The sequence below is a fragment of the Dromiciops gliroides genome, chromosome 6 (assembly GCF_019393635.1).
Source record: "Dromiciops gliroides isolate mDroGli1 chromosome 6, mDroGli1.pri, whole genome shotgun sequence".
Taxonomy (NCBI): Eukaryota; Metazoa; Chordata; class Mammalia; order Microbiotheria; family Microbiotheriidae; genus Dromiciops; species Dromiciops gliroides.
The window spans coordinates 67466297-67731871 of record NC_057866.1 but is presented as its reverse complement, the minus strand read 5'-3'; the positions used below and the strand labels follow the sequence as shown (position 1 = coordinate 67731871).

General features: G+C 36.9%; 1 protein-coding gene across 2 annotated transcripts; it reads left to right on the top strand.

Moving 5' to 3' along the window:
• Positions 1-86056: 86056 nt before the first annotated feature.
• On the top strand, positions 86057-237981 carry STIM2 (stromal interaction molecule 2). 2 transcript variants are annotated; one of them, XM_043970949.1, is made up of 13 exons: positions 86057-86606; positions 140931-141061; positions 169887-170001; positions 204453-204564; positions 207676-207791; positions 209964-210141; positions 213714-213891; positions 222881-223048; positions 223297-223320; positions 223783-223883; positions 224164-224402; positions 231456-231711; positions 236547-237981. In XM_043970949.1, exons 1-13 carry the CDS (start codon positions 86240-86242, stop codon positions 237022-237024), a joined length of 2463 nt encoding a protein of 820 aa, XP_043826884.1. In that variant the 5' UTR covers positions 86057-86239; the 3' UTR covers positions 237025-237981. The 2 variants fall into 2 exon arrangements, with proteins under 2 accessions (XP_043826884.1, XP_043826885.1); XM_043970950.1 differs by lacking the exon at positions 223297-223320.
• Positions 237982-265575: the final 27594 nt, after the last annotated feature.

Below are 265575 nucleotides of genomic sequence, written 5' to 3'. Positions count from 1 at the left end.
CTTTGCCAAAGAAAACCCCAAATGGAGTCACAAAGAGTTGAATATGACTGAAACAACTGAACAAAAACATTTCCAAAAGGTAGTCACTTTTGTAATGTTCAATTCTGGGCCCTACTGATTGTCTTTTTGCTAGAATCTATCAGTGTTATACTAATCATATTCTATAGGTTGTCTATTCAATGGTATTCCATAATCTAGACAATATGTATTCTTCATCCACTTGCTTTTTTTCAATCATAGGATAATAAATTTAGGGCTGAAAGGTATCTGAAGGGTCATCTAATGCAAACCCCAGAAAGAAACCCAAGGAGGTTAAGTGACTTTGTCAAGCCTCTGATCTGGGTCATCTTCTTTATCTATTTCTCTCACTGACTTTGACCAACACTTATCAATTGAAATGTCATCTCTATTTAGATGACTCCCACATCTATATATCCAGCCTGAGTCTCCTGAACTCCAGTCCCTCATTACCAACTGCCTATTGGATATTTCAAACTAAAAGTCCCATAGACATCTCAAATTCAACATGTCCAAAATATATCTCATTATTTACACCCCCCCCCCCAAACCACATCACTACATGGCGACCACTGTCAGGCTCTCGTCACCTCTCTCCTGGACCATTACAATAGCTTCCTAAGTAGGGGCAGCTAGGTGGCGCAGTGGATAGAGCACTGGCCTTGGGTTCAGGAGTACCTGAGTTCAAATTCGGCCTCAGACACTTAACACTTACTAGCTGTGTGACCCTGGGCAAGTCACTTAACCCCAATGGCCTCACTAAAAAAAAAACACAAAAAACAATAGCTTCCTAAGTAATCCTCCTGCCTCAGGTGTCTCCCATTCCAATTCATCCAAAACACAAGTGTCAAAATGATTTTCCTGAAGTTTGAAGATATGACCATATCGTACCACTCTTCAATAAGTTCCAGTGGCTCCCTATTGCTTGTAGGACCACTATAAATTCCTCTTTTTAAAACTCTTCAGGCTTGTCTCATTCAGACCTAAACCTAGCTTTCCCAGTCTTCTTTCACTTAAGTCATCTCCGCAATGTCTACAACACAGCCAAACTGGCCTTCTTGCTGTCCATTATAAATGGCAATCCACTTCCCTGTTTTGTGCCTTTGCATTAGCCACTGGCCATTCTCAGACTATAATCCTTCCTCACCTCTGCTTCTCAAAATCTCTTACTTCAAGACTTAGTTCAAGTACTGCTCTCTATTTGAGGCCATTTCTAGGGACCTTTCTAACAAAGCTACCTTATATTCATTCTGTATGTATTCTGTATGTATTTATAAATGTATATGTTGTGCTCTCCCAAATAATTCAGTCTCCCTGAAAGCACAAACATTTCATCTCTTGCTTTGTATCCCACGTCTCACTGAGTGAGGGGCACAAAGTAGGCATTTAAGAAATGCTTGTTGATTAATTGCCCAAGATCAAACAGATAAGTGGCACTACTGGAATTTATTTTTGTTTTTTGTTTTTTGGGGGGTTTTGAGGGGCAATGAGGGTTAAGTGACTTGCCCAGGGTCGCACAGCTAGTAAGTATCAAGTGTCTGAGGCTGGATTTGAACTCAGATACCCCTTTTGTATCTTCCCCGTCTTCAGCTACTGTGAAGAGCAATTACTTGATACCATCAAAGTTTTCTCCCCTCATCCTGAGCTTCCTCTTTGTAAATCTAGTCTCCTGACCAGCAGTTTTTCCTGACATTTCCTTTTCAGTTCTATTTCTACTTCCTTTACATGCATGATTGGGACTGATGTTAAAATCTAAAATGGAGGCTCCTCTCTCCTTGATTAATTTTAAAGCTGCGAGAAATGGGATAAAGATGTAAATTGGATAATGAGGCCTAATGTGTAATTATACCATTTTGTGGCTTAAGTTGAGAAGAGCATGAATACTGCGATCCCTGAGAACGATGACAAGGAATGGGGTGGAGAAGCCTTGTGAGCCAGAGCCAGGGTTTGGAGTCAAAGGCCTGTGTTTGAATCCTAGCTTTATTGTACAACTTTAGATAAGTCAGCTAATTTCTCTTCTCAATATCCTTATCTGCAAAATGAGGGAGCTGAAGTAAATTATCTTTTTTTTGGTGGGGTAATGAGGGTTAAGTGACTTGCCCAGGGTCACACAGCTAGTGTCAAGTGTCTGAGACCGGATTTGAACTCAGGTACCCCTGAATCCCGGGCTGGTGCTTTATCCACTGTGCCACCTAGCTGCCCCTAGTAAATGATCTTTTACACCTGGTCCCATCTCCAAACCCTCTCATCTTTGAGGTGTTTTGGTTTATATTCCATTTCTTTGATCAGGACTTGATTTGTGAGAGAAGTTCTACTTATCCTTACATTCTAAATATTGAGGTTTCATAGCATTATTTACTTCTCATCACAGGTAATATGATTAACTCTAGAGGCACTGGGGACTGAAAAGTATGTTCTGGTCTGCATGGATGTAACACAAATATAGTGCTTTGGAGTTAGAAAGTACACGTTGTCACATTTTATCCAATAGCGCTGTAAGATAAGTGGTGCACATAGCATTATCTTTCTTTTCAGGTACAGAAACTGAAGTTCAGATGTATATATGACTTGCCCAAGGTAACACAGCTATCAAGTGGCAACTCAAACCCATGTGTTCTGACCCTCAGTCAGGTTAGCTGCCATCATCTTTGAGAATGTAAATATTAATTTTGACTGCCTTTTCCCTGCTTGACTGATACATTGTCATAGTGTCCACTATCTATCAGAATTGTGCCTCTGTTTCATCAAGGAAACACCCTGTTTCTCCACCAGCATCCCCAGGAAAAAAGAGCAAAAGGCAGAGCACCTGGCTCGCCCTTCTTCCTCCCACCAGCAAACGTCGCTTCCTGACACCAAAGAAAAGACGCATGGTCCTGGTAAGTCTCCGGTAGGTGGTGTCATTCCAATCATTACAGCTTTAAGATCCAGGCCATTAAAATTATAAAATTCTCCCACCACAACCTCAAATACCATTACCTACTCTCTCACACTAAACATGCATTTTGCCCTTGTCATGAACCTCACTATTCACTGACCCAGACCAGAATTCCAAATCTGTTTCCCTGTCTCTGGATTCATATGCCTCCATAGCCCACAATGACCTCAGAATTGGTCACTTTAATCTTTTAGTAGGTACTACCCTAGAGTCTTGACCATCCACCATTCCTGATCTGCAAATCCAGGGATAACCCCTACCTTTCATTTTTCCCACTTTGACTCTGGGGCTATTAAGCACTCACTTCTGGTGAAAATCACAAAACTAAGTTGTTTTCACCCACTGCAAAGGTATAGCTGTGGTAAAAATTGTTTGTGGTAAAGAGTAATATCAGAAGTTTTAGCTGAATCATTTGAGAGATTGTGCATGCTACTAAAGTGGCTTTTGAAGGACCTCCCTTTTTGGGGAGGAACACATGAGGAACTTCCGGGATACCAACTTAAAAGTGAGGGCAAGAACGGAAATTTGTGCTCTCTCTGGCAGCGGACTTAGCCGTGGCGGCGCTCAGGTGAGGGGAGTTTGGAAGCACGTGGTTGGTGTTCAAGCTTGGGTGTGCTGGTTCACGGCCTGGTGGGCAGTTTGGGATTCAGTGAGGTTTTGGTGTTTTGTTTTTTTTTGCTGGGCAATGGGGGTTAAGTGACTTGCCCAGGGTCACAGAGCTAGTAAGTCAAGTGTCTAAGGCCGGATTTGAACTCAGGTACTCCTGAATCCAAGGCCGGTGCTTTATCCACTGCGCCACCTAGCCGCCCCAATATGTGTGTGTAGTTTTTAGGTAGTGCCTTTTCAATGTATTCTTTTTTTTTTTTTTTGCAGGTAATGGGGGTTAAGTGACTTGCCCAAGGTCACACAGCTAGTAAGTGTTAAGTGTCTGAGGCCGGATTTGAACTCAGGTACTCCTGAATCCAGGGCCGGTGCTTTATCCACTGCGCCACCTAGCTGCCCGATTCAGTGAGTTTTATAAAGGAAAATCCTAAATTCCTTTAAACCAGCTTAATCTCTGGGATCGAATAGACTACGCTTCGATCTAAGACCATTCATCTGTATTTCTATTTCCTTATTTCCCTAATTGGTTTCACCTTTTGTTGTTTAATTAATTCCCAAGCAATAAAAACTAATCCCTAGGGGCAGCTAGGTGGCATAGAGGATAGAGCATGGGCCCTGGAGTCAGGAGTACCTGAGTTCAAATTCAGCCTCGGACACTTAATACTTATTAGCTGTGTGACCCTGAGCAAGTCACTTAACTCCAATTGCCTCAAAAAAACAAAAAAACCAAAAAAAACCTAATCCCTCACAGATTAAAGCTCAGAAGCTCTTTTTTCTTATTGGTCTGGGAGATATATATAAAAAGGAAAGCTTAAAGGGGGAGATTAATGCTCCGTATATCTAATTTTGAATCTCACATAGCATTTATATGACTTTAGCTGCACCCTCATTCTTGCCTGACCATCTTGCCTTGCTTTTATTAACTTCCTATATTATTACCGACACAATCTTTTCCAGAACTATTCCTCACCTTTACTCTTCCCGGTCCCCCTTCCTATGGCCTAGCTTCTCTATTTCCCTGAGAAGATGGAGGCTATCTGACTTGTAGTCCCTCAGCGCCATCCCTCACCACCTCTCTATGTTAACGACTCTTCCTGCATCCTTGATGTCATTTTCACCTTCCTCTTATTCCCGAAGTTATCTACTCCTCCTTTTGTATCTTGAATCTCTCCTTTTTCTTGTTGGTAAGCAAACATGCTAAATTTTCTCCATTCCTTAAAGAAAAGCTTTCCCTCTACCCTTCTAGCCTACATTTATATCTCTAATTTCTCTTCTTCTCCTTCTTCTTCTTTTTTGATGAGGCAATTGGAGTTAAGTGACTTACCCAGGGTCACACAGCTAGTAAATATCAAGGGTCTGAGCCTAGATTTGAACTCAGGTCCTCCTGAATCCAGGGCCAGTTCTCTATCCACTGTGCCACCTAGCTGCCCCTAATTTCTCCTCTTCTTGAAAAAATTGCCCATACTTGATATCTTCTCTTTCTTACTTTACACTTTACAGTGTGGCTTTATTACTGTCACTCTAATAAAATCACTCTCTTGAATGTCACAAATGATTTCCTAATCTCCAAACTAATACCATTGCTTCCAGTCATCTTTTACCTCTGCCGTATTTAACTGTTGACTGCCCCCTTTTCTTGAATAATCTCCCTTCCATGGTTTCACCTCCTGGTTTTCTTCATGCTTCTCTACACGATCATTTTCTATCTCTGCCAGCAGCTTCTCAGTTTGCTAACCTCAGAATATGAGTAAGCCTCTAGGGTTATCTTCTCTCTATAGATTCTCATCTTTAGGCTTCAAAAATCACAAGAAGACTCCGAAGTCTCTATCTCCACCCTGACCTCTCTCCTATAGTCTAGATCCACATTTCCAGTCGCCTGAAGGAATGTTTACCTAGAAGTCCCACCAGTCTCACCAGATCTTGCAAATGTATTAGAACTCTTCACCAGGACTACTGGTGAAGAGTGGGAGAGGACCACTTTCTCTCCCCTACTCCCCAACAGTTCAAGGAGCTTTGACTACAGCAAGTACACAGCAACATTTGCATTTGCTTGTCTAGATGAACCTGATACTGGACCTCAAGTCTCTCTTTCCTTTTCTGCTCTGTATTTCTTTCCCTCAGCACAGGTAACAGCAATCTCAAGATAAATAGTTCTAATTTGGTGCCTAACAGCAAAGATTGGTAGCTCCTGGGTCTGAGTACTGGTTGCCCAACAGAAGGTGACTTCAGAAAGAACTTTTCAGAAAAAGTGACCTCTGCCCAGAGGTTGTATGCAAGTCATGGATTGGTTTTCCAGTAGATATGGATCTTAGGTGAGTGCTCAGACAGTGCAGAGCCAAGATTAAAGTGATATGTCTATTCAGAAGTTGTACAGAATGTTTAATATTTTAATGTTTTAAGTATCAACATCCTGGGAGATGCTAATAGGAGTCATGAAAAGTATTATTGTATCATGCTTTATGTATTTTTCAATGCATACTTATAAATCTTTTGTTTCTTATTATTTCTTTTGTGGTAAAAGAAACTAATCACTGTCCTATACATGCTTAGAAGAGATTCTATTAAGCCCTTTTGGGGAAAACCCTTAACAGGAACCAAAAATAAGCTTTGTTTAGAGTTTCTTGTTTAGAGTTGTTTATAGAGTTCCACTTTGAGCTGTGGCTTGAGACAGAGACAAAGCCTGATCCCTCTTTTTTAGAGGCCAGACTCCCCCAGGGCTGAATCCAGTACAAGTGAACACAGAGCAGGGGCCCCTTAATAGAAGAGGCTTTCTGGGAAAGGTATCCTTGTATATGTATATCTTTTCTCCTCAAATAAAATGTAAACTCCATGAGGGTAGAGTATCTTTCTCTTGTGTTTTTGTTTCGTTATATTTCCTACTGTATTTCTGGTGCATAGCAATTTCTTAATTAGTACTTGCTTATTTGCTGGTTTTAATTGATTGCATTCTTTCAATTCATTCAACATTTATTGTGTCTACTATGTGCTAGACACTGTGTGAAGCAGATTAAAAAAAATAAATAGTCCCTGTCCTCAAAGAGCTTACATTCTGTTAGGGGAAATGACATGAATGGGGGTGGGGGGGAGACAAAATATGTAACAAGTAGAAAGATACAAAGTAAGTGAGTGGTGAAATAAGAAATTTGGAAGATCAAGACAGACTTTCTTTAGGACATAATGCTAGATTTGAGCTTAGAAGGAAGCTAGGAATTTGACTAGGTGGAGGTAAGGAAATATTTTTGACATTCCAGGCATGGGAGACAGTTTTCAAAAAGGCATGGAAAGGAGATGGAATGTCATGTCAAGTAGGTCAGCTTGACAGTAATATAGAATGTGTGAAAGAGTAATAGTCAATAAGCCTAAAATGGTAGACCAAATGGTGAAGAACTTTAAAAGCCAGTGAAGGAGTTTGTTATAGTTTGTCCTGGAAGCTACAACAACAACAGGCACTTATTAAGTGCCTATGTGCCAAGCACTGTGCTTTGTGCCAGCGGTACAAAACAAGGCAAAAAGCAGTTCTTGCTCTCAAAAAGTTTACAGTATAATGGGGGAGATAACATTGAACAAGATATAGGCAGGATGAATTGGAAATAATCTTAGAGGGAAGGCACCAAGATTTAATTTAGGAGGAGTGGTAAAGGCTTCTTGTAGAAGGGAAGGCTTTAGCTGAGACTTGAAGCAAGCCAAGAAAACCAGGAGGCAGAGACAAAGAGGGAGAAAGTTCCAAGAGTGGCAAGAAGAAGCCAATGGAGTTTCTTGAACAGGAGAATGACATGGTCAAACTTGTGTGAAGGATGGATTGAACAGCAGAAAGACTGAATGAAATTAGAAGATTATTGCAATAGTCTAGGGAAGTGGTGAGTGCCTGAACTACTGTTGTTGCTGTGTGAATGGAGAGTAGGGGGACAGATTTGAAAGATAATGTGATGATAAAAATCAACAAGACTTGGGAAACATGTAGATATGAGAGATGAGGAAGGGAGAAGATAAGAGGACTCTGGGTGACTAGAAGGACCCGGTCAACATAAATAAAGACATTACCCATAGTGTAATATACTTTTAGGCCACAAGGAAAGACTTGAACTGAATGAACTAAAAACTGAAATTCCATGTCTTTAAATCTGGGATATGGAGGGTTAATTAAAATATCTGAGTAGACTCCATGTTGCTTTACAATCTGGTGAGCGAAGAAGGGGATATCTGCTGCAGTTTAGTAACACGAGACTTCATTTTGTAGTCACTGAGATAGAAACATAAATGAAGATTTCCTAATACCCTAATGCTTTCTTACATTGTTCCACCTCTTCAGGGTGTGTCTGTAAATACACCTTAATGTCACCCATTGTCTAAGGCAGGGGTGGGCAGCCTGTGGCATGGGTGCCACTGAAAAGGACCTGGGGCAATTGCTGGTGGCATTCTACCTTTCCCTAGTATGCATACCTTTCTTTTGTCTGTCACTCTTCTCTCCCTCCATTTCTGCCTCCTCTTTTCCTACTATATTATTCCAATTATTATTTCTTTCCCCTTTGCCCAGTGTCCCCTTTCATGTTAGATGCCTCTCATTGGCTAATTCAGGCACTGTTTATTTAGCCTTGCTGAGGGATCAGAAAGGTTCATATCTGTGGCTAGAAATGACCTTGATGATTCTCTACTCAATCTCTTTGTTTCTGTAGATGAGCTGAGGTCTCATGAGGTTAAGTGACTTAACTGGAAATCACTCAGCTACTAAATACACAGCCAGGTTTGGAATTCCAATACCTTGACCCCAAACCTAGTGTTCTTTCCTCAACACCAAGCTGACCTTTTGACTAAAAGCATCTTGACTTTTCTGAAGGTGTCACTTAAATAAAAGACTTTAGCCATAAGGTTGGTGGCTTAAACAAGGTGAGTTATTCAGCTAAGAACTGTCAATGGTGCAAGGACATTTCAGCCGAGTCATGACTCAACTTGAATTGCTTTTCATGCTGGCCTCATTTGTTAGATGCAAAGTTTACTCTGATGATTTAATTTGACATGACTTAACATGCACAGTGCTCCCACTAGATTGCAATTACAAATATTCTTGTCTTTTCTAGCAAGATCAAAGACAACAGCACGATTGTCATTTGTTGATTGCCTGGAATCCATGGGGTGTCCTTGAAGACCAGCATTGGGAAGTATTTCAACTCAAACTTCAGATTGTACTCTTTTTCCACTTCCCCACCAACATACACACGAGTATTCTTCTTCATACATTGTGAAGCAAAGGTTGGCTTGCTATTACTTTCCTGACATACTCAAGCTAAGGATTTTCTTGTACTGTGGTCAACTGGCTCTTTTTGGTGAACACATTGCTAGAAGTGTCTAGAATTTCTATTCATTTGAAAATTAAACTTCACAGTAAAATAATCAATTTAAGATATTTCAGCTTCTAGAGTTAGTTAATTTTTTTTTAAAAAAGGCAAAGAAAAAGAAAAAAAACTGAGATCTTCAAATAGACTCAGAAAGTGAATATAAAATCATTCAGCCAAGCATACTTCCTTGGAGCTATCTTCAGGTTTTGTTTCTTTTTGTTCACTTGTTGAAATTTCTAGTATTTCTCACTTTTCATCAATTGAGTACCTTCTTTTTAAACATCTGGAAACACTTGACCAAAGGACAATAAAGCTAGAGATCTCTTACCCTCTTGGGGTTTATACCCCAAGGTACTGTCCTCTTTGTCACACACATACCCATGCAGGGTATTCTTTAGGGTTCTGCATATTTGTAGCAATTTCCCAAAGGTTATCCTAGACATCTGAAAGAGTTAATTCACTACCAGAAGTAGAGCTAGTTTTTCCTTTACTGATAGAATCAGGCTTATTATCTAATTAATCTTTAAAGAATCCTGAAGTGGGAGCCAAGGGGAAGCTTCATTTCTCAGAGGAGACATAGGTGGTTAAATAGTTTCCCAAAGGCCAGTATCCTAGTTAAGAACACTGCTCTAAATTGTGTTTTATTAGAACTCTTCATGCTGGGTGTTAAGGGCTAAAATTCTAGCTAAACTGTCTAAAATATCTAATGAGTGGTCGCCAATAAATTATAAGCTTTAGCAAGAGTTAGACTTTTAAGCATTTATTAAGGAGAATAAGAATTTGGTAAAGAGAGAGAAAGGCCTAGATTCCTATCTATTAAAGGGAGAGCACATTTCTAGCTCCCTTCTCCGCCAGCGTCCTCAGGAAAGAGCGCGAAACTGAGCGCCAGTCTCTTCCTTCCTCCTCCCACTAGTCCGCGTCACTTCCTGACTCCTGAAGAAAAGACTCCTGGTCTTGCCCTCAAAGACCTTCCCTTCATGGGCAGAACTCTTCTACAGTAAGTATCCAGCAGGTGGCTTTATTCCAATCGTTACATGGGTTTCTTGTCTCTCTTTTAGGCCACATAGAATTAAATCCCCCTCCTCACTTGTTCTTTTTCCATTTACCACCCCTTTTATTGATGTTACTAAAACATACCCTTCAGGCAGCAGAAGTCAAACAGAAGACTCTGGAATCCAAAAAGTGATTAATTAGCCTACCAGGGCCTGACCTTTGGGGATAGCTAATTAATTGGTAGGCATCACTAGACAGACATAACCATGAAGTGAAGGAGTAACATTTCTCTGGGCAGAGAAACTCAAAAGATTCTAGCAGAATTGAACTTAAAATTGGAAAATAATCTAATATCATCAGTATGTGAAATTTAACTTTCTAAATTTGAAACTCATAGATGTGCAAATAAAGTTGAGCATGCTGGCCATGCTTGCCCACTTTGGACTCAGTTTCCTTATCTGTAAAATAAGGGGGTTGGCATTTACTCTGGCAGAATGAATATTCAAATGAGGAATATGCAAATAATGATTATGCAAATGAGGGGTTCAATTAAATGATTGCTACCTTCCATTCAAGTTCTAGAATGTATGAACCTATGACCTTGAAAAGTCTTAGTCTATCCATCCTCCTGCCACCAAACAATGCTCTTTGGTCGGGGTGAGGGTGGGGGTGATGTTGCTTTTGTTTTTAATCTAATTTGAACAGGTGTTTAGTCCCTACCTAGTGTGAGGAGTGCCCCATGTGGAAACTCCCTGCCCTGATGCAGATCAGTAAGTAGGGTCACAGATCTAGAGCTTGAAGGGATGTTATGTTATGTTATGTTATTTGTCCTTCATTCTTGAAAAGGACCATGACATCATGGCATGACCTGCACTGAATGGGATTTAAGTGAGGGAGGACTGTGCAAGGTCACCAGCTTCACTCTCTCCTCCAGAGCCATCTGGGTCCAGTGGCAAAATATATATTAGGACAATATAGATGGCCCTGGATGTTTAAGGCAACTGTGTAAGGCAACTAGTAAGTTGTCTGAGGTAAGATTTGAACTCAGGTCCTCTCGACTCCAGGACTAGTGCTCTATCCACTGCACACTGCCTAGCTGCCCCTACAGGGATCTATGGGGTCATGGTCTGACCACCTCATTTTATAGATGGGGAAATCAAGGCCCAAGGAAATGAAATGTCATGCCCAATGTTTCATAGATAGTAAGAGGCAGAGTGAGGAGTGAAATTCAGGTCCTTCACCTCCCCGTGCTGTGCTCTTTCCATCATATCACTCAAATTTACCATCTTAGAAAATTTTTTTGGGGGGGCTATGAGGGGTTAAGGGACTTTCCTTTGATCCCACAGGCACTCTGGGTGGATTTGAGGTTGTCTTCCTGATTCTGAATCTGGTTCTCCATCCACTCTAGCATGATGCTGCCTTTCCCTTTCCCTCAAACATTTCGTAATTCTCTTAAAGCTGTCCAAGGGCCCTATTGTTCCAGCCATGAAGTATCTGGAATGGAAAACTCTGTAGTTATAGAAATCTTTGTTGGTCCCTTACCTTTGCCATTTTAGATTTGGTTGGTTCAAGAACATTAAGTTGGCTCTCTCCCTCAGCTTGTTCAATTATGAAACCAATCAAGCACTGACCTAAATACATAAAACAGACCTTATACTCCATGAGGGGCAGAGATTAGGGACTTATAATAGCTACACACTTAGACGAGCATCCACTTTAATACGTTTTTAATTAATGCTTTTGCTGTGGTCCTATGTTTAAATAAGTTCGGTTTAGCTTGGGAGTTGGTTATAGGCCTAAAGATGAGGATTATTGTAAAAGCAGAAAAAATGCACATTTCTGAGCCAGCTTGCCTCCAAATAGCTTAACAGATTTAATTCATACTTTACTAAAACATTTAGCTTTTGTACAAGTGAAGTAGCTGAGTAATCATTTCTAATTTTCTTTTCTTGGGGGAGGGGGAGAAAAGTAGGGATTATATGAGATTTAAAGTTGTTTTTTTAAACCTCAGGTAGAAGAAAACAATTTACATGTACATAGCACCATGTTAGTCTAAAAAAAACCCCTAATTTTTTAACCCTTTTATACTTTTAAGTTTTTAGGAGACAGACCATCTCAAGCTATCTGGGTAAAAATACCCCCTTATCCTACCTGCACCTGTTCCCTTTTCTGGAATTTTCTATGATGAAAATGTCCCACGCTAGAAACATCCAAGCCCCATACAACTTTATTAACTGACCCCTTTCTTTTTCTTTCTTTCTTTCTTTCTTTCTTTCTTTCTTTCTTTCTTTCTTTCTTTCTTTCTTTCTTTCTTTCTTTCTTTCTTTCTTTCTTTCTTTTTGTGAGGCAATTGGGGCTAAATGACTTGCCTAGGGTCACACAGCTAGTAAGTGTTAAGTGTCTGAGGCCGGATTTGAACTCAGGTCCTCCTGACTTCAGGGGTGGTGCTCTATCCACTGCACCACCTAGCTACCCCAACTGGCCCCTTTCTGCCTTTGGCATCAGAGATGGGAAATCAGCTACATGTGTCCACTAGAGACTCTCCACCCCCACCATCTAGTCATAAAACCCCTCGCCTTTACTAACATGACTGGGTTGCCCTGATATGTAGAATGATAGAGTGCTATTAGACTTAGAGGTCTGATTCATTAACTAGGAAGAGTAATGAAGCATTAGATATAATTTGGTTATGCCAAGTCCTCTCAGAAAACCATCATGGATTCTCTCCCTCCTTCTGCCATGCCTTAAAGATCCATACCCCCTGAGGACCTTGCAGTATTCCTAGTGGTTCCTATTCCTTCCTTTCCCATCACTTTCCCTTCCTTTCCTGATCATGCTTTGAAAGTGTTGGTCTCTGCCCTAGTTTAGGGGCAGATAAAGCTCTGGTTATGTCATTTCCTTGTTATCCCTTTCTTCTCCTTTGTGTTCTCTCTCTCCTGGGGGTTCCTCTCCCCAAACCTACTCTAGTACATATTAAAGCATGGCTAATCAAGGTTTTTGCATCTAGCATTGCTGACCGGTCTAATTATTCTCCAGAGTCAAAGTTAAGTCCCAGGGCAGTTGCGATGTTCTAGGATAAGCACTTAATGGGCAATAGGGAAGAGCGGAAAGAGCCTTGGCTCTGAAGTCAGAGGACCAACGCTGAGGGCCTCCCTCTGATGTTTACTACCTGTGTAGCCTTGGGCCCTTAACTTTCCGGTCTCCTAATCAGTAATGTGAGGAGGTTGGAGCAGATGGTCTCTGAGATCTCTCCAGGTCGAAATCTGTGAGCCTATGAAACCTATATTAGCTAATCTGATGCTCAAAGCAAATCTGTTGGGGGGGGGGTGTTATCACCATTTTACAAATAAGAAAACAGACCTGGAAAGATTAAATTAAATGCCTGGTGTAACACAGCTACCAACTGACAGAGCCACCTAGAAAATCTAATTAAAACAGTACAGACATTTTGTCTTTTATGTAAGTTGAGTAATCATTGGCAGTGTGATTGAAAACAGAGATGGTTTATACTTTGTACCAGTGAGGGAAGGGAATAAGCATTTATATAGCACCTACTACTATATGCCAGGCACTGTGCTAAGTGTGTTACAAATATTCTCATTTGATCCTCACAACAACCCCACCTACCCCAAGGTAGGTGCTGTTATTATCCCCAATTTAAAGTGGAGGAACCTGAGACAAACATAGGTTAAGTAACTGGACCAGGGTCACACAGTGAGCAAGTATCCAAAGTCAAATTTCATTTCAGGACTTTTAGCACTCTATCCATCTAGCTGCCTACTAAAGGGAGTACCTCCTTATTTCCAAAAAGAATCTTTTAAGATGTCATCACTGTCAACTTACATTTCTTTTCTTTTTTTTTTTTACTAGCTATTTATAGATTCCTCACTTCTTTTTCCCTCTGTGGACAGTCATTATTCAGAGAGTGAAAGAAAGAGGACAAATAAAATTTTTATTTATGATAATGTTGCTTTAAGAAGAAAAAAAACTAAAAAATGACTGTGGAAGAACAAAAGTTGGCATGTGGATTAAATCCTCAGGTCAATAAATTTTCCTTGAACCAGAATAAACTCTATTTATACAGAGAACTGAAAACACAAATAGTATCCTTGGGTTTTTGTTTTTTTGGTGAGTGTGTTTTTTAGGATTACAGATAGTATGACTCCTGATTATATGAAAAACTGACTATAAAATGCAAACTATATAGCTCTAACCTAACTCAATATTGGTTCCAAAGACAAAGGAACTTCTAATTCTCAAGTAGTAAGCTACACCTTATGACAACAGAAAGAAAGTAAGTCAACTACAAACAAGGTTCAGGAATAACTTTAGGGCAACTCTTTCCATTTGTCATGAAGTACATTCTTTAGTGACTGAAGATAATCCTTTGTCGTCATCCCGGGCATCTAGGTTATAAAAATACATGTGCTGCTTTGAAAGTATGGTTCTGGTCCACTGATGTCACGTGAAGGTCAGATTATGGAAAACTGGCCTCAGCTCAACTAGAAATGAAGTCCGGTTGTATTTTATATTGCAATAAGGAATTAAAAAATTTACTTTTTAGTGTCCAACTCAAACTGAAAATTATACAAGTGATTTTAGCTTACAGTAATTAGAGATCACTTAACATGCATATTAAAAATACATTCAGGGGCAAGTAGGTAGCACAGTGGATAGAGCACTGGCCCTGGAGTCAGGAGTACCTGAGTTCAAGTCCGGCCTCAGACACTTCACACTTACTAGCTGTGTGACCCTGGGCAAGTCACTTAATCCCCATGGCCTGCAAAAAAAAAGCAAAAACAAAAACAAAAACAAAACAAAAATACATTCAGGGTTGCACATGTATAACCTTTATCTGAATGATTACCACCTCAATGAGTGGGGAGGGGAGGGAAGGAAGGAAGGCTAGAATTTGGAACTCAAAACTTTAAATTAAAATGTTTATTAAAATGAAAAATAATAAAAAAGAAATACAGTCAGGGGATAAGTATGAGAGAATTTATATTGGTAACCCTCTTCTAAGTAGTTTTGTTGAGATCATCAATTGTCATAAATATCTGGAGTGTCCCTTATTTGAAAGCTTTTTGTCCATTGTTTTGATTTAAAATATAATGATTCCTGATCCAAAAGAGAGTGCCAGTGGCTTTCTGGATGAAGGTATTAGGATTGGCAAATTGAAGATTAGTGTCATGTTGAAGTAGGTGAAACTGAATGGAAAGACAAGGGAAAAGGTAGAGATGAGAGAACTAAATTGGAGTAACAGGTGCTTGTCATAGCTGAAGGATGTATACATGCAACTGTACATGGCATAAACTACCTCCTTGAACACCTTCTTTCAGTGGCACCTCTCTAACTTCTTTTCTTTCACCCCACGGGAGTCTATTCTCTCCAGTTTTCCAGACTTCATTTTGGTGTCCAGATAGGTCGACCCTCCCTCTCCAGAACTTCTTCCTTTTCCTTCCTATTTTCTCACAACCTCAACAAAAACTTCCATCCTGTCACAGCTACTGAGCTAGGTACAAAAAAACAATCTAATTAAACTGATCACTCTACCCTGACCCTTCCTAGTGCGCTTTCTTGTTAATCCAAATAATTCTCTAATTTCTAGCAAGGTGAAGGAAAGATTCTTACACTATAACACTCAATCCATTCTTCCTTGGAGTGAGGAGAAAGTATTTTATGTAGTCCTTAGCTCCATACTTTAAGCTTTCTAGGGAAGGAAAAACTCATTGATACTTTCATTTCCTTCTTTGGGCCTTTCCCCTGGGGAGAGCAGACAGAAGGAATAAGGTAGTGTAGGAAATTATTCTAAGGCATTCTGGAAACCCCATGGTCCATAAAGTATCAGAAGTATAATCTCACTAATTCTCATGCAGAAGACATTAAGAGCTCCAGCTAACAGATGTGCCAGCTCCCAAGTGCTTCGGTTTGGGAACCAGGACTCTGGAATGCTGGGGACAAAGTTGGCTGAAGACAGTATTCTGCTATAAAAGTGATTCTGCTTTGTTGTTTACAGAAGAGTGAACCAGACCTATGCCTTCTTTCAAACTCCAGATAAGACTCCTCATCTCCCTCCCTGGGCAGCACCTCATCCCTCAATCTGTAGCAGAGGAACAACTTGGCTATTTTTCCCTAATCAAATCCAAGCCAACAAGAATTTATTAAGCACTTAAAGCCATTGTACTAGGTGGCGAGGAGATAAGTAAGAAATAAACAATTCCTGTCTTCACAGAGCTAACATTCCACTTGAGGAGAGCAGGGTGGGGAATATAACATGGACATAAGTAAATATAAGATAACTTGAGAAGGGAGAAATGGTACATGAATAAATGAAAAAGCATTTCTTAATTCTTTACTATGTGCCAGGCACAATGCAAATACAAAAGTGATGCCTGTGTTCAAATCCTGCCTAAGTGATTTACTAATTGTTTGCCTCAGTTTCCTCATCTGTAAAACAGGGATAATAATAGCACCTACCCTGCCCGCAGGTGATAAGGACCAAATGAAATAATATATGCAAAGCTCTTTCCAATATTAAAGCAAAGTATAAATGTTACTTATTATTGTTGTTATTATCAAGGTTACTGCCAAAGCTGAAAGTCTGTTTCTCATCCCTGGTTACCCATCTACTCTCAGGTCAAAAACTCAAAGGCAGAAGGAGGTGGTCAGAGATACAGGCTCACTCAGGCAAGTGCTTGTTCTCACTGCCTTGTACTTGTAACTGTCACTGCTTTCCATTTTCATCTTTGTTGAAAGTACAAAGGAGAAGAGCGTCATTTTTTTGTCTCATGGCTTACAAAGGGCTTACGTGTTTTTACTCATGATACTTTCATGAGTAAAGTTTTAGTATTTTGATAACTGATTTCATTATAACAGGCTTCCTTGGTAATATTTGAGTTTGTGCATTTACAAATATAATATAAACATCCCCATGCCCATGTTACAGATGAGGGAAGGATAGGAAGACATGAAATGATTTTCTTGGTCCATGAGGCTAACGAGAAGTCTGTATCTTCGAGCTCTCTCCCTATATTTGAAGTGTAATGTAGGAGAGAAACTGGAATTGTGTTCTGCCCCAGACAGAATGCAATAGGGGAAAGATAGAGGAGGGTAGATTTGGACTCAATATAATGAAAATTTTTCTAACAATTAAGGCTGTTGAGAAATAGAATGTGCTACCTCAGGAGGTAATGAGTTCACTTTCATTCTGCTTTAAATGAAGGCAAAATGAGCTTTATCGAGGATATTGTAGATAGGATATAGGCATTGAGTAGAAATGGGACCAGATAGGAGGCTCTTGACCTTTTTTGGGTCATGGACTCCTTTGGAAGTCTGGTGAAGTCCTTCACAGAATGAAGTGTCTAAGCGCATAAAATAAAATACATAATATTACAAAGGAAATCAGTTATATCGAAACACAGTTATTAAAATATTTTTTTAAAACAAGGTCATGCACCCCAGGTTAAGAATCCCTGTTATAACACTCTTCCAACTAGAATTCTGTGGGGGATCAGGAAAGGCATAAAGTAGACATCTGAGCCTTGAAGAAACTTTAGGATTCTGACAGGCAGAGGGGAGGAAAGAGTTAGTCCCAAACATGGGAAATAATCTATGCAAAGACATGGGGAGGAAGCCATTAAATTGTGCATACCCATCTGACCCAGTGACAGCACTACTAGATATAGACCCCAAAGAGATCAAAGGAAAAGGAAAAGGATCCCTAAGTCAGAAGTCAGTGTCCAGACCTGCACCTGTGGAGACTATGCCTCAGCCCTACCTCCTCATCTTGGTGATTCTACCCTTAGGCTGAACTACCTGACACAGAGATGGGTGAGGAATAATTTCCCTCAATTTACTATGTATGGGTGGGCCCAGACCATATTTTACAGATCAAGCCAGGAAGATGTGAGTATGGACTCAGTATCTTACAATGTGTCTATTAGTTGAGTTCTAGTCCTGCAAAGTTTGGAGAAATTTGTCATACCAGATATAATTTATAATTTAAATGCATGAATCTGTGGTCTATTGTATCAATGTGAGTTTCTCCCTCCTCAAGTCAAGTCAATAAACCTTTCTTATGAGGTAGATGGCCGGATGGCTCAATGGATGGCGGGCTAGGCCTGGAGTCAAGAAGACCTGAGTGCAAATCTTGCTTCAGATACCAGCTGTGGGACCCTGGACAAGTCACTTAATCCCTGCTTTTCCTTGCTTCCTCATCTGTAAAATGAAGATGCTGATAGCATCTACCTTTCGGGGTTGTTGTGAGCATCAAACGAGCTACTAATTGTAAAGTACTTAGTTGGCACATAGCAAGGGCCCAGAAACATGTTTGTAATTGTCTTTGTTATTGTTGATGATGGTGATGGGGGAAGATAACACGTTAAAGGAATCTGAAAGGGGGAGGCGAGAGAGAAGGAACTCCCACAGGCACATGGTGGAGAAAAATATCTGAAAATATCAGCATGGGCAGGGTGACACAGATTAAACTCTTCCACGCCTTCTTATCTTGTTCGAGTCTCTCTGGGAGTCCTCCCCAGGGGGAGGACTCACCCAATGTGCTAGAGGCCTTTCCCTAGGTTTTTTGACACCATCTGGGCACCAGTGCAGAGTGGACTGTCCTACCTGTTATCCCTCACTTTCACTATAACAGGAGATGACTTGCTTTTCCAGGAATATATCTCTCTGATGATATCTTATCCAGCACTTTTTACACACAAAGATACTATGTCACCATTAAAAAAAACACACCAAACAATTTAACTATGATAATCCAAAGAAGCCCGTAATATTTTTGAGTTTGCTCCAAGGGAGGGTCTCAAGCAGAGCCTGTTCTTCCATTCAACTACCAGGTACAGCTTATCACCCCCAGGTGTGTCTCTAAGACACGTGGTCATGGGATATTTGGATCTCTTAGTGCAGGGGCACTTAACCTGAGCTCTGGAACTGGTTAGTTTGTTGCTGCTGCTGCTGCTGAAGTTTTAGTATTTTGATAACTGATTTCAGTATAACAGGCTTCCTTGGTAATATTTGAGTTTGTGCATTTACAAACATCACTCTGGGAAGGGGTCATCAGATTGCCTAGGGGCGGGGGTGTTACCAAACTAAAAAGGCTAAGAATCCTAGTTCTTAGTGTTTCCTGGCTGACAGGCGTGTTCTTTGGAGTTATCTGTGACGTTTTCATCTGTTCTGCCTAATAAACAGCATTGTTCCAAAGTAAAGTAATCTCCGAAGATCTTGAGAGATCAAAAGAGCCTGAGCCCATGTCCCAAATAGCTCAAGATTTACGAAAGATATCAAACATTGTGGTGCTCTCTCTGCCGCCATTGGGTGGCACTGAGAACCACAGGGTTGGGGGCGGGGGTAGTGCCAGAGTGGGAGGGTGTCCAGGGCTCCTGCCTCCTTTGCAACCTGTTCTGGGATCTTGGGCAAGTCCCTTTTTTCCATTCTCGGTCTTAGTTTCTTCATAACATCCAGGTGTTATGTTATTTCCCTTCCAATATTAATATCCTGTGGAGTATTAAACTATTTGAGAAAATGTGCTCTTTTTTTTTCTTTTTCTTTTTGTTAATTCAAAAACTGCCTTGGATTTAAATGGCAAACTGAGCACAGCCCTAAATGCAGGCTGGTGGTCTTGTCTTCATTAAAAAACATGGCTTTGAAATGAGAGCACACATTGTTAATAAGCATATAGAAACTTCTGACTGGCATACAGTATGTATGAGCTTTCTTCCGTCTCACTGCACTATACCAAGAAGAAATACAGGCTGTCTCATTTAAGCAGCAGGCTGTGTGTGTGTGTGTGTGTGTGTGTGTGTGTGTGTGTGTGTGTGTGTGTGTGTGTGTGTGTGTGTGAACAGGAACTCCTTCGGCTCCCAGTCAGGGACATTTGTATTATTTCCTACTTCCTTGGCCACATTTTTAATACTGAGTTTCCCCAGGAGCCTTTTAAAAAGGATGCCTTCCAATACCATGTTAGCAGCTTCCTCAAAGCATTTTGTATTTTGGGTATGAGGCAGGAGCCTGTAATGTGAAACCCCAGGGTAATGCATCCGGGAGACAGAGGAAGAATTAAGGTTGCTTTGGAAACCCTAACACTGCATTTCCTGTGATTATAATCTTCAGCATAATATTACATAGACACAGGATTTTCTTCATAGTCCTACGTGCCTGTCAGAAGGTACTGGAGGTGTTTTTAAATCAGGGACCCCTTCCCTGATTCAATTAGGACTACCTCATGGCAGGATCGCATTGATTGCTTAACCCTGAAACAAGGAAGTCTCTCTCTATTGAGCTTCCTATGTAGGAGACTTTTCTATCATTCAGGAATACTTTCTGTTGATTCCTAAGCGTCCTTTTGAGAGGAGCTGGCAATCTGCCCACAAATCAATGAACATCCATCATTTGTGTATAAGAAAGGCTCTGGGTATATCTAGGCCAAAGGAAAGAAGATCGGGGATGGGGGAAGGAGTAGGGAGAGATAGGACACCTGTCTCCCAGATATTTAGGGATTCAGTTTGTCCTGCTTGACACTAAATGGAAGTTTCAGAGAGGCAGATCTCAACTCAACATAGGGGAAAATGTCATAACGGAGTTATTCAAAAAATGGAATGGGCTTTCCTGAAGAAATAACACCTTCATCACTGGAGACCTTAAAGCAGAGTCCGCATTACTTCTCATGGTGGGGGGGGGTATAGAGGGGATGCTTGCTCAGCTGTGACACTGGAAGATCAGGAAGGTCCCTTCTAACTGTGAGCCCACAATTGTGTTTATTGCACATCAGACACTGGTAAGGAAGCAAAGTAGAAGAGCCAGGTCTTGACATCAAAGGGCTTAAAATCTCACTGGAGAGATAGTTAATACCAATACACACTAAAGGTAATTAGCAAGGTCAGGTATGTTGAAGCAAATGAAAAGTACAGATAGTAAATATTGTAAGAATTCAAGGAAGAGAGAGAGAGAGAGAGAGAGAGAGAGAGAGAGAGAGAGAGAGAGAGAGAGAGAGAGAGAGAGCGCTGCCTCCCACACAGCCTATGCTTAAATGGTTGTCAAATGAGTAATAATTCACATTTCTATAGCATGTTAGTTTACAAAGCATTTCCCCCCTCAGAACAACCCTCTGATGTACTAATTGAAGTTTCAGTCACATTTTAGAGATGGGGAAACAGTCTCAGAGAGTTAAAATGACTTGTTTGTGTTCACAGAATTAATAAGTGACAGAGTCAGAATTCAAACCTGGGTTTTCTGATTTCACTTCACTATAATGTTTCTTTATTGAAACAGTTAGTTGACATAGAGCACTGGGCTTCCTGACTCCAGGAAGAGCAGAATTCAAATCCTGCCCCAGACACTAGCTGTGTGACCCTGGACAAGACTCTTAACCTCTGTTTGCCCCAGATTCATCATCTGTAAAATGGACGTAAATAATAGTACCCGGCTCACAGAGTTGTTGTAAAGATCAAATGGAGTAAATCAAATGGAGTCATACAAATAAAGTACTTTGCAAATCTTCAAGTGCTCTAGAAATGCTCGCTATTATTACTATCATTATTATTTTTAATGAAAAATTAATGACCAGGAAAGGCACCACAGCAGAAGTGAGGCTTGAGTGAGCCTTAAAGGATAGGAAATATTTGAATACCGAGGGAGAATGAAGGTTACTTTGGAGGTTGCTAGGCAAGGGAAAAAAGCATGAGCAAAGGCGAGGTGAAGGCTGTATGTAGTATAAAGTGTGTGCAGGAGAAAGTGAAAAAAGTGATCCGTTAGAGTAGTAGGTTCACATACTAGACAGATGGGAACCTGAAATATTGGTTGGGAAGAGCTCGTGGAAGGCTTTGGATGCCAGTCTAAGGAATCAATACCCTATCCTCTGGGCATCAGAGAGTCACTGAAGGTTTTGGGAGAAATGAGAGAAAGTGTTTAGGACTCTCTTTTGATGCTTCCTGCCAAGTGGGATCTTAGACTACATTAAAAGAGATGTAAGTGTGCAGAACAAAGAAGGTAATCTCATACAAGTACCTGGTCAGACCACATCCGGTGAACACATCTGGTGTTCACTTTTAGGAAGGACATTGATGAGCTAGAATGTTCAGTGAATGAATGAATGGGTTAGTGAATGAATGGCCCCTGCAATGGAATAATACCAGCTACTGAACACTGTGATAAATGGTGCAAATATAAATACAAAGTGAAACATTCCCTCCTCTTAAGGAGCTCACATATAGGAGAGAGGTGACCAAAGAGGAGAATTTGGGGCTGGGAAATCACAGGAATAGTGGTATGGTAGGGGAGCTGATCAATATGCTCCTTCCAGGAGCAGGATTGATTTGATTAAGGTTTCCAGAGAGAGAAGGAAAGCTGGGTGATGGTGGGGGTAAGGACAGCTCTGGTGACAGGATAATGGTGAGATTACCTAGATGGATGGCCAGATGAGAAGTGGAGCGTAGCTGGGATAGTTAGATCTTTTCTTTTTCTTTTTTTTTTCTTTTTTTGCAGGCAACGGGGGTTAAGTGACTTGCCCAGGGTCACACAGCTAGTAAGTGTCAAGTGTCTGAGGCCGGATTTGAACTCAGGTACTCCTGAATCCAGGGCCGGTGCTTAACCACTGTGCCATCTAGCTGCCCCAGGATAGTTAGATCTAATGAGTGGCCTTTCTAAGTTTGTACCAATGCATTGACCAGTGAGGACAGGGTGGGGCTCCATGGCAGGAGTTTCAAAGCTAAAAGGATTAAGTCCCCCATGGCATAGGGTTGATCTGGAGGGTTCATAAATAGGACAGATGGCTAAACAGGATGTGAAGCATGGCTAGGGTTGGCCAGATATAGGTGCCCATGTATAAGCCTGTCCTTGCACAGTCAGAAACTGGGATAGCACAAGGCCCAAAATAGTCCAAAGGAGGGTCACCTGTATAGTGAAAGGACCATGCTATAGGAAGAATGGTTGAAAGAATTAGGATTGAATGAAAAGAACAGACTTGAGCAATAGGGAAAGGAGGTCAACATTATAGCTATTGTCAAGTATTGGTTGGCTTACATATGGATGGAGAATTAATCTTTTCAGCCTTACCCCAAAAATCAAAATTAGAACCAATGGGTACAAGAGGCTGAGAGGCAAATTTCCATGAAACAAAGAGCATTTTAGAGTCATAGCCTCAGACACTAACTAGCCATGTGACTCTGAGCCCGAGTTAACTCTGTTTGACTCAGTTTCCTCATCTGTAAAATGAGCCAGAGAAGGTAATGGCAAACCACTCCAGTATCATTGCCAAGAAAACTCCAAATGAGGGTCGCAAAGAGTCAGGCATAACTGAACACCAACATTTTTTAAAATTTATGGATGAGGACCCTCTGATTAGGAGAAGTTATTCAAGGTCACACAGATGGTAAGTGACAGAGATAGGACTTGAATGCAGGTCCTTTTTAGGTCAATATGAAAAAAAAACACCATTAGAGCTGTCCAATGGTCTCTTGGGACTGCCTCAGGGACGAATGAAGTTTTTATTCATTGAGGTCTCCAGGGAGAGACTAGATGAACACTTGTAGGGAATATTATAGATAGGATTCTTGTTTGTTCATGGGTTCAACCAGATGGTCTCTGAGATTGCTTCCAACTTTGAGCTGCTGTAAGTATCTGGCTTCCATTGCACTTCAAAAGTCCCCAGTTTAGATATTCATATTTCCTCCTCTTTTTGATGTTGGCACTTGGGTTTTCAGTGCCCAGGGGCACCTGTGATAGAATAATCCATCAGTCAGAGCTTCAGTCTTAGACCATTAGAAGAAGCTTGGTTGACTATTAGGTAGAAAACAATTTTTAGGGATTAGATGTTAGAAAGGAAAACAAATCCCCTTAAAACTCCTTTGTCAAATAAAGGTTACCTGTGAGTCAGAGAATCAGAGAGACAGTTTGGCATGACTCACACTGGAGCTGAAGGATGTTTAAGAAAAAAAAAGCAAATGCTTAATAGAGAAGGATGTTAGCATTATTATCTGGGTGTGTGAATGCACACACAGCTGCTTGGTGACACTAAGAAATACAGGAAAGAATGTCCCTAGTGTTTAGGCTACTAGGAAAGATTGGGTTAGTTTAACTTCTCAGGCTGCAGGAGAAGTCAGGGTCAGGCATCCAAGTGTTGTACTTTTTCCCACAAGAAACAAGTATATATGCCTGGAGTTTTCGATTCCATTAGGAGGCAGCATAGTTCAGTGTCAAGATTTTCCCTTATTGTGAATCATACAATGTTGAAACTAAGGCACAGAGTGAAATCTTCTAATGGAAAGAATCCTATGGTTTTAGTCAAAGGTCCAGGGATCAAATGGGGCTTGTTATGTGTGTGAGCTTGTTAACTTGCCTCGTCTCTCTGTCCCTTGGTTTCCTTACCAGAAAATTGAGAGAGGGTTGACTGACATAATCTCTTGGGTCCCTTTTCATTTTAAATCCTATTACTTAGGTTATAAACACATTGTTTGCAGTCACCTGACAAGTTAATGGCAGAACCGGATCTAGAACCCAGGTGTCCTGACTGGTTCGGTGGTCTTTTCACAAGATCACACTATGAAATTACATTTTGGTTGTGGTTGTTCAGTCATTTCAGTTGTGTTCAACTCTTCATGACCCCATCTGGGGTTTTCTTGACAAAGGTCTAGAGCGGTTTGTCATTTCCTCCTCTGGTTCATTTTATAGAGGCAAACAGGGTTAAATGACTTGCCCAGGGTCACATAGCTAGTAAGTGTCTGAAGCCACACTTGAACTCAGGAAGATGAAGCTTTCTGACTCCAGACCCAATGTTCTACTAGCTGCCCCGGGTGCTTAATAAATGGTTGGGGTTTTTTGTTTGTTTGTTTGTTTGTTTGTTTGTTAAACATTGCATCAGATGGACTTCCTCAACCTGTAGTTAGTTAGCACTGACCCTGACATGGCTGATAAAACAACCCCTCCCATCCTAAGGAAAGGAGTAGGGGCAGCTGAAGCCATGCAAGGGATCAAAAATGCCAACACAAGTGCTGGCAGCCAGAGATTTAATGCTGTGCCAGGAATCGGGAGACCTTTTCTAGGGGACCATGGAAAAGGAAAGTCAGGCTGATCTACAACACAAGGGCTTTGTAATTGACCATGCACAGGAGAATAGAGCGCGGTGTCTTTGTGAGAACTCTGCAGATTGCTAAGACCAGAAACTAGCTAACTCCGCCTCCTCCCTTCCAGGGAAGGAAAGAAAGCCTTTCCCCCAATTTCTGTTTCTTAAGAATATATTTCCTGCTTCCTCTTGTCTTTTAAAGACGATAAACTTAGTTAACTATTACATTATCGATCTATATTTCATTATTTAACTAAGACAGAAAGAGAAACCAAAGGTGAACACCCCAAGGTGAAAGAGAAATACATTTTTATAACTGAAGTATATTTTTCATCGGAGAAATTGTCTGGCTATGGGGAGGGCGGGTAGATGGGGGTTGAGCTGCAGAAAGAGAATTGTTAGTTCATATTTTCCTGTAACCTCCCAAAGGGAGAAACTTAGCCCTGAATCTTTCTATGCCACAAGTAAGCAGCTTTTGCTAGAAGAGGGTGTGATGGCTTAGGAGATGGGGCCTTGGTCACTTCCCTTTTCCGGAGGACGATTTAAGGGGAAAATCACTCCTCCAGAATGGAGGAGCTGAGGGAGTGGCTGAGGAAGAATGCAGCCCACACAAGGGTGGGGGCAGCCTAGAGAGAGTTACAATCCTGCTCACCCAGAACAGCCGAAAGCTCAACCACCCACCACCCCGCTGCCAGACTTCTGACAAACCAACCTTGCCTCAAGTGGACCCCCTCTCACAATAAAGTTTTTAAATGCATAAAATAAAATACATCAGATTACAAAAAGGAACAGCTATATTGAAATACAGTGATCAAGATATTATAAAACAAAACCAAAAAAATTCACACACCCTCTCTAAATCTATTCACAGGCCCCTGTTAAGAACCACTGCTCTATAATAAACTTTGTTGTCATTGTTGAGTTGTTTCAGTTGTATTTGACTCCCCATGACCTGGAATAGTTGGCCATTTCCTTCTCCAGCTCATTTTACAGATGGGAAACTGAGGCAAACAATTAAGTGACTTATCCAGGGTGTGTCAGCTAGTAAGTGTCTCAGGTCTATTTTGAACTCAGATCATCCTGACTCCAGGGCCAGCCCTCTATTCACTGAGCCACCTCTATAATAAAATACAAACTGTTAAATGTGCTATTTAAAGCCCATCGTAATCAGCTTTGGGTAACTTTTCCAGACTGACTTCACATTGTTCTGCCTCACGTGTATTACCCTCTGCCCAAATTGACTATTTGATGTTTCCCAAGCTCAGTCTTCTCTGCTTTTGCCCAAGCTGTCCCTGATGCTTACAATGTACTCCCCCCTTCTCTCCACTTTCTGAAAATCCTTCACTCCCTTCAAGTTTTATTCCTACTTGGACCTTTTCCTGATCCCACTAGTTATTGATCCTTGCCTCTTCAAATTATTCTAATTTATTTTATTCTCAATGTAAATGTTGTATTCCTCTCTCACCCCTACCCTCAAGTAAAATATAATCCCCCTGAGGACAGGTACCATTTTTCATTTTGTTTATTTCCAGGACCTAGAACAATGCCTGATACTTAGTAGTGTCTAATTAATCCTTGTTGGATTGAATTGATTGTTGGGAAGTTATTCTTGTGTGTGTTCAGGTTTGCTTCGGAGATCTCTTTCAACTCTGAGATTCTGTGATGCTGTGTGTTTTATCTGCGGCCAGGATCACAGGTCTTAGCTCACATGAACCAGGTTCGTTCTTGGGGAGCCTCTGTACGTGATTTCTATGGCCTATGCTCCCCGCTAGGAAATACCCAGGGAACATCAGCAATTGGCTTGTTTGAGGCCATTACTTTTCCCCTGCCCGGTATGATTTATCTGACACTAGTTCATCCTCTCCTGAGGGGTCATATCCCTGGAGAAAGGTCTGTGCCTCTGTGAGACCCTTTAGGGAACCTTTCCCCTGTCTGTATGTATAGCTGCTCTTTGCATTTCTCACACCCATCAGCCTCAGGAGGACCCTCCCAGAGGTTTGTTGTCCTCATTAGTAGAACTTCTCTGTGACTCTCCTTTGGAAATCTCCATCACATTTTGTGCCTGCTGCCCCTATTACTCTATTTCTAGAGGATGGGAGGGTTTCCTTTTCCTATCTACATCTGGCACCTCTTCTAGGTCAGATTTCTTTCCTTTTAAAGACTAGCTGGAGTGTGTGAATGTCATCATCAATGTTGTGTCAACCCATTGATCCTCATTGGAAGTCAGGAACTTGAATCGATGCTAGAAAAAGGGCCTGGAACAAGGTGTATTACTATCTTCTCCAGGAGACACACCTCATTCTATCCCCGTGACTCTCTCATTGAGGACGCCCTATTATGTCACACTCATGGCTGCTTTGGGCCACAGGCAAATGGGAAGTTGAGTGTACTTTCATCCATGTGGCCTGAGAGAAGAGTTCCTGGCCCCAGCTTTGGAGAGGAAGTAGTATGAACTCTCAGCCTGAGATATGGCAGCCACACAGAGATAACTAAGCTATCTCCCGAACTAACCTCTCACACAGAGGAGGGAGGATTTTCTGTGCAGTAGCAGGCCTTGGGTGACTCGTAACAACTCCAGGTTCAAGAGTTTCCAAATTCAGCTTTCTCACTGTATCTCACACTATTGCAAATCTGGTATGTTTTCTGCATTTTCTGTGGGTTAAAAGAAAACCTATCCTGTACTGAATGTGCATTGTAACTGAGTTCTACAGGATCTTGGGATCTGGCTATGAGCTACACATATATTCAAGTTACCTTTTGTCATTTCCAAAAGAAATGGATCAAAGAAAGGGGATTTGGGTGATACCCCTATTACTGAATCCAGTCCACATAGACCCAGAGCTGAGTGTGCTGGGGCACTCCTTGCATCAACAAATGTAATAATTGCCTATTACAGGCATGCCATTATGCTAGGTGACATTGTTGTTCTTTTCGTAATCATCCAGTAGAATATAATAATAAATAGTGATAATAATAATTGGTGTTTACATAGTGCTTTAAAGTTTGCAAAAAGCTTTACAAATATTCACTCATTAACTCACAACAACCCTGAGAAGCAGATGCTATCATTGTCCCCATTTTATAGAAGTGGAAACTGAGGCAGGCAAAGATTCAATGATTTGCCCAGAGTTAATCCGCTTGAAGATGGCTGAGGATGCATTCGAACTGAGGTATTCCTGACTCCAGATCTAGTCGTCCAAGGTCTGAATGGCCTAGCTGCCTCTGTAAACCCCATTTAGTGCACAATCTGTTATGCCTTGTAACCCCAGAGCTGGCTCATTGCCTTGCATACAAAAAGCATTTAATAAATAGTTGCTGGATTGGATAGAATGGAATATGCAACGCATATTTTAAAATAGGAGTCCACCCTTCATCTTCTTGAGAACTACATACCCTGTACTCTGCTCCTAGTTGTAACTATTACGATGTATTAGATTCTCTCACGAAGCTGTGGCTGCAGCTGCAGTTTAAAGGCTAACTGTTTAATCGGTGTGTGTGCATATATTCTGGACATAACGTAAAACACCTTTGTATTCCCTGTTAGCTCTCCATCTCCGTGTTTATGCAATCACGCCTCTCAGTGAGCCTAGAAAGTTGAGGTCACCATTAGTTTCACTTTCCTCGCCAAGGAAAATTTCCTTTTCTTCGCTTACCAGTTGTGATGGCCTGCAAAATAGGATGAATGGGTTCGTGTCTATTTATTGCACTGTTGAGATTTCTCTGAACTATTGTGACCATTCTTCAGTGTTCTAAAATTGGGCTTGGAAAGGGAATTGATACTTTTACTCGGGTAAAATTTCAAAGCATTCGGCTAAAATCACATGACTAGAATGATTATTCCCTATTTTGAAAATGGAGAAACTCAGGCTCAGAGATGATCAGTGACTGGTCCACAGTCGTGTGACAGTGGACAATTGAGCTATTAATTCAACCTCAGACTTTTGACTTTTCTGTGAATATAGACTCTCCTTAAAGCATTCATGGATAAATATAACTATCATTTGTTTTTATTGGGAACTTATCAGACAACAAATAGAACAGACATTTGAATATACATCAGAGTCCTATAAAAGAGATTTGTGCATGGAACTGTGGGTCTCTGATATGTACAATTTGCTTCTCTTTTTAGGTTTATTATAAAATGAACTGATAGCTCTTAAAACCATCTTGCTTGGGGGCAGCTAGGTGGCACAGTGGATGAAGCACCAGCCCTGGATTCAGGAGGACCTGAGTTCAAATCTGGCCTCAGACACTTGACACTTACTAGCTGTGTGACCCTGGGCAAGTCACTTAACCCCCATTGTCCCGCAAAACAAAACAAAACAAAACAAAACAAAACAAAACAAAACAAAACAAAACAAAAATCTTGCTTGTCTGACCTCTAAGTCAATTGTTTAAGATCAATGTGTGTTAATCCATAAAGAGCAAAGAAGTGCTTTCACCAACTTGAAATCAAGAGCAGGACTAAAGGACTCTGAGTTAATTGCGTCAGCTGCATAGAATTGGTGTATTCAAGTGTGAATCCCATACTTGAAAAATTAAGTGAACAAATATAAGTTATCTGAGCAATATGAAATCAGCCCTGTGGTCCCTGTTGTCCCAAATTGATTTGTGGTAAGCAGTTCACTTGGAGAGAGTAACAGGGAGTAGGAGTCAGGAGCAGATGTAACAGATAAATGGGGAAATCTGTTCCTGGGTGGCTCTTGGCAAGCTATGGAGTTTTCTGGCAAAAGAGGGAGAAGAGAAGAGAGCTGAGGGAGGGAGGGCAGAGAAAAGGCTCCGCTTTTTTGTTTCCTAGAGCTTTGTGAACATGCTTTTCGGAAAGCCCTATAAAATAGAGTTTGGTAGAATACTCTCTATGGAAAGGAGAAACTGGCAAGAAGAATAGGATTTTCCGAAAACCTAAAAGAATCTAGCTTGTGGCTGCCTCTGAAATCCTGCTAGATTAGCTTTCAAGAGCTCCGGCAAGCTGATGGTCACAAACAGCAGTAATCTAGCTGCATTTTTTTTCCCAGCATTATTTTAAAAGGACACATTTGATCATATCTTATAGTAGGTCTTATTTACAACCCCTTGTATCTGAAAGCATATCTTGTGTGAGACTCCTCATCCCTTTAGCAGGAGGGAACCACAGTGGGTCTCTCCCTAAAACCAAGACTTCTGCTTTGCCTTGTAGAGGGGAATTGCTTGAGAACAATCAACGTTCTCTCATTTACCAAGGGACTGAATGAGTCATCTGCCTGGGCCTACCTACCAGCCTCAGTCAAGAGAAACTGGATCCCGAGCTTAAATGACTAGCGCTTGAAAAGAAGGGTGAGTTTTGGTCTTGGGAAGGTCTGCATTGCCTAATCGAGGTTACCTGAACTCAGCAGATGATTTGCCAAGCTTCTACTTTACTGGCACTCATGTTGTGTGGACTAAATGGAACTCCTTAAATAAACGGGAAACTGTAGACACAGTCCAGAGTGCAGGATTTATTTTTATTTAGAAAGTTTGAAGAGGAAAAGTTGAAATCCAACTTAAATATTTAGTCAAAGGGGAAATGGATAGTCAATTGTAAATATTCTAACTTAGACATGGGACTAGGAGAAAACAGAATTTTTCTGAAGTTAAGTACAATTCATAAATAAACCCCATAGTTGAAAGAAAAAAAAATTTCTGGGTGTTCAAAGGATGGATACTGTAGAGTCACAAACTATTAGAATTGAAAGGGACCCTGGAGATCATCAAGCACCAATCCCTCATTTGACAGAGGAGTGAAGTATCCTTCTAAGATGGCGCTGCAGAACAACTGAGAACTAGTTAGTGTCATAGAGAAGTAAAGGGTGCAAAGAATGTTGCACCTCAATTCTGGAGACTTAGGCCTGAATCCTGACTCTGCCACTGGCCCTGTGACTGTGGGCAAATGATTTAACTCTTCTGACCTTTGGTTTCCCCATCTATAAAACAAAGACAAGTTATATCCGGTAATTGAGGTAATACAAGTAGCTAATAAGTGGTGTATTTTAAGATTTACAAAATATTTTATATATGTTATCACATTTGATCCTCACAACAACCGTGGAAGATTGGTGCTGTTCTTACTGCCATTTTACAGATGAGAAAACAGATTCTGAGAGAGAAAGTGATTTATTTACTTGGGGTCACAAAGTGATTAAGTGCTTGAGGCAGGATTCCAACTCAAGTCTTCTTGATCTCCTGTCCTCAATTGTGCCACCTAACTGACCCTAGGATAAGAAAAGAAGTCACCTGATTCTTTGTTCTGTCCTCTTTCTACTATCCCATATTATTCCCACTTTATATCAAGGTGACTCCTTTTCCTGTCCTAGACTAGTCACAAGCCAAAGGGTTCAGACACACCCTTCTTCCCTCTTGCCCTTTCTGGACAACTCCTTCTCCTATTTCAACATCCTCCCTATTCTCTGGACATTCTTTAGACTCCCAAGACAAAGGGCAAGACATCCCTTCCCTGTCTCTGTGAGATATTCCTAGCCCAGGGGGCTCATATGGGGAAACTGCTTTGATGACTCCCAGCTCAATTCTCTCCAACACAACAGGAAGTCCAGAGTTTCCTTTAACCTCATCCTATATGCCTCAGAGGCCATGGATTGCTGGCATGACCAGTAAACTACCCTCATCACAAACTACACCAGCCCTAACACAGGCTGGGGTTATTAGGATATGATTCAACATCAAAATGTTTCCAGGTTGAAGAATTGTAGCATAAGATAACTGAGGCTGATTGAACAAGCTTTTTTTTTTTTTTTTTTTAAGAGAAAACATAATGTAGTGAGGTGGGAAATGTCCAGTTCCTGAAGTCAGGAAACTTGGCTTAGAACCTTGATCTTGATGCCTTCTGGCTGGGTGGCCATAATCAAATCATTTAACTTCTCTGAACTACCCACTTTTCTCCTCTGTAAAATGGAGTTTTTCATACACAGCACTGTTGGGAGGATAAGATAAGGAAAAATATGTCATATGCTTCACAAACCTTAAAGCAAAGAAGCACAACAAGGAAAGGCTCCAGGAGAAGGCACTCTGCATTGCTTAGTTTGCAAGGTGGTAACTTCTACTGTCGCCTATTTTTCTAAGGTCTCCTTTGAAGTTTCACAAGGAAGAAGTAACTAGATGGAGAGTTTGGTCTTCCATGTTTAAAAAAATGGTAATGTTTCATATAATCATACATGTATAACCCATATATGATTGTTTTCTGCCTCAGGAAGGGGGGGAGGAGAGGGAGGGAAAGAGGGATAAAAATTGTAATTGAAAACTATAAATAAAAATGTTTATTTTTTTTTGAAGAAAAAAAGGAAAAAAGTCAATGTTAAGTAATAGCAAATGAGATTTGAAATTACTTCTTGAGAACTCTTTACCAACTTTATTGATTGAATCAGGGTAGGTGATTTAGTAAGAAGAAAGAGCAATAAAATTATACTGGTAGTACTGGTGTTTCCTCTAAGTGTTACTATTTTTGTTTCAGTTATGTCTAGAAGACCTTCTACTTATTTAGGATAATAAAACTTAAGAGAGAGAATAACCAGTAAAAGGGCTAAATGGCGACATGGGTGGATTCTATAACAAAATTTAATGTAGAGGATTCCTTATATAAGATGAAGTGTGATATCATCATTTATTGGTAATTATGTCATCAAAATATTTTGCTTTAAATTCAAATTTAGCAATCATTTATTATACACCTAATACATGTTAAGCATTTTGTTAGGTGCTAAAAAAATCAAAAACAAATAGACTCTTTCCCTTCAGTAGAATTTGATTCTACTGGGGGAAAGAGAGAGACAGAGATTTATCTATCAATTAAGAATTTATTAATAGTTGAGCATACAGATTGTAGACATATATACATAATATATGCAAAATAAATACATATCTATCTGCCACCCCTTAAATATTATTGATCTAGGGGTATAATTGGTTCAGAATAGACCCCTTTTAAGGTGGAAGTGTTAGTTTATATTCACTACTAAATGGTAGTTGCACAAAAGATCATCACAAATAGTGAAAACTCAGGGGGCAGCTAGGTGGTACAGTGGATAAAGCACCGGCCCTGGATTCAGGAGGACCTGAGTTCAAATCTGGTCTCAGATACTTGACACTTAATAGCTGTGTGACCTTGGGCAAGTCACTTAACCCTCATTGTCCTGCAAAAAAAATTTTTTTAAAATAGTGAATGCTCAGTAAATCCATTTATCTAAGCAAATTAGCAAACAGGAATTGGAAAAGTTTTACAGATTAGACTATACCAGAGAATATACAAGAGCAAATGAGCTCTTCTGGTACGAGTAAGATAAGGTTTCTGCTCAAAACAGGAGAAAGAGAATAATTTTACCCAGAGGAGATCCTCCCTCAGCAGTCTCTAGGATGGCAAGCCCTAGAGACCAAGTAACATTCTGAGATTGGCTCTCAAAAATGTCTATAACTGAGAGAGGTCCAATTTACTATTTAAAGTCTCTCTCAGCTGCCTTTCAAGCAGTCCTCTGTCCATGTGTATCTTTGAATAGTGTCTGGAATCACCTAAGATAAGTCCCTTACAGTAAGTACACAGCATCACAGTCAGCATTCTCTCAGATGATCAGGAGTCATAGTCACCTCTTCATGTGCAAAGAGATTAATTTGTTTTGGAGATAGCGATGAAGGGTACAATATCATAAGCAAAATAAAAGTGAAAGTATAGGAGCAAATAAAAGTGAGCAGTAGAGGGAGGGGAGAGAGAAATCAGAAAAGGTGTTCATAGAGGAGATAACACCTGAACTGAGCCTTACTGGAAAGTAAAGGTTTTTGTTTGTTGGTTTGTTGTTGTTGTTTTTTTTACATTTAAATAATATTTTATTTTTTCCCAGTTACATGTAAAAACAATTTCCATTTTTAAAAATGTTGAGTTCCAAATTCTCTCTCTCCCTCCCTTTCCTCCTTCCTCCCTGATATGGTAAGCAAATTGATATAGGTTATACATGTGCAATCATGCAAAGTACATTTCCATATTAGTCATGTTGTGAAAGGAGACTCAAACAACAACAACAAAAAGACCCACAAAAAATATAGTCAGTGAAAAATAGTGTCTTTGACCGTGTCTTTAACAATGAAGGTAACTGGGTAGGGGAATGACATGGTGAGGCCTGTGTCTTGGGAATATTATTTTGGCAGATGTATATAGGACAGATTGGAGAGGAAAGAGACTGGAAGTAGGGAGAACCATTAGAAAGTTATTAAGTAATCTGGCAGAAGGTGATGTAGTAGGCATGTGAGTGGAAAGTAGGGGATGGATATAAGATGTTGTGGACACAGAATCAAGAAGACTTTGTAACTGATAGAGGGACCAGGGTGTGAGTGAGATGGAAAAATCAAGGACGATTCCACAATTTCAAATCAAGGCAAATGAAAGGATCCTAGTGCTCTCAGCAGAAGGAAGAGTGACAATGAATTGCATTTCGGACATGTAGAGTCTGAAATGCTGATGAAATATCAATCCAAACAAGCTAATTAATGGTGATAGAAAAAGCAAAATGGAATTTACCTTCTACTGGAAAAAAAAAAAACCTGACTAGCACATCTAATACTTTACATACATTTTCTCAGTTAAGTCTCATAACAACCATAAGAGAGGGAATACATGAATTGTCCCTATTTTATAAATAAGAAAACTGAGGCTCAGAAAAATCAAGTGGTTTGCTCATGATCACACAACTGGTAAATAAAAAAAACCAGAATTTAAATTCAGGTCTTGTAGACTCCAGGTTGAACACTCCTTCTTCTACACAGGGATGAATATATATGTGAGAGTGATTATCACTGAGAAGTAATAATTGAATCCATTAAAGCAGATCAGATTTCCATTTTGGTAATGATAATTATGAAATATGAACAAAGAAACAAGTCCTAGAGATCCAGTCCACCTACCTAATCTCCAAAGAGTTTCAATTAACTTTTTGAGGGAGATGCTGAAAATTATTAGCTATTATTAAACATTCCTCGAGAAGCAAGAATTCCCAGCTGTTCTTTGGTCAGCTATTCATTTCTGAAAGGCATCTTTTCAGTAATAAATGTGTGTCATACTATGTTTATTCCATTATTACACACAACTAATCCTAATAATAATAATAACAATTTTTGTTGTCACTGTTCAGTCATGCCTAACTCTTTGTGACTCCATTTGGAGTTTTCTTGGCAAAGAAACTGGAGTTATTTGCCATTTCCTTCTCCAGCTCATTTTACATACTTATTTTAATAAGTGACTTGCTCAGGTTCATACAACTAGGATGTGTGAGGTAAGATTTGAGCTCAGGAAGATGAGTCTTCTTGACTCCAAGCCTGTTGCTTTATCCACTGTGCCATCTAATTGCCCTGTAATAATAATATGAGCTAGCATTTATATTGCATCCAGTGTGTGTCAAGCACTGTGTTAAGTGCTTTGTAAATATCTCATTTGATCCTCACAACAATCCTGGGAAGTAGATGCTGTTAGGCTCCTCATTTTACAAATGAGGAAACCGAGGTAAATAGAAGTTCAGTTACTTGTCCAGTTCACACAGTAAGTATTTGAGGCTGGATTTGAACTCAGTTCTTCCTGACTCCAGGCCCGGTGCTCTAGCTACTGCAACACCCAGCTACCTAATCTTCATATTAAGACTACAAATTACACTTTACTGGGAAAAGAGAGAATTATAGATATATGCCACCCAAATTGTACTACTTACAAGATCTAAATTATATATTTTTTCTATCTAAACTGCCCAGATTAAACAGATAATTTGTTACTCAGCTTCCAGCTACCTAATCTTCATATTAAGACTACAAATTACACTTTACTGGGAAAAGAGAGAATTATAGATATATGCCACCCAAATTGTACTACTTACAAGATCTAAATTATATATTTTTTCTATCTAAACTGCCCAGATTAAACAGATAATTTGTTACTCAGCTTCCTGCTTAACTTTGGCTGTGTAGACGTAACCTAGTGGTTTTGTTTATTGTTATATCTAATGAAAGCTCTGAAGATTGTCCCTTCCCCCCACACTACCATCTTTCCTTCCTTCCCATGTTTCCTCAGCTAGCCGGGTGAGGCTTCCTGTTAGATCATTCTGAGAATTGCGGCTTTCCGAGATTTTGTGACCAGGAAGCCTGCCAGCACAATTACTCCTCAAAGAAGCCTATAGAATCCCAAAGAACAATCTCTCTTTCTGCCAAGGACTCCAGCCATAAAGAGGAGATCAGACTCTCATCTCCAGTGCATGGGTGGACTTTTTTTTTTCAATAAATACATTCTGGAAAAATGATAAGCTGAATTTTTGTCAATAAGATCAAAATTTAAATTCAACAGGGGCACTTGCTATTAAAAGACTCCTACTGCAAACAGTGTTCACATCAAAGAATCTTTTGAAAAGCAAATAACTGCACTCAGTCTTTTGAATAAAAACAGACTTTCAAACATATAGCAATGTCTCCAGAATAAAAAAATCCTCAAAATTCAAATAACTAGTGTTTCTTATGGTATTATTCAGTGACAAGCAATATTCATAATATTTGTTCTTAGTCCTATTAGTTCTTAAAGGCCCTTCTAAGTCATATAAAAAGTTTGTCTCACTCATCACAATTTGAGTGCTAACTATATTCATAGTATTATAATTCCTTAAAAATTGGTAATTGGCGCACAGTGCTGATTGTAATTCATAGGTACCTGGAATGTCTGATTAATCTGAATGCCCTGATCTCCAAATATTTCAGATAAAGAAATGCTTTGAGGGGGCAGCTAGGTGGTGCAGTGGATAAAGCACCGGCCTTGGATTCAGGAGGACCTGAGTTCAAATCTGGCCTCAGACACTTGGCACTTACTAGCTGTGTGACCCTGGGTAAGTCACTTAACCCTCATTGCCCCACAAAACAAAAACAAAAAAAAGAAATGTTTTGACTATCTGACTCACTTGTGTGTGCCTCATCTTTCTTATAGGACTGAAAACTGCTGTAGGCAGCTAAAATAGACAAATGACAACACTATCTCCACTGATTGTCTTTCTTCTTTCCCTCTATCCCCACTGAAAAATAATCAAGGTGCTTTAATGACTCTGAGACTTCTTTCCCTGCTTAGCTCAATATCCTTGATACAAGTGTTTAATCCTGATTTTGCATGCTTTTGTTAACACTCCATCCAAGAATTTTTTTTCTTTCTACTTATTAATCTCCACACTTACACCATATAAAGTCATCATCATCATCTCCTTCCTATAATTTTCATCTCCAATCTTCAAATCGGCAAGCAATTATTAAACACCTACTTTGTGTGATATACTCCCAATGGCACTTGAAGAAATAAAGAAAAAATGGTTCCTACCCTATGCGACATTTATGCAGGTGACTAAATATAAGATAATTTGACCTAGGAAAGTTGAGGCTTGAAGGTAGAAGTAAAGAAGGGAGGGTATTCCAGGCCTGGGAGCAAGCCTTTGAAAGGGCACCAAGCTGAGAGATGCAGTGTTGAGTTTGGGCAATGATAAGTAGACTGATTTGACTGAACATAAAGTGTTTAAAGGGGAAATGTTAGGAATGGAGGGTGGATCTGCAATTTCGTGAGTAGAGTTGAAGGGAAGTAATGGGAAATGTCTAGAAAGTAAGCTAAAGTCAATCTGTTAAAGGCTTTAAATACCAAAGTGTGGAGCTTTTATTTTATCATAAAGGGAAGAGGGACCCAATGAAACTTCTTGAACAGGGCAAAACCTATGAATTATAGAATGGAGAACAATTAGAAGTTTTTTAATAGCCCAGGCAAAAGGCAACAGGTGTTAGAACTTGAGTGGTCACTGTATTAGTGGAGGGAAATGCTTGAGAGATATTGTAAAGGTAGAATTGATCAAAATTAATTGAATGGATAGGAGGAGTGAGGAAAGTGAAGAGTTAAGGATAACTTTAAGGTTGTGAATCTGAGTGACTGGAAGGATTGTGGTGTCTCTGATAAAAATGGGGAAGTTTGGAGGAGGGGCAAATATTGGGGGAAGATGAGTCTTATTTTGGACCTTCTGAAATTCTGATTTTTCAGTTTTCACTGGAAAGTTGTCTCCACTTTGTTCTGACTGCGTAAAATTGGCCTGAACATCTGGCCTTTTCTTGAGGTTGGCATCTCTAGCATTACAAGGGCGTTGACTGTGGACGGGAACAATCAACAGGATTAAGTTACTTGTAGTTCTTAATTGGTTCTCCAGAACTTCCTCTTCTTATCACAAAACATATCCTTATGAGGAACAAATTTAGTTCAACTGATTCTACATTGAGCTTCCAGTGAAAAATGTCCTCTGACTAAGCTGTTTAGCTTTTTATACATTTCAGGCAATAGTCTAGTGCAAGATAGGTTTAATCCTGTTTTTATAAACTCTCAGGACTGTCCAAATTGTTTTGTTGTGTCCAAATGTTTTTGTTTTATCAACTATTTGCCGGAAATAAGCCAGATCATAGAAATATTTTTCTTTTATTATTGACTTTTTATTTCTATTTAATTGGCTCATATTGTTATTACTATAAGATTCAATTTATTATACCATTTTAACATTGTTGTCTTTATATATACATTAAAATAGCTATATCTATATTTATTTTTATCTTAGTTAAACTTCTTAATGAAAAAATGATAAGAATAAAGCCATGATATAACTTAGAAACTGAAACACAAAAGGGTTTAGTTATACTTGCTATAGGATAGAGGCAGCTAGATGGCTCAGTGAATAGAGTGTTGGCCCTGAAGTCACAAAGACTCATCTTCCTGAGTTCAAATCTGGTCTTAGATGCTTACTAGCCATGTGACCCTGTTTGTCACTTAACCCTGTTTGTCTTAGTTCCTCATCTGTAAAATGAGCTGGAGAAGGAAATGGCAAATTCCTTCAGTATCTTTGCAAGAAAACCCCAAATGAGGTCCTGAAGAGTCGGACACAACTTGAACAACAACAACAACAATAAATAGTGAAGCACACCCTGTGGCTAGCTATTTGATATAGAGAATCACTGTATTATTAGTGTTAAGAAGCATTGGATTCACTGACACTAACTGAACACAAAATTTTGAAAAGCTCTTCTCCTGATCCATGGCCCATCATTTCATAGAATCAACTCATTTTCAAGTTGAACAAGACCTTACTGAGGGTTTATCTTGTCCATACTGTTGATTAGAAAATGAGATCCATAGAGATCTGGTGACTTGCTTAAGGTCACAAAGCTAGTTCAAAGTAAAAGTAGAACTAGAACCCAGGTCTCCTGCCTCCCCAGGCTCTTTCTATTGCACCAAGTTATCAGGGGAAGTCTTAAAGAAAACACTGAATGGTGAACATCATTTGAGCTTCCCTGACCTTGGGCAGCGCGTGAGTGGCTTGTTCCAGGTGCTTTCCCAAGGAAGTGGATTCTAGAGATTTAAGAGTTAAATAGTCTTGCCAGGCTGAAATCTATTAGAGCAGCAGCAGGAAATAAGCAAGGACGATAGAAATTCCCTGGCTCTTAATGATTAACAAAATGCAAAGTTTTTTTTTTCTTCGTCTTCTTAGTCTTTTCTTTTCTCGCACATTTCCATTAAATTATTATAATCTTTCTTATCTTTTGTTATTGGTCCCCAGAAGGAGAATGCAGTGTGCTTCAGTGGGGGTTGGGTGGGGGGAAGCTGAATTAGGAGTCACAATAAGTATATGAGTTCAAATCCCAGCTCTGTCATTTACCACCTGGGTGACCCTGGACAAGCCATCCACCTCTCGGGGCCTCATCCATAAAATGAAGGCATTGTACTAGGTCACCTCTATAGTCCCTTCTCTATGTCTGTGATCCTATTATCACTTGGATCTCGGGGATCAAATCAGGCAAAATCAAATGTTATAATTCTCTGGTCTTGGGCTATTTTTTGAGGGATTAAAAATTACATAGGGTTAAAAATGACTTAGGGACCATGAAGGAGGTATTAATCCAAAGATCTGTAGCCTGGACTTCTGTGTAGCATGCCTGAACACATGGATTTTATTTGGTCAGGAGAAACTCTAGGTACAAGGGAGTGCATGGTACCTGCCCGTGTTTAAATAAATTAACAATAAAAAAACAACAAATAGTAATAAATTCCTGTCAAGACTATCAGTAAGAATGTAACGGCTCTTCCATTAGAGTTCTGGCTTTTGGTTTGTCATACAAATCCTGGGCCATCCTGTAAACAAGTGGAGACCAAGAATACTAATAATTATCACTGTACTTCAGTTTGAAGTTTCTGTGCAAGCTCTGATCATCACTCCATTGCTAACTAGGGACCAATTTTTTATGTGTGGCAGACCTCTGGTGGTCAATTGGTCCTCTTAGCTGCCCTTTGCACCCCCCCACCCCCTTCTACCACCCCAACTTCCTCCTAGTCCCTGGGGACAGAGATGCTTTCGCTGACATTTTGTGGTACTTGTACAAAATTCACTTCCTCAGTTGACTCATGTAAGACAAGATGGGGAGTTTTTCTGTAGCAGCTGCCACAGGGAAAGCAGATCCTGTTGTCACATCAGATGCCAGGCCCTACTGTTGTCTGTACATAGCATTTGAATCATGCAACCTTCGCGGTCGTGTCTGATTTGCAATGACATTAGCATTGTTGATTTTTTTTTTCCTTTTCAGCTGTCAGAGACCAAGGATTTTCTGTTGCTGTGGAAGGAGATGACATTATTTATCATCGAAGAGGTTTTCTGTAGATGCCGGAATGGGCAGGTTTTGTATGAGTTTCTTTAGATGGCTCAGAAGCCAATGCTTTGCACCATTTCCATTAGAGAGCTGGCCCTGCACGAATGTATAAATAAAGACCATTGATACTTCTCAAAACAAACAAACAAACAAACAAACAAACAAACAAACAAACAAACAAACAAAAAGAAGCGAATGCCTAATTCCAGATCTATTCCACCAATCCGGCCATTCCTCTGGTATCAGCTGCTAAATGTATTGGCTATAGACAAATGGCCCAAGGCCGAGGGACCATATTGTTTGCTTTTGTTTCCCTCTGTCTTGTCATCTTGCCTGACTTTGAACCCGGGCTGTAAATAAAAAAGCAGTGGGAACAAATTCTTCACACTTCCTTCCTCCCCTAGCCTCAAAAGTGCTCTTGGATAGGAAAGCTTCCAGTATATACTAAACAGACTTTCAGTTAAGATAACCAGTGTTTCTGTTGTTTGTTTGTTTAGTGTGACTGTTAGAGTTCAAGATAACCAGTATGGCCCGGGGGACTGCTGTTCAGCCTGCCTGTCCTAACCTAACCTAAGCTCTGCTTAGCCCTAGACAAAAATAGAGCCGCTTTGAACAATTCACATTCAGGCACAGCTGCAGAACAGTGCTACGGTTAGCTATCTCATTCTACCTGTGTAAATAAATGATCATTAACCCAGAGGACCTGGAATAAATTAGCTTGCAGACCTGAAACTTTGGGGGCAGCTAGGTGGTGCAGTAGATAGAGAACCTACCTGGGAATCAGGAAGACTTCTCTTCCTGAGTTTAAATCTGGATTCAGACACTTCCTGGGCTAGTCACTTCACCCTGTTGGCCTCAGTTTACTCATCTGTAAAATAAGTCGAGAAGGAAATGGCAAAGCACTCCAGTATCTTTGCCAAGAAAACCCAAAGTGGGGTCACGAAGAGTCGCTGAAATGACAGAATGATGACACCAAATGAAACTTTTACTGAGGCAATTGGGGTTAAGTGACTTGCCCAGGGTCACACAGCTAATAAGTGTTAAGTGTCTGAGGTCGGTTTGAACTCAGGCCCTCCTGACTCCAGGGCCGGTGCTCTATCCACTGTGCCACCTAGCTGCCCCCAAATGAAACTTTTAATAAATATTATTCTTAGGAAATAGACAGCTACATGTTTACAAATAGTACTCTTGAACTCTACTTGAGGCTACTGATAATCATTCTATCACTTAGTTTAAAGTCACCATGACTATAGAGCTGGTGGAAATAATTTAGACCTGTACTTTAAAAAATTCAAACCTGAAATATTTTAAAACTGCATCCAGAGGTTGCTTTCTGGTGGCTCTTTGAACAATTGGTAGATATATGAATGAATGAAAAATGATTTATTAAGTGCTTAATATAGCCCAGATATTGTAAGTGCTAGGGATACAGATAGTTGAGCACACTATCTGCAACATTGTAGATGCTTAATAAATGTGTGTTGATTGACTAATTGATTGAGATACAAATAAGCAAGAATGGTCTCTTACCCTTTGGGCCCTTAAGGTCTTTTAAAGGAAGAAAATACAGATAGGGAATCTAGAGTTGGACATTTCAGGGTATTAGGAGGGGGCTGAGCAGGAGCAGGATTGGAGTCGATCAGAAAGTAGTATATGGTAGTTCTGGGACCTTCAGGGCAGGGGTAAGATTAAGTCAAAGTTCCCCAATCAGAACCCAGGGGAAGGAGGAGGAAGAGGAGATGAGAGTGCAGACAGGTTCAAATACATCTCACAATTCATGAATTTTTCTTCATTTAATTCACAATTATTAAGTTCCTATTGTGCAAAGCATTGTGCTACATAATAGGGATACAGAGATGAAAAAATGAAATCTTTCTCACCCTCAAGGAGCTCATAATCAATTTGAAAGATAGTGGAACATAGTCAAGAGAATGCAGAATTTGAGGTTGGGAGAATGGGCGAAAATCTCAGTTTGGATACTTCCTTAACTATGGTACCATAGTAAAGCCATTTACCCTCTGGGCCAATAGAGGTCCCAGCCCCACCACATACCACTTCCTGGAGATCACCAGTCTTACTCCTGCTCTGCCCTCCTCCTTCCAAGGCTAGTTCCCTTAGATGTATTCTCTTCCTTTGTTAGCATGTAAAGTCCTCGAAGGCAGGGATTGTCTTGCTTATTTATATTTGTTATCCCCAGCACTTAGCACCATGCCTTAGTACTTCTAAACTCTTGATAAATTATTTTTTTCTTTCATTCATATAGCTAGTAATTGTCCAAAGGGTCATAAGAAAGGAAAACTCAAATGCAGTTTTAAAAATATTTTCGTTTAGAATTTTGGTTTTTATTTATTTATTTATTCATTCATTCATTCATTTTGCAGGGCAATGAGGGTTAAGTGACTTGCCCAGGGTCACACAGCTAGTAAGTCTAAGTGTCTGAGGCCAGATTTGAACTTAGGTCCTCCTGAATCCAGGGCTGATGCTCTATCCACTGCACCACCTAGCTGTACCCTTAGTTTAGATTAAAAAACAACAACGGGGCGGCTAGGTGGTGCAGTGGATAAAGCACCGGCCCTGGATTCAGGAGTACCTGAGTTCAAATCCAGCCTCAGACACCACACTTACTAGCTGTGTGACCCTGGGCAAGTCACTTAACCCCCAATGCCCCGCAAAAAAACAACAACAACAACAACAACAACAACACAGACCTGAATAATTTTCACCAACTCCATGTCGTGGTGACTGCATCTTCTTCCGGGTCACTTCCTCTAACCAAGGATATTTTCCAAGGCTCTGTCCTGGCCTTCTCTTTTGCTTCTATACTCTTTTCTTTAGTGATCTCACTTATTTCCTCAGATTCAACGATCATCTCTATGCTGATGAGTCTCAAATCTGCTTATGTCGCCCTAAACTTCCTCCTAACTTCCAGTCTCACATCTCCAAGTGCTTATTCGTCAGTGACACATAAGGAACTCTGAAGACCAGGAATAAAATACCATCCAGGAATTGATATGAAGAATATGATATGAACAAGGAATATGATATGAAGGGAATCTGATATAAAAGAAATATGATATGAAGATTGGGGCTGGTCAGACAGCAAGAAAAAGGGATGACAGGTGGTCATCCAGAATGTGCCACTGGTACCCTGGAGGTGTCAGGAGAAATCAAAGAAGACCTCCAGCATATTGGGTAAGACCCCTACAGCAAATTTATGGAATGGCATGGACAAAAATGCTGCAGGATGGGCATTCAGGGATGAGTTGTGATCTGCCTCTTTGGAGGGAACCTGGACATCAAAGGGATGACTGATCCATGAGAGTGTTTTACTCTATTTATGGTGTTTTGGAGACCAAGCATTATTTCCTACATATTCCCTAGAAAGGGGTTGTTCCTTTTCATTTCATATGTAATAATACCACCTTAGATTTCTATCACACCCGGTACTTTTGAAAAGCTTTATATGTACATTATCTTGATCCTTGCAGTCCCTCCATGATTTAGGGAAGGCAGATGTTATTTTTCTTTTACAGATGAGGGTGATAAGGTCCAGAAATCTTGAGCAACATGCCCAACTCTTGTCATCTTATTAGGTTTGGTACTACCATGAGAGTCCAGCATTCCAAGGCCATGACTTTTCTATGCTACATAGAGAACTCTCACAGGGATGGTGGCAGAGGCAACCCCCAAATACTCATATTTGTTCTTTTCAAGGTAGAATAGGAATTTTCACCCTACAAATTTACCTTCCTAGTGCTATTTTAATTGGACTGATAGGGAAATGAGTCCAAATTACCTGTCCAGGTGTCACTTGTAGCACATGTATGAGCAATTGAGTTCCCTCATTATTACTTTTTCATAGGAGCATACATTTGGAGATGGAATGACTGTAAGTCCATCCCCATCATTTGACAAATAAGGAATCAGAATTTCGGAAGTGACTTGCCCGTGAATGTAGAAGCAGTAAGCAGAATAGCTTAGATGGGAATCCAGGTCCTCTGAATTCAATGTTTTTTCCACTACTCTATGGATTTATTACATTTGTGACAGTTTTGTGATAGGAATCAGGAACTTATCACCCATTTCCTTCATCTGACCAGGTGGTCAGGAGGATATCACCGCTGGATTTTCTCTCCTGTTATTCTTACCCAAATGTTATTCATCATTCTTCTCTGCTAAGGTCCTTGATTTCCACATAGCTGTATGCAATTGTTTTTTGTTGTTGAGGGGGAGAGATATGAATTCACAAGGACACAAACCTTTGAGAAAATTTCTACCTCATTTCAGATATATAAATACATCAAACACAACCTCTTTGGATTGAGGAGTTCATTCTGCTAAAATAATTTTAAATGTGTTGTTTTTATTTCACCTACATTTCCTAAGTATCCCTCTTGCTCCATCCCCTCCCCAGCCATCACATATGAAAAAGAAGAAAGAAGAAAAGGAAAAATAGATCATCAAAACTAAGCAACCATATTTTAAAAGTTTGATCATATATGGTATTCTACACCTATTGTCCCCCACCTCTGCAAAGAAAGGAGATGCCTTCTCATGTTTTTCTTTGGGGCCAAGGTTAGTCATTATATTTTCTCTCATCCAGTTCCAACTACTTTGTTGTTGTTGTTGTTATTCTTTCTAATTGTTGTATTTCCATATATTGTTTTTTTTGGTTCTGCTTACTTCATTTTATATCAGTTCATATACATCTTCCTATGCTTCTCTGTTCATCATATTGAATGGTTCTTACTACACAGTGATATTGCATTACATTGTTATACCATAATTTGTTTAGTCGTTTCCCAATTGATGGGCATCTACTTTGTTCCCAGGTATTTGCTATTAACAAAGTGTTGATAAAAATTTTTAAGTACAAATTCTACAACTTTAAAATTATATACTTCAATGCTCTCATTTTACTTATAAGGCAGAGATTTCGCTGAGTGACTTACCTTAAGTGACTTATCTGAGGTCACACAGGTAGTAAATAGTCGAACCAGATTTGAACCCATATTCAACTCCAAATCTAAGGTTCTTTCTATGGTTTTTAAGGATTCTATTCTGTTATTTTTTCCTGTAAATTAATAGTCATCTCCACTACTGTTATTCTTCATTCTTTATCATATTTTATAGCTTCCATGGTATCTAAGGTTACTCTTTTTTTTTTTTTAGTGGGGCAATGGGGGTTAAGTGACTTGCCCAGGGTCACACAGCTAGTAAGTGTCAAGTGTCTGAAGTCACATTTGAACTCAGGTACTCCTGAATCCAGGGCCAGTGCTCTATCTACTGCGCCACCTAGCTGCCCCTAAGGTTATTCTTAACATGGAAATTTTTCTCCATTTTTAATTCAAAGTCTCCTTGATTATAAAGACAGGTTCCTGATGGGATACATTCCTTCAAATCTCCATGAGATGAACTCTATCCTTAGGGACATGCCTTAAATTATATCATTTGGGCATCATAGGCTATAGACCCAAAAGCCAAATCCCTTTTTTTTTTTTGACAGCACTTATATAGCCACTTCCCAAATCTTCCTTTCTTTATTTTAAAAATCCAAACTTTATTTGAAATGAGTGATAAAACACTATGTAGACACCCAAGTCCCTCTGTTTTCTGTGTAGGATGTCACAGATCCTTTCTAGGTTTCTTCTGGCAGTGTTATTTGTCCCCATATGAATTACTAAAAGTGAATGTAATGGTCATAATATTTCATGAGTCTTGGAAAAATTTATCTTAGATCTACTTAGAGAATATATGCAAATCTGTAGAACTGCAAGACGTTGTTCATCATACTATTCAATTTCCTTTGTACATTCATATATTAATTCAACCAACAAATATTTATCAAGCACATGCTATATCTGAGACACTGTGCAAAGCACTGAAAATAAAAGGAGACACAGCATAGACCATGTTTTCAAAGAGCTTACAAACTAAAGGGGCAAGTAATGGTGACATTAATAACTGTGATACAAAGGAATACCATTTAAGAACAAAGAGAAGGACCAGGTAATTTGTTACTAGAAATATGCAGAGAAAAAAATTAACTTCCATCTGCAGCTAGAGTTCAGTGGATAGAAGGGGGTAGGGAAAGATTTATGGAGGATATACCTTTTTGAGTTGGATCTTAGATGAAGAATAGCACTTAACAGATAGTGTTTGAGGAGAAAAAATACAGTTCACATGTGGAAAGTGGTGTGATGGAGACAAGAGAGGGCAAGTGACAAGGTAGCACAACTTGGCTGGAGCATAGGATGTTGGAAAGGAGAACATGAGATAAGGCTAGAAAAGTAAATTACAGATAGATTGTGGAGTACTTTGAATGTCAGGTTCAGGAACTTATACTTTATTCTATAGTCAATGGGAAATCAATGAAGATTCTTTTGAGTGGGTAAATGACATGATTATCATGGTATATTATTGTACAGCAACTTTCTTTGATCCTTTGATAGATCTGTGACTTCATAAATATGGGGACCACCTGCACGGATGCAGATGCTATGTCTTATGAAACTTACCACCCTTGCCTGTGTTCTCTTATGACCTTATGGGAAGCCTGTCTGCTAGAGGAGATGTAGAGGGAAGAGTTTAAGGAGAGACTCATGGAGGGGGTGGCTTCTTATGCTGGGTCTTGGAGGAAGCTTGCTCAGCGTGCCGAAAGCTTTCCTCTATTATCTCAGGGTGTGAGCCATTCATCTGCTATCTCTTGCTCTTACTACATGATTTGCCTGCTTCCTTTTCTGATCAGATAGTTTTCTGATAATAACTTTCAACCCACTTCTCTTATGTAATTTTTGTTAGGTAATGTCTTACACGCTATCCATACCCATAATACACTTCTGCTTTTCCATTTGAGTGATCTGGGACTTTAATTCTTTGGATGCTGTAGTATTCCAAGTCTGGCAAGCACACAGTATCACCAAAAATAAACAAACCAACCCATATGAACATACATAAACAAATTATGCTTAAAAAATAGACAAACCCTAGGCCTTTCTTTTTTTTTCAGGGCAATGAGGGTTAAGTGACTTGCCCAGGGTCACACAGCTAATAAGTGTCAAGTGTCTGAGGCCACATTTGAACTCAGGTCCTTCTGAATCCAGGGCCGGTGCTTTATCCGCTGTGCCACCTAGCTGCCCCTAGGCCTTTATTTCTTGAAGAAGCTTGATGTTATTAAAAATCATTGTACAATTTCCCAAATGTAATAATGCACACTTTGTGAGCTTTTTGTTCAACTGCATATCCTAGCTTAGACAATAACTCTAAATTCTTTACCCACTTGCTTGTTCCTATGTATATCAATAGATCAGATTCTTTCAAGTGATGATGGATGTCATTGGGAACTTCTGTACTGTTTCAGGGCTTGATGTAGTCCATTACCCTGTCAACTGCAAATATAGGAATCTGGAAGACTTCCCCATCTATAGAAAATACCTCTGATTTTTTTTTAATTTAAAAAAATTGGGGAGGGGTGAGGCAATTGGGGTTAAGTGACTTGCCCAGGGTCACACAGCTAGTCAGTGTCAAGTGTCTGAGGCCGGATTTGAACTCAGATTCCTCCTGACTCCAGGGCTAGTGCTCTATCCACTGTGCCACCTTGCCACCCAAATAACTCTGATTTTGACTCGCTCCTGGAAATCCTCCGTGGTGGTAATAAATATCTTTGTGGAGCCTCCCTATTTGATATAAACATTCAGACTATCACCACAGGCATCTGTTTGAAATGAATCACAATTTTAACAGGCATAGTCAGCAGCAGGGAGCCTATAAGGTGGAATTTTATTCTACCAAATCAGTATTTTGAAGTCAACAAATAAGCACAGGGCAATCTTATATTCTTCATCCCTCCCACTCAATGATATGACTATAAAGATGTGGTCTATTGGAGGATATAATTTGCCAAAGTCTATCTGTTACCTTATTTTACCTCCATATTGGATGCCTTTGATACATGTGAATATTCCTTACATAAAGATTTTGTTCAGAAGAAAAAGTAAGGATATGGGTCAGTAGTTACTGAAATTTCCTTAATTACCCTTTTTGGATTATAATGAATTATATGATTCTCCCTGCCCAGAAATGTTTGGCATCCTTTTCATATTTCCTATAAAATTAAGAACTGAGCCCTTAACACCCTCAGAGTTGTGTTGCTTCCAGTGTGGACCATCTCTGGACACACCTCTAATCCAGCTGCATTTCCCATGTCTGCTTTCTTTACTACCATTTCTAATTCCCTATGCAAATGAATTATTCTGATATTAAAATCCAGAGATAAAGAAAAGTGTTTCAGAAATTTTTATAGACCTTTTCCATTTTGGTTGGTCATCCTCCTTTCACTTTGATCCTAAAGTATTAAAGGCTAAATGTGTACAGGATGGACTGGTTTAATTGAAGCTTTTCCTAAGCTTTATGTAAACTTATTTTTTCCTCTACAGCTTCCTGCTGTTTCATGAGATCATATTTATTGCTCATAATCTTCTACCTTCTTATTCCATTACATTTTATAAATGAGTTTATATTATTAAATGGTAGTGCCCTAGCATTTTATATCTCTCTGTGTGGAGCGGAGGTAACATTTTTGCTATGTCAGACAGTTTATAGGTTCTTTTATTGGTTAAACTTCCTTAGATAATGGTGATAGTCTGTGTCAATGTCTATTCTTTCCCATCAGTAATATTAATAATTTGTTTAATAAATCTGTTTAATTCAGGATTATACTTTTAAAAGGGAATAAAATATTGATACTTTTGACTTAGAATTCCATTTCTGGCTATTTATCAGGGAGAAATAGAAAGGTCTGATATACCAAAACAATTGTGGTAGCAGAATTTTTATAGTAGCATAGAACTGGAAACAAAGTAGATGCCTATCAATAGATGAATTGGCTAAGCAAATGGCAACATGCAAATATAATGGAATATTATTGCACTGTAAGAAATGATGAATATAAGTAATACGGAGATGGATGAGAAGACTCATGCCATATGAACTGGTGCAGTGGTATACTTATAATTATTTAACAACTGGTTCTCTGGGAAAAATATGTGTGACACACTTTTAAAGTTTAATCTACATTATTAATATTTTCTCCAGTCCTTTCTGAAGTCTAGATAATCAACAAAGCAAACAGTCAAGCCTTGATTTGTAGCATTTGCCAACTTCCAAGGCATATATGCTCATGAAAATGAACGATTAACTCTCACCAGCCAGTGGGAGCTGACTTCAGTACACCCCTCACTGGTTAGAATGAAACAACAGGAAAACAGTATACGCAATGACTATAAAAACAATGTAAATATAAAGAATAACAACTAAAAAATCAAAACTGAATGTCGTGAAATTATAATTACCAAGCTTTGTCTCAAAGAGGAGATAGGAGAATTTATCTCCATCTATTCTTTTCTGAGTTGTAGAATATAAGAATGGAACACTGTATATGATGTCAGACTCAGTTGATGTGTTGGTTAGTTTTGATGAACTGTTTATTTGTTGTCTTTTTATTATAAGGGATGACTGTCTGGGAGAGATAGGGTAGGGGATGTGTGTATATACATATGCATTTATACATATATGTGTATGTATAGGAAGTGAAATTGATAATCTTTTAAATTGATCAGTACAAGTTAAAAGTAAGTAAATCTGACTAGAATTGGCAACATCAAGGCTATCTGGCCTCCTTTTTGTTTTCTCTACAACATTCTGTCTCCTGTCTCCATGCCCCAGGCTGACCCATTTGCTTGGAATGCTTTCTTTCCTCATCTCCATTTTTCAGAACTGCTTGCTTCTTTTAAAGCTCAGCTCAAGGATCACCATCTTTCTTGATTCCCCATCACTGTGTATTCATTTTTTAAAAAAAATATATCCTGTATTCATTTCTCTGTGGTAATGTTTTATTCCCCAGTACAGTATAAGTCCCTTTAGGTCAGCAATTGTTTCATGTTTGCCTTTGTATGCCCAGTACTTGACAAAGTGTTTGGTATGTAGCAGTCACTCAGTGTTTATTGACAGATTAATGTCTTCTCATTTTAATTTTTTCTTCTAAATTTGGTTTTTATTTTGACCTCTGCTCATCCGTCTGTACACAATCAACTAATTTGAAAATACCTCCCACTTTGGTAATTGTTTCCTGCCTATTACATTAAAAACTGCTGCATTTTTCATGTTATTTGGTTCAGTGCATGCCAATAGTCCTCTTGAAGACAATATTCATGCAACATGTTGGAGGCTTCTATTACATTTACAAGTCTTTAGCCTTTCCCGATTAGTCTAGTCTCATTAAAAAAAATAATATGCCATTTCCCCCCAATTACATGTGAAAAGAATTTTTAACATTCATTGGGGTTTTTTTTGTTTTTAGTTTCAAATTCTATCCCTTTCTTTCTCTCCTCCCTCTTCCCTAAAACAATAAGCAATCTGATATAGGTTATACATATACAATCGTGTAAAACATTTCCATATTTGTCAAGGAGAGAGAGAGAGAGAGAGAGAGAGAGAGAGAGAGAGAGAGAGAGAGAGAGAGAGAGAGAGAGAGAGAGAGAGGAAGAAGAAGGAGGAGGAGGAGGAGGAGGAGGAGGAGGAGAAGGAGGAGGAAGAGGAAGAGGAGAAAGGAAGGAAGGAAGGAAGGAAGGAAGGAAGGAGGGAGGGAGGGAGGATGGAAGGAGGAAGGGAGGCAGGGAGGGAGGGGGAAATAGTATGCATCAATGTGTTCTTATTCTTGCTTTCTTTCCCTAAGCTTATCTTGTCAAGTACTAATATAGATCTTCTTTTAATTTAGTTTTTCATAGAATTTCTCTACCTTCTCTTTCTCTGCCACAGATATTAGCACAAAAGCTGCATTGTCTGCCTGGTATCTTTTTAGCCCTGAAATAAAAGATGGTCTTATTGTCCAATGAGCTCAGTAAGAAAAGATGGCCAATTGTCCTTATGAAATGAAATCTCTTATAAAACTTCAGATGCATAACAAAAATAATTCCACTCGTCACTTTTTTTTTTTGCTTCTCTAAGGGAATCCTGTGTGACAACCTCCATTTAGCTACAACTTTATTTTTCCTTCTGGCTTCATTCATAATAAGAATGTCAAGATTGATATGTCAGTTCCTAAAATAGTATGTCCACTTGTTGGTCGCTGGGTAAGGATATCACATTAAGAGTGGCACTCTCTGCCCCTTTTTATGGTGATCTATTACCAGTCCTGCAAGCGTGTGGAAAGGGATCGCAGAGGACTGAGAACCATTTTGTATCTTTCTTTGTTTCCCAAATTGTCACAGCCAAAAAATTGAACCACCTACTAGCCTCACTAGATGATTTGGTGAAGCTAGTCCTAAAAAAAAATAGACAAAGTCTATTTCCAGGTGTCTATTTGAAGCCTTTTTTTGCCTCAGTAGACCATTCCAGAACTTACAGTCCACCCAGGCACACCTCACGCATCAAGAGGCCACTTGGAGAGAATATATCAATTTTGTCATTTATTAGGTATGTGACTGCATTCAATCTCCCTGGGACTCAGTTTACTTATCTGTAAAATGACAAAGAGCTATGACCCTACGAATTCAAATACTGAATCAGGACTTTGTATGTGTACATTGTCATAATTAAATGTAAAGAACCATAGTCAAATCATTAGGCCAATAGAACAGTGAATGGAGCATTGGACTTAGAGTTAGGAAGGCCATAGTTCAGATACTGCCTTGGATAGTTACTGAGCTATATGATCTTGGGCAAGTCTCAGTCTCGTTTTCCTCATCAGATGAGGATAATAGCACCTAGCTCACAGGGTCATTGTATGGATCAAATGAGAGAACATATGCAAAGTGCTTTGCAAAATATAAAGCTCTATATAAATACTATTATTATTGTTATAGCTCTATAAGCACAGAAGAAAAGATAATACTACCGTCTCTGCTTAAGGAACATAAAAGCCAAGGAGATTGGCATACAAAAGTGTTATAAGGTTTGTAGTATAGGGGTGGGTGAAGGATGGAAGCAAGTGGTACTTATAAATATACCAGAGTACAAAAGAAATCCTTTGGATAGAAATCACAAGAAAAGACCTCCCTTATGATCATATAGTCCAACCTTAGAGCAAGGTGCAAGACTGTGAAAGCCCGGCAATCATTTCCCTTAATGCATACTTTTCTTTAAGAGGTTTCATAGTTGCTTTTTAAAATAACCTTTCATGTGTTTATTTAATCTAATGATGGGGAAAAAAGGTAAATAATTTTAAACTTTGAACCTCATGTCTCCTCCTTTCCTCAGTAGTTCTGATGAGCATAGCCATAATTTTAATTCTAATGTCTAATAGTCTGCTTTCTTATATGCCTTGCCTATTCTTTTCCCTCCGTGATATCTAAATGCTATCACTAAAAAGTCAGGGTCAAAAAGCATACTGAAATTGAAAAATGTGTTTCTATTTCATTTGATAAGATAATTTATTAGATTATTTGAGACTTGTATATTCTTCTTGTCTGTTACTCTTTGACACTATCAACTCTACAAGTTAAATTCTTTTTCTGGTAACCACCAACATAGCATGAATGAATGAGTAAATAAATGAATAAATGAAAGAATGAGTGAGAAATTCACCAAGTGACTGCTATGTGCCAAGCACAGTTAGTTAAGTGATGGAGATGCAAATACAAAAGTGAGACAGTCCCTGTTCTTAAGAGGCTTATGGAAGGAGGGTGAATAAAAAAAGGAAAGGTGGCCAGAAAAGGGAATTCTGATCTGGAGTCACAGGGATGGTAAATATAGCCATGGGGCAGTGGATTGATATGCCTTATCTAGAAGCAATGGCAGTGTATTGATTTGATTTTTGTCCTCACAGGGAGAGAACATGCAGCAGTCAGGGCAAGGCTTTTATGGAACAGGAAGCATGGTGTGGGACTAACTAGGTATAGTGGATTAGGTGAGTTTGCACTCATTGGCTTACCAAGGAGGACAGCTGAGCTTCAGGGCAAAGTCTCAAAGATTAATGAATTAACAGCCAACAGGGAGGAGTTGGGCATGGCCTCAGGAAACGTGGTCTAGACTCTAGAGGATGCTATTCAGGTTGAAACAGGTAAGATAGCATGGTGTCCAGGTTGGGTGGTGCCAACCCATTTGTTTTTCAATATAAGAAAATTATTCTGTGGGTGAAACAATCTCACTAGGCATATAAAGTGAATTCTCTGTCAGCGTGCAGAATGATCAGGTAAAACCCATGTTGAAAGATTTTCTGAGATGGTTATTTTCAAAGAGGAGTCTTTGAGGCCACTTTCAGGGCATCCTTTTACTTCCAACAGTCTTAGAGGATCTAAGTAAATCATTGTCTAACCAAGGAATCCAAACTTAGGTAATTCCATTAGGCACTGGCTTTTTAAAAAAATTTTGATCCGAATCTGTGATTTCATCAATATAAGGAATCCCCAGTGTGTAAACTCCCTTTATTGATGCAGAACTTATCCACTTCATCTGTATTTGCAATATACATGCATATATACATGCATGCATACATGTATACATACATATATGTCTCTCTGATAAAACCTGTTTCTTAAGGACAGAAATGGTTTCCTATTTTGTCATTGTCTTCTTGGAGTCTTGGACAGTTTGTGACATGTAGTAGCCATTTAATAAATGCTTGTTGATTGATTGATATAGACTTAGAGAATTTATTGTGTCATTGAGAGGTTAAACAGCTAGCATGTATAAAAGGCACGATTTGAACACAGGTCTTCCTGACTCCAAGGCTGACATTCTCATGATATGAGAAGAGATAGTTAATTCCAAATACTTCTCAGCTCCATCATGAACCAATTAATTAGGTGCATCATTCAGAGAAGCTGAGGCATAAGAACATGTTAAAGCAGTTTGGGCCATTTTGAGGCAACTAAACTTTTTAACAATGACAAAAAACCCAGGGGCAGCCAGGTGCCTCAGTGGATAGAGCACTAGCCCTGGAGTCAGGAGGACCCGAGTTCAAATCTGGTCCCAGACACTTGACATTTACTAGGTATGTGAACCTGGGCAAGCCACTTAACCCTCATTGCCCCGCCAAAAAAAAAAGAAATAAAGAAAGACAAAAGAAAAACCACAATGACAAAAACCAGAGATTGTGATGAAAGTGGAATTTACCCTGATACTCTTGGTATTTAATCATTGGATTATAACTCCATCATTTTAGTCACTTCCAAACCATTTATGGATCATCATTATAGATAAAACCTCAAAATAGGATCATAGGATTTAGAGATGAAAGGGACCCTAAAAATCATCTAGCCCAAGCCCCTCATTTAACAAATGAAAAAACTAAACCTCTTGGAGGTGAAGCAACAACTTCCTTGTGCTTTCACTGTTGGCAAGTGCGATAGTTAGGATTCAAACCCAAGTCTTTTGACTCTAAATCTAGAATTCTTTCTACTACACCACCCAAGCAAATTTATCTTTGTTTAACATTGCTGGAGATGGTTTCATAGAATCTAATACAGGTCCGTTACTTAATATTTTTGATGACTATGGTGTTATTGGTTAGGAGGATGGAGTTTACACTTATGTTGTTCATTATACCTTACACTCACAGTCTTTACCAACACAATTGTCTTTCCTAACATTGATAAAAGTTGTGTGGATATAAATATACAGTTCTCCAGAAACAATGGGCAATTAGCAGTTCATTTGAGGAAATAGCTTGTATGTTAATGGACCATAAAATCCACCCATGGGAAGTTTACTCTAAAATGTTTGCTTGTCTAAAGTGCCTTAATGGGGAAAGCCTCAGAGCAGCAAGGTTATTTTTAAAATGTCAGGATATACCATCTCTGCTGGGCTGCTATCTGGATCAAAATGGAGTGTCCTTATCTGTATGGAGTTCCTGCAAAAGAAACTTGTGCTGCAGTGATTGATTGTATTTCTGGAGAACCATTCACAATTTGAGAAAAAACGTCTTTCTCTCAAATAGTTTAGAGGGCAATAAGCTTCATTTGCAGGCAGCATGTGCCACCAAATATACTCTTCCCTGTGAAATCTCCTTATGGGCAACTAAGGGGTTTTTTGTTTGTTTTTAAATTCCACAAGGAGGAAATGTTGGATGCTGTGTTAGGCTTCGCCAGCATTTTTTGATCCATGAGGACAAAGAGCATAGGCTGAATATCCAGTAGGTGGGATTTTACACCCTGGGAATTGCTTCAGCAAGTTAATGTAACCTGATCCAGGTATTGGTACAGTGTGTTCTCTATGTGACAAATTTCTCCAGGTTACTGCTTTTCTCTGGCAACTATTTCTGCATCCAGCTTCCCATTTCTAGAGCATCACAGCAGGGGGCTGTACAGATCTGAGGCACCCAGGGGGCTAGACCTGAGGGGCACATCAACCTCGTGCTACCCCATGAGGTCATGGCCCACCACTCCTAACACATGTGTTTCAGTAGTCTTCTTTAGGAATATAGGATTCTTAGTTCAAAAGAATTATACATGTTTTTCCTTTGAACTTGCCCCATTATTTTGAATATGGAAAGAATTCTAAATTTTTTTTTCTACTTTCTCAGTCCTCAGTTATCCAAGTGCTTGCAAGCACCCCATCTGTTCCCCAGTTATGTCCTATTATGCACTGGGAACATACATGCAAATTATGGTGTTATGTAAATGGCACACACCCAAAGTGTTTTTTTTTTTTACCAACACCCTAAGCAGGTTGGACCACACTTTAATTGGCACTGGCCCAAGAATGGGGTAGAGGGATGGTGGAGGGGAGAAGGGGTGTCCTTCCCTTAAATTAGGTGAGCGTCCAACTCTGCACTGAGAGGTATTTGTTTCTCATCTTTCTTATTGTAGTTGTATATACATAGGTGTGATTCTGAAAAGATGACTTCCCCTTGACTTTCTTTTTAAAATTAGAGATAATACTCCATTGATAGAGTTTAAAACTTTTGTGGAGGAAGAAAGAAGAAAGTAGGGTTAATTAATATTTAATATGTGCCTACTATGTTCAGAGATTCTGCTTAAGTATTTGAGGTAAAACAAAACAATATTTGTAAAGCACTTAGAACAACAGTGCCTGCCACAGAGTAATCCCTCACTACATAAATGTTTATTCCTTTGCCTTCCTCCTCTTAGAGTAGAAACAGTTTAGATAAAATAAGATCATTTCCCTCATGGTGTTTACAGTCTATGAGGGAATAAAACAAAAGCACAAATAACTAGATTACATAATTTTACATAAATCTGTTAGAAGTGCAGAACAAACTATCATGTGAAGTCTAAGGAGAGAAGCTCATTACCAGGGTGAAAGAAGGATAAGGGAGGGCTTCATGGATCAGAGGATCATGGATTGGGAGCCAGAAGGGACATTAGAAGAGATTTCTCTCTTCCAACCCCTTCGTCTTACATATGAAGACACTTGAGGCCCAGAAGCTGAGTAACTTGTCCACGGTCACACAGGTGGTATGTCAAGATTAGAATGCAGTTCCTTTCATTCCAAAATCAGTACTTTCCTCTCTGTACCATGGTGCATCTCCATGGAAGAGTGGCATGGAAGCTGGGCTTTCTTATAGTACTCCCAATATGCTGTAGGAATTTCCTGGCCTTTGTTGTCACTGATCACTTCAACCGATCTGAAGGAGTTTCTTGAATTCCTTGGGGTTCTCCCTGACTACACAATCATACTCACTGAGATGTAGTTCTCCTTGTTTACCTTTCATTTAGGCATTTAGAATATTTCATAGAGGTAGGTTTTAATATCCTGTTTTACCAGTTTTAGATACCATCGTGCAATTCATAGAGCTCTTGTATATTTTAAAATTCTAAATGTGGATCCTAATCTGTTCCCCCAGTTTTGGGGGAAACTGACTAAAATCACTGATAAAACGAGTTTAGGTTTTTAAGGTTTATTGAAAGATAGTAAAAGAAGAGAAAGATTGAGAAGGGAATTCCTGCAACCTGGCAATCCTATCTTTCTTCAACTGCTCTGTTTTCCTCTGCCGCCACCTCCACCACGGTGAAGTCAGGAACCCCCCAAGAGAGATAGAACTTGAAGTTACCGGGCTTAGGTATAATTTAGTCCAATCAGTCATTGCACAGATGACTAAAGAATTTAGGTTGACTTCATCCAAATGCTGATAATGACATTATAACCTGACTCAGTAGCAAAATAAAAATGGCAGTTTTGTTTAAAAAAAAATAGTGTACTCAGGATGTCTTTTATGTAGGAAAAGTCAATGATGGCCTTTATCATATTATGGTATAAATTCAGAGTGTCCTTGAGGTCCAAAAAGATCCCCATCCAGAATAATAACCAGGGATCATTGCACTTATTGCATCAGGTCTTGAAATACTATAGAGTCTCCTACATGAGATCCACAGCCACTCAAAAGATTTTGTCCTAATAGTGAATAGATGAAAAATTTTTTTAAAAATGGGTCATGATATGCCCCTGTATGAATAGTCAATTGAACTGGTCCATCGGTAAATATGTTTTCGGCAGAACCTACACATATACAGTGAAGGTGGACTAGAAATGACTAAGAGAAAGGCTAGATTGCATTTGGGAAATCAGGCAGTATAGATGTTTGAAATTTTAACCTCAAAACTAATCCTTTAGCTGAACGCTTGTCAAAACTGAGGTCAGTTAAAATGCAAACAATCCCAGGAAAAGTAATATCTTGGGCTTTTATCAGATATTTACAGTTTATTGTGACTTTTCTAAATAGATTTAGAAGGAGAGAGTGATTTTTTCTGGGGGATCACATGATTCAGGTAATTTAAAGATATACAGAAATTGCCTACAATGGATGAAAACTGATTTTAGAGAACTTTAAAACACCTAAAAAGCCCTATGTTCAAGTATTTAATTTAACATTAATTTCTACTTTCAGTTTAATTGCTTAAAAATATTGCTGTGTGCATGACTAATGCAGAAATATGTTTAATGTGATTGTACATATATAACCTATATCAGATTGCTTGCTGTTGGGGCAACAAGATGGCTCAGTGGATAAAGCACCGGACCGGAATTCAGGAGAACCTGAGTTCAAATCTGACCTCAGACACTTGACACTTACTAGCTGTGTGACCCTGGGCAAGTCACTTAACCCCCATTACCCTGCAAACAAAAACAAAACCAAAACCAAACCAAAAAAAAAAAAAAGATTGCTTGCTGTCTTGGGGAGAGGGGAGGGGGGAGGGAGAAAGGAGAAAAATTTGAAACTAGAAATCTTATAAAAACAAATGTTGAAAACTATCTCTACATGTAACTAAAAAATAATAAAATACTTTTATGATTTAAAAAAAAGAAAAAAATATCGCTAATGTGGTAAAATTATTAGGATTCGGCTAACTCATTTGGGAGGGGCCACACCTGGCCCTCCCTGAAGTTACGTATACTACTGAAGTCAGAAGGAGAAGCCTCTTTCCATAGGCAGTTTTTGAAGTACCTCCCCTTTTGGGGGAGGAAAACTGGACGCTCTCTGAGGGGAGGCTGAGGCTCCTACCTGGCTCACCAAACTGTGGCAATCCCTTATTGGGGAATTTACCTTACTGGCGAAGGGGAAAGAGAATAGACGTAGAGAACCATACATGTAGCTAGAAGAATCAATTTTGAAAGGATTATTTTTCTCTAGAAATGTGTCAACTTGCTAGTCATAATTTTGCCCAGGCCTATTTCTGACCGCACTATTTTGATCAATTCTATAAACTTGAAATTCTTCAAAAAATGTTTCATTTCAACAAGGTATAAACTATAAAATCAGGTGAATATAAAATCAATAGATATCAAGAAAAGTAATATGGTACAAAAGTATGTTTGTTGACAAAAAATGTGTTTTGAAAAGAAGTATCTATTTTAAATGCTACTTGTGACATAGACACAAACAAGATCAAGCCCATGGAATAAACATAGAACTCAGAAAGTGGGAGTTCAAAACCAACTAGATGAATCATTGCCATTTGTTAGAGAAGACAAAACATTGTACTTTTACATGCACATTGAACAAAGGTTAAATAATTTAGAATTATAAAGGAAAATTTTATATATATATATATATGTGTGTGTGTGTGTGTGTGTGTGTATGTGTGTGTATGTATGTATGTATGTATATAGTGAAGATGTGTGTTTATTGGTCTTTGAAACTCTCAGTGAAGAAATAGTTCCTATTAGTACTAAGTGGTAGAGTAGATAGAGTGTTGGACTTGGAGTCAGGAAGACCTGAGTTCAAATCTATCCTTGGACATTCAGACATTAGCTGTATAACCTAGGCCAAGTCTCCTAACCTCCATTCTTTTCATTTTGCTCAAATGCAAAATGTGGATAATGATAGCACCTACCTCCCAGAGTTGTTGTGAGGTGAAATGAGATCATCTTTAAAGCGGTTAGCACAGGGTAGCTAGGTGGCACAGTGGATAGAGCACCGGCCCTGGATTCAGGAGGACCTGAGTTCAAATCCTTCCTCAGACACTTGACACTTACTAGCTGTGTGACCCTGGGCAAGTCACTTAACCACAATTGCCTCATCCAAAAAAAAAAGAGGTTAGCAAGGTGCCTGGCACATAGTAGGTGTTTAGTACAGTGAAATATCCGGCACATAGTAGGTGCCTCATAAATGTTAGCTATTAACATTATTATTAGGTCTGCCATTACCCTTCAATTTATAGTCAGAGAATTGCCTGGGGGCAATGAGAGGTTAAGTCATTTGCCTCTGATCATAAAACTGTTACTTGTCAGAGGCAGGATTTGAATCTAGCTCTTCTGAATTCTGGTACAGGCTTCCCTCTACCACACTGCTTTTTGTAAACATACACAGATATCCGGATGCGGGATGGCCTGGTGTAGAGAGCACCGGACCTAGCATCAGGTTCAAATAGTTAAAATGCTGCCTTAGACACTTGCTAGATGTTTGATGCTGTGAAGGATCACTTAACCTGCTCATCTGTAAAACTGTAATAATAATAGCCCCCACCTCCTGGGATTGTTGTTGAGATTAAATAAGATTGGGGCAGCTAGGTGGCGCAGTGGATAGAGCACCGGCCCTGGAGTCAGGAGGACCTGAGTTCAAATCCGACCTCAGACACTTAACACTTACTAGCTGTGTGACCCTGGGCAAGTCACTTAACCCCAATTGCCTCACCAAAAAAAAAAAAGATTAAATAAGATTATATATATGTATATATATATATAAAATGTATGCAAACTTCAAAGAACCATGTGAATTACAGCTGTTATTATTCTATTTTAGATCAACATTACATTTTAGATCAGTCAATTTTAGCTTAAATATTTCTGTAGTAAAATGAATTTTCATTGACATACACAACTGTATTAAAAAAATGAGTATGCCTCATTCAAAATTAAGCCTCCATTTCCCAGTCTAAATCCACAAGAATTTATTAAGTATGTGCTGTGTCCAAGGACCCATAACTCTGCAGACATTTCAGTTCACTAATGAATCAATGATCTCATCAATTTGGAAGTTCCCTCCAATGAAGTTGAAGATACGTTGTTCTTACTTGCTTATCCCGTGAAAGTCTTGTTCATGCTATCCCTCGAGTTTGCCAAAGGGAGAAGGGTGCATGCAACATGTGTATGTGTGTAGGGTGCAGGGTGGGTGGTTGGGTGTGGGTGGGTGATTTCCTTGGGGTTTTTGAACATTTTAATGATACAGAGTATGCAAGCTGTCTAGGTATTGCAGCACAGTGGAAACAAGGTGTGTCTTTGGAGTTAGAGGACCTGGGTTTTAATGCTACTTTTGATACTTACTACCTGTATGGTCTTAAGAAAGTCACTTTTACACCCTGAGCCTCAGTTTCCTTGTGTGTAAAATGAGGAAGTTGGACTAGATAGCCTCTGAGATTTCTTCAGCTCTACAGTGATCCTCTCTCTTGCCATATAACCAACCAATCTACTTCCCCTCTTAATACATTTATTTGATAACATCTTATATACCACTTTTATTACATAAATCCCTTTTTGTAATGTCTTAGAGCCTTCTCACACCAATTATGCACTTTTCCTTTGCCCTTTGGAAGATGCTTACCTTCAGTTACTGCCATATTCTGTGACACAGTGGAAAAAATGTAAGTATTAAAAAGATTACACTTTGTTTCAAGGAGAAGCTCAGGATCATTAAAAGATCTTTGACCAATGAAATAACTAAGAATGACTCCAAACGACCATTTGTTGAAATGTGCTACTCACCTCCTGACAGAGGAATGTTGAACAAGAGATACAGAATGCGAGTTGCATTTTTTTTTTTGACATGGGCCAATGTGTGGATTCGTTTTGCTTGATTATACTTATTTTTTTATAAGGGAGGGTTTTTTGGGGTGAGGGAATTTTGGAGGAAAAGGGAGCTAGTAGGAGTGATGCCAAAAAAAGAAATTAAAATAGAATAATTGAAACATTTTAAAAATGCATATAAGAAGTTCAGAAGAAAACACAAACAAGCAGAACAATTTTCAAACTAATGTGTGAATTTATTATATATTTTTAAAAACCTAGTTGTATATAATAGAGATTTACAATTTTATATATAATCTTTTTTTCTGTTCTTCTTTGTATGTAGAAATGTTCATGTTTGCTGGTATTTGTCAATATATGAAATACATATACATGCGGGGTGGCTAGGTGGCGCAGTAGATAAAGCACCGGCCTTGGATTCAGGAGGACCTGAGTTCAAATCCGGCCTCAGACACTTGACTTACTAGCTGTGTGACCCTGGGCAAGTCACTTAACCCCCATTGCCCAGCAAAAAAAAACAAAAAACAAAAACAAAAACAAAAAAAGAAATACATATACATGAATTCTCTGGCTTCCTTCCACTATATTCAAGAAGCCTTTCCACTGCATTGATCTCCATGACAGTGGCAAATCTTTTTTTCCCATTTATTTAGAATTTTATTTTTTCCCCCAATTACATGTAAAAACAATTTTAACATCCATTTTTAAAATTTTGTGTTCCAAATTCTCTTCCTTCCTCCCTCCCTCCCCAACATCCCCCCTTAAGAGCACAAGCAATTCAATGTAAGTTATACATGTGTAGTCGTGCAAAATATTTCCACATTAGGTTGTAAAAGGAAACATACAAAAAAAAACTTTAAAAAAAGAAACTAAAAAAATTTGCTTCAATCTGTATTCAGACACCATCAGTTCTTTCTCTGGAGATGAATCACATTTTTTATAAGTCCTTCAGAGTTGTCTTGGATCATTGCATTGCTGACAATATCCAAGTCATTCACAGCTGATCATCTTACAATATGGTTGTTACTTTGTATACAGTACATCTCACTTTGCATCAGCTCATGTTAGTCTTTCTAGGTTTTTCTGAGAGCATCCTGCTCATCATTTCACAGTTACTTTTGCTAACTGAATTTCCCTCCATCCTACTCCCTCTCCATGTCATTTACTCTATTCTCTAATTCCTTTCCCCCTTTTCCTCCTCAAAGGTGTTTTGCTTCTGATTGTCCCCTCTCCCAATCTGTCTTCCTTTCTATTATGTCCCCCCTCCCCCTTATCTCCTTCCCCTCCTACTTTACTGCAGGGTAAGATTGATTACTATACCCAATTAAGTGTGTATTTATTCCCTCTTTGAGCCAATTCTGATGAGAGTAAGGTTCACTCACTTCCCAGAACCTCCCCCATATTCCCCTCCACTGTATATCATTTTTCTTGCTTCTTTTATGTGAGATACTTTACCCCATTCCACGTCTTCCTTTCCCTTTTCCCCAGTGCATTTCTCTCTCACCTCTTATTTTGTTAAAGATATCATCCCTTCATATTCAGCTCACACCTGTGCCCTCCATTTAAATATAGTCCATCCACCTACCCTAATAATGAGAAAGTTCTTATGAATTACAAGTATCATCTTCCCATGTAGGGATGTGAACAGTTTAAGCTTTTAATATCCTTTATGGTTTCTTTTTCCTATTTACCTTTTTATGCTTCTCTGGGGTCTTGTATTTGAAAGCAAATTTTCTATTCAGCTCAGGTCTTTTCATCAAGAATGCCTGAAAGTCCTCTCTTTCATTGAATTTCCATTTTTTCCCCTGAAGAATTATAAACAGTTTTGCTGGTTAGGTAATTCTTGGTTGTAATCCCAGTTCCTTTGCCCTCTGGAATATCATATTCCAATCCCTCTGTTCCTTTAAATTAGAAGTAGTTAGATTTTGTGTTATCCTGACTGTGGCTCCACAGTACTTGAATTGTTTCTTTCTGGCTGCTTGCAATATTTTCTCCTTGACCTGGGAATTCTGGAATTTGGCTATAATATTCCTGGGAGTTTTCATTTTAGGATCCCTTTCAGGAGGTGATCAGTGGATTCTTTCAGTGTCTATTTTACTTTCTGGTTCTAGAATATCAGGGAAATTTTCCCTGACAATTTCTTGGAAGATGATATCTAGGCTCTTTTTTTGATCATGGCTTTCAGGTAGTCCAATAATTTTGAAATCGTCTCTCCTGGATCTATTTTCCAAGTCAGTTGTTTTTACAATGAGATATTTCACATTGCCTTCTATTTTTTCATTCTTTTGGTTTTGCTTTATTGTTTCTTGATTTCTCATAAAGTCATTAGCTTCCATTTGCTCAGTCCTAAATTTTAAGGAGTTATTTTCTTCAGAGAGCTTTTGTACCACCTTTTCCATTTGACCAATTTGACTTTTTAAGGCATTCTTTTCCCCATTGGCTTTTCGTACCTCTTTTACCATTTGGCCTACTCTGTTTTTTAAGGTGTTGTTTTCTTCAGTATTTTTTTGTATCTCCTTTACCCAGCTGTTGGCTTTTTTTTCATGATTTTCTTGCATCATTCTCATTTCTCTTTCCATTTTTTCCTCTACCTCTCTTACTTTATTTTCAAAATCCTTTTTGAGCACTTCTATGGCCTGGGATCAATTCATACTTTTCTTTGGATGTAGGAGCTCTGACTATGTTATCTTCTTTTGAGGGTGTATTTTGATCTTCCTTGTCACCATAGAAACTTTCTGTGGTCAGCATTTTTTTCTGTTTGCTCATTTTCCCAGTCTATTTCTTGACTTTTAACTCTTTGTTAAAGTGGGGGCACTGCTTCCAGGGTGGAGAGTGCATTGTCCCAAGCTTCAGGGAGTTTGTGCAGCTGATGAATGGGAAACATCTTGTGGGAAGAGAGTCTTTTTATTCTGCTGAATCAATTTTTTTTTGTAGTTAAACAAATATAGTGAGATTTTCTATTTTTTATCATTTTCAATTAATAGTTTGACTGTAAAGTTATGATCTTCTATAGAATATGATTTGTAAAAACCTACCTATTCCTTTCTCATATTTTCTCCGAGCATATCCTTGATATGTTTGTAGATTATTCTCAAATATATGTAAAGGTAAGAAAGTAGGTCTATGGGTAAGTTGGTAGATATTAATGTCCTCTAAGTAACCTTTTTTTGAGAATTTTGATAGGATTAATTTCCTATAGTAGTATGTCAACTGTTGGTCACCGATAAAGATTTCACATTTGGAATACCAACAGTTAGATTTGGAAGTTTCTTACATAAATGGGGTAGCTAAGGGAGGAAGTCAGATTGTCTTGGAAGAGAGGACTGAAAGAAAAAAAGAGTCAAGGATTTGCCTTGAGTGAAGACAGTGAGTATAAATTATTCTTTTATTCCCCTCCAGGCTCCATTTTTCACTTTCCAGACTTCTTTCTTCACCATATCCCAGTAGCCTTCTCACCCTGAAAGATATCTTTACCACTACCCTTCCCAGAAACCTTTCATTCTGAAAGATTACTCTGTGCCTTTGACTCTTCTGATTGGCCAATTCCTTCCAGAACTTCCATTTCAAGGAAGGGCTCAGGACAACCATGTTGACTCCTTCCTTCCTTCCTCTCTGAGAAGAGAGGATTATTTAATCCTCTTCTTGACTTTCTGACTATGCCCCACCCATAGTTATCTTCTCTCCTTCCATTTTCAGCTTACATTTTTATGTGTTGTCTTCCTATATAGAATATAAGCTCCTTAAGGGCAGAAACTATTTTTGCTTCTATTTGTATTCCCAGGGCCTGGAATCTCAGCACCATGCCTTTGAGGATTTCTGGAAACAGTAGTATCCAGGCTTCTTTTTTGGTCATGGCTTTCAAGTAATCCATTAATTCTTAAATATTCTCTCAATCTTGGCCCCAGACAAGAGACTAGGACTTGTACCTCTCTCCTTCCATGAAAGAGGGAAGACTAAGGTCATTGTGTTGGTTGGTTTTTCTTTTAATTGTTTTTCTTTGCTATGAGGGAAAGTTCATTGTGGGGGAATGTGGGAAGAAAGGAATGGGTGGGACAAATCTAGAAATGGTAATATGGAAACTAAAGGCATCAATAAAACTTTTCTAAGAGTATTAGTTTGAACATAGGATTCAAAGTGAGAAAATCCAAATTTTCCAATGGCATTGATTTCAGTGAGAGCTTTCACTCAGCTTCTTAGAAGTTATCAAGTAAAAATAATGAAGCTGCTCTTAGGGCTGAAGTATACTTCAAGCTACTTTGAAAATACAAAGAACTAGTGACCCTGGGCAAGTCACTTAACTCTCATTGTCCCACAAGAAGAAGAAGAAGAAGAAGAAGAAGAAGAAGAAGAAGAAGAAGAAGAAGAAGAAGAAGAAGAAGAAGAAGAAACAGTAGAAGAAGACACAAAGAACCAAAAAAAAAAACCTTAAAAAAATTTAAAAAGGAAAAGAAAATACAAAGAACTTAATCATATTATTATGTCTGCTATTATTTTTGTATGTTTACTAAATATTATAGTATGCCAACAAAAGTAATTTCTTTCAATAAATCCTTTTACAGTAGGTAATCTTTGGATGGTATTAAGAAGTCAACAGTAATATTCATGAATTCCCAGTGGCTAAAATTTCCAGTATATACAACAAAGAAATATACACTGAAAATTTTTAAAAACAGTACTTCATGTTTTCCATCTAATTCAAGGTTATTTGATTTTTAAATTTAAAATAATCAAACATAAAAACTTGGATTATATATATATATATATAATCCTTTTATCCTAAAGCCTTACTTGGATTGAAAATCATTCCCTTTGTTCTGTATGTAAATACCTATTATTGTTGGAGACCTAGTATCCTTGAGAATAACATGCTTCAGGCATTTTAAACATGTAGGTATTGTCTTCAGGCTGTGGCCTACTAAACAAAAATAACAAAACCTTTAGTAAGCCCTAAAAGTTCAATTTCTTTTTCTTCATTAAAGGAAAAAATGTTTTAGAATTTTTAGTCTTCTTTTAACTCTTCATATTCATTATTCTATCTACTCTTTCAATATTTAGTTTAACATTTTCCCCTTTCTATTATCCTTTGTTCTACACATAACTGAAAGCTGTAAAACTTTGGTGTTTTAATAAATGACTGAGTCAAAAGGGAAAGGTCAAGACAATACAATAAGCCCTTGTAATTAGAAGATGCTTTCCTGCTGGGAAAACACTTTTCTGGCATGCAACCTGATGCTTTCCCTCATGATAAAGCAAGTACTAAGTTGTCAATATTTACTGTCCACTATGTACTGAACACAGTACTGGAAACCATGGGGAGAGACAGAAATGAAATTGAACCCATGATTCCTCCCCTGAAGGAGCTTAATAAACAGTTGGTGCATGCAATATAGGTTAGCGAAAAACACCACTGACAAAGCAACAAACACATGAGTACAAACTGATGTGTATGAATAGACTTTTCAAGTAAGGAAAGGAGTAATACGAACAAAAGAGTAAATAGAGAACTCTTCCAGAATGAAGTGAATATTGTCTGGATTTTACTGGATTGATGGAGAGAAAAAAGGACAATGCCGGGTGGTATACATGAATATATAAGGACAAGTTGTTTTAAAGGCATTCCAACTTGTTTGTTGAAAGGAGTGCAGAGAAAAATGAAGATGATGAGATAAGGAGAGAATAACAGGAAAATGTCATCATAGGTCTTTGAAGTACAAACAATAAGGAATCACTGTGAAGTCCCAAGGAGAAATCTCATGAAGACTATTTTGTACTTATTGAAACTTATGCTGACTCAGTGACTCATTATTCACAGTCTGGCCTGTCAATCAGCATTGGGGGAGACAGTCTGCAGCTTTTGTAATACCTATTATCCATCAAGCAGCAAGTCATCTCCTACCTGTTAAGTATCTCATACAGGCAGTTGGAGAAGTGCTGAGATGCAATGGTCCATTCTTTTTTGCTGTTGTGTACCTAACTGAATTGTCTTTATCTCATTATGAAAGTTATAAATAAAAGCTGGCTCTATCTCGGATCCCTTGCTGATCTCTGGTGATCAGCCTGTCAACATGTTGCTAACTTAATGGATTTTTAATAAATTCTTTTAATTCTCTTTTCCTGAGTTTTACCTTGTCAATCGGGGTGAAAGCCCAAACAAAGAATTTTTCTTTTAATGTACTGATTAAAAAAAAATAAAAAAGTTGATCAAAGGAATATGCTAGGTAAATAAGACCTCAAAGCAATAGAACAGAGTAGCATAGTATTCAAAAAACTCAAGGGCACCAGCTCCTAGGGAAAGAATTCCCTATTTGCTAAAAACTTCTGGGAAAACTAGAAAGAAAAAAGCATAAATTAGGTTTAAACCAATACCTTAGACCATAAAAATCACATCATTTTTTAAAATAGAGAGGAATGGAAGAAATCTCATACAATTCAGGATAGGGAGGGAAATATATTTTTTAAACATGTCTGTTTTTTTTTGGGGGGGGCAATGAGGGTTTAGTGACTTGTGCAGGGTCACACAGCTAGTAAATGTCAAGTGGCTGAGGCCATATTTGAACTCAGGTCCTCCTGAATGTAGGGCCAATGCTTTATCTGTTGTACTACCTAGTTGCCCCCGGGAAAATTTTAATAAATAAAAATCATCATAGAAGGTTTTTTTTTCTTCCTTCCTTCCTTTTTCTTTTCTTCTTACCCATAGGAGGTCAAAGTCAAAGAGAAAGATCCAGTAAATATAAAAATATTTTTATTAGCAATTTTTGAAGTAGCAAAGACCTGAAAGTGTTCGTCTTCCATTTCTGGAATGCCCTCCCTCTTCACCTCTGCCTCAGAGAATAACTAGTTTCCATCAAAGCTCAGGTCAAATGCTACCATGTCCATGAGGTTTTTGCTGATTCTTGAACTGCTATTGCCTCTTCTATGTATTTATATATGTTCATGTTGTTTCCCCAATAGAATTTAAAGTCCTTCAGGGCAAGGACTCTGATTTTTTTTTGTCTTTGTGTTCTCTTTGTCTAGCACTGGACCTGGCACTTAGTAAACACTTAATAAATACTTGTTGCTTGATTATGCAAAGTGTTGGGAGTACTAGGATATGATCCCTTTCCTAAAGGAGATTAATTACAATTCAATAGATGTTATCAAATGAATCCTTGTTGTTAAAATCTGTTATTAGAGAAAGGATAGAATCTAGAACATAGATGAAGAACTTTTGCAATAAAGATAAATATATCTCCAGAAAAAAAAATTAAATGTACTTGGGACACACTTTTAAGTTTAATCTTCATTATCAACACTTTTGAAGTCTAGACAACCAACAAAATAATCAAACCTATATTTGTAGCCTTTGAAGATTTCTAAAATCTCACTCCAAATGTAACAATTGTCTCCAGCACACTTCTGTACTTGGGGAAGTTATTGTGGGAAATAAAAAGTAAAAGGGAGGCAGTCACTTTAGTCAGGCACTGGTTAATGTCTAAGCTTCCGTTCCAGTCTCTGTGCCAATTTTCTTTGTAGGTGCAGCCCTTACAATACAGGGCAGGGACACGCAGGATTCCTTTCTTTTGCCAGCTTCAGTCTACCAACTGGATCCAGGATCCAGACTGGGGGAGTATTTGTAGAGTCAGGTGTCCTGAAAGAAGTGGCCCTTGCAGGCCAGGGACAATATTCTGCAATGTTTCCAGTTGAAGTTGTACAGGTAGGAAGTGGGCTGCCTGACTGGTGTTACTATGTAGCAGACTTTGTTTTTCCATGGGTTTCATTGCCAATGAAAGTTGTCTTCTGGTCCCAGGTTGGACTTTTAGTGATTGGCATTCATGAAGTGGGGTCAGCTCTCCTCTGTATCCTAGCAGAGAGGAAGGACCTGTAGAAAACCCCATCCCAAATTTGGGTTTGGAAACACTGATACAGTGAAGGTAGAACTTGGAGGTATCTGAAACCAAATACCAAGCATGCTTGTTTATGCATGACTGAATATTTCTCGTTGACTACATTTCAAAGCCAAACACAAATAACTTCTTCATTCTTCATTGTTTTGTATGATTTGCGCTATTGTTCTTTATTGTTAATGTAAATAGTTGGGAAGAGACTGAGGAACTCAGGCTTATGGTTAAAAAGAATATTTAGACCTTTCCTCCTGAATATCAAACTTTTAAAAAATTCATTGAAAATTATTAGTTTGATCAGTTGTTGATATCAAAGCCAATACACAACAGTGGTTAACATTTTCAGTTTATGTCTGGATATTTTGGTTTTCCATACAAACAATCTATGTATCATTCCTTTCCTCCAACTAGGGAGGTTATTGATGTTTGTTTGCTTACTATCTGTTCACAAAATTGTGCCTAATTTCTTTGGTGGTAGAATATAGTTTATATAATTATTTCATAATGAAAGGCACTGTTTGAATTCATGAAATGAATGCTAGCTGCTAAACTCAATTAAATATAAAAGTAAGAAAATTAATGGTCTTCTCATGTTTGCCAGTACAACTTGTTAGATAGCCCTAATATCTACCTCCTAGTATCCCCTAAAAAGATATCACAAATTCAGTCACCACAAAGTGTTGACATCTACTAAAATCTCACAAGGCTCTATGGATTTTTGTAGGTCAATCTCTGAACAGTGATTCCTTTTCAGCCTGTAATGCTGGACTAAGTGGACAGGACAAGAGAGTAAGCTTGTAGGCTTTCCTGTGCTTTGATATACAAATGACAACCACAGTTAAAAAGTGATTACTTTGTAGGGATTCAAAACACAAAAAATTATCCTTCCTCTTTGTGTAGGTCTTTAATAAGCAGGTAGTACAACCTGATGTACTCCACTTTCCAGAAGGAGTTTGTGTACAGAGAGAGTAAATCTGGTAGCACTTAACAAGACATGTGGAAATATTCATAATTACACTAGCAAAAATTTCATTGGCACATAATGTACTTATAATATTTGAGTAAACCAAGTTCTGCATAAAATGCAGGCTGCTAAATTCAAACATATATTCATAATAAAACAAAAACACTTAAAATTATATTCTTTTAAAAACACTTTAAAAATCCAAATAACATTGTGGTATAGGAACAGCTGTCACTGTTTATTTTAAGGTAATTTTATACAAAATTAAAATGTGTGTCTTGAAAGAACAATATTGCTTACTCTATCAACTTTTCAGGATATGATGAGTTTACCTGTTATTTATTTTAGAAAGGTTAGGACTTCTAAGGTTTTTAAACAAAAAGTGAGGATCGTAACAATCTTATTCTGTTTCCTAGGCACTATGATGAAGAATAACCAAATAATAAAACTTCAGCCATCCCAGTCTCTGCTTTTGAATTAATTTTTGAATTGTAAATTGAAAATAAAGACATGCATTAATTTGATAATTCTTTATTCAGTCTTAAGCAAGGGCCAGGTGTCTCATGTGCAGGGTATGTTGGGACAGTGGGATTGGGGAAAGGAAGGCATGGTTTGGGGAAATGGGAAATAGCTTCCTGTTCCTGGTCTGGGAAGATTCCTGGGAAATTGAGGTACAGGGAATTGAGATCCATTGGTCAAGAAACCAGAGAGTTATAATGTAATTTTTGGCATTAAGGGCACTCTTCAGCTCCTTTTGCAAATGTCAGATGTTGTCCCCAATGTCAGGTGATAATAAGCCTTTCAGACACCCACTGCTGTCAATATTTGACGGAATTACAACAACAGGTTCCATTTCTTCTCCCAACCATAGGCTTCATTTCAGATGATTAAAATAATAAGATCAACTTTTATTATCTAAATTGCAGATTATCAGTAGCAGATAGCTATGGTTAAGTTCTTAACATAATTAGGGATTCTATTATAAAGTCCATTGTTGACACTCATTATTCCCTTTTTAAAAATTCTACCATCAGCTAACAACTGAACAGGTGTTTTTTTTAAAAAACCTAAACAGCTTTAAAAATTATCCTCACATGAGGGAAGGTGTGAACTATAAAGGCTTTGAATTTATAACATCTTATTTTGGTCTAGTATATTTCATCAGTCTGAGAAGTGATGATACTTACTTCTAAGAGGAAGTGAAGAGCATTAAGGAATACTGAAATGGAGACCAGGTTTGGTAAACTGCAGATTTCTGGAAGTTTATAAATTAAGTCTTCATAATTTAATTATTTTTGTGGTGTTGTGAAACTCCAAAGCACTTTGTAAGCTCGTATCCAAATGTAAACCTATGACCACATTTCAGAAATAAAGAAACTGATATAAGGGGGAATTAAGTGTTCCATAAAAGTGAATTGTCTAGCCATTTAAACTTACCCCAGTAAATAGAAAACTTCTTTTATTTTTAGCTACTTTTGGTAGAGATCATCATAGAGTATACTATACATGTTACTAATGTCTAAAAGAGTAAACTGAATATATTTTAATATTAATTGAAAAGTCCTCATGCTTGAACTCTTTCTTAATGATCCCAGAGCTATGATTATGAGTGAGAGGTTACGATAGAAAAAACCAGTGGGCTTGGCATAAGAATTGTGCATGAATCTCAGCTCCTCTTCTTAATAATAATAATAATTCATTATGTAATCTTTTGGATCCTATCTCCTCCCCGTGTAAAATGGGAGTAATGATGCTTTCCTAGCCTACCTCACAAGGTTGTTGTAAGGATCAGATGAGTTAATGGATATGAAGATGCTTGTATCTGTAAAATGTTATGACTACAAGCTATTTTCATTATTAAAGACTATCAAAACATATAGAGCTATTTCATGAACATTAAGTGGCCCTAGACCGCTTGAAATTTTTAGGTCTTGTGCTTGATTTTTATATATTTTTCTGTATATCTCTTTTTCTCAGCCTGTAAGCTGTCATACTTGCTATTTCCAGAACGCCTGTGTCTAGTAACCCCATCTGCTCTTTCTAATTCACTGTTAAATAGACTCTGGAATGAGGACTTTGTGAAATCTATTTTGGCTTCTCAAGGTTTTTGCTTAGTTCAAGATGATTGAAGTTTTTGAATAGGCGATCCACAGAGAAGTTACTATTTTTGAAAAAAAAAATTAGTTATACCACTGCTTTTCCAATAATATGGATAATAAAACTGATGTAACCATAAGTTCCAATTCAATTCAATACTCATTATGAATGTCTAATATAGCCAATATATGGGAAAATGTTGGAAAACATGGTTTGGGAGCAAAAAAGCCCAAGAGGGGTAAAAGATTTGTGGATTATACAAAAGCCTCATAATTATATATCATGATTATTTTCTTAATACTTTGAGGAAAGAGTAAAAGGAGCTGGATAAGTATCAAGTTAACATCAAACAAAATGAAATTGATTATATTTCAATGACTGGTTATTGATACAGGAATAATTTTCAATGCATACAAACCACAAGAGTGTTAGATCAAAGAACAAAATAATCATCAAACTAGAAGAAAAACTAAAAATTAAAAGATAATGCAGGGGGCGGCTAGGTGGCGCAGTGGATAAAGCATCAGCCCTGGATTCAGGAGTACCTGAGTTCAAATCTGGCCTCAGACACTTGACACTTGCTAGCTGTGTGACCCTGGGCAAGTCACTTAACCCCCATTGCCCCGCAAAAAAACCAAACAAAACAAACAATAAAAAAATGAATGTTGAAAACTATCTTTACATGTAATTGGAAAAAATAAAATATTAAAAAAAAAGATAATGCAGACAATGATACAAGGTTCTGTTCTAGTGCCTCGGTGGGAAGTAGACTTGCCCCATACTTCTCAAGGTTAAAGGTCCAACTATAAAGAGGCCCATCACCACCAGGCTGGCCACTTGGGGATGAATTCTTTTACATGGCAACCTATGAGATGAAGAAAAATACAAAATTTTTCTCATTTTGTCCAACTTTTGCAGGACGGTGGCAAAATGTCAGAAAAAGGAACAAAGGTTGCTTAGAATCATACTTAATATGCATTTAATAAATGCTAATTGAATTTAATTGAAAGTATCACCTTAAATATTTTCTTCCAATAAGGCATTTCCTATGCATATAAAGGGACTAGCCTATGAGAACCCAGTTCTTAAAGCACATTCAAATTTACTTTTACAGGTAAGTTGTACACTACATGCTCACCTATTAATTAGCTTGGTTTTAATTCAATATGTGGAACTTTGCAAGACTGTTTTTAGTGAATGAGGGACTGTATGATGATGGGCAATCTCTTAACTGGAGACAGAACTGGAAGAATTGATGACTGGAAGTATGAAGGTAGAACTAAGATGATATACAAAAGGTAGAACCCCTCGATATTTCAATCTCTTTTCCTTTCTGGCTGGCAAGTGAAGGAAGGGGGGGCAAGCTGCATTCCCTAAATGGCTCCCATGTCTCTGTGTGCACATGGTATTCTGTTTAATTTGCATTTGCTCTTCCCCCATTTTAGGTGAATGAGTATGCTGAAGAAGAATTTTCAAGGTGGCAGTCTTTGAATTATGGAGAATCTGAGGTTCCATCCAGAAATCCTATCAGAGATTTTACTGGTGATTGGAATTGGTAGCAGAGTCCTTTGGAGCAGTAATAGCTAATGACAAAAGAAGTAACTACAGAGAAGATATGGGAAGACAGTCAGCAGTTTCAGGAATTGTGACGCCCTCATAATAGAGAGAAACACTTTTTCTGAACTTTAGAAAGGTATCCATCCTGAAATCTCAGCTGAGAGCTATACCTAAGAGGAACTTAATGAGGGCTTCACAAAGGATGGTAAGGATTTATAGGATCAGGACTTGGGAGATACCCCTCGGACATGTGTTTTCTCCTTCTACACATGCCAATTGCACTTTAAATTTGAGTCCACTTTCCCTAGAGGCTTTGTGAATAAAAGGGGTACATATGCCCTGAATTTGGGGGGGGACTGTTTTATAACAGTAATTATTCTTGTACTTTCTCAGGTATGCCCTGCTGTAAAAATGAATTTATGTTAACTAGTTGAATGATAATGGGGGGTGCATGGGGAGCACTTAGGAGCTACAGTACTAGAAATCCCAATCTCTCAAGATACTCTTAAAGGAGGACTCATTGAGGTCTGGGAACCCCACCTGCTAGTCCAAGTGAGAGTTGGTATAGTATCTCAGAGAAGGTTTACGTACACGCCCAAAAGCATGCAAAATAATTTTTTTTAATCGTAAAAGTATTTTATTATTTTCTAGTTACATGTAGAGATAGTTTTCCACATTTGTTTTTTATAAGATTTCTAGTTTCAAATTTTTCTCCCTCCCTTCTCTCCCTCCCCCCTCCCCAAGGCAGCAAGCAATCTCATATAGGTTATATATGTACAATCACATTAAACATATTTCTGCATTAGTCATGCTGTGAAAGAAGAATCATAGCAAAAGGGAAAAACTTCAGAAAAGAAAAACAAAAAAATGGAAATAGTATGGTTCAATCTGCATCTATATGCCACAGTTCTTTTTTTTTTTCCTGGATTTGGAGAGCATTTTCCATCATGAGTCCTTTGGAAGTATCTTGGACCATTGTATTGCTGAGAAGAGTCAAGTCTATCACAGTTAATCAACACACAATATTGCTGATACTTTGTACAATGTTCTCCTGGTTCTGCTCATCTCACTCAGCATCAGTTCATGTAAATCCTTCCAGGTTTCTCTGAAATCCGCCTGCTCATCATTTCTTACAGCACAGCATGCAAAATATTTTAAAAGATTTAAAAAATAGCTTTGACAATCTTCTGATTATAAATATCAAGCAAGGAATAATGTATGGCAGGAAAAAAGCCAATCATGTGGCAGGGGTAAAGGGTAATTGATAGAACCCTGCATGCTCCATTAGTATCCACACAATATCAAGAGAACTTTTTGAAGATTTTTGGATGGACTCTTTGTGGTACATTTATAGGACACAAATTGTGCAGTATGAGAAGGCATGGATTGCTCAACAGCTACATCAAAGGAGGTAATCACAAAGATGAGATCATGGATCCATCAAACTACTAGAATTAATGTTGAAAAATGAAAAATAGATAAAAAACAAATTTCATTACAGATTATTACCACTTCCTAAGGAAGTTAAAAGGATATAAATCAATCACCACAACAAGGAGAACAAAAGAGCCTAGATACCACCTCTGACAGCAAATACTGTATCTCCTTGCCAAGTATAAAGACATTATAGCCAAGGCAATATTGGTTTAGACTATAAATTTTTTATAAGTACTTATGAAGGAAGATGTTGGAAGAATATAAGTAGTATAATCTCCTTTTAAAACAGGAAGAAACAGTTATATGGAAAAAGAAATTTACAGAAAGCTTTGTGTGAGTCCCAACTAAGCAAAAATATCTTGAGGACATTTTAAGGATGAAATTGGAAAGGTGACAAAAAAGAAAAACAGAGGAGTTTTGTAAAGATTTTTATTTTAAAAACCATTTTCTTAATCAATTACAATAAAACCATTACACTTGAACTCATATCATAGTCCTTAGTGTAATAATAAGGAAGTAGAAACAGTAAAAATAAACAAACAAAACTCAAAAGATATGAAGAACAACACCTGTACTACTAATTAGATCTAGGAGTAAGGAAAGAGAGGAGTTGATTGACTCTGAGGTTACAAAACTAGGTGACTAGAAAGATGTCCAATACAGAAAAAAGAAATATTTGGAAGAGGGGTGGGTTTAGGAGCAAAGATAATGAATTCTGTTGAACATGATGAATTTGAGAGACTTATAGGAAATATATATTGGTGGAAATGTACAGAAAAATACAAATTTTGCATTGGATGGATTGGAAATCAGGAGATAGATTAGGGATACAGAGATTTGTGTGCTATTTGCACTCATGAGAGTTGAAAGGGTTTAGAGAAAGAAAAGATGAGGGTCTAAGAAGAGCTTAGGGAGAAACCCACAATTAGGAGACAAGAAATTGATGAAGCAGCAATGGACCAGTCATGAGTAGGAGCAGAACCAGGTAAGAGAATTGCCATGAAAAATGAGGGGGGAAAGATTGTTCAGTAGGAGAAAACGTAATCAATGGTAACAGATGGTACTCTAGAGCAGTAGTGTCAAACTCAAATAGAAATGGATCTTCAATAACCATTTATTGCCTCAACCCCCTCCTCCCCATTAACATGATTTATGTTGTATTATATTTTTATTTATTTAGTTAAACATTTCCCGATTACATTTGAACTGTTCAGATCTTATTCTCTGATGCTTCTTCTCTAGAATACGTAGAAGAGAACTTTCAAATATTAGAGGCGATGTAGTGGTGTAGATTGAGTGCTGACTTGGAGTTAGGAAGACCTGAGTTCAAATCCTACCTCTCCCACACTTAACCTCTCTGTTACTTTATCAGCAAAGTGATGATAATAATACCTATAAGCATACTCTGTCACGAATTTATGGGAGGGCATGGATTCTTCACACAGAAAAGGCAGACATGGATGGCATATGATTTGCAATATTGAAGGGAATACCAACATCAGTAAGGCCACAGATCCATTGAAGTGTTAGAGTACCCACCTCACAGAGTTGTCATAAGACTCAAAAAAGTGGATAGAAATCTGGCCTCAGATACTAACTGTGTGACCCTGGGCAAGTCACTTAACCTCTTTTTGCCTCACTTTTCCAGTCAATAAGATGGAGATGATAATAGTATCTATCTTCCAGATACTTGTTGTGGGGGTCAAATGAGACAATATTTTTCAAGTATGTGGCACATAATAGGTACTTAATAATTATGAGATATTATTATTATCAAATGATATATGTAAAATGCTTTGTAAACTTGAAAACATCACATAAATCTTAGTCATTAGTAATAGATTTTAAAAGACTTTTAATAAATATGATTCTATAATTTTTTTAGGTGTTATATTTTACAATGGTTTGTTGATACTGATTCCTGGTAAAATTACAATAAACCTTTGATTATAATTCCTGGAAAATTCTAGCTGAATCAGGTTTAGTTTTTAAAACTTAAATGTTTTGATTTCTATGCAAAGAATGTTATCTAGTTAGTTTGAAGTTGTACTCTTTTCTCCTTGTAATTAAATGAAACCCCATACATTTGTATTAAATGACACTTTCTGAGTATTTTATCTCAGCATTTATTCTAAACTTTTGCTGTATTAACTACTAAAAAGCCATTCTCATGAAAACCTTGACAAGCATTCATAAAATGTCTTAATCATGCTTGGGGTAACAGGAAGAAATTAAAACACCAAGTGGGCAAAAATACACCTAGAGTTTAGTTAACACTAAGTATGCCAGCATCCAGTATTCCCTTATTTTTTCCTCACTAACATCTTAAAGAGACCTCAGAGATCACCTAGTCCAATCTACTAGTTTTACAGTTGAGGAAAATGCATCCTGGATGGGGCCATTCATCTAATTGTCATCAAACAAGCATGTAGGTCTCCTAATATGTAGTCTGTTATTCTTTTCATTACATCACAACTAAAGTAATGTTAAAAAAAGGGAACTTTTTCTGGATAGGAAATAACTCATGGGCAATTTCTGGCCAGAAAACAAATAAACAAAGATAGAAGTATATTACAAAGCCTTCTAAGAGTTTCCCATTGTTTCTGCTTCCACCTCCTTTACTAAGATAAGCCACCAGCTTTTCCAGAAGTCTACTCCCACACATGCTACCTCTTATGGGAGTACATTTCTGTGGCCTTCTCCCATCTGCCTTACCATACTGTTCATTACTGGTAAACATGCTTTTAGTTTTGGGGCTTACAAGATAGTGATATAGTGTACTCTACTTTTAAAATAGCCTTAGGATTAAATAAAAAATTGGGATTTCTTGATTTCTAATTCTATAATCCTATGATTTACTGATGTGATACAACTTAAGGATATAAGTTGTTTCCTCTGAGACTAGCATAGTAAAATATTACAAAATAGCAAAATTGGGTTGAGCAATATTCTAAATAACAAAATTTACATTATTTAAAAAATGTTCGTGTTATGCATTCATTCATCATTGTGTATATTTTAGATAAGTGCTGCAGATAAACAAAGACCTAGGTCCAGAATTTTGTTGAAGGAGGTTGGGTTGCATCTTATTGGTAAATTTGCACCGTACTTTCAGAAACTCCAAACTGTATCCTGCCACAAAACCTACATTAGCACCAGTGGACTTCTAGTGATGCCAAATGGTTGCAAATAGTGGAACAACATGATCTTGGAAGAATTACAATTACACAAAAACCGAAGGGCATTGAAAGATGTGTAGTTTTTTCAACAATGGTTTGCACAAGAAGAATGACATTAAGGATATTATTAAGAGCAGAAAGAAGTGGAGTAGCTATAAAGGGAAAAGGAGAGACAACTCAGATGGAGTAGGATACTGGAACCCTGATATGCAAACTTGGCTAGACATTGAATTGAAATGGAATTGCAGTAGGAAGTCATAAAACCACGATGATAGCGTCTACTACCCATTCACATTATCTAATTTTAGTTGAGTCATCAATGCTCCCAGGAGTCTGCTTCAAACCTTCGCCTTTCATTGAGTCCTACAGCAACACCTACCTATGTCTTTTTGGAGCACCTTTCCTTCTACTTGAGAAAATTAAGAAAAACTGGTTATAAATTCAGTTATCTTCAAATTTCATACCTTCAAACCCCTCCATATTGACTCTTTTTCTTTGCTGCAGTCTTTGAGGAAAAGGTGGCCCTTCTTTCCAAGGCTAACTCTTCTATTTGTGCCCTTGCTCTTTTCCTGTTTTGATTATTAAAAAGTTTTTTATTTGATATGGCAAAATGCTATCTTAAAGGCTCTCAAACAAGGGATCATTCATGTAGATGTTAAAATGATACAAGATTATATGGAAGATGTAATAAAGAGATGACAGACTACTCGATGATACTCTGATCATTAATATCAAGCAAGGCATGTTTGCCAAATGTGTTAGTATCTTTGTCATGCCAAGGGAACTCAAGGAAGGGCCCCCCAGCAGTTTTGGTAGACTCTCTGTGGTAAACTTATGGGAGTATATGAACAAGAATTTTACTGGATTGCATGCATGGATGTGTCATAATCTGAATTTCTGGAGGGAATGCATCTATCAAAGATCATGGAAATGGACTTGGAGGAGGAAGAGACTTGAGAAATTAAATAGTTCAGCCTTCTAGCTTGAGTTCTCTGGATTGAGTTCTCATTTGAAAAAGCTCAAGCTCTCTGATTCTATAATTCTTCGCGTGCCCATCACGTTTTTCTCCATTTCCAACTGGGCGTTTTATAGCCAACCAAACAAACTCTTAGGAAATAAATTTATTGAATTGAATAGAATTGTTGACTTGTCGGGTTTGGGCAAAATTCTATAGTTTCACAGTTTAATGAGACAGATACCCAAAGAAGTCATTCAGGGTATTTGATATGGGGTTGGGACATATCAAGGTATTTGGGACTACTGAAGTTTAAACTGGCCAGCTGAATTAAAGGACAGACACACCTGGAGAAGTAAGGGAGATAAATCCATTAGTCATGGCTGCTGCCAGATTGGTGCCAGGGGAGAGAGATAACTCCAGAAGTCCGGACCACCACCTCTCATGAAAGCTTTCCCCCACCCCTAATGGGAAGTTTCCATTGTCAGGTGGTGATCACCCCATCTACCATCTATAAAAGCTTTTGCCTTTCTCCTGTTGGAGGAGATAGGTATCTCAGAGACACCATCTGAACCATCTCTCCTTTCTCTAGAACCTAAATAAAAGTCAATTTTATTCTAATTGGATTTGTGTGGGAGAGGATGTAATACTTTAAAGAGGAATACCTAAGGACCCCTTCCTCCCCCATCGGTTTCTCTGTGACAGCCTTAAAACTTTAGAATAGTAAAGTTGGGCCTCCCCAATTTCCCTCCAACTTTCTCAGGTTTCAATCCCAATCTTGCTTGCACTAAATAATTTGGCTCTGTAGAGCCATAATTATGAACTGTTTACTTTTGTATATGTTACTTTCAATATTTTTTTCTGACCTCCATTCTGCATCTAGTAAGAATATACTCACTAAGGGAAAGGATCCCACTCCCCAGCTCTCATTTATTTCTTTTTTGTATTTTCCCAAGGAACCTAATAGTGTTCTGCAGAAGATGGGTGTATAGTGTCTGTGGAAATTGCCTTTTCCTTTCATAAACCTTAAAGTGATTTAAAAAATGAGAGCTAGTATTATCACCATTCACACTGACACTATTCCTTATTCAAGCCCTCAATGCTTTTTAATTGGACTACAGTTAGATATGAATTTGTTTAAAAAGATTTGAATGACTGTATTTCTATACAATTAGTTTCCTTTGTCATCTTAAATATTTTGTTTTATGCATTTTAAATTGTTCTAAAAAGGGATCTATAGATTTTACCAGGCTGCCAAAGTGTCTGGAGACACAAAAAAGATTAAGAAACCCTGGCATAGATGATCATCTTGAACTCTTGCTACCCCTAGCTCCCTTCAAGGCTCAGCTTAATTGCTCCTATCTTTGATTCCCACAGTTGTTAAAGCTACATCCTCCTCTCTCATAATTTATTAATTTTGTTTAAAAACAATATTTACTTGTTAGTATATTTTATTTAAACATTTCCCGATTACATTTTAATTGGTCAGATCTCATTTTCTTCTGTTCTAGAGTACATAGAAGGGGACTTTCAAATATTAGAGACAATGTGGTGGTATATTATAATGTAAGTTTCCCTATTATAAATTTAAGTTTCCCGAGGGCAGGAACTCTCTTCTGTCTTTGTATCTCTAACACTTAGCACACTTTCTGGCATTATAGTAGAAGCTTCATAAATGTTTGTTGATTGATTTTTATTTCTGGGATCTCTAAAGCTACTGTTTGACCTCTTACCTATGAGTCTTAGGTATCTGGCACTCTATTGTGTGTTTAGGCGCCTTTGCACTTGCCTTTAATGAACATACTGGTCACCTCCTTCTCTGTCTGCATATGTTCTGCGTTCAGTTTAAGCATCACCTACATGAGTCCTCCTCCTCCTTTCTATCTGTCTCCTCTATCTACTGTAAATGCTCTCTCTTTCAGCTAGGCAGTAAACTGCTGCAGGACACGACTGTTTTCCCTCTGTATCTACTGTAGGTGATAGGTGGTAAAGAAGGAACTTAATGAAAGCTTGTTTCATTTCTGCACCTATCTTACTTATCACCCTACTAGGATCATAGACTTAGAGCTGTAAGGGAGGATGGAAGCCTCACACCAACTTCTTTATTTTACAGCTGAGGAAACTGAGGCCCAGATAAGTTTAAGGGTAACTCTCCTACTCGGAGTCCTACACGTGCCCAAGAGCTGGGGCTTGAAGAAGGTCAAGGCCCAGTGCTTTTTCTACATTGTTTTGCTCATCTTCGGGTCCATGAGCAGCTCACAGCAGGTGCTTCAAAGTACGCTCGGGGGGAAGTGGGCGGCATTATCAGCTGCGCTTGGTCACCAGGGAGGTGGGGGGAGGAGGCATTTGGAAAGCTGTCACTCAGGGCGAAGAATAGACAGAGGAGCCCACGCTCGCGTACGGGGAAGGCGGAGGAGCGCAGACCTCACAGCTTATCTTCCCGCCCCATTCTCCCAAACTCCCTCCCATCTCTAGCCTCGTCCTCCCTTCTGCTCAGAGGGACGTCTCCCGCCACCCACTCAGCAACGTCACTTCGCGGCCTGGAGCCCACTAACGTGCTCAGCGAGCTGCGGCGGCTAGGGACCCGGAAGTGGAAGCGACTGCGGGCAGGCACCGCAAAGAAAGGCGGGCTACCGAACTTCTCGCACCACCCCAAATGGTATCGGTCCCACTGAGCATGCGTCGGCGGGACTGTTTGCGCAAGCGCTGTTAGCTTCACGAAACCTCCGCAAGGCTTTAGGAGAGCCATCGACTCCGAAGCTTTTTCGCTGTGGAGCTGGTGTTAACCGCGGTGGGGGAGGGAAGGAAGGAGGGAGATGCAGAAGAGCTTTGAAATTGTGCGAGGGCGGGCTTGGTGCAGCGATGAGGAGGGCTGCGGCTGCCTCTACGGGTGTTACGCCGCTGTGTTTCGGGTGGGGGGACTGGGCGAGTCTCCTAGACAGCGGACCCCTTGGAGAGCGTGGTCTACGGGCTGGGAGTCGGATGATCATACCGGCGCTGGAGAAGGCGCGATGGCTTTGTGGGATTTCTGCCCATACCTGCTGGGACCCCCCCCACCCCCACCCTCGGGGGCTACTCGTGTTCTTGAAGTGCTGTGCCCTGACCTCCTCGGGTGATTCAAAAGAAGCCTAATACATACAGGGTGCCTGCCCTCAAGGCGTTTGCCTTGTAGTCAGAGAAGGAAAAAATCCCAAAACTGGCCCAAATGTAACTATTAGAGAATACAAGATAGTATGTAATTAAATGCTTAATTGGCATGGTGCAGATATTAATGCTAATAGGAATTTGTTAAAGGAGTGAAGTGTGGGCTGCCCCAAAGTCTTTTCTAGTTTTTAAATGCTGTGATGTTGCACGTTGGCTTTGTAAGATAGGTGGGAGTTGAGCTGGCCCCTACTTAACTTTTTTTTTTTTTTGCGGGACAATGAGAGTTAAGTGACTTGCCCAGGGTCACACAGCTAGTAAGTGCCAAGTGTCTGAGGGCGGATTTGAACTCAGGTCCTCCTGAATCCAGGGCCGGTGCTTTATCCACCGAGCCACCTATCTGCCCCATGATAAACACTTTTTAACAAATATCTGATCTTCACAGTCCTGCGAGCTAGGTGCAATCATCATTCCCATTTTACAGGTGAAAAATCGAGGCAGAGAGATTACGTGACCGGCCTAGGGTCACACAGCTAGTAAGTGCATGAGAATGATTTTGAAACTATGGTCTATGGGGATGGGGAGAGGGCTCTACCTACTAACCCACCTAACTGCCTCAGTTTGGATTGTTGATTGTTCTATTCCAATTTGAACCGAGGTGGAGAGATAAACAAAGGTAGGAGGGAGGTCATGCACGGAGTATTGATTCAGCAGTTTGGCTCATAGTAGGGACTTAATACATATTTACTGATTGATAGGGAGAATGAGTCCATCTGGTGCAGAAGGTTCACATATTGGCCACAGCATTTAGAAGTACATAGGGATCCGGAGAAATCTGATGCTAAGAGTAGGTGTGTCTTAAAGGAGTGGAATTTTCCCTTCATTTACCTTCATGGGTATTTTCCTCTCTTAATGAGGAGGCTTCATTCCAGAAACACTCTTCATTATCATCACCTTTGTTGCTAGAAATGGAGAAAAAAAGGCAAAAGAGGCACGGGGATGTGCTCAGTTCAACAGGAGACAGCATGCTTCGACTTTCTCAGCTACTTCCACCAACCCCTACAGAGTGGCAAACTTCCTTTTTTCACTGTAGCCTCCAAATGCCCTGCCTACTAAGACCAGCTGGCCTCTTCGTATTATAGCAATAAAAACCAAAGGGACAAACAAAACAAACCCCACAGTGTATTCCATTATGCAAGACCTCCCTTCTCAGATAGAGCCTCATAGAAACTACTGAATTTGGAGTTATAGGATCTTAGTTCAAATTCACTTCTGCCACTTACTGCTAGTGTGACCTCTTTGGGCTTTAATTTCTTCACTTGTAAAATGACGAGGGTAACTAGATTACCTCTAGGGTTCTTTCCAGCTCTAAATTTATGATCCTATGATACTTATCTGTTGCTTTATGTTGCCATTATTAGTTTCTTGCTTATTATGTGATTCAGCTTTTATTCTGTATCACAATTTTGCCCTTGATTATATATAATTATCTTGTGGCATGTTCTAATTGTTTAATGGGCATAAATCTTATCTCCCTAATAGGATCGTAAATTCTTGAGGCACAGAAAAAATACTTGTTGATTTCTTTTTGTTTTTAAATGAGCCTTAATTTTGTCAACCTCCCCCCCAATTATGACCTTTGCGGGGAGAGGAACTTAGCCCACTTTTTCCTTCTAACCTCTGTGCTCCCACTGGACAGTACCATAACGATCTGCATATGTCAGGGACTCAACAAATATTTGACTGGGTGGGTTTCCAGCGTCGGCGGAAATCTAACCTCCCATTTGCCCTACAAAGAATTGTCACCTATCCACCATGTCCTCAGGAAGTCTGTCAATAAACATTTGTTGACTGATTGATTGTCGGCGAAAAATCCTCCACTGTTCTCTGTAGTTGTAGATTTGCTTCTCCAGGAATGAATGCTTCTTATTGTCCTTCTGACTGGTCTGCCTGCCCACAGCTAAGAAATCCTTTAGATGCTTCTGTGGGTGTTTGGGTCAGTTTTTCGGAAGGAAAAAAAACAACCCGGTGCTATTTAGAATCCCCTTTTTTAGGTGTTCCTAACTGCTACGACTGAACTTGGGAAAGGGAGTGCGAGTGTACAGGGCTTTTACTTATTTCTAACTTTACATTAAGCATTTTTACATTAAAGCGAGCAGTACTTAAAAAAAAATGTGCCAGTCATCCGCCCTGGACGAAGACGATCCAGTTCCTCTCAAAACAAAAACTCCACCTCCAGTCTCCACTTTCCCACATCCCAAAACCATTAAAACACTGCATGAAAACCAAACCTCGGAGTTTGTGGACCACACCTGTTCCTTCGGGGGTCTAAAAGTAAACTGTCTCTACCTCCGCCCCCGCAACCCCCTCCCCCCACCCCGCAGCCTACAGTCTCAATATGAGAAATTCACTGGTGAAAGAAATGGGTAAAGTTTGGAAAATGCACTTGAGAAACCCGAGCTAAATCAAAAGCGCTTCTGATTACAAAGTTTCCCTGGCAATTTCAAGTGTTATTTTTATTTCTCCAATTGACTTTCACTAGCAGCCGCCTTTTCCTTAATCAAATCCCTCAAAGCCCCAAAGTCGGCTGGGGTTAGTGGGGTGGAGAGGGGTGGGGGAGGTCTTCTTCCTTCCTTTCCCCTACCGTCCCCGCCCCACTTTTGTGCGTGGCTAAACCCCAGAGGGAAATATCCCTTCGAAGAGCACCACAATCCGCATCTCACCCCACCCCTTCCTTCGGCCCCGCCTCTGGGAGGAGGGAGGGGGAGGGGTGTACTGCGAGGCTGCTCCATCAAGCATGCGCCGGCAGGCCCGCGCCTGCGCCCTAGGCGGGGAGGGAGGCTGGAGGAGGTGGGGCGCGGCGCGAATTGGTGCCCGTGTGAGTGAGGGGAGGGAGCTGGGGGGAGGGGGGAGCCGGGAGCAGGTTTCCGAGGCGGCCAGCCCGAGCGTGGTACTACAAGCTCGAGGCCGGAGGGGGCGGGGGGATGCGCGGTGGCGGCGGCGGCGGCGGCGGCGGCAGCGGCGCCGGCGTTGGCGCTGTTGCCGGGTGGTTGGAGGCGCCAGAGCAGCGGCCCCAGGTTCCGACGCGGCGGCCGCGCCGGGTGTCGTGCGCGGCCTGAAGGCGCTTCGCTCGCTCTCCCCGCTCTCGCCTCCACCCCCTCTCCGTTTGAAAAAAAATCACCGGAACCAATGAGCGGGGCCCGGACCCGAGCTCCCGAGGCCGCCGATGCCCGAGGGACCGGGCTGTCTGCGGGCGAGAGCCCGAGCCCGAGGCGGCGGGGGCGGCCCCAGGAGCCTCCGCCGCCGTGGCCGTGGCCGTGGCCGTGGCCGTGGCCCGCGGCCGCCTCGCCGCCGCCTCGCCTCCATCCCCTGTGCCCCGGGGCTCCGTCCCGGTGCTGGACCGCGCTGCTAGTGCTGGGCTTGCTGGCGGCCGGAGCGGCCGACGGATGCGAGCTGGTGCCCGGGAGCCTTCGCGGAAGGAGGACGTCTTTGGCCGGAGCTGCCGCCGCCGCCGCCGCCGCCTCCTCAACGGGGGAGAGCCCGGCTCTGGTGACAGGTGAGGCGGGGGCGGGGGTGCGGGAGTGTCGGGAGCCGGGGCGAGGACCCGCCACCCCCGAGATCGGGGGTCGGCGCGGGGGTGCAGAGCCGAGCAGGTGAAGGCATCGGGAGCCTTTGCAAACTCTCGGGAGTGCCCCCCCTTCTCCTAGTCACAACTCTGCACTAAACCCCGACTTGGGGGAGCCCCTCTTCCTGCGCCTCTGCCTCCGCGAAGTTCCAGGGCGAGCTCTTCCTCGCTGCAGTCAGCCGAGGCTGCGGGGGGCCGGGGTGAGCTGTTGTTAGGGATAAGGCTGGAGGAAGTCAGCAGCAGCAGCAGCAGCAGCAGCAGCAGCAGCATTGCGGTATTATTGAGGCTGCCCCCGGTGCTGCCTTGGCGAAGCCTTCCCTGCCAATGACTCGCACCCTTTCGAGTCCATGCTAAGCAAAATGTCCCTGGCCATACTGCTTGGAATACGTAATAGTAGTTTAATATTTGCTCCAGGAAACCTATGGTTTTCTGTAGAAGGTCGTAATTATTTTGAGAGTGAGCAGCAGCACCATGGGGAGAAAGGTAGTGTTGAAGACTTCAGGCCAGTACCAAGATATTTACCATAATTTATCATGTACAGGGCACTCAGAACTGGCTTGCATTTCATGAGAACTGTGATTGTGGATTTAGCAGTAGCGTCTTAACACAGGGAAGATGAGAACGTTCTTAATTATTGAAAGATTTCTTGTTATAACGTTCGCCAAGATAAGTAAGATTTTGTATTTTATTTAGACCTTTGGTTGTCATTTATGTCTAATGTCTTGTACCATGAGCATCCTTGAACTGATTTCTTTCGGGAACTAGTTGCAGAAATCGGTGTTTATTTATCTAGGTGTTAATACATCTGAATTTGGTGTTTATATGAGATGTAACTTCTCCAGCTCTGTTAGTTGAAAGAAAAAGTAGTAAGACAAAATAAAATGGCATCAGTGTAGCAAGAACACCCATTTGTTTTGCTGAAGTGACATTCCAACAGGAGTCCAGAAGTTACTAATGGGATGCTCAGAGAACTGATTTTGGGAGTCAGTTGCTTCAGTGAGAAGGAGAGTCTGTGGTTGCATTGAAAGGTTGGTTACTGAACAGTGAGTAAAGGAGGACCTGTTTGGCTAGCAAACTAAGCTCACTCTCTGGTTTTAGTAGAGGATGCAGTAAATGAATAGAAGTTATATTATGCCATTTAAATAATTTGATAACTCCAACTTTCAGTGTTGGTGGTTTATTAATTTGCAGTGTTGCTCTGTACTGGTTGATTTATGCCTGTAGTAATCTATACTTTCTCTTTGACTCCTAGCTGGAAACTTGAACAAATATTTTACGTGTTATTGAAAAAGCAATTATAGAAGAACTGTAACTGTAAGGTGTGTTTACTGGTGAATGGAAGGAGAAACTAAGATTTGAGGTGTAGATATTAGGAGACTATAGTTGTTGAAAGGAACTTGAAATGAAAAGTTCTGTTAAATAATTGGCTTATCTTTTATCAAAGTATTTTTTTGAAAGACGAGCAAACATTTGAGAAAGCTTGATGCTTTATTGAGCATTCACAAAATGTTTCGTGTTGCACAGGTCATACAAATATGTTTATAGTGTGATGGAATTTCTGTTTTAGTAATCCTTTTGAGGATTTTAGTTTCTTTCTAGATACTCCTGGTAACCAAAGATGGAATGGTAGACCTCTGTAGAACAAAAGATTGGTGACTTGCACAAATAGGTCTGTATGGAATTATTCACATTGACTTTTATGTTACATGCAGTGGCATGATTCTGAGTTTGGAATTTTCTAACTCTTTCCCCTTATTTAAATATTAGTGGTGTTAGCAAGTTAAAATCTTGCATTTGAAGTTTGACAGAAACTAAAGCAGTACACAAGCTATTTCCTTCAGTTCCTCCTTCAAATCTCATGCCTCTTATTATGATAGCCTAGAAATCTAGACATGAACATTTTATCAGCTTGAATTATTGGGCATGAAGTTGGACTAGATGATTTTGAAGGTACCTTCCTTAGAACTCAGATTCTGTTTCTATTAATAATCCCCCCCCACCCCCCAGGCAGTGAGGGTTAAGGGACTTGCCCAGGGTCACACAGCTAGTAAGTGACAAGTATCTGAGGTCGGATTTGAACTCAGGTCCTACCTGAATCCAGTGCCTGTGCTTTATCCATTGCGCCACCTAGCTGCCCCTTAATAGTTCCTTATTATGCTACTTAATGGTTTTTGAGAAACATCATTCCTATTGTTTGTAACCTTCAGGAAGTAAAATGATTGGACGTAAAAATTGTATATTGTATAGGCTGTGCTAAAATGTTTTGGATTTAGTAAAAATGTAAATTTTAAAATATGAGTATCCTTTAGCATTTTAAGGGAACAATTGTGCACTCTCTTATTTCTTATTAAAGATCTCTGTTACCAATGAGTAGTCTTCCTGTTTCTATTAAAATAGACAACCAAAACCATTTCCTGGTTGGTCTTTACTGTTGCCTTTTTAGATTGTCATGTTCAAACATTTTCTTTCAACGAAGTTTGATTCCTTTGAGTATTTTAATTAATGCATTTGATATATTTTAAGACATTTATTAATTTTAAAAAATCAGTTATTTGGGTGTAGTCTTGAGTAAACGAATGCTTTCATACGTAGAATGTGGTAAATCTAACAGAATGAACTAGAGAGCTATCAAGTTGGATTTTCATTTTCAGAATTTCCTGTTTTACCTTCACACAGAAGTTCTCAAAGTGTGGCCTGAGGACCCCTGGCTCTTCCCTGAGATCCTTTCAGGGGGTTCTTTAGTCAAAACTATTTCATGATAATGTTAAATTGTAATTTGCCTATTAAGATACTCTCCTTTTTTCTAACTACATTATTATTTGAGATTGGATTCTATTCATAAACTTGAATCAGAGCAACAGGTTGAAAGCAGAAGTAAATATGAGGAACACCTGTCTTCTATTAAGCTAGACATTAAAGAGATTTGAAAAAATATATAAAACAGTGCTATTCTTACTCAATGTTTTTCTTTTGGTAAATATAGTTATTTTTCATAAAATTATATTAATATCAAATGGTTTTATTATTTTCAATGAATTAATAAAAATGTAAAAATAAGTTTTAATTTAAAATACAATAAATATTTATAGGTACAACTATTTATATAAACATAAGCTCTTTACGGTCCTCAGTTTTTAAGAATATAAAGGAATCAGTAATTTTGAAGTGTAAAACAGGTCCTGAGGCTAAAAGTTTGAGATGGGAGGGGAGAGGGAAGAGAGAATTGTAAGGGTTAAGGGGGTGGCTCAGAGTATAAGAGGAGGTAGGTGTATGGAAGGTAATGAACTTAAATTTATACTTTTTTTGTTTTTTAACTAATTCAAATATTAAAAACTCACAGATATTGTGTATCTTTTTTGAGCAGAACTTTTATGAATATTATTGAAAGCAGTTTAGCAGGCAACATGGTCAGAGTGGGCTGCGTAATAAAGCGGAGCTTAAGTCATCTCATTCTGAGGTTTTCACTCAATTTCATTTCATAACATTGGTTCAAAGTTCATATGGTTTAAAATTTTTTCTCAGATTGTTGTATTTTCAAATCAGATTCCATAAGGTCATTTTATGGATCAATTAGCTTACCTTTTGGCACTACTTTCTAAATAGGAAATTTGAAAAAAATAGATTTTATTTGGACTAAGGGTTTAGTTGGTAAATCAGTTTTTAATGATGGGTAATTATTCTGGAATTGTCAATAAACATATATTAAAGGAATAGAAACTAGATAAAAATTTCATTTTCAAGTCCATAGCAAATGTAATTACATACTGTGTTGTTCAGCGATTTTTCAACCTTCAGACAGGCCTTTATTGTTTGAGTGGTTTGGAATTCAGAATGAATTTCTTAGAGAATCAATGTTGTAAATGTTGATTAGATTCTCAAGGCCATTCTGTAAAAGTTTGTAATGCTGAAGTGTATACTGTAGTACTTTGTAATATAGAACATAACCACCACACATAATGATGTTAATATGGGAAAATATATTCTAAATTTCGATTTGGGATAGTAGAAACCTGTCTTCCAGCTTGTCGTTCCTTACCTGCTGCTGTTCATAGAGTCATTTAAAGACCATATAGCCCACCCTTTCCCAAACCAAGGCTGTCGTCGCCAGCACTGGAACCTAGGTTTAATATGTGCTTCCTCTCAGTAGGATTGAGACTTTTTTAGCTTTTCCATTATTGATTGTTTCCTGGGGTTTTGCCATGGAGGATTGGTTGTGGATGGGAGGTTTGGGATAGAAAGGAGGGTCCCCAGGAGCCTATGAGCTTTGGGACAGCTAGGCCATTTGTTAGGGTTATTTGCAGCGATCGTTTCTAGTTTAGGGCAAATTGCTCATTTCCTTTTCTGGTGCCTCAGGAATTGCCTGGTCGATTTCCACTGTAGCCACCTATTATATCTTTCTGAGTTTTCTCTTTCCTCAGTCTACTTTAGAACATGATGGGGTCTGAGTCTTCTAGGATATGGCCTTTTTGATCTTTTCTAAGGTTTTTTGTTTCTTTGTTTTTTACTAGTAGAAGCAAAAGGGGAAATGAAATAAAGGTTCCCGTTTATTTGCTATGTGTGCGTTTGAGGGGAAAACCCCTTCTTTTAAATTATATCAAGTAGTAATCATAGTAAGATTTATGTAATAATTTTAAAGGTTTACAAAAGCCAAATCAAAAACAAGTTCTAGATGATCGTAGGTGAGCCTGAAGAGGTCTCAGGTCATTGAATCCAACCTCTCATTTTACAGATAAGGGGACTGAGGTTAACTTAGGTTAAATGGCTGGTTGAACTCAAAGGCCCAGAGGTCCAATGACCCGGATTCAACTTCTGGCTATGCTGTTTACTAACACTGTGACCATGGGCAGTTTATTTACCTTCCTGAGCTTTGTTCCTCTATTTGTAAAGTTGGGATATAGCAAGTGAAAGGATGATGAGGCTGGAGCGTGCATGTTTCATCCTCCTTTACTTCTCCTCTTTCCCTCTTCCCAATCCTGTTACTGCATATCCTGGCTAAAGAGAACATCAGGCTGGGTATGTCATTGGGAGAGTGGGAGGTGGTTAGAGGGAACATCTGGCAGTGAGAGGAGGGAAGGGAAATCCCAAAGTTGGCAGCTGTGATGGTTAGGGGGTTTCCTGTAGTCTGTCTGTTCCTAGGTGGCCATTCTTACATAAGGAACATATGTTAAATTTGATCGGAATATGTTTAGACTCCATACTTCAGAATAATTAAATTGTTTAGTTCCTCTATCTGAATACTTGCTTAGATTTTCTAATTCTGTCACTTTATGGCTGTTTTTAGAATTTTTAATTGAAATGCTATTGTGCATTTATTTCAATTCAACAGTAAATGCTTATTAAAGTTTAGAATGTTGAAAAATAAAATCTGACTTCAAGGAGATAATAATTTGCCTTTGATGCATGTGGCATGGTGATTTAAAGTAGAGTGTAAGTAAAGGGTAAAGGAGAGAACTGGACAAAATGATCTACCTAGCAAAAGAGGAAGAGAACACTTTGAAGGGGAGAATGGCTGTGGGCAGGCTTCGTAAGGAGGTGGCATCAGAGCCGAGTCTTGAAAAAAAGAATGTTGTTGGAGATGAGGATCATAGATTGAAAACAGGAAGGGAAGTTAGAGGTTTATTCTGACTCCATCCTTTTATATAAATGAAGAGCTGAGACCCTGAGGATAGGAAACGAATTCCAGGTAGCGGAATGGTCTGCCAGCATTTAAAAATTTAATAATTATTTACAAGTTAACTATTTGCAGTGAGTGTGCCAAACTTTAATAGTAACAACAGCACACATTTGTCTATAAATTTACTTTTACATAGTACATCTTTCCCCCTTCATACCAATCTTGTGAAATAGAAAGTGTATTGTTCCCTTTTTCAGATAGAAAACTGAGGGGTAGGTAGCAGGTAGAAAGTGGATACGTGGGTGATTCATGTAACCCATCAGTATTCTAGACAGTGCTGTTCCACTGAAAGTTGCAGAGAAAGTGAGGTGGTTCACAGGATCCCTGTCTTTTCCCTGTCTCCTGTGCTTTGCATCCTCCTTGGTGGGAGCATTTAATGAATGCTCCTTGCTGGTGTACTTGCAGTGCTAAACTTGCCTAGTAAAGCAGTTACATTGTTATTATTTTGTGCATTCATTGAATGGTTTTAAAATAAGGAATATTCTGTGATTGTACAAATTTTAAGAGTATTTACAGTTGACAAGAAGGCATTCCATGTAGATAAATATGCCAGAGGACCTTTTTTATGTTATTGGGGAATAGGATAATCTAGCTGAGAGAGCCCCTCCTGGCCTCTTCTTATAACACTCCTCTTTCTGTATCTTCTCTGTGTTTTCTGTGTACGTTCTAACTAAGATGTTATCTTTTGGAGCCAGTTCTAACGTCTCAACTCTTAGAGGAATTCTCATTACTTTTTCATGTTTCACCTTTGCTAGGCTTTTTCTTAATCCTTTCCCTTTGTCAAACATCCATTCTACCCTCTTCCCATCTATGTCATAGAAGAGGAAACCTTAGGAAGCTAAAAATTTGTTTGTTTTTTTGTTTTGCTGGGTAATGAGGGTTAAGTGACTTGCCCAAGGTCACACAGCTAATAAGTGTCAATTGTTTGAGGCTGGATTTGAACTCAGGTCCTCCTGAATCCAGGGCCAATGCTTTATCCACTGCACCACCTAGCTGCCCCCGAGGTTAAAAAATTGTACTAAAATGACTTTTGGTCTATACCAGAGCACCTTTAACATCTTGGAACTTTAATCTTAGGACTTATTCATGAGTACTAGGAAAAAAAAATTAGTTCCTTGGGATCTTTCCTCAGTACTGCTATGCTAAGACTGGTTGAGTTGGCTCTTTTTTTGTGAGTTCCAAATTACAAAGCAATACTTAGGCTGTTGGAGTAATGAATTTTGTTTTTTGCTTCGTTTTGAGAAGTAAAAAAATACTTTGCAGTGTACCTAGAAACTGCTCTATGATTGAGTATACTTCAGAGTGAGGTTAAATGAACATTTTCTCCCCACAGAAAAGAAAAAATAATCTAAAATAACCTTCTTAAGATTGTAACTTATTTTTCTGCTCAAACCTTGTGTGATTTTTCTATTGCCTGTGGAATATAATACACACTTCTTATTCTGGCCCTCTACAGTTTGCCTCCAATTCATCTCAACAGTTATTTTCAGTACTGCCCTTCACAAACTTTGTATTCCATCCAAACTGTTGGTCCGTTCATTTAGTATCACTTCTCCCACTTTTGTGCCATTCTCCATTTCTGCAATGCATCTCTCTTCATTTCCCATCTTTAATTTCAAAATTCTTCCCCTTCTCTAAGATTCAGCTCATGGGCCACCACCTCCATGAAGCCTTCCTTTCCTTCCCTTCCCTCCTCCCATTTTTGTCCCACCCCCTGACCCCATCTTTGCATTAATATTCTTTCTTAGTCCTAGAATTTTGCACCGATGTCCCTTTACATCTTGAAGGTGACCTGTAGGTTCTCAAAGGCTCAAATATACAATGAGATTACAAAAGAATGGCACCAAAGGGGAAAGAATGACATCTACCACAGACCCCTAAGCACCATCTGGGGCAGAACAGTGCCTACTTCAAAGACCTCATAATCATAAGGCTCCCTCCCTTTCCACAGGCTCTCCCTGCTCTAGAAAAACTCCCACCTCCATAATAATAACCCAAGCAGCTATGCCTGGAGGTTGACCAGCTCCCCCTTCCCCTTTACCTCTGGCTATAAAGCAATGGATTCCAACCTCTTTTGATTACACGTCCTTATCAGTTGAAAAAAGTGAGCACAAAAACCCAATATATGTATATTTAGATTCATTTTTGTACTTAATAATGTATATAATATTTCAATACAGTAGTACTTGTATCTGATTTCTAAATATATGCATATTGGTTTTTGTGGAGGATTGAATACTAAAATAAATATAGTATAATTGAAATAACATTTTGAAGGTGATTTTTATATTTGCATCACAGTTTGATGTTTCACTAGTGGTTATACTGTTTTCTTCTAAGGCAGATTTAATGGCTTGATCTTTATTGACACTTTGTAGACTTGTCTTTAAGAATCCCATATTTGGGCAGCTAGGTGGCGCAGTGGATAGAGCACCTGGCCTTGGAGTCAGGAGTACCTGAGTTCAAATCCGGCCTCAGACACTTAACACTTACTAGCTGTGTGACCCTGGGCAAGTCACTTAACCCCAATTGCCTCACTAAAAAAAAAAAAAGAAAAGAAAAAAAAAGAAGAATCCCATATTTATTTGTATGTATATACATATGCATACGTTCATAGAGATGATTGTTAAATCCATGGGAGCTGATGAGGTTACTAAGAGAGAAGAGTGCAGAGGGAGAAATGAAAAGGGTCTGGGACAGAACCATGGAATAGCCATTGTTAGGGGTTGCAATATGGATGATGAGCCATTAAAGGAGACTGAAAAGCAGCCATCACTAGATTGGAGGTGAACCAGGACTAAGTAACGCAGTGAAAACCAGAGAGGAGAAAGTATCTCTGAGAGGATTGTTGGTAGTATCAAATGCATTAAATAGGTAGAGAAAGATGAGGACTGAGAAAAGATCACTAAGTAACTTTGGAGGGAGCAGTTTCATTTGAATGGTGAGGTCAGAAGCCAGGCTACAAAAGATTGATGGAAGGAGAAGAAATGGAAGTGCTGGTGGAGACAGTTTTTAATGGAATGTAACAGAGTGAATAGAGACACAGGACAATAGCATGAAGAAATGATTGGAATTAATTTTTCTAAGGATGGGAGAACTTGGGCATTTTGAAGAAGCCAGTACATAGGGCCTGGGAGGTTCAAGAAACAGAAGGGATCATTTAGGATGCAGTATGCTGGAGAAAATAGGAGAGAAGGTTTGTAATCTTGAGGCAGGTTGTCTGCTTCTGTTTTTCTCCTACTCCCCAAATCCCTTTTGCATCTGGCATCCCCTTTCCACTTCTGCAACCAGCCCTTCAGGTTGTCATGTCCCCTTGCTGAATCTCTTGTAGTGGTTTCCTATCTGGTTATTTTCCTTTTTGTCTATCCTGATTCCAAGCTACACTTTACATTGCTCACCTGAGTAATTTTCCCAATGTACTGCTGTGATCATACCACTTTATGTAAACTCCTGTTCTGATAGTCAAGGCTTTTCACAAAGTGGTTCCACCTCTTTCTCTCCATTATTATCTGATATTACCATCTTCATTTATTCTGTGTTCTAGCTAAACTGGATTGTGATTTGTCCCCACACTCCAAACTACTTTCATACTGTCTGCAATGAATTCTGACTTCAACCTTTCTTCCACAAATCTAACATTAACATAGCATCTACTATGCCATACACTTTGCTATATTGTAAAAATATAGTATCTATAAGTGCAAGCAGAATAAAGATAAAATAAGTATACAATTAGACAAATATTTGTTTTTTCTTTATTCTTCTTGTACTTATAGATGCTCTTAGTTTTATTAGCTATCCCTCCTTAAAGAATTATAGGTGCTTGAGAACAGGGACTCCTTCATTTTTGTCTTTGTATCTCCAGAGCCTAACATAGTTCTTGGCTCACAGATGCTTTTAAAAAATGTTTATTGATTGATATTTGAGAAATTATTTAAAATTTGAATGATGTCAGCAAACACTTAGCTTTAAATCTGAAGTTCTGAAGCTTTTTTTGCTACTGAGAACTGGCTTTGATTCATCAGCCAGACTTTAACTTCTTCAGGCTTGCTCTTTTGGGTGTATACAATTGCTTTTATGATCAAGTAATTTCTTGTTTGCATTTTCTTTTCATGAAAACATTCCTGAGTGATGACTTGGGCAGGTTATCATCCAAATAATAATTTCCTAAGTTATTGTTTAGAGCAAACCATGGTATATCTTAAGTTTTTATATAGACCGTAAGTATAATATGTGTAGTTATTTAAATTGATATGTTCGACAATAGTAAAGGAACATATATTCTTCATAATTTATAGTTGCTATAGGAATATGTGCTGTGGTTTGAGTATTATTGTATATAAGTTCTAAGTTTTATTTTAACAGAAGATAGAAAATGCATTTTGAAGAGCTCCAGTGTCTTTAGAGGGTGTGTGGTGTGTGTGTGTCTAATTGTGGTTTGGGAAGCTCACAGTGAGGAAACTCCCTCTACTGAGGTAGATATGCAACTGTATATGTTTTTAGTTTTAAGAGAATGACTTTCCCAGGGTGGTACAGTAGCTTGTACCGTAGTGGGGTCTTTCTGACTTAGAGGCCAGTTCTCTCTACACTACATTGGGTTTCTATAAAGCCCTGAAGCTCCCATTTCAGAATTGCTAGAACATACATATTTAGCAAAGAAAGCTTAGTGGGCTTCAGAGATGAATCAATGTAATGTGGTGAAAACAACTATGATATAATTTGTTTTTGTCAGTGTTAACTCGTGTCTTTATTCAGGTAAAGTGTGTAGAATACTTTAAATGTGAAATCTATACAGTATTTTTACAGCCAGTTTTTGGTCCATCTGTGTACTATAAGAACTTGCTTCTATTTTTCCTGGATTGGGGTTTCTTGTATGCTCTGAAGAGAGATTTGATCAAATATATCAAATAAGGTTAGTGTGATGGTAACTAGGTATTGCAGAATGTCATTCTATTCTTTGAATTTCTGGTGAGGAGAGAGCATATGTAATTACTGAATGCTTAAAGAGGACAATTGATTCAAACTCATCAGGCTTTATATTCCATCAACTAATACTCATGTTAGATGATAAATATTTGACTAATTGTCTTTGTTGTGAATTTAAAGGTGATAGAAGTGAACTAATAGAACCTGGAGTGTGGACTTTTTTTTTTTTTTTCAGTGAGGCAATTGGGGTTAAGTGATGTGCCCAGGGTCACACAGCTAGTAAGTGTTAAGTGTCTGAGGTGGCACTGCGCCACCTAGGTGCCCCAGGAGTGTGGACTCTTAAAGCCATGTGTACAAAATTTGCCATTCAAGATGTTGTGGGTTTTTTTTTTTTTTTTTGCAGGGCAATGAGGGTTAAATGACTTGCCCAGGGTCACACAGCTAGTTAAGTGTCAAGTGTCTGAGGCTGGATTTGAACTCAGGTCCTCCTGAATCCAAGGCCAGTGCTTTATCCACTGTGCCACCTAGCTGCCCCTCAAGATGCAAATAAAACAAGTGGAATCCCAGAATTCAGATGGCAAAGTTGATAGGGATTTCATAGGCTTTCTGGTTCAATTATTACTTGGAAATCAGTGTTACTGTATCTCTAACATGTGATAATTGAATTCTCCTGAGGCCATGCATTCCATATTTGTATAGTTCTAATTGCTAGGAAGTTTTTCCTTACATCAAGCTTAAATTTGCTTTTCTTCAACTTCCACCCCATAACTCTTAGTTCTGTTTTCTGGTGCCAAGAAGAACAAGTATAATCTTTTTTTTTTGACCTGAATGGACTTCAATTTCTTGGAGATAAGAAACTCTAAATCTATGGTTCTTAACTTTTATTATATTGGGACTGCTTTGGCTGTCTGTTAAAACCAATGGACAACTTAGAATAATTTTTTTATATGCAAAAAATAAAATACATAAGATTGCAAAGGAAACTAATTATATTGAAAAACAGTTATTAAATGCTAGCTCTAAATCTGTTTTTGTTTCCTATACAGAACTGTTAATACTGACACTGTAAATATGCAAATTGTGATTGGCAGCAAACTGTAGCTTACTGTTTATTAAGTTTAATATTAATACAACACTCTGAAGTTTCTGGGTAGAAAATGTATATAGAGAAAATAAAAACTTTTATACTCAACATAGCTGCTAAAGCTGTTTGTTCTTCATCATTCTCGGAGAGGACCATGACATTGAGAGGTGATGTTATAACTTTCAGTGAATTGGATTTAAGTGAGGGAGGGCTGTGCAGAGTCATCAGCCTCACTCTCTCTTTCAGAGCCATCTGGGTCCAGTGTCAAGATATACACCAGGACCACAGGAGATGGCCCCACATGTTTGAGGCAATTGGAGTTAAATGATTTGCCCAGGGTCATGCAGCTAGTGTCAAGTATCTAAGGATGGATTTGAACTCAGGTTCTCCTGACTTCAGGGCCAGTGCTCTGTTGGCTGTATTACCTAACTGTCCCACTCTAAAGCTTATTCCCTTGTCAAAGGCATTTTGGTTGTGCCTTGTTTTCTTTAGGATAAAATACAAAACCTTCCATTTGTCAATTAAAGTTTGTCATTTAAAGCCCTTCACATTTTGGCTAAAACCAATTTTTCTAGACTAATTGTACATTATTCCTCATTCACACCATAATCTACCTCCCATTTCCATGCCTTTGCACTGGTTATACTCAGTGTCTGAAATGCTCTCTCTCTCCTTCCCTCTCTGCCTTTTAAAATCCCTAAGTTGTCTTCAGGGCTCAGCACAAGTGCTACTTCCTTCAAGATTAGAGTACTGGACTTGGGGTCAGGAAGATTGGGTTTCAAAATCTGTTCCCAACACTTACTAAGTTTGTGACCCTTGGGCAAGTCACTTTACCTCCCTCTACATTAGCTTCCTTATTTATAAGCTGAGGAAGTTGTACTTAGTGTTTTCTAAGATCCCATCTAACTGTAAATCTGTGAGACCCTGTGATCCTAAGGGGTCTTTCCTGATTTTTTCTCCTTGTTAATATCCTGCCCCTCATATAATTTATTTGTTCATGTGTTCTGTATGTATCCAACTGTTGGATGAAAGTAGAACACAGACAATTTGAGCTTAAAACCTTATGAAAAGGGCTTACAATTCCCCTCTCCTTGAGCAGTCCTTGTCAGAAGTCCAGATCATATTAGGGTGCTGTGCTTGAGGAGGTGGGATGGGGAGTGGCTGGACCTGCTGGAGGCTGGGTCTTCTAGTGCTGGTGTTGGGTGTGTGCTGAGGCCAGTGGGGTGTTCCAGTGTACCTGGGGCTACTCTAAAGAATGTGGTGCTTTGGCCTCTGGAGGCTGCCCATTTGCCTAGGACTATGCTGAAGCACCTGGCATTCTCAGAGCTGGAGTCAGCCTGTTTCCCTGGCTATGAGGTATGCTGCTGTTGGTGTTTGCCTACTCTACCAAGATCTCCCACTGGTTTGCTGAGGGGGGGCTTACTGCTGGCTTGCCGGCACTGCATTCCCCTTTTTACCCAAGTGAGACAGACCTGTTTTGCTGATCTTCCAAGTTTCTTGGTCTAAAAGATTGTTTCACCCAGTCTTTTTGCTGATTCTGCTGTTCTAGGATTTATTTTGGGGTGCTATTTTTTGGTTGTTTGGAGGTGAGTTTGGGAGAGTTACAGGGGATTTACTGCTTACTCTGCCATCTTGACTCCTGCGGGGTGTGTGTATATGTGTATGTGTGTGTGTGTGTGTGTGTGTGTGTGTGTGTGTATTTTTTTGGTGCCTCTTTTACCAAGTTGTTAATTCTCTTTTCATAATTTTCTTATATCACCCTCATTTCTTTTCCCGGTTTTTCCTCTACCACTTATTTCTTTCTTTAACTTTTCCAGGAGTTATTATTTGGTTTGGCCAATTAATATTTTCATTTGAGGCTTTTTGGGGAACTATTTTCACATTGTTATTTTATTCCGAGTTTATATCTTGGTCTTCCCTGCCACTTTAGAAACCTTTTGCTCATTTTTCTAGCCTTATTTCTTCACTTTGAACTTTATGTTAAAGTTAGGCTCTGCTCACCTCGGAATTGGGAGGCACTGTTCCAAGCTTCAGGCTTTTTTGTATTACTGTTTTCAGAGCTAGTTCTGAGCTAGTTTCAGAGCTAGTGTCTGCAAGTTTTTGGTGTTTCTCAGGTGGTATAGTCCTGGAAGAGGTGTGATTACTGCTCTCCTGGTCTCTGCTATGGACTTTCCTCTTGAAAAACCCCTGGTCCTCTGCAGCCATAAGTGCTAGTGCTCCTTTTTGCTTTGGAACTGTGACCAGGGCCCCTGATCTCTTGTGACTGACTACCATTTTTCCTTTCTGCTCTGGAAGTGTGACCCATAACTCTGTATGGGCAATAGAGTTGCCAGTCAGCAGTAGCTGCACCCAGTGACAGCAAAGTGTCCACTGTAATCTCTTTCTTACCTGTTATCTGATTCCCCTACTGTTTCTGGATTGAGAGTTCTTGAAGCTGCTGTGGCAGCAATAGCTCCTTCTTGTATAGGCTCTGGACAGGCCTTCACACAGTGGTCACAGAGTTCTGCTGACCTCATGAGTTTTTTTTAGGCCAGAAAAATCTCATCCTGGCCTTTTGTTAGGTATGCCATTCCAAAATTTGATTTGAGGTGTTATTTTATTTAAATTTTAAATTTTTTTGAAGTGTTATTTTAAAGTTGTTTTGTGGGGAATATTGGAAAAGCTGGATGGCTGTCCCTCATCTGCCATCTTAGCTCTGCTTACTTTCATTTTTTTTTTTTTTTTTTAGTGAGGCAGTTGGGGTTAAGTGACTTGCCCAGGGTCACACAGCTAGTAAGTGTTAAGTGTCTGAGGCCGGATTTGAACTCAGGTACTCCTGACTCCAGGGGCCAGTGCTCTATCCACTGTGCCACCTAGCTGCCCCTGCTTACCTTCATTTTTAGTAAGTACCTTCTTACTAAACTTAACGTTTTTGTTGTTTTTGTTTTTTTTTGCAGGGCAGTGAGGGTTAAGTGACTTGCCCAGGGTCACACAGGTAGATTTGAGCTCAGGTACCCCTAAATCCAGGGCTGGTGCTTTATCCACTGTGCCACCTAGATGTCCCCTAAACTTAACAGTTTTCATGGAAGTGGCCTAGCTGCAGGGTTTTGATGAGAATTAAAAGGGCACAGAAAAGTGAATACAGAAGGACTCAGCAGGAGGTGGATTCTGGTACCTTTCCTATATTCTTGGGCAGGAGGGGTTGGGTAAATGGGGTAGTGATGGGGAGTGAAAGGAATTTATTCTTCCTGATGTAGCTGGAAGTAAGGACTAGCTATCTTGTGAGGGTGCGGTTGTTAAATAGTCCAGTTTCTCACAGCCTTTGAGTAGCTCTTTTTTTTTTTCAGTCAAGTTTGATGACACCTGACCAATTATAAAACTAATATATTGATTAATCTCTGTGGTATTTTGGCCAGGATAGTCTCACAAAAGATCAGTCACAGTTGGCCTTGATCATGCTATATCAGTAGCTACAGAAGCATTTTACAACTGAAAAGATAGAGCCTTGGTGACTGTCTACGGCAAAGCTTCTTAAACTGTGGTTCATGACATGAAAAATTTGGTAACAGTAAAAGGTTATGTATACTTATTTTATATACCTATATACCCAGGGTCACATAAAATTTCACCAGTGGAAAAAGTTTTAGAAGCCCTGTTCTAGGGGATCTTTGGAATTTCACATTGTGGGGAGAAGTGGAGCAGTGATTAACTGGAAGAGGTAGCAGCAGTGAGGTATTCCACCCATCATATACATCATTCAAAGTCTTGTTATCCAGAAGAAGTTGTTTCCACATTCCTCTCTGCGAGATTGTGCCCATTTTGAATATGAAGCCTAAGAATGATATTATTACTTCATTTTCTCCCCTTGTTGCTTTGCTATAGTTTTTATTAAGTATGTTTATATTTTATGTGTTCTTCCTATCTGACCTGATTGGCATAGAATTTTTATAATTGATTATACAATACTCTATTCTTAACTTGGGTTGGCAAGGAATTTCAGAGGCAGAGGGGTGGAGGGTGGATTCATGGTACACATTAATTTACATTGATGCTGAATGTATTTTCTTGTAGAGGCAGCATTACTTAATAGGTTACTTAACCCTTCACCACCCTAGGCAACTTTCTAAGATGATAGAATTCTGTAATATTCATTTGCCATTCCCTGTGGAACAAATTCCTTGTGAAATCTCAGGTCTGAACCAATAATGTTTTCTTTAAGTTGGCATACAGACTTACCAGAAAATATAATTTTTCTTATGATCCCTAATTTCCTATGTGAAGAAAATGAAGATTTTTGTGTGTGTGTTTGTGTGTGTGTGTGTGTGTGTGTGTGTGTGTGTGTGTACACACAATTGTGAAAAGATCAGTATAGTAGGGTCCAGTCCAGGGCAATTCACTTAACCTCTGTAAGTTTCACTTTTTTCATTTACAAAATGAAAGGTTTGGACTTAGGACCCTTCCAGGCTTGTGCATATGACCCAGAATTGTCCATTGTTAATTTTGAGGAAGAAATATGTGATTTAAAAAAATTATTCGTGATGTAATAATGATACCATGTGCTGCTCATTTCATCATCTGTAGTGTACTGGATGACTTGTTAAGAACTGTTGAAGAGATTTCAATAGCACTTATAGCGTAAAGTAAAAAGAGTAGTATTAATAGAACAAATCTTCCAACTGCTGTTATCAAACCTGCAGAGCCTATTTGAGATAGTGAAGTAGGCTTTCTTTTATTATCATTATTCTGGTTTAATTCAGTCAACAGTAATTTAGTTTTGTCACCTGTGTCCTCTTCCTTTTGTTGGAAAAATGATGTATCATTAAATATTATAGCTGAAAGAGAACTTAGAGATCATCTTAGCCTTTCCTTCATATAGGTAAGATGACCTGAGACATTAAGTGATTTGCTTTGTCACAAAACTGAGTTGGAACACAGTACCCAGGTCTCTTGATTCTCAGTCCAGTGTTCATTTTTTTCACTGTAGTGATTGTTGTATGTCATTGAAAATTCCATAAAATTAAAAAGTATGCTGGAAAGGTACCTTGAAGTTGTCTAGTCTAAGGCACTTGATCTTAGACAAAACACTGATGACAGACTGATTATATATATATATTTTTTATAATTCTTTTTTTTTTTTTGCGGGGCAATGGGGGTTAAGTGACTTGCCCAAGGTCACACCGCTAGTAAATGTCAAGTGTCTGAGGCCGGATTTGAACTCAGGAACTCCTGAATCCAGGGCCGGTGCTTTATCCACTGCGCCACCTAGCCGCCCCCTGATTATATTTTTAAAATGGAAAATGTAGGGGGCAGCTAGGTGGCGCAGTGGATAGAGCACCAGCCCTGGAGTCAGGAGTACCTGAGTTCAAATCCGGCCTCAGACACTTAACATTTACTAGCTGTGTGACCCTGGGCAAGTCACTTAACCCCAGTTGCCTCACTAAAAAAAAAAAATGGAAAATGTAAAGCTTCTTTTGGTCACTTATTGCAGTGTTTAATCAGCTTGACAGTCAAATCCTTCCTCATATCTAATTAAAGGTTTCTGTTGCCATTTTAGGTTATTTTCTTAAGTCTCTGTTAAGATGCCAACAACTTTCTATTATCTTTATAGACCTATGGCTCTTGTGCACCAGTTGTACAGTGATATTACATGTTATCTTCAATATTAAATTGTCTTTGAAGAAAATTATTTCTCTAAGATTTAGCCTATAAGACCTTGAGTCAAGGTTATGGATTAAGTCAAGATTGTGGAAATTCAAAATGTTTCTAATTATTATGAAATTATCTACTTTTGTTTAGTGAATACTTCCTCACAATATAATTTGAAGTTTTAAAATCTAGGTTATCATTTAAATTTAAAGTGTTTTCTTTCTAGCTAGTACTTGTTGATTGTGTGACGTTAAAACTACATTATTTGGGGCAGCTAGGTGGTGTAGTGGATAGAGCACTGGCCCTGGATTCAGGAGGACCTGAGTTCAAATCTGACCTCAGACACTTAACACTTACTAGCTGTGTGACCCTGGGCAAGTCACTTAACTCCAATTGCCTCACCAAAAAAAAAAAAAAAACCAAAACCCCCAAAACCCCCCAAAAACTACATTATCTTCTCACAATTGTATTGTGACATTCCATTTCAAAAAGGTGACTCAGTCTTTCATTTATTGCTGTCCGAGCTGCATTTTGGAGTTTGGTAGGAAATGAAATTGGGACAAAAAGAAGTTTAACATACTTCCTAATTAGTTGCTTCAGTAGGAACTGTAGCATTATATAATTCATTTAGCCCCTATCCCCACAACCAGAACACTTGAAAATATTTTCCTTGTCCTTATTCTCCATACTTTTCATATTCATCATGTTTTATTTGTTTAACCTGACTTTTGCTTGATCTCTTCAGGTCTCTCCCTGTTCATATTGTTGCCTAAGAACTTGTGCTGGTAGTAATACTTTCTCTTTAACAACTCATACTGATCATTTAGAATTAAGGGAATTACTATTATGAGGATTATTATATCTTCCTATAATTATATAATATTAATACATATTATATACAATTAGCATTATATCTTTCTGGGATGGCTGCATGGTATATTGCAAAGGACTTAGAGGTTTGGGGTTCATATTTCTATTTATTACCTTTCTGGGTGTGGGTAAGTCAGTTAACTTTTCTGAACTTTATTTCCCTGATCTATAAAATGAGGGGTTATATGTGTAGTTATTTGCATGATGTCTTCCCCATTAGAATGTGAACTTCTTAGGGGGCAGGGGTCATGTTTTTGCCTTTCTTTGTATCATCAGTACTTACCCAGTGCTTTGTACCTTAGTAAATGCTTAATAAGATGAAATGAAAAAGAAGACATTTGGGCAGGAGGAACTCAGAAAGTCTTTAAGAAGGTAGGTGGTTTAAATCTCCAGTTTTTGGTATAATGGAGAAAGCATTTGACTTTGAATCAAGAAGAGTCGTTGACATCCCACCTCAGCCACTCAATTGCTATGTGAAATGTGGGGGAGCAGTTAGGTGGTACAGTCGATAAAGCATTGAAGTTGGGGGGACCTAAGTTCAGATCTCATCTCAGACACTTACTGGCTGTGTGACTCTGGGCAAGTCACTGAACTCCAATTGCCTTAAGCATCCAGGACCTTTGCCAGGCATCCTAATCTATATCTTGCCACTGGACCCAGACGACTCTGGAGGAGAGAGTGAGGTTGGTGAGCTTGCACAGTCCTCTCTCACTTAAATTCACTGAAAGTCATGACATCACCTTCTTGATGCTTTGGTCCTCTTTGAGAATCAAGAGGAACAAATAACAACAGTGTAAAATGGACAAAATTGGGAAGACCTTCATAAACTGATATTGGGGGAAAAAAACCCTAAACCACTAAAATGACCCAATCAAATAAAGTTAAGATAGATTCAAACTGAGGTCTTCCTGATTTCAGGTCTGGTACTGTATACACTTTGCAATTTAGATGCCCTATTATTTTCTGTATTCACACGAATAAATATTTATACAAATAAATAACATTTGAGTAAGTGAGAAGGGCAAAATTAGTTAGAAAACTAAGTTAGAAATGCAGGATATTAAAATCCAGGAGTCCAATGATCTTTTTATATATAAAGGTATACACAGACAGACAGAAGTGTTAAAATAAAAAGGGCCTAGAATTCTGGTAAGGTTTTCTTGTACAGAAGGATTAAAAGAAGATATTGAGGGTCAAAGTTAGACTGCAAAATAAGGTATGGAGTAAACCTTTTGATGGTTCTTTTAAAGACCTTTATTGAATTCAGATTTGTATTTGAAACTCAGAGAAGGGAGGTGCATTCTGTGCATTTATGAAGTAACTGTAGTGTGGAGCTGTCAAATAGAAGCAATCCTTGAAGGAAGAGAGGCTCAATGTTTGGTCTCTACATTTGGAATCTTGGAGAAGTGGACAAGAATAAGCAGAGAAGGCTTAGCTCTTATGAAACTCTAAGCTGGGGTAAGTGACTTATCCAAGAGGGTTAGCCAACGATAACATAATGGAATTAATGTCTTTTTAAAATTAATATGTCTTATTGATCTAATGTTATGCTATGAAAAAGTCCATTTTGGGCAAAACCCACAAATTTTAGATTTTCTTAGAATACTTGAACTTTTTGAGATTTTTAATAAAAGTTTTAAATCTCAGAGAAATAAAAGAGAGAAATGAGGATCATTGGAGTATTTAAAAAAATATACAGAAGAGTACAGAAGGCCAGAAAGAATCACAGACAAGCAGTACAGCTTTGACAATTACATACTGAATCAGTTACAGTCACCATATATCTATCATATGTCATCATAGTGTATATCATATAATATGTAATAATAAATGTCATATATAATTTATTATATTTATCATACCTATATACTAAAAGCAAGTTTACATAATAGAGGTTTGCAATTTCATTTATAATCCCTTTTATGTTCTAAGTATATGTACATATCTGTTTTACTTAGTGTTTATGTTCAAAATTTTAAAATTTAAGAAAACTAAAATCTCAGCAATATCTTTAAAACAGTGGGTTTTTTGTTTTGCTATCCCCCCACCTCCCTCTTTTTGGTCAACACACACACAAAAAAATGAGCATAGGTAGAAAAGTCCCCTCAGTATTTTAGTCACTTGTGGGGTGTGTGTGTGTGTGTGTGTGTGTGTGTGTGTGTGTGAGTGAGAGAGAGAGAGGGAGGGAGAGGGGAAAGGAGGAGAGGACTGCTTTGCTATTATGATACTGACCCTCTTCTTCCTTCTATGATAACTATAGCTGATATGGCAAATTCTCTTAGTAAAATTAGACAATTAAGCTGCCTATGTGACTAGTGTTAATAAATCTCATGATTTTGAACCAATTTCCTCTTTCTCCTTGTGATAGCTCTTTAAAACTTGTATATACCTTTATCTGTTTTATAAATTAGCATTTCCCATGCAGAATGAGACAGTCTATTACATCTCTAACACATTTTTATTTATTGAAATGTTTAGTGGGAAGAGAATATGGAAGAACAGTATAGGTTAGAAGATACTTGTGTAGTAGTTTGGAGACATTGAAGAGGCCTTAAAATTGCCTACCTGCTATCTTATTGACCATCTCTTTTCATGACCAGGTGTCTCTTTTGGAGGTGCTCTTTTGATCCCATTTCATTAAACCCTCTCTTGCCTATGTTGCCTAGTTTTAGTTTTCTTATTGCTGCTATTAATGGGATCATAGATTTAGAGATGTAAGGGAACGTAGATGTTATGTAGTCCAAAATTTCTTACTTTGCAGAGAGGAGAGTAAGAATAAGATGGATAAAATGACTTTGGGAAGAACATACAGGTAAGGTAGCTGAGTTAAGATTTAAAATTGGAGAGCCCTCAGACTCCAAATCTAATGTGCTTTCCATTGCAGAGTGGAAAGGGAACAATGATAGTTAATTCCTTACCCCCCATTTGCTGCTCCACTGAACTTTACTATTTCCACTGAGGGCACCAGAATTCTTCCAACTTCCTAGGTTCTTAACCTTGGTATTGTCCTCCACATCAAATATATAATTGCTTGTACCCCATCTTCTTGATTTGGCCTTCCCAACATCTTTTGCAGCAGACCCCTTTTTTTTCTCCAGTCACTCAACCACCACCTTAGTTCAGGCTCTTCGCACTTTTTTCTTAGATTGACTTTGTAATTGGTTTCCTTGCCTCTGTCTCCCACACATCTTTCACAGAACTGCCACAGTGATTTTTACTGAAGCATAGATTTGACCATGCCACACCTCTTTACTCAAAAAACCCCAAACCAAACCAAACCAAACCAAACCAAACCAAACCAAAAAAAAACCCTTGAGGGATTATATACACACTTCTCTCTTTAGCTCACAGTTTGGCCCTGATCTGCTTTTCCAACTTCATTATATATTATACTCTTTCCTGTACTCTATGGTATGGCAGACTGGCCTTTCTGTTTTTCACATAAGGCACTCCTGTCACTTTTGCACTGACTGGTTACCTTGCCTGGAATGCACTCCCTCCATGACATAGAATCCATCACTTTGTTCAAGATGCAGTCTAAGCACGATCACATAATTTGATCTCTCCAACTTCTAGTGTCCTCCTGCCTTAACTACTTTTATTTTTTTTTCCTGTATTTGTAGTCTATGTATACCTAATATGTATATGTCGTTAACCTTGATAGAATGTAATTTTGCTGAGAGCAGAGATTATTTCCTTTTTTTTGGGTCTCTTTTTCCCCAGTACCTAGTTATATGGGCACTTAATAAATGGTTGTTGATTGATGGAAATAAAGTGACAGCATTTATATAAGTGTTTTATGGTTTATACATATCTGAAGATGGTGGGCGTTCTATTCTTGGTCCTTATTGCAAGACTATAGAGAAAAGCAGTTTTTTTTTTTTTAAGAGAGGCAATTGGGGTTAAGTGACTTGCCCAGGGTCCTGCAGCTAGTAAGTGTTAAGTGTCTGAGGCCAGATTTGAACTCGGGTACTCCTGACTCCAGGGCCGGTGATCTATCCACTGCGCCACCTAGCTGCCCCAAAAGCATTATTTTTAAAAGTATCTGTTATAAAATTGCCTAAGAAGTAATATGTACATTATGCAAATTATATTTTGGTGGCTATAAGAAGATAACAGCCTTTTTCTAGGTTAGTAGCAATTTCAATATTTCTTTTACCTATTTTATTCTTCTGCAAGACATAGTCGTTAAACTGTATCAAATAATGTACCTTTTGTAATTGAAGGAAAAAGACAACATCTTTGTTTTGTGGATACATGTGAGTCAGCGGGGTTGTGTGTGTTCATGAATATCGTGTGTGAGGGCAATAATTCAAATTTATATGACGTGCTTGTCTGAATGAATGTTGGAGTATATCTATCTCATCATATTCTCTGAAAAGCTGTTGCTAGTAACAGTAACATGAAATTGTTATATGTATTTCCAATCTACAATTCCCTTTCCAATACTAGCTTTATTGTTTTGTTCCTGCAAACCTTTTTTCATTTATATAGCGAAAATTACCTTGAATCTATTTCCTATACCCTTATTTGGTTAATAATTCTCTTTATAGTAATAGTTGTGAAAGAGATCTTCCATTCTCATCTTTTAAAAAAAAGATGCAATTTAAAAAATTGAGGTTGCTTACCCACTACAGACTTATTGTGGTATATGGTCTAAGCTTCTGATCTAAACCTGTTTTTAACTATATGACTTTCCAGTTTTCCCAACCATTTTGGTTATTTTTAGGTGTTTTTCCCCTCCTCTCCACTTCTTATTCTTGGGTGTACTGAACGTGGCTGTATTGAGTTTGCTTCTGATTTTTGCATATCTAGACAGTTCCAGTGATCTTCTTATCTTTTTAAAAAAATCAGTGGTAAGGTAGTTTTTCAATCTTCATTCTTTTTGATCTTTCTGATTTATGAATTTGACCATGTGGATCACTTGTACCTTTTAAATACAAATCACTAGCATTGAACATATTTTTCTTTCACATCAGCTTTTTCTTTTGGTAAATGAAGGGGGGTATGGGAGCAGGAAAAGTATGAGGATATGATAAAGGAAAACTATGAATTTCGGTGGCATAAACTCACCCTTAGAACCAAAAGGGGATAACAGAATGGATTAAGAAGAAAAACAATCCAGTAACATGTTAGTTATAAGAATATGCTTGATACATAAGATTTCACAGGGAGTTAAAATGAGAGGCTAGAGCAGAAATTTATCTTGCTTCAGGTACACACAACAAATCAGGGAAAGCAATCCTGAGCTCACATCAGGTTAACAATAAAAATAGACGTGATTGAAAGATAAGGAAGGAAAATATGCTTAAAGGAGCCATAGATAATGTAATATAAAAACTAAATATGTATTCACCAAATACCATAGCATCTAAGTGCTTAAAGGAAAAGTTAATTGAATTCTAGGTAGAAATAGCAAAACTATAATTGTTGTGAATCTCAGTGTACCTTTCTGACCTAGATAAATGTAAGAGAAAGATAAGAAAGAAGTTAAAATTGAAAAAAAAAATGGAAAAAAACCACCCTGTGCTTTAAGAAGTAAAATCAAATGAGATAAAAATATAATTTGTAAATGTTTAACAAAATAAAAATGTGGTACAACATTTAAAAAAAGAAAAAAGTTAAGAACCTGAAGAGAACTTTTTATTAAAGTTAGCTATGCTATATCCATGGCCATTAGTCATTAGAGATAGAAAGGAATATACTTTTTTTTTTTTAAGCTGTGCATGCATGCCACTTTTACTAAAAATTGACCTTGTGATAGAACCTAAAAACCTCATAAATGTAGAAAAGTAGAAATCTTAAACTTTACTGATGACAACAGAATAATAATTATAATCAGTAAAGAGCTTTTGAAAAAAGTATCTAAACTTGAATGGAGGCTAAATAATTTGATCTTAAAGAAATAGTTTGTCAAAGAACTAGTTATGTGGATAGAGCACTGGCCCTGGATTCAGGAGTACCTGAGTTCAAATCCGGCCTCAGACACTTAACACCTACTAGCTGTGTGACCCTGGGCAAGTCACTTGACCCCAATTCCCTCACTAAAAAAACAAACAAAAAAACCCCCCAAAAACCCAGAACTAGTTATAGTAGAGAACTTCATCAAAGAAAGCGACAACCACCATGCACCATACGAAACATTTTGAATGCAACCAAAGTAGTATGAGGGAAAAATTTATATTGCTGAAGAACAGAGGAACAGATCAATAAATTTGACATGTAATGTTAAAAAAACCAACCAACCTAGAAAAGCAGTAAAGAAATCCCAACTAAACGAAAACATGGAAATCCTGAAAATGGAAAAAAAAAGATATTAACAAAATTGAAAGCAAAAAAGCCTGAAGTGATAAATAAAATTAAGAATTTTTTGAAAGAATAGGAAAAAAATTAATCTGATTTTTAAAAAGTGGAAAACCAAATGACCAATACAAAAATATGAAATAAGAATTTATAACAAATGAAGATTTAAAGGAAATTAAACCATTTTGATCAGTAATATACCAATAGAATTGATTACAAATGAAATGTTTGAATATTTACAAAAATACAAAATACACAGATTAAAACAACAAAACAACCCAATTTTAGCAAAGTAAAATGAGAAAGCCTTCGCTCTCCCCCGCCACTTCCTTCCCCTTCACCCCAACCAAGAGCAGTAGGATTTACAAGTGAATTCTATTAAAAATCCAAAGAACAGTTAGTTCTAATAATTTGTAAACTATTGGCAAAAATAGTAAAATACAGAATCATAACTAGATTTCTTTGATGTTAGAAATATGGTCTTGGTATGTTAACCTGGGAAAAACAGACAGAGCAATATTCCTATTAAATGTTGGGAAAATATTGAACAAGATATTGGCAGAGAGGCTACAGCAAAATATCCAAGTGATTAGGCTTTATGATCAGTTTGAATTTATACTGAGAATGCAGGGTTGGTATTTTTGTTGGAAATATATTAATGCAATAGACTTAATGGCAGTAATAACAATTATATGATTTATATATAGATGCAGAATAATGGAGAAAAGCCTTTGGGCAAAAGTATATATCTGTGTTTTTAAAAATTGAAAAAGACTAGGAATAAACGGGCTTTTTGGTAATATTATATTGTCTTTCTAAGACATTTAATGGAGAGACTCGAAGTCTTTCCTATGAGATCAAGGGGAAAGCAAGGATGTGCATTGCTCTTTGATTCTTTAGTTTATATTTTATAATGTATACTTGACTCTAGTATTTTCATCAGTGATTTGTGGAAGTCTTCTGTTTCATTAAAGATCCATTTTTTTCTATTGCAGGATTATACTCAGGTTTGCTGGATAATCAATGTTCATTTTAGGCCTTCATCTTTTTCCTTCTTTTAAAGTGGGAGCTGCCAAATCTCTACTGCCATGGTACTTAACTATTTCTTTCTGACTGCTTGCAGTATTTTTTCTTTGATGTGGAATCTCTGGATTTTGGCTGTGATACTTTTGGGAATTTTTAAAGTAGCTCCTTGACTGATTCTATTTTCATCTTCAACTTTTGCTTCTAATAGTTCTGAGCAGTGTATATATATATTTTTTTCCCCTTAAAATATATCACCTTTTGTTGTCTTTAGGGAGGCTGGTAGTTATTCTCTTTTTTCTAGTTACATTTTTTTTTTATAGGCAGTATGTTATCTTTTATTCAAAAAAATTTCTTATTGTGTTATTGTTTTCTTGTTTCAAGGAGTCCAGTCTTGATTTTTAGCATGTCTGTTACTTGGTTAAAGTTTTATACTTCTTATACTAATTAGTTTATTTTTCTAATTATTTTTTCTAGAATACTAATTTCATTTTCTCATTCTTTCCTCTAGAGCAACCTACTTACTTTTTTGCATTGTGGACCCTTTTGGCAACATGAAATGCATGCTTTCTCAGGATAATGTTTTTAAATGCATATTATATCAAAATAAAGTTATCAATTATTTTTAAAAATTTGGGGGGTAAGCTTTTTTTTGTACTTAGAAAATTTAAAAATAATATTTTATTTTTTCCCAATTGTATGGCAAGACAATTTTTAGCATTCTTTTTTTTTTTTTTTTAAGTGAGGCAATTGGGGTTAAATGACTTGCCCAGGGTCACACAGCTAGTAAGTGTTAAGTGTCTGAGGCCAGATTTGAACTCAGGTACTCCTGACTCCAGGGCCGGTGCTCTATCCACTGTGCCACCTAGCTGCCCCATTTTGGCATTCATTTTTACAAGATTTTGAGTTCCATATTTTTCTCCCTCCTTGTAGAAAAGCACAAGAGTTAGGAGATAGAAAATAAAGTGGGGGGGGGAACAGTAATACTAGTTTGACTGGATAAAGCATAATAAGCTGGTAAGGGTAGGTTGGAGTCAAATTGTGAATGGCTTAACATGCCAAATAAGAGTTTTTATTTTATTTTAGAGGTAATAGGGAACGATTGGGGTTTGTTGATCAGTGGACTATTATAGACCTCTACTTTAAGAATATCACTTTGGCAGCTGTGTGTTAGATGGTTTGGAGAGGGGTGAGATGTAGGGCAGGGAGATGGCTAATGAAATCATTCAGTAGACTAGGTGGGATGATGAGTATATGATTGGTGAGGTGATAGATGGGAATTCCTCATCCTCATCCTTTTCATCACATGATGAAAAGATGGTGACATTTAAGGTACCACCTTAGGTGAAGTGACAGGATGATCAAAATAATGTGAAAATATAGGTGTTGGGATTTGAGGTTAATAAACTGGGAGACTAGAGTCTTCAAGGGGATGTCAATGAATATGTTGAAGCCCTTAATTACAAATTGGTGTTTGTAGGTCTGTAGGTCAGAGGGATTTTGGTCTAAATGTATAACTCCTTGAGAAATGAGGGGAGGGGACCTGGAGAATGAGATTTTACAGCAACTTGCTTGGGTGAAAAAGGCAGATGGAGTGAACTTCAAAGGAACCTTAAAAGAAGTTGTAGAGTGAGGACAGAGGAGGGATGGAAGAGATAGTGGACAAGCTAGAAATCCAATCTAATAAGATAGTATAAAGGGGATTGTCATGGACCAGGTGAATTATTATGTAAACTTATAAATCATAGCAATCATTTGTCACCTCTTCTTAGTTCTTTAGAGTTTGAATTTGTTGTTTTCAATAGTTGCTACGAGATATCTGTGAAGTTAGGTGTTTTAATTAATTGCCTAGCAGAGCATTCTGCATACATGAAACACATGATGTTTACTGAATTGAAGGATTTTTATTGAAAAAGTGGAGTCATTGGGGGCAGCGAGGTGGCGTAGTGGATAAAGCACTGGCCTTGGATTCAGGAGGACCTGAGTTCAAATCTAGCCTCAGACACTTGACACTTAACTAGCTGTGTGACCCTGGGCAAGTCATTTAACCCTCATTGCCCTGCAAAAAAAACCCAAAACAAAAGTGGAGTCATTATTTGTTATTACAATTACTTTTCTTCATGAAAATTTTTTGTTAATAATAAAACTGCCATTTAAAAATATGAATAATGCATTTATTGTTTAGTTTTGTTTTGAATACTTTTATGCCTTAGTTATGGAGAAATTGCTTAAATAGGTTCTTGAGCCTGTGTCTCAGTCTCTGTCTCTCTGTCTCAGTCTCTGTCTCTCTCTCTTATTTCTTTGCTCTATATACTGAGCTAGGCTTATTTAGACATTTGTTCTTAATTTATCTAACCTTTTACGATTTCTAAGTAAAAGTACTTCCAAAAGAACATGAGATATTTTGGTGTAGGTAAACTATTTACTAAGTGACTAGCTAATGAAACCCCTTAAAATATTATACTTTAAGTTCTCCAAGTATATAATACAATGTATCCTTATGCAGAGGGTTAAGTAGAAAAATGCATGTGACACTAGAAGAAAAAAGAAGGGAATTTTAAGACTTTAGTTTCTAAGTTTCCATTTATTAAAACTGCCATCAAAGTAGTTATTGGATTTTTTTTCCTTAAACTCACAAAGAAATCCTTGTTGTGTTTTACAAGAGATTAAAATTCATCTCAATACTGTAATGTGTGCTGCTGCTTATTAAGTTTTTATTTAATGCTTGGTAGCAGTCTACATTACTTTGATTAAATGTAACGACTTCAACAGTATTTGTTAGTTGTTTTATCTTATGAATTGAATATTTATACTTTTAACTAATTGTTCATGTGACAGAGGTTTTATTAAATTCAATAAAATTTTAAATATTGAGAAGACAGCTATCTTATGTGAGCACTTTGCTCTTAGTGCTAAATCACAAACACTAAGTATGTGCCTATAATCAGTGATCCTGAGTTGAATTTCCCCTTCTCAGGAGTATACTGAGAAACTTATATGCTTGAATAACATGTTTTTTTGTTTTTTTTTTAAAGTGAAGCAGTTGGGGTTAAGTGACTTGCCCAGGGTCACACAGCTAGTAAGTGTTAAGTGTCTGAGGCCGGATTTGAACTCAGGTACTCCTGACTCCAGGGCCGGTGCTCTATCCACTGCGCCACCTAGCTGCCCCGAATAACATGTTTTAAAAAGTAATATGATCTGTGGCCACATGGGACACATTTTTTTTCCACAAGGAAAAACATTATAATACTAAAATGTTTTAACTTCTAATATGGCAAATATCAACAAATGTAATCCTTTTAAATAAAAGTTCTAAGGAGAGTATTAGATAATTTTTAGGAGTATAAAGGTGACTGGAGACCAGAACGTTTAGGAACTGCTGTTTTAAAGGAACCCTGGTAGGAAATACTCTTGAGAAGGTTAGTAGATAGGGGAGAGGAAGATTGGTAATAGAAAAAAAGGAGGCAGGTCAACCATTCACTTACCACCTGTGGACTAATAGAATTTATTAGGTTTCTTTTCTAATTTTGCTGAACTATTTTGAGGAAATGGTAAAAGTTGTGGCATCATGACAGTAAAGGAGATTGTGGTTAAAGTTTAAATTTCTTTGTCAGTTATAATAAAAATACCAATTGAAAACCGTAGTTACTGCTTGACTAATTTTTTTAGTTGGAAAATTTTTTAGGGGATCATGAGTTGGAACCTGTTCTTTTTTGTTACTAAAGACTGTAAGCATCTTTCTTTACTTTTCTAGAGCATTCTGTTGACTTCTTTTCCACTTGCATACTCTTTCCTCTCTGAGTTTTTGTGACACTGCTCTCTTTTGATTTTCCTCCTATTTTTTTTAACTGGTCCATCTCAGTCTCCTTTGCTAAATCATTGAACATAGGTCTGTCCTTCCCAACTATAGGTATATCAAAGGCTTTGACCTTGACTCTCTTCTATTTCCTGAAGCTCTCTGAAACTATCACCAAGAATACTTACCCCAAATAAGTCTAATCTTTCTTCTAGAGAATAGGCCTTCAACATATTTGTAATTAGAAAAGAAAACATTTGTAACTAAAAATTTTCCTCCCCAAATGACTGATAACAAACAATAGTTTTCTGCTTTATTAGTATTCCTTTGGACAGCTCATATTTATAGTGTTTTGAATTTCTGCGCTAGAATTGTCAATATGATTGATTGGAACGATTGGCGCCTCCTAACAAAGTTGCATAAGTTTTAAGAGGAGGAGCAAATCAGATTATCTGAAATTAATTTACTCTGAAGTTTAGAAATAACTTTAAGGTACTGACCTTGAGGTATCACCTAAGGTTTTCCTTTCAGCCAATAGTAGAGCTACTGACTGAGCTCTAAGCACCTCGAGCCTTTCATGGGGCTTTTCTGTCTGGCTTGCAGTAGTAGCAAGCTCCTGTCATGTATGTTGTTTCCTCTTTTATAGAGTGAGCTCCTTGAGCACTTGGACTGTCTTGTTTCTCCAGCTTAGCACAACACTTTGCTATATCATTCATTCATTTGTTCCTAGGTACTATAGAAATAGCATAGATAGTACATTCCTGTGACTAGTATAGCAAAACTAAGCAAACTTTTCCTTACAACTTAAAAAACAAATTGACATCTTAGAGTTTGGTAATTTTAAGTATACAGATTAAAAATTGATGAGATTATTGCAGGGTACTAAAAATTTATATTTTGTTGACCTGACAAAAAATGTTATTTATGTTCACTGTTTTACTTTATGTTTGCTGTTTAAATGTAGTTACATTTAGGGTACCATTCACTTTATTCAGTGAATAAGGTGCTGTTTTAATTTTATTTTAGATAAGCTTATTTCTATATGATAAAAAGGAAGATTGTTTTTCAGTGTAAATTCACACACTTATACTGTTTCAGGAAAAAAATGCTACAGGAGTATTCTTTAAAGTTATCAACAGTGTTTCATGAATTGCTTCATTCATTACATCTTAGGTCAATCTAAACCACTTCTTAGAAGTGATAGTTGAATTCTGGAGGAAGGAAGAATGCATGGTATATACTAATGATTGTCCGTCTTTCTAGACAAATACAATTCTATACCAAATATTACTTTTTTTACATGCCGTAGTAGTTTCTGAGTTTGGAATTAAGCTCCTCATATAGTGTTCCAACTGATGTCATATGATAGGTGGCATTTTCTTGGACTGTATGCAAGAGTAGGTTTCCTATTAATAAGAGGAGAAGGGAAGGAAGGATTAAATGGGAGGAGACGTTTTATGATTACAGGTCAGTACCTCAGATTGTTTTTGTATTTTAGTCACACAATGGCTTAATTAATCTGGCTCCATTTCCTATTAAGCATTTTGCTTGGAGTAAAAGTAAAAGTGGATAATAATTGTAGAAGTCTTATCTGGAGAATGGTTAAATATCCCTTCTGCAGAAAGTATGTATATATACACATAGACACATATATAAATATAATTGCTGCTGCACGAAAGTGTACTTATATACTTAAACTTCAAAGATCCTTGATACTATCAGTGTGGTTTTTCACCTACAACAAATTGTAACTCTTCTAGGCCTTCGTAATAGTCTGTAGTGTAAAAATTCATCACCATGAGCCAATGCCAAATGAAATCATATTTTTAAAAAGCATCTGACAAGTATCATGTGATGATTAAGAAGTTAGAGGGAAAATTTCTGGGTAACTTAATCATTTTATTAATAAGGCTACTATGTTTATTAATAAAAAGAGGTCAGTGACACTCTCAAATGTCAAAGACCCCTCATGGTGGTGGGCTCATGCCCTTGGAAGAGCAGGTGTTCCTGAGTGTAGCAATCAGCTCTGCAACAATTAATGAATGAATATTATGATGAGGGACTGGGCTATATTCTAGTGAGGATTTTGATGTACTTGACTTGAATCACCCAAGTTTTGGTCAAAGAGACATCAATTTCTATATCACCCATCTGACAAAAGGGAGAATTCACATTTTCCTGGACCTGAGTAAGCACAATGAGCAGGAATCCATTCATTAGCCCAAACTTAGAATTTCTTTTACTGTCTGATTAGATCTTTAGCCTGGGTAAGTCTTTGCCCAAGATTTCCTACACTGTTTGATTGCTATGTAAGGAAGTAGGAAAGGGGAAAAACCTTGGTCCTGATTAAATAATTAGCTATTAAATACAAGAGAGAGATAATGGTTTCTCAATAAGCAGATATACAAATGCTTATTTCTTTCTCTTTACCTAGTATGAACCTCAACACATTTATCTAGATTAGTCCTTATATCCTCACTTACTGGACCATAATTAATCAGTCAGTCAACAAGTATTTATTAAGCTCTATACCTAGTACCGTGCTGTCTTTGGGACACAAAGAAAGGCAAAAATGTTTCCTGCTCTCAAGGAGCTTACATTCTACTGAAGTGATTCTAACTTTGAAGGACCTGACCAAGCTTGTCAAGCCTCAAAGAAACCAGGATCATCTCTATTCCTTGAGGAATAGGAATCTAGTAGTTTATCTCACTAATAAGGGCTGAACTTTTGGAGAATTTTTTTACTCTCTGCATTGAGCATTTAATAAGTGTTTGCATATATTATTAGTTGGCTTCCACTATAATACTTTTAAGATGATTCCTTTTGTGTGTGGAGTGTGACTCTGAATTCCTAGAAGCTGTGGTTTAGTAAGTTCTAAGTTGAATGGGTTTTGAGTATGGCCTAATAATAACTCTTTTCTAAGCTAGGCATCTAGGTGGTACAGTAGATTTGCAGGGCTGGACCTGGAGTCAGGAAGACCTGAATTCAGATATGGCCTCAGATACTAACCTTATGACCCTGAGCAAATCACTTTAACAACTTTGTCTGCCTTAGTTTCCTCAACTATAATGGGGATAACAGTAGCATCTACCTTTGAAAGTTGCGAAGATCAGATGAGATAACATTTGCAGTGTACTTCCCATAGTTCCTGGTACATAATAGATACTTAATTCTCTCTTCCCTTTCTCCTTTCCTCTCTCCCTCCCTCCATCCCTTTCTTAATCTGTTTTGTAAAATGCTACAATAAATATTTTGGTATATATGGGACCTTTCTTTTTGTCAGAGACTTCCTTGGGGCATGTGGCTAGCAGTAGAACTATGTAGTGAATTCTGATTTGTGTGCTTTTAATGCCTTTATTAATATACCTGAAGGTTCTCTATCTTCTCTGGATTATCATCCATTTTCTGCTTGACCATGGTGTCCCTTTTAAAAGCAGTTTTGTAAGATGGCTTCTCTCTCTACAGCCTGTCTTGATGATCTTATGAACTCCCATAGATTCAAATAACGTCTATGTAAATGACTCCCAGATCTGTATATCTCGGCTGATACTTCTCCTGAACTCTAGTTCTACATGACCAGCTTTCTACTGGATATTTTCACCTGACTATTCTATAGGCTGCACATATGACCAGATTGGAATTAATTTGTTGGGGGTGGAGCCAAGATGGCAGAGGAGAGGCTGATTTCTGCAAGCTCCACTCACTCCCAAATAATGCCATTAAAAAAACCAAACCAACCCAAAACAAACCAAAACAGTTTAATGCACATAAGAACAGAGAGAGACTATTTTTCAGCAAAAGATGGCAATTGCGATCACCTGCTGATCAGCCTGAGCAGCTCAGTGTGCTGTCTGGACCCAGCTAGGAACAGACAGTGCTTCCAGCTCCTCAGGGTCTTCAGTGCCAGTGGCTTCGTTTGAGGCTTGGCTTGTGGACTGGTGAAGGGGTTTGGCAGCGGGCCGGGCTGAAGTGGCTGCAGTCTTTGATGGAGTTGGGGTGAAGCGCCCTGGTTCTGAACCGGTAGGCTGAATCGAGTGGTGGTGGCCCAGTGGGGGATGGGCACAGGCACACCAAGCTTCCGAGCATAGAGAATCGGAGTTCAATCAGACTTCTGTTTCTGGGTCAAAGAGAAGGCAGCTGTGGTTACTCATAGGCCAGTCAGGCTGAGAAGAACCCAATCACCCCCTGGGACACGCTGTAGCTCGGAACAGTGTGTCCTGGAAGCAGCGCTACACTTTAAGAAGGAGTTGAAAGCCAAGAAATAGGTGGCCAAGATGAGCAGACAGAGAAAGCAGCAGAGCATTGAAAACTTCTTTGGGGGAAATGTAGACCAGAAATACACCCTCAGAAGAAGATAATAACAAAGTCAAAGCTCCAACATCCAGAGCTTCCAAGAAGAATATGAACTGGTCTCAGGCCATGAAAGCTCTCAAAAGGGACTTGGAAGAGAATGTAGTAGAGATAGAAGAAAGATTTGAAGATGGAGGAAAGAATGGAAAGAGAAATGAGAGCATTGCAGGAAAGTCATGAGAAAATGTCAACAGTTTGAAAAGCCAAATGAGAAAGGAGATGGAAAAGCTCTCAAGAAAATAATTGCCTAAGAATTAGGATTGAATAAATGGAATCTAGTGACTTTATGACACAGTAAAGCAAATCCAACTGAATAAAAAAAATAGAGGGCAATATGAAATATCTCCTTGGAGAAACAGCTAACCTGGAAAATAGATCCAGGAGAGATAATTTGAAAATCATTGGACTACCTGAAAGCCATGATCAGAAAAAGAGCCTAGGAATTAATTTGTTTTCCCCTTGAACTTGCTTTTCCTCTAAATTTCCTTTATCTACTTAGTCCAGGCACCACTATCCTTTAAGTCATCTAATTAAGATATTTTACAACCTCCATAATTATTCACAATTTTTCTTTTCTCTGTTCTAAATATCTAATTATTTGCCAAGTTTGGTCAGTTCTATCCCCCTGACATTTTGAAAAATCTGTTCCTTTTCTCTTCACATAGACACCTCCCTAGTTCAGGCCCTCATCACCATTCACTTTGATTGTATTGTAGAAACTATTTTATTGTTTATTCTACCTCTAGTCTCTCTTTTTTCCAGTCTATGCTCCATATAGTTGCTAAATAGTTACTAGGATGATCTCCTGCTTAAGAATCTTCAGTAGCTCCCTCTTGCTTGTAGGATAAAATATGAATTCCTCACTTTGCATTTAAAAAAATCTTCCTAGTCTGACTGTTGTAGATTTACTTAAGATTCTTCCATGTTCCAGCCAAACTGGGGTACCTGCCTGTTGTTCCCTGAACTTAGCATTCCATCTCTTGCTTCTCTGTACATTATACAAACCCCTATCTGTTCCTAAAATGCATTCTCTCTTATAATACTTCATGGCTCAGTTCAGGTGCCATCATACAATAAATCTTTTTCCTGATCCCTCATCTTGTAAGTGCTCTTTTCCTCCTCAAATTATATTGTATTTACTTAGTTTGTAAATGTTTTATCCTATGAAATCACCTTGAAGTCAAGATCTATTTTTGTATCTCCTGAGATTATCAAGATGTTTTGTAGATAATAGCTGTATAGAAGCTGCATATTTAAGGTGAATTGAGTGTCTCTGACTTTTTTAGGGAGTGTGTTGGAAAATTAAATCTTTTCAGATTGTATATTTTGAAAAAAAGACAGAGGTAAAGATCAAGCTTCTTAAGCAATATTCCTTTGAGAATATATCTCCAAAACTACAATGTAAGCTGTTGAGCGAATATTAAGTACTTGAATAATTGTTTGATCTCTTCAGTGGTACAGATCACAGCCCATTTATACTTTGTCATCTTGTTACAACCTTACAACCTATGTCTGCATGCTTTTGACTTTCTAGAGGAACCAGTGAAACTGTGCATTGTCCATGTGTGTTATCTTAGCTCCATTAGGTCAATGATCCACCTTCATTTTGGATCAAATAGTTACTGAATGCCTTCATCTTGGGATTCATGAATGTTTTTTTTTTTTTTGTAACTGTAATTCAGTGTAATTGGTTTCTTTCTAATCCTACATATTTTATTCTTTGCTTGCCTGTAATAGGCTTCTACGTTGCCTTTTGCATCTACAAGAAATTCTTACTCTTAAGAGGTATGATGTTCTGTGATTTATAGACATATTGCTTAATTCAGAAAATACTGGTGTTAAAAAATTCTAGATCAGGTCTTCATCACCTATTGCTATAACCACCAAGTTTCTCCTTTTTACAGTCCCTTCTCCACAAAGTTGCCAAAGTGATTTTCCTAAAGTTTAAGTTTGATCATGCCACTCCTCAGCTCAGTAAACTCCATTGACTTCCTATTGTATCTACCTCTTAGAATTCCTAGTTTCCTTCAGTGCTAAGGTCATGCCACCTTCTATGTGATTTCCTTCCCTCTCAGCTTTTAGTACTTCCCCCATTAGTTTATATTTATTTTATACATGGTTTATATATACACTTATTAATATACATATATCTTGTCTTCCTCATTAGAAAGTAAATTGAAGAGCAAGGATTTTAAAAATTTTGTCTTTATGTCTGCAATGTGAGCACAGTGCTTGGTATATAGAAAGCATTTAAAATGCTTGCTGGTTGATTTTACAGAACCAGTTTGTAATAGCTGAAAACAATAGTACAGTTTTCCTGATACATTTTCTCTGTGTGTTTCTGTCTCTCCCTTTCCCATACTAATGCTTAACAGCTACCAAGTTTTTAAAAAACAATTTCTTCTTGATTTTCAGAACAAGACTGTGAGGTACTATGGGTAAAATAAACTACCTCCCCCCCCCCACAAAGTAATAAGACAGAAGGCATAAAAATGAAAACTCTTTAAGATGATGGGGCAGAAAAAAATTTTAAGTAAATCAATGTATTTTCTACAAAAACAAACAACCCGGCCCCCAAACAAATCTGAAATCTTACTTTCAATTTTTAGTGCCTAAGAGGCATAGGGAGGTCACAGGAAGTATAATGTATCACCCCAAAGTGGATTTTCCTTATATCTTTAAGAAAAAAGTGTGATGAAATATATTTTTAAATGTCCACTGGCAGATATGTTGTTGCTGAAATATACTCTTGATGACAAGTTAATGGACTAAGGTACAAAAATCACTTCCCTTTTCCCCTTCTCCCCACTTTTCTTCCTTTTCTCTTCTTGCCCCTCTACTTCCCCCATTTATTTCTGTTCTCGCTCTCCCTCCTGTTGAATTCTGTACCTACCTAATTTTTCATCTGTTGTGTCTGTTGAAAATATATGTATAGATAGAGTAACTTAGTGATCTGTCTACCCAACTATATATCTTATGGACAATATACATTCTTCCTCTGCTTGGTTTTTTCTGCATTAATCGTTGGACCGAAGGCTTTTGGATATCTGTGACCTTTTTGGAGTCTATGCAGTATTTTTTGGCTTGAGTTAATAATCATAATATCATCAGCCAGCAGGAGCAACTAGAGGATTTTACTATCTATAGGGAATCTCTTCCATTTGGACTCCATAAAGGACATCTTCTGTAACAGTGGTAGACAACTTTTATGAGCATAAATTTACTCATTTTAGGCCTCAGTTGACACTGGTAATCAGAGGCTCATTGAACAAAGTTATTTCTTACTGCATCAGAGAATTTGAAATGATTTTAACAAATCATCTGGAGTATCTTTTTAGAAGAGAGCCTTTACAATTTCATTTTTTTGGGTGGGGCAATGAGGGTTAAGTGACTTGCCCAGGGTCACACATCTAGTAAGTGTTAAGTGTCTGATGCCGGATTTGAACTCAGGTCCTCTGAATCCAGGGCCGGTGCTCTATCCACTGTGCCATCTAGCTGCCCCCTACAATTACATTTCTATTGTAAGAAGTTGACTGTTCAAAAAAAAAATAATCGAGAAACAAATGTAGTGGAATCTTTTACTTAGTGTGATTTTCAGTCATGTAACTGTAAAGATGTGGTCTGCTGTAGGATATAGTTTGTGAGTGTTATAATTAAGCATACCCTCAGAAATATATAGCTCATTCATGAAAAGATTTTAATGTTGACATATGTAGATCATTCTCATGAATTATATTATAGAGCTAAGAAAGGAGTTGTATGGGTCACTAGTTGATGTTGTCTTGTTTTTTGGGGGGGGAGAGGGGTGTGTGTGTGTGTGTGTGTGTGTGTGTGTGTGTGTGTGTGTATAATAACCCTCTGATTTTTTTCCCACAGTAATTTGATATCTTCTACCTTTTCAGATATGTGAATAATTGACCCTTAAGTGCCTTCAAAATTATGTTGTTTCCAGGACAGATTTGTTCTACATGTACTTAGTTTGGTCCAGATGATTTTCTCAACTTTGTCTTCTTTAAGACCATTTCTACTTTCTCATAGTACATTGGATACTGAGATGCTTAAGTGCATTGATGGATCTGTGGTCTCATTGATATAGTGCTTTCTTCAACAGTGAAATTTGTAAACCATCCATTTCTGACCATTATGTGTGATTCTTGTCTATGTCCTACTGCAGATCTTCTCTTAGGAGTCTATCAGATAAACCCTGGGGACAGTCCTCTAGATTTCTTGACATTGTATTAGTGCAGGCGGAACACACAGCTGGGTAGTGGAGTGCCTAAGAGCCCTGGACCTGGCCTGGGTCCAAATCTAGCCATAGCTACTTAATAGCTGTGTGACTCTGGACGAATCACTTACCTGTTACTCCGTGCCTCAGTTTCCTTATCTGTAAAATAGGTAAAATAATAGCACCTATTTCCCTGGGTTGTTTGAGGATAAAATGGGATATTTGTAAAGTGCTTTGCAAACCTGAAAGCACTATATAAATGCTGTTATTATTCTCCATCATGCTGTTTTTTTTCCTTGTCATATATCTATTTATGTCAGATGGTATTGTCCTAATCTAGTTTTTTTTTTTGTTTTGTTTTGGTGGGGCAATAGGGTTAAGTGACTTGCCCAGGGTCACACAGCCAGTAAGTGTCAAGTGTCTGAGGCCGGATTTGAATTCAGGACCTCCTGAATCTAGGGCTGGTGCTCTATCCACTGCACCACCTAGCTGCCCTTCTAGTTTCAGTATTATCCAAAAGAATAATGGAAAAGGAAGAGTTACCTAAAAAGTTCTGACCCCTCCTTAAAGAAAGGCTTGGGGGCAGCTAGGTGGCGCAGTGGATAAAGCACCGGTTCTGGATTCAGCAGGACCTGAGTTCAAATGTGACCTCAGACGCTTGACACTTACTAGCTGTGTGACCCCGGGCAAGTCACTTAACCTGCATTGCCCTGCAAAAAACAAACAAACCAACCAACCAAACCAAACCAAACCAAACAAGCCAAAGCAAAATTGCCCCTCCCAGTCTCATATTTAAGTTTTCCTAGATTTTTTTTTGCTTATTTATTTTCCCATTCACTTCTCTTTGTTGTTTAGTGAGTTGTTTTTCACAATAATCTGTCATTCATCATAAGAATTTATGATCATTATTGAAATGTGTTTGTGACTGTCTTAATGTTTATTGCTGGCTACAACAGTTTCTGAACTCTTTGACATCCTTACATTGTTAATTGCTTTATGTCATTAGATTACTTCAGGACATGATTATCGTTTGTGGCATATGATTAGAGCACTGGATTTGTAGTCAGCAGGCTTGGGATAAAATCTTACCTCAGACATTTATTGCTTATGTGATCATGGGCAAATTGCTCGTTTAATCTCTATTGTTTCAATTTTGTTATCTATCAAATGGGGATGATAATAATAATAATACTTGTGTATTACCTACCTCAGTTATTATGAAAAAAGGCCTTTTTTGGTTAACTATACAACTTTATAGAAATTTGAATTATTATTATAATTTCCTTATGCACTTCTGATGTTTCAGCATCATTGACTTTTAAAATATAAATCAGTTATGGGATCTCTTGTAATTCTAGCCTGTATTTTAATCACTTTTTTTAGCTTTAAATTCATCCTTTCTTCTCTTTTAACTTGTTTTGCATAGGAAGCTGATGAAGAAATGAACCTTATATTGGTATCCATTTGTTTCTATTTTGTTAATATGTAATTGGTAATGCTTTTGGAATGTTTTTTGCTCTTCACACACATTAACTTCTGACTTGGTTGATAAAACAAATATTTGTGATGCTTAAGTTTAAGGCTTCTGGATATTTGGAAAGTCTTTGGCCTTTTTCATTTCTTAATCCTGAACTATATTTTCCTCAAATTTTTTACATTCTGCTGTTTTTACCTTATTGAAGTAACTGAATGTTTTATGCTGATTTACTTTGGAGCACTTTATTATGGTTATGTTATTTGTAGAATTTCTTTCCTTTTTTATGTTCCCCTGTTTATCTGATAGACCCCCAGGAGAAGACTCTTGCAGTAAGGCAAAGACAATAATCACATATAATGGTCGGAAAGCAATGGTTTACGAGTTTCACTGTGGGGAAAGCACTGTATCAATAAGATCAGCTTACTTTATTATTTTTTTTCCTTTTTTTTCTTTAAGCTAGGCAAGTCAGTTTATTGCTTTGTTCATCAGCTCCTTCATCTTTCTTTTTGTTATTATTTTATTATTTTTCAGTTACATATAAGGATAGTTTTCAACATTTATTTTCACGGGATTTTTAGTTCCAAATTTTTCTCCCTTCCTCCCCAAGACGGAAAGCATTCTGATACCGGTTGTATATATACAATCACATTAAACATATTTCTCCATTAGTCATCTTGTGAAAGAAGAATCAGAGCACAAGGGAAAAACCTCAAAAAAGAAGGAAAAAATAGTCCAAAAGTAGAAACAGTACGGTTCAATCTGCATTCATAATTCACAGTTCTTTTTTTCTGGATGTTGAGAACATTTTCTATCATGAGTTCTTTGTAATTGTTTTGGATCGTTGCACTGCTAAGAAGAGCCAAGTCTATCACCTTTGTTCATCACACATTGTTGCTGTTACTGTGTACAGTGTTCTCCTGGTTCTGCTCCTCTCAGTCAGCATCAGTTCATGTAAGTCCTTTCAGGTTTCTCTGAACTCTTCCTGCTCATCGTTTCTTACAGCACAGTAGTATTCCATTACATTCATATACCACAACTTGTTTAGCCATTCCCCTATTGATGGGCATTCCCTCGATTTCCAATTCTTTGCCACCACAAAGAGAGCTGCTATAAATATTTTTGTACATGTGGGTCCTTTTCCCATTTCTCTGGTCTCTTTGGGATACAGACCTAGCAATGGTACCACTGGGTCAAAGGGTATGAACAGTCCCACAGCCCTTTGGGCGTAGTTCCAAATTGTTCTCCGGAATGGTTGGATCAGTTCACAGCTCCACCAACAATGCATTAGTGTTCCAATTTTTCCACAGCTTCTCCAACATTTATTATTGTCCCTTTTTGTCATATTAGCCAATCTGATGGGTGGGAGGTGATACCTCAGCTGTTTTAATTTTCATTTCTCTGATCAGTAGTAATTTAGAGCATTTTTTCATATGGCAATAGAGAGATCAGTTTTCTAATTCCTTTACTTTTGATGCTGAGTCCCTTCAGGCCTGAGCCTCAAAGCTCTCTTAGCCTCTTCCTACCCTGGTGTATTCCCTTTTCTCTGACTCCAGTCCCATTCCCTTGGAATTTGAGATGTGGGGGTGTGTGGGGGAAAGAAGGACAGAACTGACCCCCAGCTTGTTACTAGTCCCTTTTACTTCAGGAGTATTGGCGCCCCATTCACCCGCTAGAATTTTGCTCTAGTTATCTCTTTTCTTTAGTTCTTCCTTTGTCTCCACCTCCTCTACCAAGGAATAGGGGACAGAGTTGAGTTCTGTTGCCTGTTACCACAGAAAGTGTGAGGACAGGTGTTGTAGGAGAGACTGCAGCAGTAGCAGTACGGGAATTGATGAGCATAAGCCTATGGCTGCGGTTGTGCACTTCTGCTAAGGTGTGGCTGGTTGATTGTGAAGTGATTCGTTTTCTGTGACTTTATCAGGTTCTTGATGCTTGAATCTATAAACAATTGCAATCGCTTTGCCTTTGGCTCAGAATTCTTACTTTGGAGGGTTTTGAGAAATGTTGAGGATCCGAGAATAGGTCTAGTTAGTCCTCCATTTTTGGTCAAGTGACCTAGAAGCTGTGAAGATCATTTTATAGCTAAAAGATGCCCAGGTGGAAGCTGCTATTATCCATCCACTCTTCAAGTTAGTGCTAGACCTCAGGTAAGAAGTCAGTTTTTTTGTGTACCTAAGCCATTGTTCTTTTAAACTGCTTGATATGCTGCATGCCCAAATTAATGCTTAGTGAAGAAAATCATAAGAAGTAGGAGATTAAATGTCTTAGACCAGTATCAAACTCACCTCCTCTGCATAAAACCTGCAGACTCCCAAATGAGGACAGAACCAGATTAAAATGTAATTGAAAAATGTTTGGCGAAATAAATAAAAATATAATACAACATGATAGTAGTAATTTTTTCTCAGTTAATATGTAGTCCACAGGGATCTGTTTCTTTCTTTTTTTTTTTTGTGAGGCAATTGGGGTTAAGTGACTTGCCCAAGGTCACACAGATAGTAAGTGTTAAGTGTCTGAGGCCGGATTTGAACTCAGGTACTCATGACTCCAGGGCCGGTGCTCTATCCACTGCGCCACCTAGCTGCCCCAGGGATCTGTTTCTAACTGCATTGACACTACTGTCTTAGACCACTTATTTGAAGTATCTTTGGTTTGGTTGTTAGTGACATAAGGCCCCTATAAAATTTTTAGAAATGTATAATGATTTAAATGGTTGATTTAATGACTTTCTGGGTGCCATGACAATCAGTCAAGACTATTGTTAAGTGCCTGTGTCATGCATTTTGCAGAGATAAAAATGAAAACAGGTCCATGTCTCATGGAGTTTATTGTCTATCCAGGGGAGACGGTATGAATACATATATACAAAACATATAAAAGGTTATTTTTAGGAGACATACATTAGCAGGTGAATCATACTTGGTCACATCTAGAAGGTGGCACTTGAGCTAGACTGGGAAGGAAACTAGGGATACTGAGAGGTAGAAGTGAAGGAGAAGTACTTATAAAGTATAGAGATAGTAGCTGCAAAATCATGAAGTTAGGAGATGGGGACCAGTATATGAGCAACAGCAAGAGTACATTTTGGCTGGATCATAGTATATGTGGAGCAGAGTAACAGGCAATAAAAGAGGAAAGATAGGTGGGAGCCACATCGTGAAGTGTTGTTTTTGTTGTTGTTGTTTTTTGCGGGACAATGGGGGTTAAGTGATGATGAACAGGAAAGTTTATATTTCCTATAGCTAGTTAGGCTATCAGTTTGACAGCTGTAGGAAGTTTGGATTGGAGAGAGGAGATACTTGAGATTGGGAAACCAATTACTGTAGGAATCTTTTGTAGTAGTCCAGATCAGAGGTGATGGACTAAAGTAGGTTGGTGCCTGTGTGAATGAGAGCGATAAGAAAGTAGAGAATACTGTAGTTAACTATAATCAAAGCCTGAAAAAAAAAATGTTAGGAAGGATGAAGAATGAGAAAAAATCATTAGGTTTGGCAGTTAAGAGATCATAGGGTTCATATAAGTTATGTTAGGGAGCTAAAGGGTAAAGACAGATGTAGAAAATCTTAAATTATATAGGAAGTAGGTTTTCTTGTGATACTAATGCTTCCCTAAATTATTTTCCATTAAGAGCTGGATTGAATCTGTTTCATGAAAGTGTACAGTATTTGTCTAAGGCTAACAACTCCTTTGCATATAACTGAATAGGACACAGAAGTCACTGTTCATTTCCCTTGTGAACATGAAATGTCTTGTTCTTAAAACAGCCTAGAAAATTCTTACATTAAGGAGCTCAGTTATGTAGTGATCATAGAATCTGAAGTGAATCAGAATATTTTGTCTAAAAAGTATATATTAATTTTCAGTATAATATGACAAGAATATTAGTTTTTGATAGGAAAAGAACTGAAGTATACAGAAAATTTTAACTTCGAAATTGAGTTAAATTTTAAAATAGTCATTACTTCAAATAAAAATGGAGAGGGAGAAAAAACACAGTGTAATTATTTATGAAAATCCTAATCATGAGAATCAGAAATAACTTTTAGTGCAGTAAGCCAAGTTCTTAGCAGTTAATGATGTGGTGAGTTATTAGTAGAATACAGTCATTAGTTTGGTATTGGGGTCAGCGTGGATAGAATGATTTCTTTATTATTTGCTTTTTCTTGCTTTAAATTTGCCTCTTTTTTGTTAAATGCAGCCCATTTTTTGTTAAATAGGAAGAAAATAGGCTTCAGCAGCAATCCCAATAATTGAATTTACTATTCAACTTTAATTTTTCAAAAGCTCTTCCATATAATGACTGTGTAGGCTTTAATTGACTTGCAGTGACTGAATGGACATGAAAATATGGACAGTTGTGCCTTGAAGTATGGGTCAATGAAGCAGCATCTGGTATATAATAAAATTGTTTTGTAGACAATCTAATCAGTTGCAAAAAATCTTATTGATTTGTTTCCTTTCTAGTGTTGTGCGTCCATTCCTCTTTTTCCATTCCTTTTGTCACCACCTCATATATTTAGTTCAGATCTTTATGTTTGGGGTAGTTTTCCTAGTGCATTCCTCTTAGTATGTCACTGTTATTATTAAAACAAACAGCTAACCTTCAGAGGTTCACTATTGCTTATCAAATAAAGCTTAAGCATCTGACCATAACATTTAAAGATATAGTATGTTGTAAAGTAACAGATGTGGAATTAAGTAGTGAGAAATAAGGCCAGTTAGGTTGGTGCCTGAGGCGCCATGTTTGGCAGGGAAACTTTTTTAAGGGAAAGATTTTTTTTTTTTTTGCTGAGGCAATTGGGGTTAAGTGACTTGCCCAAGGTCACACAGCTAGTAAGTATTAAGTGTCTGAGGCCGGATTTGAACTCAGGTCCTCCTGACTCCAGGGCCAGTGCTCTATCCACTTTGCCACCTAGCTGCCCCTAAGGGAAAGATTTTGAAAAAATGAAGGCCTAAAAGTGGATCCAAGTTATTAGGATCGATGCTACAGCTGTGTTTTTCAACATAGTTTGACTCTAACATACTTGTCTAGCTCGCTTTTTAAATAACATTTGGTATTCTTTGTTGTAGTGATTTGCACTTTGCTCCATCACTAATGCCCAATCCTATTTCTATGCATTTTCTCATGCTGTCCCACAGTTCTTGAAATAGACTTCTTTCTTCTATATGTTGAAATCCGTCTTTCCTTCGTGGTCCAGTCCAACTTTCCTTGAGTTTCTCAGGATCACACAGCTAGGAAGTATATGTGTAGTTTTATTTCAACTCAGGTCTTCCTAACTCCACACCCAGAACTTTGTGCCCTGTGTTACCACGTGCTGTGACTGGGTATTTTGACTTGCAGACACTTTAAAAAACAAAAGCAATCCAGTTTTATTAATTCCACTGGTTTCTAACTGTAATCTTACACACAATAAAAACTTGTGAAATATTTTAAAATGTTTTAAAAAATATTAGTAAATATTCATCCTAATCATAGTTTTCTACAAAGTATGTTCTTTTTGTTTGAATTAACTTGAACATATTTCACAATTCAATGGTAGATACGGATGTTATGGTTTAGAAATTGTATTTTAGATATTTTAAAGCAATACTTTATTTTAAATTTTTCAATAATTCATTTATTAGGATTAACTGCAGCAGAAAGTGGACTATTTACAATTGAACAAATTAATCATGAATACTGTATTTTGGTGCTATTCCAGCTTTTGTCCACTAATGCCTGCTTGTAATGTTCTCATCATGACATGGAGTAACATAAGAGTTCTTAAAGGTTCTGCTAATAGAATGTTTTCTCTGGAAATTCCTGTCAGGAATTGAGTATGTGCTTGATGATGTCTGTTGGTGGAGCATATCTGAGAGACTTATTCTGGAGTTGTCATCAGGGTGATGGATTTTAGGCTAGGGGAACTCTTAAAGATCATATTCTTAGCCAAAGAGTTTTTTGTTTGTTTTTGGTGGATGGAAAGCTTAGAACCCCAAAGTATTGAAACAACTATTTCTTGCAAGCTATTTTAAATGGCAAACTACTTCATTATCTTTGCAAAGTCAGACATGACTGAAATGATTCAACAAAAACCATTTTTCTTTGGATAATCCATTATCTGTGCTTGCATTAGAGTATGATTGTGAAGTATTCCACACCTAAAGAAACTTTAATGAAGAAGACCTAATAAAACTAAAGGGAGTTCCTTTTATGAATATACATTTTAGATACAATATGCAAAAAGCTTGTACTCTCATAAATTCAAAGAATTACTGGTTGATTTGCATTCTCTTATTATTTGTGATTTGTAATAGTCTTTCATATAGTTGTCAACAGTTAGCAGTTTTTGAGAACTGTTTAAATCCTTTAAATCAAGCAATCAACACATTTTTGTTGAGTACCTACTATGTGCTAGGATTTTAGGGATACAAATGTAAAAGAGGCAGAAAATAAAGTCAGACAATTTTTGAAGAAGACATGGTCTAACTTTGTATAAAACAGTACCTATCCACTATGAAAGTAGAGTTTGACCCAGGCATAAAACCAAAGTAAGAAATTGAGACTGGAGATAGGAATAAACAAGAGGGAAACTGTTGACCACAATGAAAGAGTTATCCTGGACTGAGAGAAGCTCATGAGATAAACCAAGAAAATAGTAAGTCCATTGACTGCACCCCTCTGGATTTCATGCACCCAGGAAATTGCTTTCCTTTCTTCCTTCTCTTTACTCTCTCCCTTCCTTTTCATCTTTTTATGTATTGCTTTACCTATTAGATTGTGAGCTCATTGAGAGCAGGAGCTGTCTTTTTGCCCTTCTTTGTATACCAAATACTTAGCACAATTCATTGTATGTGCTTAATAAATGTTTATTGACTGTTCTGTTTTGATGGTTTTAAGAGGAGGGAAGGATAGGGTATTCTGAGGAGTAAAGGAGTCAGGACTCTATTATCTCACATAATATTAGTGCATAAAATGACTATACAAACATGAAGGAAGGAGTAAGAGAACAGGAAAGCTTGTGAACCTCGTTTGCCTCTGAATTAGACCAAGGGAAGGTAGAATACTCTTAGATACACTGAATGGGATGTACATTTATGCCTACAGGGAAATTAGGTAGAGGCAGGAAGAGAGGTGGGGGTTAGACGAGGGGGTAGTCATAAGCAAAACAAATTCAGCTTTGGAGGGGGAAAGGAAGGGGTAGATTAAAAGCAAAAAAAAAAACAAAAGAAAAGCCTGTGATGACATCTGGCAAGTGGCAGAGAAAGATAATATTGTGAAAACAGATCACATCATTTATAGTTATTGTGTTAGACATACCTTTCACCGCCTTTTTCCTCTTTGTTAAAAGGAGAGCTGGGCCAATTAGAGGAAAAAATATAAGTGAACAGGATGAAGGGAAATACAAAATTGACAGCTATAAACAAGAATGTTAATGGGATGAACTCAATCATAAAATGGGAAAGGATAGCAGAATTAATAAGAATGAAGAATCAGACAATATGTTGTTTACAGCAAACACAGTTGAAATATAATGATTTACTTAAAGTTAAAATTAGATGCTGGAGAAGAATCTATTATGCCAGGTGAACTTAGAAGATAGGGATAGAAATCATGATTTCAGATAAGGCTACAGCAAATACACACATGATAAAAAAGAGATAAACAGGGAAACCACATTATATTTAAAGGTTCCATAGATAAAGAAGCAATACTTTGTGTGTGTACATACTTATATAATACATACATACATATATAATATACAAAATATGTACTGTATATTATATACTCACTAAATAGCCTAGTATCTATGTATTTAAATGAAATGTTAATTGAATTCTAAGTAGATATAGGCAATAAAACTATGATTGTATGTGTATGTGGGTACAAAAAGATAAAGAACAAATTAAAGACCTGAATAGAAATTTAGAGAAATTAGAGATTCTGACTCTCTAGTGATTACTGAATGGGAACAGGAGATAATTTACATATTTCTTATTTGTATTTGGCACCTTTACAAAAATTGTCAATGTTTTGGGTCATGAAAACCTTACAAATGCTGAAAAGAATACTAAACACATATTTTATTGACCATGATGAAATAAAAATTATTTTTAATAAAGGGCCTTTGAAGTATTGGTATATTATCTCATTGTTATCAATTTCTGAGATGAAATTTTTTGTTTCTAAGATGTCTAATTGTCAGTTTCTCTGATAAACTTTTCTATTATTTCTCTTAAGAATTGTTATTGTTGTCAATGAGTAAAGAAAGTTGAAGTGAGAATGAAAAATTAATTGGAGACTAAACAACTTAATCCTGAAGAAATGGTGGGTCAAAGAACAAATCTTAGAAACAATAGAATATTGTATCAGAGGAATTGATAACTATGAGACAACATACCAAAAATTATGGAATGCAGCAAAAGCAATATTTAGTGGAAAATTAATATGTCTTTATGTTTTTTTTTTAACAAGAGTTAAAAAACAAACCTATAGATTGGGGATGCAACCAAAACCCTAGAAAAGCAACAAATTAAAAACTTCTAACTAAACATCAAAGTACAAATTCTAAAAATCAAAGAAGGGATTAACAAAACTGAAAGCAACTACTTCCTCTTCCAGCTAACCTAATCTATAAAATTAGAATATGAAAAACTTAAAAAGCAAAATTATTAACATAATAAACAACTAGTCTAACTGAACTCATGGGAGCTGATGAGGGTATGAAAAGAAACTGGTAGAGGGAGAAGAGAAGAGGGCCTATGGCAAAACCTTGGGGAAATACCTACAGTTAGAGGTATGATATAATTGATGAATCCACAAAAGAGACTGAGAAGAGGGTAGATGAGGAGGCAAACTAAGAGAGAACAGTGAAAAGAAAACCAAAAAAGAAAAGTGTGTGTGTGTGTGTGTGTGTGTGTGTGTGTGTGTGTGTGTATAAAATCATCATTGTTCCACTTGCTATTGAGGAATGGTTCCCTAAATATTTTGAATACTGAACCATCCTCAAGGAAGCTTAATGACAAAGATTTTCCCCCCCACTGAACCACTTCCTCTTCTTATCCTAGTTGCACTATTTTTATACAAAACTCTTAAATTTTATGTAATCAAAATTATTTTATCTTTTTTGATCATTTCTCTCTTGTTATATAACATGTACTTTTCAGCTTTTAAGTTTCTTTTACATGTGGTAGTATCTTAACTATTGCATCTGCTAAAAGATCTGGGTTGGTGGTGTTTGTTGTTTGGAGTCAGTATTAAGACTAAGAGGAAGTTAGGGAAGATAGATTTCAGAATGACCTAAGAACTTCTAATCTCTAGATTTATCAAAGAAGGAAACTGACTAGACCTTTAGAGTTAGATGTAAATTTTGAATTCCTTGATTCCATAATTTTATGATCTAATTTAAAACTGATGCATGTGAGTTACTACTACTACTTAATTCTACCATTACTATGCTCAACCTTAGCACCATGTGGAAGTGATTTGAGTGAAGGCCAGAACTGAGAGGCATTAATATAGAAGCTTATCCCCTTGAAGGTAATGGCATCATCAGAATAATTTACCTAAAGGAGATAATTCTAGGTACTGATGTTCCTATTTTCTTTTTTTAAATTATTTTTCCTTTATTCTTTATTGTTTATATATTTAACTTGTCTATTTATGTATTCATTCATTCATTCATTCTTTGGTGAGGCAATGAGGGTTAAGTGACCAGTAAAGTAAGTGTCAAATGTCTGAACTTGGGTCCTCCTGAATCCAGGGCCAGTGCTTTGTCCACTGTGTCACCTACCTGCCCCCTTTACTTTCTTTTCAATGTTTTCTTAATATGTGCTCCCCTTAAAATCCAGAGATCCCTCCTGTGTGGATGAAACCAATGTCAAACAGAAAATTCAGAATATTTTATAGGAGTAACTTTAAATTGCTTGCATAGTTTTCAGATGTTTCTCTAAAATTATAAATTTTATATCATATTTGAGCATACTTTCTCCCTTTCTTCCATCCTCCTCTCAATCATCCCGTCTGTTTTGAATCCATGGACAATAAGTTACATTTCTATTTCACTGTGATTGATTTTACTTTTGACAGGTCATTTTACTCTAACTTTGCAGGATTGCTTTAAAATCTAGCATCCTAAAATAGCAGGGTACTAGTGAAGAGGACACTAAACTTGGCAACAGTACACCTGGGTTTGAGGCTAGCTCTATGACCTTTGTGAGGTCAACCAAATCTTTGTTCATCTGCAAAATAGAGAATAGTGATAATTCTTTTACTTTCCTTAATGGGTTATGAGAATCAAAGATGTATATAAAGTCACTTAACATATAAAGTTAAACATAGATACAGATTATCATCCTTATATTGTCCAATGTTTCAGATACCCCACACAGATTGGTATCAGTTGCATTCTGTTTATTCAAAATTATTTAATAATGTATTGTAAATACCATTAAATTTAGCATTCTCTCAAACAACAATAGGGTCTTGATTAGTAGTTTGAAAGTTTCACAAAATCCTAGGGCTCCATTACATTTCTAGGTTTTGTTTTGTTTTGTTTTGTTTTTTGCAGAGGCAGTTGGGGTTAAGTGACTTGCCCAGGGTCACACAGCTAGTAAGTGTTGTGTCTGAGGTCGGATTTGAACTCAGGTCCTCCTGACTCCAGGGCCGGTGCTCTATCCACTGCGCCACCTAGCTGCCCCCATTTCTAGGTTTTTGAAAGAAGTATAGTCTCAGTGTACACGATAAGTTATGTCTGTTCTACTAATTCTAAGCAATAATAATAGATAGCATTTATATAGTGCTTTTATAGGTTTGTAAAGTGCTTTGCATCAATTAACTCATTTGATCCTTACAACACACCTGTGAACTAGACACTGTTATAGCCTCCATTTTATAGATGAGGAAACTGATGTTCAGAGAGATGAAATGATTTGCCTAGGGGTCATACAGTTAATAAGTGGGTGAAGCAGGACCTATAATATACTTAAACAAGGATGTAAGAATATTCCATACCTGCCAAGTTTGAAAAACAGTGGTGCTAATACACACACAGACACACAGACACACACAGACACACACACACACTCATGCAGGTATGCATGCACATACATTTTTTCGTATTATTTTTAATTTTTGGTAGTGAATTATTATGTCTTTGGTGGAGGAAACCTGTTGATGAGACTCCACCAATACAGATGAACAGCTCTTATGCAAATTAGAGTCTTAGGTGCCTGGGACACTGACAGGTTAAGTAATGTAGATGTGCCAGTATGTGTCAGAGGTGAGACGTAACATCTTCTTGACTTAAAGACTGGCTCTTTTTCTAGTATAATCACTTACCAACATACCTACTATGTATATTTATCAACAAATCAGTGCCTTTTGATTTATTGGCAAATATGTCACATGGAGTAAAATCAAAAGCCTTCTATGATTCATAATTTCACCAGCAGTGTTTTTATTAATGTGCCTGTCTAAAAGAAGTCCAAATGAGCTTCGTTTATTAATTCTGCTTTTACTTATCATTCTTATTGTTCTACATTAATATGATTTATGCTTTACAAAACTCCATTACTTGTTATCCTAATCTTGTCCCTTACATGGTAATTTTGACTTTGTTTTGTATAGCTTTAGAATTTATAAGGTCAAATTATTATCTTTTAGAGTTTAGGAATTTGGAAGGGAATGAATGAGAGAGAAAAAAAGGAAAAAGAGGTAATGTGTTATGGTGTGAAAAACAGTGAATTTAAGAGTCAGAAAACCTATTCCAGTTGGTTAAGTAACTGTTAAGCTGCTCAGCACTGTGCTAAGGGGTTACAAATGGAAAATGGAGGCAATTCTAGACTTCAAGGAATTCACGTTCTAATTTTGGGAGATAGCACGTAAAAAGAGAGCAGGAAAGGCCTGGTCTTAGTTAAGTCTTCTTGTGGGCTCTGACCTTAGGGAAATCACAATCTTTTTGAGCCTCAGTTTTCTCATTTGGTAAAAGGATAATGGTAACATTCTTAAACATTTCAGGGTTGTTTTAACTATCAAATAAGGTAAAACATATATTAGTGTATTTTGTAAAAGAAAGGAAAGAAACAGTTCATATCCAGCCTTAGACACTTGACATTTGCTGTGTGACCCTGGGCATGTCACTTAACCCCACCAAAAAAAAAAGAGGAGTAAATCTAAAATGGGTTGGAAAAAGTCAACTTTACTGGCACAGGATGGGGAGATAAGGCTAGAAAAAAAAGTTCTAGTTCAGAAAAAAAGGAAAGAAGCTATATATTTATAGTGTGACAATATTAGTAAAATAAATACTTGAAGTGACATCCTAAGTGAGAAATGTAGAAAATGAATTTTTTGTGTTTCTTTTCCAGAAAATGTTCCTTCTAGATTTATCTTGTATCTTAACCTACATTAAACTTATACTAAAATTCTAATCTGATCTTATTGTGGAGGGGTGGTTACCCTGAATTCTCAAAGGCTTGTCTTTTGAGTACAGGCTCATTGACAGACTGTCTTGTTAATTGGGAAGCCTGGTTACCAGGTAATGTTCTTCTGTCATAGCAGCTCCCCAAAGTCACCTTAATAATTGGAGCAGGGGAGGCTGCACTACATTTTTGGGAGAAGTCTCCATACCAGTGAAATAACTAATTCTTGAAATTTTGAAGTTAAGTGCCTTAGAAAGACTGCCTAACCCAGTATCGAATCAGTGAGAACTCTTTGTAACAAAGGTTGCTTAACTAGGAGTCGTTCAGTTTTCCTTGCTCTTTGCCAGTGGACGATAAGGAAACATTTTCAGTTTTATTACCTTTCTAATATTTGTCCAACAATCTAAGTCTGCTGGAGGTAGTTATATATATGAAGTTTTATGATGCTTATTATAAGTACCTAAGTATGTCTTCATCTCTGTCCTTTCAAAACATTTGCAAGTTCATGCTGATACTCAGGCAGTTTTCAGGGCCATTTTATTTACTGTTCCTGCATTGGATTCCTTAGATCCCATAACGACTTTAAAGAGCTTTGTAAATGTGAAGTCTTACTCTTTCTATCCAGCTTTAATCTGTGTTCTGAATAAGTCATTGGTTATTTATAATGATATTAATTTCCTTTCTCAGAATGCCTCCTTCTCTCACGCTGTCCATTTTAATCCCAACCAACGCATCAGTATGGCAGGCTGAGTAAAATAATAATGAAAGTAATATATTAAAACCTGATTTTAAAAATGCTTTTGTTTAAAAAAAGTTCTACTTTTTGATTACTCATGTCATCAAAGGGATCTGTGAGTGCATTGGTTTGAATGTTCCTTTAGTGATGCAAATTTCAAACCATTTATGTTTGCCCATCCTTTGAGATGCTTGTCCATGTCTTCCTGTTATTTTACCATAGGGGTTACATTTTGAGGATGCCAGTAGAGCACTCAGTTACCCTGTTATCCCTTTCCTCTGCCACCAAACCAACCTATCTTTTTTTTTTTTCATCACACATTTCTCTAAGGATATTCTCTGTCCTGTTTTTCTCTGAAGTTTCTTGCTTGTTATGTTATAGCCTGTTCCCACACACAGTGCTCCTCTCTTTTACCCTCTAAGTGATATGCATTTGAAATTCATTGCACACAAGCTAAATACTTTTGTTATAGCTTAACCTTTAGTATTGAGATAATAGGCTGCAAATGATTTTCAGTTTATTTCTTACCAAGATTGTTCATATTTTGCTCTAGAGACAATCCCTTAACCAAAGAATTTGCACCTGGAAAATTACCTTAGAGACAATTTATTTTAGCTGTTTACAGATAAGACAGGTGAGACCCAGAGAGGTTGTGACTTTGCTCAGGTCAGATAGCAGAATTGGAATTAATACCCAAATCCTTAACAGCTAAAGGAAGAGTTGATAATGAGATGGGAGGAGTTATTTCAACTCAGTCAGTCAGCTAACATTTATTAAGCGCCTGCTGTGTGCCAGCATGGTGCCAAGTGATGAGGAAACAGGCAAAAACAGAGTCCCCATCCTTAAGGTACTCACAGTCCAGTGGGGGAGAGAAATATGCAAGCAACTATATACAAACTAGATATATGTACAAAACAAATTCGAAATAGTCTTAGAGGGAATTGGGAAAGGCTTTGTTTAGAAGGTGGAACATCAGGAAGCCAGGAATCAGAGATGGGAGCAGCTAGTAAAAATGCTGTGAGTTGGGAGACTGACTGTTCTAAGTCAGGAACAACTAAGAGACAGTGTCATTGGATTGCAAAAGTAGAGTATGATGCAAGGAGACTGGAAAAATTGGGAGGGATAATTTATGAAGAACTTTGAAATCCAAATGGAGGGTTTTACATTTGCTCTTTTTTTGGGGGGGGGGCAGGACAATGAGGGTTAAGTGATTTGCCCAGTATCACACAGCTATTAAGTGTCAAATGTCTGAGGTCAGATTTGAACTCAGGTCCTTCTGAATCCAGGGCCAGTAGTTTATCCACTGAGCCACCTAGCTGCCCCCTATAAATGCTTTTTTTTATCAAATATTTTTCTATATTATCTTTCTGATATATTGTTTTTCAGATAGTAGTTTCTGAAAATTGTGTTTTTGTTTACCTGGATTATAGAAAAAGTACTTAATCTACTTTCTCATTTATGGCTTCGTTGATGACCAGTTTGTCTGAAGAGATTATTAAATATGTTCTTTTAGGTGAATGTTAAATGTGGATATTGAAGAGCAGGGAGAAAGATATTTGTATGTGTTGAAATACTGTAATTAAGTAGAGAAAGACAAGCTTGAATATAATACTGGAGTAGTTTATGAATTGGCAATCCATTTAGATTGGATTGAGTATAATTCTGTCATTTTTAGGAACATGTACTGCTATGTGTAGCAGTCTTTGTTACAAATGGTAAGCTCATTTTATACCTGATCAGTAATCGTCCTGTTTTATTTCTTTTCAGATCCTTGCATTTCATTGAGTCCACCATGTTTTACTGAAGAAGACAGATTTAGTCTAGAAGCTCTACGAACAATACATAAGCAGATGGATGATGACAAAGATGGTGGCATTGAAGTAGAGGAAAGTGATGAAGTAGGTGGAAGAAGTTTTTCTTTGATGTTCTCTTAAGACTTAAAGGATGAATAGCTTTATAAATCTTTTGCCTTGGGGTTATTCGCTCAGTGTTCTGATATTTACTTCTTAGATTTTAATTAATTACTCCTACCTCTCCAGGGACCACAATCCCATATTTATCCCTTTCTCCCTTTTGACCATCTTTATTTTCTCATTCTGCTTCATTTTTTCCATTGAGACAGAATTTTTGCTTTGCCTTTTCAAATATTTGTGGTTCTCTATTTTGAAAGAAAAAGCCTTTTGTTTACCTTTTACCTTTTTTGCTAGCTAATTGTGTGATGCCTTAAATTTTAACAAACCTTGAACCTCTCTTTTCCCCTCTTCACTTTCAGAGAAAGAAATAAGCCCCGTGAAATCCTTTTAACTTTAGAAGCTTATTCTTTCAATCTAGCTGCAGGAGGGGAGTGTTGAGGAGTTACGGAAACAAGTTTGAAGAAATGTCCTTGGATTAGCTTTGCCAGGTGTTGCAGGACCATGGGTGGCTAGAAATTGCTGGGGCATTTGTGTTTTCTTGGGGACAGTTAGAAAAATTGCTTCTTGGAGCAGGGTTGGGGCCCCAGGGTTTCTCCAGAGTGATAGTAAAGATAGTTTTAGTTGCATTTTAAATCTCTAGTCTTAGTTATTAGACTGACGTAACTTAGGTCTAACCTAAAATATTGTTCTTCACATAGGCACAATCTCTCCAGGCCTTTTTCAGCTGGTAGGACCTCCCCGTTTTTATTTGTATAGCCTTGTTAGACCCAGGGTCACCTCCATGTGACCACAGGGCACTTTAGCATTTATCTTAGCACAGTACCTGGCATATCTGTCTATTTATTTTTACTACAGTTTGTGGAAGTTTGAGGAAGTTATCATTTTTCAAGTTATGGAAAATCATAGATTTTAAGGAAATAAAGTTTTGGAGAAGTTCAGGTGGCTTGCCCAAGGTAAAGTAAGTCAAATAAGTATTAAACTTCTCACAGGTCTTCTTTTAAGTCTAATGTTCTTTCTCTGCCATGTTCTTTATTAATTTAAAGTAATTCTAGGATGCTGGCTCACTTTATGCCTTTTACAAATATTGGCAGAAGATATCATTATTTGGGAAGTAACTGCTTCTGAGTATTCTCTTTCATAGAATTATTTTGTGGTATCTAGAACTTCCAGTGAGGAAATATCTTCTGCCATGGAGATCAGTAACTTAACCTGAAGTTTTCAGTCTCAGTAGTCTTGTAGTATTGTTGACTTGCCTAGGATCTCAAAGTGCTTATATGTCAGATTTGACAACTAAACTCTGGTTTTTCTGACTCCACAGACTGGCTTTCTATCTACAATGCTGTAACTGATTGAAATTATTTGTAGCAGAATGGGAATGAAACAAAAGCAGAGTATTATTTGTCAGTGATTTAAAATATATTTACAAAATAGTTATTAGTTATGCTTAATCTTTTTTAAAGTGTGAGCTACTATATTGCCTCAGTGGGTAACATATTACATGCCCACATGTGTGAAAGCATTTACTAACTTGTACTGGCATTTCCCCAACAAATTGAACATATGTGGTAGTATAACTTTTACTAAGTGGTAAGATTGCGAGTCATTGAATCTGAATCATTTTTTCTTATATTTTAAAATTAAAAATAGATTTTATTATCTTTTTAATCACTTGGTTTTCCTCTTATGTCTTTCTCCCCCTTCCAGAGAGCCATCCCTTATAACAAAGAGTGTTTTTAAAAGAAAAAGTGGGAGGGGGAAAAATTAAACAAAACCAATCAATACATTAAAAGAAAAATCTACATTATGTAAAATATTTCACACCTGTGTACCTCCCCACTCCTCTGTTACTTCTGAAAAGGATCAAGGGGAAGTCTCTTCTCAATTTTCTTTTTTGGACTTAAAGTTTTGCAACATTGATAGTGTATTGTTTTATGGTTCATTTCATCAGTAAATGTAAGGGGATCCATGCCTCTCTGTAGTTATCTTGTTTATCATTTATTGTAGCACAGTAATTTTACATTACACCCATATGTTTTGTTTCTGGTTCTTTATTACTGCAAAAAAGCACTGGTATTAATATTTTGTTGTATAGGGGACCTTTTTGGATCAGTGATTTGTTTATATAACTATGTATATGTGATATAGAAACAGAATCTTTTTTAGACAGAGCAAGTATATTTGCATAATGGCAAATTGATTGTTGACTGCTCATACTAATTTACAGTTCCATCAACGGTAGCAGTGTTTGTGTCTTTCTATATCTTCTCTAATATTGATTTTTCCCCATTTTTTTTCATCTTTGCCCATTTGCTGGGTATGAGGTGATACATCAAGATTATTTGGATTTTGCATTTCTCTTATTAGTGATTTAGAATATTCTTTCATATGGTTATTAATAGTTTGAAATTCTTCCTTTGAGAACTGTTTGTTCATACGTGACCACTTGGGTTTTAGAGAATTGCTTTTCTTCTTAAATATTTTTTTAGTTGTTTCTATATCTTAGATACTAACCCCCTGACTGAGAAATTTGATGCACAGTTCTTTCCCCCTCCATTTAAGTGCTTCCCATCTTATCTTAGATGCGTTGATTTTATTGGTATGCAATTTATATGACTTTTATTGGTGTTCAAGAAATACTTCTATGATATTTAAAGGATTATTCCTTCATCAATTGTCTTATTTAAATATCATGAAATTCATGGCAAGTGAAGGATGTTGTTGATAGTATTACCTACTTTCTCTGGTAGATTTCCTCTAGGAATATCTCCTTTGAGGATGGGTTGTGTCTAGCTAGACTTAAAAGTTGTTTTGTGTTTTAATCTTTTGACAACCAAAAAATAAAAAGGTAGAAAGACATGCTATGTGGGTCTATACAATGCCTGTTTTAGAAGCTTAATTAGTATAAGAAGACTAGTGAGGTGGCACAATATATAGAGCACTGGACTTGGAGTCTGAAAATCCTACCTTAGAGACTTTCTAGCTATGTGACCCTGGACAAGTTATTTAACATTTCTGTGGTGCTGTGCGACTGAAATTTTCTTTGCTTGATATTCTATATGTTATAATTTATCAACTGTGGTTGTGTTTGTCCAGTGAGGTCATGTGATCTTAGCTGGATTCATTAAGAATGAAATAGGTGGCCTTCCTATTTTCAAATGGATAGGAAAATGATCATTGACTGAAGCTATTGCTTTACTAAAGCAGCAGAAATCTTAAGTTATGTGAGAGACTCAAAGTTAGGTATGAAGATGATGTTACCATTAAGACAGGAAAGCAAAGGCAACTTTGGAAATAGTGACTATGCGAACATTCTGATAAAGCTGTAATAGTTTTTTTGTACCATTCAATTAATAAAATCAAAAGTATACAGATTTTCAATTTTCATTGGAAGTATTTATATTACAGATATATTTAAAAAGGCAAACTTTTAAACTGCTGAGTAAAAATTTTCTGCTTAGAGAAATTGTAGGTCTGTGCAGCTGTTGGAAAAAAAATAGAGGGAACATCGAGGATTGAATGAGATGAAAAATGTAAAGGATTTTGTAAAACTTATAGTACTATATAAATGATGGTACTAGTCATCATTATTAACAGAGCCCTTTAGACTAAAGTTTAGCTTATTATCTTATTAGTTGTGATATGGCCTGGTTCCTTCAGGCTCCTTTACTCCTGGAACTGGAGGGAGGTGGAGGCTGTGCAAATGGAGATTACTGGAGTGACTGAATATTCATTGGTAGCAGTTCTTTACTCTAAAGCGATGTTAGAAACCTTTGTTTTTACTGTACCATTTATGGTTCAGAGGTGGATAGAGTTTATGTACCATAGAGTAAAAGAAATATTTCATCTGTTTCTGTAAAAGCAAAACAAAACAACACAAAAAACATTTGTAGGTCCTCCAGAATCATTGGATTTCTGGGTGTTCAGATTGATATGTGTGGCTTGACTTTCCTGGATTAGGTCTAATCAGGGATTTGGGATGATAGCATCTTTTGAATGAATACATGTTTTTGTTGTTGTTGTTCTTGTTGTCATTCAGTCATTTTTTTTAGTCCTGTCCAACTTTTTGTGATCCCATTTGGGGTTTTCCATTTCCTTCTCCAGCTCATTTTACAAATGAAGAACTGAGGCAAACAGAGTTAAGTGACTTTTCCAGGGTTATACAGCTAGTAAGTGTTTGAGGTCGCATTTGAACTCAGGTCTTATTCCTGACTTTTTATCTACTATGCACCCTAACTGTCCTCCTTGTAGACTACAAGACAAATTGAAGGAAATGTATATTGTTAATGCATTTTCTAGCAATCAGTGGCGATTTATTTATTTATTTTTTTTGTGTGCAGGGCAATGAGGGTTATTAAGTGACTTGCCCAGGGTCACACAGCTAGTGTCAAGTGTCTGAGGTTGAATTTGAACTCAGGTCCTCCTGAATCCAGGGCTGGTGCTTTATCCACTGTGCCACCTAGCTGCCTCAGTGATAAAATGTTGATTGGCTATGGGTTTCACTGATATCTTTTTCTTTCCTTTTTTCCCCCCCATTATTTTTATTTCTTGTTTCTCTTCTTTCCCTGACTCTGTTTTGTAGTTCTCTTTTGATTGTCTTTGAAAAATTTCTAAAAATGGCTTTAATCTTAAAACAGTTGGTCTGATATTGTATAGCTAGCTATGAAGTAAATTTGTATGAAAAAAACTGTCTTTTTAAACTTCCATGCAAAGATTACAACTATGAAACACCTGTGTCAACATTTGTGTACACATACTACTGTTTCTTGGAAAATGTAGTTTACTTTACATAGATATATCAGAAATAAGGAAAAAATATAAAAATAAGATGCCAAAAGCAAACTTAGCAGAAGATACTTTCAGTTTTTAGGAGAGGATTAAATGATAGTGCTTTTGGACAGTTGGATCTCTTGCCTATCCATCTAGTTACCTACACAGGTCTTGTTTTCCTATTATTTTCCTATTTTTGGACGTCTCAGTTTATTTCTAGCTTCTGATACTATCAGGAAAAATGGGAAACATGGTTAGTAGCAGCACCCATACAGATTTCTACTTTAACTTCACGTGAATAATACCATCTCTGCTGTCTCCTGACATTGGACCATAGTAATAAACATGGGAATAAATGCTTATTATGATAACATGACATATTACAAATTCAATAATAATAAAACAGGAGGTGTCTGACTATACAGTAAAAACAGTAACCTTTGGTTTAATTTTATTTTCTCTCAAAGTCATTAATATACCAAGATAATTGTGGATTTTTTTTTTTTGCTTGAGGGATCTCACAGCCTTCACCTGACAGAACAAGATGGAGTGGTTGGGAGTATTCATGCCATCAAATTAAAAAAAAAAAGTTGAAACCTTATTTTTGTGTTTTTTTTTGTGTTTTTTTTTTTTTAAGCTTTTCATAGGAAGCATGGCTTTAACTGTAGTTAAAATAAAACCGTGATGAATAAATCCATTTACGTGGAAAACCTCATTTCAGAGCAACAAACTACATTTAGAGGGTACCCAGAGGCTTTCCAGTCTACCCCGTACCTGACCAGTAATTCCTTCCACAACAGCCTTAACAAGTAGTCATTCAACTTTTCTTTGAATAACTAGCAAAGGAACCCACTTCTGAGTTAACTCAAAGACTTGTGGTTTTATTGGTATGGGTACTCCCTTTGCCAGTATAAATCATCATAACCTTGTTAGTTTTCATTAGATGATCTTGGAGACTTGTATCTGAAATATGGAAGTATTTGTTAGGACCTATTAGAACTTACTGACATTGCCTTTGAGAACCATGGATTGCCTCCATGCCACAGTGAGGTACCAAAAAAGGAATTTTGTGAAAGTTGTTCTTCATAGAAGAACATCTTTTTTTAGTGTTCATTTCCAAGTACAGCATACAGAAAGAAAATTCACATTAAATAACAACTTGTTATCATTGTGACTAAATGTATTTTAGAGCAGTAAGTACAATGACTACTAATCGTAGTCAGGTTTCAAGCCCAAAAGACAATGATGGCAAAGCAGCTGTAAACAAACCCTCAAAGAAAAACGTTGATTGGATACAAACTCAATAAGAATTACTGGAAGAGGGGTAGCTAGGTGGTGCAGTGGATAGAGCACCGGCCCTGGAGTCAGGAGTACCTGAGTTCAAATCCGGCCTCAGACACTTGACACTTACTAGCTGTGTGAACCTGGGCAAGTCACTTAACCCCAATTGCTTCACCAAAAAAAAAAAAAAAAGAGAGAGAGAGAGTCAATTGGGGAAACTACATTTTGTTAAGTGGTACCATAGAGAGTGAAGTTATCAATGAAGTTATATCTAAACTTATATTTGATGAATGTAATGGCATCCACATTTTTTTTTTGGTGAGGCAATTGGGGTTAAGTGACTTGCCCAAGGTCACACAGCTAGTAAGTGTCAAGTGTCTGAGGCCGGATTTGAACTCAGGTACTCCTGACTCCAGGGTCGGTGCTCTATCCACTGTGCCACCTAGCTGCCCTGGCATCCACATTTTTAAAGGATAAGTTAAATGAGTTATGAAGAAAAAAGACAGTAAAACTACTAGTGAGGCACTTTAACTTTTCCTTCTCAGAACTAGATAAATCTAACCATAAAATAAACAAAAAAGAAGTTAAGGAGACGAATAGAATTTTAGAAAAGTTAGATATGATAGACTTCTAGAAAAAAAATGAATGAGAATAGAAAGGCGTATACTTTCCCACAGTTGTATATGGCACCTTCACAAAAATTGACCATGTATTAGGACAGAAAAACCTCAGAACCTAATACATAAAAACAGAAATACTAAATGTAACCTTTTCTGACCATAATGCAGTAAAAATTATATTAATTAAAGGGCCATGGAAACATAGATGAAAATTTAATTGGAAACTAAATAATCTAATCCTAAAGAATGAATAGGTCAAAGAACAAATCATAGAAACAATCAGTTATTTTATTAAAGAGAATGATAACAATGAGAAAACTTACCAAAATTTATGGGATGCAGCCAGTGCACAGCAGTTGTGGGAAAATATACATCTTTGAATTCTTATATCAGTAAAATAGCTAAAGAGCAGATAAATGAATTGGGCATGAAACTTAAAAAAAATTAGGAAAAGAACAAAATAACAATCTCTAATTAACACCAAATTGGAAATCCTGAAACTCAAAAGAGTAATTACATTAAAAGTAAGAAAATCATTGAATTAATAAATAGATCTAGGAGCTGTTTTGGGGGGGGGGAAGAGCCAATAAGGCATTAAGTCATTGGATAATTTGATTAAAAAAGGAAGAAAACCAAATTACTGGGATCAAAAATGAAAAGGGTGAATTCACAACCAATGAAGATGAAATCAAAGCAATTATTCAGAGCTACTTTGCCCAATAATATATGTGACAATAAATTTGACCATCTAACTGAAATGGATGGATATTTACAAAAAAAACATAAATTGGCCAGAGTAACAGAAAAGGAAATAGAATACTTAAATAACCCCGTCTTGGGGGAAAAAAAATGAGCAAGCCATCAGTGTGCTACCCAAGAAAAAATCTCCAGGGTTAGATGAATTCACGAGTGAATTCTGTGCAACATTTAACAACAATTAATTCCAGTACTATGTAAACTATTTGGAAAAATAGGCAAAGCAGGAGTCCTGTCTCCTTTACAACACAAATATGGTACTGATACCTAAACCAGGAAGAACAAAAACGGAGAAAGAAAACTAGACCAATTTCTCTAGTAAATATTGATGCAAAAATTTTAAATAAAATATTGGCAAAGAGATGATAGCAATATGTCACAAAGCTCATATACTATCACTAGGTAAGATTTATACCAGTGATTCAGAGCAGGTTCAATATTAGGAAAACTTTCAGCATAATTGACCATATCAATAACAAAACCAACAAAATCATGCTTACCTCAATAGATGCAGAAAAAACTTTTGACGAAATACAAAACACATTTAGGAATAAATGAAGCTGTCCTTAAAATGTTAAGTATTATCTATCTAAAACCATCAGCAAGCATTCTTTGTAATTGGGATAAGCTGAAAACCGTCCCAGTAGGATCAAGGATGAAGCAAAGATGACCATTATCACCACTGTTATTCAGTAATGTTCTAGAAAGGCTAGCTATAGCAGTAAGACAAGAAAAAAGAAATTGAAGGATTTGGAATAAGCAGCGAGGAAACAAAAGTATCACTCTTTGCAGATGATATTATGGTATACTTAGAGAATTCTAGAGAATCAACTGAAATACTAGATGAACAATGAAGAACTTTGGCAGAGTTGCAGTATGTAAAATAAATCTACATAAATCATCTACATTCCTATATATTACCAGCAAAGTCCAGGAGGAGGAGGATATAGAAAGGGAAATTCCATTTAACATAACTGCTGGCAATATAAAATACTTGGGAGTCAATCTGCCAAGATAAACCCAAGAACTGTATGAACACAGTTACAAAACACTTTCCACACAAATAATGATAGATCCAAACAATTCGAGAAATATTAGTTGCTCATGGTTAGGTTGAACCAAAATAGTAAAAATGACAATTCTACCTAAATTATTTATCAGTGCCTACCAATCACATTATCAAAAATTATTTTATAAAGAATAAAATAATTATTTTGTAGAGCTAGAAAAAATATAATTCATCTGGAAGAATGGTGGTAAAGAGAAAGTTTCTGAGCACTTAGCCATACGCAGGCATGGACAAGAACCACCAAAACCTAAATGTTTTGTACCTTTATTCACTTTACTCTGAATAGCCAGAATAATCTTACTGGTGGGCAGCACATAAAAGACTGGTCTTTTCCACTACAAAATTATATCATTGCAGGAGAACAGAAGGCAGAAAGAAAGTGAAAAGAACAGAAGGAAAGATTCAGGGAGAAATCAGCTATATAAGAACAAGTAAAAGTGATGGAGATATTGTGCTGTCTTGCAATCATAAAGGGAGTCAATTTTAAAAAGCCTGCAAAGGGGCAGCTAGGTGGCACAGTGGATAGAGCACCGGCCCTGGAGTCAGGAGGACCTGAGTTCAAATTTGGCCTCAGACACTTGACACTTACTAGCTGTGTGACCTTGGGCAAGTCACTTAACCCCAATTGCCTCACCCCCCCCCACACACAAAAAAAGCCTGCAAAGAAAATTTTGGAGGAAGATACAGTATATAGTTTAGAGTAGAGACTACCTTTAAATAAATGCCAAGGAAAAACCAGACTATTTTGAGTATTGTAAAGGTGAAATGAAAACTGTAGAACACTATACAAATTAATATATCTTTATGATAGCTTACATTTCTTTTAATGCTCTGGTGCTTTTTTGGTTGACAGAATGCTTTAGTGATGACCATTCTTTGAGGAAAGTAGTATGAATTTCATTATCCCAGGGGCAGCTAGGTGGTGCAATGAGTGGAACACTGGCCCTGGAGTCAGGAGGACCAGAGTTCAAATCTGGCCTCAGACAGTTAACACTTACTAGCTGTGTGACCCTGGGCAAGTCACTTAACCCCAGTTGCCTTACCCTCCTTCCTCCCCCCCCCCCCAATTCATTATCCCAGGGTTACAGATGCACAAACTGAGGTGCAAAAGAGAGCTTTAATCACAACTTATAATAATCACCCTGCTACTACATGCTTGGCCAATCTAGAAGCTAAAACCAGGTCTTCTGATTCCGTTGTCTGTACTGTGTCACACTGATTTTCATGATTATGAATGATGAAAAGCCGATTTTTCAGTCAGTCAGTCTGAGTGACCTACAAACAACCATTCAGACATAAGCAGCCTATCAGGGTATTCTTCTGAGCTAAAGGCTGATTATTCACAGATACTCTTCTTACCTCTGACACTTAAGTCTGTGTGACTATGGGTAAATCACTTAATTTTCATTGGCCCCAATGAATTGGGAAGTGGAGTGTAAATGGCCTCTGAGATTTTTTTCTACCTCTAAATCTTGTACTTCTATTAAAATTAATTTTGGAACCTACCTTGAGTAACGTAAACACAACAAAACAGAGCAACTGTTTATCATTGTCTACCGGTTTTAAGTCATTTATGTTAACTAGATCATAGTGCTGCTGAGAATATGAAATAAATTATAGAAAAGAGTCTCACCAGAGTTGGTGATCATACAGACCCTATAGAGAATTTGCAATCCACTGAAAAGTTACATAATTTTTAGTGTTCCTTCTGTCTGAAGAAGAGTTTGAAGAAAAGATGAACTGGTAATGTTAAAAGTAGTAATATCTTCGGTAAATCATAATGAATTTATAAACTTTAGAATGAGGTTATAACCCTAGGATAGCTAGGTGTCATAGTGGATGCGCCATTACGTCTTGAGTCAGGAAGACCTGAATTCAAATCCAGATTCAGACACACATCAGCCTCAGGGTGACTATGGGCACTCAGTCACTTCACCTCCAGTTCCCTCACCTGTAAAATGTGGATAATAATAACATCTGCCTTCCAGCATTGTAGTGAGGAACAAAGGAGGTGATACTTTTAAAGTGCTTAGTAGCCCAGTGCCTGCCACACAGTAGGTACAATACAAATGCTAGCTGCTCTCATCATCATCCTCATCAAACTGAAATCTTTGACTTGGTGAGTTGACACTCTTTTTTTTTTTTTTGAAAGACTCTGTCCACAATGGAATCTTGTTGGTCATTCTTTGAGTAATATAGACATTATAGACACATTTTTAAGTGATGGTGAGAAGTCAAAGACTATTGATAGCAATGAAGAACAGTAAGGGATTTTGCATATCAAGAAAGCCATTTTGGGGAAGACTGCTTCAGCTTTTAATTTTTATCACAGCCTTGGGATTCCTGCTGCTCTATTTGCTTAACTCCATATTTATGGGAAAGTGGCAAATGGCAAAAATATCAAACTAAGGTCTGGGACTTAGAAACAATGTAGTATTAAAAAATATTGGTTGGGGGATCCTGGAATCTCAGTTTGGAGTTGGATAGGTACTTACTCTCTGTCCAGCTTTGGGAAAGTCACTCAGCCTTTCTGATGTTGGTTTCCATTTGGTAAAATCTAATGTCCCTGGGGGCAGCTAGGTGGTACAGTGGATAAAGCAACGGCCCTGGATTCAGGAGGACCTGAGTTCAATTCCGGCCTCAGACATTTGACACTTACTAGCTGTGTGACCCTGGGCAAGTCACTTAACCCTCATTGCCCAGCTCAAAATAAAAGTATTAAAATCTAATGTCCCTTTTATTTTAAATCCTTTTTTGGATTAAAGATTTTTTTTGATGATGCATGTTGTTTTTATATACTAGATATTTTTTAGCAGATGCAAATATCCCACCCGTCCTTCACTGGACAAAGTATATTCTCTGAAAACCTTTAAGCAAAATGGCCTAATGAAATCATTGTACTTGATAATAAGTGTCACATTTCAATGTTGCAGTTTACTGATCTTTTCTGTGGTAGATTTTTTAAAAAATGAAAACAAAATTTCAAGGTTGTAAAAAATTTTCTTGTATTTTTATTATGAATTTCATCAATATTAACACATGAATACTTTCACATAGAAAGAACAGAAAAATTTTATGTCATCACAGATAATCTCACATATATGTGTATATGCACATATACATATATTACATGTTTAATGTATTTTCAACACAACTTTGCTCATTTGTATCCCTGCCTGACTTCTTTTGCTGTCTTCTGTATATTTAAATTTTACTGATGTTCTTTACTTTTTAAACTGTTCTGTTATCCCCCCTTTCCTCCCCATCTTCCCCCCATCTCCCTGGCTTCCTCCAATAATTGGTGTGGGCAGGCAAAACAAATGCATACTTTGCTCTTGTCTGCAAATACAAGTCTTATTCCTCACCTAGTTCCCTCTCTCAAGAGGTAGAGAAAAAGCAAAAATAATCTTTAAGCTTTTTGGAGCAGTCACAGATTATGGTTCTCACTTTACAGATCACAGACTACAGACCACTTTCACAGGTGTTTGGGGTTTGAATGTAGTCTCTGTGTAATTTGTTCTCTTGGTTATATTCCCTTCACTCTCCACTAGGACATATAAGTAATGTGATTGTGGATTTAGATCCAGAAGGGACCTTAGCAGCCAGCTATTCTGACCATTTCATTTAACAAAAGGGGGAACTTGAGCCCAGGAAGGTTTTGAGATGTGTCCAAAGACATACAGTGTCAGAGGAGAGATTTGAACTCAGTGTGTATGTATGACTTCAGTTAGTGCTCTTTTTCTTGTGCTGTATTGCCTCCCAGATTTTTCTAAATATAACCTCTTTTACAACAGTTTCATTTTGCTAAATTTATTACAACCTGGTTTCTTTAGCCATTCTCCATTTGATGAGTGCCCACTTTTGTTTTTAGTTCTTTGCTACTACTACAAAAAGTGCTTCTCTGAATACTTTGTACATCTTCTTGCTCTCTGATCTCGGGGAGCAGTGTGCCTTGATAGTGTTATTTCCATCAGACAGTTTGACTATTTAGTAACTTTAGTAACTTAAGTTCCCTTCTTCCCCCTTTCCAAAGAACATATTATAACATTTAATAAAGCCAACCTAATATGTGTCTAGTTTGTTGTATATTTTATTTTTGTAAGTTTTGTAAGTTTTTATAAGTTTTATAAGTTTAATTGATACCTTTGCTTTGATATCACAACCATTTCTCGATATTAAATACTGTACCTCTTTCTCCAACCTGTCAAAGAAAACCAGTTAAACAAGACCAAATGAAGCAGTGAACGTATCTGGCAATGTCTATAATATTCTGCAGCTATAGTATACAGATCTCTCTAAAGAAGAGAGGTTCTTCACCTGTTCTTTAGTCATTATAATCACTTAGTATTTGGTTTCATGTTAGTACTCTTCTCAGTTACATTATTGTAATAATTTTGTATATTCTTTTGGCTCTGCTTACTTCATTCTCTTATAAGGTCATATAACTCTTCCAAGTTTTTCTGAATTCTTTATATTCCTTATTATGACACAATAATGTTGCATTGTGTTCATATATCGGACTGTGTTCAGTAAGTCTCCATGAAATAGGAGTCTACATTGTTTTCAGGATTTTTTTTTTCTACTATAAAAAGTACTTTAGAAATATTTTGGTAGGGGCGGCTAGGTGGCGCAGTAGATAAAGCACTGACCTTGGATTCAGGAGTACCCGAGTTCAAATCCGGCCTCAGACACTTGACTTACTAGCTGTGTGACCTTGGGCAAGTCACTTAACCTCCATTGCCCAGCAAAAAAAAAAAAAATTTGGTAAATATGGAGTTTGTGATTGGTTTGTGTTATGAGCCCAGTAGTAGGATCTCAGAGTCAGAAGATATGAATGTTGTGGGGACTTTGCTCACATAATTCCAAATTGTTTTCCAGAATGGTTGGACCAATTCACAACTTCACCAAGTGTTCTTGTGTGCCTGTCTTCCTGTAGCCTCTCCAACATTGACTATTTCCATCTTTTGCCTTTGCCAATTTGCGGGGTATGAGTTGTTTCCATTTGCATTTCTCTTATCATTAGTGATTTCAGTGATCTTTCATGTGGTTGTTGATAGGTTGCCATTCTTTTAAAAAGTACTTTTTCTTAAGTTTGGTCACCCTATGTAATATCATGTAGAAAGATGTTCATAAAAATGAAAATGGAAGAATTTGTTTTCTTTGGGTTTCAGTTATTTTTAAATTATTTTATTATGATTTCCTGATGATGCCAGATAAATTATTAGTTACTGAATGTCTTATTGTAATATAGTCAAGAGTTCTGCTTCCAGGTAGAAAAATTGGTATTTTTAATTGAGCATGAAATCTTACCCTTAGATGTGTTCAATATGAGTTAAGTGCTAACATTCTTCCTAGAAATTGTATTGTAAAGTGTATGTGTGTATGTACACACATAGACTTGTTTCTGATGAAAGGAGATTGTTTAACTTTTCTAAGAAATAGATGTAAAATACAAAAGGTCTAGTGAATACATATTACTGGCAGTTGAATGGTAGAACTCATCATATTCTAATAATGTATATTATTATTTATTTTACTTTTTCTTTATCACAGCGTACTTATTAATAACTCTTTCTCTCTTTGCTCCCCATCATCCAACTACATTTCATTAGCTTGTGTAACGATTGGAATGACGCCACCTGCTGGAGACTTACTGTAGAAGAGTTCCGCCCATGAAGTGAAGGTCTTTGAGGGCAAGACCAGGAGTCTTTTCTTGGGCGTCAGGAAGTGACGTTGGGTAGTGGGAGGAAGAAGGAAGAGACTGTCACTTGGGTCACGCGCTCTTTTTCCTTTGGACTCTGGTGGAGAGCGGAGCTAGAAATGTGCTCTCCCTTTAGTAGATAGGAATCTAGGCCTTTCTCTCTCTCTTTACCAAATTCTTGTTTTCCTTAATAAATGCTTAAAAGCCTAACTCTTGCTAAAGATTATAATTTATTGGTGACGACTCATTAGATATTTTAGACAGACTAGCTAGAATTTTAGCCCTTAACACTTGTGATGGAATTTTGTTTTTATCTTTGGTTAGGCCTAGTACAAAAATGAAATCTGACAAGTCTATTATGATAGGATCATAAGACTACATAGGACTTACTAAATTAATCTAAACTCTTCTCAGAAGAAATATTGGAGTTTGACTTTTTAAAAAAGATATCTTGAGTTGGAGAATGCATAGTTTACCTTGGTGTAACCTGTTAAAAGTCTCTTAAAAATTATACTACTTTAATTTTCTTTGTAATGCTGAGTGCATAGAGAGGTAAGATAAAAGAAACTATACTATCTGAAGTTAGTAGATGAGAAACAGGAGCCTGTGTAGGAATCAGTAATAGTGGCTTAGTCTTTGAAAAGATTTAGATTGAAATCAGAGAAGACATACCATATTTAGGATTGGAATAATTATTTTGAAATCTACTTATATTTTAAGTAGTGAGTCTGATATATTAAACATGGATATGTTTGGCAGACTGTTCAGAGAAAGTACCAAATTGTAGTGGGAAAAAAATGGCATCCCATTTGAGGGACTTGCTTCTTTGAAAAAGTTGGCATGAAATTGCTTTTACTTATTTGAGAATTTTAAGAATGCTTGAATATGTAGTTTTTGCTTATTTCATTACTCTTAAAACTTGTAGTAACATACAAATATTGAAGGGTTGTAGCTTTTGCTTATTTTTATTATACTAACATCTTCCCTCCAACTATACCAGTTTGAACATCAACTACTACCACATGTCTATTTAAAACTTGTTAAAACAAGTTTCTTAATAGCAATTGTGTAGTTTTTGAGTTTTGATAATATTTTTTTTTTTTTTTTTTGCGGGGCAATGGGGGTTAAGTGACTTGCCCAGGGTCACACAGCTAGTAAGTGTCAAAGGCCGGATTTGAACTCAGGTACTCCTGAATCCAGGGCCAGAGCTTTATCCACTGCACCACCTAGCTGCCCCCTTGATAATATTATTAAAGCAGATTGGTTCATTTCATATTTAACATATCGCTTGCATTTTCAGGTTTACATTATAATATTATTTAACAAACCTAAAATAGAAATTTGAGCAGATGTGGCCCATTTCAGTAAATCATTTCCTTTAATTGCAGAAAGACAAGAGAGGTTTTGAAAATACAAAAATGCTTTTAAAATTGTTTTTGTAATTCAGGAAGCTGTGAACTTTTGTGTTATGGGACAGTTTGGAACAGTTGAACAAAAGTTATTAAGCATCTACTCTGTGCAGACTTCTACACTGGCCCTAGGGGTATAAAAGCAAACAAATAGTTAAAGTCCCAGCATCATCCCCACAAGTATTCTGCTTTCAAAATCAGGAACTCAGAAAATTCCTTTATGTGATCATAATTTTTTTTTATCATTCTCTTTCTAAACCTCACTCCTCCTAAATCTACAATATTCTCCTTAGTTAACAGTTCAAGTCTGTTCTCTACTGTCAGATCCCTCGCCAAATCCCAACACGAATTCATTCTCTCTTTCTGGCTTCTCTTTTCTTACTTACTAGTGCTTAATGGAATAAAGCCAGAAGAAGCCATGCAACTATGTTGCCTTCTTCCATTCCCCTCATCTTACAAACCCTTAATGTCCTCTGTCCTTTTTTCCCTGTTATTTGAAGAGGTTGTTATTCTCTTTACCAAGGCCAACCCCCTCTATAGATGTGCCCTTGATCTCATCTCATCCCATCTTTTTATGCAGATTATTCATACTATTCCCGTCTCCCTAATCTTTAACCTTTTTCTATTTACTGGCTCCTTATTTGCTTCCTACAAACATGCTTAAGTTGTCTTCATCCTTAAAAGAAAACGCTTGCTAGATCTTATATCCTATCAAGTTATTATTATGTTTGTCACTTCCTTTTCTCAGCTCCTTTTTCTCATTCTCTTCTAAACTTTCTCTGCCTTCATTATTTAACTGAAACTGCTTTGTCCAAAGTTACTAGTGATCTTTTTCAAAATCTAATAGCCTTTTCTCATTCCTCATTCTTTTTGACTTCTTTGCAATTTTTGACACTATCGATCACTCTTTCTTTCAGGATACTTTAGTTTTTTGTGACTCTGCTTTCTTGGTTTTCCCTTGGTTCTTCTTCTTAGGCTTTTTTGTTGGATCATCATCCATTTCATGTTCTCCACTGTAGGTGTACACTAAGGCTCTGTCCTTGGTTTTTTTATCTTCTCTCTTAATTTTATTATTTGGTTATCTCATCAGTTCTTATGGGTTAAATTATCATCTTCATGACAGTGATTCCATAACTATATAACTATATCTGCCTCTATATTTATTTATCTGTCTTCTCTATCATTTTCTCTCTTCCCAGCTTCAGTACAGCATCAGCAATTACTTACTGGACATTTTGAAATGGATATTTCACAGGCATCTCAAATTTAACCAGTCCAAACCAGAACTATGCTTTTCTTTCAAACTCATCTCTCTTCCAAACTCTTTTCTTATTTATTAGAAAGTACCACTATCCTTTCGGTCACCCAGGTTTGTGACTTTGGTGTCATCCTCAACTTCTTCTTCAACTTACATATCTAATAAGTTGCCATATCTTGTAGTTTTTATCTTCACTAGCCTGCCAGTGGAGCTAGCTGTCCAATGATATCTGCCTTCCAATGGCTTCCATCCTTGTGTGGTAGTGTCACTTTTTGCAGCTCTTTCCTCTTTTGACCTGAAGTTGATATTTATTATTATTATTGTTTTAGTTTATTGTTTGGTATGATATAGCACTGAATAAGTAAATTAATTCAGGGAGTATTATCACTTTAACCATGTTGACATAGCCCAACCATGAACAATTTTCTTTCCAATTATTTCTTGCCATCCAAGACTTTCTATTTGACTTGTACCTGTACCCTAATGCATTTTTTCCTTCTATCAAAATGTAATCTTGAGAACAGGTACTGTCTCTTTTTTGAAAACATATGTCTCCAGTGCTCAGCACTTACTAAGAACTTAATAAATGTGTTTCTAATCCTTTTTTTGGGGGGGTGGGTTCTCATGAAGTTTAAAAGGTGAACTTGAAGGTTGTCAAAAATTATTGCTTTGCTTTCTATTCTTCTGGAGTTGAATTAACTTTTTCCTTTAGTTAGATCCTATTTGGGGCAGGTAAATTTGTATTGATACTCTAAATATCTGTGGTTTTCTAAGCATAATGTAGTTGCCCTATTTATCTCTTTAAAACTTATCTATTTTTAATGCTGCCTTATCTGGGATAACCATTGCTATCCCTTATTTTTTGGCTTAATCTGATTCTACTCAGCCCATTATTTTTAAAAACTATTATATGATTATTGTAAACAACATATTGTAAAGGGACTTGAGGTTGTCTTTTCAAATACCTTCACTTTACCAATGAGGAACCAGATACTGATAGAGCGCCTAGGTGAATTATGGGGTCCTTGTATCATAGAGTTTTACCTGGAGTGGATGTCAGGGACTGGGTAGTCTGTAGCAGAGCTTCTTAAACTTTTTCCTCTTGTGACCCCTTTTTGCCTGAGAAATTTTTCTGTGACACCTGATATATATATATCTAAAATAAGTATACGTAGCCTTTTATTGTTGCCAAATTCTTTGCCACCCTCACACTGTTACACAACCCCATAGGGGATCACAACCTACAGTTTAAGAAGCTTTGTTCTATAGACCAGGGATTTTAAATCTGGCATCCTTGAAATTTTTTTACAAACAACAACCTGAGTTCTGTGACTCTGAAAAGGTTAAGGAAATTTGCTTTAGAACTGTTTATTTTATAGGTAAGGAAACGGAGGCCCAGGGAGATTCTGACTTTCTTAGTCACACAAGTAGTGACATTAAGAAATTGGATTTGAATTAATATCTTCTGTGTCCAGAGTTAGTGTTCTTAAAATCATCTGATCCAAGTCAGTCACTTAATGGGTTAGTACACCTACTCTAGAGAGATTAAGTCACTTGTTCAGTCAAGGTCATATAGGTAGGAATTAACTAGGCGGGCCAGGTTTCACATTGACATTCTCAGAAGCCAAAGGCATTAAGCATTCTTTCCACTGTTCTTAGCGACTTGCTATGTATATATTAGCAAATGGTACATAATATTGTGGAAAAAATAATAGTACTTTTATGAAATTTTTTGGATATTTTTTATCACAAATATCAAAAGCTATTAATATAATAATGCCTCATTTGTTATCGGGATGGATAATTGAAATTTTCCATCTAAATGAATTTTCCACAAAATTAAAGAATATCTCCCTTAAAAGCCCTTTAAACAACTGGGGATCGATCTATTTATCTATCTATCGCTATCTCTATTTTTAAAATGTATTATAGATTTCCCTGACTTCCTAAAGGGAACATATTGAATATACTGATAATTTGGATATCATCATTAAGAGCATCAATCATTTTTTGCCAGTAATACAACTATACGTTGAGTAACTGAACTATTGAATAATATACATCTGTTAGCCCATACCTTACATGCCCCAAGATTCTTTGATCTTTGAGATCTCGTATCCTTTTTTAATAGAATTCCAACTTATAATTTAATGATTTATATACTTATTTCATACTAGACTTATTTCAGGTTAGGGCCTGGATTTTTGTTGTTGTTGTTGTTCCCTATAGGACCTAGTTTAGGGCCTTCTATATGACAAATAGTAAATATTTGTTGAACAAATATAGGAAATAATATATAGATATGTGTACATCATATATGTGCACATACATGTGTAGGAATACATCTGTGCACGCGTATGTGTATGTATGTATAAATGAGGGAGGACTTTAACCCAGTCTTTGCTGACTCCAAGACCAACTCTTTATCTACAATGCCGTGCCATTTCTCTCACTTAGTCTTTTTTACATATAGTTTTAAAAGACTTGTTGATCTGATTTCCTACTTCCTCAATCAGTTCTTCCCCCCACCCCCCCGCCCAACTTTGGACACATTTTTTGATATTACAGACCATAAAGCTATAAATATAGAGTGTATGCAGTTCTGCATTGGTTGAAGAACTTCCATCCCTGAAAGTTTATTTGATGAAATACTGAATTTAACCCCCCCCTCCCCCCGCCCAAGAGAGAGAGGGGTCCCAGTGGTTTTTCCTTTTATTAAAGAATGTGAACTTTAGTGCATGGACTTTGCGACATCTATTTTGGCTGCCCAAAGACCTTTTTTGGCTTACTTTAAGATTCTTGGTTACTCTCTAGATAGGTAAGGTTTCCAGATAAGTGACCTTCAGATAAATAAGGTGTTACCGTATGTACTATGATAATAGTAAGATGTATCTTATCTTATCTTGTAGCTTCCTTAAGTTGTTACAAGGAAATTACAGTTGTGTCATATACTGTTTGTCTGTAAGCTTATTGCCGAGATAAAATTCTAGAATAAAGCAAAAAGCATATGAGATTATATTTAGACATTTTAAAATATCCATTCTAATAGAGGTTTGTGCTGTTCTGTTTGGGAGTTGTATTTGAAAGCTATTACTTGGGCACTTCTTATATATTAGCCACATTGAATTACAGAACTTAACAGTAAAGGTGTTGTTTCCCCTCAGAGAATGTAAACTCTTTGAGGGTAAGGTATTCTTTTTTGTCTTTTTTCCCCCATCATCTTTGTAGAGATGATATGGGTAGTTGATATAGAGAGGTGGTCTTAAAGGCAGGAAGACCTGGATTCAAGTCCTGCTTCTGGCAATATTGGCTGTGTAAATCATTTAACTTTTCTATACTTGAGGCAATTCTCCAAGATTATAAATTATGGATGAAGTGCCAGTCTGCTTTGTTAGAAGAAGTTTTTCATAGGAAACTCACTACATTGATGAACTCACTGATCTACTTAGAGGAAAAAATCTTTAATGCCTAGCATTGTACTTACCAATTGAAAGTCCTTAATGAGTTTATTAAGACCACAAAATTGACATAATATTTGAAAAATCCTTCCGTTTTCTAGCATCTTAATTCAAGAGAAATTCCCTTTCAATTTGTCCATCAGCTAAGATTAGTTAATTTCATTTTTAGTTTGCAATAATAGTCCAATACTTAAGTAAAAGTCGTTTGTTCTCATTACATGAAAAAGATCAAATAATTAAAACTTTTTTTGAGAATTCTTTATTTTTTATAATTCTCACAATTCCCAAATTATTTTAATCAGATTACTTTGTTGTTGTTTTTGTGTGTGTGTGAGTCATGGACAACAGAGGCACAGGATTGTCTTGTGAAGGTCATCTATTTCAGACCCTGTTTAGATCAGTCTAAATGTGTCTTTCTTTTTGTTTCTTTTTTTGTTTCTGTCTTTTGGGACCAAACAAAACAAGTTTATTTTCTCTTTCACATGATTCCTATTCAGATTCCCCTGTCTCCATGGTCCTCTCTCCTCCTACCACCCAGTCTTTAACAAAGGGCATTAATGCTTTTTGTTTTTATATTACCTTCATTTAAAGTAGTCTCTCCAACTAAATGTCCCTAGTTCCTTCAAACAGTTATCATCCTGCATGATTTTAAAGTATCTTCACCTTGGTTGTACTTACCTGGTAGCTTTGCAGTTTATCTATGTTATGCTAAAATGTGACTCCCCAAATTGAACATAGTACAATGAGCAGGGCAAAGTAAAGTAAGAGGATCACTTCTCTAGTTCTCAACACCATTATGTTATTTAGGTTAACGTAGTGTGAACTGATAATGAACGTGCATCTCACTAAAATCCCCAAATTTCATTAATAATTGTCTAACCACATCTCCACTATTATGTACTTTCAAAATTGTTTATTTTAATTCTTGTTGAATTTTCCCTTCTGTTAATTTCATATTATTAAATTCAACCCATAGGTTCTTACCTCAATATCTTTTTACACCCTGATTCTGCAATCTAACACTTTTAGCTGTCCTTTCCAGTTTTTGTCATCTGGAAATCTGATAAACATGTCATCTAAGTAGTCTAGGCAAGATGTGATTAAGCCTTGGATTAGGTTAGTGGCTATGTGAGTGAAGAGAAGGGGTTGAATGGTAGAGATACTGTGGAAAAAGAATCAACCAGACTTGGTGAGTGTTTGGGTATGTGTAGTAAGAGACTATGAAGAGTCAAGGATGACTCTGAAATTGTACCCTTGAGTGACTGCAAGGATGGTGCTGTCTGTGACAGAAACAGAAAAGTTAGAATGAGAGGAAGACTGGGGAGAATAAAAGAGCGAGAGAGAGAATGATGACCATTTTGGCCATGTTGAGTTTGAGGTGCCTACAAGATATTCAGTTGAAAATGTGTTAATAAGCAGTTGGTGATGCAGATGTCTTTCAGATCTAATCAGATACTTTAAAAGACAAAGTATTGGTGAGGGAGAAAACTTCTGATGTTACCAACCAAACTATAGAACACAGTGAGTAGAAGAAGAGCTGTTGAGATACCCAGAAATTCACGGGACACAAAATCCAATAAACGACTATCAGTATAACCGCTGCCTCAAATGTTTGTGTGGTGTGTATGAATGTTAAGCACCAAGCAGGGGATGAGGCGTCCTCATTTAGGAAGGCAAAGTTCACGAAACTGGTTACTAAAACTTGATGGGATGAAGTCTGCGGTGGTTCTGATATAGGTTATATATCTACAATCACATGAGACATATTTCCTCATTAGTCACGAAATGTGAACGAAGAATCAGAACAAAAGGAGAAAACCTCAGAAAGGAAAAAAAAGAATAGTATGGTTCAATCTTCACTCAGAATCTACAGTTCTTTTTTTCTGCATGTGGAGACCATTTTCCATCATCAGTCCTTTGGAATTGTCTTGTATCATTGTATCTTGACTTTTCTTAATCACGTTTTCATCCTGGGAAAGGTTGATCAAACAACAAGGAGGAATTCTATACTAGATTTGATTCTCACTAACAGGGATGATTTGGTTTCTCGAATTAAAATATCACTTCCTTCTGCAGTGTATGATAAAGGAAAGCAAAGCCATTTTTTCTCTGCACCTTTGATTCTGAAAAAGTAGATTTCAGTGGGATCGTAATTCTAGAGCTAGGAAGGGTCATGGTGGTTAAGAAGAAGGAAGGCTCTGAAGGACTAAAGTTCTAAGGGGGATGACAACTTGGCAAGTATAGGAAACTCTTAGGAATGTAATTGGGAAGACAGAAAAGGAACTAATTCCAAGAGGAGGAGAAATTGGAGTTGTCTGAAGAGCCCTATATGGATACAAAGGAAACTTATCGATCGACTTAGATTTCAAAATAAATTATTGACTAGAAGTAAGGACAGGCCACAGAGGATGACTATAGAAGTGTGGTCTGGTCCTGTAAGATAATCACTCACCAAACTGTGTCTCCACATCTCCATTCTCCTGGACTATGCTCTCTCCATTCCAGTACACCCATGACATAGCCACCAAAAGGGTTTTCTCTAAAACAAAAGTCTAGCCTTGTCATCCTCATGTTTCATAAACTCCTGTGTCTCCCTGTTATTTTAAGAGTCAAATAGAAACTATTTGTTGGGAATTTAAAGCTCTTTCCAGTATGCCTCCTTTCTGCCTTTACAGCCTTACATATCACTTTCCTCCATGCACAAACTCTACAAGCAGCTGTAGTGACCTACTTGCTGTTCCTTGCAAAGAAAGCTCCATCTCCCAGATTCTGTTTCTTTTATCTGTATCTTTGTATTATTTGTCCCTCTTGCCTATAACGTTTTCCTTTTTCACTGAATCCTTAGTTTCCATCCAGACTCAGCTCAAGCACCTCTGTATGCACAAACTCTTTCCTGGCACACTTCCAACTCCTGGTGCTTGTTGTATGTTAACCTTGCATAAAGGAGGCAGTTCTAACTTTAGATGATGTGGAATGTTAAAACTACAAGGTATTAAAGAGATAATAAGTTTTCTTATAACCCTGCTACAGTGTTTTATTACTATTCAGATTTTTTGAAATTTGTTTAAATTTAAGGGACTTCAGACTTACACTTCTTGACTCTTATGTACATTTAGAAGTTCCTTAAGTAGCAAATTGTTTCATTTGCATTCAAGTAAATTTCAAATGTCAAAAATTAATTTATATAGGGAATTTCAGAAACATTAAAAATGACACACAAAACCTGGAATGTTGTAGTAGAGCCCATCTCCAACAGATACAGAGCTTACTTAGTTACTTTAGGAAATTTGCCAGGGTACTTAGCTGGGATAGTAGGGTTGAGATTATTGATCATCCTCTCTGACCCATCCTCCATTATCAATGACATATGAAGAGAGTTTGACAGACTAAAATGATGGGCTGAATCTAAAGAGAAATCTCAGGAGGACAAATGAAAATACCTATTCTTTGGTCCCAAAGTACAGGAGAAAGGAGATGTCTTTAGCAGTGTTTTTGATACTGGTCTGAGGGGGTTAGAGGATGCAAACTCAGTATTATGAGTCATTATATGCCATTGTAATCTTAGGCAGTATTAAGAAGGGGATAGCTTCACCAGTTATATGTTTAGAGCCCCACTGTATTCTGCTATCATTAGGCCACATCTAGAGTATTGATAAACTGCATTGTGTAAATAGAGAATTCGGTCAATATTGTGTGGAGACTGTAGAATATGCTGTACAATAAATAATCAGAGAAGCTGGAGAGATTTAGTCTGGAGAAAGATAGATAGGAGAAGGGCATTGTATATTTGAGCATTCAGTGGGCTGTCTTCTGGAAGAGGGTTGTGAGTTATGCTTAGCTCTAGAGGGTGCTTTTGGCAGAGAAGGGAAAGGACGGGGCTTTGAACCTGTGATTTCATTGTTAGGAAGCTCACAGCGAGGAAACTCACTTTATTAATTAGTCTTGTAAGTGTTAAGACTAAAGGGTCATTAACCATTTCAGAAAGCAGTTTGCAACTATGCCCAAAGGGTTATACCCTTTGACCTAGCAATATAGCTACTAGGTCTATATCCCAAGGAGATCAAAGAAAAAGGAAAAAAGATCCACATGTACGAAAATATTTATAGCCGCTCTTTTTGTGGTGGAAAAAGAATAGGAAACTGAAGGAATGCCCATCAGTTGGGGAATAACTGAACCAGCTTTGGTTTATGAATGTGATAGAATACTCTTGTGTTATAAGGAATGATCAGGGGGATGGTTTCAGAATAAGTGAAGTGAGCACTACTAGGTCTGTATCCCAAAGAGATCAAAGAAAAGGGAAAAGGACCTGTTTGTACAGAAATATTTACAGCCACTCTTTTTGTGGTGACAGAGAATTGGAAATTGAAGGGATTCCGCTAATGGGGAATGGCTGAGCAAGTTATGGCATATGATTTTGATGGAATACTGTTGGCTTATAAGAAATGATGAGCAGGATGGTTTCAGAGAAATCTAGGAAGACCTATATGAACTGAAGTGAGCAGAGCCAGGAGATGAGTCTAAACAGTTAACAGCACTGTGAAAGACTTTGATACTCTTATTGATCCAGAGGATTCATGATGTAAAATACTGTTCACCTCCAGATAGAGAACTGACGGATTCAGATTACAGATTGAAGAATTGTTCTTTATTTTTCTTGCCTCCCCCAACCCCCAACATTTAAGCTTAAATATGTTTTGCATGACTTCAAATATATAAATAGATATTATATTTCTTGCCTTCTCAATGGGTGGGGGAAGGCCTGGAGAGGGCAGGGTGGGGGAGGAGAATTTGGAACTTAAAAAAAAGTTTTTGTCATTGAAGAATGGCAGAAGAGCTCAAAAACCATATGAAATTGTTCAACTTGTAGGCCTAAAGTTTCCTGGTACACTGAGGGGTTAAATAAATTGTTTTTCAGTTGTATATGACTCTTTGTGACCCCATTTGTTGTTGTTGGTTTTTTTTTTTTGACAAAGATACTAGAGTGGTTTGCCATTTCCTTCTAGCTCATTTTACATATAAGGGGACTGAGTCAAACAGGGTTAAATGACTTGCCCAGAGTCACATTGCTAGAAAGTGTTTGAGGCTGGATTTAAACTCGGGGCTTCCTGACTCTAAGCCTCAGGGCATGAGTGGCATTTGTAGAGAGACAGAGTTGGCTGTCTGTAAGAAAAAGCTTCTTAACAATTAGAATTGTCTAGAAGAAGAAAGTACTGCCCAGGAAGATAGTATGTTCTTTGTTACCTAAAGCTGTCAAGTAGAGACTAGATGACTAGTTGGTAGTATTTTGGGTTTTTTTTTCTCTCTCTCACCATGACTTGCTCTGTTTCTAAAATTCTGTATTTATGTAATATAGGAATGAGACTTTTTGTCAAGTGCTGCTTAGGTCTTCACGATTAGTTTCCTTCAACAGAGTTTGGAAGTTAAGTTGCACTTAACTTGTTGATTTGTTGCACAATCTCAAAAACAATGCAATTCTAAATATCAGGTTGTAATGTTTCTTTTGTGTGCACAGTTCAGCCAACTAAGATGATAGTACCATAGATTTTGAGCTAGAAAAAATTAAACACTCATATTTTATGAATGTGGAAATTGAGGCCTAGAGAGGTTAACTAACTTATGTTTGTTCACCCAGGTGGCCAATTGCAGAATCAGGATTAAAAGCTTTGTCCTTTGATTCTAAATCTATGTCCTATGACTCAAAATCCAGCAAATCCGTTCCAAGTTTGGTTTATTTAAATAGCATAGGCCTTTTCTTTCTTTTAATTTCCAAGCTCATTTAACGTTGCTCCCTTTCATCCCCTCTATGCTTTAATCAGACTAGCTTTCTTGCTCTTCTCAAACTTGAAGTTTTATGGCCATCTTCTTTGCCCTTGCACAAGCTGTCCCACCTCTCCCCATATCTAGAACACTACCTCTCTACCTTTGTCTCTTAGAATTCCTATCTTTTTTAAAGATTTCTCTGGATCCCTTAGTTATTAATGCTTTCTCCTTGCTTGTCAAACTACCATGTTTATACTTGTGTGTTTACATGTTATGTCCCTTTTTGTGGAATATAAACTACTTCTAGGCTGAGATTATGTTTCAGGTTGTCTATGTAGCCTCGGTATATAGCACAGTGCCTTAGATGAGAAGGATGCATAATAGATTCTGTGTTGGATTGGATTTGATGGGTCAAGTCAGCACTTCTTTTGAGCCTCATTGGACATTACTTCTCTTCCCATACTGTATATTCCAAACTCTCTATGCTTCACACATGACATGCCATCTTCATATGTGATAGATATCTTTTGTCTTTGCACTGGCCTTTTCACATGCCTGGAATCCTTCCTTACTTTTACTTCATAGAGGCCATCTCTTTCTTTTTAAGATACATCTCATATGCTGTTTTCTGTATAAAGTTTTTTCTGATCTCCCCTACTACTGTTTCCTCTCTCAAACTACTTTGTATTTAACTAAAATATTTAGTCACTTTATATTTATGTTGTATATAATTTTATATATGTTTGTTGTCTCTCCTTAGATTGTAAACCCCTTGCAAGAAAAAATTGTTTCATTCTTTATATGTTTGTCTCCAGTACAGTGCCCAGTACAGAGTATGCACTTTATCAGTATCTGTTAGTTGGTTTCTAATATTTGTATTTATATTCATTTGTCATTGAAACTTTCCAGTCTTTTTATAGTCATGTATCCTTCCTTGTAATTTTCCCTAAACACAAACTTTTGAAAAATTTTAACCTCTACTTTGGACTAGTAAACTCTGTATGATTGATTGTTCCCAACCTTCTCAGACAGGTGTATCAGAATCTTTTCTTCTTAAAAGGATTAAGGATAGGAATAGGGTACTTATTGGACTTATGATTAGTGGCATATAGAACTCTTCAGTGAGGAAACTGCCTCTACCTTCTTTGCAACTTACTGACTTAGAGGGGCTTCAAACACTGAGAGGGTAATTCACTTGTCCAAGGTCACATAGTACATGTCAGTATTCCTGGCCTTGAGGCCAACTCTGTCTATTACACCATACTGCCTTTTTTAATAGTTACGTTAAACAAAAATTTTTTTCTAGAATGTCTTTATTTGTTATATTATGAATGGAGTAGGGTTCTAAAGAGTAACTACACAGTTGTGAAAGTCAAGTTTTTCTAATCCAATGGCAATACTTACCTATGCAGTTATTTTGGCTACAGTTCTGACAGCCCTACTGCTTGTTGCTGCTGCTTCTGTTACGATTTATCCAATTTTAGGAAGGGTAAAATAGAAATTTTTTGAATAACAGAATACCACCAAACACTATCTTATTAATTATCAGCCTTCACAAATAAGAAATAGTTTTAAGAAGACACTGTGGTTCAGCATGGTTCAAATTATGGCTCTTCCACTTATTTGTAACCAGGCAAATCACATTACCTCCTATGATTTCCATTTCTTTAGCTGCAAAGTGAAGGGGTGTGGGGGAGGTAGACTAGATTGCCTCTTAGGTCTCTTCCAACTCTAAGTATGTGGACCTGTTTAGTACAAGTATGTGTACAGAAGTATATTTGGGAATATATTCTAACTAGGAAATTATTTGAATAATCTTTTATAAAAACTATTTGTTATAGATTTGTAGCATTAAAAATATTTCACTAGTTTTTTTAGCATAAGAATTGGGGATTTATTTAAAAAGAAGTCTGAAAAGCTTCCTTTAAATTTTAGTGTAAACAGATTAAAAAGAGCTTTAGTTTTTCCTTTTCCCTTCCTCCAAGTAAACGAAGTTTGATAATCAAGGAAGCAAATGTTGTTGTTGTTGTTTGCCTGGCAATGCGGGTTAAGTGACTTGTCGAGGGTCACACAGCTAGTAAGTGTCCCAAGTGTCTGAGGCCGCATTTGAACTTAGGTCCTCCTGAATCCAGGGCCAGTGCTCTATTCATTGTGCCACCCAGCTGCCCCACAGTGTTGTTTTTAAATTCCAGTGTATGCTGCTGGTACTCAGGTTGCTATTTCAACAACTAGACTGCCTTTTTTTTTTTTATATTCCTGCATTAGTCACATTGTGACAGAAGAATCAGAACAAAAGGGAAAAATCTCAAAAAAGAAAAAAAAACAACAAATAGTAGAAACAGTGTGGTTCAATCTGCATCCAGATTCCACAGTTCCTTTTTCTGGATGTAGAGAGCCCTTTCCTTGGAATTATCTTGGACCATTGCACTAGACTTCCAGTTTCTTAAATTAACTAGGGATCACATCAGTCAGTCATTATCTGCTTCTGCCTCTTTCATTAACCTTATGTTCCTACCAAACAAATTTTCTAGTGTCTGGATGCTCTCAGTTTTAGAGGCAATCTCAAAAGTTACCTTATCCTATTCATACATAATAAAGTATGAGACCTTTTTTTTTTTCTGTAGCAGTACATTTGAGTATTTGTTATGCTCTTCAATTCATTAAGAATAACATTTAATTTGACTTCTAGTATTAGTAGTATTTAACCTAGAGTTTTCTTTTCTATATATAGTTTATCCGAGAAGATATGAAATATAAGGATGCCACTAATAAACATAGCCATCTGCATAGAGAAGATAAGCATATTACTGTTGAAGACTTATGGAAAAGATGGAAAACATCAGAAGGTAAGAAAAGCTCAAAATGCTAAGCTTCAAACTTTTCATCTTTTCCCCATTTAATTTTTGTTAACTCGTATCTTTCCCCAAAACATTAAGTGAAAGAATTCATTTCATCAGTAATGTTCTCTAAATGTCACTGCCTGGTGATGTTTTCAGCATTTTAAGGATTAATTTACTTATGGACCTATTTAGTTTATCAGTCACTAAGATAAATATTCAAAAAAAGCACTTTTGCCTTAACTTTTGGTTATGTGAGGTAATATTAAATGCTTAGGGAATGCCAGATGTAATTATTGCCAATGGCTTTGAACTTTTTTGACCTAATTATCTTATTTGACGTTCTGTCTCCTTTCTGACCCTACCCAAACTCTGGCCTAGGTTTTAATAGGAGTTGGAATCATCAATACATGGGGAGGGGAGAAGCAATAAATTGTGAATTCATTTGGATCATTGACCTCTATTGCTGTTAAATTTTCTATAGTTTTTAAAACTTGTATTTATCTAACAAATGTACCGAATTATGACCACTCTCAGATGGATGCTGATAACTCCTTCCTCTCCAGTTCTTTTGGAAGTATCCCAGATTCTCACTCCATTTTGACTCTTGGACCTCTTGGTCTGGGAACATTTGTCCTGCCATTGCTTCCCAAGGACCTCAGATCTTTGCCATCTGGTCAACTACGTTCCCTACCACAACATCAATACCATTTGGCATGAACTCTATGCTCCTTTATGGATGTCTTGTCCAATTAGAGCATGAGATCTTTGAGAGTAGGGATTGTCTGATACCTCCAGCACTTAGTACATTTCTTAGACCACTGTCAATGCTTAATAAATACTTTCCCATTCCATTCCATAAGACTTTTTTCCCCCAGATTCTAATTGATCTTGAATTTGGAAAGCACTTGTAGGATAATACATTGTTTGTTACATATAATAAATAAAGAAAAATAAAACTGGAAGGAAAGAAATAGTAAAATATTTAGAAACACAGATAAGAAAGGTAAAGAAATCATATTAAATATACAAAATACATAAAGGAAATTAAAACATAGGGAACATTTGTCTAATAATTTTCTGGATATAGACATTGAACTTATATGTTTATGATTTTCCAGATGATCTTTTATCCCTTTTTCAAATATAAGCACTTAGTAGGTTATGGCTATATATACAAAAAGAGAGATGGAAATAAAATATTGTTTATTAAAGGGGGGATGAATGTTTAATTGACTTAAATGAAGATAAAGGGAATATTTACTGAATAATTTTTTTACACTTTCATGTTTTAAAAAAGGCACAAAAAAATCTGTGAGCAGTAAACTAATGATATAGGAAACTAAAATGAAAGTAGGGAAAACCTGGTAAAAGATGCTTTTTAAAAAATCCTAGTCATATTAAAATCTGTTTTCAGTGACTTACACAGTTTCAAGAGAATTGGGATGACATTGCAGAATACTTAATGATTTTGTTATTATTGTGATTATTTATATAGTAAATTTTTTGTTCCTTATCAATAATTATAATAAGTCTAACTTATGTGAAAGTCCTTTAAATGCTTCTACTTGAATAAAGAATATCCTTTAAATTATAAATCTCTATACACACCTATATACAGACAATGACTGGTAAAAATATTATGACATTAATTTTCTTGAAAAGATTGCAACACTAGGTAATAATTGGCATGACTTTGAAAAGTACTCACATCAAACTAACTGACTCTGATAAAGTAATAGAACTGACAAATCAAGGAAGAATATTAAATGTAAATAATCCATTTATTTGGAAGTCTGATGTCCAACAACTTCAAATTTATATCTTTTTATGACCCCAGAATAAGTGAAAAAGTACTCTCAGTGAATTCAGTGTCAGGGGATTAACACAGTGGTGGTCATAGAGTCTATGCACTTTATTTGTAGGAGCATTTCTCAGTTCACCTTGCAATTAGTAGAAAATCAAGTAGCAAATTAAAAGCAGTGAGGGCATTTTGGGGGGTCACTGAAAGTTAAAAGGAGGCTCTAGTATTGTGCATGTACAAACATATACACACACATACAATGTATATAGTGTATGTATGTTCTGATGTATACTTATGCTAATACTTATGCTTAGGTATGCACAAACAGTATATGTGTGTGTGTGTGTGTGTGTGTGTGTGTGTGTACATACACACACTTCCATGTTTCTCTGTGTTTGTAGGTTTGTACTTTTATCCATGTTGTAGACATTTTACAGTACTATGTACTCTAAAAAGTGAATCAAAAACTTATAAAGAGAAAGAAAGTAGTTTGGCACCACTTAGTATAAGAGGCCCAATGTAATTCCCAAGGGCATCATGGTAGAATAATTAATATTTGTATTATGACCTGGATCTATCAAAATAGGTTCAGTTATATTTAATGTTTTCTATTACAAGAGATTGGGATGTAAATAGCATGTCTTAAAACAATTTCTATCAAAAACTGTTTAAATAAAAGTTTTGGTACTTAAAGTGATAACAACAGTTATCTAAAAATTCAGTTATATGGACCATCATTCACCAAGGATATTGAATTAACTCTGTGGTAACTGTTTTCAGCTGAACTTGTATCTATAATAATAATAATAATAATAATAACAACAACAACAACAACTTTATATAGCTCTTTAAAGTTTGCAAAAATGCTTTATACATATCTTATTTGATCCTCAAAACAATCCTGGGAGTTAGGTGCTATTATTATGTCCTTTTTATAGATGAGGAAATGAAAATAAACAAGAAATAAACAGGGTCACACAGCTAAGTGTCTGAGACTGAATTTGAATTCAGATCTTCCTAACTCCAGGCCCAGTGATCTAACCATTGCACCATCTGACTGTCTTCTTCATCAGAGATTCAACAAGAAAATGGAAAAATGTGAATCTGATCAGATCATTACATATCTTTATGGAAATCTGAATCTCGAGCAGGAGTTCTTAAGCTGGGGTCTGCAGACCCTCAAATAGTCCATTGTTAATATTTCAGTTAATAGTTCATTGTTAATTGACATGGGGGAAAAACTATATCTTTATTTTCCCTATTTTTATGTGTTTTATTTTATGCATTTTAAAATGCTTTTCTAAGAAGGGGAAAATAAATGACAACAGTTCAGTGAAAGTGAGAGCTATATTGGAACATCATATTAGAATTCAGAGTGATTTTGATAAATTAAGAGAAGTGAATTAAAAATAATAGTATACCCATGAAAAGTGGCAATAGAAAAGAATTGTATATATGAATATATGAGAGATTTTAGGTTTTACAATGAAAAACACTAATTCATTAATAATGTATTTTGTAATAAGAAAACCAAGTAGTAAATATGCAACATAGTATTCATAAGAACTTTGAAGTAATCTTTCTACAATAGACTAATTAAATATGTGTTTTTTATTTTTAAAGAATATTGTGTACAGTTTTGGGCTTCAGAACTAAAGGATATACTAGTCTCACAGAAAGTTTAGAAAAGTGCTATTAAATTATTACTTTTTTGAGGGGAGATATAAAGCATCTGAGTTACTTGTGGGAAGAAGAAAAGGATATCATTTGATTTAATACTAGTTTTTAAGCAAGTAAAAGTGCCTTGTGTAGAGAGCTCTTATCCTGAGACTAGTCTTCTCTGTCTCCTTTGAAGATAACAGAAGTGCAAATGCATTCACACTTCATCAGAGGAAATTTAGGTTAAATACAACGATTCCTCACATTTGTTTTATGATTGACAGTGTACTTTCACATCCATTATCTTATTGGGTCCTCACAACAAACTTGTGAGAAATTTAGGGCAGATATTATTATATCCCTATTTTTGAATAAAAAGATGGGCTCAAAATTAACATTATGTTACTCATTAAAGGATTGTTTAAGTGGTATGACCAAGCCTAGAGCCCAGCTGTTCTGACTATTTATATTACATTTTATTATGCTCCCTCTTAGATATAAAGAATAAGTTTCTGATAATAAGGATTGCTAAATTTTTAACCTTCAGGGAGAATATGGTAACTGTTACTCTCTAAAATAGATTTTTTTTACTTGTGATAAAGTATGTTCCTAAATGAAAGTGGAATCTTATTTGAAAGTAGGTTCTAGCTTTTTCAGTAAATATATTAAAGTATAGTGAATGGCTGGTTAGTTCATTTGCTTCAAAAATGATTATGATAAAACTAGGTCCATAGAGTTGTTCAATATTTAGAGAGATATAACTCTCTGTTTCTATAATCTCATTCTGACCCAGATCAGTTGTGTCAAAGCACTATGTTATTAGTTATAAAAGCAAGGAAATGCTGAATACTATTGGAAAAGCCCTAAAAATTCCAACTTTATGAATATAGTCAGTAGAAGAGTAAAAAACAAACAAATATATACTGAATAAATACTGTGTGTAATATGCTGCTAGATGTTGTGGGGAGTGCAGAGATATAGTTTCTCATACTTTCATCATAGACAAGTGAACATATATATGCATATATATTTCCTTGTCACTTGACACAACTGGTCCTTCTGTTTTAACAGTAATCCCAAACAAATGAGGCATGTAATTATCGCTGTAAAAGGATTAGAGTGAATTCTTTCTCCTAGACTTAGCTGAATATAATCAGACATGGACTTCTGAACTCTAAGCAGAATTAGAGAAGGAGACTCTGAAAACCAGGCCTTTGCAACTTGATTGATTTTCATTTTGCATGTTATTCCCTCATGGCCAAGTCACATTGTTTTGCAACCTTGGTGTTCTTATTCTTGACCTCTCTGTCACCACACTTGTTCAGTCAGTTGTTAAATTTTGTTATTTCTATCTCAGCAACATCTCTTGCATCAGATTTCTTCCTTTACACAGCCTTCACCTTTTTTCAGGCCCTCATTATCTCTTGTCTGTCTCTTGTGGTAGTCTCCTTATTCATCTTCCTGCCTCAGCCGTTGCATTCTCCACACAACTATCAAAACATTTTTTTTCTTCAATTGAATATATACATATCTATGCACTTATATATACATATATATGTATACACATACATATGTATATATGTATGTATATATATACACACATACATACACACATCCATCTACCTGTCTGTTTGTCTATCTGTCTATTATATCAGTACCCTACTCTATAAATTCCAGGAGTGTCCTGTTGCCTTTACAGTCAAATATAAATTCTTTTCTTTGATTTTACAGTCCTTCACAATCTAGTTCTATCCTAATCTAACATTATTATTCACTAATCTCCTTTCTATACTTTTTGGTCCAGCCAAATGAGCCTCTCCCTTCTTTTTATACACAACTCATTTCCAGTTTCCATGTCTGGAGTGAACTTCTTCCTCAACTTCTTAGAATCTTGCATTTCTTTTAAAATGCTACTTAAGCTTCACTTTCTATGAGAAACTATTTCTTAATCTTTCCAGGTACATGTTCCCTCTCTATCAAAAACAATAATTAAAAAAAAAACACCCAACAAGCCTTGCATTTGTCTTTCAACCCTTCTTCCTAGTGAGCAATGGAATTCCCAGATTATGGTTTATAGATCCTCTCAGGGATCTAGGGTATTCTTGAAGGGTTGGGGGGCGGGGCATGTTTTTCCTAATGATATAAAATATAGAAATCTTTACCAATACCTTTGCTCTCATGATAAGTGGATGATTTAAAACTCAGTAACTTTAGAGAAGGGTATTTTACTGAGGTGCTATTGTAAAACATTTGGTACAAAACATTTTCTCTTCCTCCCCCCAAAGTCCGTGACATACTCTCTAGTACAAACAATATCCAGGGGAAAGTAGACTTAAGCTTAGAAAGCATATATGGCACAGGGATAATAGTTCCCAGAAATCCTTTTGCTGAAGTCCTTAAGATGTTTTTTCTTAGGTATGGTGTAGTCATCTCCTGAGCTCTTTGTAGAGCTGTGTGTCCTTGGCTCATAACGCTGTCACTGTTGTCAGCTGTTCTCATGATACTACTAGAAGGCACATGCAAACATGTGAAATCATCTCGATCTGTGAAATTGTAGTGGTCTTTGGTCCTCTCACCCCAATCAGTTCCTTCTAGGGTTTTAGCTATAAAACTCTCCTTGCTTGCTTGAATCTCTCGGGCTCTGAACCAGCTCTCTGGTTTTATACAGCTCCTCACTGGACCTTACAAATCCCTTACCCATAGGCAGCTGAAGCAGGCACTTCGAAGCCCTTAAAACTTGGTCAAACACTGAAGACTCCAAGGCCATCCACCACATTCTGCGCCGTCACCAGTCCTGACTTTTGTCTGGCCACTAGACTCTGATGCCTCTGCAAGAAGGATTGAGGTTGACAACTTTGTGCCACTCTGCCTCACTTAAATCCAGTTCACACATAAATCAGAGAACATCACCCTGTGATGTCTTTGGTCCTTCAAAAAGAAAGGACAAACAACACAACACAACTTGCAATACAACACTGCAGTTTATCCAATAGCTTTCAAGGACTTTTCCTACTTAATCTAAAGTATTTGATGATTTTGACTGATTGGCTGGGACGTGTTTTCACATAAATATATATGGACTGAGCAGTAGAGGTGTCTTCCTGCTGGTTACATTTTGCAGCTAAGTGGAATAGCTTGATTTCGACCTGACCCTTACACTTTGTATTCACCTGTATTCATTCATTCATTCATTCATTCATTCATTCATTCATTCATTCATCCTTCCCTCCCCCATCCATCCATACCCCCATCCATCCATCCATCCATCCATCCATCCATCCATCCATCCATCCATCCATCCATCCATCCATCCATCCATCCTTTGTGTATGTGTTGTTCCCTTCAATAGAATTTACTCCTTGAAGGTAGGGACAGTTTTGTTTTTCTTTCTCTACTCCCATCACCAAAAACAGTGCTTTGCACATAGGACCTTATGAAAGAATGTTAAAAATAATTTAGTAGCCCTTCGGAATTGTTGTCTAGCTATAAATACGTTTCCATGAAAGATTTTAGAACAGATTGGATAAAGGCTGACCTGAAAGCCAGGAAGACCTGAGTTCAAATCCTACCTCTGAGTCATACTGGCTTTTTGTACTGGGCAAGTCATTTAACCTCTCAGTGCTTTAGGTAATCCTTTTAAGACTATAATTGCAGAGAAGGTGCCAACCTTCATTGTAAAGGGAGTTTTCTTTATATGAGAGCCTACTCCCTATCTACAATTTTTATGTCTATCTCTAATTTGGTGAGTAAAATGAAAATATAGCTTTATAGAGAAATAGGTTAATAATTGTAGTGATTTTAGAATTTCAGAATACAATGCTTTTATCACTGTTTCTCTTTTTTAACAATTGTAATTTACAACTTTAGTAAGTTTTGTTGTTTCCAGTGTCTTGAGAAAAATGCTCTAGAGAGGCAGGCATAATATTACAAATAAGGTCTTCTGAGACCAGCTTTGTTTAAGCACCATAAAGAATGCAATTAAGACATCTGGTACTTTTTTGTTTGGGAGTTTTTGTAGTTTTCTTTCTTCAGTCAAGTTGACTTATTTGGCATGTGATTGGAATGGATGAACAAATTGTTGTTGCAGCTTGATGTCAAAAGGATGATAGGAATCATGGAATTATAGCTGGAAAAGACCTTGAAGCCTATGTAGGCTAAGCCTCTCATTTTTTAGCTGATAAAAATGAGGTCTAGAAAACTTAAGTGACTTTCCCAAGGTTGTATAGTAAGTAGAATAGCTAGCCTATGAGTCTGGGTTCTCTGTTTCTAAATCCAACTAGCTTTTTCTTTGTACCATGCTATTTTCTTTATATACTAGAGCCCAAATAGCTTAAGACAGCTTTCTCCTTCTTGTCAGTGGTTTAAAATGTATAATATGGTATTTTTCTGTCTGTTAAGTGGACATGGAACAAATGAAAGTACACTATCATGGTAATTGTGAAAATTTGTCATCACCAAATCAACAGGTTATAGTAATCTATTACTTTGGGTCATTATTTGGAACTTGTAAACATCCTTGTTGTAAAAGAACCTCTTTGTATTGGATGCACTGGAATTTTTACTATATATCTATATATTTTTTGGTGGGGTTCTAAACTATTTTAATAGTTGGGGAAAAGGTAACATTGTGTGGCATATTAAAAAAATCAATATTTATGTTTCTGCTGTGTTGTTAACATTTTGGCTTTCATACGCTTTTCTAAAACAATCTTATTTGAAAGATAAGCATTTGTTACCCTTCAGTAAAGAAAGGATTCATTTTCATTGTATGCAATGTTATGTCACCAGAAGAAAACTCTTTTTTCTGTGGCATATACATACAGATTATTAGAAGTGTTGTTACTGGTACCATTGATGAAAAAGCCCTTCATTTCTCTTATATTTAAAGCAGATTATAGATTCAAATTGATCAGTAAAGAGTCGTACAAATATAATAGAGTGTTCAGGGTGAATATCTTAATCAAGTAATATAAAAGTTAATTTAAGGCACTTGGAAATTAGGAATGCATCCTTTCCTATAAAATATAGATTTATGTCCTTTTAGTTACAGGCTGTTGCTGACTCTCTTTCAATCAGATAATTTATATTGTGGTATAGAGACAGAAGTAGCCAAGTAAATAAGTTTGGAGGCCATGAAATGTTATTGGTCTCTCAGTAATGATCATCTACTTAGCATTTGAGCTCCCGTTTCCTTTCCATAAAGTATAGTTATTAGGGATCTGTTTTGGTTATGCTAGTTTTCTTCTTTTCTTTCCTTTTCCTGTTGAGATTTATGAAATGAAGGGAGATGATGTTGATTTTTAAGATGAATAAAATTATACTTCTTGTATTAGGGGTAGATACTTGAATTTCAGATGAACTTGACTTCCTTTTACCTATCTTTTAATATCTTGTTTGTCAGCTCTTGGGGTACAATAGAAACTTATAATTTCTGTTGAGATAGTGTACATAAATTAGTTACATCACTACTGTATTTCTCTGTACCTTTTTCTTCATAAAGTCTCTGAGAATATATATTTTCACTGTTAGGCTCATTATTACAGTGGAACATTTTCTGGAATGTAATTAATTATATCATGCTTTCATTTGTAATTTACTAAAGATTTACTTTTTCAAAAACTGAGTGTGAATTTGTGCAGAATTGCCTTCTTATGGTTTTCTACACTCCTGAATCGCTCTACATTTTTCCTCTGCTGTGTTCACAGACTCAAGGGATACCTCAAGTTTGGAAGTACAGTAGCAGAACCTTCTCCAGAAGGTAAAAATGAGGGCTGGCCACTTGTCACTGTTTGTGATTCACTCTTTAGAATCAGTGGGCTTGTTTGGAACAGCAGATTATTTTATTTTATTTTATTTTTTCGTTATTCCAACTACTGGGAGCAAATTGCATATCGAAGTGTTGCATTGAACTTAAGTTTTGGGGGTGGATGGGAGGGGTTGACTTCTGCTTACAGTCCTGGGCATTAAAATGCATGCAAGCAAATTCTGTAAAGATATTCATTAACATGGAATTTTACTCCAAACAGAACTAATATTTTATTTTATCTCCTTTTTAATGGAGAAGCGGAAATTATTTTCTTTTTATAGTTGCCCTTCCTTCCTAAGTGTGTCAATTGTTTTGATTTTTAAAAAAAATTCTTTTGTCTTCTTTAAACCCTCTTTATTTTGCTATCTTGTTTGCTAATATAGAACCAGCAGTGTTGGAAAGTATACAGTTATACAAATCAGATGAAATTTGAATTTTCAAAAGGTATCAAGCTAATTTGAATATGCAGTTCATTTATTTCAAACATAACTTAGGTTTTTTTGTTCAGTGGTTTTTTTTTTTCCTGGTTGCAACAAATTCTTCCTGACTCCATTTGGTGTTTACTTGGCAAAGATACTGGAGTGATTTGCCATTTCCTCCTCTAGTTCACTTGACCAATGAGGAACTGATGCATCCAGGCTTAAGTGATTTGCCCAGGGTCACATAGCCACCAAGTGTCTAAGGCCAGATTTGAATTCAGGAAGAGGAGTCTTGCTGATTGCAGTCCTGGCACTCTATCCAGTATACCACCTAGCTGGCCCATGCTGGTTTCAGACCCCAAATTTCATTTTGATGTCTGGGAGAATATTAAAAAATCCTCACTAGAAAGCTCTTTTCATTCTTTCTATGGATATTCAGCCTCTTTTCTGTGGAGTATGATAAACAAAGCCCAAGTTACCTGACTTGCATGCATTATATCTAGTAGTTGCTTTGCATATGAAGATCTTCTTAACTAGAGTTTTCATTGATAACTACCTTAATGCTTGGCCTTTCCTTTCTTTACCTAATTTTTGTTCTCTAAATCCACTCTTAGTCTTTTTTTTTTTTCCCCAGGGGCAATGAGGGTTAAGTGACTTGTCCAGGTTCACACAGCTAATAAGTGTCAAGTGTCTGAGGATGGATTTGAACTCAGGTCCTCCTGAATGCAGGACCAGTGCTTTATCCACTGCGCCACCTAGCTGTCCCCACTCTTAGTCTTAAAGTGTATTGAACAGTGTGAAACCTATGCAGATCCTTCAGATTTCACAATTCATTTCTGATTACTTATCTTTTTGTTCTTTTTTTTTTTAAATAAAAGGAGTATAGAACAGAGGCTGAAGTAACAGGGACAAATCTATCATCTGGTAAAAGGAAATTTACTTGGGTCTTCAGTCATCAGGTATTTATCAAGCACATACTATGCAGTATAGGTGCTCACTCAGAACTTAGTGTTGTTGAGGAGAGAATGTTTGCACATATGAAACATTTAGAAAATAATTTGGTCTAAATTATTGAGTACTGATCATGGTGCAGTAGGAATTCAGAGAAAGTAGTAGTTCATTGGAGATTAGAGTTCTTGGAGAGGCTTCATAAAATAGATGGAACTTGATCTAACCCTTGAAAGATAAGAATGATTTATACAGATGAGGGCAGTAGGGAAGGAATGTCATGTCTAACAAACACCTGAGTAAAGGTGCAGAAGCAGATGTGAACATGAAGCATTCAGGAGATAATAAGGATGCTCACTTGGCTAGAGCAGAAAGCATGGGTTTAAGATGAATAGGAAATAAGGTTGAATGGGTAAGGTAGTATCTGACCAGTTTAGGGAGAATTTAGAAAGGCAAGTAGAGGAATTTGGATTTAATGCAGTGAGCTATTAAAAATTTTGAGCTGGGGGGCAGCTAGGTGGTGCAGTGGATAGAGCACCAGCCCTGGAGTCAGGAGGACCTGAGTTCAAATCCGGCCTCAGACATTTAACACTTACTAGCTGCCTGACCCTGGGCAAGTCCCTTAACCCCAATTGCCTCACTTAAAAAAAAAATTGAGCTGGGTGATATAATCAAAGTAGTAATTGAGAAAAAACAGCCTGACAGTGTTGTTTAAGGTAGATAGATAAAGGAATTGGAGGCAGAGGGAGAGCTGCTACTTTTGTGTTGGATAGTACTATACTGGACTAAGATAGTAGTAATAGAAATAGAGGAGAATATGTTAATCCAAGAGATATTTTTACTGAAAAATCAACTGGATTGAGTGACGGGTATAAGACAGATAAGAATGAAGGATGAACTCCTGTTTTCTAGCCTAAAAAATTGGAAGAACAATGTTACTACTAATAGTGAAAGACTAGTGGGAACCTTTTTTATTTTGGATGTGACAGGTTTGGGGTGACACGGCAACTAGAAATACAAACCTACATCACAGGTTGAAGTTGAAACAAAAGATGTAAATTTGAAATGATCTCCCATAAGTAATAGTTGAAGGTCTAAGAGTAATGAGTTCACTAAGGGGAAGTGAGCCATAGATAAAAAAAAAAAAAGAGTAGCACATTCAGTATGGAGTCATAGAAGAAAGACCCATAATCAGAGGAGTTAAATTAAGAAATGATGTGAAGGAGATAGCTAAGGAGTGATGAGAGACAAAGGAGGAAACCAGGAAGATGGTGTCACTGAAGCTAAGAGGATTTCTAGGAGTGGGTGGTCATTTGTTATATGTGCATCTTTGAAGGATAGGATGAGACTGTGTGAATATTTAATTGGAAACCCTTCACCAGTATTGGGGACAAAACTCAAAATATACAGGCCAGTAATGGCCAGATAGCAATTTTTACTTATGAATTCCATTCACTCATATTCCAATGTGATTTCATTTAAATATTATAGGGCTGTGTATAGGCAAGATTTTGATGTAGTGAATTTGAAAAAATACTAAAGCATTGGATTTGAGATGCTCAAGAAACTTGGATTTGACTGAGAATTACTTGTTGAATGCCACTGCCTCTTAGGTTTGTTTCTATCTTTTGCCAAGTCCATCTTAAGATATATTTTTTGATAAAACATTAACTTTTTTTCGGGGGGGGGAAGGTAAAAAACCAAAACCTTTGTAAAATATGTGTGGTTGAGCAAAACAAATTCCCACTTTGGCCATTTCTAAAAGTATATGTCCCTTTGAAAAAATTTTAATGACATTCCCTTTGAAAGTTTCATTTCATTTTCTTGGAGGAAGGAGGAGTCTAAAGGGAGAAGCCCAGAAATTTCTTGTCTATGATTTAAGCACAATTGTATTTGGTTTGATTTTGAATGGTTAGAATTATAAGCATATAGAACTAGAACTTCATTATTTTCCATGTTTTTGTCTAGTCCCAAATCTTTGTTGTCAGCAAGCTAACAATAACGAGGCTAGAGTCTCCTGTTAATTATTGAGGTTTCTGCGTACTAGTTTCATACTTCTGAACAACAGCCTGTGACCTTAGAAAAGGTAAGCATATCTCAGAATAAAGTTCGAGGTACTTTAAGACAGATTTCTTTTTAGAGAGTGTGTCTTCTGATCTTCAGATTTTCCTCATCAATAACATGTATTTTTAATGAGCATGCTGAGTTTCATCAATCTGATTATAACAATAATAGAACACACGTATACATAATTCAGGGCTTTTGAAAAAGGAAATTTTGGGGGCTCTTAGTAAAAATGTGTTTTATGCTTGTTTTTTTCCCCTTCTCCTTTCTCCTCTCCCTCCCCCAATCTTAACATGAATGGGTGGTTTCTACGAATGCTAAAATAGATATTCTCCATGTAGCCTATAATGGAGTCTGCATAGTGGTAGGTGTTTTTTTGTTTTTGATTACACATACAACCTTCAGGGTTTTAAAAATTAGTGAACTCAGGGGCAGCTAGGTGGTGCAGTGGATAGAGCACCGGCCCTGGAGTCAGGAGGACCCGAGTTCAAATCCGACCTCAGACACTTAATACTTACTAGCTGTGTGACCCTGGGCAAGTCACTTAACCCCAATTGCCTCATGAAAAAAAAAATAGTGAACTCCCATTGTAGAACTTTCTGTACATTGTATCTTGAGTTGCTTGGTATAAAGGGTGCCATATCTCTTATTACTTTGTAGTTTTGTTTGAAAATTTAAGCCTTTAATGTGTCCCATATGTCCCCAAATAATCTTGACTTCAAAAAAATACAAAATCAGAATTTGAGTTGAAAGAAATCTTTCATACCTTTCCAGGTGCCTCTTGATTTCATAGATAAGGTCACTGGTTCTAGCTCTTAAGTTCTATGAGACTAAGATAAATATCTTCCGTTTAAACATAAGCTGTTTTTGGTTTTGCTATGTTCTCTAGGAATATAGTTATTTTCTGTTAATTATCACTTTGATACTTATAAGACTTGAAGGAATGTTTCTCAAAAGGTCCAAGCATAGGCATTCTGGAGACCAGAAAGCAGATGGGCAAAAAAGAATCCTTGAGTTCTGTGACCTCTGTATATAGACTGGAATTGCCCATTTTCCTTACTCAACAACACAGCTGCATTGATAAGATAAAATGCCCAACATTTACACTACACACACAGAGTTTTGATAACTTAGTTAATAAAAATGATAAATCTGTTGCTGACACTGAGGGATGAGATCTGAAAAGTAAACTTTACAGGTCCTTTTTCAGCAGTTAGATGAATAGATCAGTGTAAAAATAGGGATGGGCTATTTTATAAAGACCCTGAAGTCTTGTTGTTGTTGTTGTTGTTGAGGCAATTGGGGTTAAGTGACTTGCCCAGGGTCACATAGCTAGTAAGTGTTAAGTGTCTGTGGCCTGATTTGAACTCAGGTACTCCTGAATCCAGGGCCAGTGCTTTATCCGCTGCGCCACCTAGCTGCTCCAAGATGCTGAAGTCTTAAGGAAAGTATGCCAGTTCAGTAGTTTAAGGAAATATTTGATACCCTGGATCAAGGAAGATTTATTTATTTATTTTTAAAAATTTTTTTATTTTTTTTTTTAAGTGAGGCAATTGGGGTTAAGTGACTTGCCCAGGGTCACACAGCTTGTAAGTGTGTGTTAAGAGTCTGAGGCCGGATTTGAACTCAGGTACTCCTGACTGGTGCTCTATCCACTGTGCCACCTAGCTGCCCCCAAGATTTATTAAATTAATCCCCAAAAGGCAGTAGCCCTGAAGTCGTTCTTTCACTTAGGCTAATAAGCAGTATCAGTATTAACACTGCTCTCTGTAGTCAATCAGGAAACATTGATTAATAACCTAGTATGTTCTAGGCACAGTGCTACGAACTAGGCCAGTTGCAAATTTAAGGGAGGACATGATAGTTATTTAAACATTTTTTTGAAGGGACTATAATAAGGAAGAGGAATTAGATTTGTTATGTTTGGTCTCAAAGGGCAGAACTAGGAACAATGGGGTAGAAGTTTCAAAGAGGCCAGGTAGAATTTGCTAAACATCAGAGCTGTCTGGGTAGCTTAAGTGGCCTTGCCCTAAAGTGCTTATATTCTTTTGTGAATAGCATGTTCACAAATAAGCAAATTCAAGCTATGTATACAAAATGAATACACAGAGATAGGAGGGGGCACATTAACAATTTAGGAAACCAGGAAAAACCTCCTGAAGGGAAAGCTGTCACTTGAGCTGAGCCTTAAAGGGAGATAATGGGTTCTAAGAGCTGGTAGTGAGCACAGACATTGTTGCATATGGGGACTAACAAGTAGGTCAGTTTGGAGGGAGTATAGAATATGAGAGAGAGAGTATTGTGTTATTATCATAGCAGGAGATGGATCTACATTATAAGAACTTTATCTGTCAGACAAGAGCTTCGTAAGGAGGGGAGTGACTGTGACCTCGTCAGACCTGCACTTTAAGAATATCACATTGGGCCACTGTGTGAAAGATGAATTGGAGAGGGGAAAGAAGAAGAAGAAAGATGAGTTAGGCCAGTTAGGAGGTTATTGCCGGGGTCCAGGTTAGAGGTGATGAAGGTCTGAACAAGAGTGGTTGTGAACTGTCAGTGGAGAGAAGGGGAAAGAGATAGAAAAAAATGTTGTGGAGGTAGAACTGACAATCTGTTAACCCATTGTATGTGGGGAATGAGAGTAACGAGGAAAATGATGACTAGTCATAATAATTAGCATTTATATAGTGCCTACTATTTGCTAGATACTCTGCTTAGGGCTTTACAATTATTATCTCATTTGGTCTTCACGACAACCTTGGGAAGTTTACACCCATTTTACAGTTGAGAAAGGTGAGGCAAACAGGCTGAGTGACTTGCCCAGATTCACACAGCTAATAAGTGTCTGAAGCTGGATTTGAAGTCAGGTCTTCCTGATTCCAGACCCATCACTATATTCACTGTGCTCCCTCTCTGCCTCTAACTACCAAGCTGCAGATCGGGGTGACTGGTAGGATGCTATTTCCCTTAGCAGAAGGAGGTACAGTGGAAAGTGGAACCGTGATGAGAGAAAAAGTTAATGAGCTCTGTTTGACACCTGGTTATGTGGAACTTGAGAGAGCCTGGAGATAAATGTGGGATGGCCACCAGGTCTTGGAGAAGGTTTTTAGATTCAGATGGAGTAAACCTGAAAAGGAGAAGTATCTGAGTCAAGGCAGTACAAGAAGGGTTTTTGCGAGGGACATTGAGGACCAAGAAACATGCTATTCCCACTTGGCCCATTTTGTTCAGAATATGAAAGAAGATACTTTCATTCCTGGATGGGATGACCAGGGATGCTCTGTCTTCTGGGAAGAGCCATATTTCTGTTGGTTTCAAGGAGATGGGAGGATTGTGGGAGCAAAGGATCCATTACACGGGCAGTTTATTAAAAATAGAATGAGGGTTTGAATGAGGATTTTATAGTTTGCAGTAGAAGTAGGAAGTGGAAGTGGATAGGAGTGGGAGCAGGCAAGCATCAAGCTGATACTGAGGGACTTGTGGAGTGGTAGTCAAGAAAGGGACCTTTGATCTAGTTTGTCTATGACTTAAAATCCGAAGGATTCAAAATGAAATCATAGGACTAAGAGGTAGGCACTGGAGCTGTCAATATCACTGATATAAGTAAGTTTCCTCCCTCTCTCCATGCTGGTTGGCACCTTCTCTGAACTTGATTGTCTTAGAGAGTTACCTACAACACTGAGAGGTTAAGTGATTTGCCACTGCCTTTTGAGAAGTAAATTGAGCACAGGGCAGTAGATTTTCATGCTCTTTCCAGTTATGTTGATTTGATTGTTTTTCCCTGAAAAAGAGGAAGAAAAGAGAAGAGGGAATATGGAGCTACAGGAAGAACAGATGCCAAGATAACGTGAGCTTCCTACTAGGTGTCTTGGTAGGATGATTGGCTGGGATGAAAATGTATCATGGGTCAGAAGGCAGAAATGCTGTTTGACTTACATCTGTAGTAGTTCTGTCTTAATGGTGGCCCCAAACTGAGTGGATTAACTGGGTAATGGAAGGAGTCTGGAAATTGGAACAGTAGTGAGAGGTGGGCAGCAGCACAGATGGCAAGATGTCTATGTTGTCTGGGATCTGCTGTGCTGCTATGTTGGTCGGATGGCTTTCCAAATTATACTCATGAGTAGAACTGTGGTAGGAGGAAGATGTTTTATAGTGCTGCTTTTTGGGAAGTTCTGTCACTTGGGTTTATTTGGAGTTCTTGCCAAAGGTGGTAGTAAAAAAGAATGAATCTAAAATTATAGAGCTAATAGGTATAATTAAGTTTAAAAAAACTTCTTAGGGAGGGTAAGATCTGCATGTTTACCAAATCACAAAGTTCTTAAATAAATTACCTATTTTATTTTTTAAAAAGGAGTTCTAGATGTAATTTTGTGCTCACCAGATTTGGAAAAACAGTATTTCTATGGCTGAGATTATCTTAGGAAATCTAACAATCTAACGATTGTATGAATTCACTTAATGAAGCTGCAAATACATTTCTTTGGATAGTGTTGTTGTAAAGTTAGGCAGTAATGGTTACAGTCTAATATTTTTGGGCATTAGTTCTTGAAAAATTTAGTATGGTGTAGTGAAAAGAGCTCTGTATTTTAAGCCAAGAGACCAAAACAGTCTACCATCATCACTTAGAACTTGATCTTGGGCAGTTACTTGATCAATGAATCTACTCTTAGTCAAACACTGTGGAGATAAAAAACAAAACAAAACAAAAATTAAATGGCCTCTTCCATTAGGAAACTTCTATTCTACTGTGAAGCCGGTTTCGATTTACTTATTTGCAAAATTGACATAATAATGCCTTTAATGCCTACCTTCTGGGATTGTTGTGAGGATGAAATGAGGTAATGAAAGTAAAAATATTAAAGCATTATATAAATGCTACCTATTTTTACTTTGACTAGGTAATAAGGAAATATAGCTGTGAAGTTCAATTGAAATAACATTTATTTAGCATTTAATCTATGTAGAAATGATCAGTGAATACATAGGGAATAAATGAAATCATCAAGCAAGCAAGGGTTAGTAGGAAAGAGGCTGTGAATAGTGTTTGGTGATATACTTGTTTAGGCAGTAGAGGGTTGGATACTGACCCAAAACAGAACTTTGAGAAGGAGTAGTCAGATGTACAGGAGAGAAGAGTGTCTGTCTCACTGAAGCCAAAAGAGGAGAGAGTATCCAGGAAGGAGAGTGATCAGCAATGTCAGAAACTGAACAGAATCTTGAGGGTAAGCATTGAGTAAAAGCATTGGATTTAGGTAATTGGTAACTTTGATACAGCAGTTTCAGTAGAATAATGGGGTTAGAAGCTAGATTTTAAGAGACTGAGAAATGAGGAGGTAGTGAGGAAGTAGAGGTAAATAGAGATGAATCTTTCTAGGAGGTTGGCAATCAAAAGGAAGAGAAAAAAGGATGCTGCCTTGAATGCATGGGATAACAAGGTAGTTTTTTTTTTCTCCCAAGGATGCAATTGATGTAGGCAAGGGGAAGGAGGCAATGTTTAAGGAGAGATTGAAGGTGGGGGCAGATGGTAATAATTGAAAGGACTAACTTCTAAATGAGATAGAATGAGATGTACATAAAGGAATAGATAAGAGAGGATAACTTTGGCGAAGAGAAAGGCTCTCTTAGAGGGCAAAGGAGGAGAGAACTGGTGAAGGTACAGAGAGGTTTTGAAGTATTGCAAGTAGGGAAGGGGAAGGAGTACATAGCCTCAGTTTCACAGTAACTAACACAAAAGATATGCTGAGGCAGGGGATTATGCAGCATCTGGGGTTTTCAGAGAGGAGGATGTTGGAGTAACCCCTGGGACGGGTAGTCACTTTAATTTGGAGTAGACCTAATCTGTAATGGTCCCTTGCCATTATGGCTGGGGATTCTTGAAGATTTTGTCTTAAGGCATTTTGTGTCAGGAAAGTTTAAAAGGTTTTATTATTATTTATTAAAATGGAAATGAAGGCATTTAACTGCTATTATTTAGTCAAATTAAACAAGTCCAGACACAATATTAGATTTTGGATAGTTTAATTCATAAATGTTTGAACATAAAATGTTTAAAATGTTACAAGGATCTCTTTTTCTTCCTTTTGCTCAGTTGGGGGGGGGATTAGCAATAGTGATGTAAAATTTTTTTTTTATTCTCTTATTTAAGAGAGTCACTGAAACCTTTTTAAAAATGCATATTAATGGGGCGTTCTGCTCTATATGTTTTTTAAAAAATTTAAAAAAATTTAAAGGAGTTACATTTAAAGTTTTTTGAATCTAGTAGGACTTTTCAGAGTTTATATATTTCACTGACATAACCTCTTAGAACCCAGACTCATTTTTCTGTGATGAGGCTTTAGACTGGTATTACAGATTCAGAGCTACTCTACCCTCCTCAACTTAAATATTTTAAAATAGTTGTAGGTTCTAATTTTAATGTACAAAATTCTGAATTTTAAAAAGAACATTTTCATGAATATGTGAACAAAAGAACACAAAAAAGAATTTTATTTGCAATTGTCAGTTTCCATTTTATATAATTTGGCCTTTAAAAAGCCCAGTATACAATAAACCAGACATATTACTTCAAAACTGTTCTGCTTCTTTGTGCTTCTTTCTGGACTGCCTTTTGTTCTCTAAGATGGCTTTTTTTTTTTTTTTTTGGAGCGGGGGGGGGGGGGGTAATGAGTGACTTGCCCAGGGTCATACAACTAGTAAGTGTCAAGTGTCTGAGGCAGGATTTGAACTCAGATCCTCCTGAATCCAGGGCTGGTGCTTTATTCACTGCATCACCGAGCTGCCCCCCCCCACTAATATACATTTTTTTAAAAAAAGGTTTCAATGAATCTCTTATTTAAGAAATAAATAAAAAAAAATTTTACATCACTATTGCTAATCCCCCCGCCCCAACTGAGCAAAAGGAAGAAAAAGAGACCCTTGTAACATACACTGAGTCAAGCAAAAGGAACCTGTACAGTGGCCATGTCTATAAATGTTTATCTCTGTACTTGATGTCTGTCACCTCTCTGTCAGGCATTGGGTTACTCTTATTTCCCTTATCAGATTTAAGAAGTTTGTTTGCTTGCAGCTTCTTCCTTCAAACTCCACCTCCCCTTTATTATTTTCCCACCTAATATCCATGATCCTCTGCAATATCCTTGTTTCTGTTTCCTAGTCTCCCACCCCATAATCCATGTTTATATACTCTTTTCACACCAGTTATGAGAAATAACAAGTTCCACCCCCTTCCTCTCTACTTAAATGTATTCTTTTTCAACTCTTCAAACACACAGAAGAGAACCAATCCTGTTTTTCTTCTTTAGCTTTCTCAGTATCCTTTGAACACACTAAGTTTCCAAAGGGACACTTACTTCTTCTCTCCTTATTAGAATGTCAACATTACATGATCATAAAGCTCCTTCCAGTTGCTCAAATTAATTGACCTTTTCAAGTTTCTCTGGACCATCCTTGTCTTTGTGTTTTATGTTCCTATTAAACTCTGGTCTTTTCATCAGAAAACCCTCTTATTCCATTAAAGATCTATTTTTCCCCCTGTAGGATTATACTTAGCTTTGTAAAATAAATTATTCTTCTGTGTAAATCTTTTGCTTTTTGGAATTTTGCATTCAAAGGTCACTCTTTTAAGTAGAAAGTGCCAGGTCTTCTGTGAGCCTGACTTTACTTCCTTGGTACTTGAACCGCTTCTTTTTGGATACTTGCCATACTTTTTCTTTGAGGGGCTGGAGCTCTGGATTTTGGCTCTATGTTCCAGAGACTTTTCCTTTCTTTTGGGGAAGTTGGTGAATTCTATCTGCCTTCACTATATACCCTGGTTCTAGCAGATATGAGCAGTATTCACTTAAGATTTCTTATAATAGTGGGGGGATATATGAGCCTCCAAGGTCTCTTCCAGCTTACAATCTCTGATCAAAGATAGAGCTTTTTAGAGCTTCGGGTAGAAGAACTCAGCAGACCATGATGAGCCTATTTGGTGGAACATAATGCTTACTGTATTCTGAAGGTTTAAAAAAATGTCTTATGAAATGTTGGGCCTATCTGGAAACATATCACATATGTGACCTTAGACTAAGCTTTCTTTTTTCTTTTACCATTTCCCTTCCCCCTCTCCTGCCTTTCCCACTATTTCATGAAAGAAGCACTTTCATTTATTACCAAACTACATAAAATATTCATCATTGTATTATCATGGGTTCTCTATAATAATGGTTGTTCACTGTGTCAGTGAAACTTCTTAAATCTTTCATAGTTTGTCTTTACAGTGTGGTCGATATTGGATTGAAGAGTATGTGGGTGAGGTAAGGTGTAAGAAGACAGCTAAGGCAGGAGGGGCTGGGTTGTGAAGGCCTCGAATGCCAAACAAATGATTTTTATATTTGGTCCTAAAGGTGATGGGGATTTATTGAATTGTGGGGTGGGGAATGGCATGCTCTGACTTTTGATATAGGAGATTTAATTTGACAGCTGAAGGGAGAATGGACTGATTAAGGAGATAAGTGAAGCTCAGAGACCCACTGTCAGACTGTTGCAGTAAGTCTAGGTGTGAAGTATTGAGGGCCTGCACCTGGGTGGTTGTCTGTGTTAGGAGAAAAGGGGGTCACATGTAAGAAATATTTCAAAAGTAAAATCAACAGAACTTGACAACAGATTGAATATGGAGGGGTAACAATCATAACATTTATTAAGTATACCAATCACTGTCCTAGGTCCTGGGGATAGAAAAACAAAAGCTAAATGTCCCATCCCCAACAAGATTGCATTCTAACCCAGGAGACAATGTGAACATTTTAAAGTATCTACAAAATACATACAAAGCAGACCTGAGGTAACTTTGGTGGGGAAGACAGTAGCAGCTTGGGGAATCCCCAGAAGTTGGCATTTGAACTTAGAGAGTAAATCAGGCAAAGCAGATAATTGTTGCAAAGGCACACACATGGGAGCTGGAATGTCTTGTATGTGGGATGGGAAGAGCATCAAATGACTAGAGTAGAGAGAGAGTGCATGGAATGGAGTAATGTGTAGTATAAGGCTGGAAAGGTTAGAAGGGACAATTTGTGAAGAGCTTTAAAACTTACCAAACAAAAGAATTTATATTTTATGCTAGAAGTAGTTCATTGGGTGGTGGGATGGCATGGTCAGATATGTGTTTTAGGAAAAGAACTTTAGAAAAGGTTTTGAAAGAGTTGTGTTTATGAGTTTGCTAGAGAATCAATTATGGAGGAGTCAAATGATGACCTACTACAGTGAAAACCTCATTGAGATTAGGTGACATAAATTTGTAGTGGGTTTAGGCAGCATAGTTGTGTGACTTCTGGATTTGGTGGATGGTGGGTTGGCATTTGGCAAAGAGTGTGATCGTGATGGGATGAGAGAACAATTTGAGGATAGAGGATAGTGTAGAGTTGAATTTGTGAATTAAATGGTAGAAATTGGGAAAGGAGGAGGGAGAGTAGCCAGAAATGGGATGTTGTCATAGAAATTATTGAGAGGTGGAGTGATTGGATGTTAGGTTGGGAATAAAGAGTTGGTTAAGGAATAAGGATAGGAAGAGATGGGATGATAAAAGTTTATGAGGAGATAATGTAATTTTAGAGTTACTGGTTTTGGAAATGGAAATCAGGTGTGATTGTATTTCTTCTGTGGCCGAAGTAGAATTGGAGGAGTTCAGTCATACAAGTTGAAAAGATTGAGGAACTGTGAGAGGTATGTGGGTGCTGGGGGGAATATCTACATGGATATACTGGTTTTGATAGTAAGATAAGAGAAATACATTCAGGATATAAAGGCACCAAAGATTGGCAAAGAGGAGACAAATTATCCTTAAATGCAGTTATTTCTTCCACATTTCAACTTTTCCCATTGTGGTTGTGGGTCAGCATAAGAAATTAAATGGGTATTTTTTTTTTCAGAAGCCACAGATGACACATAAAAGCCAGTGGGTGACAGAGAAAATTTAGAAGCTCAGAAATGCATTATACATATATACATACATACACACACACATATACATATACATACATATATATATATACACACACACATACATACATTCATGAAAACACCCCATAAAAGAAGAAAAAAATCAGATTTCTTCGCTGGTACAAAGGGAGGGCCAAAAAGTTTTACATGGATTTTCCAGATCACAGGGATGCTGTGCTCCTAACCCCCAATATGTGGAAGGGATTACTGTACAAATGATGATTTTTTTTTTAGAAATCTCAGGGAATTGAGAAGAAATCAGAGAAGAAACCAAAAAAAGCCTTCAATAGCTTTAGTAAAGTAGCAGGATAAAATCATAAAACCTTTTAACATTTCTCTATGATACTAACAGAAATCTAGAAGAAACACCAGAGAATTCCACGGAAAACAATTATAAAATATCTAAATTTGTGGGAGTGTGGACCACTTTCGCAGTCTGGTGAACCATGTGGGCCCTTCTGTAGAATAATGTTTTTAAATGCATTAAATAAAATGCACAGGATTACAAAAGAAACCAGTTATATTAGGGACAGTTTTCAAAATATTTAAAAAAATTATTTGTGTACCCCAGATTAAGAACCCCCTACTTTGTAGAAATAAAAGAAGATGTAAGTACTTGTAGAGATGTATGATGTTCATGGTTGAGTCAGATAATAAAAATAACTACTTAAATTAATCTATGAATTTAGTACTATACCAATCAAACTCTAAATGAGTTATTTATAAAACTAGGGGAAATACATTTTTCTGGGTAATTTAACCATTTTATTAATAAGGCCAGCTTGTTATTAATAAAAGGATGGCCATTTGATTTTGCTGTCTGTCTCAGACCAAAGACAATCCTGGCAGGAGGCTCAGTTTTTATCTATCTATCTATCTATCTATCTATCTATCTATCTATCTATCTATCTATCTATCTATCTACACATGCCCTTCCAAAGAGTAGCTGTTTAATGATGTCACCCTTGGACACTCTGTCCAAGAGACTTTTGTCTAAAATCAGGACTTCAGAAGAAGAGGTAACTGGATTTCTCCAAGTCATTGGTTATTAATTGGTTATTAATCATTTCTTTCACCCTGAAGAAGACAGATGAGAATGCACTTCCCTTTTTTCTTCTTTTTTTCTTTTTTTGTATGTGTTTATGAATTTAGAATACTGCATATAGTATTGTACTTGATCAATTATTGGTTAGTTTTCCTGAGCTACTTTTTTTAACCTCTTTTTTGTTTTTTGTTCTCAAGTGTTGTGGGTAGAGGACGAAGTGCATGTTGGGGCATTTATAAAAACAAAAAACGTTTTAAAGTCACCTTTACCAACACCTGGTATATAGTAGGTGCCCAATAAATATTTATTGACTGACTGATCTTGAAGAGTCAGATGAAATGCGTTTGGTTTTTACTTTGCTAGTTAGTTTACCACTGACATCAATTTGTCATCGCAGAAAAGCTCAGCAAATTTGAGACATTTGTCTTTTTTTGTAAGAGAGGAATAAATAACATCTTTAAGTCTGACAATTGGGGGAAGCTAGGTGGCACACTGGATAAAGCACTGGCCCTGGATTCAGGAGGACCCGAGTTCAAATATGACCTCAGACACTTGACACTTACTAGCTGTGTGACCCTGGGCAAGTCACTTAACCCTCATAGCACCCCCCCCCCAACCCACCCCAAACCCCCAAGTTTGACAATTAGGCACTTTGCTAAACAACCAATGAAGAACTATGTAGAGAAAATATTGGTATATATAACTTTGAAGAGATGGGGCAAAGATTTTCTGAAGGTTTTTTTTTTCTTTTGGTTATCAATAGCACTTGCCAAATAAATACTTCATGGTAAAATATTTGTATTTTTCCAAAATTTGAATCTAGAATTCTACATATAATTTATGATGTATTGCATTTCTTTCATCATAATTTTTTCAGATACATATTTTATTTTTCCTGTGGCTTACTTCATGTATTCAGGGGTTCAGTTAAGTGTGTATGTTAAAGCCAAGCAGACCAAAAATTTTATTTGGAGGAAGAAAACTTTCTAGGTTCCTTTTTCCAAAGGGAAGTAATGAAATAAGCTGTGAAAGAAGGTATAACATCTCTGTATAATTTCAAACTATATTATAAGGCAGTAATCAATTGAAACTGATTTACAGTTAGGATAGTGAAATGGGCCAACAGCTAGTATTTACCCAGTGCTTTAAGGTTTACAGAGCACTCTACAGATGTCTCATTTTATCCTCACAACATTCCTCTAAGATATAGGTGCAATTACTCTTCCCATTTTAGAGAGCAGGAAACTGAGGCAAACAGGTTAAGGGTTATACTAGTAGTAAGTGTATGAAGTAGGATTTGACTTTAGGTCTAGCTGACTAGGTCAGTCATTCAGCAAACACTGATGAGAAAGAATCATGATCCTTTGACCAGAAGAGTCCAGTGTTGATAAGCTTAGGAACCACAAAGTACAATGTTTTAATTGCTTTTTCTCATCCCTCAACTTTTTTGACTTTTCTGCAGCTTTTGATGCTGCTGACTACCACCCACCTGTCCTGAATATATTCTTCCCTCTGAGTTATTTTCTGACCTCCCTTCTCTCTTGGTTCTCCTCCAGACTGTACGACCACACCTCAGTTTTCCTTTTCTGGGTCATCGTCCATGTCTGCCAACTAACTGTGGGTTTACTTCTAGGCTCTTTCCTGGGCCTTTTTTTTTTTCTCCCTATACTTTACCCTAGTAACTATAGCAGGCCCCATAGGTTCATTTATCATCTCTGTGCACATGATTATCACATTTTATATCTAGTTCTCTTATCTTCTCAGCTGTGGTCATGAAGGAGGGAAGACTTATCAGTTAAATTTTGAACTACATTTTCTCTATGCCCCATCTAAACTTCTCCCCCTGCCCCCTTTTGGCGGGGCAATGGGGGTTAAGTGACTTGCCCAGGGTCACACAGCTAGTAAGTGTCAAGTATCTGAGGCCGGATTTGAACTCAGGTCCTCCTGAATCCTGGGCTGATACTCTATCTACTGCAGTGCCATCTAGCCACCCCTTTTCTAAACTTCTTTATTGCTATTGAGGGCACTGTCATGTTTTCCATAACCCAGTTTCACAACCTTGGTGTCATTCTCAAGTCCTCATTCTGATCTCACAAAATTACCCTATTTTGTCATTTCTGTTCCCATAACTTCTCTTGAATACATACCCTTCTCTTTATTCACAGAACTACCATCCTAATACAGGCCATCATCACCTTGTACCCTGACATTTTTTGGGGGGGGGGTAGCAATGAGGGTTAAGTGACTTTCCCAGGGTCACACAGCAAGTAACTGTCACCTGTCACATGTCTGAGGCTGGATTTGAACTCAGGTCCTCCTGAATCCAGGGCCGGTGCTTTATCCACTGTGCCACCTAACTGCCCCCTTGTACATTGACTATTGAAGCAACCTTCTAAATTGTCTCCCTATCTCAAGTCTCTCCCTACTCTTCATCTGTCCTATATGTAATTATCAAAATAATTTTCTTAAATCACAGTTTAGACCATATTGTACTTGTTGTATTTGCCATGTTATATCAAATATTTACCCCCAATTCAGTAGAAAAATAGACAAAATCTTCTATTTGACTTTTAAAGTTTTTTACAACCAGGCCTTTTCTATCTTTGCATCCTTCTTACACATTAGACCTTTCTCTACAATGCAGCTATTCTGATCTATTTGGTATTATTAAACACAGTATTGCACCTCCCATTTCATTACCTTTGTTCTGGTAGTTTCTCATACATGGAATGCTCTCCCTTCTTACTGCCTCTTCTTGGAATCCTTGGTTTCCTTCAAGACTCAGGCCAAGTGTTTCCTTCTCCTTGAGGCCTTTCCTGATCCTCCCAGTTGCTAGGCTGTTTGTGCTTCCTGCCCATGCCCCTGGTTGTCTTGTTTGCTTTGTATGTAGTGTGTGTGTGTGAGTGAGTGAGTGAGTGAGTGAGTGAGTGAGTGAGTGAGTGAGTGAGTGAGTGAGTGAGAGTGAGAGAGACAGAGAGAGACAGACATTCAGACGGACGGAGGGGGGGAGAGAGAGAGAGAGAGAGAGAGAGAGAGAGAGAGAGAGAGAGAGAGAGAGAGAGAGAGAGAGAGAGAGAGATGTCTGTATATGTCTCCCCTCTCTGACTGTAAGCTCCTGACTTTTGGCTTTCTATTTTTAACATCTAACAACACCACCTGATATACAGTAGAAATTTAATAATGCTGGTTTATTGATTGAAGGTGACTCTATATTTGGCAAGAATCGCTTGAAAATTTGGAAGGCAATTTGATTTTAAAAGCAAGATTTAAATTAGTGCTTTTTACCGGAACAGTATTCAGAATGACTGCAGTAATATAACCAAAAATAATATTGAAAGACAACAGAATTCCTTTAATTGTAATGACCAGTCTTGAGAATCAGATGATGAAAGGTGCCTTCTTCCTTTCATATATTGGTTCATTTTGTTTCATTAGTTTTGTTTTTACAGTGGAGAGTTGAATAGTGATGGTGAGATAATGGGAAATGACAATGGTAAAAAAAAAACAACAGAAGACAAATAAAATCACAAGCTTAAATTATTTGTAACAAAAGAAACGATAGAAGCTTTTCAATAAAATCAGGTAAAACAGTTATCTACTGTCTTTACTGTTATTTGACATGTTATTAGTAAAAGTTACTATGGCAATAAGATAATTTTTTAAATCGAGAGAACAAACATTAGTAAAGAGTAACTAAAATAATCTTTGTTTGCAGATGATATCATGGTTTATACCAAGAGCTCTTGAGAATTGATGAAAACTTGAGATAACTTAAAGCTTCAGTAAATATGCACAGTGTAAAGTAAATCCATAAATATCATTAGTATTTTTCTATTTTGTGCTCTAAACCCAGGTATTAAAGACAGGAAGAGAAATTCCTTTTGTTAGCAGCAGTATTCATTGAAAGTTTTGAAATTAACCCACCAATACACTGTAGAATTTAAATAACTATGTGTAAAAGAAATATTGCAGAAATAAAATAAGTCCTAAATAACCGTAGAGAGAATAAAAGTTCATGTCTGGGCTGTACCATTATAGTTTATTCCACAATATTATCACATTACCATATAGGTTTATGCATTGCCAAGCGATACTTCATAGAATCATAGAAATATTTACCTACCTTTATGATCATGAAAGTATCAAGGGATATAATGTGAAAAGGAGGAAGAGCCATCTTTATAGGAAAAGTTACTAAATTATCATTGCCCTTTTACTTAGTTTCTTTATAACAAGAAAATGCCCCAGTCAGACTAAATAGAGTGTATTTATTAATCTCGGAATCCTTGATATTGACACGCTGTAATGAATGAAGACTGATTCAGAGAATCATGGGAAACTTGAAAATTTTTTATTTTTGCCTTTTTATCTCTTCCTCCCTCAGTTTTTCCCTTGCCCCACACCAAACAATTAAAAAACAAGATGAAAAAGAAAACTTTCTTAATAAATATGCATAGTCCAGCAAAACAAATCTTACATTGACCATATCCAACAATAGATGTCTCATTCTACATTTTAAATTCATCACCTCAGTGGCAGATAGATGCTGGGTCGTATGTTTCATCTTCATTCCTTGGGACTTGAGATTTGTCATTACATTGATCAGTGGTAAAATCTTTCACATTGGCTTTTTTTAAAAAAATGTTTTTGTTGATGTGTAAATTGTTCTCCTACTTCTGTTTATTTCACTTTGTGCTAGTTCATAGAGATCTTCCCAGTTTCTTCTGAAAACTATCTAATTTGTCATTTTGGGGTGCAATAATATTCTATCATAATCATATACTATAATTTGTTTAGTTATTCCCCCAGAAGGTGGACACTCAAGTTTCTAGTGTTGACTGCTATGAAAAGAGCTGCAGTAAATGTTTCTGTATATATGAGTTCTTTTCTTTCTTTGATCTCTTTTAAAAAACCTGTTTATTGACAACTTTTGTTTTATATTACAATCATTTCTAGATTACCCCCAACTCTATGTGAGCTCTCTTGTAACAAAGAATAACTAACAAAACTAATAACACAGTGACTTCATCTGAAAGTGCATCCAACATTACATATCTGTAGCACCCCTTTCAAGCTCTCTGTTTTCAAAGTGTCTTTTTTTTAATTAACAGAAATTTGTTTTCTCTTCCTCTCACCCCTCCACCTCTTTGGAAAAAGAGAACAAAACCTTTTTGATAAATCTGCATCAGTGAAACAAAACAAATTAATATGATTAGTCCTTTAAAAAATATGTATGACTCATTCTGCACCCTGAATCAGTCACCTGTGTCAGGAAGAAGAGAATATGTTTCTTTATCATTCTTCTGGAATCATGGACAATCACTCTATTGATCTCTGAGATCTAGGCATGGTAAGATTTAATGAAATGTTACAAACTGAAATCAGGGATACTAGAAATTTTGCATGGTCACTATAACAGTGCAGTTAAAATACTCCCTAAAATACTCTCCAAGCTAAAGAATATGTGTTTTCTCTTAATAACGGCTTTTTCAAAGGCCTTTTTCTCTCAGGCAGTGCATTCTATTAAAAGGAGGAGGTGGTGGTGGTCATTTCAATTTTTAAAAAAAGTATCTTGGCATATCTTTTAAATAGATACTTTAAAAAATATCTCATCATACACATATACATACATACATACATATATTTGCTCAATTAAGTAATTATAAGAACACTATCCCTGTCCTCAGGGACTTCACATGTTTAATAAGGAAAGGTAGGACATGTATCTAAATAACATAGCAGGGGAAAGAATTTTAGGTTTGTAGTCAGAAGACCTGTTTTTGAACCCCAGCTTTGTTATTTATTACTAGTGTGTTATTGGGCAAATCACTTAACCTCCTGTGGTTAAGAGGTTAAGATCATAGATTTAGAACTGTTAGGGACCTTTAGGTTGGCCTAGTCCAACCCCTTCATTGATGAGGAAAGTGAGTCCCAGGCTTGCCCAAGGTCCCAGAAGTAAGTGACAAAAGTCAAGGGCCTCCAGCTTCCAATCCCATGCTCCTTCTCTTCTCCTGTACTTTGTGCTGCAGTGGGCAGGGCGTTCTGGAGTTTATTAATATTTTTATCTTTTGTATCATAGAGTTATAATGGGAAAGCATCCTTCATCTACCCGAAACAATTGAAGCCCTGGCTTTAATTATTGTATTAATTTCTTCTCTACTGCTTGTGAGCTCACCAGTAAATATCAGTCTGTGTTTTATTAATTCAAGAATTTGACTTGTGGATAGTTAAGCATATAAAATACATTGGAAAAATTTAGGCTGTATGACAAACGTTCGTACCCCTGACTAACAGAAGTCTACTGTATGGTATTGGAAGGACCTCAGAAGTGATGCACATTTATACTTTAATGGTGGAGCTATGAACTGGTCTGAACTTTCTAGAAAGCAATTTAGAATAATGCTGGAAATCCCTGCCCCAATTTTCCATATCCTTTGATCCAAAGATTCTACTGCCAAGTGTACATTCCAAGGAAGTCAAAGATTGAAAAGAAAGGAGCCCTGAACTCCAAAATATTCATAGCAGCACTTTTTTTGTCATAGCAAACAACTAAAAACAAAATATATTTCCATTGTTTGGAGAATGTGTAATTAAAGTATGGCACATGAATTTACTGGAATATACTAGAATTTGCATGAATTTACCTCATTGTTAAGAAATAATAAATATAAGGAATTTGGAGCTTTCCTGAACTGATACAAAATAAAAGAAGTAGAACCAGGAAAACAACATACATAATGACTACAACAATGTAAAAAAAAAAAAAAGAAGAAAAAACATGAAACTGAACACTATAGTGACCAAGCTTGACTCCAGAGATGAGAAAATGTACCTCCCTTCTTATCAAAGATGAAAGACTACGAATGGGAAATACTGGATATACTCTCAGAATTATGGGTTGGTTAGTTTTGTCAAACTGCTTTTTTCTTCCCAGTCTTTCAAAATCTTTTTTAGAAAGTATGGCTAATTGGGTAGGGGAGCAATAGAAATATATTTGGAAATAATGATAATTTAAAGCAACAAAAAAGGAATCAAAATGTCTAATACTTGAGACTGTCATGGAGGATCTCTAGTAATATGAGGAATTCCCTGTAGATGTTTCATTCCTCAAGATATTCCTGTATTGTGTTTGATGCACTACTGTTACTTGAAGCTTTCTGAAATCCATAGTCACTCGACACAATTGAGTTTTACTTTTCCACGTGGGGAAAAAACCCCACTGGAATGAAGAATATTCAGAATCTGGTATGCAGTTGAATAGAAAGTCATGTAGATACATACACATTCACATATGTATATTGTCAGGTATATGTGTAACACAAACATTACATATGTGCATTATGTAATAAGCATGTGTATATAGTTATGTGTGTATAAATGTGTTTGTGTATATGTATACACCCACACACAAAAACACAGCATTGGCTTCAGAGCCAGAAAGGCCTAGCTTAAAGTCTCAGCTCTGATGCATACAGACTGTGTGAACTTGGGTAAGTCAGTTCATCTCTTAATGCTCTATTAACTCTTTAATACTCTAAATTACAGAGAATATGCTAGCCTGCATTGGTAGAAGGACTATGGTTGTGCACCATGGGGTACCTCAGTCTCCAAAGAATTAGTGTTTTGGGTTAGCCATAGTTGCTGTGCAAAGACTTGAATGTTACCAGTGAATAAATTACCCAGGAGAAATGGCATTTAGGATAATATCAGAGATGCATCATCAAAAAAATACGAGATGTGTGGGTACTATAGCAAGATCAAAGAATGATCAGTGTACTCCCAATGGGCTTTACTGGTATATATATGGTGTCAAGAATTCCAAGGGAAAGAAAGGTCCTAGCACATTGAGTTAATCCACGATGGAGGATTGATGGGTGAACATGGACAAGAGTGTCACAGGATTCTTTGGGATACAGTCTGCATTTTTGAAAGGAGTATTTGTATTAATAAGAACACAGATTCTTTAAAGAACCGTCATAATCACCTTATTATAGATACTTTCCAAGTTATTTGTCTGCCTAAAACTAGAATACAGTTAATTTCCACTGTGACCTGACCAGGGCAGAATCCAGGGGGACTTTGACTTCTTCCTGCACACTGTACAGTAGCTACCTAGAAACAGGTTTCTCTGGGGGACTGTCATCAATTAATTAGGTGAGATGTATCATTGACCATCATCAGTGAAAACCATTGAGTGAGTTGGTAAGGGCAATAAGAAGTGAAATAAATGGTTTTCTTTTGCATCTCATTGAAGTACAAGATGAATGGAATAGCAAAGTGGCAAAGATCAACCTATTAGGCTTTTTTAAAAAATTAAACATCACCAAGGAAGATATACCATTAGAAACTATTAAAATAGTCTGGTTGGATCATTTAGAAGTATTAGTATTTTGGAAAACACGTAATCTTTCGCATTATTTGACATGCTGATTCTGGGAATTAAGATAATTTTGATGATCAAGTTAGTTGGAAATTGGGGATATGAGAGAGGGAGAGGGAGAATATGAGAGAATAAGAATGCGCATCAGTGTGTGCAAAACAAAACTGATGTAGCTTTCTTAGCTACTAGATAGAGCAACTCTCACTACAAGATCTTGTTGAATAGGAAGAAGCCAGGAGTAAAGTGATTAATCCTAATTTATATATTGAGTGAGAGGAACCCGCTGTCTCTATTTCTTGCTGATATCATTATTTATTTGACAGATTTGCTACAGCACTTGTAGGTATATAACCCTAATTTATGGCTTTGCTGCATGAGGGAAGATTGTTTAAATCTTGAGAGAATACTTCAATAAAAAATTGGAACCCACACAGCTTTGGATTTACCTTATATCTCTATCTCTATCTCTATCTCTATCTCTATATATCATGTTGAATCTGAAAAATAAAATGGCATTTCTATTAATATACAGTATATTAATATAGACCTATTTCTTACTTATAATCTCCTTATGCTGTGTCTGTAAAGAATACTTGAGAAAAGTAAAGTGCTAGGTCGTCCCCCCCCCACACCCCACTCACCCAAGCTGAATTGGCAGAGGGATTTTCTTGATTTGAGATTACTCTGTATCAATGAATTCCTTGCTAATAACAACATAGCTATTAACTGTGTATGAGAAAACATATTTAAGACCAGGTTTTTCCCAGATTCTTTGACTGGTAGATTCTGTTACAGCATCTTGCCTCTCAGGTGCCAAGAGACAGATACTGGACCTGTGATTTACTTGATATAGGGAGCTGCCAAATGAAGACCCTCTACTAATGAAGAAGAGCACATTATTTAATTTGTAGTATTAAAGAGTTATGTAGAACATTAAGAGGTTAAATGACTTACTCAGGGTCACAGGTATATTTATAACAATACTGACCTATTTTTACTTGCATGTTCTTTTTTATTTTTAATTTTTTTATCTTAAAAATATTTTATTATTTTCCAGTTACAACTAAAGATAGTTTTACCATTTGTTTTTATAAGATTTGGGGTTCCAAATTTTTCTACCTCCCTCCCCCTTCCCCAAGACAGAAAACAATCTGATATATCTTATATACTGCAAGTTCTTTATACTGTATCTTTAAAGAGTACTTGAGGAAAGTAAATGGCCAGAAATGAATTTTGCTAGCAAATGTTACTGTTTCACTCATCTGAACCTTGATACAGTGTTGATTCTCAACACTCTTTCTCTTACTTAACTATATTTCTCATATTCTAAAAATAAGAGCATAAAAATTATGCATGTACAATACTGAAATTAGCTGTCTTCCTTAGGCAGATCATTTCACTCTTTTGCCTTTAGCTTTCTTATCAGTAAAATGAGGCTGTTGGTCTATATGCTTTCTGAATTTCCTTCCATCTTTGACATTCTGTGTTTACAAATTTTTCTAGTAGACTTTGCATTCAATCACATGATACAAGAATTATCAAAACTTTCTTTAATCTCCTCTGCCATATTTATCCAATTATTTGTATGGGACATTGCTGTCTTTCATCATCTTGAATCATTCCAATGGAATTAATTGGTACTTCAATCAAATATTATTGGCTGCAACACTGTTCTCAGAACTTCCTTACTTGCAGATTTTTTTCTCATTCTTGATGCTGCAACAAAAGGAATTTGTTAAAACTGCTTCCATTTCATCGCTCCCTTTCTCAAAACCCTCTACAATGTTTTTTCACAAAAACAATATACAAAAGTCTCACAGTGAAATTCAGAATCTTTAATTCCATTATATACTGCGCTGTTTAGCTTTTCTCTAGACAGTATCATTTACTTTGTCCATTGTAGATAAGCTAATTCTCTCCCACATTTATTTTCCCTGGTTTCAATTCTAAGCCATCATTGGTGCGTAGAACAGCTTCCTTTTCCGTCTCTCTCATTCTGTCAGTCAGAATCCATCTGATGCTTCATCTCCTGAAATTCTTCAGTAACTGGGGAGGTTCTATTCCCCTCCTCCAGAAGCGTGCATAAATGACTTTTCTTAAACCTATGTATTCATTTAAGCACCGTGAAGGTTTTGTTTTTTTTCTTGGCCATTATAGATTGTAAGCCTCCTGAGGCAGGAATTATATTTTCTGGTTGTTGCGTCCCTCTTAGAGTACTAATATGCTTTAGCCCTTCATTGTTGGTTGAATTGAATGAACGTTGCAACCTAATGACTTTATTTTCCTTTATAGTCATTTTATTTTTTTTCTTCTGTAATGAAAATGTGTTTGAAAGGAACCCTTTATTTTATTTCTTCTAGTTCACAATTGGACACTTGAAGACACCCTTCAGTGGCTGATAGAATTTGTCGAACTTCCTCAGTATGAGAAGAATTTTAGGGATAACAATGTCAAAGGAACAACCCTTCCCAGGTGATTCCTTCTTTATTTTTTATCTTTTTTTTTTTTAATAATTTTTTTCCCTAGTAAAGAAGGATATATTGGAAGTGTCTTTGTCATTGTGGAAACTATTTGATTACTGTGGATTCAAGTGAAAAAACAAATTCTCCAGAGATGTATTTTAAAGAGATATCATACATTTCTACTAATAGATATTTCAGGTGGATATTTCATTGATAAAATCACGGATGCCTCCCAGTTTGCATATTAAGAATATCTCTGTGTATGACATACTGGTAGGAGAGGAACACACTCATGGCCCTCAGACTTTGTCACAAGCAGCATTCACTTTTTTTCCACCTTGTACAAGATGCCAGCCTATGTTGGCCACAGCTATTGTAAGAAGGGACAGGTCTATTATCATCACTATTGAATTCTGAGTCCCTTTGTGCTGAATGATATATGTTTGATGCAACTGTAGCTGGGTACACAGAGCATTTTAGAAGGTACATTCATAAACTGGAGAGTGTCGAGAACAGGGCAGTGAGGAGCCTTCTATTGCCTTAATATCTACCACATAAGGATCATTTGAAGGAAATGAGGCTTTTCAGCGTGTGGGCTTCTTACTCATTTCCAAAAGAAGCATGAAATTAGAATATTTTCTCTGGTTCAGGGATTTAAAGTTTGAAACCACCTCTTACATGTTCTCTAAACTTTACAGAATCCTCTAGTTATTGTCTTTGTGACCAAGGTAGAGGACACTGGGACTTTTCTGCCCCTAGATATAGACCCTACACTCCTCTTACGGCAGCCTCGTGTTACACTTTCTTGACTTCCATGTGACACTGTTGATGCCCATTGAGCTGGAGTCTCCTAAAATCTCCAGATCTTTGAGAGAGGGAAACTACTCTTGAGCTAGACCTTCCACATCATGTACTTGTGAAGGAGATTAAAATCCTTGGGTAAATCTTTACATTTATCATTATTAAATGTCATATTGTTGGTTTCACCCCATTATTCTCGCTTTGTTAGGATTTTGTTAGGATATTCTGTCTTATCCATATCAATCTGTCCACCTAGCTTTGCAGCATTTGGAAATTTGATAAGCCTGCCATTCATGCCTTTGTTTAAGTTACTGAGAAAAAACGTCATACTTCAAAAGACCAAACATGGTTCCTTGGAGTATTCCACTTCCAAAATCATTAATGAATTACTCTTCAGACCTAGCCCTTTAGCTAATTGTGAATTTACCTAATTGAACTCTCTTCTAGCCCACATCTTTCCATCTTATCTATGGGAATAACAACAGACTTCATAAAATTGTACTAAAATCTAAGCAGACATGCCAGCAAAACTGATTTCTTAAATGAAATGTGACTATCGACAAATCTGTCAAATATCCTTATTACCAAAGCAAGAAATGACATATTAAGCAACCCAGTCTTAGAAAGGAAAATCCAGCATAACATAACTAAACTATCCCCAAAACTTGGTCCAAAATGATTTGCAGATGAATTCTGATAGAAAAGCAGTTAATATTTATACCACTAAAATTATTCTTGACCATAAAGAAACAAACCACTTTACGATTATAGGATAATAGAATTAGTGAAAGAAGAGACTTTTGAGTTTATCTAGTCCAGTCTTCTCAGTTTACAGTTGAGGAAACAGGTTTAGAAAGATGAAAGCATTTATCCAAGGTTATACAAATAGTAAGTTGTAGAACCAGAATTTGAACCCATATCCTTTGCCAGACCTTTTTGTGATAGAAAAGTGGTTCTGATACCAAACCAGTGGGAGAGGAAGAGAACTATATATCACTTTGCCTAATAAATACTTTGCAAAAAGTTTTAAATTAAACATTAGTGAAGCGACTATAGTGATATACAAAAATTATTCACTTATAACCACATGGGATATGTGCCAAGGATATATAGATGATTCAACATTAGGAAAATAATAACATAATTGATTGTATAAACAATAATGCACAATTATATCCATTGACAAAGAAAAATCCTTTGACAATGAAGCTCTCGTTTATATTAATCCTAAAAACCTTAGGCATGGATAGACTTTTCTTTAATGTGATCACAACTATATATTTAACAACAGGATCTAGCATTATTTGCAGTGGAGGAACACTGGAAGTTTTCTCAGTCTACTTTGGTGGAACATCATTCATGTCAAACCCACCAACCGTGGATGTTTCCCCAAACTCTGAGGCCACATCTTTTCTCTCTAAACTAATTTGGTAATCTCATCAGCTTCCATAGGATTACTTATCTCCATGCAGATAATTCCCCTATCATTATTTTCTGATCTACAGTTTCACATCACCAACTGCCCGTTGGACATTTCAATCTGAATATCCAGTAGATATCTCAAAAAGAATATGGCCAGAATAAAACTCTATTATTCCCTAAAACCTACCCCTTTTCCAGACTTTACTATTTCTTTAGATACCAGCATCTTTCTAATTTCCCAGCTTTGCAACCTTTATATTATTCTCACTTCCTTGCTCTCATTCTACTCCCTTTCCATGTTGTTGCTTACCAGATCTTGACTTTTCAGCTGCCACATCATCTTTCATATCTCTCATGTCTTTCTCTTCACTCCCAGGGTTTTATTTAGCCTTTTTCCCCCTTTGTATTATGGAGCCCTTTGTCAGGCTATTTTAGCCTATTAAATCCTTCCTACAATAATATTTTAAACAATTAAAAGAAATGCTAAATATCATTCAGAAAGTAGAAAAAACAAAAATGTATTTTTTTCCTCATCCAAGTACATTGACCCCTTAAACTTTTTCTAGAAACCCTTTGGGTTTGTGGATCCCAAGTTAAAGCTTTTCACTTTATCTGAAATGCTAATAATAATATTTGGCTATCAGTGATTGTAAGATGCTTTGAAAATTATAAAGCACCTGAATAATAATGATAGGAGATATAATTAAATTACCATTTTAGGATACAGATGAAAAAAATTAAAGCTTTTGGTAAATTGTTGATCATAATCTAGTGACTTGGTATAATTTTTGCTTCAGTTTTGCAAATAGATTATATATAAACTGTAATTAAATGCCATGCATATGTGTGTATCTGTATGAATGAGTTCTCATTTCAATATTTTTTTTTTAATGAACAGGATAGCGGGACCTGAACCTGCATTTGTAATTTCTCAGTTGAAAATAATTGATCGGAGTCATAGGCAAAAGCTTCAACTGAAGGCATTGGATGTGGTTTTATTTGGACCTTTAACACGTTAGTATTCATTTGAACCGAAGAAAGGAAAGGATAATCCAAAGGGCTAGCAATTATCCAAGGGAAGAAATAACAAGAAATAGAAATATGTAGGAAGAATTAGTCATTGGCTAAGAGAAATTAGTTTATACTTTAGAGACTTGGGGTAACATGTTATACAATTTTATCATGCTGGAAGTAGAGCCTGAAATTTATAAAATTGGTCATTTATAGAAATGATTGATTGATAGTACTCTTACTTAAATTTTTATACTTAGCCTGCATCTTTGCCTGTTTTTAAATCTGAGCATTAGGGAAATGATCAGTAATTGAAAAAAAAAAGTTTGAATAAGACAATTTAATCAGTGAAATAATTGGTTGCTACTTGAGGATTGTGGTCATTAAGATATCTTGACTGCATTTACTGCACAGTCAGATTCTTTGGTTACCAGCTTGTAATTAATCCATCTCATTTAATTTAAAGATACGATATTTGCTTATCACTTGTCAATATTTGGGATAATATTAAGGCATTATATTCTTCTCTCTTAGAGGCTGTTCTTGTGGTTGCTTTAAAAATTATTACCTACTAGTTCTTCAGCCTGATTATGGCTCAGCATGGAAAATTTTTGAAAGGAGTTTTGTCTATTTCTCAACCATTTCTTAGTATTTATATAAGTAGCTTTTTCTAAAATAAATCTGTTATTGTATTTTTTATTTTTAAACTTCAGAAAGCTTTTGGAAATCCTTAAAATTTACATATTTTAAGAAAGGATTTTTTGGGGAGGTGATTTATAAATTAAGTTGTAATTGGAATTTCTCCCAAATAAGCAGAATACATGAAAACATATAATGGCAAAATTTGAAAATTAGAACATGATTTGTTATAATTTACCCAAATATAGTTTTCACACACCTTTGGTGCCTTTTTGGTGTTGCAGTGCTTGCTAAAAATTACTGTTGATGTGGTGGGTGGAATGGGTTTGTCAGTGACTTTATTTTGGTATGAATACAAAACCTAGCTAGGTAAAACAAGTTACTAAAGCAATTTTCTCTGATATGATATAGAAAGACAATGTAGTTTTATTGATAAGTGCTAGAGGTGAACCAATAGTGAAAACCATACTTCCCTGGATGTCTGACAGTCCTGAAGTACTGCACTACCCAACATGCCATAGAAAAGACCCCTTTCTAAATGAACTCTATTCTTTGGGGAATACTCTATGGGAATAAAATGGGAAAGATCAAAAACTGATAGAGAAAATTTCTCAGCATTCTGAACTTTGAAGGAACAGGCTTTATAGAAAGGTAATTTTATGAACAAAATATTATAATAAAGATAATTTATTTCAAAAGTAATGAAATGGAAACAAACATTTTAATAAAGAAACCAGATAAGAATTTATTTTAGAATTATTGCCCGTGTGAATGATTTTATACACTCACATTAGGGTTAGAAAGAATATGTTCTAAAATGAGCAAATATATGAAATTTTGAGGGTTACTTAAATAATTTTTACTTCATGTTTTGACAACACTGTGTCAATATAATTAGTTTTAAAATGGACGGAAATGTTCACTTAGCAATGGACCATTCCAATTATTGTTTTCCTTTGAAATCTGAACATAGTTGATCAGTTAGATCTATTAGATAAATAACTGAAAGGCCTAGGGAAATACAATTTTTCTGCCCCTATTAGTGCAGAGAGATTTCATGCTACAATCTCTTTTGGCCATATGAGGAGCCAAGAGGAACGCAACTTTTATCATTCTTTTAGCTGCTGCCCATCCTCTACCCTACTTTACTTATTTGTTTGTTTGTTTTTTGCGGGGCAGTGAGGGTTAAGTGACTTGCCCAAGTAGTATCAAGCGTCTGAGGTCGGATTTGAACTCAGGTCCTCTTGAATTCAGGGCCAGTGCTTTATCCACTGTGCCACCTAGCTTCCCCCTGCTCTACCCTACTTTAAAACAAACAAATAAAAAAACCCAATTCGGGAGCTGACGGAATAAATATTTTTTGTTCTTTTGATGTGATCTGTAGATTGAATTCTATTAAGGGATTTAAGTTTAAACTATTAGAATCTAGGTACATCTTGGTTTTCCAAAGTCATTTCTTCTATGAACTGCTGTTCTAAAAGATAAACTAATTATAATCTTTTTATGTTACATGTGCGTATTTTATTATTTACCTAGGCCCACCTCACAACTGGATGAAGGACTTTGTGCTCACAGTTTCTATAGTAATTGGGGTTGGAGGCTGCTGGTTTGCTTATACTCAGAATAAGACATCCAAAGAACATGTTGCAAAAATGATGAAAGACTTAGAGAGTCTACAAACTGCAGAGCAAAGTCTAATGGATTTGCAAGAGAGGTATGGAAGAGAAAAAGATACACAGTCTTGTAAGCTGTTTAAGGTGATATTAATAACCCCATATGTTGAGTCATATAATGCTATCCCATTAGGCATGTTACAAAATAAAACAGACAAAAATAAAATTAAAAGAAGAAGTTGAAAAAATGCGCCAGTCTGCATTTAGAGTTCATTAGCCCTCTCTGTGGAAGTAGATAGGATTTTTCATCATATGGTTCTTTGGAATTATGTTGGATCATTATCTTGATTAGAGTAGCTAAAACTTTCACAGTTGATCATCATACAGTATTGCTGTTCTGTGGGCAGTGTTCTCTTGGTTCTTTTCACTTAGTTTTGCATAAGTTCATATGAGTCTTCCCAAGTCTTTCTAACACTGTCCTGTTCATCATTTCTTAAAACACAATAGTATTTCATCACAATCATATAGTACAACTTGTTCAGCTGGTCCCCAATTCATGAGCATCCCCCAATTTCCAATTCTTTGCCACCACCACCACAAAAGAAAAGAAAACAAAAAACAGCAAACTGCTATAAATATTTTTGTACAGCTAGGTCCTTTTACCTTTTCTTTGATCTCTTTGGGATACATACCTACTAGTGGTATTGTTGGGCCAAAAGGTATGCACAGTCATATTAGCCCTTTGGGCACAGTTCAAAATTGTTCTCTTGAATGGTTGAACTAATTCACAACTCCAACAGTAGTGCATTAGTGTCCCCATTTTTCCACATGCCTTCCAGCATTTTTCAGTTTCTTTTTCTGTCATATTAGCCAATCTGATAGGTATGAGGTAGTATCTCAAAGTTGTTTTAATTTGCATTTCTCTAATTAGTATGAATTAGAGCATTTTTTTTCATGTGGCTATTAATAGCTTTGATTTCTTCTTCTGAAAAATGCCTCTTCATAGTCTCTGATCATTTATCAACTGAGGAATGACTTTTATCTATAAACTTGACTCAGTTCCCTATATATTTGAGAAATAAGGTCTTCATCAGAAAAATTCACTGTAAATATTTTTCCCCAGTGTCCTGTTTCCTCTTAATTTTGGTTGCATTAGTTTTATTTGGGCAAAGGCCTTTTAATTTCATATAATCAAAATTATTCATTTTTATTTCCTGTAGTCCTCTCTATCTCTTGTTTGGGAGATAAACTGTTCCCTTATCCATAGATCTGACAGCTACATTTTTTGGTGGTCACCTGATTTACTTATGATTTCACCTTTTATGGCTAGATTATTTATTCATTTTGATCTAATTTTGGTATACAGTGTGAGATGTTGATCTATACCTAGTTTTCCCAAACTGCTTCCCAGTTTTCCTAGAAATTTTTGTCAGATGTTGAGTTCTTACTCCAAAAGCTTGGATCTTTGGGTTCAAACAATAGACTACTATGGTCATTTGCTATTTGTGTATTTTGTGCCTAATCTTTTCCACTGATCCACCCTTCTTTTTCATAGCCAGTGCCAGATTGTTTTGATGATCAATACTTTGAAATATAGTTTGAAATATGGAGCTGCTAGTCCATCTTCCTTCACCTTTTTTCATTGATTGCTTTGATATTCTTGATCTTTTCTTCTTTCAGATGAATTTTATTATTTTTTTCTAGCTCTGTAAAGTAAATTCTTTCCTTTGATCTATTTTATTTTCATTTGCAGTTGTTTTTCTATAAGATTTTTCATATTTTCTGTTTTTTTCCCCTTATATTTTATGGCATCATTAGTTTCTAGTTGTTCAATTTTCACTTTTAAGGAATTATTTTTCTTAAGGGGCTTTTTAAAAAAATCTGTTTTTCCATTTGGCTAATTCTACTTTTTTAAGGAGTTACTTCTTTTAACATTTGACCAGTTCTGTTTTTTAAAGGGTATTACTTTCTCCATTATCTTTTTTTTTTTTTTTAGTGAGGCAATTGGGATTAAGTGACTTGCCCAGGGTCACACAGCTAGTAAGTGTTAAGTGTCTGAGGCCAGCTTTGAACTCAGGTACTCCTGACTCCAGGGCCACTGCTCTATCCACTGTGCCACCTAGCTGCCCCTTCTCCATTATCTTTTGCCAGTATCTTTTTTCTTTTGCCAAGTTGTTGATTGTCTTTTAATAGTTTTTCCTTTTCTCTCATTTCTTTACCTAATTTTCCCTCTACTACTCTTATTTGATTTTGAAAATAATTTTTTAGCTCTTCTAGGGTTTCTTGTTGGGCTTGTGTCAGTTTTACATTTTTTCTTTAAGGTTTTACTTGTAGCTGTTCTGACTTCATTGTCTTCTTCTGAGTTTGTGTCTTGATCTTTTTATGTCACCATAGTAGCTTTTAATAATCAGGTTATTTTTTCATTGTTATTGTTTTCATCATTTCCCTATCTGCTTTCTTGATTTTGAACTTTATGTTAAAGTTGGGCTCTGCTCCTAGCTTGAGGGGTGGGAGGGGCATCATCTTAAGCATTAATTTTTTTCTGAGCTGCTATTTACAGAGCTTGGTGTTTCCAAGGTGGTGTGATCTAGGGAGAGGTACCACTCTCCTGGTCCATACTCTGGTACTTATCCAGGAAGGGCTCCTGATTTCTTGGGATTGCAGTTGATACTGCTCCTCAGGGCCCAGCTCCCTTGGGACTGACTGGAAGTGATGATATCACTCCTCAGGGTCCCTCATCCCTTCTGGCCAAAAACTATACTGCCCCTTAGGGCCCCCACTTTCTCTTATCCAAAAGTTCTTTCTGCCCTTGAACTGTGACCCAGAAGTAGATACAGACAGTGGAGTTGCCAGAGTCCAGTCCTGCTAGGAGTGCTAGGACAGGGTTCCCCTGTAATCTATTTCTGATTAGTTGCCTGGTCCCCATACTGTCTCTTGCTTGAGAGCTTCTGAAGCTACTGTTACTTCTGTTGCCACCGTCTAGTCCTGTCACTGATGCTTAATCCAAATGGACTCTGGGTCAGCCTTAATATCAATTTCACAGATCTCTCCAATCTTCTAAGTTGTCTCTGGAAGAATTTCTCCTTCTGACATTTTGTTGACTGCCACTCCAGAATTTGATTTGAGACATTATTTTAAAGTTTTTTGAAGGGGAATGTTGGGCAAGATCAGCTGAGTGCTCTCTCTACTCCATTGTCTTGGCTCTGCCTCCAGAAGTGGATTCATGTACTTTTAAATAATTCAAATGAAACCTTAGGTTCTATAAAAGTTTTATTTTTTTATCCTAGGATATCATCTATTTATTAATATATTTTAAAAGTAATTTTCAAAATATCCATTAAATTAAAAAACATTCAGGGATTATTAGAAATAATAAAAGTTTGGAGAAAATTTGGGGTTTCATTAATTTTAATTATATTTAGATATGTGTGAATGTCTTATATGCTATTTTTGTTTAAGAGAATATTTTCATACTTGTACTCCTTCAGCTCAAGAAATCAAATTAAACTTAGAAGGGTTCCTGCTGTTTTTATAATCATGAGTTAACATTTTGTTAGAAGTGCTGTAAGTTCCCTTTGGAAGGTTTAGCTAGCAACTTATGATTAATTCTTTAGTAGAATATAAAATTTTGAACGCTTAATTTTTTTTTCTTTTTTATTTATTCTGCTGTAAGGCTTGAAAAGGCACAAGAAGAAAATAGAAATGTTGCTGTGGAAAAGCAAAATTTAGAGCGCAAAATGATGGATGAAATCAATTATGCAAAGGAGGAGGCTTGTCGACTGAGAGAATTGCGGGAGGGTGCTGAATGTGAATTGAGTAGACGCCAATATGCAGAGCAGGAATTGGAACAGGTATTTAATTTCCCTTTTCTAAACTATGTATGTATTATATATTTTTGTCCTGTTGGATTTTGCTATATTTTTACATAATTTTGTATTTATAAAAGAAATACTGACACCACACATTTGCCAATGATGGATATAGCTCAGCATAAATAATGAGGCAAATTATTATTTGGAGCAATATCTAATAAGTATCATAAAGTCACTCTCATGCTCATCCATTCACCTTTTTAAATCCTCTTCTACTGAAACATTGTGATGGTGATTCTTTTCTTACAAATCATGGTGAAAAGAATTAGAATTTCCATTCATTTATCTCCAGTTTATTTATTTGTTTGTTCACTTACTTATTTATTTTGATATTTAGGAGATAATCATTAAAATAGGCCATATGGAAATTTTCTCTAAAATACAGGTCTCTACTATGTACCAGTTCTTGAGTTACATATCAAGATGTAGATGTAATATGCCCTTAAGTTTTAGCATCACTAAAATAATTTAATTGGCTTTGTAAGTATTTAATTAAAATAAACATGTTTACATACAGAAAAATTCACAACTTTGCACAATTTAGCTTTATAAAAAATTTATGACATCTAAGGATTGTTCATCTCAACATATCCCTTCTCTCAAAAGAATTGCATGTGAATGTAGGTGTTTAGGCATTGCATAATAGGCCTCGAGGAAAGGAGAAATTTTTGCAACTTAAATTATTAGCAAATAATCCAGGTGTTTTATTTATTTTTAAAGTTTCCACCAACCTTTCAAGCCAGGAACTCCATAGGAGGATAAAGAGAGAATCACATGTTATATTTTCTTTTACAAATTAAAAGTTTGTGAAACAATGAGATGTTCCTTAATAATGATTCTATATTTTTTAAATTATAAAAGTATTTTATTATTTTCCAGTTACATGTAGAGATAGTTTTCAACATTTGTTTTTTATAATATTTCAAGTTTCAAATTTTTCTCCCTCCCTCACCTCTCCCCAAGACATCAAATAATCTGATATAGGTTATATATGTACAATCACATTAAACATATTTCTGCATTAGTCATGCTGTGAAAGAATGGAATGATGCCACCTGCTGGAGATTTACTGTAGGAAAGCTCCACCATGAGGAGAAGGTCTCTGAGGGCAGGACCATGCGGCTTTGGTGTCAGGAAGTGATGTTTTGCTTGTGGGAGGAAGAAGGGGGAGTCTGGTACTCTGACTCACGCTCTCTTTCCTGAGGACTCTGGTGGAAAGTGGAACTAGAAATGCTCTCTCCCTTTAATAGATAGATGAATCTAGGCCTTTCTCTCTCTCTCTTTACCAAATTCTTATTCTCCTTAATAAATGCTTAAAAGTCTAACTCTTGCTAAAGCTTATAATTTATTGGCAACCACTCATTAGATATTTTAGACAGTATAGCTAGAATCGTAGCCCTTACAAGAATCAGAGCAAAAAGGAAAAACCTCAAGAAAGAAAAACAACAACCAAAACCAATAGAAATAGTATGGTTCAATATGCATCCATATTCCACAGTTCTTTTTTTTTTTTTTTCTGGATTTGGAGAGCATTTTCCATAATGAGTCCTTTGGAACTATCTTGTACCGTTGTATTGCTGAGAACGATTGTGTGTGTGTGTATAGATATATGTATGTATATGTATATGTGTGTATATATATATATATATATGTATTTTATGATTCTATATTTTTAAAGAATTTTCTCAAAAGTACATTTTCTATTAGGCAGGCAATCATTTATAATTTTTGTCATTTTGTATACTTACCTTTTATTAAAATTATTATATTAACTTTTATTAAAACTAAATATACATTTTTTAATTTTTTTGAGCAGTTCCATCAGCTTTATTAAAACTAAGCTTTCTTGCAATCTAATGTTCATTCACCAAATCTTTTTTTTATGTTTTTGATCTTTTGTTTTTTATTGCAGTGATTTTTATATATCCCCTGTACTGCCCATACCTAGTAAAAGAGAAAAAAAGCAATTTAGCCAAACCAACCAATATATTAACCATGTCTGACAATATATGTTGTATTCTATATCCATAGTCTTCCACCTCTTCAAAGAGGGATGAGAGATACATTTTTTCAGCTTTTCTTCAGGGCCAAGCTTGCTCATTATAATTATATGACATTCAGTTTCTTTTTCATTTTTTCCATTTGCATTATGTGTATTGTTTTCATAGATCTGTTTACATCACTCGGCCTCAAGTGTATCTCCCCTTGTATTTCTCAATTCTTTGTGTTTTTCATTTCTGAGAAAAAGGAATATTCTATAGCTGTCTTATTTAGAAGATATCATAAGTTTTTAAGCTATAGTTTTTCCTGAAATTTGTTTAATGCTGTATTTGCTTTTTTGTATATCTTTCTGTTAGATTTGTCTAAAACTGAGAGAGGATCATTGAAACCTCCAGCTACTCTTTTATTACTGTCTGTCTTCTTGTAGTTCAGTTTAAATTTTTTTAATGAATTTAGATATTAAGGTACTTGTAGCATATACGTTTAATAATGATACTACTTTGTTATCTGTGGTTCCTTTCAGCATAATTTAATTGCATCCTTTATCCCTTTTTATGTTGCGAATGTTTGTTTTCGCATTATTTGATAATGTGATTGCAACTCTTACTTTTTGGATTTTAGATTATTCTATTGATAATATTTTTCTTTCCAGCCTGTCATTTAACTGTGTTTCTTGTAAGGAAAATTATGAGGTTTTTTCTTAATCCAATCTGTCATTCTTTTTCAGTTTATTAGATTGCTTTATCCATTCACCCGTAAAGATATGAGTTAGGTTTCTATTTTCCTCTCTTTGTTTCTAATACTCTTCCCCTGAATGTGGAATTTTCTCCCCTCTTCCTCTGTGAACACAGCACTTTGTCTCTTCAGTTATTTTTTCTTGATACTTTAAGACAACGCTGTTCCCCTCTGGCTTTCTGCTCTTGAACCTCATGCTCCCTTTCTGTTTGTTTCTCCTTTTCCTAGTTTTGCAGTTACTAACAAGTTAACTTTAATTCCATTTTCTCTCTAACTTTTATTTAGCTATTAAATTCTTCCCTGTTTTTCCTTTCAGATAAGTAGTGAAGTTAAATAAAAATCCTTCTTTTCCTCACTTTAACTTGTGTTGGTTTTTAGAATTTTATTTCCTCTGAACTTTTCTGAAAAAGAATTTTGTTCCCTCATTCTCTCAGTATTTGTCTTCCTTTTCTATCTTTGATTCATGGCCTTTATGTTTGTTTAGTCCTTTAGCTTCTGTATTCTTCATTGAGTTAAAGCTTTTAAAGTGCCTACCTTGGGTTTCTTCTTCTAAACAGTTTCTGTGTTATTGCTTTATCGATTTTGTTCCCTGGCCACCTTTTTCCAGTTGTGATTTGCTCTTAGAAATACCAATTCCTGGGAGCAGCTAGGTGGTGCAGTGGATAAAGCACCGGTCCTGGATTCAGGAGGACCTGAGTTCAAATCCTGCCTTGGACACTTGACACTTACTAACTGTGTGACCCTGGGCAAGTCACTTATCCCTTGTTGCCCCAAAGGAAGGAAGGAAGGAAGGAAGGAAGGAAGGAAGGAAGGAAGGAAGGAAGGAAGGAAGGAAGGAAGGAAGGAAGGAAGGAAAGAAAGAAAGAAGGAAGGCCCAAGTTAGGAATTTTCCTATGTTCTTTATTGTGCAGTGCATAATTAACCTTTGTTCTTCCCATGGTCATTTTTTGCCCCATTTGCCATGAAATCTCCCTGTGTTCATGCTCTCCCCCTTTGCTGGGTGTCATTTCTCCTCCAGAGCTCTGATTCACTTCACAAGACAGTTTGAATTTGGTACTTCCTAAACACCAAATTCCTGCAGATTCTATTTATTGTAAGGTCCCCATCTCCCTCTATAGAATATCTGTATTCCTCTTGGGAATATTGTTTAGTGGGGCACCCTGCTCACCCCATTGTGGGAAGAATTTCCCCTATCGTTCCTCTCTTTCAATCTTCCCCTTTGCCTCCTTGCCTATTCTCCTGTCGATTATCTTCTTGTTGAGAGACTAGAGGAATGATTATTTCTTCATTGACCTTTGACTTAATTAGGGTACATCTCATATTCCCTTCTATTATCCTCGTCTTCTCCCTTCTCGCTCCCTTTTCTGTAATTTAGTTTCCTCTAAAACATTGATTCACCTCTAGGTGTCATATTGTGAAATGTATGATGTTTCAGGCCTGTTTCTTCACTATCACTTTTATTTGTCTTCAGTTTTTACCCTAGTCTCCTTGTGTGTTTTTTTGAAAGAAATCTCTCAATTGTATCTTCATTGTTATTTCATTTTTGTTGTTCTTAGATGCTACATTTGTTTAACTTGTATTTCTGTTATCTAGGGTATTTAAAAAACAGTTTGTTCAAGTTTGGTTTTCTTTCTAAGAATGCCTTCAACTTTTCTTTTATATTAAACATCCATTTTTTTCCCCCAGTAATGGTTAGGCTCAGTTTACAGGGCCTGTCACCTTGGGTTACATCCTAAGCTCCTTTACTCTTCCTAATACAATATGACAGGTTCTGAATAGTTTTGGTATAATTCACATTTCCTATGCTTTACATCTGAAGATTCATCTTCTGTTCCCTCACAGAATTTGTTGTTTGTCATTGGAAATGTTAAGTTTAACCACTTTGTTTCAAGCTATTTGGGGTGGGGGTTGGGGTGGGGCAATGAAAGTTAAGTGACTGGCCTGGGGTCACACCATTAGTAAGTGTCAAGTTTCTGATGATGGATTTGAACTCAAGTCCTCCTGAATCCAGGGCCAGTGCTTTATCCACTGTGCCACATAACTATCCAGGCCAGATTTTTTTGGGGGGGGGGAGGGGCGGGGCAGGGCAGTGGGGGTTAAGTGACTTGCCCAGGGGCACACAGCTAGTAAGCGCCAAGTGTCTGAGGCCGGATTTGAACTCAGGTCCTCCTGAATCCAGGGCCGGTGCCTTATCCACTGTGCCACCTAGCCTACCCTCACCACTATGTTTCTTGGAGTGACCTTCATAGTGGACTTTTTTCTTTTTTTCTAGAAGTGATGTCTGGAGTCATTCAACTGGCACTTCATTATCTGTGTTTAGAAGTTCTGGTCAGTTTTCTTGTATTATTTCTTGCATTGTGAAATTTAGGTTTCTGATTTCTGTTTTTCCAGCTGCTCTCTAATCCTAAAGTTGTCTTTCTACATCCTGTCTTTGATATCGGTGTGGTTTGCCTATATAGAGAACAGCCTTTCTTTTAACATAATAGATATTTAAACTCTTCCAGATAACCCTTTACTTTGGTATATTTGCATTTCCAATCAGTTATTTCTTTTGTTTCTTTGGTGAGATTTGCCATTGATTTATGTTGTTCTGCCTACCAATTATTTCTACTATGAAGGCCATAAATTCTGCTTTTGCAGTTCTTATTCTTCTGTTAAAACATTCAAGAATATCTGACTATAATTCCATAACCTCTTAGCAGTCCTCAGGGTCTTAAGCCTCATTAGGTGTTGATTCATTTTTCTTTCTTTTGCAATATTTATTCATAAATATCCGGGCTCTTAGCTGATTAAGAGCCCATATTTCCTCCTGTTATTAATATCTTTCTTAGGGGCAGCTAGGTGGCACAGTGGGTAAAGCACCGGCCCTGAATTCAGGAGTACCTGAGTTCAAATCCAGCCTCAGACACTCGACACTTACTAGTTGTGTGACCCTGGGCAAGTCACTTAATCCCCACAGCCCCACCAAAAATAAATAAATAAATGAATGAATGAATGAATGAACGAACGAACGAACGAACAAACAAATAAATAAATCTTTCCTGTTGGTTCATCTGCTTGTACTCGGTGTCTTTAACTGATTATTATTTTTTTCTCCCAGGATCTTAAGTAATTTCATTCTTTATTCCTTAAATTCCCCTATTGCTCCCTTTCCGTCTCTTTCTCCATTGATTGCCATTTCCCCAAAGGCTAAGTCTCAAAGGGATCACACCTTCCTCTCGTGCAGGGCAATTCACATTTCACAGGCCTCAGTCTTTGCCCCAATTCAAACTGAAGAGTCAAAATTGGCTCCAGCTGGATGCTAGACTCTTTCCTTTAGGCTTAGTGGAGTGTCACATAGCCATATATCTGTTTTCTGTACCAGTTTTTGTTATGGAAAATATCAAAGGCTATTGGATTTGGCAGTTAAGATATCATAACTCTGGAGAGATTATTTTTGGGTGAATGATGAGGTTAAAAGCTAGACTGTAGATGGTTAAAAAGAGAGAGAAGAGTAAATGGAGGTATCCTTTGCAGATGACCTTCTCAAGGAGTTTAAATACAAGAGCCAGGAAAGATATAGAACAGGAGTTAGCAGGGATAGATGAATCAAGTGAGGGTTTTTAGAGGATGGATGAAACATGGAGGCAGCCGGGAGACACAGATTAAAGATAAGTGAGAATAAGAATGATAGAGGGGGCTTGGGCATCTGCTTTTGGGAATAGCGTGAGATGACATGCATGTAGAAGGGTTGCCTTTGGTAAAGCAAAGGGTCACCTCTTCATTTAAGACAGGGGTGAAGACCCACATGTACAAAAATATTTATAGCTGCTCTTCTTGTGGTGGCAAGGAATAGGAAATTGAGGGGCTACCCATCCGTTGGGGAATGGCTGAACAAGCTGTGGTATATGAATGTAATGGAATTCTATTGTGCTTTGAGAAATGATGAGCAGGAGGAGTTCAGAAAAAACTGGAAAGACTTGCATGAGCTGATGATGAGTGAGATGAGCAGAACCAGAAGAACATTGTACACAGTATCATCAACATTATGTGTTGATCAACTGTGATACACTAGATTCTTCTCACCAATACAGTGGTACAAGAAAGTTCCAAAGGACTCATGGTGGAAAAGGCTCTCCAAATCCAGGAAAAAAAAGAAACTGTGGAATATGGATGCTGATTGGACCATACTATTTCTTTTATTTTTGGTGCTGTTGTTTTTCTTTTTTGAGGTTTTTCCTTTTTGCTCTGATTCTTTTCTTAAAACATGACTAATGCAGAAATATGTTTATTGTTATTTTATATATATATACACACACACACACACACACACACACACACACACACACACACACACACACTTATATAAAACCTATATCATTTTACCTGCTGTCTAGGGGCGGGGGGGAGGGAGGGAGAAAAATTTGAAATTGGAAATCTTATATAAACAAATGCTGAAAACTAAAAATGAAAAGAGTATAGTCCAGCAAAATAAATTCCTGAATTATTCATGTCCAAAAAAAGGATAGGGGTGAAGGAAGAGATTTAGGTGATAGGAGGAGGAGAAAAAAGGGAACTCTTGGTAAATGGCCTCTTTTTTTTTTTTTTTAAGCGAAATATGAGTCAAGGTTCTTGGCTAAAAGGATTTGGAAGAAGGAAAGCCATAGGAAGTTTAAGGAAGGATGAACTGTTTTGGAAGGGCCACTGGGGTGATTGGGAAAATGGATTTATTAGGGAGGCTTAAAAGGATTGTCTAGGATTGGTTAAGGCTCAGGTGAAGTTATATAACCTAAATTTGGACTCAGTTACATGACTTTCTCCATCTTTGGTCAGTAGCACATGTATAGGAATGTAGATAGTGGTGGTTATTCAAGGTTGGGACTTGGCAGGGCACCATCAGCAATATGATAAGGGGGAAAGGAACTCAGGATTGGAGGTCAGAGTATGGACAAAGAGCAAGGAGAAAGATGAAATGCTAATAGATTGTGATCAGGGGAATTTTAGAGTTCATGAACAGGGAAGTTGTACATTTTGGAGTAATGGTCATGGAAAAGGAGTAAATTGAGCATCTGAGAGGTTAGGATTTTAGGAGGAGTATCAATATGTATGTTGACGTCACCTGGTATGAGGGCGGGAGTTGGGAATATTGAATTTATTGAGAAAGGAAGGGGAGTGTCTAGCAGGTCTGTAGATGGCTGTCACCCAGATTTTGATTGGGTGGTAGGTATATATTACATGAACCTCAAAAGAGGAAAATTACCCAGTAATGGTGATAGCCCATTGTTAGAAATTCTTTTTTGAACTGAAATCTGACTCTATAACTTTTCCCTATTGATCCTAGTTTTCTCTCCATAAAATCAAGCAGAATAAGGTTAATCCCTTTTCTGCCTCATCTCATTTGAAGGCATTGATTACTTTCCTTTCCCCAAGTTTCTTCTTGTCTCTAACTTAGCCTAAACAACTGTAGTTCTTTCAGGTGATTCTTGCCTAACATGATTTCAAGTTCTCTCACCAGTGTAGTTGTTTTCTTTTAACTGATTCCATTTTGTCAGTGTCCTTTCTAAAATGAAACACCATAAACTTAAAACAATATTCCAGATGTTGTTTTAGCCAGGGCAGTGAATGATGTAGTTATTATCTGCCTGGGAATACTTCTGTTAATGTAGCCTGGGATTAGTTTTTGGCTGCTTACTTATATTTTTGGAACTTTGAATTTGCTTAGCTATTAAATTCTTCAGAGCTTTTTTTCTTTTCATTTTATATAAATTCTGTCTTTTCATGTCTTCTCTCAGCAGGAGAGGAGCAATTGGCTTTATCCCTAATGCTGTGATTTCCTAGTACTCCCTCTAGACCATTGATTGACCACTCATTACCTGGTATCCATGTTACCCAGTTATTCTGCTCTCCAGATTCTTACCACCATTGTCCAGTACCCATATCTACCTTCAGTGATTAATTTAGTAACAATTAATTAAATTTTTGCTATGTGGGAGATTTTATATTGGTATGACACAGACTTAAGGTCCTACCATAGGCTTTTCCCTTCTAGTCTGACACAAACATCCCATCTGATATAAGACAGTAGTTCTGTATTAAGGGTATTTATTGAGAGTATGTGTGCCTGCTAGGTGATGATTTTTTTTAAGTGTCCAGAGTAGTTCATTAAAACAATTATTAAAAGAATGAAGATGTTTTTTTAAAAAATGTATTGCACAGCAACATCTTAATCATTTATGTATTCCTCATTTTAAAGGTTCGGATGGCTCTGAAAAAAGCTGAGAAGGAATTTGAACTAAGAAGTAGTTGGTCTGTTCCTGATGCATTGCAAAAATGGCTTCAGTTAACACATGAAGTGGAAGTACAGTACTACAATATTAAAAGGCAAAATGCTGAAATGCAATTAGCAATTGCTAAAGATGAGGTATTTTATTTTGTCTCATGTTTTAAGAATATGTTGATTTTGTTTATTAATAAGATCATTCAGTATGGCATTATCCTAGCCTTCCAAGGTCTTGGAATGTCCCGAGTAATATTTTTTCATTTTTAGATTTAGTTTTGCTGTAGTATAAGGTTATAAAATTTACACTAAATTTAGAAGAATATGTATTTTACCAGTTAACATTTTCCATCATTATTATAAATGTTTTATACAGAGCTTTTCTCCTCCAGGTTGCTGCTTCATATCTGATTCAGGTTAGTAGCTACTGAAAGTTCTTATCTGACACCTTATTTAATTGTTTGAAATAAGATGAAATGTTGGCTTGGTTTCTAGTGAACCCAAGTGCTTAATTAATTAACTAACTCCCTCTATTATACTAGGGTCTAGTTAATACTTGTTTTGTAGCCTCAGTGGAACGATTAAGATTTTGTTGTTGTTTGTTTGTTTGTTTGTTTCAGCAATAGAGATTAGGGAAAATTATTTAGCACAAGGATTTGAGTTTTCATTGATTAATAATGCAATTTGAGAAAGCATGCCACTTCATTGTTCTATTCTTTTGAAACTATAAAATTGTTTTCTGAGTTATTAATCTTATAACAATTTCCATGATTATTAAATTTATTTTAAGCAAATAAACTTCATTAATGTGTGAGTATTATATATATATAAATGTTTTAAGATTGATATTTAGATTCTTTCTTTTCTGATTTTCTTAGGCAGAGAAGATTAAAAAAAAGAGAAACACAGTCTTTGGGACTCTGCATGTTGCACACAGCTCGTCTCTGGATGAGGTGGACCATAAAATTCTTGAAGCAAAGTAAGAAAATTAAAATCAGTAATCTCTTTTAATTTCATGATTTACATTTTTTTTTAGCAATTTACAAAGATATTTACATCAGATTTTGGCATGTTGTTTTGATAAGGTAAATTCTACAAACAATTATGCCCTTCTAAGAGTGAATAATTTTTTTCCCCTTTATCAGTGTCAATAAATACATGATATTAATTATTCTACTGTGAACTCTTTATAGTCACATTTGTTATTTCACATCAAATTCATTGAGATGACGAATAACTACTGTCTTCACTTTTCCCAGGAAAGCTCTCTCTGAGTTGACAACTTGTTTACGAGAACGGCTTTTTCGCTGGCAGCAGATTGAGAAGATCTGTGGTTTTCAAATAGCGCATAACTCAGGGCTACCAAGCCTGACGTCTTCTCTTTATTCTGATCACAGTTGGGTAGTGATGCCTAGAGTCTCTATTCCACCCTACCCAATTGCTGGAGGAGTTGATGACTTAGATGAAGATACACCTCCAATAGTTTCACAATTTTCAGGTAGGTTAACATGGTTCAAATAGATGGTACAATAGATGATTATAATTAAACTAGTTAAAATAGATGATATACTTTAAAAAAAACAACCCAGATTTCTAATGTAGTTTTCTTTATTGTTGCCTGAGAGTCTGTTTGTTCTCTTCCTCTGATACTTTTTTTTTTGGGGCGGGGCAATGGGGGTTAAGTGACTTGCCCAGGGTCACACAGCTAGTAAGTGTCAAGTGTCTGAGGCTGGATTTGAACTCAGGTACTCCTGAATCCAAGGCCGATGCTTTATCCACTGCGCCACCTAGCTGCCCCTCTGATACTTTTTTTGCAGCATCAATTAAATACTCAGAATTCAAAAGTATGATTTGTGAAACCATGATATTACTGAATTTAAAGAAACACTGAAGATTAATTTGCTTAACAAACCAGTCAGCATGTATTTAGTAAACACCCACTGCTCATACAAAGCATAGTTACAAAGAAACACTAAACCAAGTCACATGAACCAATAACTAATAGTTGATGATAAGTACTGTCCAAAAAATATGGACAGTTGGACAATAAGTATGTTAAACTTCAAGGAAAACTGCATAATAATGAAAACTGAGGCCACAGTAAGTCTCGTAAGGTCACAGGACGAGCAGCAATAAACCCTCCACCAGGTGTTGATGCAGAGAACATCAGCTTCAGTGCCAGAGGATCTGGGGTCCGGTTCTGGTTCTGTCCTGATATGGCATTTGGCAAGTAACTTAACCTCTCCTCCAACTAAGTTGGAGAAGAGGCATAAAAATAAAAGCGTGTGGGTTTTGTTTGTTTGTTTGTTTTGGCTGTACTTTTTTAGTAAAAAAAGAAAACTTGCTGTAAGAATACTCTCCTGCATTAATATGATACAGTAGTAGCAGCAAGTGGCATTTATACAAGATGTCTCAAAAGCTTTAGTGCTGTTTTAAGCTATTAGTGCTTAAATCTGCACTAAGACCTTTGGGACATCCTATGTAAATGCTAGTTGTTCTTAGTACTTAACTCAGAATGCATTAAGACATTTGGGATAACTGTTATAATACTTTCAGGTTGCAGAGTATTTTATATACATTAAGTTTATTATTACCATGCTTCAAGATGAAATAATTTTATTATTAGTACTACCTTCCTCCATTAACACAGATCAAAACTTCTCTGACTGGGTAGACCATGTTTCAGATTTTCTGTAGCCAAAAAAAATATATCACCCCAGCAGTGAATAAGCCTTTGTAAAATTAGCTAGCCATTGATATTCATTAACTAAATTAGATATATTTGTTTAGCTTTAAAACTTAAACTGAAATTTTGAATTTATGACATTTGAGCATATAGAAGATCCAATTTGGATTTTTCTTATCCCAAGTATTGCTGCTTTATCAACGTTTGGCATAGAAACTTGATAATTTATAAAGTTGAACTGAATCTTATTTTTCTCTTGTTGATATGACTGCTAATATTTTAATAAGTCTATGGAATTATGTATTTATTCTGAAAATTAGCTAATCTAATACTATCTTTTAAACATAATTCTCTTGTGCACTTCTTATTGTTGTTAAGAGCAGCAAAGTTGCCCAATCAGATAATTTGGTGAAGGAGTTCTATAGATGTTATTTGAAGAGGGCAGACAACAACAAACAACTTGATTGGTTTCCAGCTAAATGTTTCTCTTGGATATTCCATTATTAAACATTATTAAACATAGTTCATCCCCTTTCTTCTTTGCTCCCTTCCCACTTCTCCTCCTTTTTCTTTTCTGCCCTTCTCTCTTCCTTCCCTATATCTTCCCTGTCTCCTCCTTGTCTTTCCTCTCCCCTTTCCTTTTCTTTCTGGACCCCTGATTTCATTTACGTAGGGAATTCCTTATGATGAAAGTCCCTCCATCAGTACAGATTACAACTGCTCCTCAATATAGAGATTTAGAGAGCTTCCTGGGCGCAGTGAAGACATAAAAGATATTCCCAGAGTCACAAAGCCAGTGTGGACTCGAGGTAGATTTGAACCCAGGTATTTGTGACTCTGAGCCTGGCTCTCTATGGATCTGGTGGTCTTTCACGTCTATATTGTATGTGAGGAAGTGGAGATTTAGAGAGGTAGTGTGATTTGTCACATGATGGAACTCGAACTTGGTCCTGCGCCTTTTAGCTCCGAGCTCAATGCTTTGCTCGCTATTTATGCATTACCCTTAAAACTGATATCTAGTTAGTACTAATGGCGACTGTAAATTACATTTTTATGCCAGGTTCAGGTTTACAAAGTGTTTTTTATATATTTCTTTTTTTCTTCATGACAGCCTAGAGGTAGTTTCAAATACTATTGTACATAATTAAAAAAAAATTGTTACTAAATCAGAGTATTTGTAGTGAGAGAAGAATATAGGGAGGAAGTAGAAATAAAAACAAGCTTGGGATTTTAAAACAAAAAATTATATATGTAACAACAAAATTTATTTGCAAAATTTTGTCTCTATTAAACATCTCATCCCTAAAAAATATATGTACATATATATTATACACACACAGTACATACACACATGCATACATATACATACAAACACAGACATATATGTATACATATACATATACATTTATAGCTATAGCTATGTATTAATTGTTAGATGAGAGAGTTCATTCTTCCTTTGATAGTGTACTAAAATCAAAATTCACTTTTCTGAAAAAACTGATGGAGTCTGAATGCAATTCAGAGTATACTTTAAAAAAAATCTTTATTTTTCTTGTTTTTTGTGTGTGTAGGGCGGGGTCTGTTTTCTTTTACATACTAATATGGAATTACGTTTACATAACTGCAGATGTATAATTTATACCTGATTTCTTACCTTCTCAAGGGAGGGGGGAGGGCAGAGAGGGAGAGAATTTAGAACTTGAAATTTTAAAAAATGAACATTAAAAATTATTTTTACATATAGTTGGAGAAAAATAGAATATTTAAAAAATTAAAAATTTGCTCCCCATTTGCTTAGAATAAATAGGCAAACGAAGTATGATGCACATCTTGTTTCTGGCGTAAATTCAATACTTAATAAATGGTAGTTGACTGACTGCTAACTTCACTCCTGATTAAATACCTCTGATTAGACAAGTAGTGAACACTGTTGGAACTACCTGTAGGTGAAGTTATGTGACAGCTGCTTTTTTTAAACTACTGTACAGTATTGTGGTGAGGTTCAGATGAAATCATGTATGTGATGTACTTGCATATATTAAAGATAGTCAACAGATATTTTTAAAGTACTTACTGTTTAAAAGCTAGGCAATATGCTAAGTGTTAGGGATATTAAAAACATAAATCTCAAGTGTTATTAGTGATGTTCAGAATATATATGTTCCTAGAAAAAGGACTTTTTGATTAATTTCTTTATAGTGAATCTAAATTTCACATTGCTTGCTACCAGAAAATCAGAAATGGAGAATGGAAAGGTATAGACGTCATAAAAAAAAATAAATGGACTTGAGATATAGTATAATTATAATTAATTAAGAAGCTAGCCACTTTACATTATTAAAAATGTGGAGTATTACAAAATTAGTCATACTTGCCTTATAATTTTTACACGTTTTTAAAAAACTATTAATAATATTTTAATGAAAGGCAACTGAAGCCTTGTCTAATCTTTTCATTTTAGTTACAAACATATGACAATTAAAAATATGAGACATAGACATTAATAAAATCTAATCATTTTATTAATATGGCCAGAATTATATTAATAAAAAGAGGTCTGTGGTGCCTCTCTCAGACCAAAGACCCCTTGCTTGCACTTGGGTCTCAGTTAATATACCCATCTAAATGTAGGAAGTCTATCACACAGCAATCAAATCTAATAGGTTAGCATCATTAATATCTAATTGATTGAGCATGATTGGAGGTGGGTTATATTAAAATGAAGTTGGGGATAGTGACTCAAGTAAAGATGATATCAGGGAGAAATGTAGAAGACCCCAGACCAAGCTGTGGGGGCACAATGGTTCCCACCTAGAACTAGTTCATGAAGGCCAAATCTCATCAGTAAAATCCTTCAACTTATCTAGACAAAAGAATCTGTCTCCACTGGAGGCTCCTTTTTGTGAGTTTGGCTTGGCCCAAATAGAGAGAGTGACTGAAATCTTTTAAGGAGACCTTGCCTTTATTTGAAGGGAAGAGAAGACTAGCAAAGAAGGGCAGAGCTTTGGGTCCCCCAAAATATTGATTATTAATAATTATTTCTTACAAACCAAAAGGACAGTAATAACTTAGAAAAATTATGTATAGTTGGAGTCGAGATGTTAGAGTAGCCAGAAAGAGTAGAGCTGAGAATATATCTGGACAAAACTCCCTAAATATCTAAAAAAATATACCAGGTTGAATTTTGTTGGGGAAATGCAGAAAAAAATCACGAGTCATTTGTCCAGCCCAGGTCAGCACAGGGCGACAGAGAGTTCTGTTGACACTGGGGATGGGGCCAACCTAGGAGTATTCTGCACTTGGAGAATTTTAGTGCCCAGAGTGAGATTATAGACCCATACTGGTACATCACTTGGGGACAGGTGGCAACTGGAAGCTTTGTTGCCTATTGAAGTTATGTGCGATCACAGATGCAGTTTAGACTGAGAAGGGAACATGTTCCCAAGGGTAGAGTTCATGGGTAGGGAGAGCCTGAGTAGTATACTTAGAAAGGAGGAAGTCAGAAGCAAGCAGCATCAGTGTAGCTCGAATCACAAAAGTAGAGAGCAATGTCTCTGTGCCAGCATCTAGGTTGCCACCCCCCCCCCCAGAAGAACAACCAGGGTAGCAAATCCAGACCAAAGTGGAACTTATATTTCTGTTACTGTGATCCAAGAGAGCTTTCCAAAATGGCTGATAGGGGCTGAGTTCAGCAGCATTCTACTGTTGTTCAAACCAAAACCTAGGAATTTGTAGAGCTCGGTGTAAAAGGGCATCAGTCAGATTTTGCCCTGCATCAGATCACTTTGGGAACACTAAAAGTATTTGCAGTTCTGAGCCCAAGCTTTCTCTGAGATGCTGGCACAACACAACATTCAATACCCTAAAGAAAGCAGCAACAAGACTAAGACTAATTCAGACCTTCCATCTAAAAGTGTGACAGAGTCTATCCCCAGCATCAAGTCAGAAGCTAGGAAGTAGGCTGGAAGAATGAACAAACAAAAAGAAAGTTTCCTGTCATGAAAAACTGTTATGAAGACAGGGACATGGAGGGCAAACTCAGAAAAAGAAAATGAGTCCAAAACATCTACAAGCAAAGCCTCAGAGAAAAACACAACTTGGGCACCAATTCAACTAGAATTCCTGGTAAAGAGGAAGCAAGAGATTTGTGTTGTTGTTGTTGTTTTGGGGGATTTCTAAAAAGAGTTTAAAAAGTTTGTAGAAATGAAATTAGAATATTTGAGGACCAAATTGGAAAAGAAATGAGAGCTATGGAAGAAAGAATTTGAAAGGTAATTAAGAGTTTGACAAAGAAAATATAAAACTTTGCCCAGGCAAGCAAATTCCCTGAAAATTTGAATGAACCAAATAGACACCCAAAAGTTTAAAGACTTGTATGACCTTGGACAAGTCACAACTTTCCTTTGGGTCTCAGTTTGCTCAGATCTAAGCGGAGAAGGTCTTAAAGGTCAAGATCCCTTACAGCTCTTTATCAATCCTATTAGTTTGTATGTAATTTTATAATGGCTGTTTGGTGTTGTGTATAGAGAGCTGACCTCAAAGTTAAGAAGACTTAGGTACTTTCTGACACATGCTGTGTGACCCTGGGCAAGTTGCTTAACTTCTTAGTGCCCTAGTCAACTAATCAACTTTCTAATACTATAATTAGTTAATTGTTGAGCAGGGGCACCTCTCCATTGGTCAATAGCATTTCCCTAACTCAGTGAAAGTACCATCTCTTCCTCCCCCCCAGATGCACTTAAGTAACATAGAACAAAATGATTCCCTAATTTATAACTTCTTGAAATTATTTGATTTTAGTACGTATTGTGAGATTGAAAATTGGATATATGAGCATTAAACTCCCCCTTTAACTTTTCCCCTTATATATCTCCCAGACCACCAAGAAAAAGAAGCCTCTGAGCTTTAATCAGTGAGGGATTAGTTTTTATTGTTTGGGAATTAATTAGACAACAAACAGGTGATACCAATTAGGGAAATAGGAAGGTAGAAATACAAATGAATAATCTTAGATCTAAGCTTAGTCTTTATTCCATTATAAAACTCACTGAATCCCAAACTGCCTGCCAGGCCGAGAACCAGCACCGATCACCAAAAGCGTGCTCCATCATGGCTAAGCTTAACCGCCAGAGCGAGAGAAACTGAACTTCCGTTCCACCCTCAGTTTTTAAACTGCTGTCCTGGAAGTTGGTGCCCTTGGACATGGCATGCTTGGCCAGTTCTCTGGGCAGCAGCAGGCACACTGCCGTTCCTCGTGGTCTCCTCCCCAAAAGGGCGGTCCTTCAAAAGCCGCTTCAGTAGCATGCACTCAACTCTCAAATGATTCAGCTAAAACCTGTTTTGTTTTGTTTTGTTTTTTACCACACTGTATTTGATTGTAGTATCTGAAAAGTTACCTGTTTGCCTAAAATCATCCTGAAAATATGATGGTATGTTTAAAGAAATTCCATTTATTACTTGGAACCATGAATGCTTTTCCAGTTGATACAAGTATCCTTTAATTTATTATACTAATACTGTGAAATTTAACAATGTTAACAATGTTAAATCTTTAAGATTACTCAGTAAATTGAGATTAGGCAATTGGTGATATTATCGTTCAGTTGTTATCATATGCCTTTGTTCAATTTTATTTCTCTTGGCTTTTAAGCCAGTTGCTATCAAAATAAGTACTTATTTCTCAAAAAACTTAATTTTCTTATGAGCAAGTAATATCAGCCCTAGTAGTGAAGATGGTTAGACAGTTGTACCTCACAATTCTCTTTTGTTTGTAAATATCTAATATGAATAAAGGGAGCATATTGTCATAATTGCAGTTTGACTCTTGTATAGGGGAGTGCTCTTTAAATATGTTTTGTTTTTTAGGGTCCATACCGAAGCCTCCTGTATCATTAGCAAGAAGTAGCAGCCTTTGTCGTTCTCGCCGAAGTATTGTGCCATCGTCTCCACAGTCTCCACATCCTCAGCTTCCTTCCCATGCACCTCATCCTCGGCATCCTCACCATCTACAACATTCTTTGCCTTCCCCTGATCCTGACATTCTTTCAGTTTCAAGTTGCCCTGCTCTGTATCGCACGGAAGAAGAGGAGGAGGCCATTTACTTCACTGCTGACAAACAGTGGTATGAGTAATGAGCTGATTATTTAACAACTGGTTGGGCCTAGGCATGTGAAAATGTAGCCTGTCTGAGCTATGGTCACCTCCCTCACTCTCACCCCCTTAAAATGCTGTCATGACGGGTGTGATAGAGTGAGAGAGCTCTGCATTGAGAGACTAAAGAACTGGGTTCTGATCCCGGCTTGGCGACTTGTGTTAGTCGCTTAACCTTGTTACATCTCAGTTTCCTTACTTATAAGGAAATCCTCACATTGTGCGGATGATGTGCAAAAACCTGTTGGAAATTGTAAAACACTATCTAATTACAAAGAATACTACTATTAATAATAATAGGAAATATGATTTTGAGCTAGTCATTAACACCTGTGGGTCTCTGTTTACTTTTCTTTAAAATGAAGTGGTGGCACTAGATGGTATCTCACCTGAATTTTCCATGAGTCTTTTACTAGCACTGTTATTATAATTGTCATACACCTTCTGTGCTAGGAGACAAGCCTAGACTGCCTATATGTAGCACTTATGACCATGTTTCTCTGATTTGCCCTAAATTTTGTAAAAATCCTTCAAAAAAGGAAAAGAAGAATCAGACTGACGCAGTTATAAAATAATCACTTTGTCTAATTTTTTAAAGCATTCACCAAGTTGAAAGAAAATCTAGTGATTATTAGAATGATTATTGGTGATCAAGTGATAATTAGAATAAAATCATTAGGGGATAATAAATATTCTTTTTCCTCCTTCTAATTCTAACCTTTAGAGAATCCAGATTGCCTAAATTGGAAAAAATTGATATGATTCGTTTTCTGTTGTACTTCTGCAGTAAAATTGGCTGTAATAGTAGAGAAAACCCAGGAATGTGGAAAACTCAATTTAACTGTTTCAGCTTACTTGAATTACTCGCTCCCCAAATTTGTTTGGGTATGTAGGGATAAGAAACCTTCCAATATATTATGGGATTTAGTTTTATTAAGTTTTTATTGGATACTATCTTGTGAAATATTTTTAACCTGGGTTAGAATTTCACACACAAAGCAGCCAAATGGCAGAGAACAGCTGAGCCACATAACAAAACATCAAGTAAATTAATAGTTATAATGAAATAACGATCTGATTACAGAGGGAGTTGAGGGACAGAAAGCTAAACAGCCACAGTCAGTAATGGTATGTGCCATTCAGTTATTGATCGTCCATTCCTAGAGGAAGAATTATGGTAGAGTCTCCAACCACTTACTGATGGCCCTGAATTGTGTATCTGTCGATATGTGTACATTGGCCCTTGCCTTTAAATTGTACTGTGTTTCTGCCATTGAGATAAGTTATGTGCAAGTGCTTTGAAATGAAAAGTCCTGGGGAAAGTAAGGTATGATCATTAATCATATCATTATTGATTTATTTGTTGTGTTGTACAAAGAGTGAAAGAATTTGTCTTAGGAATTTATAAGCTTATAAAGTCAGCATTCACACAGATTTCTAATTATCACTTTATCACTAATAATCATTCTAATAATCACTAGATTTTCTTTCAAGTTGGTGAATGCTTAAAAAAAGTAGACAAAGGGATTATTTTATAATTGTGTCAGTCTGATTATACAAACTCAGAGGATTGTACATGAAATTCCAAATCTGTTATGTATTGCTTGCTTTTATTTTTATTTTTAATACACATTAAATTTAACCTCTAACTTTCAAAGCTTTTCTGCTTATCTTTGATTCTGTTCTCTTTTCCTATTGGGGAGTGGGGCTTCTATTCCACCCTCACATTTTCTTACCCATCACTGCATTAAGAAACAACAATAATATTCTTGTAACACACACACACAGTTTCACTTGATTCTCTCTTATATAAATATATATAAATAAAATTTTGCATGTTGAGTCCAGCAACTTTCTATAAGGAGGATAGTATATTCTAGAATCATGTTTAGTCATTTCATTCATGAGATTTCCTAAGGCTTTCAAAGTTGTTTTTCTTTACAGTGTTGTTGTTATATGAATTGTTCTCCTAGTTCTGGTTACTTTACTCTATATTCAAACTTTCCCAAATTTATCTGAAATTGTCCCCTTTATAATATCTTATTTTATGATAGTATTTCATTACATTCACATGCCATAATTGATTTATCCATTTTTCAATTGATGTGTACTCTAAGTTTCCAGTTCTTTTCCAGAACAAAAAAGAACCATTACATTTTTTTCATAATACATATCCTTCTTAAACTTGTTTGATTCATAGGAGAGCTACCCAGTATGATGTAAGTCGTCTTCTGAGTCTTGTATTATATTGGGGTCCCCAGGATGGTAGTCAGGCTATATCTTTGATTATGCATTATTCTTGCTATATGAATAGTCTACTTCCTTTTCTAGTGATCTTTGCCATGAATGTTTTTTACATTACTTCCTGTGCACAAGAATTATTGGTAACAGTTTCTAGATATTAGTATAAAATACATCTTGAAGATCAATGTCTTTATGTCATAAGATTATGTAGAATGAGGAAGAAACAGTTGTGGAGAAGAACCCCAGATCATCCTACATATATTAGAAATAATTGTAAACTAGAGCTCTCTTCTATTAGTTATGACAAAGTTAGCCATTAGTAGTTGTTAAGTAAGTTTATTTTTCACACCTTGGGGATGCATAGTGTGGTAAAATAATGGAATTTGGCACACGATTTCTTCAAGGAACCTGGAGTGTTTCCTTGATGCAACAATAGTTACAGTTACGCTTAAGGTTTAGCGACTTACTGAAAATCACAATTTGTTAGAGTCCAAACTAAAATTCATTTCTTCCTACTTTAATCCAGTATTGATTTCATTATGCCATGCTTTGTTATTTTTATGTCTTTATTTATTTTTGGTCTGGACCTGTGCTTTCATCAGTGTAAGGAACTTCTGGGGAGGAAATTCCCTTAATACAGATCAGCAGTTATTCTACAATTCGTATTCTTAAAGAGTTATCTGGGAAACTGAAATTTTAAGTGACTTGCCCAGGGTCACAAAGTCATACATATACCTGAGGCTGGATTTGAGTCCAGATTTTCCTGAACCTGCGATTGGCTTTCTATTATACCTCTACTAAACTATTAACTTAGTAACTTTAAACTGTAGAATGAAGCAAACGGACAGCATTTCTGTTGATTAACAAGACTGGTCTTTCCCAGGATAACGTGTGGGTGTAGTTAAAATGTTTCTCTACCTGAAAGGAAGCTTTTTTCAATTCTTATTATATTACCAGAAATACTTATTACTAATGCCTTCATCTTCATCATGCTGTCACCTACCTACCTTGTGCTTCTTAGGATGAGTGGTAGTGGTAACTTTGAGAGTATCCTACTACATGGGGTCTTCAGGCCTCTGTAACTCACCTCAGACACCCAAGCAATACTGGAAAATTTGCGTGGTGTTGTGGTCCCAAGAAATAGATGGATGGTTACAGGTGTGAATTGTGAGAATAATAATAGCACAGTACATAGTTTTATGAACAATTTCTTAGCATTCATTTCGATACGCCATTTCTACCTTTTGCCAATTATATCTCTTCTTGACTATCTCCCTAATTTTAATTGTGCCTTCCTACCATGAAACTTTCTCTTTTTTCCTTTACTTTTCTCAGGGAGGGAAAGGAGCAATAAAAATGTCATGAAGGAACTGGTATAGAATGATACCTATTTATTTAAAATCTTTTAATTTGAAAATTTTAGTGGATAAGGAGATTTAAAAAAAAATTTTGCCTGTTGTAGGTTAAAATCTTGATTTGAAGTTAGCTGAGTCTTCTTAAAGTGTTGTGGTAGACCAAATATTGTTTCTTCAAAAATATCAAGATCAGAGGTAGGAGAGTGGTAAATGAGAAATAATTGGGCAATATAAACAAAAGACTTTAATCTTATTTTTAAAAATCAAGGGAGTAATTCTTATTTGAGGATTTATCCAGAGGAGAGTCATGACTAACTCAAATGTTTTCAGAAGTTCTGATCATGTGCCCGGCAGAAACTAGAGTATAATCAGATACTGAAAAATCAGGGGTTAGGATAACATCTTTGGCAATAGAAAATTACAGTATTTCTCTTGGTGTTTGTACCTGTGGAAATGCACATTTTCACTTGTTCTCTTTGTTTAATTTGATTCTGCAATAGACCCTTCCAGTGTAAATATTTATCGAATTCCTTCTATAATATGGTAGGTATAAGGCAATTTTAAGAGGAATGTTCATTTTAAAAAATGATTTAAATAAGATAGAGCAACCTGGCCAATTTTATTTCATACAACTTTCTTTTAAGAGATATGATCTTTAGTTTAGTATTTTCATAGCACTGTACTTTCATGCATTTCATTTGATTTTTTACTTCTTTTTTAACTTGGAATAAATGAAACCAAGTTTTCCATTGTAAATTTTTAACTGTCCACTTTACCACAAAATTTAGGAAATAACTGTTAGAGGGAAGATGAAAACTATTTTTCATATGGTGATAAAACTCAATTGTTCTTTGAAATATACATTGAACAAGACAATAATTTGTAGTAAATCTTGAAAGAAAAAAAATTAAATTGTCTAGAATGTTGTAGGGTGGTCCTATTTTTGATCTGTTATAAATTATTTTCCAGATTAGAAATAAAAATATTTTAGCATTTCCTAAATTAAACATCAGATTTTTACATTGTTGAAAATCTTAATGAAGATTGTTCTTGGTTTGCTTATTGAAGTTTCTGAAATTCACTTTCAGTATCCCTCCTTTCAGACTACAGTAGATTGAATATCATTGTACATTCATTAAATTAGAATGTCATTTTTCCTGTCAGCATTTTATCTTTAGCTTTTTTGTTTTGATTTTATTTCATTCAGGGAAGTACCAGATACAGCTTCAGAATGTGACTCCTTAAACTCATCCATTGGAAGAAAACAGTCTCCACCTTCAAGCCTTGAGATGTACCATGCATTGTCCCCTCGAAAAATATCGAGGGAAGAACTCTCATTAGAAGATTCGTCCAGAGGAGACTCGCCAGTGACTGCTGCTATTTCCAGGGGTTCTCCTGATTGTATAGGTCTGACAGAAACTAAGAGTATGATATTCAGTCCTGCAAGCAAAGTATATAATGGTATCCTGGAGAAATCTTGCAGCATGAACCAACTTTCTAGTAGCATGCCTGTTCCTAAACCTCGCCACACTTCATGTTCATCAGCCAACAGTGAAAGCAAACCAGCTCAAGATATCCCACATGTCCCCAGGATAAGCAGCATCCCACAGGACCTTTGTCAGAATGGAGAAAAAAGCAAAAAGCCATCAAAAATTAAAAGCCTTTTTAAGAAGAAATCCAAATGAAGTGGCTGGTAGAAATCCATGAGTGTGGCATCATTAACCCTTTCTTTATCTTTCACTTAAAATTTTTTGTTGTTATTTTAAAATTTGAGGAATGTAATTCCATTTGGGCTTTCCAGAATGAATGCCATAGTGGAATGCCCTGAAAGGCAACTGTTTGATTATTAAAGTGACTCTGCCATCAGTACATCATACCAGCTGTCCCTGAAAAATTATTAAAACATTGAGACAGTTTACAGTTATTCCTGCCTATTTATTTCTGCTTTATTAGTGATGTATATAAAAACTTTTTTTGAAAGCCACTTTGGACTTCTGAGCTTTAATGGACTAGTAAGCCGGCATGGGCTTACAAAAAAATTTCTTGTTTACCAGAGCATCTTCTTATCTTTCCACAGAGCTATTTACAATACTGGACTAAGTAATTTAAAAGAAGTAAAACTAATTGCACTACTGTTTTCCTGACTGGAAAAAAAACAAAAACTGCAAGTGAAACTGTCTAGGGCTTATAAAATGACTAAAGAGAGGAGGCTGTTTTCACTTTTAAATCTAAATGGGTTTTTAAGTAGAACCTAGGATTTCTAACTGACTTGATTTCTGGAAATGGAAACCCACACTTTTATTATGGGAAGCTTCTTTAGACGCATTTATTATTCTAAAGTTTCAAGTCCTGCTGTAAAGATCATGGTTTTTGTTTCTGTTGTTTTTTCCCAAGGGCTTTCACTGTGATTTAACTGCGTTGCAGGATGTATGATAAAAGATACAAATAATTTAAAGAGATGAGGTTCTTGATTTTTTTTTTTGCAAGTAACAAACTTGGAACTTGATTGAAGGACTTAAAACATTCACAAACTTAAACTGGGGGGAAATATGGGCACTTGTTTACAGACTTTGAATAACTACAGAAGATATTTGGTTTGTGAAAATTTGTACTGTGGAAAAGATAATAAATTGGAGACATTATTACGTGGGATTGTGTTGATTTATGTTGAGGATGACACTCCACTAAAATAGTTATGTGGTTGCTTTCAAGCTGTGATAAGCTTCCTTGTTTCATTGCCATATAAATAATAGTGGCATTTTTGAAGTTGAGTTTTCAAAAGAATTTTTCTTTTCCTGCTTTATAATCTATATAACTTACAATATTAAATGTTCTAATATTAAGGCAAACAAATAGGCATTCATGATGCATTTAGGCTGCTGTAATTTATTAATTTGGATTCATTAAACTGACATTTCAGGTGGAATTTTCAGATAGAATGATAGCTTTATTTGGGTTACTTATAAAAGTTTAACTTGCTCTAAGGTAAATGTATAGTGCTTGGGATTTCCCCCCCTTTTTTTGCTTTCATCTCTCAGCACTTAAAAAAAAAAATCAGATCTCTTCAGCATTGTGTATGTTTGGATGAAAGACATACTTATTACCTGGAGTCAGTTGTTGCATAACATGGATGTTCCAAAAATAAGAGGTATTTAATGGAACTTTTCTATTAAGAGTACATGAAAATGCTGATTGGTAAACAAGAATTTTCACTCCAAAGAAATGCTTTCACTTATATGAATGTTATCAGTTGAAATGTCATGTAAGTTTATAACTATTCATTCTATTTAGTACTTGTTTAAGGACATGTTAAGATTTTTCTTTAGAATAGAATTTAAGATAATCTAAGTGATTCCTCTTAGCTTTTATGGTGCTTGATTCACAAGTTCCAGAATGAAAATAAAAAGGTTGAAGAAAAAAGGAAAAAAACCCTGTTAACTAAGAGTAGGATACATTAACTTGAAGGGTAAAGAAAAGAAACAGGAGCAGGGTTTACAGTGATTCATTCCGGATGGAGGAGATTGTGAAAGTAAGGGGAAAGTTAAAAAGAATTTTAAAAGACTCAAAGGCCTTCACTGAAGTGTTTCAAGTACCCCACATTCACTTGACTGATTTCCCAAGCAAAGCTCAAGAGAGTCAGTAACATTCTACAATAATTGGTCATTCTACTTTAGCTGGAAATGAACATGGAACTTCTGGCTTTACTGGTGAAGACTGTCTATATGGTGGATAATTAAGTTCATTCTCTAAACTCATTTCTTTTTTTACAGGTAAAGAGTTTATTATAAGTTCTTTAATGATTATAAGTCTGAAGCAATAAAAAGTTCACATTTATTTAGAACTTTATAGTTAACAGGCACATTTTCTTTCTTTTTTTTTTCTTTTTTTTTTTAGTGAGGCAGTTGGGGTTAAGTGACTTGCCCAGGGTCACACAGCTAGTAAGTGTTAAGTGTCTGAGGTCGGATTTGAACTCAGGTACTCCTGACTCCAGGGCCGGTGCTCTATCCACTGCGCCACCTAGCTGCCCCAACAGGCACATTTTCAACATGGTTAACTTACAATATTAAATGTTCTAATATTAAGGCATGAACTAGGTTTTAAAGACTATATCTAAAATTAGAAAAATTAGTCAAATATACAAAAAGTAGAAATGCCTTTCTCATGTTTATATAGGTTGCCCAAGCCTTTGTCCAGGGAAGCTCAGTACCTTGTATATTCAGATATTAATGATATGCTATGAAGAGTATATTAACTATAATCAGACTCAAGTTGAGATGCAAGTATAATTTAAATTTGTAATTTTGTTATATTTCTCTAGACAGTTTTGATAGATTTCCTTGGAAATCCTTAGAAAACTACAAAGAGAAAAATGCTAATCCTCATTCAAAATAGTGTATGCAGTAGTTTTCAAAGTGATTTTAGAGGTTAGATTTGAAGACTGATATATCATAAAATATTGAATCGCCGATTAAATTTGGCAGAATTTCAGAAGATAATAATGAGAAACTATGTCAGGCATTTTTAAAAATACACATGTAGGTCCAAACCAAAAAGATGTTAACCCAAAAGTTCATTCCTGACCTAGTTGTTGAACTTGAAAAGCATACTGTTTCTCAAGAGTCCACAAAACCTTTTTTATCTAATAGTGCTACTTAAGTAAAAAAAAAAATCCTTAAGTAGAACTATTAATGTTTTTCTAGGAGCACAGAAAGAAGAGAACACAAAAGTTTAGGTGATATGTCATAGCACCCGAGGGCAGTGAGACTCAAGAACGTTCCTTATTCCTTCAGCTTTCTTGGCAGGGTACTCCCTAGTAATTTGGGAAGCAGGAAAGTGACTGCATAGTGATTTTAAATCCTCCATTATTATGGCTATACAATAGCTTACAAACATCTGAGAGGGGTGTGTGTGTGTGTGTATTTAGATTCATTAACATTTTTTATTTGCCTTATTAAGGGGAGAGGTGACCCTTTTAAAAATTGATTTTTTAAAAAGTGGATTTCACTGCATTAATTCATACAAGTCATCACAAGTTTCACTGAAACTGTCCCTATCGTAATTTATTATGGCATATTCATTTATCCTAATTGGTTTAGCCATTTCCTACTTGATGGGCACCCTTTTTGTTTCTAGTTTTTTGCCACTACAAAAGGAGTGTCACATGCACACATATGCATACTTATGTGTGTATGTATATATGCATATACATACATATATGTGTGTTTACATATGTTATATGACTTTTTACTCTTTATTTGATCTCTTTTGGAATATGACCTTCAGTATTTACAGGTTCTCATTTTAACAGAGTGCAAATTTACACAGTTCCTATGAGCATGAAAAGGCTTTGGCCTTCCAACAGACTTCTATCTCAAGGACCAGTCTCTGATTTCAGAGAAGCTCATTATCAAAAAGATTGACCAGGAAATCATGCAGTGTCGTTTCCTGAGGTATGGAAGCATTTCAACCTGCATTTGTCAGGGGAAATATACCTACTCTGATGAAAGCACAGATTTTTAAAAGTTTGACAAGAAATCAAGAATTAGGGAATAGGTGATTATCATAAACTGACATTAAACGTGAAATTTGAGTTTTGGAACCAGTCTTAAAATATTTTGCAAAGAGCATAGTAGACTAAAAAATAAAATCAACTGGAAGGTATTTACTGATTTATTTTACTTAATTTAGCACTATATTTTAATAAATTATTCTTTTTATTCAAATACAAATGAAGGTAACTGAATTTTTTTAAAGCTTTCTACCCTTTGCATCTTAGATCATTCAGAGATATTTCCCCATACTTGATTCAAAGATGACCTTGTGGAAACCTTTGCTCAACTTGTAACTGTAACTGTTGTCTTATTCATCACTATACTACTGCAAGTAATTACTAAATGAAAAAGAATGGTACTGTCTGTTTTTAATCCATATTATTAAAAACTAAGTTGTGATTTAAGAAAAACCCCACTAGGAGTTTAGACTTGGTCTTAGAAATGTTGCTTTATTTTTGATTCTCAGGTTTCAAGTGAAGGAAGTTTTACTTACTACAGTTTTCTGAAGTTACTTTAGTGTCTAGTTGAAGTTGACGATTAAATTCAGTTTAAGCTAATAAACTTTGGTCAACTATGCCAGGAAATGGGGTATACAAAGGCAGAGTAGTCTGCTTCCAAGCACAGTCAGTTCTGCTAAAATGCACTCCCCAATGTTCATTTTAAATGTGCACTCCCCCCAAATTACCACGCTATGCAAAAATCATGCAATAAAAACTATAGGGCTTAAGGGGAAAATGGAGATACAGGTACAACCCTCAACTTTGTCAATGACATAAAACAAGATAGGAACCTTATAAAAATGATAGCACAGTTTTATACATGCGAAGTGGTTAAGAAATACACAAATGTTATAAATAACGAAGGGATCTGTGGCTTCAGGCCTAAACAAAATTTGCATGATGCTCAAGTTGTTTTCTAACATCAATTACAATGGAACAAATTTGAGTTTTTGGAACAAGTGCTATATCAGAACTGTCGTAGTTTCACAATCAAGTACACACAAATATAATACAGTGTTAAAAAGTAGAAATACTTTTGAGAGGCACATAGTGAAATGGGAGTAGAGAGGAGAAAAAATAGTTTTTAAATTGGTTAGATGTTATAAGAATTGCTTATATTTATATAGCATTTTTTACTATTTCATCAGCTTATAGTCTTCAAAGTAAGCCGGAAGTAATCAGTTTGAGTAGTAACAGTACCATTTTACAGATTGAATTCATCCACTTATCTAATAAATAGCATAGACAGGGCTGGAATCCAGGTATTCTAACTCCAGTTCTTTTCCCAGTAGGTGAGAGTACAGGAGGAAAGGTACTAGAATCAGTCTGATAGGATAAGAACAGATTATTTCTGGTCTTTTATAAACTAATAGCTCTTATTCAACCAGCAAATTGTCAATTTATCTGTGAAAATTTTGCCAACATTTAGCAAACCCATTTTAATTATGGCTATCATGGTCACTGATAGAACCTAGTGTAGAAAAGGAATATGTCTGTCTAGTCAAGGTTGGGAAAATGTGCAGTTTTCCAAAGTACCATACCTTAGTGTTAGCTAATTCAGCACGTAGTTATATATTTTGATAACTAATGTATCTTTGACTTTTATTGTGTCAAGTATTATATATCTGAATTTGAAACTTGACATGTTGTTAATATATACATTTGAAGACCATGTCCTCACACAGCTAATTGTTGGTATCATTCTCTTCTAGATATAGTTTTGATTAATCCTCTATGACAGCCAGTTGTATCAGATTATTTTTTTTTAATGGGGCAAAAGGGGTTAAGTGACTTGCCCAGGGTCACACAGCTAGTACGTGTCAAGTGTCTGAGGTCGGATTTGAACTCAGGTACTCCTGAATCCAGGGCCGGTGCTTTATCCACTGCGTCACCTAGCTGCCCCATATCAGATGATTTAAAGACGCCAGATTAATTTCAAAATTTTCTCAGTGCTTTGGTCTCAGAGAAGAGAAAAAGCTTAGGTCTCCCCAAATTTTATCATCATTTTTAAAATGAGGAAGTTGGGCCATTTGGGTTTCTTCCAACTCGAGGTCCATGATCCTATGATAACTAGGTTGTTTACAAAGCCAGAAAAACTTCCCTTCCTTGGGTGGCTCTGCACAAGATTGTATAAGTGTTGTAACCCTATAATTTAAACAAACATTTGGAGGGATAGAGGCAGTCAGGGCTTTTCTCAATCTTGAGAAGTATATGCTAAGCTTTATAAAAGCCCCAGAATTCAGCAGTGTGTGTCAAATTGTTTTTATGATGTAACAGAATGTGTTGGAATACCAGGAAATATTTCAAAAGTAAGGGGCCACTGATGAACCACAGATCTCTAAAGAATAGTCAAGCAATTGGGATCCCTGTTAGCAACCTTGTTTCTCTTTCCCACATTCTAAGTGTTTATTCCACCACATTTCTATGAGGAATCATGGAAGTTATTTGTTTTGCTTTGTTTTTGTTTTGGTCTGGGCATATGACTTTATCAATCAAAAGAATTTCTGACTAAGGAAATTCCCAATGCAGATTGACAGCCATTTTGCAATTTATAATCTTAGAGTTTCTTGAAGCGATGAGAGGTTAAATAATTTGCTCAATATCACAAAACCAGTAAATGTCAGAGATGGTGCTTGGGCAACAACCTCAAGGCTGGCCCTTTATTCAGTATTCTGATACTAATTTTACATAACTGAACCCCAAGTGCCTTCTCTATCTATGGACACAAAATGACTCTAGAACTCAAACACATCTTCCAGCTTCATGTTTATATACTTCGTCATATGACATTTCTGTAGCTAATAAGATCCATATTAAGAGTGCAGATACGTGGCCTGGTATTCCCATCTTGGGTTTACATTTTCCAGTTCTAGGTTTTCTCTGTGTGTAGAATAGCATTCTAGGAAATGACGGGTGATATTCCATGTTAGTTAAAAATGGTTTATACTTGGGGCATACTTTTTACTCTCCGAGGCTCCCAGGTAGTATATAGATGTCTGTCTTTTGTGGGATGAGAATGCTTATTTTAGGGTATCCAAACCCTTAGACCACTGATTATAATTTTGCCATAACCTATAATTTTCAGGATCATTAAGCTTCCAGGCTATATTAGGAATACAGAGGGGAACTGGAGTAGACCTTTGGAGATTGACTTCTGTCAAGGGACACCAATAACAACATTAATAATGATAACTAACATTTATATAATGCTTACTATGCACTTTGCTAAGCACTTTTAGAATTATTGTCTAATCTGAGCCTCATAACAACCCAAACTGAGCAAAACTCAGCAAAACTGAGACAAACAGTAGTCCACATTTTTTTCTTTATGTAACTTTCAATTCTCATATATTAAGCCTGTACTCTATATGACATATACCTTTGTCCTTGTTTGTGATGAGAATAACCTTTAAAATCTTAAGTTCATTAAATTGAACATCATTCCCAAGCAAGCTTAAATTATTTTCTCCAGAATTTTATTATTGAATTGCAACACAACTAGCAAAAACCAATATTTTTATATTTTTGAAGTTGTTCCCTTGGGGTAGGAGTGGTTGATTTCTGTGGAGAAACCATGTTTGTTTATTCTGAACCAGTCTAAATATAATCTTTCTAATGGCTTCATTTTTTTACTCATTTGTTTTGATGAATTTTAAGTTCTTGAGGCATCCAAACATGCCAAATAAACACTCAGTACATTTGAATCATGAGAATGCTAGAAATTGTAAATACATTGAAGTCTTTGGGAGCACTTAAGAAAATTTCGCTGTTCACTTTAAAAAAAAAACAAAACTCCACCAATAGTGATACCTATTCTGTATCTTCTTGAAAGCAGAAGGCAAAATGTAGTGGAAATGAGCATATTAGAGATTACAGCGGGTGAAAAGGCTCTTTACCCATGTTTGTCCTTTGTCACAGAACTCTCTCTTCTTCCCCTTCTCCTTTCTCTTTCTCCCTCTCTGCCTCCTTGCCTCTGTACTTAAGTAGATTCTCTTTATTGCCAGTCAGTAAACATGCTATGGGCCAGGCATATAAGTGTTTGGGGTACAAAGAAAGTCAAACAACAGCCTCTGTTGTCAAGGGGCTCTCAGTCTAATGGGTGAAATGGTGTGCAAACAACTGTGCAAACAGGATCTATACAAGATAAATTGGAGATAATTAGCAGAGGGAAGGCACTAGAATTAAGGGGGATTGGGAAAGGCTTCTTTTTAGAAGGTGAGATTTTAGCTGGAACTTGAAGGAATTCAGGGGAGCTGGGAGGTAGAGATGAAGAGGGAGATAATTATAATAGTGATTATTGCCCGCAGGTCCCCTCAGGTTGAACCTGCTTGGTGACCTGCCCCACTGACACATGGTCCTTTGGCATCTAGTTGCAGACTAGGGTGGGGAGGTGAGGGGTGTCCCACTACTTAGCAATCCTTCTGTGTGTTCCATAGTACATTTTCCTCCAGGCACTTCTTTGATTTAATCCTTGCCAAATGTGGAGTTTAGTAACTGATCTCCAAACTCTCTGTGTATCTCTGTGGGGTCTCTCTGGAATTCTGTGCACAAGTCCCCAGTTGCATTGTCCTCCTTCTGGAAAATCTTTCTCAGTACTTCACATAGTGCTCTAGGGCCAGCTAGGTGGTGCAGTGGATAAAGCACTTGCCCAGGAGTCAGGAGGATGAGACACTTGACACTAGCTGTGTGACCCTGGGCAAGTCACTTAACCCCAGTTTCCTCAAACAACCAAAGCCATCTCCAGTCTTGCCACTGGACCCAGATAGTTCTGGAGGAGAGAGTGAGGCTAGTGACTTTGTACAGCCCTCCCTCACTTAAATCCAATTAACTGCAAGTCATGACATCGTCTCCCAATGTCATGGTCCTCTTCAAGAATGAAGGACAAACAACAATATAAATGGAATCAAAAGTCCTCATAGAAAACCTGTGCACATACTTTATTCCCAAATATAAACAATGTGCAATGGTACTATATTGGAGGGCTTCTCACACACCAAAATGTGTGACATAGACATGATGTGAGCTCATGCTTGTTGGAAAGAATGGCACTGATAGACTTGCTTGATGCAGGATTGCATAAACCTTCAATTTGTAAAAAATGCAATGTCTGCCAAGTGGAATAAAGTGAAATGCAATAGAAAGAGGTATCCGTTATTCTACAAAGACCTATTCTCATGACTCATTATGGGCTAGAGGTGATTCTGGGACATTAGCTGTGATATTTTTTAGTATAATTATTTTGTATTTAAATTAAAATGTTTAATAATTTTGGGAATAACAAATTAGCTTTGCATGGAACAAGAACAAAAGAAAATATACCTTTTTCCTTTGTAGGGGTGGTGGGACTAAGTTGTATGGAATATAACATGCTGTCAGGTTTGCTGAATTGGTTAGTTTTATTTAACTCTTTTTTTGTTGTTGTTACAGCAAATGTATCTTAAGAGGGTTATGTTTGGAAAGAGTGCAATGTCAAAATAACCAACAAATTTAAAAATAACCTTTGATCTACAAAGGCATCCTTTATGAAAAGATGAGAAGTGAGCAGTCAGATTTTCACATGGTATTCTTCAGCAGACCACTTCTTTACAGAGTAAAATAATTGACTAGTAAAAATGGAAAACAGAATTCTACTGTCTTTTACTTTTATTTTTAAAAATCACATTTGTTGGAGAAAAATGCTATTTAAAGGCTAACAAGGCTCTTGCATAATAGTCAATCAAAATTCCCTGAAAAGTAAGAAAAACAGAGGTAACTTTTATCAACCTTCACATTATTAAATTCAAGGGAGGCACAAACGGGAAGAACTATGCTCATCAATGGCCTAAGCCACTCTCATGGTGGATGTCCTATGTAGAGTTCAAATGAAAGAGATTCATTATTGATGGTGAGGTTTTTCAGATGCTCCTATTAATTGATGACGTTGGGCTGACTGTATCATGACTTGGAACACTAGAGGCTACTCAGTGACTTTCAGGTCACCCAGAAGAATTCAGTCCAACAGCTCACATGAGAAAAGGGAATGAAGAATGTCATTGCCCATAGTATAACTATAGCTAGAATTTGTATAGCATTTACTGTGGTCCTGACTCTTACCAATTGTGCCACCAGCTTCTGCTAGGTGATGGTATTTCAGTTTGATGGGTCACCGACTGAGCTGTTCCATCAGTATTATTGATCTTGAAATGACCTCCTGTGTACTAAGTGCTTTACATGTATTATCTTATTTGATCCTTACACCAACTCTGAGAGGCGGCTTCTATTATGATCCCCGTTTATAGACGATTAAACTGAGACAAATGGAGGCTAAGTGCAAGGTCACACAGCTAGAAGGTGTCTGAAGCTAGGTTAACTCAGGAAGATGAGTCTTCCTGACTTTGGGCCCAGCACACTATCCCCTGCACCACATAGCTGCCCCTCCGTATTCCTAGTAGTTCCTTATTGTCTAGAATAAAACACACACACTGCTGTCTCTGGTGTTTGAAGTCTTTCCCAGGCTGGCTCCAACCTCTGTTTCCAGATTAATCTCACATTACTCCCAACTGGCCTGCATGTTGCTCCCTGTAAATGACACTCTATCTTCTTTCTCCATGCCTTTGTACAGGCTGTCCTCTCAGCCTGGAATGCATGCCCTCCTTACCTCCTCATCTTGGAATCCTTAGCGCCCTTCAGGACACAGCCTGAAGTCTGCCTCCTCCACAAGGCTGTCCCTGATTCACACATTCCCCACCCCCACCCCCTGCCCCATCCCGGTTGTATGGGTCCTCACACACAAATTACTTTTTAAATCTTTTGTATGGATTTGCATACGTACCTGATGTTTTCCTCCACTAACACAGAAGCTCCTTGAAGACAGGTACTGGTTTGTTTTTGTTTTTCTATCTGATAAGTTCTTGTTAAGTGAATTCATGATTGAATCTGCCATTAAAAGCGATGGAAAATCACATGTGAAAGCTTGGAAGCGGAGCCATGCTGAGTGATGACAAAGCCCAACATACAGTCTCGCTCTGGGTGGCTAATGAGTAGTGGAGGTGAAGGTCATGAAATCACAGAATGGGAAGAAATGGGAAGTCAGATGAGTCATCGGGATTGATGCTGAAGTCTCAGAAAATGTTAGATATTACAGAATATTGTGAAAAATGAAAAAAACATGATCCTGATACTAAAATCATCCAGAACAGTGGTGTCAAACTCAAATAGAAATTGGGCCACTAAATTGTACATAAGGAATCCAGTGGGCTCATATTGGCTTAAAAAAAAAAAACCCCACATAGAAAGCACTGGCCCTGGATTCAGGAGGACCTGAGTTCAAATCCAGCTTCAGACATTTGACACTTACTAGCTGTGTGCCCCTGGGCAAGTCACTTAACCTTCACTGGCCCGCAAAAACAAAAAACAATAAAAACACCACATATAAACATCTATATTTTATTGTATTTTAATTTTGTTAAATCTTTCTGAATTATATTTTAATCTGGTTCAGACTGTTCAGGAATGTTGTGGGCTGCTAGTGGTCCATGGGCTATATGTTTGACAGCTCTGATCCAGGGCATTGGAAATGGGTCCTGAGGAGAACCATGGTAACAAATTGAAGGTGTAGGTGAGGATAGATTGCTTATCTAATATTGAGGCCCAAACTAGGGTTAATGCCATTCTGTCAATTGTTTTTTTTGTTGGATTGTGTAAGACAAATTCTGTACAGCTCTACAGGTCCAGAGTATATTTCCTCCCCCTCCAAATACATGTATGTGTGTGTATAGATGTGTATATATAAATGTATATATGCAATGTAACATATAGTATATAAATTTAAAAAGAATCTGTACATAATCGTTTAGAATCAGTCTTTTAAACTTCTTTTATGGAAAGTATTTGAAATTAAGTAGCAGTTTTGCATGTTCTTTTTTTCAAATATCTCAGAAAATACATTGCTTTTATATATGGTTATTTTTTTTTTTTAGCTCCCAAAGGACACATTATTCTTCTCTTATGTGCTTAAATAGATCAACTTTGAACCTCATGGTCAACTTTTACTTCTCTTATAAATGAGATCCTGAATTTTCTTTTTATTTTGTTATTTCTTATAATTTAGATATGTGTGAAATTATTTACAGAGCTTTTTAACGATATAATTGAGGAGAGCGTGTAGTAAAGGAAGTACTGGGCAGAGAAAGGGAACCTGGTACCTGTTTTGGTTCTGGGTACCTGTATGAACTTACGTAAGTCATTTAAACTTTCTGAGTTTCATTTTCCTCATCAATTATAAGAGTGGTTCTGGAGAAATTAGGGATAAATTGGAAAATGTAGGTGATTTTGAAACAAAAGATATCAAAAACTTCATTTTAAAAAAGGTGGGGTTTGCTAAATGGTGTTTGAGCTCCTTTCCATTCCTCACAGTCTTTGTTGGGATTTGTTCTATTAATAACAGCTCTTTTCTAACACTGAAATAAAAATTTGGATGTCTGTTTCTATGTTGGATGCTTAACATTGGACATTGTAAACTTGAAGCCTTAAAGGATTGTATAATATAGTGCTTTTGTTGGCACATATGCTTTTCATTCATACCAAAATGCCCTCTTTTTACTATAAAATCAAATTTGATTGTTTTTTCATAAACATGTTTTGATGTTTGTGGAATTGAAAACCATTTACTATCATGCTTTGCAACTGTTCTGTTGGGATAGTTGAACATAAGTTACAGGTCATTGGGAACAGTTTACATCCTTTGAAACTTCTGGAATTGGGGAGGTAGGACAACAGGAGAGATTGCAATGCGATATGAACCCAGGTCTCAAAGTTGAGAACAGCTCTCCTCAGCTATATCATAGGGCTTAGTCTTGAATCTTCTTTGCAAAATTACATATAATGCAGGTATTCAGAGAGTGCTGACTTATTTATATGATCCTTAGCATAAAAACAGCCACCCTTACCAGGCAGCCATTGGAGTTACTTTTTTCCTCCTTCTTTCCTACCTTCCCGTGTGACCTTTGGCTGAGTCACTTAATTTCTCTGGGTTTGGTGCCTATCCATACAGTGAAAAAGGTGGACCAGATGACCTCAAAGGTCATTTCTAGCTCTCAGTCTGTAATGACTCAGTATCTGCTTTCTGTGGCCTTTCTTGTCTTTCCTTCCCTCTCTCTGACTCTAACTTCCAGTCTCACAGCTCCTGCATCACTAACCATTTATTGGTCTTTTCAAACTGGATATTTCATAGGAACTTACATCCAAAACAAGATTCATTGTCTTCCCACCAAACACACACCCTTTCTAAATGACCCTACTTTGGCCAAAGGTACCACCAATCCTTCTAGTCTCCCAGATTAAAAAAAACCCATATCGTCCTCTGTGCTTCACTCCTTCTAATTCTACCTCACTAGTTGCACACATTTTACATTATTTCACAGAGGTCTTTCCCACTTTCTTTGAATTTTTCAGTTATTAGCTGTAATTGCATAATCATAATGCATTTGTATTAGTGTAATTTATTTTGGGGGCTTTTTAATAGCCAGCTGTCTAGTGACAGCCTATTGTCTGAGAAACAGTCTTTTCAGAGACTCATCAACATGTTGGTCAGAGGGTGGTGGCTTTTTTGGACACACAACTCTTGAAGTGCATTAACTCAGTCATAAAGGGGGTTTAATATAACATAGATGGAGTATCCACACCATTAAAATAACAGATCTGTAAACTATTAAATGATATTATAGCACTTTACATTTATATTTATTAAATTCTATCTTGTGGGTTTGGTAAATTACTTTTTTACTTTTCGTTATTGTTTTTTGGTAAATTACCTTAGTATCTCTTTAGCTGATTGAAATGGTTTTGTATCCTGATTCTATTATTCAGCTTATTAGCTATCTTGGCTTTGTGATATTCCATTCAATTCACCAAACATTTAGGTAAAATTGATAAGTATGTCTTCACTGTCTTCCTTCAAGTCATTGATAAAAAGGGAATAGCAAAAGGATATAGGAAAAATAGGAAAATACCAAGTAACAATTCCTGTGGCATAAGGAAGTCCTGAAGACTTCCTTCCAGTTTGACATAGCATCATCCATCAATACTCTTGAATAAGATTGTTCAATAAGCTACAACTCTTTTGAACTGTATTATCTCTCTCCTATGGTTCACTTTATTGTCCATATTTACTTTAATAAATTGTGGAAGATTTCGTGAAATGATTTGCTGAAATAAAATGGATTATGTACATTCTCTTGAACTACCAGTCAAGAAATTAATCAGATTTTGTTTGATATGACTTGTTTTTAGTGAATACATGCTGGTAATTTCTTTTCTAAGTGTACATGAACCACCAGTTTAATAAGCCATTCTGGAAATTTGGCAAGAATTGATATTAAGCTCACTGAAAAATGTGACATTTGTTTCAGATCTTCTAGAATCTCTTCTTTCAAAAGCACATTTTTTTTTTGCGTATCCTTTATCTTTACATTATAGTTATTTCCCACCTCCAGACTAAACTTTCAATTGTGACAAAGAAAAAAAAATTTATATAAAAATTGATGTGTAGATCTATCTACACACAGCACACACACACACACACACACACACACACACATATACACTATTCTATCCCAGTAGTTTCAAATTTTATTGTCTATAAAATGATGTTAGACCAGATGACCTACAAGTTCCCTCTGAGTTTTAGGTCTATGATTGTATGGACCTCTGCCCTGTTGTATAATGTGCACATTATTATTTTTTTGCTCCAGGATCTTTACTGGTTTTTCCATTATTTTAGAGTTTGACTTCCTTTCTGCGATCTTTTCATTTACATAGTTGCTGTTAACTATGCATGTTGTTCTCTTGGTTCTACTTACATCCTTTTATATTCATTCATACAAATCTTCCCATGTTTCCCTGAATTCCTCATGTGTCATTTCTTCATGCATAATAATTCATTACATTGATTTTCCTTAGGTTTTTTAGTCATGTCTCAATTGATGGGCACCTTTCTTTTTTCTAGTACTTTACTACCACAAATAATATTGCTGTGAATATTTTATTATTTATTCAACCTTTGTGTCTATCTTTTGCTTCCTTGCTTGTACTGGTCAATGTCCAGTAGTAGGATTGATTAGTGAAAGGATCTGAACATTTAGTTACTTATTGCATCATTCCAAATTAAAATCTGCACCAGTTAGACAACTTCCCAGCTCCACCATTAGTATGTTAGTACATTATTGTTCCACAATCAGTGTCCCTCGGACATTGATTATACCTATCTTTTTTATCTATGCCAACTGGTGTGAGATGCTATCCCTGTATTTTAATTTGCATTTTTTATTATTAGTGACTTGGAGTACACCTTCATGTGCTCATTTAGGTAGTGAACTTTCTTTGAAAACTGTTCATATTCTTTGGTCGCTAAATAAATTCATTAGGGAATGGCTCTTGGTGTTACATTTGAGCCATTTATGTAAATATTTTTGTATCAGAATTTTGTCACTCTTTAAACAAACTTTGTTTGATACACACATTTTGATTATTCTTCCATTTCTCTTCTAATTGTCTTCATTAAATTAACAAGTAATTATTAAGTGCTTACTGTGTTCCAGACATTACAGTAAATGTGGGGGATACAAAGAACAGAAAAAACAAACATGGTCATTGCCCTCAGATGACTCACATTACAATGCCTGAGACAAAATGCAAACAACAATGTATGTACAAGATATGTACAGTGCAAATGGGAATCAATCCCCAGAGGGAAGACGCTTACAGTAGAAAAAAACCTATGTAATACTGGAGGTCAGGAGAGAAATTGGGGCTGGATATATAGATCTGGGATTCATATGCAGAAAAAGGATTAAATCTATGGGAACTAGTATAGAAATATGGGAAATAGTATAGAAGTAGAAGAGGACCCAGAAAGAGTGTTGGGGCCACCCATAATTATCAGGGAAGACCCAGATGAAGAACTAGATAATGACAGTGAGATAGGCCATAGGATGATAACTAAGAGAGATCAGTGTTACAAAATCCTAGAGAAGAGAGAGTATTTAGGAGAAGTGATTTTATTCTCTTCTAAATTATTCATCATGTGACCTTTTATTTTTAGGTCACATATCCATTTGGAAGTTATTGTGATGTATGGTGTAAAACATTGGTCTAAATTTAATTCCTACCAAATTTCTTTACAGTTTCCCTGGAAGTTCTTGTGTAATATAAATAGCCCTTTCAAATAGAGGGTGGGGACAAAGAGATAACCTATTAGTTGCTAGGGCTACCTATGATTTTCTATATGTAGCTCCCATCCAGCAGATAAAACACTGAAGTCTCCTTCATGTAAAGCAGACAGAACATCCAGTTTTCCATGTGCAAAGAAGAAATTGGAGATGATTCCACCTGGTTTAGCACTCGTAACTTGTACTGGCAAAAGGGACCCGCTAGGACTTGACAGTATGGATAGTAAAAATTCAAGTTGACAGAAATGCACCTTTATCTAACCCTATTGCCAAGGTATGGTGAGGTTTCGATTTTGATACTAGAAAAGCCTCTCAATTTAGGGTAGTGCTCTCCTTTGCCAGCTAATGGTGCCAGTTTCTCATCTTTCTGCCTGAATTAGGCTTATTCTTTCCAAATCGCTTGCAACCAAGCATTTTATTAATGGTTGGTTCACTCTCTATAATGGGAATCTAAATGGACTCCTTTCTCCTCTCCCCACCTCCAGCTCCTCTTAAGAGAGATCATCTATCTGTTGAAGTATAAAAGGAGTTTTTCTCCTTAGTTTCTACCCATTGGAGAGATTAATGCAGGCAAATATTTGATGGCCATCTGATTTTTGTTTGTATAAATTGGGAAAGAACAGATTTTTTTAAGGTTTATAAAATTCTTTTCTTTCCATTTTTATTTTACCAAATTACATGTAAATACAAATTTTGACATCAAATTTTTAAAAAACTTTGTGTTCTAAATTTGCTTCCTCCCTCCCTCCCTCCCCCCACCCCAAGAACTCAAGCAATTCAATATAAGCTATACATGAGCAGTCATTCAAAACATTTCCACATTAACTAGGTTGGGAAAGAAAACAGACAAAAACAAAACTTCAGATAAAGCAACTAACAAACAAAAAATTATGCTTCTATCTGTATTCAGACATCATCAGTTCTCTCTCTGTAGATGGACTGGATTTTTCATAGGATCTTCATAGTTGTCTTGGATCATTGCATTGCTGAAAATAATCAAGTAATTCACAACAGATCATCTTACAGTATTGCTGTTATTTTGTATACAGTACATTTCACATTGCATCAGCTCATGTAGGTCTTTCTGGGTTTTTCTGATGGCATCCTGCTCATCATTTTTTATAGTAAACTACATTTATATAGTACTTTAAAGAAAGAGTTCCTTACAATAAACTCATGACATTGATTCTTGCAACAACAGTAATAAGATGACATTTATATAGTACCTTATACCTGGCAAAGAATTTTCTTTACAATGGCGAGTCCTGCCTGAGACTGGATCTGTGTCAGTGTGACCACAGGATTGGGCTCCACTCCTGTCCTGGCAAGCAGCCCCCTCATGCCAACCTTCTAAACTGTCTTTGGCTGGAAAATGATCTCTGAAAGAAGAGATTTTTAAAATAAAGGTAAACATTTGAGGAAAAATGATTTATAAGTGTAAGAGTGCCTTCCGACACTAGGTGATACAATGAAGACTAGGTGTGGAATACTAGGAAGACCTCAGATCAAAACTAACCTCAGATACTTACTACCTATATGACCCTGGGCAAGTTCCTCAGTGGTTGCTTGTTTCCTTATTTGTAAAATAGCACATTTCTCCCAAAATTGATGTGAAGATCAAATGTGATAATATTTATTATAAATTTAGCATAGCGCTGTCATATGGTAGGCATTTAATAAAATGTTTGTTCCCTTCCCCTTTCAGAAGTTTCTCCTATGACACGTTCCCTATTACTGTGATAAAATAATGGGATTTAGCAGACACCCAGGGGCCCCACCTGAAGATTGATTTGGAATTGATTGAATTGGGTGAGACTGAGAAACTGAGAACCTACTCAAGAATGATTAAATTGAGACCATGCGTGGCCAGCCCTGAGTAGGGTGTTGTTCACAGAGGCTGTGAACTATGCCATCAACAGGAGACCATTCTCAACCAATCAGCTTGAAGGACCTCCCCTTTTGGGGAAGGAGACAGGTAGTAGGAAGTTGAGGCTGGCTTGCTGGATCTTCCTCTTTTCGTTCAGGAACTGGCATGGTGGCGGGAGGGGCAGAACAGAGTAAAAAGATCTGCTCCATGTGTGCTCTATAGAAGTGTGGATAGCTAAATAAAGGTGGCTTTCTCAACTTCTCTCTCTCTGCACCAACTTAATATACTTTAATAAATCCTTAAAAGCCTAAACTATTGCTTAATTTATCAGTAATCTTAGCCAGTTTTCCCCCCAAAACTACGGGGGCGGGGGGCAGGTTATGACCCATATTAGATTTTAAACATCACATTACTGAAACCAGTAAGTTATGGTTGAGTCTAGCATCTCTATGTCAATGTCCATGATGTGCTACATCTGTCAAAAAAAAGGAGTCTTCAGTGGATAAAGCACTGGCCCTGGATTCAGGAGGACCTGAGTTCAAATCTGGCCTCAGACAACTTGACACTTACTAGCTGTGTGACCCTGGTTGAGTGAATTAACCCTCATTGCCCTGCCAAAAAAAAAAATAGGAGTCTTTTCTCCCAGTGATTGATGCCCTTGTGTTTGTCAAACACTGGACTATAGTTTTTGCTTTTTTGTATTACTTATCTAGCCCTTTTTTGGTCTTATTGGCATCTTTCTAGTTTGTTCCAAAGATCTACCTCTCTCTTTTTGACTAATGCCAAATTATCGTGTTGTAATTTAAAATATATTGTTTGATATAGCATTATCTGAGCCAAGCCAGGAAAAAAGTTGGGAGAAAAAAAGAAATGAAGTAAAAATACTATAAAGTCAACTGGAAATTGAATCGGGAAAGGAAAAGGAAGGAGAGAAGATTTAAGACAGAAGGTAAAGATAGAAAAAGAATAGCTCTAAGCAAAAATACCAGTGATTTGGGTTAGGCTGAAGAAAGAGGAGAGGTAAAAGTGAGAATTAGACTTAAATGTGAAAACTGTCGGTTATAAAACTCTTGGCAGATCTTTTCGATTTTTCTTTTATTTGTTTTCTTCCTTCCATTTTCATGTTTTAATATCTTCAGGATAGCTTTGCTTAGTTGAATCTCACCATCTTTTCTTTAAATTGATTTTATGCTCCACTCTTCTTTTTTTTTGTGACACTATAGTATTGATAATCTTCATTCCTTCTTTAAGATTGTACAAAGGAGTTTATATTCTGAAACACCATAGCTTTTGGCTGCTATAGCTCTCCATTTGGCAAATAAATCTACTATTTACTGTCTAAGATGATTTTATGTGCTTTGTGTAATAGCAATTGATTTATACTCGTAAAACTTCTATATGAAATTATTGCAATTGGTATCCGAGTTCTTTATTAATAACTTATTTAAATGTGGTAGGTAGGAATTAGTTATTTTAATTACATATCATACATTCCCCCTATTTCCCCACCCCCATATTACCGTTAATAGTAACTGGTCGGGGCAGCTAGGTGGCGCAGTGGATAGAGCACTGGCCCTGGAGTCAGGAGTACCTGAGTTCAAATCCAGCCTCAGACAATTAACACTTACTAGCTGTGTGGCCCTGGGCAAGTCACTTAACCCCAATTGCCTCACTAAAAAAAAAAAAAAATAGTAACTGGTCAGTGGCTGTCTACAGACAGATGGTTCTGGAATAAGTCCCATACTGGTAATGAGTTGTTTCCAGTCTTTTGAAATATAATCAATTATACTTTTTATAATGTTATTCATTGTCTCCTATGAAGTATCTTCTAATTTTTTAAAGAAATATTTATGATGAAACATAGCATAGTGGATATAGAGCTGGCCTCAAAGCCAGGAAGGCCTAGGTTCAAGTCCTGACTGTAATATATTGGCTGCGTGACCCTGGGCAAGTCAGCCTTTCTGTGTTCTAGGCTAGAAGTGTCAAGTATATAGCCTGCAGGTCACATATGACCCATGACACTCCCAAGTCTGCCCTGAGCCAGATTAAAATGTAGTTCCTATCTGATTTTAACATGTTGATGTATTAATGAAAAAAGAAATACATATCTACACAGAGACAGACAAATACGATGTTCTAAATCAACATGTGATTTAGTGGCCTCTTTCTATCTGTCATCACTGCTCAAGGCAATTCAGACAAGTTGCAGAGAAGATATTAACTTGCATTTGTGGAAGGAGTTTCCTCATCCGAGGGCTCTGTAAATCAGTGAAATTGTAGGCACAGTTTCTACCCTTATCCCTTATTCGTTACATATAAACATGAGGCTCCAAACCAGATTAATTTACAGATTTAAAACCACACCAATCAAGTTAGTAGGAGGCTACTTTATTGAACTAAACACAATAGAATTAATGTGGAGGAACAAATGGCCAAAATGTTGAGATAATAAAAAAGTAGGAAATAAGAAAGCATAGTATTTCCCGACCTGATACTAAAGTATATCATAAGATATCAAATGTATTAATTACTGATGCAACTTTTTAAAAAGTTGATCAATTGAATAAAATAAGTCAGCATGACTAAGAACTATAAAACACAATAGCTTAGTATTTGATAAAACAAAAACCACAAACTACTGGGATAAGGGTACTATGATAGGACCAAGGTGTCCCTGTTTCCCAGAAACAGGGATTAATTTCCCCTAAAAAACAGCAAAGCTTTCTCTAGGACCTAATTGATCCCTGACACCCTTGATACAATTCCCTGATCACTTAAGGCTAGAAAAATTGGCGCCCACATGGAGTCATGGCCCCTTTAACTTGGTAGGTGTCTGAAGACTTCTTCGGTTACCATACATTTGAGACAAGGAAAACACCATCTATAGAAGCTATGTGTAACTGTATCCTTGCTTAGGTTAGGGCAAAGTAAAACTTTTGCTAACTGTTCAGTGACTTGTGCCCCCAAATTGAAACTGAATTAGCAGGGTACTGGTATCAGGCCCACTCCTAATATTTGTCAGTCAATAATTAGGACCAAATAAAATGACTTCATGTTTCACATTATGGTTGAGTTAAGGATGGGGCACTGCAAATACAGAAGGTGAAATGGACAGTGGGTTATGGCCTAGTACCCAAAGTAAAAGCTCTCTCAATTATGCATGGGGAGTTCTCACGGGTAGCAGTTAGAGCTATCTCAAAGCAAAACGTCCAATCTCGGGAGGTGGTTAGTTTTTAGTTACTGGAGGCCTTCCAGGGAGACCAGAGAACTATTTTTTGGAGATATTGTAGATCAGCAGCATCAGACATAGACAATCCTCAGTGCAGCCTGAACCAGATGAAAATGTATTTGGGAAATAAATAACAAAATAAATAAAAATGCAACAGTTTAGATAATATCAACAGGTGGTTTTTCTCAGTCAACAGGTAGCCCACAGGGAGTCTTACGTGCAGTTTTGTGGCCTTGTTTCTATTTGCATTTGACTTTACCAGTGTGGATGGTATTCTTACTCAGGTATAGGTTAGACTAAATGAATTCTGAGATGTTTTACAATTCTTAGGTTCTGTCATTCTGAATTCATTGTTTGATGATTATTAATAATGAGTCATTCCTCAAGGGGATAATGACTAAGTCTCCATCCTCTGCTTATGTGACTGTTTTGACAAAGAATTAGTTGGTTCATATGTGCATTTACTACTTAATCAGTCATTAGAAGGACCCATTATGTCCAAACTCATCCTTTTTTCCCCCAAACCTGAATTTCCTCTAACCTGTTACTTGAGATATTCTTAATCCTTCTAGCCACCTGAATCTGTAATCTTGAAGTCATCTGTTTTCACTCATTTTTCTCCCTCGTAAACCATATCTAGGCATTTGCCTACTACTCTTTTTACACAGAAGAGGAAGCCTAAGGCACCAAAAGGTAAAATAGTACATTTCAACTAATTTAAGTAAATAAGAACAAAGCTGGGATTTGAACCCACATCTTCTGAATCCAAACCCAGAGTTGTTTCCATTATGCCATGATTTTCACCCTTTATAATGTTAATCCTGAATTAACTCCTCAGATGTGTGCTTACTTAAATGGAATTAACTAATGGACTAGGGGCAGGCAAGGTAGATAGCTGCTTAGGTTGCTTCAAGAAATACTTTTATAAACATAGTATTTTATTTTCTCTCCCCTGCCCCTGCCAATTACACGTCAAGACAATTTATCATTCATTTCTTTTTTTTGGTGAGGCAATTGGGGTTAAGTGACTTTCCCAGGTTCACACAGCTAGTAAGTGTCAAGTGTCTGAGGCTGGATTTGAGCTCAGGTCCTCCTGAATCCAGGGCCAGTGCTCTATCCACTGTGCCACCTATCTGCCCCTTTTGCATACAATGTTATGAGATTTTGAGTTCCAAATTTTTCTTCCTCTATCCCTCCCCTCCCCTCTTCCTAAAATGGTAGGCAATTTGATATTGATTATACATCTGCTATCATATAAAACATATATCCATATTAGTCACAATTGTGAAAGAAGAAATAGATCAAGAGAAAAAAACACTAAAAAGAATAAAGTAAGTTAAAAAAGTATGCTTTGATCTGCATTCAGAGTCCATCAATTCTTCATCTGGGTGTGGATAGCATTTTGTACTTGTCTTGGATCATTGTGTTGCTGAGAAGATCTGGGTCAGTCATAGTTGATCATCACACTATGTTGCTGATACCGTGTACAGTGTTTTCCTGGTTCTTCTCATTTCACTTTGCATGAGTTCATGCAAGTCTTTCCAGCTTTTCCTGAAATCTGCCTGTTCATCATTTCTTATTGCATAGTAGTATTCCACTACATTCATATACCACCACTTTATCAGCCATTCCCCAAAATGATGAGCATCCCCTCAATTTCTAGTATTTTGCCACTACAAGAAGAACTACTATAAATATTTTTATACATGTAAGTATTTTCCCCTTTCTTATGATCTCTTTGGGATACAGACCTAGTAGAGGTATGGCTAGATCAGAGGGTAAGCACAATTTGGTTGCCCTCTGGGTATACTTCCAAATTGCTCTCTAGAATGGTTGGATCATTTCACAACCCAACCAACATTTTCCTTACATCCTATCCAACATTTATTGTTTTCCTATTTTGTCATATTATCTAATCTGATAGATGTCAGGTGCTACCTCAGAGTTGTTTTCATTTGCATGTCTCTAATCAAAAGTGATTTAGAGTAATTTTTCATATACGTAAAGATAGTTTTGATTTCTTCATCTGAAAACTGCCTGTTCATATCCCTTGACCATTTGTCAATTGGGGAATGGCTTATATTCTTATAAATTTGACTCTGTTATATATATATATATATATATTTGAAAAATGAGGCCCTTATCAGAGACACTTGCTGTGAAGATTATTTCCCAGCTTCCTGCTTTCCTTCTAATCTTGGTTGCATTGGTTTTGTTTGAACAAAAGCCTTTAATATAATCAAAATGATCTATTTTACATTTCATAATGCTCTCTATCTCTTGTTTGGTCATGAACCTGTAACTCACTTAACTTCTCCTTTAAGAATTTGGATGCTATACCTCTCTTCTGTCAGGTTCCCTCCACACTTTACTTAATTTCCTCTCCTCCTATTTTCCTGTTGGGTAAGATAGATTTCTACATTCAACTGATTGTGTACGTAATTCCCTCTTTGAGCCAATATTGATGGAGTTTTAATTTTGGGATCCTTTCCTGAAGTATCAGTGCATTCTTCCAATGCCCATTTTGCCCTCTGGCTCCAGGATATCAGGACAATTTTCTTTGATAATTTCTTGAAAGTTGCTATACAGGTCCTCCTTTTGATTATGGCTTTCAGGTAGTCTGACATTGTTTCTTCTGGTTCTGTTTTCCAGATCACTTGTTTTTCTAGTGAGGCATTTTACATTTTCTTCTATTTTTCATTCTTTTGAATTTGTTTGATTCTTGATATCTCATAGAGTCATTAGCTTCCATTGGTCCAATTCTAACTTTTAAGGAGTTGTTTTCCTCAGTTAGCTTTTGTACTTCTTTTTCCATTTGGCCAGTTGTACTTTTTAAGGAGTTGTTTTCTTCAGTGGATTTTTGTATCTCCTTTTCCATTTGGTCAATTCTACTTTTGAAGCAGTTATTTTATTTTTCCAAGCTATTGACTTTTTTTCATAATTCTCTTGCATCACTCTCCTTTCTTTCCCCAATTTGTCTTCTATCTCTCTTATATGATTTTTAAGCTCCTTTGTGAGACTTTCCATGAGATCTTTCTGGGCTTGAGGCCACTTCGTGTTTTTCCTTGAGGTTTTGCCCATGGGTGTTTTGCCATTGTTGTCTTCTTCTTGAGTTTGTATCTTGAACTTCCCTATTACCATAATCACTTTCTATGGTCTTTTTAAAAATTGTTTTTTACTCATCATTTTTGGTCTTTTTCCTTTCTTTTAAATTTGAGCTCCACTTCCAGGGTGGAAAAGGAAGTATTTCACTGGTGGTGTCCTGAGGTTCATAGGGGACCCTTTGTGTCTGGTGCTGTGCTGTGGGTGTGTGGCAGGGGTGGTGGTGGCTGGTACTGCTGAAAGGCAAAGAGGTTCTAGTACTGGTGTCTGGAGTGTGCTGAGGCCGGTGGGGTATTTATGTATTTCCCTGGGGCTACACTGAAACTCATGGAGGTATAGCCTCTGGAGACTGCCTGTTTGCCCAGGGCTATGCTGTCGTGTGTGTGTGTGTGTGTGTGTGTGTGTGTGTGTGTGTGTGTGTGTGTATCTGTGTGCATGAGGGGTGTCCTGGTGTTGGTGTTTGCTTGCTCCACTACACTGAGGCTCAGGATCTTTTACTGGTTTGCTGAGGTGGGGTTTGCTCCTGGCTTGCTGGGATGTTTCCTGTCTTAGACTGAGTTCTCTTTTTACCTGAGTGGGACAGACCTTTTTTGATGATCTTCCAAGTCTCTTGGGCTACAAGATTGCTTCACCCCATCTTTTTGCTGGTTCTGCTGTTCCAGGATTTGTTTTGGGACACTATTTTATATTTATTTGGGGGTGAATATGGGAGATTTGCATCAATTTACTGCTTACTTCGCCATCTTCTCAAGGAATGCTTTTAATATTACTTTTTATAAAGACAGCGTTGAAAGTTATACTCTCAAAGGAATGTGTGTATTTATTTTGCAAATAATCATGGATTAGATGAAGCTCTGGCTTCACATCTTGCTCTGTGAGGCAGCTACATTGCCACCATAGTGCACAGAGAGCCAAGCCTGGAGTCAGATCTGGCCTCAGACACTTAAAAGCAGGGTGACATTGGGCAAGTCACTTAACCCTGTTTGCCTCCATTTCCTCATCTGTAAAATGAGCTGGAGAAGGAAATGACGAACCACTCCAGTATCTTTGTCAAGAAAACCCTAAATGGGGTCCCAAAGCATTGGACACAACTGGAATGATTGAACAACAACAATAGGGTGGTCTTGGGCAAGTCACGTAATGCGGTCTTGTTTTCCTCATCTATGAGATGAAGGGGTTGGACTAAATCGCTTCTCAGGTCTCTTCTTGTTCTCAATTTGTGTCTATAAGATCTGTTCTATAAGTAACATTGTTTGGTAGTTGATCTTCAGATGATCTGAAAGAAGCTGGACTTGTGGGGAAAAACCTTAGTCCTTATAATTACCAAAAAAAAGTGATTAGGAAAACATCAGTTACTGCACACCCACATGCCTACTTTGCCATCTATATGAAATGTTCTTGAGAATAATCTTTACACCTTTGATGATGAAAGGAAATAGGCAGACTTTCACAAACCATAGTCTACACATTGCATAGTAGATTCTATCTTTATAGTTCCCTAAGTGACTGAAATGCATAGAAAAAAACAGATCTCATTGTGCTTATTGTTTTTCACAATTGTGTACATGCATATGTGTATGTGTATAGTTTGTTTGGGGAAAACAAAATATGTCCTCACAAATACTACTCCATTAAGACATCTTCTACCATTTGCGTCAAAAACATCTCAAGATTGCTAGAAAGATGTAGCAACAATAATAGTAACTAGCATATCCCATTACAATTTACAAAGACGTGTGTGTATACATATTAGATATATAATTTCATTTGATCCTCACTTTTAGCCCTGAGGTTAGTGTGAGGCAAGTGCTGTGAACATTATCATCTGAATCTTTCAGATGAGAAAACTGTCGGAGAGAGACTAAGTGAAATGCCTAGTGTTTGAAACAGGATTGAAATTTAGGGCTTTTTGGCCCTAATTCCTATACTCCTCCTATATTCCCTTCTCCACATTGCTTCTGATAACTTTTTTTTTGGCGGGGGGTGGGGGGTGGGTCAGTGAGGGTTAAATGACTTGCCCAGGTCACACAGCTAGTGTCTATTGTCTAAGGCCAGACTTGAACTCAGGTCCTACTGAATCCAGGTCCAGTGCTTTATCCACTGTACCACCTAGCTGCTCCCCATAACTTTTTGTTAAGTGACTACTGTCTTCAAACAAAACACAAACAAGCTGACCCAAGGTGTTTGCCACCTTCCTAAAAGATGTCCACAGCAGAGCCCAAATGGAAGGAAGTAAGTTATAAGGTCTTCTGTTTATTCATGGTAATTTTCAAATATATCCCTTTCTACTCTCCAACACATCAATCCCTGTAGCAAAGATTTTTTAGAAAGGTTTGTATGTGGTAGAAATAAAGCACTTTTAAAAGTGAAATCATGTCACATTGATTTCATCTGACGATATAGGCAATGAACCTACACCCATAATCTCCAGCTTCTGCCATGAGGGGAAAACGGTTCATCTTCTCTGTTCTTCTTTAGGGTCTTTAGGCTTGGCTTTATTTTTGTTTCCATTTCTATTTTTAAAATTGCATTTTCAGGGGCAGCTAGGTGGCACAGTGGATAAAGCACCGGCCCTGGATTCAGGAGGACCTGAATTCAAATCTGGCCTCAAACACTTGACACTTACTAGCTGTGTGACCCTGGGCAAGTCACTTAACCCTCATTGTCCCACTCCCAAAACAAAAACAAACCCCTCAAAAACTGCATTTTCCTTTTTCTACTTACTTCCCATATGTTTTTTCTTGTTTCTCTAAATTCTTTATACTTCTTATAGCACAGTGATTATTTTATTACACTCATTATTTAGTTATTCCACAATCAATGGGGTGCCTATCTTTCTGTTCTACACAAAAAGTGCCCCAGCGAATTGTAGGGGGTCTTATGGGACTTTATTTTTGCTGTCTTTGACCACTTTGGGGGTTATATTCTTGTCAGCAGATTCTAGGTCAAAGGTATGGACATTTTAGTAACTTTTTTCCCGGTTGCTTTCCAGGATGGGTAAAACAATTCACAGAGGAAGCTCAATTTTCAACTGTAGGTTTATACAATTTTCCAACTTTGCCTTGTGTTCACAAATGCCCAGAATCTAGCAGGCCCCTAACATATGTTTGTCTAATAAATAATGAAACATTAAGTACCCCCCAAATAAAAATTAATTCCAAAAAGCAACTACCAATGTATTTGATATCTATATTTAAGTCAGAAATTTGATGTGCCACTCACACCCAGGAAAATTGGGATTTTCAGCAAGTAGCTGCTGCAACACTGCCACCCTGTGGCATACTTTAAATTTGCTAGATCATGTTTTTCTCTTGCCTTTTCATTCAAAAGGTAAAGGCTTAAATTGAATGGGAGTGTGGGTAGATTTTATGTGTTAATATACAGACATACCTCAGAGATATTGCAGGTTCAGTTCCAGACCATCAAAGATCACTGATCACAGATCACCATAACAGATAGATTAATAATGAAAATTTTGAAATGTTGCATCAATTACCAAAATGTGACACAGACACGATGTGAGCACATGCTGTTGGAAAAATGGCACTGATACACTTGCTTGATGCAGGGTTCCCACAAATCTTCAATTTCTAGAAAATGCAATAACTGCAAAGCACAGTGAAATGAGGTATGCCTATATTTGGGATTTAAAACTAGAAAGGACTTCAGAGACTATCTAGTCCAGTGATTCTAGGTCTTTTTTTTTGTGTGGGGTGTATAATGGATCCCATTATAAGTCTGTTAAAGCCTAGGGACCATTTCTTAGAACAGTGGCTTAAAATGCACAAAATAAATTACATTGGATTAAAAAGGAAATCAATCCTACTGAGAGTTATAATATATATATATACATATATACATATATATACATACATACACACACACACACACACACACACACACACACACACACACACACATATATATATATATATATATATATATATATATATATAAACTTCATGGACTTCATGCTAGGTTTAAATCCCTGTCTTAGAAATGAAGCTAGAGATGAAGGCATAGAAGTAGAAATAAGCAAAACCAGGATATGAACCTAGGTTATCCGACTCCAAATCTAGGACTGATTGTTTTTAAAGTTAGAGAGCCACACAAAGGTGGAGTGGAGTTGAGGTGAATGGCACAAAGTAACACTAGGGAGGGCCAAAATGGTGAATTTCTACCCACAGCCATGTATAGTATCAGACAGGAGGGGCACATGTACAGCAATTCAGACAGTGATGGAGTTACATGAAGCCTCCTTCACCCCCTGTGGGTAGGAGG

Coding starts and splice junctions, on each gene's coding strand:
- STIM2 (XM_043970949.1), top strand. CDS start 86,240: ATGAGCGGGGCCCGGACCCGAGCTCCCGAGGCCGCCGATGCCCGAGGG. Junction 210,142..213,713: donor CTAATGGATTTGCAAGAGAG/GTATGGAAGAGA, acceptor TTCTGCTGTAAG/GCTTGAAAAGGCACAAGAAG. Junction 224,403..231,455: donor AATAGTTTCACAATTTTCAG/GTAGGTTAACAT, acceptor TTTGTTTTTTAG/GGTCCATACCGAAGCCTCCT.